This window comes from Hyperolius riggenbachi, chromosome 1, assembly GCF_040937935.1.
Source record: "Hyperolius riggenbachi isolate aHypRig1 chromosome 1, aHypRig1.pri, whole genome shotgun sequence".
In the NCBI taxonomy this organism is placed as follows: Eukaryota; Metazoa; Chordata; class Amphibia; order Anura; family Hyperoliidae; genus Hyperolius; species Hyperolius riggenbachi.
In genome coordinates this window covers 501,359,831-501,648,188 of record NC_090646.1, presented here as the reverse complement: position 1 = coordinate 501,648,188, position 288,358 = coordinate 501,359,831, and the positions used below count along the sequence as shown (strand labels likewise).

At 43.6% G+C, this 288,358-nt stretch overlaps 1 protein-coding gene and 1 long non-coding RNA gene across 3 annotated transcripts; one reads left to right on the top strand and one right to left on the bottom strand.

Moving 5' to 3' along the window:
- Positions 1-74,931: 74,931 nt before the first annotated feature.
- Positions 74,932-284,203, top strand: SFSWAP (splicing factor SWAP). 2 transcript variants are annotated; one of them, XM_068243456.1, is made up of 19 exons: positions 75,115-75,199; positions 86,893-87,028; positions 87,459-87,628; positions 88,080-88,214; positions 115,422-115,498; positions 116,786-117,008; positions 118,779-118,921; positions 123,675-123,819; positions 139,333-139,558; positions 149,271-149,402; positions 150,100-150,193; positions 168,877-169,042; positions 172,465-172,701; positions 188,086-188,273; positions 232,576-232,820; positions 233,847-233,975; positions 268,068-268,226; positions 269,303-269,375; positions 283,742-284,203. In XM_068243456.1, exons 2-19 carry the CDS (start codon positions 86,934-86,936, stop codon positions 283,805-283,807), a joined length of 2,703 nt encoding a protein of 900 aa, XP_068099557.1. In that variant the 5' UTR covers positions 75,115-75,199; positions 86,893-86,933; the 3' UTR covers positions 283,808-284,203. The 2 variants fall into 2 exon arrangements, with proteins under 2 accessions (XP_068099556.1, XP_068099557.1); XM_068243455.1 differs by lacking the exon at positions 86,893-87,028 and having other exon boundaries at positions 74,932-75,199.
- On the bottom strand, positions 150,022-153,870 carry LOC137523983 (uncharacterized). Its single transcript, XR_011022597.1, has 3 exons — positions 153,783-153,870; positions 152,668-152,943; positions 150,022-150,138 (listed from the first exon to the last, which is right to left on the bottom strand). It is a non-coding gene; the product is annotated as an uncharacterized lncRNA (long non-coding RNA).
- Positions 284,204-288,358: the final 4,155 nt, after the last annotated feature.

Sequence of the window (288,358 nt, the reverse complement as noted above, 5' to 3'; positions counted from 1 at the left end):
TGCGGACAAGCCTTTTACATAAAACTCAGGCCACGTAACTGAGGCCTACTTAAATTATAACACTTTTCAATTGTAAAATGATTAAAAATTATTTTAAAGAACAGATGAAAATTATATCCTGTGAGATAACTTGGGAAAAGATAATTGCATACGGGCCCAGGTGTCCTTTTTATCCCAGGTGATATGTTCACATTTTATCAATAGAATGCCTTTTAAACCACCAGTAACCAAAGAAATACTCAAAATAATTTTGATTTTCCCTACCCACTTTTTGACAAATTTTTCAACTTCAAAATACTTAAGGACCCGTTTCCACTGCTGCAGAAGTCGAGCCAAATCCACAGTTTCCCCGCAAGCTAATTGTGCGGGGAAACTCTGCCATAGGGGATAATGGTGACGCTGTCCTATTTGCTTGTGATTACAGCATTTTTTCGTGCGCTAGGTAGCGAATCCATGCCGTGCATGGCAAGGCTTCTGGGTTTCATCGGCGTACTCGCAGACCAGGAAGTGCTGCCGCGTGTCTCACAGCGTGTCTCCTAGGCGAAAACTCAAGAGAAGAATTTAATTGAATAATGGCCCATGTCACTATCTCTGTGGGGGCCTGATATCTCAGTAGGCAGTATACAGAAATGGAAAACTTTCTGTATGGGTAGGAACACACCAGACAGAAATGCTAGCGTTGCGGAAAACGCAGCCAAAACGCACATAATGCAAGTCAGTGGACCACATGAAAAAACGCATATGTTTGCGTTCTGCAATGTGCAATTTTAAAAACAGTGCTCTTGCCATATATTTATCCAAAACGCATCTAAAACACACATAATGTATGTCAATGGTGACGCAGAGGTATAGCGTTTAATGCTTTTTGTATGCTTTTTAAAAAAAAAAACAAGTTTGATGATGTATTTCCGCTTCCTGTTGACATCCTAGTGATTTGCATAAAATGCATAAAAAGCATGCAAAATGCATACAATATAGAATAGCATAGAAAATCTTTATTGTCATTGTAACAACCGAAATTGTACAACGAAATTCTTAAGTGCAATTTTCCAGCAAAAACAAAGACCGCATAACATTCCATTCTTACATACATTGCATTGCACACACCCTTTATCAACATGGCCACTTAGCAGCATTTAACATAGAAATGGCTGAAGGATAAAAACTGTTCTTTACTCTATTTGTCTTAATTTTTATAAGTCTAAAACGTTTTCCAGAAGGGAGATGTTCAAATAACACATGTCCTGGATATGAGGCGTCGCTTAAAATGTTCTTAATATTCCTGAAACAATAAGACGTATATAATTCTTCTAATGGAAGAAGAGGACAGCCAACTATCCTCTGGGCAACCTTAATTACCCTATGAAGCTGCTTTTTCTGTGCTACTGTGCAGCTTGAAAACCACGCACAGAGACAGTAGACTAGGACACTCTCCACTGTACTGCGGTAAAAAGACACCAACAATTTCTCAGGAATAATTTTCTTACTAAGCACCCTTAAAAAATATAGCCTAAAATATGCATATGAGATTTATATATGCGAACCGCAAATGCATTAAAACGCACGCAAAACGCAAGAAAAACACATGTGCAGGGAAAAAAAACACAAAACTCAAATGCACAGAAAACAGACAGAAAATGCACAGAAAACGCACAAACAGTGAAACACTACCTTTCTATCTTCAAGCTGCACACATCTTCAAATAAAAGATTGCATAATACTGCATCAAGAAGAACACATTTTAAGTGCTTCTATGAGGTTAGAAACTACTGAAGAAAGTGCTGACATCAGTTGATTGATAGTGCAGAGTGAAAGCCCTCACAGCCATGCAGCCTGTACCAGCTACATATATAAGTTGATGTCTCTTTGGGCCAGTCATTTCAAAGAACTATCATTATCATTTAACCCCCTCCTGGCTTCCACAACATTTTCCTGTGGTGATGACTGATCTGCTGAACTGCTGCAGCCTGTTGTATTTCTCTGACAGACCAGCTGATTTATATAACTGTATAAAACAGCGAATGTACAAACAGCATTCATATGTAGTGGCAGAGAAGGCGGAATACTTTGGAGATCAATCATTTGGATCTCTGCCCACTGTTATGCCCCCACTCCCAAGCAGGTGATTTGAGATATAGCACTTGGCTAATCTAGCTACATCAGTTATGCAGCATTGGTTTGGGCACTTGAAGTTTGCTGCACAAACCTCTGGTAATATTGTAATCAGGGATGGTCAATGAGATGCAAATAATTTTGTAATGATCTGCTCTGCTGTCTGCACAGGCAAGCAGCTTTTTGACCATTTTTTAGGTCTGTATGCTGCAGGTCCCTGGAAAGGAGACCTGTCTTCATTCTGCAAGTTTCAGAGCTGCTGTTCTGCTGAGGGATTTGCATCCACTTGTCATGCAAATTGCTTAGCTGCTTCCTTTGAAGGCTTGCAGTATAAATACCATTTCCTCCCAGAATTCCCTGCTGGTCATAAAGGTTTGGTTCTGCTGGACTTACCTTGAGTTTCAGCCCCTCTGCTGATTGTTTGCGAATATTCTAGTGTAGTTAATTATTGGGGAGTGCATCTTGCATTCTCTATAGTGCAGTCAGGCTTTGTATTATGTACTGTACTGTTTATTCCTGTGCTGTTTTGTCTGGTCCCTGCGATTGTACTGTCGCCTGCGGCGGCTGGCAGTAAATCGTTTGGTCTCGTTCCTAGATCGCATTCGCCTTGGTGGTAGAGGCGGTGGATCTCCTTTGTCTGTCTTGTAGTATAACCTTAGCTGCGGTTGCTACTGTTTACTCCTTAAGGGCCCGTTCAGATCAGAAATGCGGATGGCCATGCGTGCGGAACGCGTGCGGAATGCAACGCGTACGAACGCATGGCCATCCGCGTTTGTGTGCGTTGCGTGGCTGATCCCATCACTGAAAAGTGAATGGGACAGCCACGCGTTTTTGCAAAATCTGCGTGCAGCATGCGTTCCCGGACCGCACAGGTCCGGAACGCATGCAGTGTGAACATCAGACATTGCACTCTATGCAATGTCTGATGTCGTGCATTTTGGCCACCTGCACGCGTTTCCAAAACGCGGCTGGAAACGCGTGCAGTGTGAACGGGCCCTTAGTCTGTCTTGTCCAGCACGAGCGTTTGCTGTTGTCTGGTGGGAGGCAACCGATTAGCAAGCGTTCGCGTTATTTGTCTGTCGTCATTGTTAGGTTCATGTGTTAGTTAGGGTTGGTACGTTTTGTCACTTTTGCGCTTTTCGTGTGGTGACCGTACCGTTAACACGCTTGTCTCTGTTGCGCATATCGTGCGGGGACCGCGTTCAGGTAGTTGGTTTGTTATTTTCTTTGATGTTCAGATTGTGGTTCTTTGCTGTGTCTTCCCTACTCAGTCACGCTCTGTCTTATTCAGTCTTGTGTCTCTATTAGCAATCGCCATTCTCACTTTGGTTTTCGCTGTTGTATGTCAACCGTCGCCGGGTGGCGACTGGATTGGTGGACAAACATACATTCTGTCTCTGTGCTCACTCTCTCTCTAGGGGCTATCTTGCCCTGTATTGTTTCACCTCGTACAATTTCCACCTGGCATCTGTGGCAGTGCAGAGGCTTTATTCCTCTGTACTCCACAGCTCCATCTGCCGGTGGGAATTCCTCTCTACAGGTGCATTGCACCAAAGCTGGGTTCTGTTATTTAAACGCTTGTGGAGGATTTCCGCAGTGTCAGCGCACATCTTGTGCGCTGACCACGGAGATAATTCCCGATTCGTTTCAAATTTCAAGTTGATGTTGGATTATGCTAATTTTAATCGCAAATTTATGCACCTTAAAAATGGACAAATCAAATTTGATCTCAGCATGATTTGACTGGTTAATTTACAAGCTGCATACATTTGCATACAGAATTTGTATAATGCTGCAGCAATTTGAAATGATTTGCATCTAATTGACCATCCCTACTTGCAATAGAAAACCAGGGTGTTCTCATACTAAATATATATTTAGCTATGCAGCTTTTCCACTCTTTTGTTGTTCCCGTCACTTTCTTTCACATTATTATTTGCACTTTACACAACTTCCCAACTTCCTTTGACTGAAAATATGTAGTGATCAAGAAATATGATAAAAACACTGCACTATTTGCTACTGAAAGCATTAGTAAAGTTAAGTATTTATGTGAATTCTCAGAACTTTCACTGCATATGGATGGATGTAATGTATCCACAAGAGCATTGTATGTTTTGGAATTCTAATCAGCAGAAAGTGTCTTATGGAATGAAACTAAGCTGTCACGAATAAAAGCAGGCGTTCATTTCGAGCTGCGAGACCTTCTTCAGACAGATGCTATAAGACACCAAAGAGAGTAAAGCAAAGCTAATGTGTAAGCCTCAGGGCTGTCTCAGTCAGGAAGGCTCACGCCAATGTATCGGAAGTGGACAGAGCCTTTGGCAGTAAACATCACAGCTTGTTCACATGCTTCTCCCAGCAGCATTGGCATAACAGGAAACTCGCCAGCAGCTGGACAGCTCATTGTCTTGACAGAAACAGTTTTTCCTGAAGACACACAGCTGCCTTTGAGAGTTAGGAAAAAAGTGAAGTGCCATAAAACAATTGCTGTGAAAACATTTAGCCCATACCACTATCACTGTAGAATAATCAGTTATATGAGTTAAAGCAGCAGGGTCAGCCATACTATGCCAGGAAAAAAGCACATACTGTATATGAGTAGATAAATACTTGTTCTACTTACACAACAGATGTATTGTACTGTCCACGTTTTGATTTCAGTACATTTTATATAGTAAATAAGAGAATTCTGTTCCTGGCAGTTTTCCTTTTTTATTCCCTCTGACTGAAGCCAAATCCTGATGTCATTTCCTCCCTTACTCTGTTTTTATTTTTTCCTACAATCTGCAGTGTCTTCTCTAGTTAGCTTTCTAAACACATGTGAGCACAGCATCAGGTTTCAGCCTCCGCCTGTCACACTGAACTGCTCTCAGCCAATCAGTGAGGATCAGGAATGTGGGAGGGGAGATGATAGGCCTTCTCCTCAGCGATGGCAAGAGAATAGAGCCTGGCTGACTGAGATAAGATGTATTACTACAAAAACATTTCTGAATAGATTGGAGTGCTTGTAATGCAGGGGGAGGTTCCTGACAGCATAATAAGCACAGTGCAATGGGTAAGTGGAATTTGGTTTTGTGGCTAACAATCCCACTTTAACCTCCCTAGCGTTCTGGACGAGCTAGGCTCGTCCAGAGACGCCGGAGGCCACCGCTCAGGCCCTGCTGGGCCGATTTGAATATTTTTTTTTTTGAAACACGCAGCTAGCACTTTGCTAGCTGCGTGTTTCTCCGATCGCCAACGCTCGCCACCGATCCACCGATACCCGCCACGTAATACGCCCCCCCCCCTCAGACCCCGTGCGCTGCCTGGCCAATCAGTGTCAGGCAGCGCTGAGGGGTGGATCGGGACTCCCTATGATGTCACGACGTTGATGACATCATTCCGTTCGTCGCCATGGCGGGGAAAGCCCTCAAGGAAATCCCGTTCAGAACGGGATTTCCTGACAGGCATAGGCGCCGGCGGAGATCGGAAGGGTGGGTGGGAATCGGAAGGGAGGGGGGTATCATGTAGCTAGCGCTAGGCTAGCTACAAGATTAAAAAAAAAATAGGTATAAAAAAACATGCGCAGCCGTGCGGCTGCGCATAATCAAACTGCCCAGCAGGTTAAACAGAATTTTGCCTTCTTAAAACAGAAGGTAGTTGCAATTATTCAGGTTGGAGTGAGTATTTGAAGCATCCCACTGAGCATCACTGTTGAATATGCAAATCCCCCCTTTGTTGTTCTGGTTCACCATGAGCTTGCTAGGCAATCTGTAACTTTTTATGAGTTAATGCTTCTAGAGAGGCAGATTTTTAAATAGTGTATCTGCACAAGAGGATTTGCAAATAACAAAATACAACTACTAAAGGTGGTACACACATCAGATAAAAGTCTTTGTAAAAATGAAAGCTCACAGACCAATTTTAGGGCTCGTTTCCACTGTTGCGGTGCGGAATCGCCTGGATTCCACCGCAGAAGAAATCGCATGCGGCTGCGTTTCTGCATGCGGATTTAGCCGCGATTTCGCATGCGATTTCGCATGTGATTTCGCATGGCAAGGAGCCAGGCAAATTTAACCATGTCCCTGCCTCAGTACAGCTCCATAGCAAACCATGCGAAATCGCACGCGAAATCGCGGGGAAATCCGCATGACAAAGCTGCATGCGATTTCCCTATTAAATGCATTAGCGGCGATTCGCCCACATTCCTCCCGCACGCGAAATCTGACGGCTCTGCCGTGCAGATTTCTGCCGCACTGAAAAACGCTCCCGCCGCCGCACATGTGGAAACAGCCCCATCCACTTACATTGACTATGCGAAGCCGCATGCAGTGCCCGCATGCGGATTCGCTATAGTGGAAACGAGCCCTTACCCCCTTCCATGTAGTATGAGAGCCATACTTCACACAGTCTATTCTATTGAGCTGAACTCCCCATCAGATAAAAATCTTTGCAAGATGCTGCACACAAAGATGCTGTACACATGCAGCAGATCAGTATCTGCAAAAGATCAGTTCCTGCAAAAAATCAGTTTCTGCAAAATGCATTCAAAGTCTGATATCTGCAGATCTCATACACACCTTGTTTAACAGACATTCATCTGCAGATCAGATCCACCAGGATGCAGTTAATTGTCAGATATGCAGATGATTGTCCATTACACAAGGTGTGTATGAGATCTGCAGATATCATAGACTTTGAATGCATTTTGCAGAAACTGATTTTTTTGCAGGAACTGATCTTTTGCAGATATTGATCTGTTGCATGTGTACAGCATCTTTGTGTGCAGCATCTTGCAAAGATTTTTATATGATGGGGAGATCAGTTCAATATCTGCAGATGAATGTCTGTTAAACAAGGTGTGTATGATGATCTGCAGATATAGACTATGAATGCATTTTGCAGGAACTGATCTTTTGCAGGAACAGATCTTTTGCAGATACTGATCTTTTGAATGTGTACAGCATCTTTGTGTGCAGCATCCTGCAAAGATTTCTGTCTGATGGGGAGTTCAGCTCCATAGAATAGACTGTGTAGGTATGGCTCTCATACTACATGGAAGGGGGTAAAATTGGTCTGTGGTCTTTCATTTTCAAAAGACTATGGTCTGATGTGTGTATGTGGCCTTAAGAGTGCAACTCCAACTATTCAGCTGATGCAATTTTTATGCTAGTTGTATGTATGGGTGGTTCTAGACTTTCTGCTGCCTGAAGCAGACTTTGTAAGGAAGCAATACATTCATATCAGGACTTGTCTTTCCTCTAGGTCAAGGAGGATTGCTCAGCTGTGAAATAAAAGCCCAATCAGCACACCATAGTGCTGCCTGATCTGGGAGAAGAGCACAGGCTGTAGGTGTAAGGGCTGGTGCACACCAGAGCGGTTCTGGAGCGTTTTTTAAAACACTTGCAGGGGGAAAACCGCTTGGCTAATGCAAGTGAATGGGAGCAGTTCGTTTTTTCCACAAACGCAAACTCGGGGCTGCAGCTTTTCTTAGATTTCTGAGGCGTTTCTGTCTCAATGTTAAAGTATAGGAAAATGGAAAACGGCTCTGGAAACGCTAGATGAGTGCAGTTTTCCAGGCGTTTTTGTTATTTTGTTACAGAAGCTGTTCAGTAACAGCTTTACTGTAACAATATATGAAATCTACTACACAAAAAACGCTCCAAAAAAACGCTAGGCAGTTTAGAAAACCTCTCTAAACATGCCTAGAATCGCTGTGAAATCTGCTTCACAATCCTCTAGCGTTTTGAGGATCTGCTAGAGGTTTTTGGTGTGCACTGGCCCTTATACTGCAAAGGTATGGCTTGTGCTGAAAAAGAGTTACATTTTGTTAGTTGTCAGTTGCGTAACTAAGGAGCTTGGGGCCCTGGTGTGAGTTTTACATGGAGCTCCAAGCACTCTATCAAAGTGGTATTGTCACCATAAAAATCAAAATTCAACAGCAAGTGGTCTGAGTGTAATAAAGTGGATCGGAGATGAACTTTTACTCATTGCATAATTGTGTTCCTTTCCTATTGTTTATAGGGCATTCCTCAAGCCAAATACTTTTTTGTTTTTGTTTTAATACTCTAATTCCCTATAAACTAAAGAAGCCACGCGCACAGGTTTTCAGAGAGCCAAGGCACTTTCAGAAAGTAGCAAGGGCTCATGGGAACTCAGTCTGGGCAGGAGGATGGGGAGGTATTACTAGCCAGAGATTTCAGAGGCAGAGGGGGGGTTAAGCCCCATCTACACCATGGGACATTGCAGCGATCCGGCGGCTCGATTAGCCGCCGGATCGCCTCTTCCGCGTGCCCGCCGCGTCCCCGCTCGCCGCGCGTGCGCCGCATTCGATTGCCCGCTCGTCTCCGCCGGTGCCGCTTATCTCCCGCACGATTCCCTGCCATTGTCATCAGCGGCTCGATTGATAAGGAGCATCGCGGCCGCATCTACTCGTGTAGATGCGGCTTTAGGTTTTTTAGCTCAAGATGCAGATAAGCCTGCCTCTGTGTAATGTTTACAAACAACATGGCTGCTGTCATTGTATCACAGGAATAATCAATCATATTCTATTAAAGCTGTTTGCAGCTAGATTTGCTGTGTAAACTATCTAAACTTTAGATAAGATATATAGACAAGTTACTTGTTATAGTTAGTTTTTTATCTCGGATCCGCTTTAAGTGATAAAGCAGCTTATCCTGCATTCAAAACTTGCAAAACTTTTTCTGCTGTTATGATTTGAAGTTATCACATACTTAAAGGAATACTATTGATACTCAAGTGTTCTAAAATGAGAATGCACAAATAATGTCTAAGTAGCTGTGTAAACATTTTCTTACTTTTAATGTTAAATATCAGAGACAAAAGCTGTAATTTATTGAGGGTAGGATTTAGCTATATTGGGACAAATCAATTGCAGAAGAGGTGTCTGCTTCAATGCACAGCCAGAGTTGCATATCAGACTACAGAAAGCAAATATCAAACATATAAAACTCTAAAAGCAAAAACAGTATGAAAAAGCTGTGACAATTAGTTACATTTCCTCTGCTCTCTTCAGACAGGTCAGTCAGAAACACAGGACACAGGAGCTGCAGCTGTTGGGAGCTCTCTTCTCTGTCACACGCAGAGCTACACATAGAGTTAACTTATCAAGTGTGAGGGAAATTTCCCCTCTCCTCATGGCTCAGTCAGCCGTCAGTTTTGGCATCCGTAAAGTTTGAATGTATATTGATAACAGTAAACAAAGAAGTTGCTACTAAAATGTATACACCAGTACTTAGCAGCACTTCCCAAACAATTCCTGTGTCAATTGAAAAAAATATGTGAATCGATAGTATTCCTTTAAGGAGCACTGGCCCTTTAGTTGTCAGTGCCAAACAGTTGAATGCTGGGGGTTCTTTTTATTTATAATATATTCCTCTTCTTCCATTTATTTCCATGCCTAGCCTATCTGAAACATGATCCCCTGCTCACTTGTGTTTATAAGCAAGGCTGAGGTGACTCAGTGATTGGAGTTGAAAAGAAAAAAAAAGACAGTGCAGTTCCTAGTATACACCTCAGTGGGAGTGTCTGAAGACTCTGGGAGGAGGGCAGCTAATGAATACACAATGAGCAAGAGAAGGGAGGGGGAAAACAAGAGGCAGGGAGGATATGATGTCAGTGTTAGCTTAGCAAGATGGCCATTGCCTAGAATAGTATTTTCTGCTTTTCCTTTATAAAATTCACAGGAATCATTATGTGGATAGCACAAAACATCTGTTATGTAAGCAGAACTAGTATTTATCTACTTATATATGTGTTTTTTATTTCTAGGTTAGCATGGGTGTCGCTTGTTCTTTAATATAAAACCCCAAAACATACACTTGACAGCTGCAGTGTCAGAGAGGTGTAAACAGAGTAAGAAAATATTTTGTTAAGGATTACTACTATGCAACGCACATATAGATGTGTTGATTACCAACATTACACCAATAAAAAGCTAATAAGATTGATGAAGGAGATCCCCTAATGGGCCCCTCAGGCCCAGGGGCCCCAGTGCGGTTGCAACCTCGGCATCCCCTATTGCTACACCGCTGTTAGTTGCCCATTCACTGGCAAGGTTTTCTTTATGTATATTTCCTGTACATATTATAAATAGTTGCAAATAGTTTCTACAGCACCAATGAAGCTTGGTGTTCTTGAACTACAAAGACTCTCTCTCTTTGAGGCCTTCACATTATAAATCCCCAGTGCTATCGCCCTGAGCGATATATAGGGTTTTTTATAAGCGCTTTTACAAGCAATTTCTGAGCGATTTCCTCTTAGAAAAGCGCTATTCTAAGCACTTTTGTGGAGCGCTGTTTTTTTTTTCACTTCCTGACTGACTCTTTGACCCGAAAATGAATAAATACAACGTATTTATTCATTAAAGCACTTGGGAAATTGCAATTCAAAGCACTTTTTCAAGCGATTTCCCTATATTTTCTATTGAATTGCAAACACTCAGAAAATGGTGCAGGAGCCACAATTATATAGAAAGCTCATTGCTTATGTGCGAATACTCACATAAGCTAACATTGCACTAGCGTTTTAAGGTGATTTTTAAAATGTCCCGCGCAAAAAAAAGAAATGCAAAATGTCTCTTAGGCCTAGTGCACACCAGAGCGGTTCTGCTGCGGTTTGCGATCTGCTTGCGGGTGCGGATCCGCTAGGGTAATGTATTTCAATGGGCTGGTGCACACCAGAGCGGGAGGCGTTTTGCAGAAACGCATACTCCCGGGCTGCTGCAGATTTTGGATTGCGGATGCGTTTCTGCCTCAATGTTAAGTATAGGAAAAACGCAAACCGCTCTGAAAAACGGCACTTCAGAGCGGTTTGCCAGGAGTTTTTTGTTACAGTAGCTGTTCAGTAACAGCTTTACTGTAACAATACATGAAATCTACTACACCAAAAACGCTTCACAAAACCGCAAAATGCTAGCTGAAACGCTACAGAAAAAGAAGAAAAAGCTTTTCAAAATCTGCTAGCATTTTGCAGATCTGCTAGCGGTTTTTGGTGTGCACCAGGCCTTAGTGTGAACAATTCCTCAGACTTTCTTCCATCTCTGCCTGTCCCAGAAGGCAAAGCTCTTGTTACCTATCCCTAGTGTTACAATAACTAACAAGAGGAGACAACAGTTTCAAGCACTTACCAAACATACAAGTGGAGAAACTCACTCCCAAACAGTTCTCTGCTGCTTTATAAAGCCTGCAGGCTGCTTATAAGCCAATGAGAAGTGCACACATAATACACCTAGCTTGCAGTGATAATCAAGCAGAAGCTGAGCAAGTCAGCCAATTAGTTGGAGAGGGCTTCAGTTGCATATAGACAATGGCTATATGACCAGCAGGGGGCACCAGCGTGCAGGATATTCCCTCTCATCTGCCCCCCTCCTAACTAAACTGCATGGGATACTACAATAATTAAAAACAATGGTGCATGAGCCAGCCTGGGGCCCCGGGAACTCTCACTGCCCGGGGCCCCAGAACCAGCATCTAACACCATATGTGAGCGCAGCCAAAACCTTGGAGCTGCCACCTCCAAGGCCTGTCTCCTACTGCTCTAAAACTTACCAAACATACAAGTGGAGAAACTCACTCCCAAACAGTTCTCTGCTGCTTTATAAAGCCTGCAGGCTGCTTATAAGCCAATGAGAAGTGCACACATAATACACCTAGCTTGCAGTGATAATCAAGCAGAAGCTGAGCAAGTCAGCCAATTAGTTGGAGAGGGCTTCAGTTGCATATAGACAATGGCTATATGACCAGCAGGGGGCACCAGCGTGCAGGATATTCCCTCTCATCTGCCCCCCTCCTAACTAAACTGCATGGGATACTACAATAATTAAAAACAATGGTGCATGAGCCAGCCTGGGGCCCCGGGAACTCTCACTGCCCGGGGCCCCAGAACCAGCATCTAACACCATATGTGAGCGCAGCCAAAACAGTTTCAAGCACGTCATCTTTAGTAACCATCAGCCAGATTCTATAATAAAATTAGAATGAATGAGTGTTTTTATTCATTTTTTTTACTTGTGCCGACTATAATGACAAGAAGTTAGCAGATCACTTTGGGCCAGTGCCAAAATACAGGGAAAATGTGTGATACAACTAACTTTTTATCTTGATAACCCTCTTTGCCATTAGCTAATATGCATCTGACCACTCTGTACAATAATCTATAAACACTGTGAATTGCCACCATAAAAAAACAAAGCTGCAAATATTGCAAAACACATATATCGCTACTGTCAAGATTGTTGGCCATAGCTGTGTACACCATAAACAATAATATCATAAAAACAACAGAATAGGTAATGTAATTTCTCACTATGCACAGCATCTGCATACAGAAACAAGTGTTCTCTGAAGCTGCAAGTTGTTGATGACAGTGTTGTAAAGTGGCATGATGATTACACACATGGACAGATGCACAATACATACCACAGAATCAGAATCATCTTTAATTGCCAAGCATGACTGAGTCATGTTCAGAATTGGTACCATAGTAATACCTATGCAGAAACTAGAGTACAAAAACACATGCATAAAATGATTTAAAAATTACAAGAGTACAAAAAACACTCATCTAAACAACAAGTAGTGACTGATCAGCAGCAAAACAGTTTCACAAGTATAACACCCAGATAAGCAGCCCACAGAAGGTGGAGGGGGCCAAAACACTGCAGCCCGCTTGTGCCATTCCTGGCTTCAATTTTAGTGGCCCTACTATATAGAAATACTATACTGTACAAATTTAAAATAAAGTAAGTAGCACTTAACCAACTTAGTAAGCACGCCTAAAAGCCCCTTAGCACGCCTAAAGCCCTTTAGGGCGCGCAAAGTTTTGCGCGCTAGGTTATCGTGCGCAAAGTTTAGCTCTGCCCATAGCACGCAAAACGTTGCCCCGGGTGCACCCAAAACGGCGCACTGGGCATTTTGGGCGCATCCGGTGCAACGTTTTAGGCGCACCCAGTGCAAAGTTTTAGGCACACCCGGTGTGACGTTTTGCATACTGCGGGCAGTGCTGAACTTTGCACACGATCAATAAAAGCTTTAGGCGTGCTAAGTGCTTAGCAACCTAGTTAGCATGCCCAAAGCTTTTAGGCATGCTAACTGAGTTACACTCTTTTGTGGATCGAGCCCTAAGAATGCCTACAGTTTACATATTCCCATAAAAAACAAATTGATGAAATTTGATTGGTTGTTTTATGCTCCGCCCACTTTCCCCGAAATTTTTTACCTTGGTCTCCAAGTGAGCAACTGTGCAAAGTTTGGGGACTCTGGCTTTATTGCTGTGAGAATGGCAGCCTTTTACATTTTTTCCATTGACGTGAATGGGTGAAATCTAACTGGCTGTTCGTGGTTCCGACCCAGGTGTGCAGGAGGGACGCGAGACCCCCAGAACATATCATGCCAGGTGGTAAGGGATATAACAAGTTTTTATTGAAATCGGTCAAGGCGTTTTCTAGTGATTGCGGCACATACATACATACACACACACACACTATTTTATACATGTTAAGGCCGGAACCCGAAGTCTGGCCACAAAGCTAGAAGTGGCCGACTTACTGCGGCCAATGTCAGAAATGAATTGCATCATGCCAACTCTGTGCTCCTTTCCTTGGCTCTGGCTCCCCCCTCCCCCCCCCCCATCCCTATTTACTTCTGGCACCTGGGGACACACATACTTGGAGACCAAGGTAAAATATTTTGTGAAAGTGACAGAGTCATTTGTCACTGCAGGGAAGCAGGGATTCATGCCGTTTGTTCCTGCAGAGCGGGTGCTGGCAGCAGCAATGTCTGCAGCGTTCCCACTGTGCTTCCTTGCAGCAACGAACGACTCTGTCTGTGTGCATGTGTGTGTCTCCGGCTGCCAGAGGTAAATAAGAGTGGTGCAGGGGGAGGAGCCAGAGCCGAGGAGCGGAGCACGGAGCTGTCAGGGTTTAATTCATTTGTGACGTTGGCCGCAGTAAGATGGCCACTTCTAGTTTTGACCAGCCAGAACCCGAAGTGGCCAGATTTCGGGTTCTGGCAATAACATAAGTATATATAGATAACTGTCCAGCACTTTGCAAATGAAAAAGTACCAAAAAGTAGGTGGAAAATACTGTCAAAACAAGTTAAGTATTTTCTTGCTTGCTTGTGATTTAATCTGCTTCCAACTGCCTCACGTCAGCGTTAGGCTCTCAGGGACCGCCTAACACTGAATGGCGTTATCTCGCGCCCCCTGTACTGCACGCAGCGGGGGACAGAGAACAGCCTGCCAGCCCGTGATCAGAGCTGGTAGGCTGTTATTTATTTTTTTAAAGCAGTCTAACGCAGCGCTGTACAGAAGAAAGCCCTGTCACTTAACTGTCCTCCGGAAGGACTCACAATCGAATCCTTGCCATAGACATATGTCTATGTATGTATTATGTAGTGTATGTATTTATGTAGTGTATGTATGTAGTCTAAGAATAATTTAGGGGTGGGGGGTTAATTAAAAGAAATAGGGTTTTTTATTTTAAAAAAATGTCAATTTTAATTAATAAAAAAGAGACCACCAAAAGAACACTTTTAGTGGCAATAAAAGAAGGTAAAATTAATTTAGGTCCTAAGTTGTATGACCGAGCAATAAATCGTTAAAGTGGGGAAGTGCTGAATTGTAAAATAGTCACTAGGGGGGTATAAACCTTTGGTCCTCAAGAGGTTGAAAAGCATTTTATTGACAAGGTTGAAGATATCACTTAGGAGTAAAATCAGGAGAAAGGCCTGGTGCACACCAAGCGTTTTTGGTGACGTTTTCAAAACCTCTGCCGCCTGTGAAAACACCTGGCTAATGTATCTCAATGGGATGGTGCACATCAGTGGTTTGAGGTTTTTAACAAACAGTAAACTTGGCTCCTGCAGCATTTTTGTGGTTTGCAGATGCGTTTCTACCTCAGTGTAAAGTATAGGAAAAGCTCAAGCCGCTCTGAAAAACTATAGATCAGAGTGGTTTTCCAGGCGTTTTTATTACAGAAGCTGTAACAATATATGAAATCTGCTACACAAAAATGCTCCAAAAAATGCTAGGCATGTTTAGAAAAAGTCTCTAAACATGCCTAGAATCGCTCTGAAATCTGCTTCAAAAACCTCTAGCGTTTTGCAGATCTGCTAGAGGTTTTTGGTGTGCACTGGGCCAAAAGGTTAATTGCATATGGGCCATAAGGTGAAGCAGGGAGCAAGATATTGGGTGAATCGAGCCTAACTTCTAAAGGTGGATTTTCCTGCAAGCAGTTTACAGACAGTTTTAAAACAACACATTGTAACCAGGGGAAACAATCAATCCCACTAAGCAGGAGATAACACAGGATTAAAAACACTGATTATAAGAATGGAAATCGATCTAGAATTCCACCTGAATGCTGTATTTCCTGGCATCATAGACTCATTTTATGTTAAAGTGGACCTGAACTCACAAGTCACAACTTCCTCTCTGCTTTAAAAGATAAGCAAAAACATAATAACCTTTATAGAAAAACATTTCTTTGTTACAGCTGATACAAATCCTGCAATAAATATGCAGTGTGTTTACTTTCTGCTTTCATGGAAGCAGACATATTGTTAATATCCTGCGTTAACCAATTAGCTGCTCAGCTTTGGCAACCAGCTGACACAGCTGAGATCAAATTACAACCTGTGATTAGACACAAATGAGGGGGAATTAGACAGGTGAATTTACTATATATAAACCTAACAATTGATCTGCCGTGCAAGTACATGTATAGATGCAGACAGCTTTTTGCTGACTAGCCTAATGTGACCTCAGCAGCTCACATTATCCAGATTAGCTTAGCTGCCAGATGAGAATTTCCAACAATGCCAGTGTAATCCTCCAGGCTTAGTGGATATATTTCAAGCTTGTGCTTCCAGAATCAATGACCTTATTAGCAGGATGATCTACTTGTATTCCGTGAGATTAATCTAATCTTGCTAAAAATACCATAAGACCTTTGACAGGATGATGGGTCTGTATAAGAACTTAGATATAAGATTTTTGGTAGACTTGACCCAATAACATGCAGCAGCCTGAATAAAAGCTGAAAGTTAAAAGCACTGTATTAAAGAGAACCCGAGGTGGGTTTGAAGAATGTTATCTGCATACAGAGGCTGGATCTGCCTATACAGCCCAGCCTCTGTTGCTATCCCAAACCCCACTAAGGTCCCCCTGCACTCTGCAATCCCTCATAAATCACAGCCATGCTGTGAGGCTGTGTTTACATCTGTAGTGTCAGTCTCAGCTGCTCCCCCGCCTCCTGCATAGCTCCGGTCCCTGCCCCCGTCCCTTCCCTCCAATCAGCAGGGAGGGAAGGGATGCAGGCGGGGACTGGAGTTCTGCAGGAGGCGGGGAGAGCAGCAGACTGACACTATAGAGATAAACACAGCCAGCTCTGACAAGCTGTTTGTCAGCAGCGTGGCTGTGATTTATGAGGGATTGCAGAGTGCAGGGGGACCTTAGGGGGGTTTGGGATATCAAAAGAGGCTGGGCTGTATAGGCAGATCCAGCCTTTGTATGCAGATAATATTCTTCAAACCCACCTCGGGTTCTCTTTAAAGCTCAGGATCATGATTTTTTAATTCATATTATGTGGAATATGTCATATAGTTAGACATACACGTGTTGTACATACACTATTTATTGCATTATTATTCTTTTTCTGTTACCTGGCTAGCTATATTTGCAACGCTGATTTCAGATAAGACTTGGATGGACTAATTAGCAGTCTGTGTTCTGTCCAAACTCCCCCCCCCCCCCCCCTTTGCCTTCATCATCCACATGAAATCCTCAGGGAATAGCTGTGAGGGAGCACCAGCTAGTCTCTCCCTATAAAAATAGAGCTTATTCTTCCCACATTCTGTCTGTGCCCCACTGGAAAGATAAGAGAAAGGGGTGGATGGGGTCACATGATTGCTATGTGCTGAGGTAGAAACCCCCAAGGGGCCAGCAGAGATGGTCAATAAGACGCGCATAATCCAAAACTGGTGCAAAGTGTCAGTGTGGCATTTGATAAGACCATTTTCAAGCTAGGTAGATTTGCATAAAATTAACATAAAATTTGCAGCAACTCAGAATTATTTGCTTGACATTAACCATCTCTAGAGCACAGATATATGTGTCATGTGCCTGAGTTTTCCAACGGGAATTTCTCTTGATCCTTTGCATCAAAGTCAAGGATTGTGGGAGTGATGGCTTAGTCCTCTATTCACCCTAAGCAACAATGAAAAGGTGGATGAACAAGGATTTATCAAATATGTTCTATGACACACTTCTAAGAAGGTGTGTGTGTGTGTGTGCGTGCGTGCGTGCGTGCGTGCGTGCGTGCGTGCGTGCGTGCGTGTGTGTGTGTGTGTGTGTGTGTGTGTGTATACATATATACAGGGAGTGCAGAATTATTAGGCAAGTTGTATTTTTGAGAAATAATTTTATTATTGAACAACAACCATGTTCTCAATGAACCCAAAAAACTCATTAATATCAAAGCTGAATATTTTTGAAAGTAGTTTTTAGTTTGTTTTTAATTTTAGCTATTTTAGGGGGATAGCTGTGTGTGCAGGTGACTATTACTGTGCATAATTATTAGGCAACTTGACAAAAAACAAATATATACCCATTTCAATTATTTATTTTTACCAGTGAAATAAATATAACATTGGGCAGCACAGTGGCGTAGTGGTAAGCTCTCTCGCCTTGCAGCGCTGGGTCCCTGGTTCGACTCCCAGCCAGGGCACTATCTGCAAAGAGTTTGTATGTTCTCTCCGTGTCTGTGTGGGCTTCCTCCGGGCACTCCGGTTTCCTCCCACATTCCAAAAACATACAGATAAATTGGCTCCCATTAAAATTGGCCCTAGACTACAGTACTTACACTACATAATATAGACATATGGCAATGGTAGGGATTAGATTGTGAGCTCCTCTGAGGGACAGTTAGTGACAAGATATATATATATATATATAGATATATATATATATATATATATATATACTGTACAGTGCTGCGTAATATGTCAGCGCTATATAAATACTAAATAATAATAATAATAATAATATAACATCTCAACATTCACAAATATACATTTCTGACATTCAAAAACAAAACAAAAACAATCAGTGACCAATGACCGAAGGCAGCAGGCTCCTGATGGATACTGTCAGATGTCTTTCTTACTTATACAGACCTGCCACTTGTTATGGATTCAGTTTAAATGGGATAAATCAGTAATGTAGAGCACATGTGTCGAACTCCAGGCCTGGAGGGCCAGATCCATGCCAGTGTTTAGGATGGACTGAGAAAGAAAGGAATGTGTTCTACCTGATGAACCACACCTTTCCAAATTCAGACCCATCAATTCATTTGAGCCGTATCAAAAATGTGTTAGGATCTCGGCCCTCGTAGGACCGGTTTGACATACCTGATATAGAGTTATCACTGTATCTCCACCCACAATACTGACGCTCTGGTTCAGCAGACATACAGTGCTATGTAAACAGCTCATGTGATAGGGGTACTTGATCTCTCCCAGGGCCAGCTTATACATTTTCCCCTAGGTCATCTTTCCCATTCTCTTGTACAGTGAGATGCAAAAGTTTGGGCAACCTTGTTAATCGTCATGATTTTCCTGTATAAATCGTTGGTTGTTACGATAAAAAAATGTCAGTTAAATATGTCATATAGGAGACACACACACAGTGATATTTGAGAAGTGAAATACAGTTTATTGGATTTACAGAAAGTGTGCAATAATTGTTTAAACAAAATTAGGCAGGTGCATAAATTTGGGCATCAAAAAAAGAAATGAAATCAATATTTAGTAGATCCTTCTTTTGCAGAAGTTACAGTGTCTAAACGCTTCCTGTAGGTTCCAATGAGAGTCTGGATTCTGATTGAAGGTATTTTGGACCATTCCTCCTTACAAAACATCTCTAGTTCATTCAGGTTTGATGGCTTCCGAGTATGGACAGCTCTCTTTAACTCACACCACAGATTTTCAATTATATTCAGGTTTGGGGACTGAGACGGCCATTCCAGAACGTTGTACTTGTTCCTCTGCATGAATGCCTTAGTGGATTTTGAGCAGTGTTTAGGGTCGTTTTCTTGTTGAAAGATCAAGCCCCAGCACAGCTTCAACTTTGTTGCTGATTCCTGGACATTGGTCTCCATAATCTGCTGATACTGAGTGGATTCCTTGCTTCCCTCAACTTTGACAAGATTCCAATTTTCTGCACTGTTCACACAGTCCCACAGCATGATGGAACCACCACCATATTTTACTGTAGGTAGCAGGTGTTTTTCTTGGAATGCTGTGTTGTTTTTCCTCCATGCATAACGCCCCTTGTTATGCCCAAATACCTCAATTTTAGTTTCATCAGTCCACAGCACCTTATTCCAAAATGAAGCTGGCTTGTCCAAACGTGCTTTAGCATACCTCAAGCGGCTCTGTTTGTACAGTGGGTGGAGAAAAGATTTCCTCTGCATCACTCGTGCATACAACATCTCCTTGTGTAAAGTGCGCCGAATAGTTGAACGATGCACAGTGACTCCATCTGCAGCAAGATGATTCATCTGACTGTTCTCCCCATTTGTTGCTTCTGTTTATCCGATATTTTTTCTTGGTCTGCCACTTTGAGCTTTAACTTGAACTGAGTCTGTGGTCTTCCATTTCCTCAATATGTTCCTAACTGTGGAAACAGACAGCTGAAATCTCTGAGACAGCTTTCTGTATCCTTCCCCAAACCATGATGGTGAGCAATCTTTGTCTTCGGGTCATTTGAGAGTTGTTTTGAGACCCCTATGTTGCTACTCTTCAGAGAAAATTAAAAGATGAGGAAAACTTACAATTGACCCCTTAAATACTCTTTCTCATACTTGGATTCACCTCTTACCAAGCAAATTTGAGTTCCAATAATTAGTTCTAAAGGTTTTGGAATCAATAAAATGACATTTTTATGCACCTGCCTAATTTTATTTAAACAATTATTGTGCACTTTTTGTGAATCCAAAAAACATTATTTCACTTCTCAAATATCACTGGGTGTGTCTCCTATATGATATATTTAACTGACTTTTTTTATCGTAACAACCAACACTTTATACAGGAAAATTATGACGATTAACAAGGTTGCCCACACTTTCGCATCCCACTGTATGTGCAGCCTCCCATTCAGTGGGCAGCAGTCTCCCGAATGTGCACATCCTCATTTCCTGTATGACAGCTTCCTCCTATTACATGTACATCTCTCTCATATGCATTGTCCATGCAGAGAAGTCCAAAATCTTGCAAGAGGTTTAGAGCCATCAGATATATGACCAGTAAGTGACAGATTAGCTATGTCTAAAAAAGTTATTTACATTTTTTTTAGTCTTGGACAAATATACACCTTGTATGTATATAATTTGAATGTATGTGTATAATTTTACAGGTTTTCACCACAGTGAAAGCATGAAGCAATACTGTAATTAATGTGGCAGGAAAAATGGATATTTGATGACATTGAGGCCCCTCTTACAGTACTCTGCCCTCCATCAGCTTGTCGCAGTGGCCATTAAAGCAGAACTAAAGCGAGAGAAAAAAAAAGTATGATATATAATGAATAGAGTATGATAGAACATAGAATATTAGTAGCAAAGAAAAGAGTCCTGTATTATTTTCAGTTATATACAGTAGCTTTGTTAAAAAAACATTTCATCATTCTGTCACAGTTGCCGTTTTAAAAGCATACTCTGTCTTTTAGGCTACTTACACACTAAGACGTTGCGTTTTAGGGGACGTTATGGTCGCATAACGTGCCCCTAACGCAACGCCTGCTGGTGTGGGAGAGGACGTTAGAGTGAGCCGCGTGAGGCGGCTCTATCCGCATAAGGTCTCCCAGAGTGGCGCTGATTGGCCGGCAGGACCACATGATGTGGAGCGAGACACTCCGCATCACGTGGTCCCGCCGTCCAATCAGCGGCCGCCAGTGCAGTGCATATTAAGTAGCCATGTGCACGGCTACTGTAGCGGCATCTCCCCGCCTCCTCTCCGCCCCCCACTGAGCATGTGCAAACAGTCGAATGCACAGCATGCTGCACTTTCACTACAACGAGCAGCGTTACATGTAACGCAACGTGGGCACTGTGAACAGCCCACTTGTGTTACATTGCTGTGCGTAACGTGCGCCTGTAACGTCCCACTGTGAAAGCAGCCTTAAACTATAAAATAAAACAGTAAAACCTTAAAGAGGAACTCCAGTGAAAATAATGTAATAAAAAAAGTGCTTCATTTTTACAATAATTATGTATAAATGATTTACTTGGTGTTTGCCCATTGTAAAATCTTTCCTCTCCCCATTCACATTCTGACATGTATTACATGGTGACATTGTTACTGTGGGCAGGTTATGTAGCTGCTTCTAGCTGTTCTGGCCATTACAGACAGCTGTAAAAAGCTATTTCCTGTCTGTGAACATTGTTACATTGTGGCAGTTTGCCCAGAGTACCGCGGTCCCAGAGCTTCTTGTGGGAGGGGTTTCACCACAATATCAGCCATACAGCACCCCTGATGGCCTGTTTGTGAAATGCAATAGATTTGTCATGTAAAAGGGGGTATCAGCTACTGATTGGGATAAAGTTCAATTCTTGGTCGGAGTTTCTCTTTAATGCTCAGCTTGTCTCTCACTGGTTTTTGGGTGTTTAAATGCTTCAGAAAACAGGACTGTATTTAACCTAGTGGGTCAAGAAGCTCTTTTGCATAGATAACAACTGAAGTTTCTTGACTCTCCCAGTACTGGAAAATAATATGAAACTCTTTTCTTTGCTACTAATATTCTATTTCTTAGCGGTACTACACATACAATCATTATCTCATAAGTTTATTTTCACTTCAGGTTTGCTTTAAAGTGAATGAGAACACACTGTAAATGACACACTGCTTGCGGTGCAACATGATGCGACAGAAGTACTCTGGGATCCCCAGAAGTAACGCACAAGCTGCAGTGAGTAACTTTGCAACACCACTACCACAGCTCCCCAATCTAAAAGCACCCTAAGATTTAAAACCATGCTTTCCAGACCTTGCACAGGGGTACAGGGAATGGGCCTGAGTACTAATCTTGCAGAGGTATAATAATATCAACCTTGTGAAAACAATTTAAAGTGTTTCATTTTTATTAACAGGCTTCTCTTGAAAACCGCTGTAAGGTTGCGTAGGATTTTAGTATTTGTTGTAAACATGTAAGGAAACGCGGAAAGGCCGCTGTCTCTCGAGGTGAGGCGGCCGTTTCCACGTCCAGCATGGCGTCACAACGCGGAAAAAACGCCGCATGCCGCATTGGCAGTGCGGCGGAATCCGCATTGGTAACGGCGGAATCCGCATCAGAGGCGGCCTCCGCACTAGATACATTGCATGACAGTACTGGTGTGGCTGGGACTGATAGTCCACCAAGATTCAGACTTACACGCGCGCGAGCACAGAGGCAGAGTTTAAATAGCAGTTAGAAGGGAGTGGGCTGACCAGCTGGGTCAGCTGACAAATTCCACTGCTCTCATTGGACCAGCAATTAGGGAGGTCCTGGAAAGGTCCTAGAGTATATATACTGCTGGTTGTTCACTTGCTCTTTGTCTGGCGTGCGATCACATATGTAGGAGCACCCAGATCCGTAGTCAGATCCGCAAGTGTGGCGGGACCAGCTGGAGCTGTAATCCTACACTTAGCTAGATTCTGTTGATAGCTAAAGTACTAGTTTGATTGTGATTATCTGTTATGACTTTTGCCTGCCTTGACTATCCTCCTGAACTCTGATCTTGTACTTCGATATTTCTGATACTCTGTTGCCGAACCCCGGCTCGTTCCTTGACTCTGCTTCTGCCTCCTGATTTTGTACCCCGATATATCTGATACCCCGTTGCTGAACCCTGCCTGTACTTTGACTCCGCCTTTGCCTCCTGATCTTGTACTTTATCTGTCCGTGTGTGTACTACCTGGCTTGTCCGACCTCGAGAACCGACCTTACCGTTAGAGGCGGTTCCTCGCTCTGTTAGCGACCCTTCCTCCTGAGGGTCACTTTCAGACTATCCTTCCTACTGTCAGTCTGACTCCTCCCGTCTTGGAGAGCTCAGGTCTGCGGAAGGAATCTGTGCAGTACTCCTTGCTGCACTGAGGCCTAGTCCTCAAAGTGTTACTGTTACACCAAACACTACACTCTACTCAGGTGAACAGAGGTTAGCTAGTATATCGGATTATCAGTGATACTGCAGATCACGTATAATCTGGTATACATCTGTATTCCCAGTGATTCTGCAGATCACTGGTAATCAGATCCTCTCTGTGCTTCACCGATCGTTACAGAACGCCAGACCAAAAAAATGCAAATGGACGCACACACTGACCGTCTGGGCGCACTTGCCACTTCGGTGGAAAACATCAACCAAGTGCTGGGTAGCCACAAGACTATGATTGATGTCTTATCAGGCTCTGGGCGAACTCTCCAGACGTCAGTTGATTCAGTGCGATCCCCTCCTAGTGCTGACATACGTATGCCCGTACCAGATAAATTTTCCGGCCACAAGTCTGACTTCCGGAATTTTAAGAGTAGAGTGTTATCGTACTTCGAGTTGAGACCCCGATCCTCGGGGACTGAGACTCAACGGGTCACCTTTATTAAAACTTTGCTGACTGGTGACTCCCAGTCATGGGCATACAACCTGCCTCCTACCGATACTGCTCTGACCTCGGTAGAGGAATTCTTTAAGTCCATGGCCGTAATTTACGACGACCCTGACCTTGCGGCAACCTCTGAGCGGAAGCTCAAACTTTTGCGGCAAGACGGGGGTTCCGTCAAGGATTACGCGGCAAAATTTCGCAGATGGTCAGTCACGGCCAGATTTGATAATTTTGCCCTCATGGATTACTTCTTGTCTGGGTTATCGGAGGAGGTCTCCGATTTAATGCTAACCTTGCCCAAGCTCAGGACAGTCGATGAGGCCATCACATCGGCCATTCAAGTCGACCGTCGATTACGCCATCAGAGGCAGATTCGGGGCAGTCACCGTGCCAGGGTAACATCATATGTGGCACCCTCCGCTGCACCCTTAGTAACACCATCTCCATCTGTCTCATCTCCTCCGGCCTTGCCTCCACCCGAACCAATGCAGATTGGTTGTTCGAAATTGACCCAGGTGGAGCGAAGGCGGAGAATGACGGATCAACTGCCCGAACAAGTCGGGAAACAAATTTGCCTAGGAGTAGTGGGGGGTGACACCCTAGGCACGCCACTTGCACCCCTTAAAGAAAAGAAATTGCTTCTCCCTTGTACAGTTACATGGGAGAAGAAATCTGTGGCTACTGAGGCTTTCATTGACTCAGGCTCAGCGGCCAATTTTATGAACTTTGAGTTTGCTCAGGAGTTGGGTATTCCGCTCACTCCTGTGACACCCCCCATTCAGGTCACGGCAGTAGACGATTCCCCTCTGCAACGGGATCGTCCTGTGTCACAGACTCCGCAGGTGAAGGTCATGATAGGGGTACTGCATGGGGAACAATTACAGTTTTTCGTTTTACATATGTCAACCTCCACTATTATCCTAGGCATGCCTTGGTTACAAGCCCACTCTCCCCAAATCGACTGGGCTACGGGCCAGGTAACCAGATGGTCCGATCATTGTCATCAGCAGTGTCTGGGGAAGGTGACATTGGGTCAGACCAAGGTTTACGTGGAGGGTGTTCCCGAGGTATATTCCGATTTTTCTGATGTTTTTTGTCCCAAGTCTGCTGATCAATTACCTCCTCATCGCCCGTTCGATTGCCCCATTGATCTCCGTGCTGGTTGTATGCCCCCTAGGGGTCACCTGTATAACTTGTCCGGTCCTGAGAAGTTGGCTATGCAGGAATACATTCGTGACAACTTGGCCAAGGGGTTTATTCGGCCCTCTCGGTCACCTGCTGGGGCCGGCTTCTTTTTCGTTAAGAAGAAAGACGGGGGTCTTCGACCTTGTATCGATTACCGAGGTCTCAATAAAATCACGGTGAAGAATCGCTATCCGTTACCATTGATAGACGACTTATTCACGCAGGTCACTACTGCTAAGATCTTTTCTAAGTTAGATCTGAGGGGGGCATACAACCTAATCCGCATTAGAAGGGGCGATGAATGGAAGACGGCCTTTAACACACCCGACGGGCATTACGAGTACTTAGTGATGCCCTTCGGGTTGTGCAATGTGCCAGCCGTCTTCCAGGAACTAATCAATGAGGTATTCCGGGAGGTATTGGGTAAATTCGTACTGGTATACCTCGATGATATACTAATTTACTCCAATAACCTCTCCGAACACAGGGTCCACGTGAAATTTGTCCTAAACAAATTAAGACAGAATAGGCTCTACGCTAAGGTGGAAAAGTGTATATTTGAAGTGACCACGGTCACGTTTCTGGGATACGTAATTTCCACCTCGGGCCTCTCAATGGATCCTGCCAAGGTCACAGCCGTGTTGGAGTGGCCACAGCCAGTGGGGTTGAAGGCCCTGCATAGATTTTTAGGGTTCGCGAACTATTACAGGAGGTTCATTAAGGGATACTCCACGTTAGTTGCCCCCCTTACCAGTCTCACGAAAAAAGGGGCGGATACCAACCACTGGTCTCCTGAAGCCGTGGCGGCATTTGCTCTATTGAAAAAATTATTTTGCTCAGCACCAATTTTGAGGCATGTTGACACGTCCTTTCCCTTCATTGTGGAGGTTGATGCCTCAGAAGTTGGGGTGGGGGCGGTGCTGTCTCAACGGTCTGGGTTGCAGGGCAGATTACACCCATGTGCTTATTTTTCCCGCAGGTTTTCACCTGCAGAAAAAAATTATGATATAGGCAACCGGGAACTTCTGGCTATTAAGTTGGCATTTGAGGAGTGGCGCCACTGGTTAGAGGGGGCAGAGCACACGATCACTGTTTACACTGACCACAAGAACTTGGAATACATCGAGGGGGCTAAGAGGCTGACTCCCCGTCAGGCCCGGTGGTCCTTATTTTTTACGAGATTCAGGTTCATAATCACGTACACTCCAGGCAGCAAAAATGTCAAAGCAGATGCCCTCTCCAGGTGTTTTGAACCTGAGACAGCACAGCCCCCCGCTCCTGAATCCATCATCCCGCAGAAACTGGTGTTAGCCTCCACGGAGACTTGGGAGGATTGGACAGAGATTTTGGGTCCCTTTCAGCGGGATGTTCCTGAGGGGAAACCCAAAGGGGTCTTGTTTATCCCACTGCCATTCCGGTTACAAGTTCTGCAACTCTTTCACACCCACAAGAATGCTGGTCATCCTGGAGCGGCCAGAACGCAGGATCTGATTGCCAGGTGTGCTTGGTGGCCTTCCTTGGCAACAGATTGCAAGGAGTTTGTTAAGGAGTGTGCGGTATGTGCCAGGAGTAAACCCTCCCGGCTGGCACCTGTAGGAAGGTTGCAGCCTTTGCCCACCCCGAGTGAGCCATGGACCCACCTGTCCATGGATTTTGTGGGGGTAGTCGACCGGTTTAGCAAGATGGCCCATTTTGTGCCCCTGAAAGGACTCCCCTCGGCTCAAGAATTAGCCGAATTGTTTATCATTCACGTCTTCCGGCTGCATGGCATTCCGGAAGACATTGTGTCTGATAGGGGAGTCCAGTTTGTTTCTGGATTCTGGAGGGCATTTTGTCACCAAATGGGCATGAAATTGTCGTTCTCGTCAGGCTACCACCCACAGACGAATGGGCAGACAGAACGCATTAACCAATCTCTGGAGCAATTCCTGAGATGTTACGTTGCGGAGGCACAAAGTGACTGGGTGAAATTTTTGCCCTTCGCGGAATTCGCCCAAAATAATTTAAAGAATTCCTCGTCTGGGTTTTCCCCATTCCAGATTGTACCAGGGAGGTCACCCAAATTCTCCCCTTTTCCAGTTGTCTCGTCCCCATTTCCTGCACTGGAGGATTGGCAGAGGTCACTCAGGGACAATTGGGGAATTGTTAAGGGGAATTTGCAGAAGGCGTTCCAGAGTCAGAAGGGTCAAGCAGATAAGAGACGGTCCGTGGAATGGAAGTTTCAGCCAGGGGATCTAGTCTGGGTGTCCACACGTCACTTGACCCTGAAGCAGCCATCTGCCAAACTGGGTCCCAGGTTTGTGGGCCCATTTTCCGTGACTAAAAAGATTAACAATGTTACGTATACCATTGACCTTCCCACCAGCATGCGGGGGGTGAAGTCCTTCCACGTGTCCCTTCTTAAACCTGCAGTCCAGGTGGGTCCTACTCCTCCTCCTTCCGTGTTGGTAGATACCCAACCCGAATATGAAGTGGAAAAAATATTAGATGCTCGCAAGGTACAAAACTCGGTACAGTACCTCGTACATTGGAAAGGGTATGGCATCGAGGAGAGGCAATGGGTACCTGGGAACCGTATGCATGCGGATGAGTTGGTGAGGGAGTTTCATGCCTTACACCCCGAGAAACCTGGTGGGAGTTGTCCGGAGTCCACTCCTCGGGGGGGGGGGGGTACTGTAAGGAAACGCGGAAAGGCGCTGTCTCTCGAGGTGAGGCGGCCGTTTCCGCGTCCAGCATGGTGTCACAACGCGGAAAAAACGCCGCATGCCGCAGTGCGGCGGAATCCGCATTGGTAACGGCGGAATCCGCATCAGAGGCGGCCTCTGCACTAGATACATTGCATGACAGTACTGGTGTGGCTGGGACTGATAGTCCACCAAGATTCAGACTTACACGCGCGCGAGCACAGAGGCAGAGTTTAAATAGCAGTTAGAAGGGAGTCGGCTGACCAGCTGGGTCAGCTGACAAATTCCACTGCTCTCATTGGACCAGCAATTAGGGAGGTCCTGGAAAGGTCCTAGAGTATATATACTGCTGGTTGTTCACTTGCTCTTTGTCTGGCGTGCGATCACATATGTGGGAGCACCCAGATCCGTAGTCAGATCCGCAAGTGTGCCGGGACCAGCTGGAGCTGTAATCCTACACTTAGCTAGATTCTGTTGATAGCTAAAGTACTAGTTTGATTGTGATTATCTGTTATGACTTTTGCCTGCCTTGACTATCCTCCTGAACTCTGATCTTGTACTTCGATATTTCTGATACTCTGTTGCCGAACCCCGGCTCGTTCCTTGACTCTGCTTCTGCCTCCTGATTTTGTACCCCGATATATCTGATACCCCGTTGCTGAACCCTGCCTGTACTTTGACTCCGCCTTTGCCTCCTGATCTTGTACTTTATCTGTCCGTGTGTGTACTACCTGGCTTGTCCGACCTTGAGAACCGACCTTACCGTTAGAGGCGGTTCCTCGCTCTGTTAGCGACCCTTCCTCCTGAGGGTCACTTTCAGACTATCCTTCCTACTGTCAGTCTGACTCCTCCCGTCTTGGAGAGCTCAGGTCTGCGGAAGGAATCTGTGCAGTACTCCTTGCTGCACTGAGGCCTAGTCCTCAAAGTGTTACTGTTACACCAAACACTACACTCTACTCAGGTGAACAGAGGTTAGCTAGTATATCGGATTATCAGTGATACTGCAGATCACGTATAATCTGGTATACATCTGTATTCCCAGTGATTCTGCAGATCACTGGTAATCAGATCCTCTCTGTGCTTCACCGATCGTTACAAAACACTACTCAGATGTAGATTTGTGATTGTTCTGGAAACTAATTTTAACCACTTCACCACCACGTGTGCGTATATCTACGCTCCTTTTTACACCCTTTGCCCACCAGGAGTGAAGATATACACACCTCCCGCCGCTACCGCCGCTGTCCGCGCTCCTGCTCACTCGTGCGCGTGCTCCCGCGCTTGTGCACACCCCCGGCAACTCGCCCGGAGATCAATGAATGGGAAAAAACGTTCCCGTTCGTTGATCTCACCCCCCAGTAATGATCGGCTGCTTCTATGAGAAGCAGCGCGATCATTGTGGGAAAAAAAAGTTTCCCAGCCTCATTGTGCTTCCTGTAAGCGTACTTCCGACACTTACAGGTCACATGAACAAAAAAGTACTGTGGCCATCTTGTGGCCAAATAGTAAAACTACATCCAAAACATTTTTCATATACAAATACATACTTTTACATTATAAATTTACTAATTACCTCCCACACTCCCCAATTTATTTATTTTTTGTAATAAAAAGAAGAAAAAAAATGACAATAAAAAAACACATAAATAGTTACCTTAGGGACTGAACTTTTTAAATATTTATGTCAAGAGGGTATAACACTGTTACTTTATAAACTATGGGCTTGTAATTAGGGATGGACGCAAAACTGAAAAAAAATGCACCTTTATTTCCAAATAAAATATTGGCGCCAAACATTGTGATAGGGACATAATTTAAATGGTGTAATAGCCGGGACAAATGGGCAAATACATTTCATGGATTTTAATTACAGTAGCATGCATTATTTAAAACTATAATGGCTGAACACTGAAAAATAATGATTTTTTTTCCCAATTTTTTTCCTATTTTCCCATTAAAACACATTTAGAATAAAATAATTCTTGGCATAATGTCCCACCTAAAGAAAGCCTAATTGGTGGCGAAAAAAAAAAAGATATAGTTCATTTCATTGCGATAAGCAATAATAAAGTTATAGACGAATGAATGGAAGGAGCGCTGAAAGGTGAAAATTGCTCTGGTGCTCAAGGGGTAAAACCTCTAAGTGGTGAAGTGGTTAAACCTACCCAACCTCCCCCCCCCCCCCCAAAAAAAAAACAATAATCTTGCATTTTAATAGTTAACACTAGGCAACACTGAGATCTCCATGAATTGGCTGTGCATTAGTGACACGCTTTTCATGTTTGAAAACCTCCCCAGCTGTGTTGACAAGCAATTAATATTTCTGTATGCAGTCATTTTAAAACTCAAATGCAAACAGCACTTGAATGAACCTCTTTGTGGTCTTTAACCATTCATTGCCAGAAGGAGCCAACAAATGTTCCCTATAAATGGGTAATTTACCCTGCTGGAGAAACATGAAAAAACTGCAGCATAAGCAGGACTGTTTTATTGATGTTTTATTTCATTAAGGTATACAGTTAATGATAGATGCGTGCATAAAAATAGAAAGCTGCCTTAGCCAGTGCTCTGTGTGTCCGGAGGACACTTTTAAAACCAGAAAAACATAAATAAATAGATGAAGCATAGAAAGGCAACTGGCACAATGCACTATGGGGATCATAAAACCAGCGGTGGGACAAGGTGACTGGCATTCATGGCATGGAATTCAAAGCTTGTCAGCAGATATTAGAATAGCAGTGGCCTCTGAGGAAATACATCTATTGACTGTACTGGGTACACTTGAAAAGGAGTTCTATCTTCAATCTACTATTATGTAGGTGTACTATTGCGTTACTTTGTAGTATTACGATAAGTAACTATTATATAAGCACTAACTAAAAGGCTTGCCCATTAAATAACAGGCACTAGGCCTTGTCCGTGACCCTCTCCCCTGCTGCAATGCTTCTGTGTGTGCACACAAATGTGCTCCCACATGCACACGAACATGCACACACCCATCCTCCTCTGCTCTCTGCAGTCCGTCCACATCCAGGCACAGTGCATGACTGCACAGACACTGGCACACTAGAGGACGCAGCAACAGGGATTTTAATATATAGGATACTTTTTAAAGGCTTCATGTTGGTGTTGTGGATAGCTCTCTAAACTTACAACACTGGTTCCCTGGCTCAAACCTGGGCCAAAGATGTCATGTACATGGAGATTGTATATTCACCCCATGTTTGTGTAAGCTTCAGCCACACACTTTGGTTTCCTCATACGTCCCAAAAACATACTAGGAAGTAAATTGTAGCCCCTCCCGAAACTGGGTTTAGACTATATTAGTGATTAGACTGTAACTAAGTTTTAGCAAATTATCATTGTGCAATGTGCATAGAGGCTCATCCCAACAGTGGCGTAGCTAGGGTATTTGACACCCGGTGCGGATAATTTACCGACACCTACCCCCCCCCCCCCCCCCCAAAAAAAAAGCAAAATGCTCAGCGGCAAAAAAATGGGTGTGGACATGACATCACAGGGGTGGAGGCAACTGTAATGTAACTGTAATGGTAAGGCAGTGGGCTAATAAAGGTAGCCAGAATAGTTGCCCTCAGCGTAGGTTAGATAGGTAGGTGCCCGGAGTATAGATTAGTTAGGTAGGTGCCTCAAATATAGGTAGCCAGTATAGTTGCCACCAGTATAGGCTAGCAAGGTAGGTGCCCCCAATACAGGTTACATAGGTAGGTGCCCCAGTATAGATTACATAGGTAACTGCCCCCAGTATAGGTTAGATTGGTAGGTGCCTCCAGTATAGGTTAGATAGGTAGCTGCCCCCAGTATAGGTTAGATAGCTAGCAGGGTGAGAGGGTGGGCAGGTAGCTAGCCGGGTGGGCAGATAGGCAAAAAGGGGAGGGGGAAGAAGTGGTGCGGTCATGGAAGAATTGGGTGTGGTCATGGACCAGAATGTGAGTGTAGTCATGGGTGGAGACAAATTTACATGAATTTAGCAATGGTGGGACATTAGATTAGGACAGTGGTGGAGAACCTTTTGAAGGCCGAGTGCCCAAACTGCAACCCAAAAGTCACTTATCTATCGCAAAGTGGCAACAGCAATTTAAACTAAATACAAACGTTTTAACTCATGCATGAACATTATGGAAAATCCAAGTTGAAAATAAACTGTGAAGATAAACAATTTCATCCATCCTACTCCTGAAAAATGTATTCTTTTTTTATAGAACCTTCCAGTTTTATTTTCTGTTTTAAAAAGCTAAAAAGTAGCTATTGTCTCATATGATGATGATTCAGCTTTTTCCATAGTCTCGCAGTTAGCAATCATGTGACTCTCAACAAGACAAATTCAGCAATCATGAGGTCCCCCATCAAGACAAAATCAGCAATCATGAGGCCCCCAACAAGACAAATTCGGCAATCATGAGGCTCCCAACATGACAAATTAAGCAATCATGAGGCCCCCAACATGACAAATTCAGCAATCATGAGGCCCCCAACATGACAAATTCAGCAATCATGAGGCCCCCAACAAGACAAATTCAGCAATCATGAGGCCCCAACAAGACAAATTCAGCAATTATGAGGCCCCAACAAGACATTCAGTAACCATGAGGCCCCCAACAAGACAAATTCAGTAACCATGAGGCCCCCAACAAGACAAATTCAGCAGTCATGAGGCACATAAATAAACAGCATTTCACAAAAATAGGCAGAATGCCCACTTAATATAGTAGACACCTCTCACCTGGCTTCTGAATTCTCCTCTACTGGCTGCTGTGCCTGGCTGGCAATACTGTTTTTGGCTGGATTGGGGATGATGTGTGGGCTGAAAGGCCTGGCGGTGATGCTGTGGCCGGGATGGTGGTGATGCTGGGCTGTGCTTGGCTGGTTGAAGTAAATGTTGGCCTGACTGTTGGTGGTGATGCTGTGGTCATTTTGACAGTGATTCTGGGCTGGTTGGCTGGTGGTGATGCTGAGCTGGCTGGCCTGGATAGTTTAGGTAGTGACAGGTGCACCCTAGTTTAGGTACTGCCAGGAGCCTCCCAGCTTAGGTAGTGACAGGACCCCCAAGTTTAGGTAGCGACAGGAGCCCCCCAGTTTAGTTAGTGACATATATCCCCCAGTTTAGGTAGTGACAGATGCCCCCCAGTTTAGGTAGTGACAGGAGCCCCCAGTGTATATAGTGACAGGAGCCCCTCAGTTCAGGTAGTGACAGGGGCCCCCCAGGGTATGTAGTGACAGGAGCCCCCAGTTTAGGTAGTGACAGGGCCCCCCAGTTCAGGTAGTGACAGGTGCCCCCAGTTCAGGTATTGACAGGCGCCCCCCAGGTCAGTTAGTGACAGGTACCCCCCAGTTTAGGTATGACAGGAGCCCCCCAGTGTATGCAGTGACAGGTGCCCTCCAGTTCAGGAAGTGACAGGTGCCCCCAGTATAGATAGCCAGGTGTATAGGTGTCCCCAGCTTAAATAGCCAGATCTATAGGTGTCCTCAGTGGCAGTGGAGAGAGAAGAGAAGCGGTGCGGAAGGGAGGACGTCCCCCCCCCCCCTTCCCTCACCTTGGGGCTCCTCCTCTCTCGCTCCCCCCTTTAGTATTAAGTGATGCAGCAGGCAGCGCCGCTGTGCCCGCCGCTTCTTTTCTCTCTCCGCTGCCACCCCAGGGCAGGCGGGCCAGCTACGTCCGGGTGGCCGGGGGGGGGGCAGCAGCTAGCCAGGGGAGCGCGCATGCCCCATTTTGCCCTATGTAGGGACGCCCATGGCATGGTAGGCAGGGTGGGCAGATAGGTAGCCGGGTGGGCAGTTAGGTAGCTGGGTGGGAGGGTAGACAGTTAGGTAGCCAGGTGGGCAGTTAGGTAGCCGGGTGGGCAGATAGGTAGCCGGGTGGGCAGTTAGGTAGCCGGGTGGGAGGGTAGGCAGATAGGTAGCTGGGTGGGTAGATAGGTAGCCGGGTGGGCAGATAGGCACCCCCATCACGACGCTACTGCATCCCAATCAAACATAATTATTTGCTGCTTGTTCTTCCTTAATACTGTCTCCAAGGCCTTATTCAGGAATAGCTGACAGGATATGAGTTCACCTCTTTTCAGCCACTGCAACTGTTTGTATGATTCACACATGGCTAGAGGCAAATGGCTCCAGTGGTACTGCATTCCAACAGTGCCATGCCCAGTGCAGAGACATCTGAGAGGGTGGCAAACACCGCCTATAATTTGCTGTACTGCTTACTGCCTCATCAGCTAACCCCTGTGTCTCCTTCCCCAACATCTCCAACCACCCTAGAATGTAAGCCCGCAAGGGCAGAGACCACCTCCTATTGTTTCTTATTTTGCTGTAATTTTTCATATGAACGTGTACCAATTTTAGTGCTATCTCAAACCACAACATCTCATCAACTATGTACTGTATGTATTTGTATTGCTGGATGTCCTGACTGAACAGCGTTTTGAACCCCTCATGATTTGTAGCTATGTTCCCCAATATTTGCATTGTACTATGTACAGCGCAACGGAAGATGTTGGCTCTATATAAATAAAACAATGTCAAGACAAGAGGAAAAACTGGCAGGCAAACTGGATAAAAGTTAACACCGCTTTATTGGAACCTGATACTTATCACATCTATGCCTGTTTGGCAAACTTGTAACCACTTTTGTGTACAGTCTCAACATCACATAGCATCATATCTCAGCTTGAAGCAAAGCAAGGAAGCATGCGAGGAGCAACAGAGGAGCAGTGCAGGTATACTTGCGTGACCAATTGTGGTGGCAGATCATGGAATGGGTAGAGGAGAGTGGTACTGGGGTTGTTCCAGGTCGGACGCCCTTACAGCCGTTTCGCCCTTATGTCATTTCTTGGGCCTCATCAGAGGGGATTAGTACCGTTGCTGGCTCCTGCGGTTGTCATCAGTCGCGGGCCTCTCACGCCCGCGACATGCTGCGCACTCATTTGCTTCTAGTGTGGAGTTCTTGGCGTCTTCCGCCTTTTTAGGCGCAACGCCGTCTCCTCACTTCCGGCCTCTTTCCGTCGCATAATTTTTTCCGTATCATATGCGTCAATGCGGTCGCATAGCAACCGCCGCACGTGTATGACGCATTCTGGCGCCGCACAGTGTGGCCATCTTGTGGCCATATTTAGAATTGCACCCCTAGCACTTTATTCCCCCACCTAATGCTTCCGGCAAGGTATTAGAAAGAGTGTGAGATAGACTAGATATAGTAAGAAAAACCTACTTAAACCCTTCACCCAGCTATTTTTATATAAATAAGAACTGTCTTAGTACATGCCGTATTTCATAGTACATGATAAATTGAAAACTTAACAAGCAGCTCGAGCAACTTTTTTAAATTTGTAGGAGCACATTTTTTGCAAAATTACAATTTCCAGTTCCATATATTTTTATATTAATCAGAATTCCTAGATGGTACGACCATTATGTACAGAATATACTATCCTTCTATACAACAATTTATCCTCATCTAGTAGCAGGTAGCCCCCATAGGGGGAGAAATGGGAGGGAAAGGGGGAGAATTTTTTCATAGAAAACATGCAAATTCATTACGCTCATTTAATCCTAGTGGACCTAAGGCCTCAGTAATACTAATCAATCATGCTCTTTTTGTAAAAGGCTTTTTTTCCCTATCACCTCCACGAGTTGGGCTGGGGACATGTAATAAACCTATACCCTTCATTTCTGATGTCCTCCCACCATGATTTAACCTCATATGTTCAATTAATCGTGGGCATCCCACTCCTGAAGATATCAACTTTACATGTTCTCTAATTCTCCTCCTTAAACTCTGTGTTCTCATGCCTATATAGTATCTATTACAATCACAGAGAATTGCATAGACTACAAACTCGGTTTTACAAGTGATAAAGGTCTTAATTTTCCATCCAATGGGACCCAAGCGAAAAATTTCCCCTCTGGCCATGTTTGGACATGCCACACAGTGGCCACAGGGCCTTGATCCTTTTATCTTCATATTATTTAACCAGGTACCTGTATTCTCACTGCGAAACTCGCTATGTGTGATGCGGCTACCTATCGTCTCACACCTTCTAAAGGTTACCATTGGTCTTTCTTTTTTCACTTCGGTAATTTTTCGATCATCTTTTAATATTGGCCAATGCCTTTCAATTATCTCTTTTATCTTTTTGGACATGGGGTTATAATCAAAAACAAACGAAAATGTCTCATTCTGCTTTTTTCTATTTTTATAGTTGAGCAATCCTGCTCTATCCAACTTTGAAGCCTTGTCAAAAGCTACTTGAATGTTACTTTCTTTGTATCCTCTTGCCAATAAGCGTTTTGTTAATTCTGAGGCCTGCTCTACATACTTACTGTACTCAGAGTTATTCCTACGCAGCCGCACAAATTGGCTATATGGTATAGCATCTATTGTGTAACTCGGGCGATAACTGTCTCCGTGCAAAACCGAATTCGTAGCTGTAGGTTTACGGTAACCTTCAGTGACTATTTTACCATTTTCCACCACCAATATCAAATCAAGAAAGTTTATACCTCCACCTACCCATTCACTGGTAAAGCTAAGTTCAAACTCATAATTTTGTAGATATTCAACAAACTCTTCAAACAAGTCCCTGGTCGATCCCCACACGGCCAATACATCATCCATGTACCTCTTCCACACTTCCAGGTATTATCTATATGGATTCCGTGAACTGTAAATATATCATTCTTCCCACAGGGAGTGGTACAGGTTAGCGAGGAAGGGGGCCACGAGGTCCCCATCGCTGTCCCCGTTACCTGCTTATACCATTCTCCCCCAAACTTGAACGTGTTGGAACTCAACACCCAAGTAAGACATTCTCCTATATATGAGACATAACCTGCATCTTTGTTGTTTTTCCTTAAAATTTCCTCAACTGCAATTACTCCTTTTTCCTGTGGAATACTCCCATAAAGATTCACTACATCTATACTTGCCAAGCTATACTCAGGACTCAAATCCCATTCCTCCACCATTTTTAGAACTGCAGTAGAATCCTTCAAGTAGGATGGAATATGCTTCAAGAAGGTCCTGAGAGTGTGGTTGAGGTACCAAGACAGGGGTTCTGTCACCGATCCCCATCATGACACTATTGGCCGCCCTGGGGGGTCGACCAGGGACTTGTGTATTTTGGGCAAGAAGTACCACACTGGATGGTGTGGGCACTCTACATACAACTGTTCACCTAATTTCTGACTTAAATAAACATTTTCTACTCCTTTTCTCAATAAGGAGCACAGCCCATCCTGGTGTTTCCTCCCTGGATTCTCTTTTAACTTTAAAGAGAATCTGTATTGTTAAAATCGCACAAAAGTAAACATACCAGTGCGTTAGGGGACATCTCCTATTACCCTCTGTCACAATTTCGCCGCTCCTCGCCGCATTAAAAGTGGTTAAAAACAGTTTTAAAAAGTTTGTTTATAAACAAACAAAATGGCCACCAAAACAGGAAGTAGGTTGATGTACAGTATGTCCACACATAGAAAATACATTCATACACAAGCAGGCTGTATACAGCCTTCCTTTTGAATCTCAAGAGATCATTTGTGTGTTTCTTTCCCCCTGCAGCTATCTTCCACTGAAGTGTCAGGCTGTTTCTTCCTGCAGAGTGCAGACAGCTCTGCCTGTATGTAATTCCTCAGTATGTGAAAGCCCAGCCAGCTCAGAGGAGGATTTATCCAGCTTGTAAAAGATAAGAGAGAAGAGGGAAGCTGCACTAATCTAAATAATACAAAGGCAGTGTGCAGACAGGGGCCTGCAGGGGGGAGATGCATCACAGAACCACAACACTGAAAAACTTGGCAGCCTTCCAGACACAGGCTGACAAGTCTGACAAGAGAGAGATAAGTTGATTTATTACAGAGATGGTGATAGTAGAACGTGCTGCAGTAAGCCAGAACACATTAGAATAGCTTTTGGAACTTGTAGGATGATAAAAAACAGGATGCAATTTTTGTTACGGAGTCTCTTTAAATATGCTTTTTCATCTAACAGTTGTCATTGCGCCTCTTTCACATAATATTCTCTACTCATAGCTACAATATTCGCATCCTTATCTGCTTTCTTCACTATAAGGTCCTTTCGAGATTTTAGAAATTTTTAGGCCCTCTTTTCTCGTTCATTAAGGTTAGAGGAAACTCCAGGATAGACCTGAGCCTTCACATCCCTCAAAACTGCCTTATGAAAAATATTGGCTGGTGACCCTGGTGTTAATGGAAAGGGTGTTCTCGTTTTGATATGAAAAGGTTTTTCTTCCTCTTTTTCTTCTTCTTGCTCTACTGACAACATACTGATATCACCTACTGTATTTCTTCCCCTAACAGTTCACACAAATTTGATTTGAGGTCTGTTTTATTGATTCCCCTTGTCCTTTATTGTAGAATCGATCTATCTGTATCTTTCTTGTTGCTTTACACAAGTCCACTTCAGATTTGTGGAAATCAAAGTCTTGAGTTACACAAAAGTTCAGACCTTTCTCCAGGAGTTCAATACACTCCTTCGGTAAATCGACCCCTGTTAAATTCACAACGGTCAAATTAGTTTCACCAGACTTACCTTCCTTTTCTCCAACTTTCCCTTTATTTATTTCATTGTGGGTTCCACAATATAATATAATAAAATAATAATGTTTTTCGACTGCACAGAAACTGTATAATTGCTCACTGCCCTCCAACTGCCTGCCCCAACTACACATCTGGGTGACCACATTCAACTGCACACTGAAGATTGCAGCCTCCATATCCCTCTGACTTCAGGTTCCCTTTTAAGTCTGGAGGGAACAGATTAAAAAAATGCATTCAGAAACTTCAATCAAGGTGATACACCGTACATACTTGACCCTGGTTATAAGATCTAAATTCACCAACATTTGTGATCCAAACTGTTCCAGAGGTTGTCAGACACTTGGAACTTTTAAACACCTCTGGTGGGATTGTCTAAACGTTAAGAATATTTGGGCCAGAATCTACAGAATGGCCGGTATTCTATTCCAGAAACATATACAGTACAACCTGATCCTAAGAACCTCTTGTTAAATTTAAAGGGAACCTTAACTTAGAGGGGTATGGATGTTTCTTTTTAAACAATACCAGTTGCTTGTCTCTTTGGCTGCAGTGGTGGCTGAATCAAACACCTGAAACAAGCATGCAGCTAATCCAGTCTGACTTCAGTTAGAGCACCTGATCTGCATACTTGTTGAGGAGCTGTGGCTAAAAGTATTAAACATGGGATCAGCAGAAAGTCAGGCAACTGGTATTATTATAAAAGGAAAAATCCATATCTTTCTTGGTTCAGGTTCCCTTTAAAGGATACCCGAACTGACATGTGACATGATGAGATAGACATGTGTACAGTGCCTAGCACACAAATAACTATGCTGTGTTCCTTTTTTCTTTCTCTGCCTGAAAGAGTTAAATATCAGATATGCAAGTGGCTGACTCAGTCCTGATTCAGACAGGAAGTGACTACAGTGTGACCCTCACTGATAAGAAATTCCCCTTTTTTACCTCTTTCTTGCTCTCAGAAGCCATTTTCTGCTAGGAAAGTGTTTTATAGTTGGAATTTCTTATCAGTGAGGGTCACACTGTAGTCAATTCCTGTCTGAGTCACGACTGAGTCAGCCACTTGCATACCTGATATTTAACTCTTTCAGGCAGAGAAAGAAAAAAAAGGAACACAGCATAGTCATTTGTGTGCTAGGCACTGTACATACACATGTCCATCTCATCATGTCACATGTCAGTTCGGGTATCCTTTAAAGAGAATCTGTATTGTTAAAATCGCACAAAAGTAAACATACCAGTGCGTTAGGGGACATCTCCTATTACCCTCTGTCACAATTTCGCCGCTCCCCGCCGCATTAAAAGTGGTTAAAAACAGTTTTAAAAAGTTTGTTTATAAACAAACAAAATGGCCACCAAAACAGGAAGTAGGTTGATGTACAGTATGTCCACACATAGAAAATACATCCATACACAAGCAGGCTGTATACAGCATTCCTTTTGAATCTCAAGAGATCATTTGTGTGTTTCTTTCCCCCCTGAGGGGGGAGTGCATAGCAGAACCACAACACTGAAGAACTTGGCAGCCTTCCAGACACAGGCTGACAAGTCTGACAAGGGAAAGATACATTGATTTATTACAGAGACTGTGATAGTACAAAGTGCTGCAGTAAGCCAGAACACATTAGAATAGCTTTTGGAACTTGTAGGATGATAAAAAACAGGATGCAATTTTTGTTACGGAGTCTCTTTAAATATCCCCATCTAAGCTGTTTACAAAATAAGCTACTATAAAATTTTTGGCAGCCTCCAGAATTTCCATAGCCGCTAAATGGTTATCTGAAGATATTGAATGGAATATAATCATCTCAAAAATAAATTATATATGTCTAAATGAATACCTAACTAGCTACCTGCTATTTGATATCGACTCCTTTGTGGAAATCTGGTACAGTTGGTTAAACTCTCCCCTGGGTTCCCACTTATGGTCCCAGTTTCCTCAGAAAGTCGGACACTAACGTCTCATCCCTTCAGCATATGTACATTACCTAATTATTTTCTTTCAAGATGGTTACCTCTGCTGCCCAAATTTTCTATCAAACCTATTTAGAATTCTATTGCATAACCTCTAAATCTTTCTAACTCAGTACTCTACTGGTACTGAATACATTGTTTTATCTTACTATATTTGTTAAGACAATTCAGTCTACTGTTTGTTGTTTTGTCTTAAAGAGGAACTTCAGCCTAAACAAACAAACTGTCATTAAGTTACTTTAGTTATGTTAATTAACCACTTGACGACCAGGGGAATTTTCAGTGATCGGTGCTGCGTGGGCTCTACAGCCCGCAGCACCGATCAGGAGTGCAGCAGGGCGATCAGACTACCCCCCTTTTATCCCCACTAGGGGGATGTCCTGCTGGGGGGTCTGATCGCCGCCGGCTGCATTTGCTTCGCGGGGGGCTCCTCAAAGCTCCCCTCCGCAGCGTTCTCCGCCGTCTCGCCCGCTCCCTCCCTCTCCCTCCCCCTGTGAGCTGCGCAGGACGGATTTCCGTCCTGCGCATTGAAGGATATGCTTCAGCCTATCATATGCCGGCGATCCCCGGCCAATTAGAGGCTGGGGATCGCTGATCTGCCTTACGGCGCTGCTGCGCAGCAGCGCTGTATGATGTAAACAGCGGGGATTTCTTCCCCGCCTGTTTACATTTTGCCGGCGAGCCGCGATCGGCGGCTCTCCGGCTCTTCACGGAGACACCCTCCGTGAACTGACATGGAAAGGCCGCTCGATCGAGCAGTCGTTTCCATGGTAACCCGCAGACGACCAGTTTACGCCAATCGGCGTTAGCTGGTCGTCAAGAGGTTAAAATAGATAGGTAATATAATCTCTTACCCACCCTGTTTTAAAGAACAAGTGACACCCATGCTAACCTAGAAATAAAATACACATATATAAGTAGATAAATACTAGTTCTACTCACATAACAGATGTATTGCACTGTCCACGTTATGATTCCTTTGAATTTTATAAAGGAAAAGCAGAGAATACTACTCTAGGCAGTTTCCATCTTTGTTACCTTTGACCTCCTGACATCATTTCCTCCCTCACTTTTTTCTCCTCATGCTAATTGTGTATTCGTTACCCACCCTCCTCCCAGAGTCATATTAAGAAAAACCGGTGCACAGGCCTTACTGCAAAGATCACCCTAAAGCTTAGGGGAAGGCAGGTTGACACAAACAGTAGACAATTTGGAAAGAACAACCGCCACTCAAAACGATCTTTTACCGCAAAATACAAAACTTTATTGTGTAGAGAGAAAAATCGTAGAAACCACCCTGTTGAAACAAAGAACCCCCATAAAAACAAGATCTGGGCATCATTTCAGGAGTACTCCTGGAATACATACACACGCCTCATAACGCCACTCATGCGCACACAAACTGGTCGGCCGACCTTATTGATAGATGCACATTGAACAAGTAGGGAGCGCGGAACACTTCAACTCAGGGATGATAGCAACCTTTCCACATGAATTCTGATATCCTCATATAAACCTTCTACTCGGCGTGGAATACAGTTCATTCATAGAAGGGAGGTAACAAAGCATCCGTTTGTCAGCAAGGATTACTCATGGAAACAACATCCCAGCGGTATAGTGCATTAAGCATGTAGAGGCTGTATAAGCCATACTTTACCAGTCTTCTCAGCAAGACCTGGCTATGTCCTCATGCGCCACAGAGTCCCGCATCAAGCTCCTCCGCGGCGTCTTGCGGTGGCAGGTACCTGCTCCGTGATCCGGCTCGCTGCAATGCCTCCCGGCTCACCATGCTCTCCACTGGTGTCATGGGCGTGTATTACGTCTCTGTACCAGGTAGTTCCTCCAGCCCATCTCCTCAGGCCTCGCCCACATACGTTACGCCCACCATCACGTGGGCTTCGTCAGTGTAACCCCATCGCAGCATCACACTGACGAAGCCCACGTGATGGTGGGCGTAACGTATGTGGGCGAGGCCTGAGGAGATGGGCTGGAGGAACTACCTGGTACAGAGACGTAATACACGCCCATGAGACCAGTGGAGAGCATGGTGAGCCGGGAGGCATTGCAGCGAGCCGGATCACGGAGCAGGTACCTGCCACCGCAAGACGCCGCGGAGGAGCTTGATGCGGGACTCTGTGGCGCATGAGGACATAGCCAGGTCTTGCTGAGAAGACTGGTAAAGTATGGCTTATACAGCCTCTACATGCTTAATGCACTATACCGCTGGGATGTTGTTTCCATGAGTAATCCTTGCTGACAAACGGATGCTTTGTTACCTCCCTTCTATGAATGAACTGTATTCCACGCCGAGTAGAAGGTTTATATGAGGATATCAGAATTCATGTGGAAAGGTTGCTATCATCCCTGAGTTGAAGTGTTCCGCGCTCCCTACTTGTTCAATGTGCATCTATCAATAAGGTCGGCCGACCAGTTTGTGTGTGCATGAGTGGCGTTATGAGGCGTGTGTATGTATTCCAGGAGTACTCTTGAAATGATGCCCAGATCTTGTTTTTATGGGGGTTCTTTGTTTTAACAGGGTGGTTTCTACGATTTTTCTCTCTTCACAATAAAGTTTTGTATTTTGCGGTAAAAGATCGTTTTGAGTGGCGGTTGTTCTTTCCAAATTGCCTCCTCCCAGAGTCTTCAGACACTCCCACTGAGGTCTATACTAGGAAGTGCACTGTCTGATGTCATTAGAAGGAGGGGGAACTAAAGGGAAGAGGAGGAATATATTATAGATAAAAAGACCCACAGCATGCAACTGTTTGGCAATGGCGCGTAAAGGGCCAGTGCTCCTAAGGTATGTGATAATTCCAAACCATAACAGCAGAAACAGTTTTGAAAGCAGGATTAGCATCTTTATCACTTAATACACTCAGACCAGTTGCTGTTGAAATGTGATTTTTATGGTGACAATCCAGCTTTAAAAGAACAGGCAAATGTTTGTGATTTCATGGAAGCAGCCATCTTTTTGGTTGAAAGGAGGTGACAGGGAGCATGAGACACAGTTCCAACTGTCCTGTGTCCTGATCACCCCTTTCAGCTGCGCACCCTGGCAGCAAGAACAACAACATCAGAAGTCCCATCATGCATTGCACAGCATCAGGGGAAAAATGCCAGGGGAGATTTCTTGGATTGGGCGGAGCTTAGCTTCTGTGCAGCTAAAAATGAGGCTTGTGTAAGAAAAACAAAGTTCTGATGCTATTAAACTCTTAACCTACCTGGCATTCTGATTAATTGCAGCGCACGGCCGCGGGAGGGTTTTTTATAGTTATTTTTTTTTTTAACATGTAGCTAGCCTAGTGCTAGCTACATGCTTCCCCCCCTCCCTTCGCTTTCCCACCCACCCCTCCGATTGCCGCCGGTGCAAATACCCAACAGGAAATCCCGTTCTGAACAGGATTTCCTGTATGGGCTCCCCCATCGCCATGGCGACGATCAGAATGACTTCATTGATGTCATGACTATCCACCCCATAGCGCAGCGTGGCAGTGATTGGCCAGGCTGCGCAAGGGGTCTGCGGGGGGGCTCTTTCATGGCAGGCAGGTAGCGGCAGATCGGCGGTGAGCGGTGGCGATCGGAACAAACACGCAGCTAGCAAAGTGCTAGCTGCGTGTTTGAAAAAAAATTATGTAAATCAGCCAACCAGGGCCTGAGCAATACACCGCGGCGTTACTGGACGAGCTGAGCTCGTCCGTAACGCCCAGGAGGTTAAAGAAACACCAACCTTTTTCAGTGCTGCTGAGTAGATTTTTAGTCTGGAGGTTCATTTTAAGTTATATCCCATTGCGCTGGAAGTATTCTTCCAATGTTGTATTTTTTTTCTTTCTTCCTTAAATAAAACCTTTGAAAGCAAAAAAAATGCATTCAGTTCTCTATACTGTGTAACATTTTAAAACCAATAAAAATTACAGATTCTGTTCATTGTATGGGTTAAAGTTCTGTGTATGAGCCATACAAATCTCCACTACTAAGAACAAAGTAGAGCGAACTGTACTGTTTCTGCACCGTTAAGATTTATTTTCTTCTGTTAAAATAGTTTCAGTAAACCTGTATCCTGTGCATAAATTCCCAGTTTCCTGCATTGTTGTTGTTCAGCTTTGTTTTCTCATGTTTCTGAACATAGTCTCTGTAGAATGGCAGCAGTACATAAAGCACAAGCAAACATTCCCCAAAGTATACACAAAGGCTTGGGTCATATAGGTACTTTGGGGTTCAGTACAATCATCCAGGCAAGGCGGGGAATGAAAAACTGTGAGAATATAAAACAGACCATAGTGCATTGCTGTGTGGGAGTACGAGTTCCGAGAACAATATGTCCCGTTTTGCCACTCCTGCCTCCAAGCAAATCATTGCAAATGAAAAATTGTTTGGCTTTAGTTAATTGTTTTCTAAACATAATTTCTGTGCAAGCAGCAATAAGTTGTTTACTTGATTTACATGTTAAATATACAAAAGAAAGCATCACAAAGCAATGCTTAAAGAAATCTGCAACAATAAACAGGCATACACGGATTAAATCAATTGAAATTGCATAGTGCAGCAATGAAATTGCACAGAGGGCTAACAGAATATGAATCTTTGTTTTACAAAAAGAAAAAGTTTCTCCATCTCAATGAGAAATTACTCAACTAATGGAGCTGGCAGCATTGCTGCTATCAGAACTCTGAGGATCTGGTTTAGTTCCCTAAAGTGTCTTCTGGATGCGCTCCTGGCTGTGGGCTAGTGCAGCCCAACGGAGTTGCACTAGTCCACACCACACCTTCTACGAATGACCCTGTGCCAAATCCAAAAGATTTGTTTTTTAACTGAATTTTACAAGTTTTCAAGATGGGGAATGTTTTGAAAAGATTTATTGTAGTCTCATTTTATCACATCACAAAAACCCTGCATTTCAACAGATGTGTATTCATTGCTTGTATCCACTGTATAAAGCTAGCCTTATTGTCTTGTTTTCCCTTTGCCAGGTAAGCCTGTGGGAAGTCTATGGGAAGGATGGGGTGATGTTTTTAGTCTCAGATTTTCTAGCATAGGCTTGAGTTTCTAAAGACATTAGGCTTTTGATGGCCAAATTAATCATTTGTGTTACGAGCAGGATAGACGTTGACCCTGATACCAGTGGTAGGCACTGATCCTTCATTGGTGCGGTGTCTAACTTGCTATGGGTCTTCACCAGAGCACCCCACAAGGGATGATTGCTTGGCCGCTACCCCTAGTAGGCAATGGACTACTTTGCTGCCTAGTAGCCACCAGGTTGCGGTCCCCAGGATTACCCCACAAGAGGCAGAGAGAATGACTCCACTGTGGGAGGAACCCACTGTGGGAGGAACCAGGCGAAATCGGTAACAAGAAGGAAGTCGAGTCAGGCAGCAGACAAGCGTAAACTGGTAACAAGCAGGAGGTCGAGGCAGGCGGCAGACAGGCATAAACGGGTAACAAGCAGAACGTCGAGGCAGGCGGCAGACAGGCAACAAGCAGGAGGTCAGCAATGGGAACACAGATCAAGAGTAATCAAACAAGCCGAGGTCAATAACAGGTAGATCAGAATAATAACAGGCTCTAGGCAACGCTAGCACCAAGCTGAACTGAAGTCACAGCACTGAACTGCTGTCACCTTCAATACCTTTGAATTCTTGTGTAAGAATTAGCATTCGTGTGTGATGTGCGTGTGTGTACACATAAGTCTGGGCACAGGGACACATACGTGTGCGCGAGCCGTGGGAAGAAGCGTGATAATTGCCAGCAACTATAAAGGCCAAGAGTGTGCCCACGCATGCGCCTAGAGACACGTGGACGCCGGACCTGCTGGAGCGGTACGTAACAATTTGTGATCGTTTCAGTCAACAGTCTGCATAGGCATTCCCCTTTCTGTCCCCAACATAATGATGTGAGATATACTTTCAGAAAGGAAAAAGAGAGCCAGTGGGTTCCTTGTACTCAGGAATATACAACTCAAAAGAGCCCAGTGTACATGGCAGTAATTGGTCGAAGCAGGAAAAAAAGGTTGCAGGAGCCCTTACGGAAAAAATGACATCACCATAGGCACCAATGATTAAAGCTGCATTTACCAGCATAAAATAAAAATGTGGACGCATGGCGTCAGCCGCTAGCAGGTGCCTCAGGGCACCCAATTTTACTTTTTTGCCGCAAATCAAGACTTCTGCAAAGCCAGAAATTACCTTCATAGCCGCATATTGCAGCTTTGCAGAACAGGGGGTTAGCTTATGGAGGGGGGGATGTAGGGTTATCCGCCACCAGGGGTACGTTTAGGCCCCACCAGGGGGAAGTCTTAGGATTAGGCACCACCACGGAAGGGGTCTGTATGAGAGTAGGGTTAGGTTTAGCCATAGTAAAATAAAGGTAAATATTACCAATATTTTAATATAAAAAAATTCACTAATACAATATCGCTACCCTTAGCTACTAGTGACAATCACCACGCCCATTTTTCCAGGTGCCTTTATTTCATGTATGCATCATTGGCTGCCAGATTGACTCTAGAACATAAATGATAACTTTGGCCCACAAAGAATAATGGTGGCATGGGGCTGTAGAGTCATTTGCCTACCCCTATTATCGTCATATGCTGCATCACATTTTCTAACCATTATATGTGCACAGTGCAGCTGATTGTGAAAAGACATGCAAATTTGTTAGTTTCAATAGATGCCTCGATTTTTTTTTTAATTGACTGTAATTCAGATTTGACACTGGAAGTAATTATTATCTGCCTTGTACAGAGATTTATCCTTACAGTCAAATGTCCTTTTCAAAGGCTATATGTTTTTATTACCTAATATCAATTACAGACCATTTCAGGAGCTATAGCTGGAAAAAAGGCAATGTTGACCTTGGTGAAGCTGAAAGCTTATATGTAGCTGGCAGATTGTGAGCTTTAAGATGCACGCTGTTGGCAATGCTTTTCATGTGTCTATTCTGTCACTTATCCAAATAATGAAAGCTCTGCTTGTGTCAGTTCCAGGCAACCAAAATGTCTTTCATGCAGTCTTTCCAGTTCTACAGCATGACCTGTGTTCAAATTAACAGAGGGTTCCACTTTGACCCAACGCAGCAGCTAAAAGACGTTTCCACGTTGCAGCGAAAATAGATGACTGATGCATTCCTTTTGGCATCGGTCTACACCGCCGTTTATAACAATGTCATAAAACACGGCCGTGTACTGCACATAATAATGATTTTTTTAAGGGAAAGCAATGTCTGCTGTCCAGCTTAATATTAATCAGATACTGCATGTTATTTAGTGGTCTCCCATGGAGAATTTCTAATCACAGGACAAATCATTTACAATCATCTCTATCAAACAGAGAGAGGAGGGAGGGAGAAAAAGAGAGAGAGCGAAAAGAGCAAAGATGAGGAGAGGATGGAAAGAAAGCAAATAATATCATTTATTGCTAGGGATGCTCTCTAATGGATATCAAAGAAGAAAACATTTTACAATATCACAGCTCCTCTGCCCTGCCACAGACGCCAGACAGGAATTGTACGAAGGGAAGAAACGCAGGGCAAGATAGCCCTGAAAGAGAGAGATCAAAGCGACAGAGAGTATGTGTGTCCACCAATCTAGTCGCCACCCTGCGACAATGAACACACAACCATGAAGATAAAGTGAGAAGGCAATCGCCAGAGTTGGCGATTGCTAACAGCGACACAAGACCGAATAAGCACAGATGAGGAATGTATGTATGTCCACCAATCTAGCCGCCAACCTGCGACGGTGGACACACAACAGAAGAAACCAAGTGAGAACGCAATCGCAAGAGAAGCGATTGCGGAAGAGAATGAGCACAGGGACAGAATGTATGTATGTGCCCCAATCTAGTTGCCAACCCGCGACGGTGCACATACAACAGCAGATATGAAGTAGGAACGTAATCGCGAGAGAGGCGATTGCCAGAGGTGACACAAGGCTACAGCAAGGCAGAGCACGAGAGTAGCAAAGGCACAGCAAATCATACAATGAGAAGATAAGGAAAATAACAAACGCTAACTAAACGCGAACACCGCACTCATTCGCAACAGTGCACGCGTTTATGCGCGGTCTCTGCGTGTTAAGCACAACAGAGACAAGCACGCCTAACTAACCACCGACAGACAAACATGAAACAGAGGACGCGAGCGCTTGCTTAACGGTTACCTCACCGAGCCTCCAGCAAGCGTTCGTAGCAGACAAGACAGATACACGAAAACAGGAATAAGTGAGAGACACGATCCACTGCTCTCTCCGCCAGAGCGAGTGCGATCCAAGTATAGAAACAGAGCGAGCTGGATCCACTGCTCTTTCCGCCAGAGCAAGTGCGATCCAAGTACAGAAAGAGAGATGGAGATCAGACGGATCCACAGCACTAGCGCAAGGCGAGTGCGATCCAGGCAAGACAGATCAGATGAGATAGCTGGTAGCAACCGCTGCTCCAGCTATACTACAAGAACAAAGATCAGAACGACTTCCTGTCGACCACCGCTGGGACAGGACAATCGCAACAGACAAACAAAACAGATATGCAATCCTAACTGCACTAGGGAACCTGCCTAGTGCAGTCCCAGGAATTACTCTAGGCTAATCTTCAAACAATGAGCAAGGCTGACACTCCAGGAGTGTTTCACAGGACAAACCCTTATGACCAGCCCAGGTCTGTGATATCACATGGTATATATAGAGCAAGCCTACAAAGGATGTGGCTAGGCAATCTGCATGACAAATGTATGCAAATTCCTCAGCAGCAAACTGCAAAACTGACAAAAGGTCTCTCTTCTAGAGACCTGCAGAATGCAGACCTGAACAGTGGTCAAAAAGCTGCCTGCCTGCGCAGGCAGCCGAGCGGATCCTCACAGATTACAACTCTCTGACACTGCAGCTGTCATTAGTAGGTTTTGGGGCTCCATATCAATAGAGTTCAATGTAAAACTTGCACTGGAGCCCCAAGCTCCTTAGTTACACCTCTGCTAACAGGTGTGTGTATATGTGTGTGCCCATGCGTGCATGCGCACATCATTCAAGATGTGTTAACAGGCAGGCTTATCAAAGGAAGGACTACACAAGGTTAAGACATCTAATCATATTTAGTCGATAGCAATACAGAAACTTTTCTAAATGAGAACTGCAAGCTTAAAACTTTGTCTTGGTGTTAAAGAGAATCTGTATTGTTAAAATCACACAAAAGTAAACATACCAGTGCGTTAGGGGACATCTCCTATTACCCTCTGTCACAATTTCGCCGCTCCCCGCCGCATTAAAAGTGGTTAAAAACAGTTTTAAAAAGTTTGTTTATAAACAAACAAAATGGCCACCAAAACAGGAAGTAGGTTGATGTACAGTATGTCCACACATAGAAAATACATCCATACACAAGCAGGCTGTATACAGCCTTCCTTTTGAATCTCAAGAGATCATTTGTGTGTTTCTTTCCCCCTGCATCTCTCATGCACTGAAGTTTCAGGCTGCTCTTTTCTTCCTGCAAACAGCTTTGCCCTTGTCTGTAATTCCTCACTATGTGAAAGCCCAGCCAGCTCAGAGGACGATTTATCCAGCTTGTAAAAGATAAGAGAGAAGAGAGAAGCTGCTCTAATCTAAATAATACACAGGCAGTGTGCATAGAGGGGCCTGGAAGGGGGAGTTCATAGCAGAACCACAACACTGAAGAACTTGGCAGCCTTCCAGACACAGGCTGACAAGTCTGACAAGAGAGAGATAAGTTGATTTATTACAGAGACTGTGATAGTACAAAGTGCTGCAGTAAGCCAGAACACATTAGAATAGTTTTTGGAACTTGTAGGATGATAAAAAAACAGGATGCAATTTTTGTTACGGAGTCTCTTTAAATGTGGAGCTGAAATCCAGAAGGAGAATCCTGACATAGGTGTTTGGCCTGTCTAGGTGGTTCAGAATGTGCTCTAGACTGATATTGATTGAATCCTCCACGGACCAGTTTGCTCTGTAGGCGAACTGTTAGGATCGATCAAATCCATGGTGGTGTGTTTCAGGTGGGACAGAGTCAGCCTCTGAAGACTTTCATGACATTTTATGTTAGTGTGACTGGCCTGTAGTTTAGGTCAGCAGGTCCTGGTTTGGGGTGAGTCTGATTGGTTATATTCAAACCGTTAGTGAGTAGTAGTGGACTGTTTTGCTGCCTTGTAGCCACCAGGTCATGATCTCTGCGATTTCCCTATTACTGGTGAAAACAGGAGGGTCAGAGGACAGAGGGGGGCAGAGCCAGCCTCTCAAAGACTTTCATGACATTTGATGTTAGTGTTACTGGCCTGTAGTTGTTTAGGTGAGCAGGTCCTGGTTTCTTCGGGACTGCGGTGCTTTAGTACCTCAGCCTCTTCTTTCATCACTGCAACGGGGGGCCTGTGCTGGTTTGAGTAGGAGGGTGGGCAAAAGACAGGTGGTGCCCACGGTCTTGGGGTGAGTCTGATTGGTTGTATTCAAACCCCTAGTGAGTATTGGACTGTTTTGCTGCCTTGTAGCCACCAAGTCATGATCTCTGCAATTTCCCTATTACTGGTGGAAACAGGAGGGTGAATCCTGCACTAGCTTAACCAAGGAATGGGCTGATGGACTTGCTAGTTTTCTGTTTACAATTGTTTTCTGCTTTCCTTGACCTTTGGCCTTCTTTTTCCATTTATGATTAAACTCTGCCTGCCATGACATTTGGCTTGTGACCTGACTCCTAATGTCTCCAGCCTGCCCTCAACCCTCATCTTGCGCTTTGACAATGAACTCCACAGTTCAGAGACACCTGTTTTTTCTGGTCACTGGTGAAGCGATCCCAGGGGTCATAACCTGGTAGCTACTAGGCCCCAAAGTGGTCCATTGCTTGCTAGAGGTAGCGGCCCATTATTGTTTGTGTGGTGCTCCGTTGAAGACTCATGGTCCACACTCCACACCTAGAGCCCGTGCCAACCACTAGTGGCAGGGTCAACAGAACTTGCTCCTAACTGTAACATCCACACCCTCCTGGCTCGGGTTTGTATGGAGGATGCCATGGAACCCATAGAGTAGTCATCTGCTGGATCAAGGTGCAGGTGAGAGTAATATGCCTGTACTAAGCAGAGCTGAACTGTGGTTTTAACACCAAATTGATATTACAACAAAAAATGTATTTCTCTTTCATAAAACGTTTGTGAAAACTATTATTGTTACCATCTTACATTATAGGAAAAAAGCCTGCATACACACTTGTATGAAATCAAGGCAATCATCTTTATTCTATAACTTTTGTGGCAAACAGCTAATGCATTACAGCCTCACATCATGGCTTTACTTATAGAAAACAACACTAGGTTTAAAAATAACCTTATTAAATAATATTGGTCATTGTGAATTGCCTGTGGGGTCAGCCTAAAACAATGCATGGGGTAGTGTCCACACTTAAGGCAAATGCAAGGCATATTCCTTTACACAGACAATAAATAATAAAATCAAAGAAAAAAGTAATGCAGCGTGAAGTGGTCCTTGATGAGAACAAAATAACAAGTTTACTTCTTATCTAAAATAAGGCCACTGGGTTCTCTAATCTCTAAAATGAAGCTACAATGACCTTTCCATTCTAATAATTTCTATTGAAGGTCGCCTAATGTAACATTAAAAATCACCATTCATATTGCCATTGTGTATAACAGAAAACGTTTTAAAACATTAGAAGGACTCTAGTGCCTTGATTTACGAACACACAAAAAGGTTCAGCAATTATGACTCAAAGTGGTCTGTCTGCAACACTTTATGCACTCAATAACGTAGACCATGTTTTTCCTATAACAACAATCCCTAAACTGTAATACAATAAATTCCTGTCCCATCTTCTTAGAAATGACTTTCTTGGTGACCAAATGTGCCTTGCCATAATGATATGTAATAGCCCTAGAACAGGTAAAATGGGCACGAGGTGTGCCTGGTAATTTTGAGTGTGTGATTTGGGTTCCAGAATTCAGTTATACAGACTACGGCTAGTGTCACAAGTAGTCCATAGCGGTGCTTCGATCCTTAAAGGGACTCCGAGCAGTGCAGAAACTATGGAAAGATGCATATCATTTTAAAGCTCTCTTTCTCCTCTTTCCAATGATATATAAACCGCTGCCCTACGCCTTTTAGTTTTCGCTATTTTCGCAATTGAAATTGCCGCGGCCGCGATTTCAATCGCGAAAATAAAGAAAACTAAAAGGCGTAGGGCAACGATTTAGGTGTCGCCAGAAAGAGGAGAAAGAGAGCTTTAAAATGATATCCATCTTTCCATAGTTACATTGTATTACACAGGCCGACTTTTTCTGCTGAATAGAGCTGCTGACACTGGGGAAAGTGTCGTCCTGTGTAAGGCGTAGGGCGGCGGTTTATATATCATTGGAAAGAGGAGAAAGAGAGCTTTAAAATGATATGCATCTTTCCATAGTTTCTGCACTGCTCGGAGTCCCTTTAACGGGTGATCGACTAAAATGTACCTGGGCATTGTTTGGCTGTGGTGGTTTGGCGATCAGGAATCGGTACTTGGCTATCAAAGTTATATATTATATACGGTAGTTAGTTTGGGTGCTGGCCTGGGATTCAGCTACAGTGGGTGCCTAATTGGGACTATCATAGTATAGCCAAATGCCATTCGGCTGCAGGAATGGCTGCTCAGTTAGTTTGGGCATTGGGATTTGGCTATAGCAGGCGCCTAGTTAGCTATAGCAGTGGTTCTCAAAATGTGCGTAGCCACACACTGGTGAGCCGCGAGCACTTTCCAGAGGTGCCGCTTCTATCCCCCTCATTACTTTCTGATCATTTGCTCTGCATTGCCATCAAGATCAGGCATTGCACCGGCTGCCCTACTGAGCACACAGAAGTGTGTTGCTGCAATCGCTGGCTGCTACACAGTGTCAGGTGACCCATACGGCCATCCAATTGGATAGCAGCTTGCCACCTGACTATGCTTGTCAGAGCAGATCTGTTGGGATTTTGGCATCCAGAACCATGTCCGCCTGCCAAGCCAAGAACATGAAAGAGGTCAAGTGATGGTGTCTGGGGTTTACAGGGGCCCTGGGGTGCGGGAGCCAACACACACTCTTGCACTTTCCATACCCTTGGCACAGTAGAAGAAAGAAGCCTGGCACTCGGTGGGAGTGAGATCACAGGGTCACAGCAAAACACATAACTGGAACGTCTTATTGTTCATACAATATTCTTAGTCAGGGGTCAGCATGCTGTCAGGGATCAAGAGCACACATCCAGTCAATATACCACAAACAAAATGCATCCAGGCACAGTCCGATCTTCCAGCTGCAGCATCAAGTTGACACAGTGTCTGTTGGGGAAAGGTATATTAGTAATCATGGGGGGGGGGAGATATTATTTTCTGCACACTGTAAAGTGGGCATGAGCGGGGGGGGGGTTGCTGAGGGGTTGTAGTAAACACTATTAGCTTGATTCACAAAGCCGTGCAAACTGTTTAGCACGGGTGTGCTAAACAGTTAGCACGTGAAGTGCCGTTCATGGACTTTTGCGTGCGCAAAGTGCCGCGAATCGCGGCAAATTGCGAGCGCAAAAGTCCGCGATCGCGAACGCCACTTCACGTGCTAACGGTTTAGCACACCCGTGCTAAACAGTTTGCACGGCTTTGTGAATCAAGCCCTATGAGTTTGCACGTTGACAGTTTTTGTTTTTTGGGGTTGTTTATGTGATTATCTTGCTCAGTAATTGTAGTGTGGGATGGGTTTCTGCCACTGTGGTGACCACTGCATATTTATAGTACTGACATCTTCTGAAGAAGCCGAGCTGCTCTAGGCAGCTCGGATCACTGCATAATTCACCTGATCCCCACCTACAGAAGACATCGTGAAACCTCGAAGCCGCTAGTCAGGACCATCAAAAAATGGACGGAGGAAGCCAAAGGGCAATTTCAGGCCTGTTTTGACAGCACTGATTGGTCAGCCCTGGAATCTTCCTGTCTGGAGGAATGGTCTGAAAATGTCACCACCTACATTAGATTCTTTGAGGAAACATGGATTCCAGCAGTGACCATTAACCACTTGCCGACCGCCCACAGCCGATGGGCGGCGGCAAAGTGGACGCCGAAAGGACCGCAATACGCCCATGGGCGTTGCGTCCTTTCGGCATGCCGGGGGAGCGATCGCGTCACTAGTGACGCACGCTTCCCCCGGCAACTGGCTCCGCCCACCCGCGACGACAACCCGCCGGCCGTTCAGAAGTGCCGGCGGGTTGTTAACCCCACGATCGCCGCTACAAAGTGTATAATACACTTTGTAATGTATACAAAGTGTATTATACAGGCTGCCTCCTGCCCTGGTGGTCCCAGAGTCCGAGGGACCACCAGGGCAGGCTGCAGCCACCCTAGTCTGCACCCAAACACACTGATCTGCCCCCCCTGCCCCCTGTTCGCCCACAGCACCCCTCAGACCCCCCCTGCCCACCCCCCAGACCACTGTTTGCACCCAATCACCCCCCTAATCACCCATCAATCACTCCCTGTCACTATCTGTCAACGCTATTTTTTTTAAATTCCCTAAACTGCTCCCTGGGGACTCCTGATCACCCCCCACCCCTCAGATTCTCCCCAGACCCCCCCCCTCCCATGTACTGTATGCATCTATCCCCCCTGATCACCTGTCAATCACCCATCAATCACCCCCTGTCACTGCCACCCATCAATCAGCCCCTAACCTGCCCCTTGCTGTCAATCTGATCACCCACCCACACCATCAGATCGCCTGCAGACCCGACGTCAGATCACCTCCCAAGTGCAATGTTTACATCTGTTCTCTCCTCTAAACACCCACTAATTACTCATCAATCACCCCCTATCACCACCTGTCACTGTTACCCATAAGATTAGACCCTAATCTGCCCCTTGCGGGCACCCAATCACCCGCCCACATGCTCAGATTGCCCTCAGACCCCCCTTATCAATTCGCCAGTGCAGTATTTACATCTGTTCTTCCCTGTAAAAACCCTCTGATCACCTGTCAATCACCTATCAATCACCCATCAATCACCCCCTGTCACTGCCACCCATCAATCACCCCCTGTCACTGCCACCCATCAATCAGCCCCTAACCTGCCCCTTGCGGGCAATCTGATCACCCACCCTCACCATCAGATCACCTGCAGACATGCCATCAGATCACCTCCCAAGTGCATTGTTTACATCTGTTCTCTCCTCTAAACACCCATTAATTACCCATCAATCACTCCGTCACCACCTGTCACTGCTACCCATCAGATTAGACCCCTATCTGCCCCTAGGGCACCCAATCACCCGCCCACACCCTCAGAACGCCCTCAGACCCCAGCCCTGATCACCTCGCCAGTGCATTGCTTGCATCTATTCCCCCCTCTAATCACACCTTGAGACACCCATCAATCACCTCCTGTCACCACCTGTCACCCCCTAGCACACCTACCCATCAGATCAGGCCCTAATTTGCCCCGTGTGGGCTCCTGATCACTCGGCCAAACCCTCAGATCCCCCTCAGACCCCCTTCCGATCACGTCCCCAGTGCATTGATTGCATCTATTTTCCCCTCTAACCACCCCCTGAGACACCCATCAATCACCTCCTGTCACCCCCCTAGCACTCCTATCCATCAGATCAGGCCCAATGCAACCTGTAATCTAAAAGGCCACCCTGCTTATGACCGGTTCCACTAAATGCATCCCCTCATAGACCACCTGTCATCAAAATTTGCAGATGCTTATACCCTTAAACAGTCATTTTGAGACATTTGGTTTCCAGACTACTCACGGTTTTGGGCCCGTAAAATGCCAGGGCAGTATAGCAACCCCACAAGTGACCCCTTTTTAGAAAAAAGACACCCCAAGGTATTTTGTTAGGTGTATGACGAGTTCATAGAGATATTTCTCCCACCCAGCATGGGTATGTGTAAAAATACACCCCAAAACACATTATACTACTTCTCCTGAGTACGGAAATACCACATGTGTGGCACTTTTTTGCAGCCTAACTGCGCTAAGGGGCCCAAAGCCCAATGAGCACCTTTAGGCTTTACAGGGGTGCTTACAATTTAGCACCCCCCAAAATGCCAGGACAGTAAACACACCCCACAAATGACCCCATTTTGGAATGTAGACACTTCAAGGTATTCAGAGAGGAGCATAGTGAGTCCGTGGCAGATTTAATTTTTTTTTTGTCACAAGTTAGAAAAAATGGAAACTTTTTTTTTTTTTGGTGTCACAAAGTGTCATTTTCCGCTAACTTGTGACAAAAAATAAAATCTTCTATGAACTCACCAAGCCTTTCAGTGAATACTTTGGGATGTCTTCTTTCCAAAATGGGGTCATTTGGGGGGTATTTATACTATCCTGGAATTTTAGCACCTCATGAAACATGACAGGTGGTCAGAAAAGTCAGAGATGCTTCAAAATGGGAAAATTCACTTTTGGCACCATAGTTTGTAAACGCTATAACTTTTACCCAAACCAATAAATATACACTGAATGGATTTTATTTTTATCAAAGACATGTAGCAGAATAAATTTGGACAAAAATGTATACAGACATTTTACTTTATTTGAAAAATGTCAGCACAGAAAGTCAAAAAAATCATTTTGTTGACAAAATGCATGTCTTTTTTGATGAATATAATAAAAACTAAAACTCGCAGCAGCAATCAAATAGCACCAAAAGAAAGCTGTATTAGTGACAAGAAAAGGAGGTAAAATTCATTTAGGTGGTAGGTTGTATGACCGAGCAATAAACCGTGAAAGCTGCAGTGGTCTGAATGGAGAAAAAGGCTCTGGTCCTTAAGGGGTAGAAAGACTGTGGTCCTCAAGTGGTTAAGATCTTCCCAAACAATAAGCCCTGGTTCAATGGCAGACTACGCAAGCTACGTAAGTCAAAAGAGGAAGCCCACAAATCTGGAACACCAGAGGAGTTCAGGGAGGCCAGGAACACCTTAAAATGAGCAATTGTAGTATGGGTGGATGAACACCCTGTAGAAAAAGTCACAGGAGACAAAAAACGGGAGCCCAGTAGTGCAATATGTCAATGACCACAATAAAAGAAAATAAATTAGAAGCACTACTCACAAAGGGAGGTTGCTGGGGGCAACCAACCACAGGAAGCAGGTGGAGACATTAAACCCGACTCCACTCGGGGTGGTCCTAGCCAGAACCGGAAGGATGGTCGCTCTCTTAGTGGAAAAAGGGGGACAGAGTCCACTGGTGGTCTGCCACCTCCCCTCGGACAAGATGTGTTCGGGGGTATACTTATCACGTAAAAGGGAAAGAGGCGCCCTGGTGCTAGCAGGGCTACCTGACCTGCACAGGATTTCAGACAGGATGGGGATATGCCATCCGGGCCTGAGGCCTTCCTTGTCTTTAGCTTTCGGAGGTGCTTTAGTACATCAGCCTCTTGGACTGTAGCCAGTGCTAGGAGGTGGGGGCAGACCGGAGTGCGGAGGAGAGGAGGGTAGTGGATGCCTGAGAGAGGATGTGGTCGCCTGATCCACGGGGTGGATTGGTTCGGCCTCGAACCTGCAATAGAATTTATTGAGCTCCTCAGCTAGTGCTGTGTTTGGAAGTGTGTGTTGAGGAGGGGGCCTGAAGTTTGTGGCAGCCCTTAGGCCTTTCCAGGCCTCTCGAGCGTTGTTGGATTGAAGGTTAAATTTCAGCTTGTTGGAGTATTCTCTCTTTGCCACCTTCAGCTCTCGTTTAAGGTACGTAAAAGGGAAAGAGGCACCCTGGTGTAATAAAAGCATCTAAAATCAGCTTAAAATCGAAAAGTGATATGAGGTAGCTTACCTCAATGACGAAACCTCTGTAGTTAATACAAGGGATTTTTATTAGCACAGGCAACACGTTTCGCGGGTCTCGGCCCGCTTCATCAGGCCAGTAAAAGTGCCAAATAGAAAATATCATCTAGCATAGCATAAAAATCCCTTGTATTAACTACAGAGGTTTCGCTCCGGGCAGTCACACTGTTCGTACGCCCATAGAAACAGGCCTGGCAGGAGGCTCCACTAGCAAGTCACCAGGTAATGCAACACTACAGTTTAAGTGCTCCTGTTCTAACATGTTTGGCATTATGTATGCTGTTCCACTGTGTTGGTGTACACAAAATATGTAATATGCAGCATATTAGCACAATTTTTACAGCCTTGTTGATGCACAACTTTATTGCAGTATAAAAATTCCTGAACTGTTGAACTGTAGTTGCAAAGGCATTATCTACAACATGCTTGGCATGAGACACTCAGCCTCATTGGGATAGGTTTAATTACATGTTTACCAAATGCAAACATTTAATTGGTCACAAAAATAGTGTTCAATCCACCATGCAATTCCTAATTCCTGGGCAGGTTGCTTGACGTGTTCTTCAGCCAACTACCAAACTCGGAGTAATCAATCACACCCCCATTAGACATCCTTCCATTTTTTTCAGTGTCAACCACTGGAAACGCATACCTTGCATTTACCAGTGCCATCAGAACTATACTAAAAAATCCTTCATAGTTATAAAAATATGATCCTGACTTCATTCGGGGGCTCAGATTAAATCCGCACATGCATTTTGTATGATGCTCTGTCGAAGTTAAGGAAGTGCCGCAAGTTCTGGCACTGTAATGTCACTGGCTGCCTTCTGCTCCTCGGCCAGGGGCGTAGCAATAGGGGGTGCACTGCAGAGGTTGCGACTGCATCGGGGACCTTGGGCCAGAGGGGCCTTCCCTCAACAGCAGTATTAGTTCTCTATTGGCCCTGTGCTCATAATAATCACTTCTATAGATACTTTGAATAGTGGTAATCATTAACAAACTGCTCCCCACCCACTTCTTGCACCTCAGACACTGTAGTTGCCTTTAGCAGGTTCTCGTGCGCTGTATCAATTGTTATGTATAGAGTGCTTGGGGGGCCCCCAGCTCCTTAGCAACCCACTTGGCACATGATGGAAACTGCAATATAAACCACAACATGTTAAATCTCACATTGGGGAAACTTTTTGGGTGAAAATGAATTAATTTAGTACGTAAGCATACAGAATATTTAACTTGTTTTACCTTAACCACTTGAGCAGAGCCAGGACAAGGTTCCCCAGCACCAGAGGCAGACATTCCAAAGTGCGCCCCCCCCCCCCCTTCAATCGATGACAGTCCATTATAAGTAGCAGATCTGCTCCCCATCGCCAGTATAGGTAACACAGTCTATTTATATAGTTCTGACATATACCACAGTGCTGTACAAAGATCACTGATCCATTCCCATCAGTCTCTGCACCAGAGGAGCTTACACTTTGTCCTCACCACAGTCACACATTATGATTATTATTATTATACATTTATATAGCTCTGACATATTCCACAGCTCTGTACAGAGATGAGATCACTGATCCATTCCCATCACCACAGGAGCTTACACTCTAATGTCCTCACCACAGTCACACACAATAAGTATTATATATTTATATAGCTCTGACTTATTCCACAGCCCTGTACAGAGTTCACTGATCCATTCCCCTCAGTCTCTGCACCATAGGAGCTTACACTGTAATGTCCTCATCACAGTCACACACTAGAATTATACATTTATATAGCTCCGACCTACAGTATTCCACAGTTCTGCACAGAGATCATTGATCCATTCCTATCAGTCTGCACCAAAGGAGCTGAGGAACACTGACTATGATTGTGTCAGAAGAAAAGTCAGAAAAAAACCCACATGTACAGTAGCTAAAACTTTTTTTTCAAAGCACATTAAAAAAAACCCACAAAACACAAGTTCTTTACATTCGCAGGTAAAATTCATGCAAACCGCGCTGCAAAGTGGGACCAAAAACTTGAACTTTAGCAAGCTTTGCTCTCCAGGGGCCTGCCTAATAGCTTTTGAACTCAGGTCCCCAGTGCTACAACAGTACTGTGTGAATCTCCAATTATAGTATTGCTTATAATAAACTGTATATGCTCCATAAATCCCCCCATCTGTACAAACTACAAATCCAACCACACTTCTCACTGTTTAGAGTGAGAGATACCGTAAGTGCACGTGTTCTGTCCCCCACCACCCCCCCTCACTGTACTGCCCGGAGAACTCTAAAGGCCCATACTCACGGGGGACGGCCGTCGCCGCAACCGCGTGGCACGCGCGTATTGCGGCGACAGTTCCCCCGTGTGTATGATGCGCGCGCCCCGAACCGTCGCCCGTCGGAGCTGTCGCCAGGCGATTGACATGTTCAATCGCCGGCTACAGTCGTCGCCGCAACCTCGCCGGAACTGTCGCTAGCCCCGCATGTGTATGCGGGCTAGCGACAGCTACCCACACACAACACACGGAGCTTCCGGCGGGGGGGAGGAAACTCGGCGACAGCTTCCGCCGCATCGCTAATCCCTCTGCTGCCGTGTGGATGCAGAGGGATTTGGCGACGAGCTGTCGCCGAACTGCCGCCGAACTGTCGCGCACACGCTCCCGTGTGCGGCGACAGCTACAATTGTACCCCCGTGGGTACTTAGCTTTAGCATGACCTGCTATTCACCCCAGTTGGACTCCTTCCTGTTCTCTCCACGCTGACCAGCAATTAGCATTATTGCTGTGACGCTGGCAGTGCTGATTGCACACTTGAAAGAACACAGCAAGGAACACCGGACTGACTGAACCTGCTACAAGGATGGAATTGTATGCAGAGTGTAGTAGAGGAAGCCGGTGCCACTTCCGTAGAAGCAGAACCCGACTTCCTACTGTTGCTAAGAACAATGAAATCACAGTCACCTGACAGCGCAGCTTATCACACGAGGGCGGGCGCAGGATCGTCGGTGGCACTTGCATCCATCGGCTGGATTCGCCAGAGCCATACTCAGCAATGCGGACTCATAGAGGGTTGATTGTAGGGTAAGAACAGCGGCGGGCAGGGGGAGTGGGGAGGAATGCGCCCTTATGCCATTCCGCCCAGAGGCTGAAGCCTCTTCCGCCTCGGCCTCGGCCCTGCACTTGAGGACCACAGTCTTTTCGCCTCTTAAGGACCAGAGCCTTTTTCTCCATTCAGACCACTGCAGCTTTCACGGTTTATTGCTCGCTCATACAACCTACCACCTAAATTTTACCTCCTTTTCTTTCCACTAATACAGCTTTCTTTTGGTGCTATTTGATTGCTGCTGCGAATTTTAGTTTTTATTATATTCATCAAAAAAGACATGAATTTTGGCAAAAAAATGATTTTTTTACTTTCTGTGCTGACATTTTTCAAATAAAGTAAAATTTCTGTATACATTTTTGTCCAAATTTATTGTGCTACATGTCTTTGATAAAAAAAATATCCATTCAGTGTACATTTATTGGATTGGGTAAAAGTTATAGCGTTTACAAACTATGGTGCCAAAAGTGAATTTTCCCATTTTGAAGCATCTCTGACTTTTCTGACCACCTGTCATGTTTCATGAGGTGCTAAAATTCCAGGATAGTATAAATACCCCCCAAACTACCCCATTTTGGAAAGAAGACATCCCAAAGTATTCACTGAGAGGCATGGTGAGTTCATAGAAGATTTTCTTTTTTGTCACAAGTTAGCGGAAAATGACACTTTGTGACAAAAAAAAAAAAGTTTCAATTTCTTCTAACTTGCGACAAGAAAAAAAATTAAATCTGCCACGGACTCACTATGCTCCTCTCTGAATACCTTGAAGTGTCTACTTTCCAAAATGGGGTCATTTGTGGGGTGTGTTTAATGTCCTGGCATTTTGGGGGGTGCCTAATAGTAAGCACCCCTGTAAAGCCTAAAGGTGCTCATTGGACTTTGGGCCCCTTAGCGCAGTTAGGCTGCAAAAAAGTGCCACACATGTGGTATTGCCGTACTCAGGAGAAGTAGTATAATGTGTTTTGGGGTGTATTTTTACACATACCCATGCTGGGTGGGAGAAATAACTCTGTAAATGACAATTTTTTGATTTTTTTTACACACAATTGTCAATTTACAGAGATATTTCTCCCACTCCGCATAGGTATGTGTAAAAATACACCCAAAACTACACTACATTATACTACTTCTCCTGAGTACGGCAATACCACATGTGTGGCACTTTTTTGCACCCTAACTGCGCTAAGGGGCCCAAAGTCCAATGAGTACCTTTAGGATTTCACAGGTCATTTTGCAACATTTGGTTTCAAGACTACTCCTCACGGTTTAGGGCCCCTAAAATGTCAGGGCAGTATAGGAACCCCACAAATGACCCCATTTTAGAAAGAAGACACCCCAAGGTATTCCGTTAGGAGTATGGTGAGTTCATAGAAGAGTTTATTTTTTGTCACAAGTTAGCGGAAATTGATTTTAATTGTTTTTTTTCATAAAGTGTAATTTTCCGCTAACTTGTGACAAAAAATAAAATCTTCTATGAACTCACCATACTCCTAACGGAATACCTTTGGGCGTCTTCTTTCTAAAATGGGGTCATTTGTGGGGTTCCTACACTGCCCTGGCATTTTAGGGGCCATAAACCGTGAGGAGTAGTCTTGAAACCAAATGTCGCAAAATGACCTGTGAAATCCTAAAGGTACTCATTGGACTTTGGGCCCCTTAGCGCACTTAGGGTGCAAAAAAGTGCCTCACATGTGGTACTGCCATACTCAGGAGAAGTAATATAATGTATTTTGTGGTGTATTTTTACACATACCCATGCTGGGTGGGAGAAATATCTCTGTAAATGACAATTTTTTGATCTTTTTTACACACAATTGTCCATTTACAGAGAGATTTCTCCCACCCAGCATAGGTATATGTAAAAATACACCCCAAAACACATTATACTACTTCTTCTGAGTACGGTGATACCACATGTGTGACACTTTTTTGCAACCTAGGTGCGCTAAGGGGCCTAACGTCCTATTCACAGGTCATTTTGAGGCATTTGGATTCTAAACTACTCCTCACGGTTTAGGGCCCCTAAAATGCCAGGGCAGTATAGGAACCCCACAAGTGACCCCATTTTAGAAAGAAGACACCCCAAGGTATTCTGTTAGGAGTATGGTGAGTTCATAGAAGATTTTTTTTTTGTCACAAGTTAGCGGAAATTGACACTTTGTGAAAAAAAACAACAACAATACAAATCAATTTCCGCTAACTTGTGACAAAAAATAAAATCTTCTATGAACTCGTCATACACCTAACAGAATACCTTGGGGTTTCTTCTTTCTAAAATGGGGTCACTTGTGGGGTTCCTATACTGCCCTGGCATTTTACGGGCCCTAAACCGTGAGTAGTCTGGAAACCAAATGTCTCAAAATGACTGTTCAGGGGTATAAGCATCTGCAAATTTTGATGACAGGTGGTCTATGAGGCGCCGCATTTTGTGGAACCGGTCATAAGCAGGGTGGCCTCTTAGATGACAGGTTGTATTGGGCCTGATCTGATGGATAGGAGTGCTAGGGGGGTGACAGGATGTGATTGATGGGTGTCTCAGGGGGTGGTTAGAGGGGAAAATAGATGCAATCAATGCACTGGGGAGGTGATCGGAAGGGGGTCTGAGGGTTTGGCCGAGTGATCAGGAGCCCACACGGGGCAAATTAGGGCCTGATCTGATGGGTAGGTGTGCTAGGGGGTGACAGGTGGTGACAGGAGGTGATTGATGGGTGTCTCAAGGTGTGATTAGAGGGGGGAATAGATGCAAGCAATGCACTGGCGAGGTGCTCAGGGCTGGGGTCTGAGGGCATTCTGAGGGTGTGGGCGGGTGATTGGGTGCCCTAGGGGCAGATAGGGGTCTAATCTGATGGGTAGCAGTGACAGGGGGTGACAGGGGGTGATTGATGGGTGATTAGATGGCAGAACAGATGTAAACAATGCTCTTTGGAGGTGATCTGAGGGTAGGTCTGCGGGCAATCTGATGGTGTGGGAGGGTGATCAGATGCCCGTAAGAGGCAGGTTAGGGTCTGATCTGATAAGTGGCAGTGACAGGTGGTGATTGACGGGTGATTGACGGGCGAATGACAGGTGATTGACAGGTGATTACAGGGAAGAATAGATGTATACAGTACACGGGGAGGAGGTCTGGTGGGGTCTGAGGTCGTTCTGAGGGTGTGGGCGGGTGATTGGGTGCCCCAGGGGCAGATAGGGGTCTGATCTGATTGGTAGCAGTGACAGGGGGTGATTGATGGGTGATTAGATGGCAGAACAGATGTAAACAATGCACTTTGGAGGTGATCTGAGGGTAGGTCTGCGGGCGATCTGATGGTGTGGGAGGGTGATCAGATGCCCGTAAGAGGCAGGTTAGGTTCTGATCTGATGGGAGGCAGTGACAGGTGATTGACGGGTGAATGACAGGTGATTGACAGGTGATTACAGGGGAGAATAGATGTATACAGTACACAGGGGGGGGAAGGTCTGGGGGAGTCTGAGGTCGTTCTGAGGGTGTGGGCGGGTGATTGGGTGCCCTAGGGGCAGATAGGGGTCTGATCTGATTGGTAGCAGTGACAGGGGGTGATTGATGGGTGATCAGTGGGTGATTAGATGGCAGAACAGATGTAAACAATGCACTTTGGAGGTGATCTGAGGGTAGGTCTGCGGGCAATTTGATGGTGTGGGAGGGCGATCAGATGCCCGTAAGAGGCAGGTTAGGGTCTGATCTGATAAGTGGCAGTGACAGGTGGTGATTGACGGGTGATTGACGGGTGAATGACAGGTGATTGACAGGTGATTACAGGGGAGGATAGATGTATACAGTACACAGGGGGGGGAGGTCTGGGGGGGTCTGAGGTCATTCTGAGGGTGTGGGTGGGTGATTGGGTGCCCCAGGGGCAGATAGGGGTCTGATCTGATTGGTAGCAGTGACAGGGGGTGATTGATGGGTGATCAGTGGGTGATTAGATGGCAGGACAGATGTAAACAATGCACTTTGGAGGTGATCTGAGGGTAGGTCTGCGGGCGATCTGATGGTGTGGGAGGGTGATCAGATGCTCGTAAGAGGCAGGTTAGGTTCTGATCAGTGACAGGTGATTGATGGGTGAATGACAGGTGATTGACAGGTGATTACAGGGGAGGATAGATGTATACAGTACACAGGGGGGGGGGGGGGCTGGGGAGGATCTGAGAGTGTGTGTGTGTGTGTGGGGGGGGGGGTGATCAGGAGCAGTTTAGGGGCTAATTAAAAAAAATTGCGTTGACAGATAGTGACAGGGAGTGATTGATGGGTGATTAGGGGGGTGATTGGGTGCAAACAGGGGTCTGAGGGGTGGGCAGGGGGGGTCTGAGGGGTGCTGTGGGCGATCAGAAGGAAGGGGGGGGAGATCAGTGTGCTTGGGTGCTTCCCTTCGTGGCTGCAGCCTGCAGTGGTGGTCCCTCGATCACTGGGACCACCAGGGCAGGAGGCAGCCTGTATAATAAGCGTTGTATACATTACAAAGCATATTATACACTTTGTTTGCAGCGATCTGGATGCTAATAACCCGCCGAACGGCCGGTGGGTTACTGCGCAAGGGGGGCGGAGCCTGTCGTCGGCGCCTGATCGCGTCACGCGTGACGTGATCGCCGCATGACCACGCCCGCCGCCGCCGCCGCCGATGGGCGTATTGCGGTCGTTTAGGCCCAGTACTTGCCGCTGCTCATCGGCTGTGGGCGGTCGGCAAGTGGTTAATATATTTCAAAATAAGTGCATCAAAGATTGCATTACAGGTCTAGGGGATTATTCTGCCCAGCTTCTGTGCAGATCTTGAAGACAAAAACTTGAGGTCTTCATAGGAACCACCAGTAGCAAAACATTGCAGAGCGACTGCCATATGCTCTTCTGATGTGATAACATTCCACATCACGGAGTCTTGCTTGTAACAGTTTTGGGGCTTCGCATCAGCAGCTGAAAGTTTGTGTCTCACATTTGTATATAGCTCTTCAAATTTCAGAGTTGTTTTTAAATAGGTTATGAAACTTTGACTGGACAAATTGCAGTTTTGCAGCCAGTTCTTGGTCCAAGTATGCCTTTTCTTCAGCTATTGTTTCTGCATCTCGTTAGCAGAATGGCATAGGCAAAGGATTCTTTATCTCATTTACTGAAAGACATCCTCACCACTCCACAAATGCATGCAAAAATGACCAGGACATCAAATTATAATTTTGCATGATGATACTGAACATTGGATTGATAATTTGGTGGTGCACTGTTCAATTTTTTGTTTCAATTGACAATCAACATTCACGATGAATAGGAGAATTGAAGTGCCAGAGACAATTAAAAATAAAAGTTTTATACATACCTGGGGTTTCCTCCAGCCCCTTCCGCGCGGAACGCTCCCATGCAGCCGATCTCAGCCTTCAAGGCAAGGCTCACGCTTGAACCTGGATTTGCATTCCCACACATGGATTTTATAATGCATAGAATATGTTCCTTTACATTTTCTAATGCACTTTGAAAGTGGCAAAACAATACTTTTACTACAAAAAACACAGCGCTATGGCCCTATTTCCACTGGGTGTTGCATCTGTTTTTAAAAATGTGATGTGGCACCCGTGCTGCTGTGAAGCGACAGCTGAATCGCTATAGCCGATTCAGTCTGTCTGTATTAGCATAGCTCCAGCTCCTGAAGTCACGTGACCCCCTAAGCCGGAGCTACTCTAATGCAGACAGGCCAGCGTGAGAGGTGATTCTGTGCCAGATGCTGGATTTGTGAATGTCGGCTTCCAGCGAGGCTGTGCATAATTTACTTTACAACACTGGCTACAATGGAGGGGGGAGAGGGGGATGTTTACACAACACTGGCCACGATTGGGGGGGGGGGGGGTGTTTACAAAAGACTGGCCACAATGGAGGGGGTGTTTACACGGCACTGTCCACAATGGAGAAGGGAGGGGGATGTTTATTACACAGTGACATGATGGGGAGCAGGGGGACACATTGGCCAGCCTCAATGGAGTTGGAACAGGGGGACTGGTCACATTGAAAGGGAGAAACAGATAATGGGCACACCGAAAAGGGGGAGCAGGGGGATACATGGTATGGCCACACTGAAAGGGGAGCAGTGGGATGCAGACAGTGGACACATTGAAAGTGGAACCAGGGGAACACAGACACTGGAACAATGATAGAAGGCATGGTGACAGTATTACCTCTATGCGGTGACACCCAAATCTATCTCTCAGCCTCTGACCTGTCATCACTACTGTATAGAGTACCTGGCTGTCTATGTGCCGTTTCTGCATTTATGTCCTACCGCTTTCTCAAACTCAACATCAGTAAAACAAAAATTGTGATTTTTCCACCATCGCTATCTAAGCCCCCACCAATTGCAAACATAATTGTAGACAACATCCCAATAACCTCGTCCTGACTCTAACATACAAAGCCCTCCACGAGTTGTCCCCTCCATACATCTCCTCACTAATCTCTAGATACTGTCCCTCTTGCAATCTTAGCTCCTCCCAGGAAATTATCCTGGCCTCTAAGCTGATCACCTCCTCTCATGCTCGCATCCAGGACTTCACACGAGCATCATCCCTGATCTGGAACTCTCTTCCACAGCCTGTACGTCATGCTTCAAACCTGGACACCTTCATATCTGTTCACAATGTATTCAGAGGCAAAGGCTCACTAGCTTATTCCAAACAACTGGTCGTTTGGACGTCAAGTCAGACGTGTGTACAAATGATCATTCAGCTGATAAGACTGGTCATTTGGAGAACGATTGACCATTTGGAGAAATCAGACATGTGTACGCACCTTAACACTAACCACCCCCCAAAGTCTGGAGTTCAGCTACAATTTAGGCAAACTCTGTTGCACTATTTCTCCCAGTGAGTGTATACATAATTAAAAAGCTCAGAGTTCAGTTCCAGTATAGCCAAAGTCTAGTGGACCCAGTGAGAGGCTATATAGTCGATCGAAATCTTACACTTGCCGCAGTCCACTGCTGGGAAGTTTGGGCGTCGCCATAAGCCTGAAAAAAAGTAGTGGCTACTAATAGTGGGCACCAGTGACACCCAAATTACCTGTTATAGCCATTGATGCTTCTAGATTGTAAGCCCTCGGGCAGGGTCTTCCTCCTTATGTCTCCTACCTGTTCATGCACCTCCCTTACCGTACACCCATCCTATGGATCTGAGTGAACTCCTGAGTGAACTTGAGTGAACTCGACTTAATCCCCATGCTCCCATCCAGTGACTGACAAAGAATTACCTTGTACTCATACTATGCTGCGTGATCTGGTTTGCATGTATTCCTGTATTGTCTTAGGCCCCCGTTCACATTACAAACGCGGACGGCTGTGCGTTCGGAACGCAACACGTACACCATCCGCGTTTGTATGCGTTGCGTGGCTGATCCCATTCACTGAAAGTAAATGGGACAGCCGCGCATTTTTGGAAAAAATGCGTGCAGCATGCGTTACCGGACCGCACTGGTCCGGAACGCATGCAGTCTGAACATCAGACAGTGCACATAGAGTGCACTGTCTGATGTTGTGCGTGTCGGCCTCCTGCACGCGTTCCCAAAACGCGGCTGGAAACGCGTGCAGTGTGAACAAGGCCTTATTGCTGTACGTCACCCTAAATATTGACTGTAACTTTAATATCCAGCGCTGTGTAATATGTTGGCTTTATAAATAAATAAAGAAAGAATTGATTGTGGCTGTTAATATGGGCACCTATGGTGGCGCCCAAACTTCACCAGCCCTTCCGACACCCAAATTTCCTGCTTTCCCACAAGAAATCTTAACCTTTTCTCAAATATATCATTAGGGGGTCCGTATGGCTGATACTGTGATGAAACCCCTCACACAGTGTGGTCTTGACCAGTGTTTTCCAACCTTTTCCGGCCCGGGGAACACTGTCTGACCAAATTTTTCTCCGGGGAACGGCGCGCGCGCGCGGTGGGGGCGATGCGGCCCCCGGTTGTTTGCGCGACCTAGTGGACAGTGCCGCTATGGGGGGGGGGGGCTGGGGTGCGGCTGCATAGCTGGCATAGTTGCCCCAGTGTAGGGAGTTTAGTTGCCTCAGTATAGTGCCCCAGTATAGCCAGTATAGTGCCCCAGTATAGTGCCCCAGTATAGCCAGAATAGTGCCCCAGTATAGCCAGTAGAGTACCCCAGTATAGCCCCCCAGTATAGCCAGTATAGTGCCCCAGTATAGCCAGTATTGTGCCCCAGTATAACTAGTATAGTGCCCCAGAATAGTGCCCCAGTATAGCCAGTTTAGTGCCCCAGTATAGTGCCCCAGTATAGCCAGTATAGTGCCCCAGTATAGCCCCCCAGTATAGCTAGTATAGTGCCCCAGTATAGCCAGTATAGTGCCCCAGTATAGCCAGTATAGTACCCCAGTATAGCCCCCCAGTATAGCCAGTATTGTGCCCCAGTATAGCTAGTATAGTGCCCCAGAATAGTGCCCCAGTATAGCCAGTTTAGTGCCCCAGTATAGTGCCCCAGTATAGCCAGTATAGTGCCCCAGTATAGCCCCCCAGTATAGCTAGTATAGTGCCCCAGTATAGCCAGTATAGTGCCCCAGTATAGCCAGTATAGTACCCCAGTATAGCCCCCCCAGTATAGCCAGTATTGTGCCCCAGTATATCTAGTATAGTGCCCCAGAATAGTGCCCCAGTATAGCCAGTTTAGTGCCCCAGTATAGTGCCCCAGTATAGCCAGTATAGTGCCCCAGTATAGCCCCCCAGTATAGCTAGTATAGTGCCCCAGTATAGCCAGAATAGTGCCCCAGTATAGCTAGAATAGTGCCCCAGTATAGCCAGTTTAGTGCCCCAGGATAGCCAGTATAGTACCCCAGAATAGTGCCCCAGTATAGCCAGTTTAGTGCCTCCCGCCCGTCCCCGCGGCCGCCGCTGTTATTACCTTGTTAACAGCGGCCGCTCTCCCCTCTCCGGTGCGTGTATGTTCAAGCAGCGTATCTCCGGCTGCTCTGTGTGATGCACTGATGCGGAAGAAAGGAGGGCAGCGGCTTCCTGTAACGGCGATATGTATCGCCGTTACTATGGTAACCGAGCCCTGCCTCCTTCCGCATCAGTGCATCACACAGAGCAGCCGGAGATACGCTGCTAGCACAGGGGCGTTTCTAGGGTCCCTGGAGATCAGTGGCACCTGTGGGCACCAGGAGGGGAGGTACATGGCAAAAAATGGGCGTGGCCATGGGGTGAGTGGGCGTGGCCATGGGTGGGGCCAAATGTACATGAACTTAGCAGCGGTGTAAGCTACGGATAACGGGCCTGCCCATCGAAATATTGGACGGAGCCCCCTGTCCTTTATTTCGATCATTTACAATCAGTATAGGCATAGATCAAAGATGTATACGCACATACAATTTTGATTGGTCAATCACTGACCCCCAATTTCCCACCCCCGTGCAGTAAGTGGGCCAACAGACAATGAATTTTATGAACAGAGCTAAAATTGGCTAATCAAAATTGTATGTGTGTACCAGGCTTTACAGCTAATACTGTACATACTGAAAGTAGCAGGGATCAGCATACAATACAGCTGGTTTACAATCAATAAAGGCACAGAGTAACACCTTACACTGTACACACTGGAGGTAAATCAGCACACAGTGCAAGCACTAGAGAACAGCGTATACTGTACATACTGTAGGCAGCAGAATTCAGCACACTGCAGCTAGCGTGCCAAAAATATGACGATCACGTTGTGTGGCGTGCTTATCGCGCCGCACCAAAAAATGGGTGGGCCATGGACCAGAATATAGGTGTGGTAACGGGTGGAGACAAATTTACATGAACCTAGCAATGGTGGGACATCAGATTAGGACAGTGGTGGCGAACCTTTTGGAGGCCGAGTGCCCAAACTGCAACCCAAAAGTCACTTACCGGTATCTATCGCAATGTGGCAACAGCAATTTAAACTAAATACTGTACAAACGTTTTAACTCATACATGAACATTATGGAAAATCCAAGTTGAAAATAAACTGTGAAGATAAACAATTTCATCCATCCTACTCCTGAAAAATGTATTCAATTTTTTAGAACCTCCCAGTTTTATTTTCTGTTTTAAAACGCTAAAAAAGTAGGTTTAATGCTATTGTCTCATATGATAAGGATTCAGCTTTTCCCATAGTCTCGCAGTTAGCAATCATGTGACCCCCAACAAGACATATTCAGCAATCATGAGGCCCCCAACAAATCAGGAGGCCCCCAACAAGACAAATTCAGCAATCATGAGGCCTCCAACAAATCATGAGGCCCCCAACAAGACAAATTCAGCAATCATGAGGCCCCCAACAAGACAAATTCAGCAATCATGAGGCCCCCAACAAATCATGAGGCCCCCAACAAGACAAATTCAGCAATCATGAGGCCCCCAACAAATCATAAAGCTCCCAACAAGACACATTCAGCAGTCATGAGGCACATAAATAGACAGCATTTCACATAAATAGGCAGAATGCCCCCTTAATATGGTAGCCCCCCCAAGTTAGGTAGTGAGTGACAGGGACCCCCAGGTTAGCTAGTGAGTGACAGGCGCCTCCAGTTAGGTAGTGAGTGACAGGGACCCCGATAGTGAGTGACAGGGAGCACCTTTAGGTAGTGAGTGAGTGCTAGGGAGCCCCTTTAGGCAGTGAGTGAGTGCCAGGAAGCCCCTTTAGGCAGTGAGTGAGTGCCAGGAAGCCCCTTTAGGCAGTGAGTGAGTGCCAGGAAGCCCCTTTAGGCAGTGAGTGAGTGCCAGGGAGCCCCTTTAGGCAGTGAGTGAGTGACAGAAAGCCCCTTTAGGCAGTGAGTGAGTGACAGGAAGCCCCTTTAGGCAGTGAGTGAGTGACAGGGAGCCCCTTTAGGCAGTGAGTGAGTGACAGGGAGCCCCTTTAGGCAGTGAGTGAGTGACAGGGAGCCCCTTTAGGCAGTGAGTGAGTGACAGGGAGCCCCTTTAGGGAGTGAGTGAGTGACAGGGAGCCCCTTTAGGGAGTGAGTGAGTGACAGGGAGGCCCTTTAGGGAGTGAGTGAGTGCCAGGGAGCCCCTTTAGTGAGTGAGTGCGTGCCAGGGAGCCCCTTTAGTGAGTGAGTGCGTGCCAGGGAGCCCCTTTAGTGAGTGAGTGCGTGCCAGGGAGCCCCTTTAGTGAGTGCGTGCCAGGGAGCCCCTTTAGGGAGTGGGTGCGTGCCAGGGAGCCCCTTTAGGGAGTGGGTGCGTGCCAGGGGAGCCCCTTTAGGGAGTGAGTGAGTGCCAGGGGAGCCCCTTTAGGGAGTGAGTGAGTGCCAGGGGAGCCCCTTTAGGGAGTGAGTGAGTGCCAGGGGAGCCCCTTTAGGGAGTGAGTGAGTGCCAGGGAGCCCCTTTAGGGAGTGAGTGAGTGACAGGGAGCCCCTTTAGGGAGTGAGTGAGTGACAGGGAGCCCCTTTAGGGAGTGGGTGCGTGCCAGGGAGCCCCTTTAGGGAGTGGGTGCGTGCCAGGGAGCCCCTTTAGGGAGTGGGTGCGTGCCAGGGGAGCCCCTTTAGGGAGTGAGTGAGTGCCAGGGGAGCCCCTTTAGGGAGTGAGTGAGTGCCAGGGGAGCCCCTTTAGGGAGTGAGTGAGTGCCAGGGGAGCCCCTTTAGGGAGTGAGTGAGTGCCAGGGAGCCCCTTTAGGGAGTGAGTGAGTGACAGGGAGCCCCTTTAGGGAGTGAGTGAGTGACAGGGAGCCCCTTTAGGGAGTGAGTGAGTGACAGGGAGCCCCTTTAGGGAGTGAGTGAGTGACAGGGAGCCCCTTTAGGGAGTGAGTGAGTGCCAGGGAGCCCCTTTAGGGAGTGAGTGAGTGCCAGGGAGCCCCTTTAGGGAGTGAGTGCGTGCCAGGGAGCCCCTTTAGGGAGTGAGTGAGTGACAGGGAGCCCCTTTAGGGAGTGAGTGAGTGACAGGGAGCCCCTTTAGGGAGTGAGTGAGTGACAGGGAGCCCCTTTAGGGAGTGAGTGAGTGACAGGGAGCCCCTTTAGGGAGTGAGTGAGTGCCAGGGAGCCCCTTTAGGGAGTGAGTGCGTGCCAGGGAGCCCCTTTAGGGAGTGAGTGAGTGACAGGGAGCCCCTTTAGGGAGTGAGTGAGTGACAGGGAGCCCCTTTAGGGAGTGAGTGAGTGACAGGGAGCCCCTTTAGGGAGTGAGTGAGTGACAGGTAGCCCCTTTAGGGAGTGAGTGAGTGACAGGGAGCCCCTTTAGGGAGTGAGTGAGTGCCAGGGAGCCCCTTTAGGGAGTGAGTGAGTGCCAGGGAGCCCCTTTAGGGAGTGAGTGAGTGCCAGGGAGCCCCTTTAGGGAGTGAGTGCGTGCCAGGGAGCCCCTTTAGTGAGTGAGTGAGTGAGTGAGTGACAGGGAGGCCCCCTCTCTAGCCGCCGCCGCTCCCCCCCCTACCTCTCAGCAGACCTCAGGATCAGCGGCGACCCGACCAGATGTACGAGCGGGCGCTGGACGCACCCGCTCGATATGCGGAAGTGATGTCACTTCCGCATATCAGTGCGGGCGCTGGGTCCTAGCGCCCGCACGATTGGTCGCCGGCTCGCCGCCTGATCCTGAGGTCTGAGACGCGGCGGCGGCGGCTGGAGGGAGCCGCTGACAGAGGGGGCAGTAGCGGCGGCCGGGAGATCCGTGGCACCCCAGGAAAGATTGGGGGCACGTGCTCCCCTAAAACAGGGCTAGCGACGCCCCTGTGCTAGCATATACATGGTCTGGAGAGGGGAGAGCGGCCGCTGCTAAGGTAATAACAGCGGCGGCCGCAGGGACGGGCGGGAGGGGGGATAAGAGCACGGCACACCAGGCAACGTTCCGCGGCACACTACGCGGAACAGCGGTTGGGAAACACTGGTCTTGACCATGGTCCTGACAGTTTGCTGTCTGTGAACCTGCTTGCATTGTGAGAAATAACAGCTTTTTCCAGCTACCAAGCAAACAATATCTCTCTCAGTGAGGGCTTATTCACACTAAGGGCACTTTTGGCTTTTTTAAGCGCTGGCGATTTTTAAAATCACCCTAACAGCACTTGTGCAATGATTCCCCATGAGAGTGTTCACATATGAGCGGTTCTATTCCCATCCGCTCACCAAAGCGCTACCTGTACCATTTTCGGGGCGATTTGCCCCAACGGAAGGTATAGGGAAATCGCAAAACTCTTGAAAAAGCGCTTTGTATAGCTATTTCCCCAGCACTTTTAAGAATAAATACATTGTATTTATTCTTTTCAGGGTCAAAGAGTGCGTCAGGAAGTGAAAAAACAATCGATCTGCAAAAGCGCTTTACAAAAAATCACAATGTGCAATTTAAAATAATTGCGCACAAAAACGCAAAAAGCTTGTTGTCAGCAATTGCGATTTTAGATGTTAACAAGGCCTTAATGAACATTCTGCAGAGATCACCAGACTAAAGATGTCACCACCTTTGATAAACATCAGTATGTAATTCAGGGGAGAGGAAAGATTTGAAAATAGGCAAATACTGAATAAATAATCTATTAATTAATATTATAAAAAACTAAGCAATTTTATGTTATTTTCACTACAGTTCCTCTTTTAATGTCTCTCTTGTGTCAAAAAGTTGGCTGATATGCATAGTCCTGGGATCTGCTGTAAAACTGGTCCTCCTGAGACACTTGAGTGCAGGACACACACAGCCTGAAGCATAACAGAAAATAGAAGAACTATATTTAGTTTACATTGCAAAGCTATGAAGGGAAAAAAATAATCATCAGTCGCCATATTGGGATTGGCGGAAATATAGCCTTCTGCTTCGGCACTTTCTTTTTAAAAGAAAAAAAAAATCCAAATTGCAATAACTAAAGCAGTTCGGTTTCTCGCGGTCGCCACATTGCGCTTTACGCCACTTTTAAGAAGGAATTTATTTTATAGGGCGGGAGAGAGTGGCAGCTGCAGCGTGTGGAATCTGCTGGGGAACCGGAAATAAGCGCGCCGCCATCTTGCACGGAGTGTGAAGGGGGACAGAGGCCCGAGGACGGAGATTTCTCGCCGCTGTAGAGCACTGCCGAGTTAGCGGGATGTACGTAGCGGCGCCGCGGAAGAAGAGCAGTGGGAAGCAGCCGGTGGTGGCGGATCTGCTAGTGTTCGGCTATGCCTGCAAGGTGTTCCGGGACGATGAGAAGGCGCTCTACCACGAGCAGGGCAGGCACCTCATCCCGTGGATGGGAGATCCACACATAATGATTGATAGGTCGGTCTGAAACTCATGCCAATTGCCTAACCTAACCCAATCTGTTGCTTCTATGTTTCCGTGACTGCTGTAACTCCTTCGCTGCTAGAAAGGCCTGCAGGGTTCCATCCTAGTTGCAGGTGACAGCTGTGTTAGCTGAGAGGACACCAGTACAGTCTCCACTCATTACAACAAAAACAAAACCATTAGTAAAACTGTCTTCATACCTACCAGCTAGTATTGTCATTTGTGGTGAGCTCTTCCTGTCCTGCTCCAATGTTGGGGTATTCTTCATTCACTTAATTCATAATGCAGCTCCATCCCCTGTCATTTGCTTAGATAGGGTACAATGGTTAATTTGCATATATTCAGCAGTGATGCACTGGGAGACATCTCAAGCTCACTCCAACCTGAATAATGCAAATTCTTTCTGTTTTAAGAAAGCAAACTTTTGTTTTGCTTAGATAGAGGGGAGCGTTAGTAGCATATGTCCCAGAGTCCACTGCAGTACACAACAGCGCTTTGCAATTTTAGGGAATAGTCAGAGATTCCAACAGTGTTAATTTAAGTAACTGGCAGTGATTTGGGTAATAGCCAGAGATTTCAAAAGTTCCAGTTGAAGTAACTGGCAGTGATTCCACTGAAGTGTTTGCAATTTCCTGAAGTTGCAAGCACGCAACATTTTTGGAGAGAAGGCCTTTGAAGGGATGCACAGGTATAATTGCAAGCTGTCAAAATGCTGTGGAAATCTATTTGCGGTAGAAATCACAAATGTTAGTGTTTGGAATTGGTCCCAGCTCTTAGGCTATTTTTTTTACTGGGGCAGAATGGCAACACAATGGAGGGGAAAAGTCACACTGCGAGTTAAGCATGTGGTGCAACGCATACAGTGCATACAAAGTATGCGTCACTGCAAATGTAGTTATATTGTCCAACATATTGCACCACAGTGTAAACGTAGCCTAAAGTTATGTACACACTTATGTAATAAATAACCATAGTTATACAGACCCAATGCATGGCAGCCAGTTTTGCTCATTGGGCAGACGGGAGAAGAACATCAATCTGCAATATTCATGTAGATATCCTACAATATCAGGTACTTAGCCGGGCTCATCCGGCAGGTGGCGACAAAACTCCACCAGAGTTACATCTTTCCCTACTATCCATGTCGGCCTGGAGGGGGAATAGTAATTAGCGCCACCTGCCGGATGCGCCCGGCTAACGGATAAGTACCCAATATCATATAGATAAATAAAAGAAGAGCCAACCATGCCTTCTCTAATAAAAGTTTTGTTTTATTAGTGTGTTCTCTTTCAGAATTTTCCTCTTATGCTCTGTCCAGTCACTGTGTGTCCTCACTAAGATATTTCCTCTTATGTCCTTTTGACTGCTAGTCACTGGAAGAGGAAGAATCCACGATAATGGAAAATCATTAAAGTGGATAAAAAAAAAATCCCCCAGTATGTGCTTTAAAGCATACCTGTGAGATCCACAGGACAATAAGTCACTTACTGCTTTAGAGGGAATTCTCTGCAGTCTTCCCGACCACTGATCCAACTTTAGGATTCTCAGAAGCTTGCAGCTGTGTTCATGTTTACGAGCGTGGCTGCACTGCCACTATCAACGAGCTTGGGGGGCTGGAATGGCGTAGTGGATGGGGGAAGCCTCAGGATTATCCAGAGCCTACCCTCTACTGAGGTTAAGTATCTTATTTGGACCCTTTTTTTTTTTTTTTTTTTTTTTCCCTTCAGGTCTCCTTTTAGTGACCCAGGGCTGGCTAAGTTCCTGGAGCCAGGTTGCCATAGCTGGTGCTTAACCTCCTTAGCGGTAACCTTGTTTTTTTTTAATCGGTGCATTACGCTTTAGCTAGCGGTGCGCTAGCTAACCTAATGCACAAAGTTGCTCCGGTCCCCTGCAATCGCCTCCGTTATACGTACCCACCAGCGTTCCCACGCCGGCGCAGCTGCCCAATCGACTCCAGGCTTCACGATGACTGCGATCCGGATTGCGGATGACTTCATCTCCAAAGCCAAAGCAACGCCGGAAGCCAATCGGGAAACTGCGCTCTTTGTGGGATCGTGGCGAGGTACGTATGATCGGCGGGCATGGGGGGGACCAGAGCAACTTTGGCCATTCGCTTAGCTAAAGAAATGCTAGCTAAAGCATTAACCTTCCTGGCGGTAGGCCCGAGCTGAGCTTGGGCTATGACGCGCAGGAGGATATCTCAGCCCCTGGTTTGGCGATTCGCCCCATTTAAAGTGCTGTACGCGCAGCTAGCACTTTGCTAGCCGCGCGCACAGCTTGATAGCCGCCGCTCTGCGGTGATCGCCCGCACGCAGCGGCGGAAAAGGCCCCCCGTCAGAGCCCTGTGCTGCCCGGACCAATAAGTTCCAGGCAGCGCTATGGGCCGGATCGGAGGTGTCTGACGTCAGGACGTCGGCTGACGTCCATGACGTCATCCCGATCGTCGCCATGGCGACAGGAAAAGCCAAACGGGAATGCGTTATATACGCGTTCCCCTGTTTGCTATTGATGCCGGCGATGATCGCACTAGACACATGCGCCCTCTAGTGGTGTTTCATGTAGCTACCACTCTGGTAGCTTTACATGAAACAAAAAAAAATAATGGATTTCTGCCTATTTGGCAGAATAAATGAACCACCAGGAAGGTTAAAAAAAAAATTGGGGGCAAAAAACCTCCCGGCGGACGCAGCCTCAGAAACTGCGTACCGCCAAGAGGGTTAAAGCACAACTGTAGTAAGAGGGATATGGAGGCTGCCATATTTATTTCCTTTTAAGCAATACCAGTTGCCTAGCTATCCTGCTGATTCTCTGTTTAGCCATACCACAGCTGAACTCTGGTCCCCTACCTTTCATGTTCTTACCTCTCCCTCTAGATTGTAAGCCTTTGGGCAGGGTCCTCCTCCTTTTTGTGTCCTACCTAATCATGCACCTCCATTACTGTGAACCCATGCTATGCATCTGAGTGAACCTAACGTGCCTAATCTCCATGCTCCCCTCCAGTGACTGACTAAGCATTACATTGTACTCATACTGTGCTGCATGATCTGTTCTTTCTTGTATTCAGGTATTGTCATTTTGCTGTATGTCACCCCTAAATATTGTCTGTAAGCTAAACTAATGTCCAGCGCTGCGTACTATATTACTATATTGGCGCTTTATAAATACAATAAATAAATACCCCCTGAACAAGCATGCAGCAGATCAGGTGTTTCTGATGTTATCGTCAGATCTGAAAGATTAGCTTCTTGCTTGTTTCTGACATTTAGGCGCTGCTGCATCCTAATAGACCAGCAGGACTGCAAGGCAACCGACATTGTATAAAAGGAAATAAATATGGCAGCCTCCATATATTTCTCACTTCAGTTGTCCTTAATGTTTAAGGGCTCTCTCTGTGACTGGCTTGTAAAATGTCTGCTTCTGGAATTGACAGATGACGCCTACATTTTTTGATACACTTTTTTTCTTCTTTATGGCTTGTCCGTTTATGACTTTTCAGGCCTGAAAGACCACTTGGACATGGCTATTATAATGCCTATAACAATTCAGCGCAGCTTGTCATTTACCATCAAAAAGTGTATTAATGTCTATCATAAAGTAAGTAGCATACCCAGAGTCAAAACCTGCCAAATCTATAGACTATCCATACTATTCAGACTATCCAGGCCAAACAGAACTTGGAGGGTTTCGCTTTATAGTAGATGAAATGTCCAGCTGTGATACCTCTGTCTTCCACAGCAAGATACTCATAATGTTTGGTATTATTCACTGAAAGATAATTATTACGGTCATTTCTGTAGTGTAGGTCTTGCATTAGTATAGAGACGTGAGATTTGGAATAATCTAGTCTTTCATGTATGTTTGCCTGCTGAGTACACATAGACCTGACGAATGATATACTGCGTGCCGCTCTGCACACGTACCCCAGCTAAAGACTCGCGTGTCTGCTACCACAGTCTCCTTTTTCTACATTGTGATCCCTGCCTAAACCGGGGGGTAAACTTATACTGCTTAATAAAAGCAAGTTTTCTCCATGGCTCTTCCCTATAGATCCCCATGTATGTGAGTGCTATTCTGCAAAGGGTGGCTAAGTGGAAGTGCTGTTGTGGCTTTGCCCCCTTGCACCACGTGACCTGTCTGTTTACCCCTTCTGCCCCTTGTACTTTCACATCCTCCACTTCCATGGGTGCTTTACCCTTGGGCAGAACAGAAATACCCCCAGCCTGGCAGCCTCCGATTGTGTGGCATGTAATGATTTTATTGTGCACACAACAGGGCGTTCAGGAAAAACATTTAAGCTGTGTGCCCCAGTGATCTCCCCAGAATTTTTTTTCCAGCCGGGCAGCATGAAAAAGTAGCTGGGTGGGGAGAGATGTGAGAATGCAGGCTTGTTGCTTCTGTGCACAACTCTGCTTACAGGAGGGTGAGCTGATAACAGCCGGGTGCTCAATAAAACTAGACAGGTTTGGCACCCGGCTAAAAGAGCCTGGGGAGGACACTGCCTCTATAGGAATGTAAGTAGTGGGAGACAGCGTAGAGTAAATGTAAGGCAGCCCAGATGCAACCTTTTACTGTGTACTGATAGAAGTTGGGAGAAGGAGGGTACTCATCAGCTTAGTTTAATTATTTATACTATTTTAGAGGTTATGTTATGGGACACAGCTATAAGAATAAGTGGCAAGTGGTTGAGTATGTGCCTTTCTATCAGTGAATGAATTACCAGTGAAGCTCTAGACACCAAAAGTCTTGCGTTGGGAAGGTTCGTTTTTAAGAATTGCAAGGCATAGGCATTGCATATATATTTAAAGTGAAATTTCACTCTTGTTGCTAAAAACAAAAGTTCCCTCAGGTCAGATCTATTAAGGGATTTTTCATACGTTACCGTATTTTAGATTTTTTTTTTTTTTTTTTTTTTAACCTGAAGCCTTTGCAGAGACAGCCACTGTACAGCTCAGCCTTCCTACAAGCAAATTGAGTATTTGATGTGTCAGGTTTGAACACTTGATCCTTTTTGAGAGTTGCAATGCAGTCCGTGGTGTCCACAGGCAGTGAAAGGGGAGCTCCTTAGGTGTTTCCTGCGGTACGTGTAAAATGGGCACCTTGTATCATAGAGATAGTAGACTATCTGTAAAATGACCAATATTCTATCACCTTAACCTAATTCTCACAAGACCTTCCCCCACCTACTCCTAACCTTAAAGGATAACTGTAGTAAGAAGGCTATGGAGGCTGCCATATTTGTTTCCTTTTAAACAATACCAGTTGCCTGGAAGCCCTGCTGATCTACAGAGCTGCAGTAGTGTCTGGCTAACGCCAAAAACAAGCACGCAGCTAATCTTGTCAGATCTGACCATGTCAGAAACACCTGATCTGCTGCATGCTTGTTCAGGGTCTATGGTTGAAAGTATTAGAGGCAGAGGATCAGCAGAATAGCCAGACAACTGGTATTGCTTAAACTGAAATAAATATTGCAGCCCCATGGCCCTCTTGTTACAGTTGTGCTTTAACCGTCCCTGTTAACGCCCCCCCTCCACCCAACCTTAACTGTCCTCGCCTCCACGCACCCCCTGCCTCACCCCCCACACCTAACCCTTTCTACCCTACGCTTAACTTCAACTGTCCCCACCTCTGCAAAACCTCCCCCATACATAACCTTAACCGCTCTCACCTATGGATTAAAAAAAAAAAAAAAAAGTAGGCTCAGCGCCTGACATTGGGCGCCCAAATTTTCCCAGCCTTGTTGATAACTACAATGGGCCCTTGTGGCGGTGGCACAACTTCCGCCACTAGTGGGTCCCCAAATTTCCTGCTTCTTACCCACTGTATTCCTTCACTATGTCCTGCAATGTTTGTGTTTTTGGCTATACTATATTTGAGCACCCACCTTGCGTTCGAATATAGTATAGCCAAGTACCTATTTCCACTACATTGCCGGAGCACCATTCCCTGAGGTATCCTAGCCAAACTCCGGAGCTAACACCCTTAATTATACACTTGGTGCCACTAGAGCTGCAAATAACATTGCAGTCTATGTGGCACCTGAATTCCCTGCTTTGGTTTTCTGGGCATTTGGTATTTTACATACTGCATTAAAACGCGTAGATTTGTCTTTGAGAATTGCGGTTTGAGCCCTTGAAGAGACACACAGCAGGTTGCAAACAGAAATGGGAAGATAATTCAAATATGAAATGACCTGTGTGCCAGTGATACTTGGCGTAGTAATAGTAAAACAAGTTGGGATTTCACTTTATAATGATAGGCATGGCTCAGTATTTCTGTAGCTTTCCAAATTGTGCACTGAGGGGTTTTGAAGCTTTTTTTTTTTTTTTTTTGTAGCAAATGTCACATTTATAGTCAGTATTTGTAGAAATGTTCAATGTTTTACTTTAAAGAGACACTGAAGCGAAAAAAAAATATTATGATTTGTATGTGTAGCACAGCTAAGAAATAAAACATTAAGATCAGATACATCAGTGTAATTGTTTCCAGTACAGGAAGAGTTGAGAAACTCCAGTTGTTATCTCTATGCAAACAAGCCATTAAGTTCTCCGACTAAGTTAGTTATGGAGAGGGCTATTATCTGACTTTTATTATCTCAACTGTTCCTGGACTATTTACTTTTCCTCTGCTAGAGGAGAGGTCATTACTTCACAGACTGCTCTGAAAGACTCATTTTGAATGCTGAGTGTTGTGTAATCTGCACATATTATAGAATGATGCAATGTTAGAAAAAACACTATATACCTGAAAATAAAAGTATGAGAATATTTTCTTTGCTGCTAATCTAGTAATTATTCATAGTACACAACCAAATCACTATATCATATTTTTTTTTTTTCGCTTCAGTGTCTCTTTAACTGATATCGTGTACAGCAGATGTTTTGATTTTGAAGTATAAGTAAGATGTCCTGTTCTGTTGTCATGCTGCTAAAGGGTTTTGAGTATGAGTGCATACAAATCTATCTAAAACACAGCTATCGGCCACAACATTCATACCACTGACATGTGAAGTGATTGACATTGATTACTCTGTTACAGTGGCATCTGTAAAGGGGTGGACTAGATCAGGCAGCAAATCACATCTTGAAACAGGAAAAATTGGCAAGCGTAAAGATGTGAGAAACTTGGACAAGGTCCAAATGGTGGTTATAAAAAGTTTAGGCTTCAGCTCTTCTGAGAAACAGAGAATTCAATATGGCAGAACATAAATGTATGTAAGGCTCTGTTCACACTGCACGGATCAAAAACTGATTAGTTTTCAGTTTCAAATAGATCCGTTAGTAACATGGGGCATCAGTTTTTCATTGTGTGTTCTATTACATTTCCCCATTGCCACCCGCTCAGTATACCTGCAACGCATCCGCTCAGTCCGGCCAACCTGGAATTATTGCAGTCAACCCAAACTAGCACACCATTTTTTGGAATGGACTAAACTAATCTATTATGAACGGACTGATGTGATTTGCATAGGATCTGTTCCGTTTTATTCTGCTTAGAAGAGACTGTACAAAAAAAAAAAAACACACCTGGGTCGTACTCTCCCCTGGATCCTATTGAGACTTCCCCTGTCCTCCTTCATCCCACAGTGGTCTCGCTCTGGCCCATAGAAAGCACAGCCGACGATATGTCAGGCTGTGCAATATTTACCTTTCCCTGTTCCAGCAGGGGCACTGTTGTGGCTCTCCGCTTGGAAATAGCTGATCTCAGTCGGGTCCGCTCTACTGTACAGGTGCAGGAGACTTGTGCCAGTGCTGTAGAGCGGACCTGCCTGGGATTGGCTATTTCCGCCTATTTTGGAGCCGAGAGCCGCTACTGCGCTTGAGCCGGGAAGGTAAATATTTACATCCTTCCTGTTCGGAGAGATCGATAGCTGCCACCGTGAAATGGAAGAGGACAGGGGAAGTCTCAATAGGATCCAGAGACCTCCCCCTTCCGAGGTGAGAACCCCCGGGGCATTTTTTTTGTTAATACAGATCTTTAACTGAATATCTCTTATGCATTTGAACCGAGCCTAAAACTTGCTCTAGAAGAGAAAGTGGAAGAAGTGATAGTAGTAACTGCAAATATTTTTTTTCAGAATAAATGAAAACAAACCTGCAGACTCCAAGTCTGCTTTGAAAGAAACATTTTAAAGTTGCACTAAATTAGACTGTTTCTACCACATGTTGTATCACATGCAGGACAGTAGTAACTTTTTTTGTGATTTGATTTTTCTCCTGTTGTTGTGACTGGTCTGTGTAGTCACTCTTCATCATTAGAATCTGTAGCTTCTACGGACTACTACGGAAATACGGACTATTTTATTTAGATTTTGCCAATGGTTTTCATATGCTATTACAGGGCAGGACAGATGTGGAATCCAAAACCAATGAGAAATTCTTAGGAAGCTGATACCTGGTTGCTGGAATTTTTCTGGCTTTGCAGTTTTATTTGTGTAGCAAACAGCATGTACTGTTCCCAGTAATTCCAGATCTGGACGGGGTTGTGGCAATTGAGATGTATGTAATATGTTTCGGAGCTATGCTGTGCGGCAGATAGTGTTTATTTTTGTAGAGTGGAATTTTTTTGATCAACTTCTAATGCAGTTTTCATTTTGTTTGGGTTACAAGAAGTAACCGCTTTGTACATAATACAGATCATAGTTGCCCGAATGGCTTTGTTCATGGCTTTGCATCACTGTTTGTCATCAATCTCCTTACAGGTGTATGGCTGTTCTTTTTCCTTATGTGGTGTTAGATGTGACTGTATACGATGCTTGTTTTGGCCTGGCTGTTTGGTTATCATAGTGTATAGTTGTAATTGCTTTTCATAAAGTCATTCTGTATTGTAAATTATGAACTGCAAGGTTTAAATTTCATTGGTGGCTCACACCATGATAAATCACACAGACCTATGTAAGGTTTTTATAGTCTGACTTGGTTATTGGAGTCATTACTTTGGAAGGCTACAGTCATACTTTACATGCTTCACACCATCTCTCCCGTATTGCACAGATTGTGCGCTGCTCTATAACCTTCTCAGTGCAAGGAAGCCTGGTGTCTTGAGCTTAGTTATGCATATTTGCGATGTTTCTATTTTGAACAGTTTATATAGGAGGAAGTTTTCGCCGATGGATTGATCCAATGCATCTCAAGAGCCTCCAGATTTTTTTGTTTGTTTGAAGATGAATAACTAAGCAAAACTTTTTTTTTTTCCATTGAAACTCGAATGGAAAATAAGACCTACGCATTTGAAGTATTGTATGGGTTGAAAAAAAAACTAAAAAGCCCCTTTTTCGCCGACAGTTAAACCTACATCTGAGCTATAATTTTACATGACCTTAAAGGACCACTATCGAGAAAAAATGTGTGTCCATGTTCCATAGTAAAATGCACCATATTTACCTACATCACTGTCACGTACAGTAGGGATCCACATATTTTTCCTTATTTTTAAAAGCACTTTCTGAATATTAGTTGCTCAGTTCAACCGCCAAATAGTGTGCAAGCTAGTAGCAAGGCTGGCCAGCATCTTTGTACAGATCCTTTCCAGGGAGTGCTTTTGTAAAGGATAAAGAAGATACTGAGATATCCCCATGAGGAGATGGACTAGTCCAAAGCCTGTCAGATTTGTCTGCATTTTACTACATACTGTGAATGACAGCAGCACATGAGAAAAGTTATTCATAGTGCATTTTATTTAGAGCTTTACTTATAATTATGTGTACACATATATTTTAAATGTAACCTTTTTTGGGAATAGTGGTCCTTTAATAATATTAACTCTTTCTTGGCTGTTTCTGATGCGCAGGCTAAAGCTTGGCACATACTGTATAAGCAGTGTGTGTAATTCAGAGAGATTTCTTTCAGTCCTTTTTTGAGGACTTGGAGATGTGCTTTTTTTTTTTTTTACATCTCTAGTTTTGTGGATCATTAATACTTTACAAGGACGGTTTCTTTCATTTGGAAACAATGTATTTGGAACCTTATTTTCCATTCGGATGGACTGTTTGAAAATAAACATCATTAAGCGTCAGCATCTGCTTAATGTGTTTATAAGTGTTCATAACAAGTTCTTTAACAGTATATAGCAGTTTTTCAATTAAAATTATACAGTTTGTAAGTTAAGGAGGTTTTTGCTTTAACAATTTTTTTTAAATTCCAGACTATTTGCTTGCTTATTGTGACTGCCAGTCAAACACTTCTTTTTGGATATGAGGGAAGAGTTTAAATATTTCAGTTTTCATTGCCGTTTATGCCTCTTCGGAGAGATTTTTTTCGTCACACCCTGGTCTCTTGCTCAGGCAATGAGCAGAATCTCCTTAGCAGGAATACATGGCAATGTAAAACAAACGTAGCCTCACTTGCCGTTGCCTATGCTACACTCAAAGCAAGGGTTTACTTGTGGTGATAATAAAGCTATTTGCCAAATTGATCTGGCTGGAAGATCTTTGGCAGGGCGGGTGTCGAGGACTTGATTATTGGCAGATGTGGTTATCGGCAGCCTCAGCTGACTTTAATGAAGCATTTATATGGGCCTTGAGCGGCGGGGAATCATCAGAACAAGCAGGCAATTTACATTGTTTAAAACATTCATGTCAAACTCTGACCCGTTGGCCAAATTTGCCCTACAAGTGGTTTCTCCACTTTTTATTATATGCCCACTCAAGATCACCAGAGATGCTATATGGGGGAGGCGGAAACCACTAGACACCAGGGAACTATATATGGGAGGGGCGTGTGTCACTAAACATCATGGAACTGTATAGTGGAGGGGGTCACTAGACACCATGGAACTGTATCGGAGAGGGAGAGGCACTAGACACCAGGAAACTTTATAAGGGAAGGAGGTGGTCAATAGACATTAAAGTTAGCCTGCGACTTGATCTTATTATTCTATTTCGGCTCACTTTGTATTTGAGTTGAAACCCCAGGTTAAAAAGGAAATACATTTCAGCCTCCATATTATTAATCCTTCAGGTGTGTGTTAACCGGTGCTCTCATTGATCTCCTCTACCATTAAGCCTTGCCATTGCACACGTTAGATGGATTTCGTCCGAGGTGGTCTGTTGGGGCCACCTCTGCTATGTATCTAGTGTGTATACGAGAGATCTGGAGTGTATCCTCTTGGCCAAGGGCTTGGTTATCCTCCTTACCCCTCCCATTCTTTCATGTGCCATGCATCGTTCTGTCTCCCTGCTCCGTAGCAACATTACGCATTGCTAACCTTTTGGCTAGCGATGCATCTGTACATAACCTGGCCCTAAATTGTTCCTTTAAGGGATCAAGTCCCTTTGGAGGACAGTACTTGAGTGTATATACCATTCTGCCTTTTTTATTTCATATTTTGACTCCACCTACTGTGATTCTGTTAGCTCTGAAATTGTATATGCCATAGTCTATTTATGCATATTGGAATAGCCAGTAATGTCTGTGCATTCTTATGCTGCTCAAACATAATAAAATATCTATCTATCTATCTATCTATCTATCTATCTATCTATCTATCTATCTAGTTTTTATTCACAAAGCTTTCAGCAGTCAGTCACTTTTTGCTGGTGTCAGAGCAAATAGTCTGTTCTACCATCTGAATCCCAATTTATTTTATTTTTTTTGATCTCTCCACAAAACCTCCTTAAACTACATTTGTATGTTTCTGTTTCCATGTATGTGTGTGTCTCTCTACTACATAACCAGAACTTATTTCTTCAGCCATTTGGCTAAGGGTCGAGCCTAGCCATGCTTTTACCACCATGGGATCCACTCTTCTGTGGCGAAGATTTCTGCTGAGGATGTGGACTAGCAGAAAGAAGCAAGGAAATTTCCAGCGTTTGGGTCTTACGGATAGGTATTTATGTGTTCGGGTTCGTGTGAATGTAAATTAGAAGTTTCCAGACACCCCCAAATGCACCAGCATAAATCAAAATACTCATTTAAGTAAGTGGTTTTAAGATATACGGTAAGAGTTTGTAGTGATCTGCCAGAAGATGTTTGGCATTAGAATTTACTACTTGCAGTTACGTGGAAAAAATGGTAAACATTACAAAGCGGGTAGGGATTCTAATATTTCAGCAATGTAATCTGTGTACAATGCAGCATGCCTACACAAAGCTAGCATAAATCAGAGAGACTCTTTATTTTAGAGAAGTGCAGAATGTTAAAGTGGGTCTTAGTTGCTGGCAGGATAGCTTAGAGAACCAAGTTCATAGAAAAAGAAGAAAAAAAAACAAAACTGAAGTTTGCAGTACTCTGGTCTTACCGTTTTATTCATGTTGCAGGTATGATGGGCGTGGTCATTTACATGACCTTTCTGACTATGATGCAGAGCACAACTCTTGGAACAGAAACTATAATTTATCGGAAGAAGAAGCCCGTATAGAGGCATTGTGTGATGAAGAGAGATATTTAGCATTGCATACGGACGTGCTGGAAGAGGAAGCCAGGCAAGGTAAATGGGCAGTTTCAACGCAATTCCTACACCTAACCTTTCCCTTATATGGAGGGAAATTCAAACCAAGGATGTATAAAGCTTTGTTTGTGTTATACTTTTTTTTTTTTTTCTGGTATTATCCATTTGACAGCACCCATTGGAGTGGAAAGCTGCTGTTTGAATGTGGACCACAGGATAGTTTTACTTGTAGAGGCTCAGGCGTTATCCAGCTTTTCAGTGCACTGGAGTTTACGCTTTTAATATAAATTTAAAAAAAATATGGAGGCAGATTTTCAGAATGCTGAACTCTTGTCATGCAGGCACCCTCCCTGATCCTGACCAAATCGCCAGTTTTATTTGCGGTCTATAATGCATTTTTATGGCAGGACTCTGTTGGTGGGATTATTGTATATGTATGATCGTTATTTCAGTTTGAGATATTAAATATCTTTTTGTGTTTTCCTTCAAGAGGAAGAATATAAGAGGCTAAGTGAAGCCCTAGCGGAAGATGGAACATATAACACTGTGGGTTTTCAATATCAAAGTGATTACTATGATCCTTCACAACCCACAGAAGAGGAGGAGCCTCAGAAGGAAGACAAAGGTATGCTTCTGAACGGATTTGTTAGTGTTTGCTAATGTCATGTGCTTATTAATAAGTCCCAGGTTCCTGATGCTGCATTTTCTTTCGAGGCAGTCTGCGGGGGCCACCTCTGTGAAGTATCTAGTGTGTGTATGAGAGATCAGGCGTGGATCATTTGATAGTTAACTGAAAATTATTTTATTTTTTTAGAAAAATGCCTTATTTTTGAGCGTTAATGCAAATCTTTCAGACAGTACAGTTTTCCAATAGAAGTGAAGGGGTGAAATCAAAATGCTCGTTTTAGCAATATGTTAATAAAACCTTCTATAGCTCTGATCAGTGCATAGACTCGATTTGTAAGCAGGTAGAGAAATTGATGTAAACCTTTTGAGTACAAAAGAAAAGGTAATGGATTGGCTAAATTGTGCTGGCTAATTAATAAGACTTGAGCTCGCTAATAATAAGAATTCAGCATTTTTGTGAGTTACAAGCATGCATTTGACTAACAATTGTGCTATAAATGTCGCTGAAGTGACTTTTAGATATGTTTTTGCATAACCTGCTCTGTGGATCGAAATAAATGTTTTACCAGTGGTGACATTGATATGCTTCTCTACATCCCTGGACTGGATACTTCCACAAATTGCCTGTTAAGTGGCATTTACAGCTCTCACCTGAGTCACATCGGATCAAAATGTGGGTCATACAGTTTAATAAACTGATAAAACCATTTTAAAAAGAATCCAGCTCAAACTTGCTGGATTCCACAGGCTCTCCACTTCTCTTCAGTGTCCTCTAGGTGCCCATTTACAGTGCTATCTTTACTGTGAGCAATGATATTTTCAATCATTTAGATTATTTGGATTGGTATAGAAAAAAAAAAATCTGTTCGAAAATATGAATGTCCACTAATAATTGTACCATTAATGGGTACCTTTAGAAAATCGGGACCCTTCTGTCTTGAATACCATAAATTGCAATCACCGATTTGAAAATGTTCATTTTTGTTTCTCCTGTCACAGAACTAGGACAGTATTTCTTTCTGTGTGGTTGAAATTAAACATCCAGTTCAGTTTTAGGTTGTATCCTAGAATTTTGATGGATACTTTTCTGTCCTGTCTTCTGACTGTCCCTGTATCCTGCCTAAATATCCAGAGATGGCCAGTTTACATGGATGTTCCCCATGCATTTGCTCGTCTGAAATCTTCACATGCTTCTGTTTTGCGAGTACTGTATATAACACAACAGAGTTTTTGAACACATATCTGAGCATCTAAATGCAGCATGCCACATTGAGGCCATTGAATAATCCGTTATAAACGGCATTCGATGATTACACTAAAACATAACACTAAGGCCCCATTTACACTGCACGGGTTCCCAGCGCTTTTTGGGAACGCGTGCAGGAGGCAGACGCGCACGACATCAGACAGTGCATCGACTGCACTGTCTGATGTTCACACTGCATGCGTTCTGGACCAGTGCGGTCCGGGAGTGCATGCTGCGCGCATTTTTTCCCAAAACGCAGGGCTGACCCATTCACTTCAGTGAATGGGATCAGCCACGCAACACATACAAACGCGGATGGCGTGCGTTCGTATGCGTTGCGTTCCGACCGCACGGCCGTCCGTGTTTGCTAATGTGAATGTGGCCTTTTTGGATTATATATAAATTGGAATCTATCTCCAATTACTCATAGTCCCACTACCCTGCATATTGTATACTATATTTCCCCACTTGCTGGATTGATAGTTCAGTTGGGCTGGGTTGTGTCATGATTTCTACTTGTTGCTTTTGCAGGTTTATCATCTGCACCCCCTATAGCCTAGTATGCTGCAGAATATATTGCCGCTATACAGATAAATTATATTAATATTTAAAAACCAAGATCAATGCCAGACATCACACACCATAAACCCATGTGTGCAACTACCTGGGGAACCCTGCCTCTTTTCATCTCGGGTCTTAAACCGGAGTTTCGTTCATGTACAAAGAATATTCCCCTCTACGACTGACCTGTTTGAAAGTTCATGCCTTGTTACATGGTTATATATGCCTCCATGCTTTGCAACATTCCAGTTGTAAGATGCTGCATGGTCTGCAATTTGAATTGGTTTGATACTGTTGTGTAATACTTGTTGTGGCTAAAATTGGGATGAGGATAAATGGAGAAAGTTATATGTAGATGGAGCAAGCCCCGTTTTGAATTCTTGCTATCAAAAAAGTGAGGGCATCAGAATAGCTGTGCATGTGGTATGTTTGTGTTGATGATGTCCAAAATCTGGCATTGATCCTGTGTTCTGAATATTGCTAGGTAGTTTTTCCATGTTTATAGATAACCCGGTAGGATCTATGCCTTTTGTTATGCAAGTTACTTGGTAGACATTCACTCTAAATGGGTTTTAATCTTGACAAATTATTGCTTTTATTAGAGTAAGGCTCTGTTCCCACTTGTGCAGAAAACTCACCTGTTTGGTACGGTTTCTGCACCTCCACAAAATACAGGAAGGGATTCTAGTGTGAAAAATAGCAGGGCTGTGGATTTGGAGTCGGGGCAATTTTGGGCACCCGGAGTTGGAGTCGGAGCCATAGATTTCATAAACGTCAGAGTCGGTAGTCAGTTGGATGATTTTTATACAAAATCCACCGCCCTGTTAAGTATTAGACTAAGGAGTCGGAGTCTGGGCCATTTTGGGTACCCAGAGTCGTGGTTTCATAAACTGAGCCGTCGGAATTGGAGTCGGAAGATTTTTGTACCGACTCCACAGCCCTGAAAAATAGGATCCACTTCAACAACCAAAAAAAAAATTGTGTTCCGTTGTCCCAAATCGGCAGAGAGTCCCAACCTGCCACATTTTTAAGTAACTGGCTGCAAAATGCCTGTTGTATATGTGCAATGAAAACCTCTGAGAACAACCGTGTCCTTTCTCACTAGGCTGATCGCTGCATCCTCTTTTCCTGGCACCACGTAAATACACGCATGTCCCAAGGTTCCACCACTGCTGACTCTTACACTCTGTCCTGAAGCCGATGAACAGACTGTAGGGCGGCAGTAGCAATGGAGCTTGAACCGGCCCGCGGCACGCCTGCGTATACGGTTCCTGACTGCGGGTTTGACCAGATTAAGCGGGGAACAGCCTTATTTAAGCTACAAACAAGGCTGGAACCCCTCAAACACTTCCCACTGCCACCACTAGCATTGCTAGACACGTCCCCTCAGCTGTCGAGGGCTAAACACGCAATCTGCGTTTTCGTATTTGGGTCAGCTTTGCGCTTAGGCCGAATACGAGAACGCCACGCACCCACACACACAGTACAGTTGTACAGTAACACAGCACAATCAGACAATGATTTGTAATGCAAGTTACACTGTCGTGCAGCAAAACCACTAACAGTCGTTCCGAACGATACTGTTAGACTTCCCACTCGGCTGTCGAGCGCAGAAGTGCCCCATACACACAATTCAATTACAATTTCATATGGTAGTGTTGCTCAAACATACAATTAGGCACGGACTTATACACAGCTACACTGCAGTCTCCTCTAGGCTGTGAGTGTTAGTTTAGTACGGCAGAAGTCAAGCTTATTAAATAATAATTTAATATTCCAGAAAAACATGGAACAATGCAGAACAGAATATATACAAAAGATTAAAAAAACAAAGTAAAGAAAGTTAAAAAATTAAGAGTTACAAAGATACACACACGGATATTTGCGTAAAAATAAACGGGGGGGAAAAAAACGTTACCAGCTTAGAACGTTGTTTAACGGGAGGACGCCGTTTCGACCAGAAGTCGCGATCATCTCTAGCTACAGCGCTACCTCCAAGAGAAGACACTTACTAGGTATCTGCCTCTGCTTTTTATACTCTGAAATGTCCCCTGGGGCATTTAATGTCCAGCTCCCAGGAACTAATGCAGTTTCCCCGTTTGTGACATCACCAAACGCTTGTCCTAATCTTTCCTGTGATATGCAAGCTTCAAAGGGTTCCTGTCTTAGCTTCTTAAAGGTTTCAGAATTCAATAGGTAAGATTGTATCCTACCAGACATCAAAAGGCTTCCTCCACATTATTTCCTTGGTTAAAGTGTATTTTAGCACATACATGAAAAGATTGCATCCTGGTTACAGGTAGCAGTTTGCCTGTAATTGCCTGTAGGCAGACGCAGACAATCACACCTGGGGCAGCAGATCAAAGTGACTGCTAGTGGCCTAATGAGCCGCTTCCTTGCCTATTGAAGGTGACTGGTAACGAGGTTCCCTTTTGTCTGTCTATTGACACCCACACACAATCACATTAACTGTCCATGAAGCTAGCTGCCAATATCTTCAAGCCATACTGGCTGACATCCACCTCTGAAAGATATACAGCAGACATAAAAATGATAGAATATGTTTCTGTACTCCCTAATATCATCAGCACCTCAATATATCTCCACAGAGCTCACCATTGGTTTACAATAGATCAATTTCCTTAGCAACAGTGAGGAGTCTCATTGGTTTATGGTGAACCAATGAAAATCGCCCTTGTCGTAAGGGAGAATGAATCTATTGTAAACCAATGGGGAGCCCCATGCTCCTGCTGGCCTCTGGTCTGTGCAGCTTTGGGACTGAGCGCAGGAATCCGCAGTGGCCAGGGGTACATGTGAGCATTTGCGTGGTAGCGAGTGAAGCAGACAGAGCAGCTGCAAAAGGACAGACGACACTGTGCAGTCTGTGTAGATGCTGTTTACTGTGCCGTCTTGCGTCCATTCCAAGTGAGAACCTAATATTTTAACAGATTTATTAATAGAAATGATTTCAAAAGTAACAGGTTGAATTCCTAGAAGGTGTTCGGATAGAGGCAAAACCTAAGGGCCCATTTTCACTTAATCAGCTAGTGTGCGTTGGTACGCGTTTTTCTATAGCAGTGCATTGTGAAAAAGATTTCAGTTAAAATGCGTTAAGGGCCCTTTTCCACTAGCAGTCGCTAGCGTTCACGCTGAACGCTAGCGATTGCTGAATCGCAATTACCGGCGATTTCCCGATGTTTGCGGCCGCGATTTTGCTATGCACTGCATAGCAAAATCGCGGCAAATATCGCTCCGCCTCGCGTTCCTGTCAAAAACGAATCGCGGTAGTGGAAATGACCTACCGCAATTCCTATGTTAAAAAGCAAACCATAGCGATTGTAAAATCGCTAGCGGTTTGCGACTTTACGATTCGGCCAGCGCAAACGCGCTAGTGGAAAAGGGCCCTAAGTGTGGAAGGTGCTATAGGAAAACATGGGCATTACTTTGAAAATCCGTTTTCTTTCAGTTGTAACTGAGAGCAACTGATTAAGTGTAAACGGGGCCTAAGCAAATCCCTGCAGAGTGAACTATTTTTACCAACACAAAAAAATCCACACCTTGAGGGCCCGTTTCCACTATCGCGAATCTGCATGCGTTTTCTGCATGCAGATTCGCATAGCCAATACAAGTGAATGGGCCTGTTTCCACTTGTCAGTTTTCCTGAGCGTTTTTCTGTGCAGGATTTTTCTGCACGGCAGAGCCATCAGAATTCGCTTGCGTGTGGAATGCAGGCGAATCTCCGCTAATGTATTTAATAGGGAATTCGCATGCTGTTTTGGTATGTGAATTTTCATGCGAATTCGCATGAAATCAATGGAAAAGCACACCGGCATTGCCATGGTTAAATTTGCATACATCGTCATCCATGCGAATTTTCATGCGAATTCGCACGAAAATTCGCATGCACAATTTCGCATCCGCATGCGAATTTTGCCGCAGCGATTTCGCAACGCAATAGTGGAAACGGGCCCTGAATGTTGCTTTATGTGACTGCCAGAAAGTGAAAATATGCAACCAGTCTGGACATGCAACAGATTCATAATTGGTCTCCATTATACAGGCTATATGTACATGTGGTAATCAGGTAGAGCAGCCTCTTGGCAATTCCATTGCATCTGCATACTGTGAGAGCACGCCTAAGCAATATATTCAAATTATGTTCCCTTAGTATAACACAATACATGAATCGCACCTTGTATAGTTGGACAGATAAGGGAGTTCAGAAGCCAGTCTGTCCAGTTCAGGAGCCAGCAGGAAATTTTTGGGGCTGGATTCAATTACCAAAATTGGAGAAAAACTGAAAGGTTAGGAGCCAGCTCCAATTTTCAAGAAGCTCTGTCTACCCATTCCTGGGAATTCTCCAGCCCTATTGTCCTGTTATGCCTGGTACACACCATGCAATTTCCCATCAGATAGACAGTCATATGGATTATTTCCATCAGATCTGATTTCCAATCGTTTTTCTGATCAATTTTGTATAGAAGTGTTTAGAAAAATGATCAGAAAAACTATTGGAAATCCATTCGGACCTTTTGGAAATAATTGAGTCAATTCCTTTATCTGACAGGAAATTGCATGGTGTGTACCAAGCATTTGGTTGTAACACTGATTGGATTGTTACAGACCAGAGACAGTTTCAAAGCCATTTTAGTTTAAACTGTGTATCATGTGGTGGTGGTTACCCCTTAATAGGCTGACTTAAAGGAGTGATCCATACTTTAAAAAAAAAAAAAAAAAAAAATCCACTTAGCTGGGGCTTCCTCCAGGCTGTGGCAGCTGTCCTTTGCACTCGCCGCAGCTCTGGTGACTTCCGGTCTTCTTTGCTGGCACAGCTGACCTCGCCAGGTCGGGTTCAGGGTCGGCTTCTTTTGCGCTCCACCGCGCGGATCACATGGTCTCTCTGATGTCATCAGGACGGTACTGCACAGGTGCAGAACTACTGCGCCAGTGCGGAAGACCGGGAGCCACTGGAGCTGTGGCGAGAGCACAGGACGGCTGCAACTGGCTTTTAAAAAAAAAAAAAAAAAAAAAATAAAGCCTGGAACTTTCCTTTAAGTTTCTTTCCTTTTTCAAAAAATTCTGTCCCGCTACTAGGCTTACCTTCATTAGCTTCTTAGTTGCAAATCGGGAACTGAACTGCACGCTCATTCTGGTTCAGTGATTCAAAAGTCATAGAGAAGAGGAGCCTCCAATCCAAGAAACAAGTTATGGGAAGACCTAACCCCCCCCCCCCCCCTTCCCCGCCGCTGTGCCCAATACCCCCTTCCTGCCCGATACCCTCTTATGCGGCGTATGCTACGCCGTGGGTCCGCTAGTGCAGTGTTTCTCAACATTTTATTGGTATGTACCCCTTTTAAAACCCTGTACTCACCAAGTACCCCCTAGCATAGTAAACATTATCACAAGTACCCCTTGACAAATATATATTTAATCGTAGTACATGATAATTAGTTCTAAACCATTTCCAAGCATTTACTATTGCTTTAACTAGTTAAAATACTAATTTGGTGTTGTTAAAATAAGATTTATAATTTTCTAAAACTCTAAATGTGTTATTCTTGGCTAAGTATATGAAGCCCGAGTACCCCCTGGAACCATCAGAAGTACCCCCTGGGGTACGCGTACCACGTGTTGAGAACCTATGCGCTAGTGCTTAATAATGACCCAGAAATCCATGGATGGAAATACGATGTAAAATTACAAGGGAGTATTAGTGTTCCATGAAGGTGAAAGACCATAGTCATTATTCAGCCAATATTCAGACTCCCCTTCTGTTTTTTTTTTTTTTGGTTTTTTTTTGTTAGGGCCTGATTACTGACGCAGTTGTTTCCGCTTCTGTCCGCTTTTCAACATCTAACATTGATGTGTAGCTAAAAAGCGGACACAACCGCGTCAGTGGGCTCAGGCCCTTTAATCGTTAAGACTTCAATAAATTACTATCCCAGCACCACAAATAACCTATCGGAAAATGGCACAGTGAAGACATTTTCATGTAAATCCTGCAATGCAGTATTACTTCCACCACAGGACAAAGGAAACATTATGCCAGTGAGTAATTTCACAGTGATCTAACATTGAGTCCTTTCACAGTGCAACAGTTGCGGTAAAGAATAATTCTACATGTCAACTCACTGCCCCTACAATTTTATGGGGCTGTTTACATCTCTACGTTGTAATGGATCAAGGTATTCTAACTTGCTGTAGGCAGGCTTTGAATTTACCTATATATCCATTCTCCATTGCAGGTCACACACATTATAATGCGTGTTAGGCTTCCTGCACACTGCAATTCCGATTTTCCCTGAATGCTATCAACAGAAAAACGCAGCATGCTGTATCGATTAAAAACCGGAATCTTATGTAAAAACGATTAAATCGGAATCGCATGCAGTGTGTGGGGAGCCTTCTACAACACTCACTGTGAATCCATCCTAACTGAAAGGATCTTCCTATAGAAACTCAGTTTTGTCCAGATCGTCACAACTTAGAGTACCTGAAACTCTTCTGAGGAATAATAGGATATAAATGTAGCACAAACAAAGGGAATTTTGTCCATTTGAAAGTACCTCACACAGCATTGGGACCTCAACATAAGAGCGCTGCTTTTTTGTTGTTGTATTACTGATGCTGGGTACTACTTAGGATGGTGCACCTGAATGATCACTAAAATGTACCGTATTTTGCTTTGTGCAACAGCCCATTATTAAATGGTGCCGCTTTTCACACTTCAACTTTATGGATGCCCACACTTCCTTTCTCAGTCGCTCATCCACTGCTCTGTGCTGTTCCTTTTTCATGTACATTATATGTGCTTGTGTAGAGATTTTTGTAGAATGCCCAGTCTACCTAAAATCATTTTTAGCTTTTAAGAAAAAAGTTTTCTCTATATTTCTGTAAGTTCAGGTACCCAGTAAAAATCTTCCAGGTCACGGTGGTGAAAATCTTAATTTAATGCATACACCAGTTGCCTCTGTAATACCAAGAGTGCTACTAAACCAGGTTGTACAATGGGCAGTACAACATATTAAGATGCTTGCTCATTATTTTGAGGGCATTAAAGCCTTGTTCACAATATGTGTTGCCGTGCGCATTTTGGCAACATGTATAGTTTGCAATATGCAAGAATATAAGTGCATAGACTGTACTGACAGACATTCTCATTATTGCATTGCCCAGCAGTGGGTTGCAATAACGCACTGCTGTACACGTTTTGGCAAAACACAGCACTGGCTCGGATCAGCAACTCAATGGAAGGCAATGTTGTGTTTCGAACGCACGGCCCTGTGTTTCATAATAGGAAAAAGGTCTTTAATGCTTGAATTAACAATCACAATTATAAATGTTGAGAATAAAGGTGGCCACACACACATCTACTGCCACACAATATGGCAAAACAATTGATCCCTTTCTGATCTGTATCTGACTAGAGAAGGATTGATTCCTACCACACACAACGCATAGATTTTCAATAGATTTGGAAATGAAACAAGACAAATCCTAATGGCAATCAGGCTGTGAAGTGAAGCATAAACTGTGTATAGAAGCAAAGTGGTGCATCTTTCATGAGTCAGCTGAGTTTGTCTAAATGCATTAGTTGTCTGCCCTCCTGTAGATTTAAGCGGTGTATGGGTCAATTAGAAGTGACCATGTTACTCCACAAGTAGGAAACCTAACAGAAGACCGACTACATTGGCCATCTTTACAATATAAATCATGGCTGAAGATGCGGATGAAAGGCAACAAAAAAGGGGGAAAAATTGAGAAAGTTTGTGCGCTTTTTTTTTTTTTTTCACTTCTACAGTTCACTGCCCATCTTATCCATATTCAGTTTACTCACAAGAACTGACTGGGAGTTTCAGTCACCCACAAACTAGGGATGGTCGGTGAGATGCAAACCATTCCAAGTTGATATAGGATTATGTAGATATTGGCCTCAATTCACTAAGCTTATCTCCTGTCTTTAATAACGTTTGTAGAGTTGTTACCATGGTGATAAGGCATGTAGTATTCAGGAAACATTTTACCTCAGGCAAACCTAAAGTTAACTCTTCTGTCTTTAAGTTAACTCTTTAATCCTTAAAATAACTCCAGAATTCTAGACAGGCTGTTAATTAAAGAGACACTGAAGCGAAAAAAAAACTATGATATTATGATTTATATGTGTAGTACAGCTAAGAAATAAAACATTAAGATCAGATACATCAGTCTAATTGTTTCCAGTACAGGAAGAGTTAAGAAACTCCAGTTGTTATTGTTAGAACCTGCTTCTATATCACCTTGCTTCGACACCAGTAACTTCTTACAGTTACGCCCCACAGACTGTGAGATCACTTGACTCTCCACACAGCAAGTAGGAGATAGACTTCCTCAGGCTTCTTCAATGTTTACGTTATTTATTCAAGTAACAGAAATACAGATAGATACAGTTTATCATCTCCTGGCAAAGCAGACTTCCATGTTGCGTTACAGCTGCGTGAGTACCTTCCTGCTGAAGGTACCCAGGTCTTCTTGTATCTACTCTATGTTACATCTAGACTACCTATGTACAGCATACATTATATCAGATTACGGAAAGGAAGCACATATTTAGAGGTCCCAGTCAGCCTTGCGAGCTATTGCGAAAGTAAAGAGCAGAATGAGCTCCCATAGCTCCCTCAGCCTTTAATACTGACTAGGAAAGAGTTAAATATGACATCATCTTCGCCACCCCCTAGATCAGACTATTGGTGGACCCACTTGTGGTGTCATCATACACACCTACTTGATTAATAATCAATGAGGCTTCTGACCTATATGCAGGAATGTGGATATTTACATAACATGGCTGATGTTTATTGTTCTATTGGCGGTACATGCACAGGTCAGGGAGACCTGCGGCCTTGTACTAGAACAGCTTCTTGGTATGTTCTAGTTCTGCTGACAGAACTGCAGAGTTTCTCTCTCAGAGAAAATCCCCTTAAAGGGCCGATCTGCACTCCAAGCCTTTTTGACTAACTCAGTCCAAATAACTGAGGCCTACTTAAATTATAACAGTTATCTCTATGCAAAAAAGCCATTATCTCTAGGACTGTGGAGAGGGCTGTTTTCTGACTTTTATTATCTCAACTGTTATGGCTTATACTCACGGGCTACAATTGTCGCCGCAACACGCGCCCGTGATTATGGGCCGTCGCACGAGCGCGCACCCCGAACTGTCGCCCGCCGCTGATGTCGCCAGGCGATTGAAAGTTTCAATCGCCTGGCGACAGTCGCCGCCGCACCTCCGCCGCAACTGTCGCTAGTCCGCGGACTAGCGACAGCAACCTCCATTGAGAATGCGGAGCTTCCGGCGGGGGGAGGAGGAACGTCGGCGACAGCTTCCGTCGCGCCCCTGGTCCCTCTTCCGCGTGTGTACGCGGGGAGGGACCTGGCGAGAACCTGTCGCCCACACGCTCACGTGTGCTGGCGACAGGCAACTTTTGCTGCCCGTGAGTATGGGCCATTAGTTAACTATTTACTTTTCCTCTGGCAGAGGAGAGTTCATTAGTTCACAGACTGCTCTGAAAGAATCATTTTGAATGCTGAGTGTTGTGTAATCTGCACATATTAGAGAATCATGCAATGTTAGAAAAAACACTATATACTTGAAAATAAAAATATGAGAATATTTTCTTTGCTGCTAATCTTCTAGTAATTATTCATAGAACACAACCAATTCATTATATCATATATTTTTTTTCGCTTCAGTGTCTCTTTAACTGAATGTGAAAATAACTACAGAGGAGGTAACTTAAGGAATGAAGAGATATTACGCTCTCACTGTGCAGTGGCAAGTTTTCGCTTGCCTTATTATCTCCAGCATGAGCTTAGTGAATTGAGGCCATTGTATCCAAATGTATTCAGCTTTATTATGCACCAGTCGAATTTTGTCAAGATGGAATTCAATTGGTTCATTCTCAAGCAGCATTCTCATTTTCCTAATCCTGCATGAACTCAGACTTTGCTTCTGATTGACTTTCCTACTGTTGACCATTTTATAAACAGGAACCTAGTGAACTACAGGAAGTCCTGCATGTTTGTGGATAGGTGTACAGCTGCAGGCAAGTGCAGTTATAGAAGATATTTCAATGTGAAAATTTTAAGCAAAAAGTAATTATGTTGTATAATAAATTGTGTTTTCAGACCTTAATAACGTCAATTATAGGCTTAATTAAGCTTTAATTACAGATATTTTCAAGGAAAGTCATTTCATTTAATTTTGAAGGCAAATCTTTTATCTCCAGCTGTGGAGATAAATTCACAGTAGTTTGTGACGGTAATCATGTAGACATGGTGAAATGTGAGAGGTTCGGTTTTAATATACTTTTAAACTTGGGAACTGAGTCCATAGTGTTTCCAGTGGCAGTTATGCTTCTGTACTACTGGAGAAAATACCGACTACATTGCTGCATTTCTTATGACATTCCTATGTTGCTGGAAAACTCATTTAGATTACCTGCTGTGATTATTTTATTACCTAGGTAGCACTTATGTAATATTGGCTTTTTAGTACAGGCAGTCCCTGGTTAATGAAGGAGATGGGGACTGTAGGTTCGTTCTTAACCTGAATCTGTTCTTAAGTCTGAACACTGCGCCATCTCTGTCCCCTATGCCTCCAGTGCCCCCTCTGTGTCATTTAGGTCCCTTCTGTGTCTCCTTGGTCTCCCTTGTGCCCCCTTGTCTCAATTGTTGCACCTTGTGTCTCCATTGTGCCTCCTTGTCTCCCTTGTACCTTTATGTGCCTCCTTATATTACTTGTGCCCCCATCCCTTAGAGCAGTGGTCTCAAACTCGCGGCCCGCGGGCCATTTGCGGCCCTCGATACAATATTTTGTGGCCCTCACAGGCAAAAGCTTCCTTATAGTTTGCTTCAATGCTCCCAAGCTCCGCCGCATCCCCGCCGCTAAACGAGGGCTGCAGAGCCCCCAAATTGCCAGGGGGCAATCCGCCGGCATTTCCTGGAAGGGGCAGAGCTTTCAGCTTCAGCTCTGCCCCTCCTGACGTCAATCGCTGCACGGATCGCCGCCTCTCCCCGCCCCTCTCTGTGAAGGAAGGGTGAGAGGGGCGGGCAGAGGCAGCGATGCGCCGCGATTGTGAAATTCCTTATGCGGCCCAGCCTCATCCTGACTTTGCCTCCTGCGGCCCCCCAGGTAAATTGAGTTTGAGACCCCTGCCTTAGAGTATGCACAGAGGGAGCAACAAGAAGACTCAAGTCTTCCATGGCGGCCCGCATCAAAGATGTCCTCTCTCCCTTCACTGTTTCTCCTGGCGGCTTCAGTTGTGTCACATAATGACGCAGTCAGGAGGAGCCCTATGGCATTTCTTTTATTTGCTGCCAGAAAGGGTTCATTTTCAGGCATGCAAGTGACAGCTTTTATCTTGTTGGTAGCTTTTTGGGTAAATGGTAAACATCCCTGATGAGCAAATTACAGCCATACATTTTTCCTGGCTGAATGCAACTTCTGAGGGCAGGGGAGAGCTAGAAAAAGGTCAGTAGTTCATGTATTTTAACTCTGGGACACAATTGAGCAGAAACAACAAATTAAATCTACTTTGAAAATGTTTAAATATAAAATAAAACTATGCAATATCAAAAAAAAAGTCATTTTGGGAAGAGGAGGATGGGTACAATTTTCTCATCCTGTTTTTTACCCCACCTCGGGTTAACTTTAAAGGTAACTGAACAACTCTTGTTTACAGCTCTCAAGAAGTTGCACTGACATGACTTTCCTTTTTATCCACACTACAGTATGATGGACCCAGCCAGAGCAGGTAGTTGTACCCATTGTGCTTTTCTGTGGTCCAATGAGTTGTTTGCTCTCTGTGAAGTGGAAGTGTACTATATCTTTGGTGGCTATGGCATTCCATCTGCTACTTGCTAATTATTGAGCAGGTCTGTTGTACAAATATGGTGAAAAGGGAATTTGTGAAAGGGCCCATAGCAAAGTATGCGGATCTATTTTACGGAAATGTTGGTCCGCTGCTGTCCAATCCAATAAACTCTTCAGTAGCGGAAACTGTGAATCCAACCCTTCATCTCATACCCATTAGTTTCCCAGTTAGAGATCAGTGGTAAAAAACATGTTCTAATGCTTTGTTCACACATGAATCTGTACATTCCCTGTCCAGTCTTTTCAGTTTTGCATCAGTTTTACCTGACAGAATTGGAACTGTACACAAAATGATCCAAAACACAGGCCAGGACTGGACTGGAAATGTACACCTTTTGTGTGTGAACCAAGCAAATAGAAAACCCATACAAAACTGATATGCCAACTGTCAAAAACTGTGTAAACCAAGCCTTAAAGGAATCATCAGGGGGAGAAAAAAAAAAGCTTTACTTACCCGGGGCTTCCTCCAGCCCCTGGCAGCCGACATGTTCCTTGCTGCAGCTTCGGTGGTTCCCGGTCTCTTCATACTGCGCTTGCACATGCGTCACTGTCAATCACTCACATGTGGTCTGGAGTCTTTTCGGCAAAGGAGAGGACTGGGAGCCACTGGATCTGTGATGAGGGTCGTATCGGCTGCCAGGGGCTGGAGGAAGCCCTGGGTAAGTAAAGCTCATTTTTTTTTTTAATTTTCCCTGATGATTCCTTTAACCTTGATATGATCACTACATGCAGCAGTTATTGCCACAATATTTCATGTTGTGAAAGTAAACTAACCCTATCAATACAACAATAGAAATGTAACAAAAATAGAGAATGCTGGTTACATAAGCACACACTGGAAGATAGGTTTTACTTTACAAAGCTCTGTGACAGTTGTTTGTTAAACCATGTTTCTCACATATTCAATACTGCACATTTTGTGGTAGTGCTCTTCAGTTCTGCAGTACTGCTCATCTGCAATCTCACCAGCCTACAGTGGAAGCAGCAAGCCTTTCTCTGTTTCATTCTCAGTCTGCTCTCAGGCAAGCCACTGCTTTCAAAGAGCAAGTATTCAGGACAAAAGCAGGTTAGTGGGTCCAGACTACAGATCAGCAAATGAACTCAGCATGCCAGACAGTTCAGAGCATTAGCAGAAGCTTTGAACCGCTGGAAAGGCGTGAGTCATCAAAGGGGAGTAGCTGGGATCAAAGGCTGCAGGATGAGTCCTTGGCTGTGTTTCTCCAGTATTTACATTGTGCTGGCTGTATTGTTAGCAGTAATGAATGCAAGAGAATGGTAGGAGCGCAATAAACTTATTGATTACTGTCATAGCTGGCTTATCAGTAGTGTATTATCAGGTGCCCATGAAAATTGATGGCTAGTATTTGGTCAGCTGTAATATTAATATTAATACAGTGCTGCGTAATATGTTGGCGCTTTATAAATACAATAAATACATGTTAAATTAAATTCACTTTGAATTAACCAAGCAATCTACAATAAAACAAAACAAACCACTGGGTTGTATTGAGAAATCTAGAAAATGCAGTGAAACCCTAAATCTACAGGTCTGGTCTTTTAGGAAGTTTTAAATGCATTTTTGTAGAAAGTATTAAATGTAAAAATCTCCGGAGCTTCACAAAGATTTCACCTGTGGTCAGGACATGGCCCGGTAGCACATTTCAAGACTTTATATCTACAATTCTGCAGGTTACCCAACTTGGCAGACACAACTGAATTAGTGTAAGCAGGTCTCTCTGTTCAAGTCATTTCAGGTCAAAGCCATGGATGTGAAACGCAATTACTGAAGCTTCCATTCAGTTTGAATGCAGCACCAGTGCAAGCCATGAAATAAATGGGTAGTAAAGTATTCATGCACAGTGTAACCTGCTACTTTTTATTATTTGTGGGCATTTCGATATTCATTAACATAGTGTAGGAAGACTAAGGTGATGTAATTGAAAAGATAATGGATTTTGCAATGATGTCCTTAATAAAGACTACAGATGCGCATTCCTTCTGTGGTAAGGGTACATACACTGTTAGCTCTAATACCTAGTATTTTCCTTTGGCCCAATACAACAGTTTACCTTCTAAGATCAGATGGGTGAATCTTTTCCCCACTCCTCCATGTGGAATATTTTCAGCTTTGCAGTGTGCAGTGTTTGAGGAGTTTTCTTCATACATACCCTTGTTCAAATCCTAGCTTCTTTGAGTGGTAGATTTTACATGTTGATAATACGATTCTGTGAGTCTCTTCTCCAAGTTTTTGGTTCTTGGAGACCGCTTTCAGCAGTCTGCTGTTGGGCTGAGCCAGTGGTGTAACAGTTCATGGGTCCCCCAATATTGTCATCCCTTCGCTTGGTGTCCATCACCTTCGGGCCCATCTCACAAGAGTCATAAAACAAGTGGGACCATCCTGATCTTCACACCCATAACAAGTGTAGCCACACAAAGAAATACAATCTGGATACTTAACCTCAATAGCCTTCCCTGATCCTCTGCAAGCCCAGGGTTCTTCCATAGGACTGTTCTTCCTGTGACCATGCTCCTATGCGTGTATCTGTATTGCGTGAGGAAGTTCCACCAGGACACTATCTGCAGAGTTTTTGTTCTCCCCGTGTCTGCATGGGTTTTCTTTGTGCACTCTGGTTTCCTCCCACATCCCCAAAACATGCAAATAAGTTAATTTGCTTCCCCCTAAAAACTGGCCTTTGACTATGATGGACTTATGACTTTGGTAGGGATTAGATTGTGAGCTCCTCTGAGGGGCAGTTAGTGACATGACTAATGTACTCTGTACAGTACTGCGGAAGATGTAGTTGCTGTATAAATACTAAATAATGATGTCTGTATGTTTAGATGTTCTGAAAATCAGATTTCCATAGGCACTTCACTACTTTTAAATAGCCTGAACCCTTCTTTTGATTAGTATTCAGTTGGTACACTTTCTGTATTGACCCTGGGTAAATAAACATTTTCCTTTTGGTCTAATACCAATATTTCTACACAGATTTGATTTTGCAAGTCGGCCAAATGTAAGCATATTTGATAAACTGACTAAGTAATGAGGGAGGGAGAAGAATAATTGAAGTGCCTGCCAATTTTTCTCATGGTTTAATTGGAAGCGATTTGCGTTGCTACTCCAAGCTGCAGTCTTCATGTCAGTAAATAGCTTCCCAGTTTGATTTTTAACATTTAAACTGAAGTCTAACCATCGAGCTGTTTGGCTATTGTTTCTAGAGCAACCGGTTTTAATGTTGTTTAACTATGACTTTTGTCAGAATGGCAGATAGTGATTTATCTTGCTGTTGCATTCAGACTAATGGCATCTAATTGTAAATGCCAAGTTTTCACTGCAGTCTATTTTACTGTCCAATTAGTCATAGCCTAGAACAAAACAAATTTTGTATTAGATGACACTGAGCTGTCTAGAACGTTCTGTATGCTAATGAATGGTTCCAATGTATTTCATCAAGGTTGATGGAAGTGTAAGTGCATCCCATCTCATAGAGCAGTGATGGCTAACCTTGGCACTCCAGCTGTGGTGGAACTACAAGTCCCATCAGGCATTGCAATACTCTGACAGCTCTAAGCATAACTCAGGGAGGCAGAGGCATGATGGGATTTGTAGTTTTGTCACAGCTGGAGCGCCAAGGTTAGCCATCACTATCTTAGAATGTCATTTGCAGGAATTTAGGAAATGCTGATTTGCTTTTAGGTTAATGCCCATAGTTGTGGTGTTTCTATAGTGATACGTATTCTTGGCCGTACCGATACAAAATAAACAAAAGGCTGTGCTTCATGGTTAATATAGTTTAACACCAGTTTCATTTTTACCGCAGGTTTGCTTTATCTGAAAAATGTCTATATCCATTTTTAATCTGAAAGGCCATTTAAAGGACATAGAATGTGAAATCATTGCACAGAGAATTTTATAGTAAAAGGATGAACAGATTCATTATTCATGAAGAATCTGGCTAGAAGTCAAAGATAAATGAACTTTAGTCTTGTTTATATCAGTAAAGTGCTTGTTGATAGACATATGGGCACCATACATAAGAGGTGGACTTGGGTCAAGTAAAAGAGCAACAAGTGACTAATGCTAAAGAGTAACTGTCCAGCATAAAATAAAAAATCAATTCTTTATTTTTATCTAGTAAACAAGTAATAAGGATGCTAATCAGGCAATCCTAAAGTTTGGTACACCCACAATTTGGTATGCAAAAAGGAAGTTGCATGGCTGTCCTTTTTTGCTTCTCTATTTCCCCTAAAACTTAACTAATGGCCTGATTGGTTGAAGCCTCTTTCCCTCCTGTTTTCCCCTCCCACAACTACGTTCCTCTCTGATTGGCCAATATTTTTCATGCTGAGATAATGCACTTTCTATAGTGAAGGGCGGGCAAATCAGGCAGAGGAGCATAAGGGAGGAAATGACATCAGGTTTGGCTTAACCTCCCTAGCGTTCTGGACAAGCCAGGCTAGTCCAGAGACGCCGGAGGCCACCGCTCAGGCCCTGCTGGGCCGATTTTAATAAAAAAAAATTTAAAACACGCAGCAAGCACTTTGCTTGCTGCCTGTCCTACCCGATCGCCGCCGCTTGCCGCCAATCCGCCGCTACCCGACGCAAAAGAGGGCACCCGCAGACCCCGTGCGCAAGCCTGGCCAATCGCCGCCAGGCTACGCTTTGGGGTGGATCGGGAGTCCCTGTGACGTCGATGACGTCATTCTGTTCGTCGCTATGGCGACAGGGAAATCCCTCAAAGAAATTTCCTGACGGGCATAGGCGCTGGCAGCGATCAGATGGTTGGGAACGATACGGTGGGGAGGGGGAATGTATCATGTAGCTAGCTACATGATTTTTATTTTTTCTTAAATTAGGTATAAAAAAACCATGCACAGCCACACGGCTGCGCATAATCAAAACGCCCAGCAGGTTAAAAATAGCCACACTTAAAATTGGAAATGCTAAGGATTTTATTTTTTTTACTGTAGAAAAATCACTAACCTCAAAAGGTGGACCGTGCAATACATACAGTATGTGAGTAGAGCAAGTATTTATCTACTTCTACAGGTCCTTCTCAAAAAATTACCATAGTGTGATAAAGTTCATTATTTTCTGTAATGTACTGATAAACATTACTTTCATATATTTTATATTCATTACACACAACTGAAGTAGTTCAAGCCTTTTATTGTTTTATTATGGATGATTTTGGCATACAGCTCATGAAAACCCAAAATTCCTATCTCCACAAAATTAGCATATTTCATCCGACCAATAAAAGTGTTTTTAAAACAAAAGTCAACCTTCAAATTATGTGCAGTTATGCATTCAATACTTGGTCGGGAATCCTTTTGCAGAAATGACTGCTTCAATGTGGTGTGGCATGGAGGCAATCAGCCTGTGGCACTGCTCAGGTGTTATGGAGGCCTAGGATGCTTCGATAGCGGCCTTAAAGAGACTCTGTAACAAAAATTGCATCCTGTTTTTTATCATCCTACAAGTTCCAAAAGCTATTCTAATGTGTTCTGGCTTACTGCAGCACTTTCTGCTATCACAGTCTCTGTAATAAATCAATGTATCTTTCCCCTGTCAGACTTGTCGGCCTGTGTCTGGAAGGCTGCCAAGTTCTTCAGTGTTGTGGTTCTGCTATGAACTCCCCCTTCCAGGCCCCTCTATGCACACTGCCTGTGTATTATTTAGATTAGGGCAGCTTCTCTCTTCTCTTATCTTTTACAAGCTGGATAAATCGTCCTCTGAGCTGGCTGGGCTTTCACATACTGAGGAATTACAAACAAGGGCAAAGCTGTTTGCAGGAAGAAAAGAGCAGCCTGAAACTTCAGTGCACGAGAGATGCAGGGGGAAAGAAACACACAAATGATCTCTTGAGATTCAAAAGGAAGGCTGTATACAGCCTGCTTGTGTATGGATGTATTTTCTGTGTGTGGACATACTGTACATCAACCTACTTCCTGTTTTGGTGGCCATTTTGTTTGTTTGTTTATAAACAAACTTTTAAAAACTGTTTTTAACCACTTTTAATGCGGCGGGGAGTGGCGAAATTGTGACAGAGGGTAATAGATGTCCCCTAACACACTGGTATGTTTACTTTTGTGCGATTTTAACAATACAGATTCTCTTTAAGCTCATCCAGAGTGTTGGGTCTTGTGTCTCTCAACTTTCTCTTAATATCCCACAGATTCTCTATGGTGTTCAGGTCAGGAGAGTTGGCAGGCCAATTGAGCACAGTAATACCATGGTCAGTAAACAATTTACCAGTCGTTTTGGCACTGTGAGCAGGTGCCAGGTTGTGCTGAAAAATGAAATCTTCATCTCCATAAAGCTTTTCAGCAGATGGAAGCATGAAGCGCTCCAAAATCTCCTGATAGCTAGCTGCATTGACCCTGCCCTTGATAAAACACAGTGGACCAACACCAGCAGCTGACATGGCACCCCAGACCATCACTGACTGTGGGTACTTGACACTGGACTTAAGGCATTTTGGCATTTCCCTCTCCCCAGTCTTCCTCCAGACTCTGGCACCTTGATTTCCGAATGACATGCAAAAGTTGCTTTCATCCGAAAAAAGTACTTTGGACCACTGAGCAACAGTCCAGTTCTGCTTCTCTGTAGCCCAGGTCAGGCGCTTCTGCAGCTGTTTCTGGTTCAAAAGTGGCTTGACCTGGGGAATGCAGCACCTGTAGCCCATTCCCTGCACACGCCTGTACACTATGGATCTGGATGTTTCTACTCCAGACTCAGTCCACTTCTTCCGCAGGTCCCCCAAGGTCTGGAATCGGTCCTTCTCCACAATCTTCCTCAGGGTCAAGTCACCTCTTCTTGTTGTGCAGTGTTTTCTGACACACATTCCTTCCCACAGACTTCCCACTGAGGTGCCTTGATACAGCACTCTGGGAACAGCCTGTTCGTTCAGAAATTTCTTTCTGTGTCTTACCCTCTTGCTTGAGGGTGTCAATGATGGCCTTTTGGACAGCAGTTAGGTCGGCAGTCTTACCCATGATTGCGGTTTTGAGTAATAAACCAGGCTGGGAGTTTTTAAAAGCCTTTGGAATCTTTTGCAGGTGTTTTAAAGTTAATTACCGTATTTTTCGGACCATAAGACGCTCCGGACCATAAGACGCACCCAAGTTTTAAGGACAAAAACCAGGGAAAAAAAAAACCCAATACATTTGGTGTCTCCATGGTGCAGGGGTGTCTTGTGGGAGGGGGATGTATCAAGTGTATTATGCTGGAGTCTGAATATCTACATACTTCATTTGTAAAATAGCCAATGACAGAATCACTGTTAGCCCACCATTCAGAACAAGCTCTTACCCTCCAGCAACGACAGCACTACTACTAGCCCAGCACTCAGAAAACAGCTCTTACCCTCCAGCTACTACAGCACTACTACTGGCCCAGCACTCAGAAAACAGCTCTTAGCCTCCAGCAACTACAGCATCACTACAAACCCAGCACTCAAAAAACAGCTCTTACCCTCCAGCAACTACAGCATTACTACTAGCCCAGCACTCAGAAAACAGCTCTTACCCTCCAGCAACTACAGCATCACTACAAGCTCAGCACTCAAAAACAGCTCTTACCCTCCAAAGTACTACATGTCCCAGGATGGCCAGTCCACCACAGGCCAAGATGTGTACTGATTGGCAGGCTGGAGGGCCGAAGCTGCTGCACCCCAAATGCCACAGTTCAATCTGGCTCACCTGAGGGTCCAGCTACTCCACCAGGCATATGGTGTTCCAGAACTTCCATCTCACTGTGGCAGCGGTTGCTGCACACATCACTGAAGCAGACACTTCTGTGTAGGGATCTCCCGGTGCTAAGCCATCCCCGAAATGCAGAGCGGCAGCTGTAGCACGGCTTCTGGTCGCTGCTCACGGCACCTAAGTGGACACCTCCGTGCGGGGATTTCCCGGTGCTAAGCCATCCCCGACATGCAAAGCGGCGGCGGCTGCAGCCCTGCTTCTGGTCGCCGTTCACGTCACCGTAGTGGACACTTCCGACATGCAAAGCGGCGGCTGCAGCCCGTCTTCTGGTCGCCGCTCACATCGCCTAAGTGGACACTTCCGTGCGGGAATCTCCCGGTGCTAAGCCATCCCCCGATATGCAAAGCGGCAGCTGCAGCCCGTCTTATGCTCGCCGTACACATTACTGAAGTGGTCATTTCCGTGCAGGGATCTCGTGGTGCTAAGCCATCCCCCGACATGCAGAGCGGCTACAGCTGGCGCTCATCACTCAGCCACACATGTTAACTTCCATGCGGAAATTACTCGGTGACACGCCATTCGCCGAAATGCACGGCGTGCACCGCAACACATACCGGGAGCAGTCCGGGTAATGACATCTGGTGCCGGGATCACGCTGGGGTCGCGCACAGTGATGTTGTGATTATGCAAACAGGAAGTCTTGGAGGAAGGACTCAGAGCGCCGGTATGAGACTTAAGATTCACTGCTGGATAGGTAATGGTCTTTCAGAGGGACACATCCTGGCATACATTCGGACCATAAGACGCACTGACTTTTTGCCCCCACTTTTAGGGGAGAAAAAGTGCGTCTTATGGTCCGAAAAATACGGTAGTTGATTCAGATGATTAGGTTAATAGCTCGTTTAGAGAACCTTTTCATGATATGCTAATTTTTTGAAATAGGAATTTTGGGTTTTCATGAGCTGTATGCCAAAATCATCAATATTAAAACAATAAAAGGCTTGAACTACTTCAGTTGTGTGTAATGAATCTAAAATATATGAAAGTATGATGTTTATCAGTACATTACAGAAAATCATGAACTTTATCACTATATGCTAATTTTTTGAGAAGGACCTGTATATGTGGGTTTTTTTCTGAGATAGTATGGCTGACAGCTTCTCTTTAATAGTTTTCTTGCGCCACTGTGAATACCTTGATTTTGGATTGAATGTCTGTGGACATCTCATGTATGATTCTCTCAATATATTTTTTTTCGTACTGCTCAAAGCAATAGACAGCTAAGAGAAATGTTGATTGTGTAATACTCATGCCTGTGACCTCCCTCGTGCTGATCAGGAAAAAGTATGATGTTCAATAGATAAGACAATTCAACATTAATCATAAGGTCCTTAATGATTAATAGATTTTAATTTAGAACACATTGACTCCCTGTTAGAGGTGTCAACTGGTATAGTTTCCTGGATTAAATAGTTCAGTTTTCTCATTACACCATAACCGGCGCCTGAGATTAAGAAAATGGGGTATATTTATACTTCCTCCAGCCCCAAGAGGTGCGTCCTCCCGTCCTCTCAAGCTGCTCCGTTGTCTTCCAATCAGCCCTCAGTAATCTGACCAGTTGCTTCGTCGCGCATGTGACCGCAGCTGGCCTAAATTACCTGGAGCTAATTGGAAAATACCAGTGAGGATGGCGAGGGAGCCCATCAACCTCATGGGGCTGAAGGAAGCCCCAGGTAAGTATAAATATATCCTTTTTTTTTTTTTTTTTTAATCTCCGGTTCACTTTAAATTTGTTTTTGTTTTTTTCCCCTACTTTAAAACGGAAGGGGTTTGCAAATATTTAGCTTCAGGTATTCAAGAAGGCACCCCAATAATGCACAGTGCATTACTTCTACTCAGTGAGTGACTTCGTAAACTATTCCTTAAAGTGTACCAGAGACAAAGGCTCTTAAAAGTTTTATACATACCTTGGGCCCCATATGCACGGATCGTGACCACACCGCCGTCCTCAGTCTTCTCTGTCTTCTGTACCGGATCCCGTAAGCTCAGCTAGTCTGCTCAAGCACATTGTGCTCCCTTCAACATAGAATATTACTGCGCAGTACTATTCTCCACCGGAGAGAGATGGAGATGGCACGCTGCGATTGCGCAGACTTGCCATGGCTGACCGGACTTACGGAACCCGTACAGAAGACGGAGAAGACTGAGGACGGCGGTGTGGGAGTAATTCGTGCGGATGGGGCTGGTGGAAGACCCAGGTATGTATAAAACTTTTTTTTTTTTTTTTTTTCCCCTCTCCACATATTCATTTGCTCCTGGGTTGGTGCGGAGAACAAGTTCAACAATTGCTTGTAATAATAGATTCATGGTTTAAAGGATACCCGAGGTGACGTGACATGAGATGGACGTGTATGTATAGTGCCTAGCACACAAATAACTATGCTGTTTCTCTTTTTTTCTTTCTCAGCCTGAAAGAGTTTATCAGCTATGTAAGTGGTAGTTTCTGTCTGAGTCAGGACTGGGTCAGACTACAGTGTAGTCACCCTCACTGATAATTTACAACTATAAAACACTTTTCTAGCAGAAAATGGCCTCTGGGAGCAGGAAAGAGATGAAAAGGGTCAATAGTTCAGATTTTAGCTCTAGCATACTTCAATAAGGGCTGGTTCAGACGGACGCTTGTGCAACGTTTACCGACAGCGTTCGGGGCTTGGCGTTAACGCTCCCATTCAAGTGAATGGGAGCGTTTGTACCAAGCTTTCACGCGCGTTTACACGAACGCGGCGTTTGGGTCCCGATTTTCCCTGGCGTTCAAGGAGCCCCTGGAAGCTACATGTAGCTTCCAGGGGCGGTTAACCGCGACGCGTAATGTCCCCCTAGGGGAAGAAAAACGCAACCGCATCCGAACGCAACGCGAATGCTGCTGAAAGCCTGAACGCATCACCAACGCCAACGAACGCAACGCCTCCGAACGTCCGTCTGAACCAGCCCTAAATGTCATTGAGCAAAAACAAAACAGTAAAAAGTAGATTTAAATATAAAATAAAACTGGATTACCTGTATCTTAAGTCATTTTTAGGAGAAGGAGATTAGATACAATTGTTTTATTTAACCTCGAGTGTCCTTCAAGGGCTGTGGAGTCAGCGTTGGAAACGATTATTGGGTTCCTGTGGTCCGCAGGCAACAAGTGTATTGAGTCTGGTTTGTGATATCTTTTAATTGTAATTAAAACATATATTTGTTAAAATGTCTTAGATAATAACCCAGAGTACGTGCGGTGGCTGAATGGCAGTTATAAATCTCGGACGTAGATTACATTACATACAGGATATAAAATTGATGTTTTGCTAATTGTGCTCCAGAAGGTTCAGTAGTAATTGAGAAATATCTTACTGCAAGTCTGCTCACCTTTGCTGCAGTTCAGTATCAATATTGTTGTGAAATAATGTAAAGCAGCCTCAGTGACCAATAATTATCCCATCACTATTAACAGCAAATTTATTGGACATACTGTCCAGTACCACTTAGTTAATTACTGCTTATGTCAGACATCCTATTACAACTTGGAATCTTCAAGTGAGAAGTGCTTTTCTGCTGAAATAATTTCACTGCCGTCGCACCCCACTGTGTGAAATATTTATCATTCACCTTGCACACAAAGGCGTCACAAAATAAGTGCACTCGCAACGTATTTAACATCACAATGCAGCCTGATTCATCATTCGCTTTCATGCTGCTAAGGAACAGCACTTAACAGACATAAGTGTACCTTAGACCGTGTCTTATTTTTCCATATTTCTGTCAAAAGTACCATCACAAATCCATTGCTGCTTATCTTGGAACTGTTGCACTGGATATTGCTGATGCATTATAACACAAATCTATTGCAAATCATTTGATAGACAAGTGGCAGCTAATCTGTCCTAAAGGTGGCCTTTATAGATGGCCAGCAGATTCAACCATCAGATAGATCTGTCAGATCAAATCTGATCTAAGAGGGATCTATTATTGCCACACAGTAGACATGGATTTTTAATACTTTATATACTTGCATATAAACCTATTTTTTCATCACAAAAAATGTGCTGAAAAGTTACCCCCTCTGCTTATATGCGAGTCAGTGGAGCAGAACAGATGGAGCCGGTTTTGTTACTGGCAGAGGAATGTAAGAATTGTGCACTAGTGATCCTGCTCTTGCCAGCTGGCACCCTGCTGTATCCAAGCCCCCAATCCCCTGCAACATGTTGTGCAGTGTGCGCTGCTCAAGATTACCTGTGTCCCCTGGCTTGTGGAGATGGAGCGTACCAGCAATGTGTTAGCGGTGCAATGATCGGGGACTCATCCTGTGTAGCAATCACTCTCATATCTATGACATCATCTAGTGGTGTCTTGAGACACAGCAGTATCTTCCTTGGGGCACATGTGGCTATGGGGAGGAAGAGCGACCTGTACTGGGGGCATATTTGGCCACTGGGGAGGGGGCTGATATGTGAGTCAATCACTTTTTCCTGGTTTCTGAGGGAAAAGTGAGTAGCTCGTCTTATATGTGTGTCGGCTTATATGCGAGTCTATACCGTAGATTTCAGCATGGAAACATACCTAACCTTAGTGTTAGGGTTTGATGCAATGCAACGCTTTGGGCCATTGATCTGCTGATTGTTCTTTTCCATCTGGAGAGATTGATTACAGATAAAAAGCAGTCTGGCTGGTTGTAGCATTAGTTTTCTAGTTTTCTTGCTCTTCCATCCTGGTTTGGTACTCCAGCTCCTCTGCCAGCGACAGACTCAAACTGCAGAGGGTCATCAGATCAGCTTAGAGGATCATCGGGAGATCCCTTCCCTCACTGGACCTCCTTTACCACTCCAGGCTGTACTCCAGAGCATTAAAGATCACCAGCGATCCCTCACACCCAGGCCATCGCTTCTTTAGTCAGCTACCCTCAAGCCGGAGGCTCCGGTTCCGGTCCATCTTCACCAAGACCTCAAGGCATAAAAACAGTTTCGTTCCCTCGGCTGTCAACCTTCTGAACTCTCTCCACGTAACCGCCCATCCCCACACCACAACACCATGTCTGCACGTGGATAGACGGTGCCCTAGCTCAAGCTGACTTTTGGGGTGTTTTTTTTTGGGGGGGGGGGGGGGGGTTTCTGTGTTGTAACTATGTTATGTTCCTTTCTGACTGCTTGACTTGTCCTGTATCAGTACCCTGTACGTGCCAAGACCAATTCCAGGCACGACCCAGTCGTGCTTGGCGATAATAAAGATTCTGATTCTGAGATTCCGAGTGATCGAATCAGCTGGATATCAATGGGAAAAATCGATAAGAGTATGGTCACCCTACATGCCAGATTCTGTAAACACATTTCCTTACTATGGTCCACACAAATTTGTTTGGTTTGACTAAAATCTCTATATAATCTCCTATCTCTCATTCCTTTGAGCTGTCTGCTCTACTGGTTCCTGAATATCTGGTTCCCTGTACAGTCTATCCACTGTGTGAAGACCATCCATTGAGTGAAGACCATCCATTACGTTTCCAAACTTTCAGTATATGTTTACAAACATGTCATTGTGTTACATATGAGGGGAAGACCATTTACATTTGAGTGCGTTAAGATACAGGTGCTGAATCTCTGTTTTATGGAGAGGGTAGGTTACAGTTTTTCATTATAATGGTCTTTTAAATATTGGGAATTCTCCAGTGCTTTTATGAAGGTTTCTATTTTTGTGAATTATAAATTTGCACTACTGTCTTCTTAAACCTAATGTTGTACTTACAGATTCAAGTGACCCTGAGGATAGTGAGGAACCTTTTATTGCCCCAGAAGGGCTGAATGTGCCATCTGATGTTGAACTGGTAAGTTTTTAAATCAGATTTGCGTAAAGTCTAATTAAGGGCCCGTTCAGACTACAAAATGCGGACCGCAACGCATGCGGACCGCAACGCGTATGAACGCACGCATGTCCGCGTTCGTATGCGTTGCGTGGCTGATCCCATCACTGAAAAGTGAATGGGACAGCCGCGCGTTTTTGTAAAATCTGCGTGCAGCATGCGTTCCCGGACCGCACAGGTCCGGAACGCATGCTGTGTGAACATCAGACATTGCACTCTATGCAATGTCTGATGTCGTGCGTTTTGGCCACCTGCACGCGTTTCCAAAACGCGGCTGGAAACGCGTGCAGTGTGAACGGGCCCTAAAGGGGCACTATGGCAAAAAATTGTAAAATTTTAAAATATGTGCAAACCTAAACAAATAAGTACATTTTTTTTCCAGAATAAAATGAGCCATAAATGTTTTCCTATGTTGTTGTCACTTAGTCGGTAGCAGTAATCTGACAGATGCGACAGGTTTTGGACTAGTCCGTCTATTAATGTGGGGATTCTCGGGGATTTATTTATTTTCAAAAGCACTTAGTGAATGGCAGTTGCTCTGTCCAACTGCCAAAAACTGTAGCGAGCCGGGAATCTACCCAGCATCATTGTTTAAATCCTTTTTAGGGAATATCTTTATAAAGAATAACAGCCTTGCTGAAAATCCCCTCTGAAGAGATGGACTAGTCCAAAACCTGTCACTTCTGTCAGATTTCTACTACCTACTGTAAGTGACAGCAACATAGGAGAAAAGTAATTTATGGCTCATTTTACTCTGGAAAAAATGTACTTCTTATTTGTCTGTTTGCACGTATTTTAAATTTTACAATCTTTCTCCATAGTGCCCTTTTAACTGTACAAGCTTTGAATAATGGGTAATTGCTACGTTTTTTTTCTTTATTCAAACTAAAGTGTAACGGTTTTTAATGATAGGAGTTATGCGCTTCCCAATATCCTCATTTCACAACATTAGATGTAGCCCTGCAATTCATACTTTCTGTTGTTTACAAAAGGCTGGCTCTTGTCCTGGGCATTACTTTTCTCAGGAAGATAACCATTTCAAGAGCCTCTAAGCTACTGCTAGCAACATGGTCTGCACAGCAAGCCATCTTATAAGCCGCTCCACCACACTGAGCAGATTGATCAGCACTCTGTTATACTAAGATGATTAACACTTTTTAAGCATACCTGTGCTAAGGTGATATAATGGGTTAATAAAAAAATATTAATGTGAGGTTTCTTACAGTTGTTTTTTTTTTGTCTTTTTAACAGCCACCCACAGCAAAAATGCACGCCATCATAGAGCGCACTGCAAACTTTGTCTGTAAGCAAGGTGCTCAGTTTGAGATCATGCTGAAGGCCAAACAAGCACGTAACTCACAGTTTGACTTTTTACGTTTTGATCACTACCTCAACCCCTACTACAAGCACATACTGAGATCCATGAAGGAAGGACGCTACACCATGTTAGAAAAAAAGACTGAAGATCAGAAAAGTACGAATTACCTTTTGTTTGTTTGAGCAAGAAGTGATTTTGTAATGCAGACGTCTAAAAACTTAACATTTTTCATCTTAAAGTGTACCTGTAGGGAAAAAAGTGCCCCAAAGGAGTACTCGCCTCTGTAGAGGGAAGCCGGTGGATAATTCTGAGGCTTCCCCCATCCTCCTCTGGCCTTTTTCAGCACTGTCCCCTCTACAAAACGGTCAGCAAACTCTTGTTGACAACTTGCACATGCACAGTAGCACAGACCCGATCGGCTTTGCGTTTTCTGCTGAAGCCAGAGCTTGTCCATGGTACTGTGCAGGTGTGGCTGCACCTGGGAGTTTTGGGGGTCTCCGCACTGGAACGGTCTGGAAAGGGAGGACGGGGAAGCCTCTTGAGGATCCAGTATTTCTACCTTTCAGGTTTGCTTTTAGGATACGTTATAATTTATACAAATTTAACTTTCTTTTCCCCCTTAAATTCATGCCCCCTTAGTAAAAGATCCTTTGGGTCACTTACCAGTTGACATGGACATCTGTGGTGTGCACATGCATCTCCCTTTCACAAAGGTTTATGGACTACCTTCAGGTTTTACCACCTCTGTTTCCCACCCCAACTGCATAAGAAAATAGAATACATTTGAGGCATAAAAAAATCATTTCCAACACTTGGCATTCCAAGTGTATTCCTGAATGACATCTATGTAACTTTTGCAGTGTTCAGAAACATCTGTGTTGGGAGTATTCCTTCCTCCTCCCGCCATAGGCCTGCTTTAAAGCAAAAGATACTTGGTAGGTGGAGCCCTGCACAATGAAAGTGTGGGATTCTTTAAGCAAGCAATTTCCACAGAGTAGCATCATACACTAACACAACCAATATAGTATGTCATTTTGTATTAATAGAGCTGCCAATATGTGTGTTCTTATTTAAAGGGAACATGAAGTCAGAGGCATATGGTGTCTGCTATATTTATTTCCGTTTAAACAATGCATGTTACCTGGCAGTCCGGTTTATCTTTGGCTGCAGTAGGGCCTGCATTGCACACCTGAAACAAGCATTTGGCTAATGCGTTAATATTTAAGTCTCCACACCTGGTGTACATGCTTGTTCAGGGTCTACGGCTAAAAGTATTAAAGGCAGACGATCAGCAGCACTGCAGGGTAATTTGCATTATTCAAAAGGAAATAAATGTCTGCCTCCATATTCATCTCACTTTAGGTTTGCTTGAACAAGTGCTGCCATGATTTCCACATCCCTGCCACAGCCTCATTTTGAAATGATGTCCAACTCTGACATGTTTATTTATGTCCTACTTTATAACAAATGCAGCCATCATGACCTTCTACCATATGGAACATGTACTGCTCTGATGTGTCACTCCCATATATGAAGTTTTGCAGCGATGCCTCCCTCTGTTACAAATGATGTTCCAACTTTAAGTTGTGTACTGTTAATGTACTGTTATGTCTCTTCAAATATTAAATATGCTACCAGTATGCCCCCACCCCCTTATATTCACCAATTGCAGCAATCTCCCCCCTCCCCCTTGCTTTTTTGCTTTCATACTGCTGATGCCGTTCTGTCCCCACTTTGTCAAGTGAAAAATGATGTCTGTTATAACAAATGCTACCATGATGCTTCTTCCCATTCATACAATTGATGCCATCATGTTCCCACACCCACTGTAACAAGTGCAGCATTGGCTGGTGTATATATTTCTTGAAATGTATAAAGAGTAATATTTGCTTGCTTGTTTGAAATCTGTCCATGTTTGCATTGCAGAATCTGCAACCACCACCTTCAAAAGTAATAATGAGGATGATGACGACGACGACGACGACGACGATGATGATGAAGGTGGAGATTATCTACATCCAAGTTTATTTGCCTCGAAGCGTTGCAGCAGACTTGAGGAGCTCACTAAGGTGCCTGTGTTCATAGTTTTTCATAATTTACAGTTGTGAGAGCATACATTTTAAGCAACTGTCATTGTTCCAGTAATCTGGAAAATCCTTTTTCCAATTGATTAATTGGCTCCAGTCCATTAATCCATGTGGGCCGGCCGAAGTGCCCACAGCCTGGCAATCTCACAGCATCCCCCTGAGTGTTCCTGCAGAGAGAACAGTAAGGCTACATTATTGCACAAGTTTTAAAGTGGGTATAGGCACCCTTTAACTGCTAGTTTGCACAGGGAGCCAGTTAGATAATTAATGCAGACTCGTAGCTAATCTTGCAGTTGCAAATTTTTAAAAAGAGCAACACCATTTCAAAAGATTGAAGGAAAGTAGGAAGCCAAATGCTGGCACTATGGCAAATGGGTGAAGGAGTGGTGGGTAGGCTACAAATGCGCGCACACACAGCCGGATATGGCTTGCATGCTCTGGCTAAACAAATGAGTAATAGCAAGGTACTGTAAATAGATACAGTGGTCAGCACTGCCAAAGTATCATTATAATGTGCTTGGTGCAAAACATGTACACTACATCTTCAGTGCAAACAAGCACATAGCTTTGTGCATGGTGCTAAGGATGTATGTCATAGCCTTGGAAAAATACCACTAGTGTGAAACAGCTGTCAGGCTACCTGTCCTCAGCACCCACCACCCATCCTTAGCAGCATCCATTTTTATATGCCACAACTAATCTAAAAAAAAGTATTATTACTGATGGAGGAATTCACACTTATTGGAGATGCTGGCATATGCACTTATCAGTTGGGAGTAATTGCTTTCATTTCAGTAGCTGAGAGGCATGGAGGAGAAGTGATTAGGGAAAATCGCTGGTATGCCGGCGTATAAGACGACCCGGCGTATAAGACGACCCCCCCAAATTTCCAGTTAAAGAATTTAGCATATACTCGCCGTTTAAGACTACCCCTCTTCACAACTTGCCTCCTCCATCCTCCTGGCGCACCCCTGAATACACCTTTGCATAATACTGGGTGCCGCAGTTATCCAGGGGAGGGATCAGGCTGTGATTTTTAAGAACTTGGTGTCAGGTGTGGGGTGTCAGTATTTGAGCCAGGCAGAGCTTACCGGTTGAAGCAGCCTTGGCGGAAAGGTCCGCTCGTGTCCTGGGTCCTTCTATGTCCTCCACTGTCCCCCTGCATCATTTACTGTATGTCCACGTCGTGTGTTTGAAAACTCAAAGCTGCAATACCATAGCATCTTGCGAGCAGCCGCTCGCCTGGGTAACAGGGCAGCTTCCTTGTTCCGGGTCACCTGACTGGTGACATGCGCTCCACAATTAAGTGTCTTCCTATGCACGTCACCAGTCAGGTGACCCGGAACAAGGAAGCTGCCCTGTTACCCACGCGAGCGGCTGCTCGCAAGATGCTATGGTATTGCAGCTTTGAGTTTTCAAACACACGACGTGGACATACAGTAAATGCTGCAGGGGGACAGTGGAGGACATAGGACCAGGACACGAGCGAACCTTTCCGCCAAGGCTGCTGCAACCGGTAAGCTCTGCCTGGCACAGTACTGACACCCCGCACCTGACACCCGGGCGTATAAGACGACCCCCAACTTTGCAGAAGATTTTCAGGGTTCAAAAAGTCGTCTTATACGCCGGAATATACGGTAAATATGATTAAACCACTTTATGCCATGGGCTGAAGGTTTCAAATGTGCGTCCTATTTGCACTAAAGGTGCACAAATAGGATGTTTTGTAAACTTCCATTTTGCACAAAGGGGTTAAAGTACTTGAAATATGTAGGTGAGTGTTTCTTTTTCTTAGAGATGAGCGTTGCTGAACTGACGTGACGTGGTGGTAGATTCACTGAACAGTAGTAAGCAGAATAGTGTATGTAAAGCGTTACCGAACAAATAGTAAAGCAGAATGCAATACATAATGCTCTACTGGTACGGTAAGACTTAATGCCTGCTGTTCTGCTTACTGAAGTTTAGTGAATCTACCCCATGGTGAGTTAATCATGGGTACTATAATACTAGTGCTACTGTACTAACTATTGTCTAAAGACCATTTTTTTATATTGCCAGGGTTAAAAAAGTTTGTGCTTTCATCTGTGTACAATGGCAATGGTTAATTTGCATATATTCAGCAGTGTTGCCCTGGGAGACATCTCGAGCTCACTCCAACCTGAATTATCGCAAATTCTTTCTGTTTTAGGAAAGCAAACTTTTGTTTTTCTGTGTAAATGAGGCATTCCATTTCAGCCTGGGTCTTTCTGAAGATGTAATTAGTCAAAACACTTAGCTAAGGAAATGACATTGATAACAAGACAAGGCTGAAAAGTTCAGAGAATATTTCTTTTGTTTTGAATCTGAATGAAGCAGATTTTGCATACAATTAACTAAGCTTTCTTTGTCTTTAAAAAGGTTTTTGAGTCCTTTTTCCTGTTAAAACTTATTTAGTATCCACTAACTGTGCCCATAAGATTATCAAATTTTGTATTCCTGGCAGATTTGAGCATTGAAACTGCTGGGAATAAATTCCCCCAAAATTTCTGAGCAATCCACTTTCGATCAGACAGAACAGAATGTCTAGGTCAGTCAGGTGCTGGACAGAAGTGTGGCGGTAGATGGGCAGCCCATAACGACGCTCTACATTGAACAGTGCAATGCTGGGGTCCAAATGATTTTCAGTAGATTCTCTATTTGTTTAACCTCGCTTTGACCAATATTACACGTTCAATTATCTAATAGGTTGTCTTTACAGTTCAGGTTTCCTGTAAAGTTCACTCAATGTCTCGGATACAAATGTATGTTTATATTCTCCTTTGAGACAGGATTTTAAGCATATATTTTTATATTGTGATAAGCTATTTCTTTAGATAGCCTCAAGTCCTGTTTTGGTGATTCCTTTCTGAGTCCATAGTAGTAGCAGACTTTGTGCACTGCACACCTTCCTCCTGCTTAAATGGTGTTATTTCATACACTTAAAATGTGTACTCAACTTTTAATGTGTCAAATGTAGCTCAGTCCTTTGGGGGGGGGGGGGGGGGGGAAGCAGCAGATACAAATGTGTCCCTTCAGTTGCTATGCAAGGGGAAGAAGGGACAACCATGAGTCATCCAATTAGGCTGCCTCCAACGCAATGCTCATGGGTTAAATAACCTGGTGGAACACCTGTGCTTGTACTAGTTTTTTAGTCTAGTATGTCTAGTTTGTGGAGAAGGGTTTAGAGGGGCAAATTTAGAGTTAGGAAAATGGGTGTCAGATGCAGGAAATTTCCTTTTCAAAATGCAAAAATGGCAACTCCCTGACATTACGCACCTCTGACTAGAAATGGTTAGGCTCGTACACACGTCCTGCGCACTCAAGCGAAATGACTGACTGCACAACATGGCTGCATTCAAAACAAGTACAAGTCCTTCAAACGATGCAGTCATTCAGTTGGCCACTCGTTGGTAGGCTCCATATTTTTGTACCAGCGGTCTCTGGTCTTTAAGGGGCCTCCTATCCCCCCACCCCACCCCCGCAGTTACACCTCTGCTATTGATTCTTTTATTAATTTTACATGCAGAAAATATATAAATAGGAGTAGCGAAAATACTAGTCGATTGGATATCGTTGTTCACATCCCTCTTAAATGAAGGCTCTGGTCTAGATATGGTCAACAAGATGCATTAAATGTGTATACAAGCTGAAATGATTAGCATCTCGGCAACCAGCTCTACATTTGGTTTCTTTATTTTCAGCTTGAGATGTGACAGAGAAGGTTTCTGACCACAGTAAACAGAGGTTGAAGTTTGCTTTTCTGATTTACAATACAGAATTGTTAGAACAGTGTTTACAGTACAGCACATACCCTTTTACTTAATTCACTATTCATTATTCGTGTGTTAAAAAAAAAAAAAAGCAGAGGAGCATTCCTTCCCTGTATTCAGAGAGAATTCAGGCTCATGCACATGTCCAACTTAAAGCGGTATCGTCACCATAAAAATCACATTTCAACAGCAACTGGTCTGAGTGTATTAAGTGATGAAGATGCGAATCCTGCATTCAAAACTTTCAAAACTTTTTCTGCTGTTATGATTTGGAGTTGTGTTTTAAATTGTAAGATTTTCAAGACCGTTCCTCTTTAAATACTGTGAGTGCAAGCTAAACGACAAACTGCACAGCATGTCTGCATTCAAAAACAACTAAGTTGTTCAAAAGACTTGTACACACGTAGCCAACCTGCATGATAGTTGGTCAGATTGATACTCTGGTTGGTTCTGGCAAACAACCTGTTAACAGTTGGTCATCTGGTTGTTTGCCAGCTGTACACACCCAACTTATCTTCCAGCAGACAGCTGGACAGATTGTTGGTAGGTGTGTATGCAAGATGTCCAAAGACAATTTGCTTATCAATGCACTGTTTGTCCTCCAGAGCCATAGACTAGACAAAGGTGTCTGTGGATACCACAGACCATTTGTGGTTATCATCTTCTCAAATATCCATTGACATAATTCAGTGTATGAATGTTTTCCCAAACTGTTTTCCCTTTAATTAATTAAACATGCTTAGTCTATTTGATTTATGATCTTCAGTGTCAAGACTTGCTAGGGTAACTTTGACAAGTTCAAGTGCCCCCCCCTGGGGACACTACATGCAGCACATGTGGACGATCTATAACCTGTCTCTTGGAGGTTTACTTTGTGCTGTGTATGATTTTTATATCTATATTTGTATTCTGTATCATTGACCACACCTATTCTTATTACTTTACAGCCTTTAAAGGTAATTGATCCAGACCACCCACTTGCAGCACTTGTCAGAAAAGCTCAGAATGAGAATAATATCGCTCAGCTGGCTGCAAATGCTGCAGCTGCCGCTGCTACAGCTGCAGCTACGCAAATAGAAACCCCTACAGAAAGTAAGTGAGATGTCAACTCTAAATGTCATACTTGGATTCCTTAGATTTATTAATTTTTTTATTTTACTTTTAGGTCAAATATGCTAACAAAAAATGACAACATATTCAATTATGTAGATATCCAATTTTTATCTCAACAGTATTGATAAAGGTGACAAAATGAAGAACCAGATATGTAAATTTACATTGTGTAGTTAAAATATCATGTATAGTCAAATATAAAACAAGATCATTATTTTTTTTTTCTTTTTTACCCAAAATAACACTCAAAATCTTGGTTTTATATTTGGGACATTCTTACAAAAATGTCCTCTGTGCATCTCTCTGAGACAGCTGTTTCAGAGATCATTGTATCTGCGTTAGACCACACTGATCATTCTACACTTGTTATGTAATGACACAAAGGAGGATGAGGAAGGTCAGAATGACACAGGATGGATCTGTGCAGGTAAAATGTCAGCAAAATCCGATAATTTAGTTTGACCTGTTTGTACCCAATTATTGTCTAACTCAAGCCTCTCTTTTCCCAAAACTAAGTAGGTAAACCTCGAAAACCGGTTTGGAACCATCAGTTATGTCTAAACACCTTCAAGCCCACAGAGTTAAAAGAAACCTGTGGTGAGAGACACAAGTATGGAGGCTACATATTTATTTCCTTTTTAAACAATACCAATCCTGCTGATCTTTCTGGTCATTAGTGTCTGAATCCCACACCTGAAACAAGCATGCAGCTAATCTTCTCACATCTGTTAGAAACCTCTGATCTGCATGCTTGTTCAGGGTCTATGGCTGAAAGTATTAGAAGCCTTGGATCAGCAGGACAGCCAGGCAATGTGCATGGTTTAAAAGAAAATAAAGGTGATCCTTCATATCTCTCTCACCTCTGGTTCTCTTTAACCCCCTCCTGACTGCCTAATGCCCATTGGCAGTGGCAGGATGGCCGTTACAGGACCGCCTAGCGCTGATTGGCATCAGGTCCTGTAGGCGGAGATTGCGCGCGTATCCTCGCTGAGTTATGGCGCTCCACTCCGTAAACGGTCTGTCAGCCGAGATTGGAGCTGGGAGGCTTTTAGGGAACAAAAAAGGTCTATTTTCTTTTATACAGCGATCTGGTGCGATGTACTGGGGACAGCCCTGTCACTTGGCTGTCCCCTGGAGTGGCTCACCACAACACAATCCCTCTCATAGGCTGATGCCTATGAGAGGTGATCGCAGTTATTGGATCTCGGAGGGTTAATTAAAAAAAAAATTATTTTTAAATTAAATGAATTAAAAAAAAAATGAAAACCGCAGCAGCAATCAGATCCCACCAACAGAAAGCTCTGTTGGTGGGTAGAAAAGGAGGCAAGATTCATTTTGCTGCTAAGTTGTATGGCTGTGCAATAAACTGTTAGAGCTGCAGTGTGCTGAATAGTAATAAATAGCCTGGTCACTAGGGGGGGGGGGGGGGGGGAGGGGGTTTGTAAGCCTGTGGTCCTCAAGAGGTTAAACTGCTCCAAGTCTACCATACTGACTGTAATCTCAGTGGAGCAGCTTTGGCAATTTCTGTGCTCTAGTCCATTCATAGTGATGGTCAGTGAGATGCAAATAGTTCAGAGTTGATGGATTATGCAAATTTTGCATTCAAATTTATGCAGCTTGATGAGATTCAATTGGGCCATTTTTAAGATTTACATTCAAAATAGGCATAATCCTGCATTAACGCTGAATTTGCATGTTGTTGAGCTTGCCTACCCATTCATCTTCCTGCCTGTGTCCTTTCCTTAGTTTACCAATCTCTTCTGGTAAGATTGTGGAGTTGGTGGAGCTGAAAAATGGAGGCACTGATAAAAATTCTGTAAAAATTCACCCTGCCATGACTGAGACGTTGAGCGTTGGTCTGCTTTTGTAGAGGCTCTACAGTGAGGCCTGGACCCAAATTCAGCGCCACAACACGTTGGTGCTTTCTAAATCATGGTGTAATTTGCCTTCTTAAAACAGAAGGAAATTTGCAATAATTCAGTTATAAGTGAACATATGTGGTTACCCACAATGCTCTACTGAATATGCAAATTAATTTGCATATTCAGTAGAGCATTGTGGGTAACCACATATGTTCACTTATAACTGAATTATTGCAAATTTCCTTCTGTTTTAAGAAGGCAAATTACACCAAGCTTTGCTTTTTTAGTAGGAGGGCTTTTTGGTTCCTTTTATCCCCCTATACATTCCTAGTAGTTTGGGTCACCCTAAGCTGCTTGGTTACTCTCTTTCTAAATCAAGAACTACTACAGATTGCTTATCATAATTGCTCAGTGTTTTTGGTAGTGTTTTGTAAAGCAACTTAAAGCCAATGGGAAACGATACCTAAATAAAAAGTCAGGATACTCACCTAATGAGAGGGAAGGCTCGGGTCCTAATGAGCCTTCCCTTTCCTCTCCCGGTGCTGCGCTGGCTCCCCTGTTCAAATACCCTGCCGCTGGGACTTCGGATGTCTTCGGGAGCCCGAGTCCTCCCAAAGACAGGCAGCTCCACACTGCACACGTGTGAGTGCATCATAGAGGGCGCTCGCACGTGCGCAGTGTAGAGCGGCCCGTCTTTGGGAGGACTCGGGCTCCCGAAGCATTTCGGAAGCCTCCCTTCAGCGGGGAAACATATTTGACCAAAACGGTTGATTACCGCTATGGGGGAGCCAACGCAACAGCGGGGACCAGGAGAGGAGAGGGAATGCTCTATGGGACCCAGAGCCTCCCTCTCCTTAGGCGAGTATCTGACTTTTTATTCCATTATCGGTTCCCATTCACTTTAAAGAGAACCAGAGATGAAATAACTAATGATTTATACATACCTGGGGCTTTCACCAGCCCCATCAGCCTGGATCGCTCCCACGCTGCTGTCCTCCGCTGCCTCTGTCCGCCGGTACCGGGTCCCGTCATTTCGGCCAGTCGAGCCAGTCGATGCAGGCACAGTGTGCTCCATCCGTACTGCGCAGGCGCATGTGTAAAGAGCCGGAGGGAGCCCCTGCGCATACATACAACTGGCCACATGCGGCAGAAGTGACTGCACCCGGTACCGGCGGATAGAGGCAGTGGAGAAGTACGGCGTGGGAGTGATCCATGCGGATGGGGCTGGAGGAAGCACCAGGTATGTATAAAATCTTTTTCCATTTTGCAGGTTGTCTTCGTCTCTGGTTCCCTTTAAGCAGTGATTCCTGGTGCGTTTGTACTGATTACGTTTTTTGTGCTAGCAATTGCGATTTGCAGTTTTAAGGTTCTGCAAGGGATTTTGGGTAAGCTGATTGTTTCTGGGTATCACTGTTTTCTAGGCCTGAACGATTTTAGGAAAAAATTGAATTGAGCGATTTCTGTCTGAAATTGCAATTTCGATTCGAGTCACAATTTCCTTCAAATCAAGCTTTGTACCCCCTCTTTGCCTGTTTGTTCCCCCTCTGTCCCCCTGTATCTCTTTGAGCCCCCTTTGCCTCTTTATGCCTCCTCTGGGTCTCTCTCTTTGTGTCTCTGTGCCCGCTCTGTTTTTCTCTCTGTGCCCCCTCTGTTTCTCTCTTTGTCTCTCTCTGTGCCCCCTCTGTGTCTCCTGTGTCTCTCTCTCTCTCTCTCTCTCTCTCTCTGTGCCTCCTCTGTCCCCACTCTGTTTCTCTGTGCCTCCTCTGTCCTCTAGCTGCATCAGTTCTGGACATAGCTTCAAGCACGAGTCCAGTGATGCCCATCTAACCACTTCGACTCCTGCAGGCTCTAATGCACGGAATACTTCCTGTATGTCATGTGACATACAGAAACCCAGGGTTTTGCCAAACACAAGAGCCGGCAAGCGGTGATAGAGGATGAACAGCTTTTCGACTCGTGCGGAAGCTATGTCCAACGCTGCAGGCCGCACGCGCCGGGACTTTGAGGAAGTTTGAAGCCACTTCTTCAAACTTCCCCTATGTGGAAATGACGTGATCGCGATAATTGCTGCTTTGACGATTCCGAAATTGTGATATTGGTGATCGCGATTTTGATTTAAATTAGATTTATATTTCAGGCCTACTGTTTGCAGTGATTGAGAAAGCGATATTACAGCAATCCAATCCTTAACATTGAATTGTGATCGCTAGCAAAATAGTGCAGACAGAGCGATTGCGATTAGGCTAAACCGCAATGGCTCCAGTGGGCTCACCTCCATCTACTTTAAATGGCATAGCAATTTTTGGAATCAACAGGGATTGTTGGCAATTCCAAAGCACTGCTGAAAGCGCTAGCATTTCTCATGAATAGCGGTGGTGCTGCGAGTATTTTTAGGTTTCAGTAGACTTCCCAATTCCACATGCACTTCAGGATGACCAGTTACAGGCAGCTAATGTGACAATTTCCATTCGTTGATTTATTTTTTTTATTTTTATTTTTTTTACTTAGGGCTCTTTCACATCTAACAACGTGTGCAGGAGCCGTTCTCCTGCACGCGTTACATGGCCTGCAGTGTCGTCGGGATGTTGCGGTGCGACGCAATCAGCAGCAGCTATTCACCCAACGGGGGAACGACGGCTCCCTACGATTAAAAGCTCCCGGGTGCGTCGAACCGATACGCAGCGTCGGGTGTGAAAGGTAAAATGAAAGTATATGGACTTTCATTTTACCTTGGTTAACACAAAGTATTGACTTAAACGATGGAAATCATTTCTAATGTGAAAGAGCCCCTAATGCTATTTTGTTGCTACCAGTCCATCCGGTTTAAAGTGACCAGATTTATACAGTTGCTATACCCATTGCCATTTATCTCTGGCTTTTTGCCTTGCCATTTTTCTCAGGTTTAATTCCTGCTCCCATTGTCACTCTAGGTGCATATGGAATGTTCCTTTGGCAATTTTCTTTGACAGATGTTGGTTTCCAAGCAGAACGGTCGTTCTGCAAATGTTAAATGGTTATCAGAAACCAGCAGAAAAATACTGTCAGTATTCAGTGACCGAAAGGCTTCATTACACTAAGCTCATTTTGTCTGCTTTCCTCCCTTGACTGATTTATTAAATGTGTCATGTTGAAAGTAAATTTTAAAAATCACATACTGTTCCTCTGTAGTGGCAGGAAGTGCCAACTTTTCCGTAAGCTATTGTATGCCTTTTTTTACTTAAAATAAATCACCCTTTAGTATTCTTATTCATTTTCACAGTTTTTTCTGTATTCCCTGTTTCCAAATGTAAAACATATAAATGTTGTATGCTAGACTTGAGTTTTATGTATGGAATGCGTGCTTTGCTAATGGGAATGGCATGTTTGGTTCTGCTCAAGCTTTAGCTTTCTCAGTCTGTGTCTGAATGGATGGCTCGCTTCATCTATTGAGATGAATGGATCCTGTCCTTCATGTGGGAAAGACTGATTGTTCTCAGGAGGAGAGCAGCGAGCTGGACCTTCCATAACCCGCAGACATCTGTGTGTGCTCTCAACTGAAAATGTCATAGGAGAGCTTTCCATGGAGTAGAAATCTCACTGTTGTGTTACAAAATGAGGAAGATTGATAATTTGTACTTATGCAGCTTTGATATTTCGTCTACTGAAGCTGTTGAGGCACCATAGAGTTCTGAGAAACAATGCTGCGATAAGCCTGTTTGCACTTTGCTTTAAAGAAAACTTGAGGTGAAAGTAAACTGAGGAGTATAACATTTATATCCAGTCCCCTATTCCTAAAAATGACTTTTTATTTTTTTAGGATCCCACAGTTTTGTTTTCTGTGTATAAGCTTAAAAAGTAGCTTTAACCTTTTAATGCAAAATTGACTTTTATAAATGTATATGTGTACCATTAGTGGAAATGGGACATTCATATAAATGTCCATTCTGCGAAGTGCATATGCATGCCCATTTTAACCCTTCAGCCTATGGCATGAAGTGGTTAATGTTGTTTTGTATCCACTGAATCAGGGCTGTGGAGTCGGGACAAAAATCTTCCGACTCCTCAGTTTATGAAACTCCGACTCCGGGTACCCAAAATGGCTTCGACTCCGACTCCCTAGCCTAATACTTAACAGGGCTGTGGATTTTGTACAAAAATCATCCGATTCCCGACTCCTCAGTTTATGAAATCAACGACTCCAAATCTGACTCCAGGTGCCCAAAATTGCTCCGACTCCCGACTCCACAGCCCTGCACTGAATGATAGTCTTTCAACACAGTCTGACAGCATTTTAAGCCAAAATATAAACTTTTGACCCTTTTTTTTAACTATTCCCTGATAGATTCTCTTCATAGATGATTACACCATAGTCTGATCAGGTTCACACTGTGAGTAACCACAGATGTTCACTTAAAGAAAACCAAAGCTGTACAAAGTATCGATACTTAACTGGGGCATACGCAGAAGACTTGACTGACAAGACTGAGCCAGTTACCGGGGCTGAATGGCAGACTGCGGGAGGATGGCGAGGGACTCAAATGTGCTTATGGGGCTGGAGGAAACCCCGGATAAGTGTCAAATCTTTGTATTCTAACAGCTCTGGTCACACTTTAAAGGCTGAATTATTGCAAATGCCTTCTTTAAGAAGGCAAATTACACTAAGCATTGCTTTTTAGTAGTAAGGCTTTTTGGTCTTTTAGTCCCCTTTACTTTGCTTGTGGTTTTGGGTCACCCAGAGCTGCTTGGGTACTCGTAAAGAATTTCATGACTCCTTAGGAAAATTAATTTACTTATTTACAGTGAAGTGAAGCAATTCCTCAATGTACCCAGGTGTTTACGCCTACAAGGGAATTAAAGAGGAATTTTACTGAATATAAAATGTCCTATTTTTTTACAATATTACATTAGAAATGATTTAGGCAGTGTTCGCTCACTGTAAAATCTTTCCTAATCATTTAGTGAGAGCATTGTTTTCTAGTTGGAATAAAAGTTATTGTACCTGTTCAGATCATCAGAATGTATCAGCAGTGCAGTGAAGCGTGTGTGTTTTTCCCCCTTTTTGGCAGCGTCTAATTGGTTATTTTGAATCAACGCAATGAGGCATCTATGTACATGTGCATCAACAAACCACCAGCATTATTGGTTATGCATGTAGCGATGTAATAAACATCTGCCAGAATGCAGCTAGCATACATCTGCAACCCAGTCATGAGTGTATTAAACTCATTTGCTCAGATTGCTACCGTTTTTATTTGTGAGCTTTGGGAAGGATGTTTTTGGATAAGCTTTAAAATATGTAATTGACTAAACTCAAAGACTCAGCTTGAGTACATAACAGGCTGAAGTCCCTTTTTATATCATTTTTCTTTTGTCTTGTTTTTTCCATCGGCATCCATGAATAAATATTGTGGTGGTTGGGACTGAGTCATCCGCTGCCATGTCTTGTAACAAGTTCAGTCTCTGAAATGGATTTCAGTGCTGTTTATTCCAAACATGGCTTTGTACAGTATTTGCTGAAAAAGATAATGTATTAGACCACTTTTTTTTGTACAGTATTTGCTGAAAAGATAATGTATTAGACCACTTTTTTTTTTATTATTTGGTGATATTCCACTTTTGTTGATGGAAAATCACAATCCCCTTAGTTCACCTCTTTTCATGCATTATCGTATTTATATATTTTACTTCAGTTGGATCTGCAGAGACAGATGCATGCACAGCTCAGCCTTCCTGCAAGCAAATGAGTACAGGGTGTGTCTATTTTATGGTTAGAATAGCCTTCCAGAGCTGTGACTTTAAACATGCCTAGAAACGCTCTGAAATTCTGCTTCGAGAGATTTACTAAACATGCCTAGTGGTTTTTGGAGCGTTTTTCTGTAGCAGATTTCATATATTGTGACAGTAAAGTTGTTACTGAACAGCTTCTGTAACAAAAATGCTTTGAAAAATGCTCTGATCTAGCGTTTTTTTCAGAGCGGTTTTCCACTTTCCTATACTTTAACATTGAGGCAGAAACGTCTCAGAAATAAAAAAATAAAAAATTAGAAAAAATAAATGCTGCAGCCCCTGAGTTTGCGTTTGTGGAAAAAACGAACCACTCTGGTGTGCACCAGCCCATTGAAATACCTTACCCAAGCGGTTTTCAAACCGTTAGCGTTTTTGAAAATGCTCATGAACCGCTCTGGTGTGCACCAGCCCATAGTCTGTTGTGTTCTGCTGATTACAAGTGCTGGAAGAAAGGAGTTCTGGGAAGGTTTCTGGGCTTTCCTTGAAATATACTTCTTCTTGAAGGTTTGCACAGCAGGCTGAAAACTGAACTGAAAAGGTAGTGTTTTATACCTTACATTCCAAAATGACAATTTTACCCCCGATACATGCTTTAGTATTTTTACATTTATTTTTATTTTTTTATTTATTTTTTTAAACAAAGGTTTGCTTAAAAGCTGACTAGAGTAGTAAAGTAAAATCCCTACAAAATGATGCCCATGAAGGCACTGTATTTCAGTGTGAACACTGGTTTTGATAAGTTATACATGGAAGTTATATGGAAATATACAGACAGTAACAACATGGTGGATTCTAGAAGTTCTATTGATAATTTTGTATGCACCAGTACTGAGAAACGCTTAAGATCAGAGATCTGAAGTAGTGCGTTACCAAAAATGTTGTTTACTAATTCATGTTAATGAAACTTGCAGCATGTAGAGAGGGAAGAACTAAAACATATCTGTACTTGAAAATTAAGAAATATTAGTAGGTTATGGAGTGCCACAGTATATATTAGAACATTTTAAAGTGGGTCATGGATCTTTTACCTGTAAAAGCTGCCATTGCTGACTTATCACTAGAGATGTCCCGAACGGTTCGCCGGCGAACGGATCCCGGCAAACTTCGAAGGTTCGTGTTCGCCTGCCAAAGGCGAACTTTCCCGGAAGTTCGATTCGCCCCATAATGCTCTATTGAACAAAACTTTGACCCTCTACATCACAGTCAGCAGGCACATTATTGCCAATCAGACTGCACTCACTGCTGGAGCCCCCCCCCCCCCTTATACAAGGCAAAGTCCTTGAGCCATTTGACTCACTCCTCTGCCTACACTTATTAGTTAAGGGACAGCTGCTAGGGAGAGTTTAATTAGCCTCTTGTAGACTTCTCCTCCCTCCACCCTCCACTCTTCTACCTATTCTCTTCTCCCTCCTACTGGAGGGAGGAGGGTCTCATCTGCCAGGGAATTCCAGTATTTCAAAAGCCAGCTTACATACCGTGGCTGGGGGTTGAACCCAGGTCTCAGTGTATGGTAGTAACTAACATATCCATTATACCACCAACACTACTAGCTGAATCTAGCCTAGCATGTACCATTTATGCTCAATCCAAAAGAAAAATTAGACAAGACAAATAACACGCTTTTCTCCTGGCGGACTCAAATCACCAGAGCTGCAGCCACTAGGGCACGCTCTATAGGCAGTAGCAGCATTAGGAAGACTTGCCTAAGGTCTCCTACTGAATAGGTGCTGGCTTACTGAACAGACAGAGCCGAGATTCGAACCCTGGTCTCCTGTGTCAGAGGCAGATCCCTTACCCATTACACCATCCAGCCACTGCTTAAGGATCTGTAGCCAGGCATGGCCTTGCCTTATGTGTTCAACAGTTGTCAAGAGAAAAATTAGACAAGACAAATAACATTGATATCGCACTTTTCTCCTGGCGGACTCAAATCACCAGAGCTGCAGCCACTAGGGCACGCTCTATAGGCAGTAGCAGTGTTAGGAAGACTTGCCTAAGGTCTCCTACTGAATAGGTGCTGGCTTACTGTAGTGGCACTGTACCACCAACACTACATGCTGAAGCCAGCCTAGCATGTACCATTTATGCTCAATCCATTTATGCTCAAAAATACAATTCCGCGGAAAGCGGTGACCATCCCTACTAGAGAGAGAGAGAGAGAGAGAGAGAGAGAGATGAATCTACCTGGCTATCTGGGGTTCTCTTTGGACAACTGTTGAGCACAAAAGGCAAGGCCTTGCCTGGCTACATATCCTTAAGCAGTGGCTGGATGGTGTAATGGTTAAGGGCTCTGCCTCTGACACAGGAGACCAGGGTTCGAATCTCGGGTCTGTCTGTTCAGTAAGGCAGAACCTATTCAGTAGGAGACCTTAGGCAAGTCTCCCTAACACTGCTACTGCCTATAGAGTGTGCCCTAGTGGCTGCAGCTCTGGTGCTTTGAGTCCGCCAGGAGAAAAGTGTGACATAGATGTTATTTGTCTAGTCTAATTTTTTCTTTTGGATTGAACATAAATGGTACATGCTAGGCTAGTTTCAGCTAGTAGTGTTGTTGGTATAATGGATATGTTAGTTACTACCATACACTGAGACCTGGGTTCAACCCCCAGCCACGGTATGTAAGCTGGCTTTTGAAATACTGGAATTCCCTGACAGATGAGACCCTCCTCCCTCCGGTAGGAGGGAGGAGAGAATAGGTAGAAGGGGAGGAGTGTGGAGGGAGGAATTAGAAGCCTTGAAACATGTCTTCTATCATTTTTTCAGCCAGTAGAAATTTTTTTAAATTTTGAAGTTCGCCTCCCCATTGAAGTGTATTGCGGGTCGCGAACTTTTTCGCGAACCAAACTTTTCGCGGAGGTTCGCGAACCAAAAATCGGAGGTTCGCGACATCACTACTTATCACAGCATACAAATTACAATAATGACTATGGTTGGAAAAAAAAACAAAAAACTTTTGCACTTTGTAACCACCCTGAAATAATTGCCTTGCAACATGCAGGGAGTTCAAAACCGTTCATGCAAATTCAAACTTTAAGAGAACCTGTAATGGAAAAAAAATCTCTCTAGGGGAGACTTGCCTCGGAAGGGGGAAGCCTCTGGATCCTAACGAGGCTTCCCCCGTCGTCCTCTGTTAGCCTTTCCGGGTCCCCCCAAAGTGCAGCGAGGTAAATATTTACCTACAGTGATCCTGCGCAGGCGCACTAGCCGCTCTTCATTCGACATAAGGCGGAAATGGCCTAAACCGATCAATCCGTTCTACTGTGCCGGAGGGAGTCCTTTTGCGCCTGCGCAGTGGAGCGGATTGGATCAGGTTCATCTATTTCCACCTAGCCTGAATGAAGAGCCGCTTTTGTGCCTGCGCTGGATCCGGAAAGGGAAATAAATCCTCGCTTGTTGGGGAAGGATTCGGAGCCAGCGGTGAATTCCTGTTCTCTACAAAGGTCAGGGAAGCCTCATTGGGACCCTAAAGGCTTCCCCCTTCCGAGGTAAGTAACCCCCAGAGGTTGTTTTTTTTTAATTATAAAGTCTCTAAGTTTGTAACCAACAAGAGCGGAAATTGCAGCTGATTCTGCATAATATACCTTGATGGTAATATCCTCATTAGAGAACGATAAACCTAATGATTGTATTAGCCAAATGGAGCTTGACTCCTCTCAGCACTTTTTTGTGTGACCAAACACCTACTACACGATGGTTGAGAACCTTCCAAAACTGGCTCACTGTCTGCGATTGAGTCACAGGTAGTCTGCTGCAGTTGTAACAGCACTTTGTCAAGTGGATTTACATTGCATCAATGCTTAGGCTCCTTTCACACTGCGTCCATTGAGTTCTGTTGCAACGGACAGTATAACTGTAATGCAGTGAAATTACATCTGTTTGGAATGTTCACACTGCAGGTTCTGCTAGAAAAAATGCACTGCATGCTGTCCATTTACTGGACAATGGGTTTACAGTGGCAGTGAAGTCACACTCATAACACAGTGCGACTATTCACCACTGTAGGATTGCGAACTTATCGCAATGCAATGTTTACAGTGTGAAAGTATCCTAAAAGTTCATGAGACAGGTGACTGGGTCACTGCTGACTGGATATTATGGATACATTTCCTAACCATTGTTAGATGGAAGACTGCGATTGAGCCTTACCCATCCAGTCTATGCTACATAACTGATATTGGTTGGAATCAATAACAACATCCCTGGACAACACTGTTTGGCTACTTCAATCATTCTGTTTGTTGTGCTCTGAGGAGAATATTCTTAAAGTTTGCTTAAAATAATATGCAAAATCGGCTGTAATTTTCGCTCTTGCAGGATTGAACTTCTGTTTGAATTTGCATGAACGGCCTTGAGCTTACTGCATGTTGCAGGATGCTAATTTCAGGGTCTAATCAGGTAGAGTTTCATGTTGGTGATTTGAGAGTGCAAATGTAGTTTAAAGTACACCTGAACTGAGAGGAATATGGGTGTTGACATATTTCCTTTTTCAACAATGCAGATTGCCTGGATGTCCTGCTGAGTCTGTTTCGGTGCCCATAGACCTAAAGATTATGGGCAGATTCGACAGACAATTTTTCTCTAATCGAATCTGATTAGAGATAAATCTGTCTCTTGACAATTCTGCCCATACGCTACAGGCCGATTTCTGTCCGATCTCGAGGGAATCGCCTGAGCCTGCTGCCCCCGCGCCGCGGCTGCCCCCCCCCCCCCCCCCCAAATGAATAAATGTGCCTCCCTTGTGCATTTATACGTTATCTGACTGTCCTGTTGCAGCCTCCGCGCGGTGTCCTTTAACCTCCGGGTGGCTATCCGTACACGCTACTGGCGCCTAGCATCTGAGGTCAGACATTATGCGCAGACGCTAGGTGCCAGTAGCGTGTACGGAGAGCCGCCCAGAGGTTATGGAACACTGCAAAGAGGCTGCAACAGGACAGGTAACGTATAAATGCACACGGGGGGGGGGGGCACATTTATTCATTGCGGGCTGGGGTTTTGTCATCTAGTCGCTTGCTCGGAAATCACCGCCCTACCACCATGCACCCGACCAACAACTTCGGCCCGACATCTTGCAGCATGCGCGATAGACAAAGCAACAAATTTCTGTCCCGAAATTGGTCACTTTTGACAGTCAGGCATGCACTGGGTGTTAATGACTTTCATCCAATTTGATTATAATCGAATTGGATGGTCGATTGGCTGCCAAGTCGCCTGATGTATGAGCACCTTAAGCCATGGATCCTGAACAAGTACTGTATGTCAATCATGTGTTTCTGACTGAAGTCTGACAGGATTAGCTGTATGCTTGTTTCAGGTGTGTGATTTAGACACTACTGTAGCCAAAAAGACCAGCAGGACTGCCAGGCAATTTAGATTGTTTAAAAGAAAAAAAATGGCAGCCTTTCACTTCAGGTTCCCTTTAAATTTGTCAGCGATTTGTTTTTTTAATGTAATTCATTTCACCGATTTTGGTGAAGAGGTACGTTTTTTTTTTTTAAGTAATGGAAAATGTCTGAAGTGTGAGCCAACGTGTCTGTTTATTGTCAGTTCTAATTCCTGATTCCTCTTAGCGGTTTTTGTTTGCAGCCACAGCTTTCAGGTTCTTGTTATATGTAAAATCTCCCAAATCCTGTGACCAGTAATATTACACTTGGAGCCATTCGCATCTTTCTAATATATTTTTAGAAAGGAACAAGAAGTGTAAGCAGCTATTTCCTAGACATCTCATTTGTTTCTGTTGCATTGAGGCAGGCTTTGACTTTTATTATGACACCGTAGATGGAATAATCACACAGATGCCTGTGGTTGATTCTAAGGATTTAGTATATTTTTCCTTAAAAACCATTCTGCATTAAAATAACTTTCACAATCTGTGTATATATCAGCCAAGAGAATTTAAATAGTCTGAGTCATTTAGCGCCATTACTCCTGGGTTTAAAGTGAATGAATTGGCAATAACGGATATGTTTGAAAAGCTCGAAAGAAACGACCATGCTGGATAATTTCTGTTCAAATGCTTGAGGCAGCTGACCTGTTCTCTGTAAATTGCATTGAAAATAGAGTTTCTGAAACAGTCCCTTTACTGTTCTAGTACTTGACTCCAGGAATACAAATAAGATCTGAAATGGTGAAAGGAATGTGTGCAGGTCAGTTGGTTTAGAGTAAAAACACACACGCACACACTTTCTGTATAGTGTTGTGGTACCAATGCAGATACAACCAAGTCAGGATCCTTTTTGAAAAGGCCTCTAACAAGAAAGAAGGCTCTCTTCCTAACAGCACATTTTAGAAGATATCTTGCATGAACAAAATCTGCCGGCCATACATTATGGCCAGATCAACCATTAGGTAGATGCATCTCTGATCGAATTTGATCGGTTGCATGACCACATACTGCACAGTGCTGGGCCGCCACACCTCAACCAAACCCCGCCACCCCCCTTATGAGTGTGTCTCCCACTGGTACAGCATGTGCCAATGTCACGTGAAACAGGCACACTTGTTTATGGCGGACACCTGTGGAGGCCAGAAGGCATGTCATCAGATAGGTGAGCCTTCACAGGCACAAGGGGAAATCCTGGCTGCGGTCGGTCATCTCAATATCCAATGCCGCTACCACTGCCCGCCTGATTGAGCCCTTGCAACCGAGATTTTTCCACAATTCCCTATCGTTCCCCACAACTGATTTTGGCCATAAATCTATTGAAAGACCTTTCGGTTGGCCCTGTTGCGATACCAATTCTCTGTTATTCGATAACATTAATTTTCTTCAGCGGAAGTTATACACTTACAGGTATTTTACACTACAAATCGCAAAACAGAGGCCCATATGTAATTAACTTTTTCTCCTGTTTTTTTCCTGAAGGATTATTTTTCCATCTTTTAACTTTTCAGCACTTTGCTATTTAAAAAGTAATAAAGTAGATGAAAAAGTACTATCTAAATTAAGAATTGTTTCGCTTACTGGTGGTTTAAAAGGCATTTTATTGAAAGGGTGTTAAAAAAAAAAAAAAAAAAAATCACCTAGAAAAAAAGTAAATTGCATATGGGCCACAATGTCTTACAAATTAAGATTTATTTTTTTTTTTTTTTACATTTTATAAAATGATTTTCCAGCATTTAATACAAATCCACACTAGTGGCATCACTCCCAATGTCACTGTACTATTGCTTTGCTAATTGTCAACGATCAGCAAGCACCCTGAAGCTCTGCTAGTGTGAGCTTATACATTACTGATTTTGCCCATATTTCCATAGCGCACTCACTCACTCACTCTGCACCCCTCTGCCCACATAGTGATGACATGCCCCACCCACCTTTCAGGCTTTAGCTAGCCTGTACATAATGTCAGGATGTGGACATAGATGAACTCTGCATTCAGGGCAAGATCCATTCTATCTGGCTGCTGGTAGATTTACATGGAGATTGCTATTCTGGAATACTGCACTTATAAGTATTGGGTAACTCATGGCACTAAGTATAGTCAGTACCCTGTGTGAAACTCTCTACTCTTGATTGTTTCCCTAACTAGTGACTACAAGGTTCCTGTGCAAGAACAAAAAAAAAAACAGGACACTTTCTGTAAATATTTATGCACTTTTTTTTTTTTCGTTTAAAAAGATGCACTAAAGATGGTTAAATAGAATTGGGTTAAGGATTCCAGTCGATCTTGTAACTGTGATGGTCCAGTTTAGGGCGTGGAATAAATCATGAATATACAGGGTTCAGCAAATGGCCCTGTCTACATGGTTTGCTCAGTGTCGTGTTGACATGAGTATTTTAAAAGACAAATCTGCTGAATAGTTTCTCATTTTATAAATGCACGTATACATTTTCATTGTTTAAATTTGCATTTGTTTTTCTTTTCAGCAACTGTGACCTCTACATACTACAGTTATTACATGCTGCCTGATGGGACATACTGTCTTGCACCTCCTCCACCAGGAATGGATCCCAGTGCCTGTTATAGCTCATTCCCCCCACCTGAAAGCACACCGGATACAAAAGAAGTTACTGTAGCTGGTGCACAGCCCACTATTCTGCCATCTCTAAGCAGTGCTGACAGTGTTATGCCTGTGGATCCAGTTGCCACAAGGTAAAGACTCCTACAATGAAATGACAGCATAGTTAGAATGCCACTTCCTTTCCAGTCAGTATTGCTACTACTGTTTCCTGAAGTAGAATCTAATGCTGGGTACACACTATGAGATTTTCTGGTCGATTTACTGTCAGATCGATTATTTCCAACATGTTCGATTTGCTTTTCGATCGTTTTCCGAGCATTTTCCGATCGATTTCCGTGCACTGTAATAGGAAATCGATCGGAAAATGCTCGGAAAATGATTGAAAAGCAAATCGAACATGTTGGAAATAATCGATCTGACAGTAAATCGACCAGAAAATCTCATAGTGTGTACCCAGCATTAGGCAGGGAACACGCTTAGTAGAATCGCGTGTTTTCTCCATAGCTCGCTGTGTTCCCTGCCTTAAACCTAAGTATTTTGTGGTGCACTATTTAAAGTTAAAGCCGAATTAGTTTCAATTTCCTTTTTCCAGTACATTTGCCACACTTGTGTGATCACTAAGAAAATGTTTTTGGTGGCTAAAATGGCAAATTCTTAGTTTCGCTTTTTCCCTGGAGCTGCATAATATAAATAAGTGAGCTCCTGCAGTGAGGAATTTGTTGTAGGATCTATTAAAAGCAGGCCTTTTTTTTTTTTTTTTCTGCCTTCTGAGAAGTGTCTGTGTGACAGCCATACTGCTTGTGACAGAAAGCTCTGCTTTCCACCCTATAAACTTACCGTATATTCCGGCATATAAGACGACCCCCTAACTTTTCTAGTTAAAATATAGAGTTTAGGATATACTCGCTGTATAAGACTACCCCTCTTCCAACACACACCAAATTAAAAAAAAAAAAAAAAATCATATACTGGTGCTGTGTATGAACAGTTACTGGTGCTGTACTGTATGTGTTACCCAGTATATGCATTGGTCAACTCTCCTTAACCTCCTTAAAGCTGAGCTCGTGGTATGTTGCGCAGGAGGAGTTCTCAGGCCCTAGTGGGCCGATTTGCATAATTTTTTTTTGTTACACGCAGCTACCACTTTGCTAGCTGCGTGTAACTTCCGCTCGCCGCCGATCCGCCGCCGTGCAACCCCCCCCCCCTCCCCGACCCCTTGCGCAGCCTGGCCAATCGGTGCCAGGCAGCGCTGAGGGGTGGATCGGGACTCCCTCTGACGTCAATGACGTCATTCCGCCCGGTCGCCATGGCGATCGGAGAAGCCCAGCAGGAAATCCCGTTCTGAACGGGATTTCCTGCTTACTCTGATCGCCGAAGGCGATCGGAGTGGGTGGGGGGATGCCGCTGGGCAGCGGCTATCATGTAGCGAGCCCAGGGCTCGCTACATGATTTAAAAACTAAAAAATTTTTTAAAAAGTGCTGCGCCCCCTCCTGGGCGATCTTATTGTATCGCCCAGAGGGTTAAGTAGACTGGTCAGCTCTCCTTGTGTACCTGTTTATCAGAGTGGTATGGAAGAATAGATTGCGCTCCCTCAGCTGGGAGATCTGAGAGGCGGTAACAGGATAGGGCGTATCACCCGGCATCAGTGACACCCGGCGTATAAGACGACCCCCAACTTTTCAGAAGATTTTCAAGGGTTAAAAAGTAGTCTTATACGCAGGAATATACAGTAATTTGTGAAAAGGTGGAAAAACATGCTTTTATTATAATTGAAAACTGTGTTGAAGGTTGAGACAGCACCCATGTATAGGAGATGGTGTGCCCAGGCAGTCAGCTCTCCACACCACCAGAGCCGTCAATGCAGAAACCAAGTCGTGCAGGCACCACCGATGTAAATATAACTTCTTTTATTGATCACATCAGATACAGCAGAGGATACAACGACAGACCGCTGTTTCGAGCAATGTAGCTCTTTATCAAGTTGTCAAAACACTGCATAAGATCATCAAACATCACACACACTTATATAGTATCTATAGACCAATGAGAGTGCAGCACCAGAGCCCTCCAATCAGAGACCGCCATGTCAAAGGTGGACCTGATGGGGAACTGAATAGAGAGGGAAAAACCTCCCCTTTTCGTTTTAAAAACATCAATGCACCATACACATACATCCCATATATATCCCACTTACGCGGATCGATAGCGCTAATCATACCTCTACTGATGCCAGTACTGTTTGTCAGATATATCACTCGTAGTCAGCTAAAAAGCCAGAGGACAGAGTCAGCCAATCAGTAGGCAATACCTCGAAAAGTTCCGCCTCTTCGCTACGTAGTATGCGGACAGGAACTATACGAAACTGTACCGAAGCCGCTGACCAATCAGCGGCAAGACGCCCCTTCGTGACGTATGCGGAACTATATCCGCATGAATAAACGTCACGGGAATTAAATCAATGAATATACGTCACGCGTGCTAGACCAATGGGAGTACCCGCCCAACGGCACTAGTAGTAACTCTAAGAGCGTGGCGTATGCGGCCTATATCGCAGCCAATCAACGCTCCCCCAGAGGTAAACATACCGCCTCCCATGTTGCTATGGGGATTAGTGTGCCACCATAAATTAAAGTGCCATCCTTCAAGTATACTGGCTGTATATCCCCGGAATGGCAGGTTGCAGACGAACACCTGTCCATCCGCCCCTTACCAGCCCGGGGCACACAGTCACATATAAGCTGACAATAATAGGCATTAGGATTATGGGATACATGTGTAAAGTTTGTTAAAAAGACTTTAATGAAAAATTATATAAAAGGTTACTACTAAAACATAGTCCATGATCAGAGTAACCCCAGTACTACACTCAATTAAAATCAAGATTAAAAAATTGAAAGCCCCCCACTTGGTAACTACACACTCAACCAATGGAGAACGACAGATCGTAGTCTAAATTGAGACCTCCAAAGCCCAATACCCCCAATTTACGTATCCAGAAAGCTTCTCGTCTAGAAAGTTCTTTTTCTCTATCCCGTCCCGCCCCCCACCCGATGGGAACCCCATCGATAACTTGTACCTTTTGACTCTTGACTCTCCTTGGCCCTCTCGTCTCCCGTAGAGTATGTGCAGGATAGCCTCTAGATTCAAATTTTTTTCTCATTCTACCTAATTGCTGGTGCTGGCCCTGCTTGTCTGAAACAATTCTAGACACTCTTTTAAACTGGCTTCCTGGTATAGAATCTTTTATTTGTTGTGGGTGAAAAGAACATTTTGATTGTAATTCAACTTTTGTTATTTACATGTTGAAGTGTCCCTGTGGTCTAGCCTATGTGGGTAAAACCACTAAGGCTCTTAAAGTGCGATTGTCTGCACATAAATCTACTATAAGGACCAGGGACACTTCACATGTAGTGGCAAGACATTTTACTGAGGCAGGACATGGAGTATCACAGCTAAAGGTACAAGTTATCGATGGGGTTCCCATCGGGTGGGGGGCGGGACGGGATAGAGAAAAAGAACTTTCTAGACGAGAAGCTTTCTGGATACGTAAATTGGGGGTATTGGGCTTTGGAGGTCTCAATTTAGACTACGATCTGTCGTTCTCCATTGGTTGAGTGTGTAGTTACCAAGTGGGGGGCTTTCAATTTTTTAATCTTGATTTTAATTGAGTGTAGTACTGGGGTTACTCTGATCATGGACTATGTTTTAGTAGTAACCTTTTATATAATTTTTCATTAAAGTCTTTTTAACAAACTTTACACATGTATCCCATAATCCTAATGCCTATTATTGTCAGCTTATATGTGACTGTGTGCCCCGGGCTGGTAAGGGGCGGATGGACAGGTGTTCGTCTGCAACCTGCCATTCCGGGGATATACAGCCAGTATACTTGAAGGATGGCACTTTAATTTATGGTGGCACACTAATCCCCATAGCAACATGGGAGGCGGTATGTTTACCTCTGGGGGAGCGTTGATTGGCTGCGATATAGGCCGCATACGCCACGCTCTTAGAGTTACTACTAGTGCCGTTGGGCGGGTACTCCCATTGGTCTAGCACGCGTGACGTATATTCATTGATTTAATTCCCGTGACGTTTATTCATGCGGATATAGTTCCGCATACGTCACGAAGGGGCGTCTTGCCGCTGATTGGTCAGCGGCTTCGGTACAGTTACGTATAGTTCCTTTTCCGCATACTACGTAGCGAAGAGGCGGAACTTTTCGAGGTATTGCCTACTGATTGGCTGACTCTGTCCTCTGGCTTTTTAGCTGACTACGAGTGATATATCTGACAAACAGTACTGGCATCAGTAGAGGTATGATTAGCGCTATCGATCCGCGTAAGTGGGATATATATGGGATGTATGTGTATGGTGCATTGATGTTTTTAAAACGAAAAGGGGAGGTTTTTCCCTCTCTATTCAGTTCCCCATCAGGTCCACCTTTGACATGGCGGTCTCTGATTGGAGGGCTCTGGTGCTGCACTCTCATTGGTCTATAGATACTATATAAGTGTGTGTGATGTTTGATGATCTTATGCAGTGTTTTGACAACTTGATAAAGAGCTACATTGCTCGAAACAGCGGTCTGTCGTTGTATCCTCTGCTGTATCTGATGTGATCAATAAAAGAAGTTATATTTACATCGGTGGTGCCTGCACGACTTGGTTTATGCTTTTATTATAATTATGCCAAACTGTAAGTCTGCTTTATAGGAGTTCCCACTCATGTATATTTAAATCATGATGATTTTCTCTAGCATCACTTATACCGTAAGAGTACAAGAATCCAGGGAAAATGAAGAAATACTGCCTGACTTTGCCGGTTTTTTGAGTATACAATGCCCATTCTTCCCGATTCACATGATTTTTTTTTTCTTCAATGTGCTAGAAGCTATGCATAGGCATAACAAGAGAAGGTAAGTACAATTTCAGAGAGTGAGTTATCCAGGCTGGTGCAGTGAAACATGAACCAGTTGCCCTGCTTTAAAAACAAACTTATCCTTTTAACTACTCTAGTTTTGCACTTGTCTTGATAAATCTTCCCCTCCATTTATAAAACCGTAGGTACTTATCCGTTAGCCGGGCGCATCCGGCAGGTGGCGACAAAACTCCACCAGAGTTACATCTTTCCCTACTATCCATGGCGGCCTGGAGGGGGAATAGTAATTAGCGCCACCTGCCGGATGTGCCCGGCTAACGGATAAGTACCAAACCGTATTATACTGTTGTCAATAGCCACAATGTCCTTACATTATAAGACTGTCACATGTGCATACAGAGACTGACAAGGAAAAAAAAGCTTTGAAAAGGAACAAATTAGCTGTTTTCATAAACTTTTTGCAGCCTTTCTGTTTTATTTGAAGGTAATCTTTGCAGTTTTAGATGAAACTATCAGGAATGATTGTTTGGAGCAAGAGAAATCTAGCTTGTGCATAGCTCAACCTTGATGCAGGTAGAAACAGTTTATGACCCAGACCTGAATCTCGCTCTGTAAAACGATTGATACAGATTTGCTTTAAACTAAGGTCTGGCACACAAGGACTGCTAAATGTGCAGCCATGTACAGCCATCTGAATATAACATTCAGCAACTAGTGTCAGCAGAGCATTGAGTATAAATGTTTTGTGATATGGAGGGATGACAAACAAGGGGTGATGCTTGGCACCACATTGTTTCTGGGAAAGAGGTTGTGGGCAGTATAGAAAATGGTCAGACACAGCTCGACAGATACTTGTAGAGGCATACTATGGTTGACCAGCCTAACCATAAATTGTTTTTTTATAGCCAGCTTTCATACTACTTCAGTTCAGTATGATCAGTATACTGGCTGTTGATACTAGGGATAGTCCATGACATGCAAATAATTCCAAGTTGATCCAGATTTATGCAGCTTGAAAATGACCCAATCGCGTTTTACCTTGGCGAGAACTATCAATTTAGAGAGACAACCCCAATTCTCTAAGTAGAAAATGAATAGATACAAGTAAATATACATTTTCTATTGAATTATCCAATGCATAGCCATTAAAAGCAAAATGAGTAGGGGGCCAGATATGGCACTCAATAGGAAGATAGATACATACATACATACATACACATACATACAGTGATGTGAAAAACTATTTGCCCCCTTCCTGATTTCTTATTCTTTTGCATGTTTGTCACACGTAAATGTTTCTGCTCATCAAAAACCGTTAACTATTAGTCAAAGATAACATAATTGAACACATAATGCAGCTTTAAATGATGGTGTTTATTATTTAGTGAGAGAAAAAAACTCAAAACCTACATGGCCCTGTGTGAAAAAGAAATTGCCCCCTGAACCTAATAACTGGTTGGGCCACCCTTATCAGCAATAACTGCAATCAAGCGTTTGCGATAACTTGCAACAAGTCTTTTACAGCGCTCTGGAGGAATTTTGGCCCACTCATCTTTGCAGAATTGTTGTAATTCAGCTTTATTTGAGGGTTTTCTAGCATGAACCGTCTTTTTAAGATCATGCCACAACATCTCAATAGGATTCAGGTCAGGACTTTGACTAGGCCACTCCAAAGTCTTCATTTTGTTTTTCTTCAGCCATTCAGAGGTGGATTTGCTGGTGTGTTTTGGGTCATTGTCCTGCTGCAGCACCCAAGATCGCTTCAGCTTGAGTTGACGAACAGATGGCCGGACATTCTCCTTCAGGATTTTTTGGTAGACAGTAGAATTCATAGTTCTATCTATCACAGCAAGCCTTCCAGGTCCTGAAGCAGCAAAACAACCCCAGACCATCACACTACCACCACCATATTTTACTGTTGGTATGATGTTCTTTTGCTGAAATGCTGTGTTATTTCTACACCAGATGTAACGGGACACGCACCTTCCAAAAAGTTCAACTTTTGTCTCGTCTGTCCACAAGGTATTTTCCCAAAAGTCTTGGCAATCATTAAGACGAGCCTTAATGTTCTTTTTGCTTAAAAGTGGTTTGCGCCTTGGATATCTGCCATGCAGACCGTTTTTGCCCAGTCTCTTTCTTATGGTATAGATGTGAACACTGACCTTAATTGAGGCAAGTGAGGCCTGCAGTTCTTTAGATGTTGTCCTGGGGTCTTTTGTGGCCTCTCGGATGAGTTTTCTCTGCGTTCTTGGGGTAATTTTGGTCGGCCGGCCACTCCTGGGAAGGTTCATCACTGTTCCATGTTTTTGCCATTTGTGGATAATGGCTCTCACTGTGGTTCGCTGGAGTCACAAAGCTTTAGAAATGGCTTTATAACCTTTACCAGACTGATAGATCTCAATTACTTTTGTTTTCATTTGTTCCTGAATTTCTTTGGATCTTGGCATGATGTCTAGCTTTTGAGGTGCTTTTGGTCTACTTCTCTGTGTCAGCTCCTATTTAAGTAATTTCTTGATTGAAACAGGTGTGGCAGTAATTGAAACAGGTGTGGCAGTAATCGGGCCTGGGGGTGACTACAGAAATTGAACTGTGATAAACCACAGTTAAGTTATTTTTCGGGGGCAATCACTTTTTCACACAGGGCCATGTAGATTTGGAGGTTTTTTTTTCCTCACTAAATAATAAAAGCCATCATTTAAAACTGCATTTTGTGTTCAATTATGTTATCTTTGACTAATAGTTAACGTTTTTGATGAGCAGAAATATTTACATGTGACAAACATGCAAAAGAATAAGAAATCAGGAAGGGGGCAAATAGTTTTTCACATCACTGTACATACATACCTTTAGCCAGTTGCTTTACTTTGTAATGCAGTTATATAATGGGTGGGTAGAGGATTTCAATGAACTAAAAACATATACAGGGTATACAAAAACATGGAGCGCTCCATAGTACATTAACATAAAAACTTCTTTATTCCGCAATGTAAAAGTTATACTTACAAAATGTCTGTTAAAAGTTCGCTTATCAGCGGCAAGCCCCTCCGCTTAACTCCCCGGCGGCTAAGACACTCGCACTGTGGCCAGCAGCGCGGTCCGATGGTTTCCGTAGCTCGTCTCTAGGGGGGTGAGCGTGGCTCACTCTGGACGTGCTTGTAGCGTCATTACGCGTTTCGGCGCTCTGCGCCTTCGTCAGATGACGCTACAAGCTGGTTCATGAAACTCTGTAGGATTCTCGAAGGCTGTTGTCCATTTGAATATGAAATTTTATTTTGCTTTTTATATATTTTTTTATTTTTTATTTTTACACCTGTTCATATACAGTATGTAAGATCGCTCTTTGTATGCCTCTACTGTATTATGGTTTTAGTAACAAATAAGAGCTAGAGATGCTACACCATCTATGAAGCCGCATTTTATTGTTATTTATCCAGGTTTGCCTCTTATTGAAATCACTTTCCTGATGTGATAATATTTTAGCTTGAAATATGTTTCCCAAAATGAGATGTAAATAGTTCTGAAGTTTTTGACAAACGTGGTATTCTTATGAGCATGAACTGTTCGTTGAATGTATGGGATAACTAAGTCTGCTATGGTCACGAAGATATGACATAATAACGGAGATATGCATACAAGTATCATCATGTATATGTAAACTGCGGAGATATGTAGGACGTATGTTGCACTTTCTTCTTTTTTGTTATATAGATATGTTGTCAAGTAATTTAAACGGTTTATGTAGTTACTAATGCGCGCACGGAGGTCAGCAGAGCGGCTCTGATACCATAATACACAAGCCGGCGGAGGGTTGCCTAGCTACAAATCATCCCTCCCACTCTCCACCACAGCGCGCCTCCCATTCGCCGTCTAGGTGTTGCCATGACTACAGAGGCACACAGCTAGATAAGAGGCGTGATCCAGCTTGTAGCGTCATCTGACGAAGGCGCAGAGCGCCGAAACGCGTAATGACGCTACAAGCACGTCCAGAGTGAGCCACGCACCCCCCTAGAGACGAGCTACGGAAACCATCGGACCGCGCTGCTGGCCACAGTGCGAGTGTCTTAGCCGCCGGGGAGTTAAGCGGAGGGGCTTGCCGCTGATAAGCGAACTTTTAACAGACATTTTGTAAGTATAACTTTTACATTGCGGAATAAAGAAGTTTTTATGTTAATGCACTATGGAGCGCTCCATGTTTTTGTCTTAAAGTTGCACACACCCCTGAGAGTGGAGCAGAACCGTGCATTGGAACATAAAGACAGCCAGGATTTGTGGAACTGGTTGGAGACCAGGATTCGAGCGCAGGGGTTATTTGTGGATTGCGTATAACCACTGCAAGTAAAACAAGTGCAATGTGCTAATTAATTCACATGCACTGTAGAATATATAAAGTGCCTGTGTTCAAACAGTTTATCCAGCCATGTGCTGTGCTGTAAAAAGTGCAATTGTATAAGTCTTTAAAGTGCTTAGTAAGATCAAAGAATTTCCTCCTTGGTGAGAAATGATTGGTCTGTTACAAGCTGCATAGATATGCATATTGAATTTACATAATTGTACATCAACTCAGAATGATTTGAATCTCATTGCATAGCCCCTAGTTGGTACAAACGATCTTGGTGATGTTTGCTTGCCATCATTTCTAAAACCATTTGGTTTCTATTGTCAGGAAAAAGCAGAGCATGCGTAGGTTTGTATGCATGAATCATAATCACACATGCCCAGTACCTTAGTATATTAGACACCCTCTTGTCATATATGTTTAGAGGGACCCAGCACTGGATAAGAGGTGGTGGGAGGAGAAGAAATATCTGGACTATCCAGAGGCTTTCTACTACTGAGGTAAGTATCCGCTTTTATCTTAAAAATTGGCTTCAGGTTGTTTTTTTTTTAAGTCTACTGTATATACAAACTGTGAAGACTTTATTTAATGCTTTTGTTTCTGTGTTTTTTTTTTTTATATATAGTGCTCTTGCCCCTGTTGTTGCAATTATTCCTCCTCCTCCAGACATACAGCCTGTAATTGATAAGCTTGCCCAGTACGTGGCACGAAATGGGATTAAATTTGAGACCAGTGTTCGCGCAAAGAATGATGCAAGGTTAGTTTCCTGGGTGCATCCTGTGTATTTTCTCTTTCATTGGTCACATCCTTTCAGTTAAAGAGAATCTGTACTGTGAAAATCTTACATAAATAAAAGTATCAGCCTGTTTTTAGTCTTCTCCTAGCCCCCTCTGTGACATTTTCACTGCTACTGCTGCTTTCTTGGTGATAAAATCACCGTTTTATTCATTGTTTTTGTAAACAATGAAGATGGCCGCCAAACAGGAAATACATCATCAGAGCAGGTGTCGGGGGTCCTCTCAATTGTGACTTCACTGCTGTAATATTTCTCCCACTTGTTGCCTTGGCTGCTTATCTGGGCTTCGAACTGATCTTTCTGCAGTCATAGCTGTTCACAAGGTCACAGACACGCTGGCTGTGACTCATACACACAGCACACACACAGAGCCTATAGGGGGCGTGGGGTAGGTGTGCATAACTTCTCCTTATCACATTCCTCTCTGGGCTGACAAGGCTCCACAAAGGAAAGATTCAATTTGTTACAGAGACAGTGCAACTATAAAAGGCTGCAGTAAGCCAGACCACATTAGAACAGGTATAGGAACTTATAAGATAGAAGAAATGAGGCTGAAAATTTTGTTACAGAATCTCTTTAATACAATTACTTACAAGTGGGCTTTATTGGTTGGCTGCTGTTTCTCATCACTTTTTTATTCTCTCTTCTTTTTCTGTAGGTTTGAGTTTCTGCAGCCTTGGCATCAGTATTATCCATACTATGAATTTAAGAAGCATTTTTTCATGCAAAAAGAAGGAATTGTTGTTTCTCAGGTAGAAATTCTTGTTCCTTAGATATGTGTTTTATTTGTGTAGTTACAGAACAGTATTTGAAGGCTTGTGGTTGTCAACGCTCATTAAAGTGCACCTGAGATGGCAGGTAGTGCAGTATTTTATACTTACCTGAGGCTTCATCCAGCCCCATGTGGTCTGTGGGCTGCCGTCCCCGGCCACTCTGTTCTCCCATGGTCCCCTCCGCTACTTTGGCCAGTTGGGCTCCTCTACAAATGCCCAGCCTCGCGCATACACCCCGTTGTTCTTCGGTGGCTGGGAGTAGTCTGGGACAAATTAGCGGAGGTGACCACAGGAGAATAGAGTGGCTGTGGAAGATGGTGAGGGAGCCCACTGACCACATGGGGCTGGAGGAAGTATAAATGCTGCACTACATGCCATCTCATTTTTCTCTTAAAGAAGACCTAAACTCAGAACTTCCTCCCTGCTCTAAAAGATAAGCAACGGCATAATAACCTTTAAAGAAAACATTTCTTCAAAACAACCTTTAGAACTCATAAAGAGAACCTGCAGTGTTTACTTCCAGGGAGCACATAAAGGGTTCATCTCCAGTGCATACATATTAGCCCAAAACAGTGAGGGGTTGCTACCACTTGTGCCAGACCATGTGCAGCCAGTGAGAGCTGATGGTCCGGCTGTAGCCCGGGCCTTATGCACTCGTATCAACCTGCCCAGGATTATAGTGGACTGCACAGAAGTGTGGTTTCGATTAATGTATCGGATCTCACGGATCCGTTGCAGCGCCAGCGCGACAAGTGTGAACATCTCTTATTTATAAACTAAGAGCCGTTCACTGTGCATCTGAGAACAGACAAAAAAAATGTCCGTTCCTCCGCACAAGTGGGAACAGAGCCTGACAACCTGGCACAGTTCAGACTAAGCTGACAGCCCTGATTTACACTTGCTGATAAGGCCTAATTAGACAGGCTGTTCACAGGGTGAATTTTTCAGCAACTACCGTATATTCCGGCGTATAAGACGTCTTTTTAACCCCTGAAAATATTCTCCAAAGCGGGGGGTCATCTTATACGCCGGGTGTCAGTTGCGGGGGTGTCAGTATTTGTTCCAGGCAGAGCTTTAAATTACGTACCGAGTGCTGCCAGCAGCCTTGGCGGTCCTCTCGTGTCCTGGGTCCCCCTATTTCCTCCACTGTCCCCCTGCATCACCCATGCCTGTGTCCCGTGTTTGAAAAATCCGTATCCATTGAAAGCTGCAAACCGGAAAGCATCTTGCGAGCAGCCGCTCGCGTGGGTAACAGCGCTGCTTCCTGGTTCTGGGTCACCTGACTGGTGACTACGCACGCATCACCAGTCAGGTGACCCGGAACCAGGAAGCTGCCCTGTTACCCACGCGAGCAGCTGCTCGCAAGATGCTTTCCGGTTTGCAGCTTTCAATGGATATGGATTTTTCAAACACGGGACACAGGCATGGGTGATGCAGGGGGACAGTGGAGGAAATGTGAGGACCCAGGACACGAGAGGACCGCCAAGGCTGCTGGAGGACATAGTGGGACCCAGAGAGAGGACCTTTCCACCAAGACTGCTGTTCCCGGTATGTAATTTAAAGCTCTGCCTGGCACAAATACTGACACCCAGTTCTATCAAAAGCACAGCCCAATCTCTTTTCCCTCTCCTGGATGATTTGTTATCCCAGTGCTATGTTCTTTACCATTTTGAGGATGGAGGAGCAATGTTTTGCAGAGGGGTAGTCTAATACGGCGAGTATATCTCAAACTCTATATTTTAACTGGAAAAGTTGGGGGTCGTCTTATACGCCCAGTCGTCTTATACGCCGGAATATACGGTATATAGGTCTTCCTTGTCTGCTATGCAAGAGTTTCAGTCCATTATAAAGAGCACTTGTTGCCACTTTATACTTTACTAGCATACCCAAGCCCGTTTAAAAACGGGCTCTAGGGTCTGTTTCTCACTGCCGCATGTTACTGCACATGTGCGCGCAACCGCCGTTCATGCGTGCACCCGTATCACACGTGCGCGCACCCATATCACACGTGCGCGCACCCATATGACTGGAGGTACAGTACGTGGTTTATGTCTTTGCCAGAAGAGGAATATGAGTGAGTGGAAATAATGCCTTTCTGACTGGAGGTCAGGAGATTTAAAACTGCCTTTGTGCTTAACTGATTGCCGAAGAACCAACCCCTGTCTCTTTAAATGTGCAAGCATTTGGTATTATTTGGTAAACTGCAGTAGTTATAAATCTGTAAAGAAACCCATTGCTATAGCAGCTTGTTTGCAAACTGACTGATTTGTTATAAATGGGTTTCTGCATGATCATTATTCTATTGACTGTTGTGTCAGTCAGGAGAAAAAGGAAGCCACAATTCTTGTCCTTGCTTTATTCTAGCTCTGCATCATAAATCATTTAAAGCAGCAGGGTCAGCCCAAAAAAGAAAAGAAAATGTATATAAGTAGATAACTAACTGTTCTACTTACATAACAGATGTATTGTACTGTCCGCGTTTCTTTTCCTGGCATTTGCCATCTTGGTTCCCACTGACTGAAGCCAATCCTGATGTCCTTTCCTCCCTCACTTTTTTTTTTCTCCTAGAAACTGCACAGTCCTAGCCAGCTTGCTTTGTAAACACATGAGAGCAAAGGCATAGATCGTATTTCAGCAGCAGTGAACTGCCCTCAGCCAATCAGTGAGGAGCAGGAATGTGGGTGGGGAGATAAGCTTCCTTCATCAGCAATGTACCAAATAGAGCTGGTCTGAATAAGATAAGATTTATTAGAGCAGAAACTTTTCTGAATAGATTGGAGTGCATGCAATGCAGAGTGAGATTCCAGGCTGCATAATGAACACCGTACAGTGGGTAAATGGAATTTGATCTTGTGGTTGACAATCCCTCTTTAACCCACAGAGACCCAAATATAGAAAAAAAACTTCAAAAAATGTTTTCAACCTTTCAAGCCTTATAGGAGGCTTGTGATGCCTAAATCGGTGTTTTTTTTTTTTTTATTTTGACATTTTAGTAACTTTTTGGGAGGATGTTGTAAAATTGCAACGCTGGGCTTATAGAGTAGCAGAACTTCAATAGTATCACTCACACTCTGAACACGTAAGGAACAATTAAAAGTTATTTTTTACTTTACAGTTTATAAAGACCTACATTAGTTCATGTATATGCACAATAACAACAGTATAATAAAGAAAAAAAATGTATTATCAATTTAATACAAAAAAATGAGTATCATATAAAAAAAAAAACACTGGATCCAGACTATGGCCTCGATTCATCAAGTGTTACCGAACGATTTACCGAGCATTCGGTAATTTAGCGCAAGCATGTAGCGGAAGTTAGTATTCATGAATTACATCGCATGTCAATATCGTGCGTGCGGTAATTGTGCGGTAAATTTTCCGAAACTAGTATTCAAGAAGCAGAAAGGGGGCATGTCAGGGCGGTAAATTCCAAGTGCAGTATCGCCTGCACTGCCCTGTCGTTATTTATGTTTCTGCTGTCGGTGTATTTAACAGGAACCTGTACTGAGTAAAATGATTTAAAATAAACACATGACGTAGCTGCAAATGAATATTACATCCTTACCTTTCCTCTCAGAAGCTCACCGTTTTCTTCTTACAGTGATCCCTTCAAGTTCTAACAAGATTGTCAGGACTGAAATATACCAGTTGCTGTCAGTTATATATCAGTTATAGATCAGCTGCTGTCAGTTACAACTGACTGTGCAAGGTAATGTCCATGTTTCTCTGGCGCAAGTGGGCAATATTAGAGTTTAACAGTGTGCTGACCAGGAAGCTGTTATGTGGTAATGGCCTTTTGGCCCATAAATTTACTCTAAAGGCTCTATACAGTAGATAGAGACGTACCCAAGTTAAACAAATTAGCTAACTGCCAGCACCTAACCACAGGTAAACACAAACTCTAATTAAAATAGCTGTTAAAGAACAGGTGGTAACAGGTGATAACAGTTGATACAACAGGGCACAAAAAAGGTTAGGAAGTCTGCCAGCAGGACCCTGTGATGTACAAATTGGGTGCCTGTTCATAGTGGATGCATCAAACAATGAAAAATGTCATCAATTACCATATGTATTGGCAGGTCTGAGGGCTGCAGGAGATGGGCATTTGTGGAAGTTCCAATGACTTTTCTGTCAGGCAGGAACAGCCAGGTTTGGTATTAAGGCCTGGTGCACACCAAAAACCGCTAGCAGATCCGCAAAACGCTAGCGTTTTTTTAAACGCTTTTTCTTATTTTTATGAAGCGTTTCACCTAGTGTTTTGCGTTTTTGGGTAGCGTTATTGGAGTAGTAGATTTCATATATTGTTACAGTAAAGCTTTTACTGAACAGCTTCTGTAACAAAAACGCCTGAAAAAACGATCTGAACTGGTGTTTTTCAGAGCGGTTTGCGTGTTTCCTATACTTAACATTGGAGGCAGAAACGCCTCCGCAATCCAAAAAATGCCTCAGCCCGGGAGTATGCGTTTCTGCAAAATGCCTCCCGCTCTGATGTGAACCACCCCATTGAAATACATTACCCACGCGTTTCCACAGCCGCAAGCGGCTGTAAAAAATGCGAGAAAACCCGCTGGGCATACACGGCTCGATACCCCCTTATCAATCGAGCCGCTGATGGCTCAATTGATAATATCCGGCGTGTCCGAACACTGCGGGGATCGATTCCGCGCTCGATACCCGCGGCCGGACAATAGCGGCGAATCAAGCGGGAGATAAGCGCCGGCGGGGACGAGCGGGAATCGATCCGGGTGCACGTGCAGACGAGCAGGGACGCGGCGGGAGTCGATCCGGCGGCTAATCGGTCGCCAGATCGACCCGTGTATGCCCAGCATTAGTCCATGTTTCATGTTTCAACTTCACACTTTCCATTCCACAACTCTTATCAGGTAGACCTATTATTCAATTAGTCATGCAAACACTTCCATCCTCGCCTCAAAGAAAACGATCACCTTCTCAAATTTACTGTACAGACAAAATCTTGCTACCACTGCGACCCACTGTTGTAAAATTACAACATAGAAATAACCAGCTCTAAATCTCTCAATATCAGTATATTTGATGTCACAAAATCTGCATGATCTACACATGTTAATTATCACAGAAAAAAATATTTCAAACTTTTTATTTGAGTCTTGATGTATCCCGTCCAAAACAACAAGATGATATACTGCAAAGCAGGCAACAGGGTTGTATGACTTCATGGCCAGATAAACAGACCTATTTATACATCCAATTATCCAATAGTGTTGCAGAACTGAACAATAGGTCCTATTAGTAATGTACATGAGGTTTTAAAAAGTAGAGAATGGGGGAGGGAATTTTTTTTTTTTTTTTTTTTTTTTTTTTTTTAGCCTTATATGTGATGTTGTAATATTACAACACTGGGTCTCTGCGCGTTAAGGCAAACCTAAAATGAGGGATATGGAAGCTGATATATTTATTTCCTGCTAAGCAGTACCAGTTGCCTGTCAGTTCTGCTGATCTCTTTGGCTGCAGTGGTGCCTGAATCACACACCTTGAAACAAGCATGCAGCTAATCCAGTCATAAACGACTGATCTGCATGATTGTTCAGGCCCTGTGACTAAAAGTATTAGATGATCAGCAGGACAGCCAGGCAATTTAAAGCCGACCTGAACTCAGGACTTCCTCTTTGCTAAAGATACACAACAGTATAAAAATGTTTAACAACAAACATTTTTGTTACAGCTGATACAAATCCTGCAATAAATCTGCAGTGTGTCTACTTCTTGCTTTCATGGAAGCAGACATATTGTTAACTGCCTGTGCTTTCAAATGAGCTTATCTGCCATCTCTGCCGTGGCAGTCAGGTGACCCAGGGGAGAAGTCAAATTACAACTTGTGATTAGACACAAATGAGGGGGAATTAAACAGGTTAAACACTCTAAATACATACATTTATCTGTTTTCCTTCTGTCCTGTGCAAGAGTTCAGGTCCAAGAAAATAAATAGGTCAGCCTCTATATCCCTCTCAACTCCTGTGCCCTAAGGGCCCGTTTCCACTATTGCGTTGCGGAATCGCCGGCGAATCACCGCAGGCAAAATTGCATGCGGGTGCGATTCCGCATGCGTTTTTGCCGCGATTTCGCATAGGTCAGGGTATATGCGATTTTAACCATGTCACTGCCTGTGTGACTTAACATGGGTACCTATGCGAAATCGCATGCGAATTCACGGCAAAAACCGCATGGGGAAAACACATGAGATTTTCCTATTAACTACATTACGTGCGATTCGCCTGCATTCCACACGCAAGCGAATTCTGAGGGCTCTGCCTTGCAGAAAAATCCTGCACAGAAAAACGCACAGCAAAACTGACAAGTGGAAACAGGCCCATCCACTTGTATTGGCTATGCGAATCCGCATGCGGGCAACGCATGCGGTTTCGCGATAGTGGAAACGGGCCCTAATACGTGTCCTCCTTTCTGGAAGAAGCATTCTTTATGTGGGTGTACCAATCACATTGGTTTCATGCTTTGCTTGCTCCTGCAGAGTGCATCTATAAAATGTGACAATCCTGCAGCTTGCACTGTTTTATGCTGATGTCAGACATTTCTGTCCTAGCAGACTATCTGGGGAAAAAAAATATCTCTAAACTGATGCATGTTGCGCTGACATATTCCAGTACTTTGATCCAACCCCAGTTACAGCTGCAGGTTTTGGCACAGAAATCGTGTTCGGAAATCGCTGCTTCTTTCTACACTTCTGGGCCCTGTACTCTGTATTGATTTATCACAGCAGCCATAAAATAAATCCTTTCTTTGTCATGGAATAGCAAAATTGATAGCACAGTATGGTAGTATTAAGGCATTAAATTAACTGATCTTCAGCACCTGAGACTAAGATTTTGCTATCTGCAAGGACCCCGAAAGCCTGGGACCCCCACTGTTGGCACTTTGTGACGGATTGCGAAGCACAGGCGATTTTACCGCAACTCCCGCAGTGACTGCGATTTGGCCTTGCATTCCCTCAATGCCATTGTTCCGGGATTGCTCCAAAAATGCTGCAGTGCAATAGCTGAGTGCGCTGCACTGAAATGACCCTCACAGGGTTCCACTTCCATAACGCTTTGCGGATCACCTAACGCTACTGAAGCGCTGCTAGTGGCTCCCAGGCACTACTCAGTCCTAGCTTAACTTCATTGTTTTGTGGCATTGCAGTAAACTGTCAAGGAGTCCATGTGCCCGATCTGTGAATTTACATCTTTATCTGTAATTCGCTTTATTTTAGTTTCACTACTGATTTTCATTGGGTGCTATTCAGACAACCATCTGCAGTACATGTTGACTAGTTAGCTCTGTGTCATTGTTTGCCAGATGTTGCTCCATCATTTGTCACATTTAAAGCGAATCCGAGATGAAAAACTAACTATAACAAGTAACTTGTCTATATATCTTATCTAAAGTTTAGATAGTTTGCACAGCAAATCCTGCTGCAAACCGCTTCAATAGAATGATTATTTCTTCCTGTGATACAATCACAGCAGCCATGTTGTTTGTAAACATTACACACAGGCAAGCTTATCTGCATATTCAGCACTCAGGCTGGGAAGAAAACCTAATCCCCCTCCTCCCCTCTGCCTCTGAAATCTCTGGCTAGTAATACCTCCCCCTCCTCCTGCCCAGACTGAGCTCCCATGAGCCCTTGCTACTGCCAAGGCTCTCTGAAAAATGGTGGGCGAAGCTTGTTTAGTTTATAGGGAATTCGAGTATTAAAACAAAAACAAAAATGTATTTGGCTTGAGGAATGCCCTATAAACAATAGGAAAGGAACACAATTATGCAATGAGTAAAAGTTCATCTCGGATCCACTTTGACTGGTTGATGTAGACAGTTCAACAACTCGAACATGGGAATCCAAGTTTCATTTGATTCCTGTACATGCAAATAAATGAAACCATCCACATGGGTGACTGTGGGCAACAGTCACTAAGTGGTGAACACCCATGCAGTTACCGTACAGCTCTCATGCAAGATCTGTCAGGTAGGTAGATGTGCTATATTGCATTCAGCATCCTCCCATCAATGCCACATACAGTACAAGTGGCGGACAGGCACTAAGTCCACAGTCTATTCAAATGAACTAGGCCATACAGGCTTTGTGTCGAACAAAATATGCCCCATATAATACCATATTTCCAAACTGGTAGCAGTCAGTCAAAATGGCCATCTTCCAAATGTCCAGTGGAAAATGTGCAAACTAACAAAATCACTTGTGTCATGTTCCCTTTGGTATGTTTCTATGAGCTGTAGTGTGTTTATCCACCCAAAAGGCAATCCACAGTTCCAGAGCCCTGCAGTGTTATACCAAAATCAGGGAATCTTGATGTAAGCTGAATCTTATATTCTACCAAGTGCTATTGTGTAATGTTAAGTGTTTAGTGAATAGTTGACAATGACCTACCAATGCAAATACTTTTTTTGTGTTGTGTTCCATAATTTGATTTGTTGGAGCACTTAAAACAGTGGTGCTTTGTCAAAACCCTGTGCTAGTGCTATATCCCCCCTCAGAAGCTGTCTTGTAATCAGCTGTATAGCTCACGATATATAGTATAAGTATGAGGGAGCAGTAAAGAGTGAAGAGGGCAATGGATATCTTTAACCACTTCCCAACTGAGGGGTTTTACCCCCTGACCACCAGAGCAATTTTCACCTTTCAGCGCTCCTTCCATTCATTCGTCTATAATTTTATCATTACTTATCGCAATGAAATGAACTATATCGTTTTTTTCGCCACCAATTAGGCTTTCTTTAGGTGGGACATTATGCCAAGAATAATTTTATTCTAAATGTGTTTTAATGGGAAAATAGGAAAAAATGTGGGAAAAAATTTATTATTTTTCAGTTTTTCGGCCTTTATAGTTTTTAAATAATGCATGCTACTGTAATTAAAACCCATTAAATGTATATGCCTATTTATCCCGGTTATAAAACCGTTTAAATTATGTCCACAATGTTTGCCGCCAATATTTTAGTTGGAAATAAAGGTGCATTTTTTTCAGTTTTGCGTCCATCCCTAATTACAAGCCCATAGTTTATAAAGTAACAGTGTTATACCCTCTTGACATAAATATTTAAAAAGTTCAGTCCCTAAGGTAACTATTTATGTATTTTTTTTAAATTGTAAATGTATTTATTTTTTTAATTACAAAAAAAAAAAAAATTGGGGAGTGTGGGAGGTAAGGAGTTAATTTTTTGTGTAAAACAAGTTTATTTGTGTGTAAAAAATGGTTAGGGTGTAGTTTTACTATTTGGCCACAAGATGGCAACATTACCAATTTGTTTCATGCGGCTTGCAGGAAGTAGAAAGAGGCTGGGACTTTGTTATTTTTTCACAATGATCGCGCTGCTCAGCCGAGCGGCAGCAGATCATTGCGGGGCTTAGATCAACGAACGGGAATGGATTTTCCCGTTCGTTGATCTCTGGGCGAGCGGGCGGCGGCGTGTTTACTAGCGGCGGGCGGCGTGTTAACGAGCGGGAGCGCGGACAGCGGCGGGAGTGCGCAAAGTACGGATTTCTCCGTCCCTGGGGGTGAAAGGATGAAAAAGGGGCGGAGAAATCCGTACGCGCGGGGGTAAAGTGGTTAAAGAATTTAATTTTTTTAAAAAAAATTTTTGCCTGAAAGAAACTGTGTAGGAATGTAAACATCAATTACATTCACAGGTACTAAAAAACTTTTGTATAAATCTTACAAAGCAAATTAGAAGCAATGTTAAAAAAAAGTCAAAATTTACAGCAGTAACTGATCTCATTAAGGGTTACTTTTATTTACTGCATCCTAAAGACTAAGAAATATTTCTTGGGCTGGTCTATGTGCCAACTATTCTTTTCATAATTAGGAATGTTATTTGTAAGGAAATTTATACAACCCCTTAAAAAGTGTCAAGAGTACTTTGTTTGCTCTCTTAATCATATAGTCAGCTGTCTTGTAAAGTATTTGTCTCGCTGCCTTGGCATGGTTTGTTTTGCAAAAATTTTCATAATTGAATGTGAAGCCCACTAGTTAAATTATGTAATTATTTTGGTGTTGATCATCTATTTGTGTGGTAATGAATTATTTATTTGATGGTCTGTATTCTCAAGATAAATAAATATGCTAATGTGATAGTCTGTTGGTTTAAAAGCTCCGGGAGAGGGTTAAAGTTTAGAAAAGCAATTCTTCAAACTCTGTTTAAAGAAAAGCTTAAAGAGAATCTGTACTCTAAAATATTTACAGCAAAAAGCATACCATTCTATTCATTATGTTCTCCTGGGCCCCTCTGTGCTGTTTCTGCCACTCTGCTACAATCCTGGCTTGTAATTAACAGTTTTAGGAAGTGTTTACAAACAAACTAACCAGCTTGTGATAGGCTCACATAAGCAGAGTGTGTGAGTCATACAGAGCCTGCAGGGGGCCTGCAGAGGGTGTGTATCGCTTCTATCCAATCACAAGCAGCTCTGCACATTCCACACATTCCAGCCTTAGCCGACAGAGCCATCAGAAGAAAACAGATTAGATCATATAACAGAGATAACACAGCCACTGTGCAATTAGGAAAGGCTACAGTAAGCCAGAGCACATTAGAACAGGCAAAGGAACTTATAGGATAGAAGAACTAAGGCTGAAAATGTTGTTAGTCTCTTTAAAGGGAAGGTTCAGGGAGGGTGGAGAAAAAATAAAAATCAATTTCCACTTACCTGGGGCTTCCTCCAGCCTGTGGCGGGCAGGAGGTGCCCTCGCCGCCGCTCCGCAGGCTCCCGGTGGCCGACCCGGCCAGGCCGGCTGCCAGGTCGGGCTCTTCTGCGCTCCAAGTCCTTGTACTTCTGCGTCCCACGCCGGCGCTCTGACGTCATCGGATGTCCGCCGGGCCCGGCGGACGTCCGATGACGTCAGAGCGCCGGCGTGGGACGCAGAAGTACAAGGACTTGGAGCGCAGAAGAGCCCGACCTGGCAGCCGGCCTGGCCAGGTCGGGTCGGCCACCGGAGACCACCGGGAGCCTGCGGAGCGGCGGCGAGGGCACCTCCTGCCTGCCACGGGCTGGAGGAAGCCCCAGGTAAGTGGAAATTGATTTTTATTTTTTCCCCACCCTCCCTGAACCTTCCCTTTAAGTAAATCTAGCAGACCAGCATATAGCAACATTGCTATAATGACATTTCGATTCTTATTTTACCAACTAATACTTTGCCACACAAAGATTTAGCCGGTATTAGGACATCTGTTTCGGCTGTGATGGTATGAGGCGTATACCGCACCACAATATGGCCTGTGCAGATGATAAACTATTTCAAAGTTAACACTTGTGGCCAGGCACGGATTATACACTACAGAGAGGTGGCCACCTGTCTGGTTCATGAACCTGCACGCAAACTTGATTAAATAATTAGTCATTGCAGACGCCTCACTCAGCATTGATCAGCCCAGCTCGGTACGTGGTCCATTTGTGTAGTGTCTAGCCGCCGTTAGCGGAGTTCGATACGGCGACAGCCGACGCAGCACTACATCACCTGTCTGACCGGCGTGAGTCCACGCATTCTCTCACTTCTTCTGGCATCTTCTCCATCTACACGTCCTGTCCTGTGAGAAGGCAAAGTTCAAACAGTAGAGGGTGCGCTACTGTTTGAACTTCCTTGTCACAGGACGGGAAAGGAAGTGAAAAAAAGATGGAAAGAAGTGAGAGACTACGGGGACCGGGGACTCCCTCAGGCAGACAGGTAATGTATTACTGCTGGCAGGGGGGCGGCGGCAGTTCCACAAGTTGTGAATCGAATTCATGCTGAAATCTATTCAAAATCTGTGTTCAGTGTATGGCAGCCAATAGATCCCTCTCTGATCAGTTGCGATCAGAGAGGGATCTATCTATTGGTCGATCTAGTGGCAACCGACTATTGTTATGGCTGCCTTTAGTCACGGGGAAAGCAAAAGAAATGTTAAAAGGATCTGCAAGAAAAGGTAGTTAAAATCTGTAAAACAGGAAAAGGGATATGATAAAATATCCAAGGAACTGAGAAAGCCAATCAGCAGTATTCAAAACTTTAATTAAGAAGTGGAAAATTATGGATTCTGATGATACCAAACCACGGTCAGGTAGAACTAACTAAAATTTCAGCCACAGCTGCTAGAAAAATTGTTCGGGATGCAAGGAGAAACCCAGAAATAAATTCAGATTAAATACAGCATATTCTGAAAAAATGTGGTGTGGCAGTTTTAAGATGCACAATAAGGAGGCGCTTGAAGAAAAATGGGCTGCTTGGTTGCGTTTCCAGAAGAAAGCCATTACTATGTATGCCAAACTGCACAGAGACAAGGCACAAAGTCATTTGGGGTGATGAGCTTAAAATTGAACTTTTTGGCCACAGTCCTAAATGCTACATTTGGAGAAGTGTCAAAAACGCCTATGATGAAAGGTACACCAATTCCAACTGGAAACCTGGTGGTGGATTGCTGATATATTGGGGATGTGTGATCTACAAGGGCACAGGAAATTTGCTCAGAATTGATGGCAATATGAATGCATCAGCCAAGAAGCCTAGGACGCGGGGCATACTTGGACAATCCGATATAATGATCCAAAACTCAAGGGTAAGTCGACCTGTCATTGGCTACAGCAAAATAAAGTGAAGGATCTAGAGTGGCCATCTGTCTCCTGACCTCAGTATCATTGAGCCACTTTGGGGAGATCTCAAATGTGCAGTTCCTGCAGGACAGCCCAAGAATATACGGGAAGTGGAGAAGACCACAGAAGACTTCAAATGGTTATTGATTTTAAAGGGGCAATAGACGAAAAGGGATGGAATTTGCCATGGTGACCATGCTTGTAAATCCACACAAGTGTGAACACTGCAGAGAACATCCCTATTGGATAGCTAACTTCAAGCAAGAGGTCGTGTTGGGCATTACAGGATGGGTGTTTACCACACCAAAGTACCATCCATCCCTACGGATGCGCATCTCCAAATCAAGAAAATATGCATTCCCAGGATGGGCGTGTATGAAAAATTGCAAATGATTTTGGGTTGGGTGTGAGCAATATGAGACTTAGGGGTGTGGCCTGTGTTTTAGGAGTGGAGATTATTGCGCCAGAACTTCACTGCCTATAGGCTCCTGAGCAGTAAATCGGTCCCTGTTTGTGGCCTCTGCGTGTATGTTGCTAAAGAATGCAATTTCTTTATTGAACATGAACACGTGAATTAAGTAACTTTCGTGAATTAATTGCTTGTTGCCTAAATCAATAGATTTTATGTAAAATAATTTAGCAAATAGATTTGCGTAACTGAGGTTGTGTATGGGTTGGTGCTGTTATTTTTTTAATGTGTGTATAAATTATTCATTTGTAATTAATTTGCTGTTGTATAACGTATTGAAAATGCAGATGGTTCATGTTCTGCAGCACAAGCACACCTGACTTTTGCTGTCCTTTTCATCCAGCTTCTAAGGCACCGGCCATTTCTCACAGGACAGATTAAGTGTTACAGTACAGTAGGTTTTAAAACTATGCATTTGTTCTGCGCTCACATAGTCGGTTATACTGCTGAGTCCTTTGTTCGAAACTGGTCAAGAGGAAGCTTATTTTCCGCTATACCTAGTTTGATGTATTAGGTCACAGCAATAAAGAATTTCAAACAAGTCCAAGAATCTGTTTTACACTTGGCCCTCTTGTCTTTTACCCGCAGGAAGTCTAGCTTTCGTTTGGATGATTAAAGTTAATTTGTTCGGTGAAACTGATGTTGCACATCGTGCTCATAATAATTTAATTTTGTTTTCTTATATCATTTTCATTCTTGGTGTACTTGACCTTATTTAAAGGACCACTATCGCGGAAAAATGGTAAAATATATAATACGTGTAACTGTACAAATAAGTGTTTTTCTAAAAATACAAGCCATAAATTGCTTTTCTCCTATGTTGCTGTCACTTACAGTAGGCAGTAACAATCTGACAGAACCGACAGGTTTTAGACTACCGTACTCCATCTCTTCATGGCGGATTATCAGCAAGTTTTTTTTATTCTTTATAAGGACATTCCCTGAAAAGAATTTATACAAATATGCTAGGCAGCTTCCCTGCTCACTGCACACTTTTTTTTTTGGGCAGGTGGACAGAGCTACTGCCATTTACTAAGTGCTTTTGAAAATAACCAAAACCCTGTGAATCCCCTAGGAGGAGATGGGCTAGTTGAAAACCTGTCGGTAATGTCAGATTACTACCTACTGTAAGTGACAGCAACGTAGGAGAAAGGTAAGTTAAGGCTCATTCTACTGTGGAAGAAACGTACTTCTTATTTGTACATGTTTACATGTATTTTAAATTTGACGATTTTCACGATAGTGGTCCTTTAAATAAAATGTGTTCGATACATTATCAAACCAAAAGCAATCCGATGCGTTTGCTTTGGAGACTATTTTAAATGTTAGTTGGGAGCCAGGCTTAAAGGAATCCTTAGGCAAATATATTGCAAATTACAAATACATCGGAAATGTACTTACCTGGGCCCTTCTCCAGCCCCTCACAGCTGTCTGTCCCACGCTGAGAGCTCTGTTCGCACGCAACGGCCGGGGTCCCTGCACGGTGCAGAGGATAACCTCGAGGTCGTCCTTATTGCTCCTGCATGAAGCACCGCTGTCAAAGCCCACGTCGTTAGCGGCATACTGCGTAGGCGCAGAACTACTGCACCTGCACAGTATGCCACTAACTACATGGGCTTTATAGTAGCGCTTCACGCAGGCGCATTAAGGACGTCCTCAAGGTCGTCCTCTGCACCAAGCAGGGACCCCGGCCGTCACGTGCGAACAGAGCTCTCAGCGTGGGACAGCTGCGAGGGACTGGAGAAGGCCCCAGGTAAGTAAATCAGATTTGCGATATATTTGTCTGATTCCTTTAAGGCCTTTACACACTCCAAATGAAACTTGGTCGGATAACGACCACCTCTGCTGAGAATACAACATGTGTACAGCATCCACCGAAGCCCACCACCGTTCGGCCACCCATCTGTCCTAGCTGATCACATTGGCCAAGAGATGGGAGATAACATTGTTCTTCCTCACTTTCCCTGCCTCCCATGCAATGTTACTCCCACTTCGCCAACCCCCACATAGAGCAGAACACGTCACTCACTTGCAAAGCATGCAACGCGTCTGTCCCGCAATGTTGCCCATTGGATAGGATCCTGATCCCAGATAGGGATCCCGATTCAGCGGCATTGATTGTGAGTGTGTGCGGACCTTTGTATTGTATGATCTGACTACCGTCCTGACTCCCCCACATGTATTTTGTGTTTTAGCAGCATACTGGAGCAGGATCAGTATAGCTATGTTTCCTTGTTCCAGTTGTCTAAATTCCTCTCCTCAGCCAATGTCCCTTTTTAGTCATTAAGCTGTTATTGATTTTAAAGGGAGCAATACACTGCATTAAAAAAGGGATGGAATTTTCCCTTTGCGTCTTGGCATTGCAGATGTTATTTAGCCTTGTTCTGGTCTCCACTGCCTGCCAAACCTTTGTTCCTTACACCTGTACACAGATTAGTCACATAGCACAGTGAGCAATAACCTTAGTATTTTGCATTTATATAGTGCTGGCATCTTCTGCAGTGCAATGGAGCAGTGTTTCTCAACATTTTTATTGGTGTGTACCCCTTTTAAAACCCTGTACTCAGCAAGTAGTATTAAACATTATCACAAGTACTCCTTGACAAATATATATTTAATCATAGTACATAATTGGTTCTAAACAATTTCCAAGCACTGATATAGCTTTTAATTAGCTAAAATACTAATTTTGTGTTTATATAGGATTAATCATTTTCCAAAACTCTAAATATCATGCCTGAGTACCCCGTGGAACTATCAGAAGTACCCCCTGGGGTACGCGTACCACATGTTGAGAACCTAGGCTTTAGAGTACATAGTTCTGTTACTGGTTTTTTTTTTTGCCCAAATGGCACCTCTTCATATATTGAATATCTTAACCACTTCCAGACCACGCTGATTGAAATCTACACGGTTTGGCACCTGTTACCTCGGCCAGGGCTTAGATTTCAATCATCCCCACCTCGCGCTGAAGCCCCCTCGATCTGCTGTCTGTATGACAGCAGAGTTTCATAAACCAGTCAGGAGCTGATTTCATTGGCTCCTGACCCCGTGATCACTGTGTGCCAATCCAATTTGCACAGGACAGAAGGAACCTAGAGAAATGCACCCTGTATGTATTTAGAGACTTTAGCCTGTCTAATTCCCTCTCATCTGACTAATCACAACTGTGATTTGATCTTTTAGCTGTGTCAGCTGGCTGCCTAGGCAAAATGGCTAACTTTTGAACACAGGATGTTAACCCTATGCCTGCTTCCATTAAAGCAGGAAGTTGACACTGCAGATTCATTGCAGGATGTGTATCAGCTGTAACAAAGACATGTTTTTTTCTTTAAAGGTCATTATGCTGTTGCTTATCTTTTAGAGCAAAGAGGAATTTCTTTAAGGTGGGCTTTCAACTTTCATTTCCTGCTCTTCTATTTTCCTGACTGTACAGAAGAATTTGCACTGCAGTGCTCTTTAAATGTCAGTACATGCTCTTATTTTTGCTTGGTGAGCACAGATGCACACTTTTCTGGATACTGATGTTTAGGAAATGTGCTATGTGGGTTAAAAAGAGAGGGAAACAAACTCAACAGCAACATTACTTAGAAGGAACACTGTTTTTTTGTGTTTAACTTGGAGCTCTGTAGCTGCAGGACAAGAGCGGTAACACTAAGCCCCCTGTGCTCCCACATGTTTAAGTCCGGTAAATAATGCATAATGGCCAAATCTAAAATAAATGTGCAATGTTAAAATGTATTTCTGGACAATGAAATGGCACAGTGTGCTGCTAATCCATAATATCTCTGGGTGCCATTTTAAAATAATAAATTGTACAGTCTAAAATTACTCTGAAGCTGGTGTTAGAAAATTAATAAAATGTTCAATACTGTATAGAAGTGGGGGCTTTCGTTCCATAGAGGGCAACATATCTTTGATTTTGTTTAATGGGCACGAGACATTTTGAATTAATAAATATCTCATCTATTTAACATTCTGGGATTACGTTCATTGGTTATATTTATTTCTTCAAACGGCAAAATCATTCATGCGTAGCAATCTGTTCATCTTGGCTATTTTTATTTGCCGTTAAATGACATTTGTGTAAGCATGCTTTAGATCTGTCTGTCTAATTTATGTGCTTTTGGTAAATATTTAAATACAGGCTATAAAGCTCTGCAGCTAGCTGTGATTTGCTATTTAATATGTGCATGATATTTTATTGCAAATATCCACTGAAGCACAGTGTTTACACCAGATGACACAGAAGATAGTGTTTTGATTTGAGACTTTATTTCGTCAACCTAAATGGCAAAGTATGAGATAATGTATCTTTTGCATCTGTTGAGTCCCAACTTTTGAACCCAGATACCAAAAACTACACCCTGTCTCAGCTAACAAAACATCAACTTTTCTACCTGGACCTGCCTTTTCCCTAATGCCCCATTCACACAGGGGCCTTTTCTGCACCATTCCAGCACTTTCCTGTTCACTGGCGATTTGACAAAGATCTGTGTACAATCTATCCCTATGGAACCATTCTCACTGCAGTTCTTGCAATTTGTAAAAATCGCAAACCAAATACTTGTAGCGTTTTTAGAGTGTTTAAAAGTGATGCGATTCCAGAACCCCGAACAGGATTGCAAAGCACAGTTGCCAACAAAATGCAGTGAAAAATCGTTCTGTGATTGCAAGTGTAAATTGGCCTTTTCCCTTAACCTGTGCCCTGCCTAATATTAACTTTAGTCCATTGCTGCCCCTGCTGTAGCTCAAACCTGTAGCATGATCCTGACCCATAAACGCCAACCTTTTATCTAACCATTTATTGTAAGCCTTTCACTATTCTGCCCAGACCTTTACAGTTCAGGATTAATGCTTGTCCTTTGGAACAAAGACTCCTGACAGGGGCGTAGCAATAGGGGTTGCAGAGGTTGCAACTGCATCAGGGCCCTTGGGCCAGAGGGGCCCCAAAGTGCCCTCCCTCAACTAAAGTATTAGCGCTCTATTGGTCCTGTGCTGGTAATAATCACTTCTATAGATACTTTGAATAGTGGTAATCATTAACAAACTATTCCCCATTCCCTTCTTGCACCTCTGACACTGTAGTTGCCATTGGCAGGTTTTGGTGCGCCGTATCAATTGTTATGTATAGAGTGCTTGGGGGGGGGGTCCCTTGTAAAACGTGCATCGGGGCCCACAGCTCCTTAGCTACGCCACTGACTCCTGATAATTACTGTAATCCTGAATTCTGATCACTGGGAATAATTTGTGGATATCCTTTCAAACTGATTAGTCCCCTTTCTTCATGGATATATCACTTGGCTTATGGCTCCCATCGTGTAGCCTCCTAATTGACAAAACCTCCCCTAGCCCACCAACCTGCCCAATAATCTAAAACCTCAGCCAACCTCCGCGCTGGGCTCTCATCCACCTACAACTCTCTTCTGGCAGCAGGATCAAAGTGGCAGGAAATATCAAACCTATGCTTCTGTAATAGTGCTTGGTTAAAGTGGATCTATACTAAGCAATTAATAACGCTGTTTTTGCTGATTATGGTGATTCTGGGTTATGCATAATCTGCATATATTTGTATTTTAGGAGCCTTTTACAATGCCTGATACAAGTGGCATTCCTGAAGAGCCTGTTAATGACCATGTGGTCCAGAGTGATACTGCAGAACTTGATACAAGCAATGCGGAACTTCTGGACTCCAAAACCGATGCAAATTCCACCAGTAAACCAGTTTGTGATGGAAAGCTCAAAGGTATCTGGAAATTCTTTCTGTCATCTGATCTTTTAAATTTTCACCAAAAACTTATTTTAATTGTTAGTAAAGGGGATAGGACTTGTTTGTTATAAATTATTTTATTTATAGCACCAACATATTCCGTAACAATGTACATATTACAAAACAAATAGTGGAAAGTGTAGCTATATGAGAGGTTCAAAACTGTACAATCAGGACATCTAGCAATACAAGTAAAAAGGCATACATAGCTGATGTGTGATTTGAGACCTCATCAATAATGGTACGTGTTCACATGATACATTGCAGCGTAAGATACATTCCATTAATCTTTATTGCTGTCAGTGCCTCTGATAGGGAGTGATTCCCCTCACTTTGTGTCTCATGAACTTTCTTGCCTTTTCAGCCTACCTATAGGCAAAAAATAAAAATTGTTGTCAGACATAGTGATGATCGTAATCTGCTAATAACGATTACACAAAATTACAAGTTCATTTTCGCAATTACGCATATACGTAATTATATATTTGTAATTCAATTGAATTTGTATATTCATTTGTAATTACGCATGAATTTATGCGCAATTTACGCGCAATTTTGTGCCGACTTTGGCGGTGAATAGCAAAGCCCCCATACATGCTATTGCTACCACAATTGCTGCGTAGGTTAATAATAGTGAGTACAAGTTACAAAAAGAATTGTTAAAAAGACCTTGTAGTTTTTGAAAAAATAGATTTTAAACATGCAAAGAAAAAGGGTTTTTAAAGAGGAACTCCAGTGAAAATAATTTAATAAAACAAGTGCTTCATTTTTACAATAATTATGTATAAATGATTTAGTCAGTGTTTGCTCATTGTAAAATCTTTCCTCTCCCAGATTCACATTCTGACATGTATTACATGGTGACATTGTTACTGTGGGCACGTTATGTAGCTGTTTCTAGCTGCTCTGGCTGTTACAGACAGCTTTAAACAGCCATTTCCTGTCTGTGAACATTGTTACATTGTGGCAGTTTGCCCAGAGTACCATGGTATTCAGAGCCTCGTGTGGGAGGGGTTTCAGCACAAAATTAGTCACACAGCGCCCCCTGATGGTCGGTCTGTGAAAATCATTCTATTTCTCATGTAAAAGGGGGTATCAGCTACTGATTGGGATAAAGTTCAATTCTTGGTTGGAGTTTCTCTTTAAACTCAGAAAAATGACAGTTTAAAAACCATTTACCTTTGCATTTCTAAAATCAATTTTTCTCAAAAACCACAATTCTTTTTGTAACTTGTACCCACTATTCTTCTTAACCTATGTAGCCATTTTGGTAGCAATAGCATGTATGGGGGCTTTGCTATTCACCGCCAAAGTCGGCATGAAGTTGCGCATAATTACGTGTAAATTAATGCATAATTACGATTAGGAACAATTAACTACAAAATGAATTACGCTATTCCCCCTGAACTTTGCATTACCATTACGATGCGTAATTCTGAATTACGATGTCTAATTACATATGGGCGTAATTTCTGCTCATCACTAGTCAGACATTTCTTTATATAATGAAATAAATACATTTGCAGGAATCCAGCAGCAAGTCTTGTGACAGATTTCTTCCTATGTTTTTGCCAGCAGATATTTCTGAGCAATGACTTGAATTAGCTGGAAAGATAGGATAACAAAAGGATGCAAACAGACTGTTTTGTAGGACATCTAAATGGTATAGCTAATGGTCATTGGCCTTAATGACAGCTGCTTAAAGTACCTTTGTTCCATCGTTCTGTCCAAAGGGCACCCTTGGGGGTCTTTTGTACTTGATGATCCAATATTCATTCCTAGTTGTTGAGCAACACACTTAAATTGAACATATCATTCATTGATCAAGATTTGAATTATTTTGCTGACTGTAACTTAACGATCAGATGTAAATATCTATGGTCTTGAGCATACCTTGGGTTGTGTATATGCAGAAATCATCAATTTAGCCACCTATGCTGTTTACCCATCTCCAGCATAATGTTCATCTAGGAGGCTTCAACCTCCCACTGGCTAGTGCCAGTGGGAGGTTGAAGCCTCAGAACAAGCCATTTACTGCTGCACCTTAAGGATGATGGAGGTAGAGTGTGGGGAAGCAGGTAGCATCCTTTCTGCACAGGGCATACTTTTGGATCTTCGTGTTGCCACTATAATGGCACATAATTTGCTATCTGGGCTACTGAGGAAGTCAGTAGGTGTGTTGGTTTTGTATTCACAGCCAGTTGTTTACTTTTCTGTAAGAGGATTGTGTACACAGCCTAAAGGGGCCCATACACTGGTCGATTTCAGTCATCGATAAAGCGATTCTATCAAATTCCCCATTCTATCGATTGCGATCGAATTGATCTATCTGACAGGATGGAAGATCTAGGTCGATCTGCTGCTGGCCCATAGAGTTTAATTGGATCTAATGGTGCAGTAATGCCTTTAGATCAATTTTCAATAGATTTCCAATAATTTAATTGTGACATCTGTTGGAAATCTGTTCCTAGTATGTGGCACACATCAGATAAGTTTCCTGTCAGATTCGACCTGACAGGCATCTGACAGAAATCTATCTGATGGTCGAATCTGCTGCAAATCTATCAGTGTATGGCCACTTTAATGCCTGGTGCACACTATGCAATTTCCCATCAGATAGATGGGGTGAAGAGATGATTTCTGACATGTCTGATCTGATTTAAGGGGCCCATACACTGGCCGATTGCAGCCAATTTTCGATCGATTTGATCTATCTGACAGGATGGGAAATCTAGGTCAATCTGCTGCTGGCAGCAGATTGATGACCCATAGAATTGCATTGGATCTAATGGTCCAATAATGCATTAAAGGGGCCCATACACTGATTTCAGCGATCGATTCTATGGAATTGATCGTTCTGAAATCGATTCTATCAAATCTATCAATCAATTTGATCTATCTGAGAGGATGGAAAATCTGGCAGCAGATCAATGGCTCATAGAGTTGCATTGGATCGAATTGCCTAATAATGCATGTAGATCGATTTCCAATAGATTTCGTTCTGAAATCTATTCTGTTCCTAGTGTGTGGCACACATCAGATAGATTCCTGTCAGATTCGACTTGACAGGCATCTGACAGAAATCTGATGATCGAATCTGCTACAAATCTATAAGTGTATGGCCAAATTTACAATTGTTTTTCTGATCGATTTTGTATAGAAGTGATCAGAAACTTGATAAGAAAAAGTATCAGAAATTAGATCGGACCTGTGGGTAATAATTCACTCGACCGTCTATCTGACAGGAAAATGTAAGAGGCATTTCATTTTCAGCCTAATGCCTGAAAATGAAATACCACTTGTACAGGCTGATCATAGTAATATCTGTCCTGCTGTAGATGGCTTTATCACTTGTTTTGTTTAATGCTGAATGCATGCTCTGTTGTTTTTGCTTGCAGTCTCCTTTGCTCCAATAAGCTTTGCAATAAAGGTAAAGGAAACAGATCTTCTGCCTCTTGAGAAAAACAGAGTCAAACTAGATGATGACAGTGAAGAAGAAGATGGGGAAGCCAAAGATGGACAGCAGACCAAAGCCAGCACTTCATCTAATAGCAACCAAACCCAGAATGCTGTAACTCCTGTAGTAGAGGAAAAGAAACCACAGTTGACTCCAGAGGAGCTGGAAGCAAAACAAGGTATTACATTCTTCATCTTTTGATATCTGGACAGTCTTAGGGCTCTTTCACATCAGAGCTTGCGTTGGAGAACGCTCAAAGCATACGTTTTGTTGTATGCATTTTAATGCGTTTTGCACTGCAGTGCACTGCAGTGAGTGTGCGTTTTTAATCCGTTTTCAATGCGTTACAGGACATAGGAAAACGCAGGTAATTTTTTTTTCTTTTAGTTTTCAACTTTCTACATTGTTCCTCTGTTGCATTCTGGGACTGATTGCCTGCGTTAACGGATTAAAAACGCGCATAGTGTGCGTTTTACATTGACTAGCATTGTAACGCATAAAGCTAGCGTTGGCCGAAAAACTGCGCCTGGGTGCAGTGTAACGCAACGCACAAAAAGGCTGCGTTATATGTGAAAGCTAAAATGAAAATCTATGGACTTTCATTCCACCTTGGGTAACGCAAACTTTATCCTTTGCGTTGAAACGCAGAAAATCTGCCCTAATGTGAAAGAGCCCTTAGGATTTGTACGCTTAAAGTGTACCTGCGATGAATAAAAAAAGAAAATTTATACATACCTGCCTTTGTAGAACAGGTGAAAAGTATTTCCTACCTTTGCCATTATTCTACAATTACTATTAAACTATGCCTCTTACATTGAAAGTACTAATTGAATTTATAGAAAAAATAAAGCTGCACTGTTACTGGTCTCACCAGCCATTTTATCAAGGTCTCATTCGAACTTAAAAAGGTACCTGAAGAAAAAGTTAGATACAGTTGAGTACTCATTATCCGGGAACTTAACTAACCTAAGCCGATATTCTTGCACCCCTTTGATCCTGCATTGGGATCCTCTGAAAATATTTATCATTAATGTCAGATATTGCGCTCAGCATGTGCAAAGTACACCCCGCGCAGTAGCCCGGAAGCTGCTCATGCATGGCTTTTTCCTCCGTGCATGAGTGCCTGCACTCTACACGACGGGGAGTGCAGGCACAAAGGAGAGGGTCCTGGCAAGCGATGCAGTGTCAATGAGGATCAGGGAAGCCTCTGGTGCATCCAGAGGCTTCCATCTACAGTGGTATCTAACTTATTTTTTTCATTAGATCTGACATGTTTACGCACAATTAGCTACTTTAAATTCATTGTGTGAAAAAAATAAAAAGTTTGTATATATCAGGCTGTCGCTAGTCCTTAAGGTCAGCGATTGTGGGAATTAAAACCGATCCAGTGTCACTATTTCAAGTATGAGTTAAGTACAGGTTTTCTTTAAGAAAATCTCAGAGCCCTTTTGTTTATTGCCAGTTGTAGCACAAAGCCTTGACTGTGTTCCTTTTCCCCAATCAGTCACTTGTTCTGCTATTACACTAACCGTGCATAAAGATTATTACATTACTCATTGTACAGCCGGTGCAGATGTTCTTTGTAATTCCTCATCCTGTTTCAACTGCAAGATTCTTCCATATGAACACTGCAGACAATAGTACAATCTTGGTGTTTGGGGCTGAATTGGAAGTGGCAACAGATCTTTTACTGGCTGTGTAATCTGTCAATAATAGCCAGATGTCTGAGTACTTTAAGGGTCCAATGACCCCATTCCATTGTGTTGCACAAAACACTGCATCCTGTTACAGAGGCGGGTAGTCCTTTGGGGTTTATCACTAGGGAGGGCAATGTTTAGGAGAACTCACGGAGAAGCTAGTGATCAGTTTGATCAGCTGATAGACTTGTAAGACTCTGATTTGCTGGTCATGATCATGTGCTAAAGCAGGACATCATCACAGCAAATCAGAACCTTACAAATCAATCAGCTGATCATATATCACATGCTTCTACATGAGTTCTAAGTATTGTCATCCTTAGCTACCACATTGATTGTGGCGGCTCCCATCTTGACAACACAAGAGTATCTGTACGTCATGCGGGTTTCACTCGAAAGTGAGGCAAACTTTCCTTACAGCGCAGCAGTAACATGCGGGGTCGACCTTTCGGTACCGTTGCGGTGCAGAACAATTGCACCACAACTGACCCTTAACACCGCCTTCGTTTGCTGCCCACCATAGTGCGTTTCAGCTCATAATACTTCCTTCTTCGTGGCCAGAAAGAGGACTTAACTGATGGACTAATTTGGAACAGCATTCTGCTTTGGACTGCTCATCCCTAGTTTCAACATTTTGCCACCTCCTGTCCGTTTTTTACATACTTTGTGGGAAACAAGCCAATATTTTTAATTTTCTCTCTTCTGATGTATAATGTAGCTTGCCTATGTTAATTTGTTTACATCTGTGACATGACTGTTCCTATGTAACACCCCAGCATAGCGACAAAGGATGAAGTTTATTTTTGCTTTGCCCTTTTCAATTCTTTAATATTGTTACCTGGACAGCTTTTCTCCAATAATGTAATCTCTTGCATACATTAAACACCCCCTAAGTTTCTGTTAAGGTAATTACATTTTGCTGTTCTGACACCCAGTGAGAAAATCAAATATTGCCACCTCTGGTCCTTTCTGATATTTTATGTGCTTGTTCTTTGCCTTGTCCATTTATTTTGACCACCTGCAGAGACCTTTTATTCTTTGTCCCGCTGTTCAGAGCATTTTACAAAGTAAATTCATGCATTTTTATTCAACATATAGTAAGTGCTCACATTTTAAAATGTACATTTTGCTTTCTGGTATTTTCTTTCTTTTTCTGCCCATGATTACTTTTCACAACGAAATGCAAACCTCTTCTCCTAAATATGTTTTAATGCTGAAGAGTGAAGCCCGTTCCCAAGAGTGCAACTTCAATTTGGCTTCCCTGGAGAATTCAGTGCATGGTGGAAATATGTAGTGTAACCTTTATTTCTATTGATATGCTTTTGTTTTTTCACAAAGACCTAGCTGGAAAAAAGATTGCATTAAGAGGAGATCAAATTGTAGCCCTCTCAAGTTTTAACACAACACATGTCTACTTGGGAACTAAATTTCATTTATGTATTCCAGTTTACATATGATAGTGTCTTTTAAGCCTAATAAGCAGACCTGTAAATTTCAGTATCTCTTTCTTTCAAAATGTTTTTGACTTTATAAAATCCCTCTAAGAGTTTTTTTTTTTTATTTGACAAAAGATTTCCAAAAAGCAGTATCTGGTTTCAGAAAGTGAATAATCCAGTGCAACTGCCAATGACTGCGCAATGTGTGAACTCACTTCTGTAGGCATGTAGTGGTAGCATAGGTTTGTGTACTAGCCAGCAGCACACCTAATCAACAATGTTAGTGGCATGACATGACCTAAAGGTACCCATAGACATGATACTTGGGCCAGGCATAATGACCAATATGTGACTACCATCTGATGCAAGTAATATATTTCATTATCTGTGCGAAAAATTGGTCAAAAACCACTCGAGCCAGGATGGATTTTTTGGAGGGTACACACATTTAGAAACCACAGCAGTGAATGGATAACCACCACCGCTTTATCTGCACATCACTGCCTGAGATCGGTCAGCTGAAACACAACCAGTAGCTCCAGTTTCGGCAGGCATGTTTGTGGCATAGCATTGCTCCACACGGTTTGTGGCGCATATATATATATATATATATATATATATATATATATATATATATATCTACTAGCAGGTAATTAAAAATGCTCGCTGCTGTGAGAGAACAGTGTCCAAAGTTCAAATAGGTAATGACAAAGGAACAACAGTGCAATCATAAATGGGATTACAAATTTCTCTAAAATCACCAAATGTCCAATGCTGTCTCAGAAAATGTTCTACGTTACCAGTATGGGAAATGAGGCTTACCAGATACCAACTTCCCACATTATAAGATTGCGTATAGGCTCAAGACACTTCTAGCGGTTGTAATCATCAAAGGAACACCAATACGTTACTCCCAGGAGATTTCTCAATTGGTAATAAGCAATGTATGAAAATGCATTTGGAACCCCAGTATTCAAATGCTCCTGTGGGGGTAACCAGACCATGGAAAGCGATCTATAGGTTCCGTCTGTCTCCTTCCCAAGTGGTTTCTCAAACTTGTCATCAGAGGATCAAAACTTTTTTATTCTATTCTACACTTCTTTCTTCCCCGCCCCCACCTCCACCCTCTCAGCCACGGACCTATCAAACTACTTTATCAACAAAATTACCGCCATCAGGAGGGATATCTCTCTCCTCCACTCAATGGCCCCCTTCTTCTCTACCCACACTACTCCTGCTTCTTTTCCCTCTTTACCTCCTTCACTCCTGTCACAGTGGAGGAAGTCAACCAGCTGCTGGTCACGGTCCGGTCCTATCTGATTCCCTCTTCCCACATTTTCCTGATCTGGCCCCTGTCCTCACCCACCTGTTTAACGTCTCCTTCTCCACCTACATCTTCCCCTCCATATTTAGACAGGCCACTGTGCTTCTGCAGAAGAAACATTCACTCGACCCTGCACTGCTGTTCAACTACCGCTCAATCTTCCTCCTCCCCTTTGCCTCAAAAATTCTTGAATGCCTGGCCCATCAACGCTTGACCCACTATCTCAGTCCCAACTCCCTTCTTCGATCCTCTGCAATCTGGTTTTCGTCCAGCCCATTCTATAGAAACAGCCCACACAAAAGTGGTAAATGACCCTGCCAAAGCCAAAGGTAAATACTCCATCCTGCTCCTCCTGGACCTCTCCTCAGTATTTGACACAGTCAACCACTCCCTCCTCCACTCCCTGCAGTCAATGAGCATTCAGGACTTAGCCTTAGCCTGGATCTCTTCCTACCTCTCCAAGCGTTCCTTCACAACATCCTTCAATGGTTTCTCATCCACTCCCACGCCCCTCTCAGTTGGTGTTCCGTCTGGGGCCTTTACTGTTCTCACTCTACACTGCCTCAGTTGGGAAAGTCATCTCCTCCATGGGCTTAAACAGTATGCTGACGACACCAAGATATACCTGCACACCCTAGATCTCTCCTCCTCCACCATGGCTAAGGTCTCCACCTGCCTCACATCATTTCCTCTTGGATGGCTGCCAGGGTTCTGAAGCTTAACTTAGACAAGACTGAGCTTCTAATATTCCCACCCCGCACAGCGGCACCCCTTCCAGATATGCATAGACTATTGCATTTCTATTTTGTCTGGCCTCCCCTCTAACCCTATTGCCCCCCCTTCAATCAGTAACAAATGCGGCAGCCAGACTGATAACCTCTTCTCATCGACGTGCCTCTACAACTCCCCTCTGTAAAGCCCTCCACTGGCTCCCCATCTGCTTCAGGATCAGGTTCAAAATTCTGTGTATGGCCTACAAACCGGTGCACAGGACCTGCCTGACCTACATTTCCGATCTTGCCCACGCATAACTCCACTCCCATTCACGATTGCAGATCTTCACTGGGGCTACCCCCACTCTCTGAAACTCGCTCCCACCAGCCACCAGACTCGACTCCACCTTTAATACCCTCAAACAAGCCCTCAAGACTCGCCTTTTCAGTGATTCCACCTTAATTATGCAATCTTACTGTTCGCAGTCTAGAACAGTCTCTATTTTGACCAGACACTGAATTACTGTTATCAAATAATTTGCATGATCTTGTTTTGTTGTGAGCTCCTTGTATATTCTACCTCATATTTTTCGGAATGATTTATTTCACCTAGTACAAAGGGGGGTTGTACCCCGAATTTGTTTTGGCTCATGCAGGCTCTGGAAGGAGAGGAGGATAAGGTCTGAAAGCCAAGAGCCGAGGCTGCCATACTACAGCACCACCGGTCACACTTTGCATCATCTATTATACCTAAGGAGACATCAAAGGGAGGGCAGAGGGAGGCGAAGGTTCAGCAGTGATGACGCAGTTCTTCATGAAAGAAACCTTCAGTGATGGCTGCTGCTGCTAAGGTTCACAATTGCGGATATCTGGCAGTGCTGGCCAAGGGATTCCAGTTCAAAAGGTGCATTCGTGTTCATTTCTGTGGTGAGTCCCAACTCCTGGCCAGCATTCGGTAGAGCTTGTCAAGATAATTTTGCTGTCACAGAAATGTCCGGCCTGGGCGGCCCTTACTTCTAGATTAGCAGCTGGCATCATGGAGGGGCTGATCCAAAGGTGTTCCTGCTGCGGTGGAGAAGCAGCAGCCAGTGGATTCGGCCATCTAGCAAGGCCAAATGTGTCCCGATCGGCGCAGTGTCTTCCGACCTCAGTGGAGCCCTGACCTCTTGGGCAGCAGCAGTGGACCCCACACGACTGTACCTGCACAGATAACAGACCCAGGCAGCGGCAAGGCAGAAAAAACTCCACATCTCGAACTCCCCACGATCTGCACCAGCGTCCCAGGCTCCACCGGAACACACTGCACATCTTCTTCAGGGGGGAAAACAAGGGGAATTGGTTGGGAAGAAAATCAAGAAAAGGCCAGAATCCTGTGGCCATGGCTGCCAATTAAGTCACGATTTTCCAGAAATGTTAACGCATTTATCTATTTTCCAGCGCTGTATAATATGTTGGCGCTGTATAAATACAATAAAAATAATTTTCTATTTCTATGATTGGTGTTCCTTTGATAACTACCACCACCACTGAAAGTGTCTTGAGCCTATACACAACCTTATAATGTCGGTTGTTGGTATCTGGTAAGCCTCATTTCCCATACTGGTGATGAACAGCTTTGGACACTTTTTGGTGATGTGGAATAGCTTTGCTCCACACTGTGGCATAATCTTTAGATGTTAGTTTGGCCATAGGTGCATCTGTCTACCAGCTATAGTGTATGGCAAGCTTAGATTTAGGCTGTTTTCACAGTGGGACGTTAAAGTCCCACGTTACAGCAGCCAGTAACGCAGCCTAACTCACAGCACTGTAAAATCAATTGTGCTGTTCACAGTGCCCACGTTACGTTACATTGTAACGCAGAACGTTTAAACAAAGTGCTGCATGCTGTACGTTCTACTGGACTAAGCAGCGTTAGACTGCTTGCACATGCTCAGTAATGTTGGAGGAGGAGGTCTCCCCTCCTCCTCTGCGGCAGAGACTCGTGGTAGGACTGTAGGGTTGTCCGGATCATAAACGAATCGTTCATTTGATCCGGATCTTTTTTGAGAGTCGAATCATCCGGATCATCACAATGAGAGATTCGGTTCACAGTGGATGTCTGTCTGGAAGGAACAGGAACAAACAGAATGTACAGTGCAGGGAAAGTCCTGTCCTGCTAGTCATGTCACCCAGTCTGCTTCCCTAGTAAAATTATTCAAATGATTCGGTTCAAAGATCCGGATCTTTTCAATGAATCCGATTCAAATGATCCGAATCCTTAAAAAGATCCGGACTTCCTATCACTAACCTGGAGCGGCTGCATAACGCAGCTCAATCTGACGTCCAACTTCAACACCACCATGCGTTGCGTTAGGGGCACATTATGCGACCTTAACGTCCCCTAAAACACAACGTCTTGGTGTGTAAGTAGCTTAATGTGTTGATGAACAGACCAGTCATAAGTTCTTGTGTCTGTGATGTCTGATCTATAATAGCAAGGGAGCATGTGTTTTTCTTTGTTTTGATGGATTTGGTGCTTGTTGGCAAAGGCTGTGGCTGTGTGTTTTTTTGTTTTTTTTTGTTTTGTTTTTTTTCCCCCCACTAGTATAAATATCTGTGAAAAAACTGTGGATTCTTTTTAAATATCACAACACAGTGAAATGTGGTAAAGCCTAATTGGCTCAATTTGTATCCCCTGTATCTTTAAAAAGTCAGTGTAATTGGCATTGAAGTAGAATCCATTTTTATGCTGTCCATTTGTATTCAGTAGACCAAGGTATTATTGATCTGTGAATTTTGGAAGCTTTTCTCGTTATCTATGACCTCTCTTGCCACAACTATAGTTTTGTTTTGTTTTTTCATTTTTTTGCTACAATACAACCCACAATTGAATAAAACAAATTCTAACATTAATCAGGATGCTAAGTGAATATAAACACTACACATAAGCAAAGTGCTGGACAGAATGCATTATAAGATAAATGTGCTTGGAACTGCAGTACAATTTGCTTTCTGTCCGCTCAGGATTTAGCTGCTGAGGTGGGTCTGTTAAGTGACTGTTTGACACATAAAGAACAATAGTTGCCAAACCGCATTACTCTGAACAGAAGTTAATGTGTCTGCAGGAGTAGCTATAAGTTCATAGTTTATAGAAGGTAGTTGTAGTGGTAAAGCCTTTTATACAATGTAGATGGTTCTCTGCCAAGGCAACTGATCGGGGCCACCTATGCCAAGGATTTAGTGTGTGGATGGCGGCCCTGACACTTTGCCGCGAGGTCCTGACCGCTGGAACATGTAGGCTGAGTACATGCCTAGCCTATTGTCCTGCTACTTGTGCCAGTTCCATCATACACTGCACCATCCTCCCTCCTCCATACTAACAGAGCATGCAACAAGTCTATGTAGCATTCTGCCCACATATTGTCACCGAAGGGATTAAGGTGTGATAAACAGTTGCATCTATCCTCATTCTCCTAAAATGAAATTTTTAGGTACTCCAGAGTTTAATATTTAATTTTACTTTTTACATTTTGACTGGTTCATTCTCTGCTCAATGACACATTCATTTAAGTATGCTAGAGCTAAAATCTATGAATTATTGATGCTTTTTTTTAATCTTTCCTGCTCTCAGAAGCCATTTTTTGCCAGGAAAGTGTATTACTGTAATTCCTAGTCCGTGAGGGTTATGTTATAGGTCGACCAGGTCCCGACTGGACAAACTGTCACTTACATACCTGATTAACGCTTTCAGGCAGAGAAAAGAGGGAAAAAAGGAACATGGCATATTATTTGTGTGCTTGGTGCTGTACATATACATGTCTATCACCGAATGTCACATGTCACTTTTTGTATTCCTTCAAGGGTGGTCAATGAGATGCAAATAATTCTGAGTTGATGCAGGATTATGCAAATATATGCAGCTCGAAAATAGACAAATCAATGTTGCAGAGGTAGCATTCGATTGGTACATTTTCATGCTGCATAAATTTGCAAATAACATTTGAATAATTCTACATGAACTTGGAATTATTTGCATCTTTGACCATCTCTACTTAGATTTTATCTCTGGTAACTGAAAATAACAAGCTCTAGATGTCGTCAGCCTGTTTCAATAGCTGTGCAAGGCAAAGTATTTCTAAGTTTGGAGAGCTAATTTCCAAACGTAATACTTAAAATTTTCATGAAATTAACATGATTGTTATCAAAAATTTCATTTACAAGTTTGGGTTTTGGTTGGTCTTTAACTTTCATGTATATGAGCAGTTCCTCACTCCACTTCAAAACTTTGGCTGTTTGTCCAAACGTTCCAATGACTGTCTGCAAATGCTAATTCACAGATACATACTGGTTGCATTCTGTGGTATACAGAATGCGTTTTGCTTACTCTTGAATTTACAACCTTTACACAAACCTAACAAATGGTCCTCTACTTATGGGGCTTTCACATAGAGTATGGTGGCTTCCGACGCAATAAAGCACAGCATGCTGTGTGTTAACCAAGTAATGTATGCATTTACAGTGGTAGTGAAGCATGCTCTCATTGTGTTGTATGCCTCACTGTATGGTTGCACCACATATCCAATGCGTGGTGTGACTTTTTGACAGTTTAGCAATCTTATTGCAGCACAACCTGCAAAGTGTGAAAGGTGTGATAGATGGTAAGCACTTGGCAAAGGGCGTGTGGCCAAAACATTGTGCTAGTCATTATGCTGTATCACCGCAACTATTAAAGTTTGGAGCTTAGGTCCCACTTTAAGGGTTGACTCCAGACTGGAATTGTGCATCTCCTCTCGAAGTACCTTAGAGCAGGGGTCCCCAACCACCGGGATGCGGCCCACTGGCGGTCCGTTGGCAGTTTCCAGCTGGGCCGCGGCAGTTCTGTCATCTCCCCCCGCGGCCGCCGCTCGTGTTACCTTATGAGCTGGCGGCCGCTTGTTCTATTAGATTCCCCCAGGCGCCGCTCTCCTCTTAGCATCTCCTATTACAGCAGTCAGCAGCGCGTCTTGTGGCTGCTGTAAGGAGGGAAAATTCACAAGTGAAAAACATTTAAGACCGTTGCTAATCTTCTCAGGAGTTAGAATGCAAAACGAAAATACAATATCTCCTGCTTTATACATACCTTTGTTAGCACAGTGGTGAAGAGGTGGTTATCTTGTAGCCACAGAATGTTGTCGCCTTTCTGTCATTGAGTCGACCATTAACCCCTATATGTCCCATGGTATTCTAGAGTAAAGTTGAAGCCATGTGTGACAGCTAAAGCTTGGCTGAAGTAGGATTATGACACAGAACCATGATCATAAGCTCATCTACACTAGAATGGCCGAAAAATAAAAAAAAATGAGGTGTTTGTTGGAATAGCCCAGACCTCAACCTGATCAAAATGCCTCGAGGAGGAGAGAGGGAATCTCAAGCAAATGTGCTGCTCACTTGCGGCCAACACTTTTTTTTTTTTTTTTTTTTTTTTTTTTTTTTTTGGTGTCAGGTTTGCTCTGTTAATTTTTCATGAACTAAGCATGGGGGCTCTGCAGTACACCCACACAAATCTAAAACTGTCTTTCACTGTATTACTCTATTTTGTGTCCTAAAAATGTTACATTAACTTACTACTGTACTTTATCCTGCCATAATCAGTAAGCAAACAGCACTAGTTAATTGTACCTGATATTACCCAGTTAAAAAAAGCCTGCTGCTTTCATTATGCCCCTATACAATGCAAGTCAGTGGATGTGACTTGTCCTAATATCTTAAAATAAATCATTTAAATGTTTCCTCTGTTTGCTGCCTGGCAGCGTCTCTGTGATACAGTGTGACATTGTTTTTGCCTTGTTGTTACAAGCCCAGTCAGATGGTGCATTCGAATTGGTGAAGTGGCAGTGTATGAATCTTGAATTTAAATGAACCTGTAGCATGTCAGGACTTGCCCTAGATATTTGGGGAGGTTCATTTGTATCCAAATGCATCATTTTTTTTTTTTGAAATACACAATAACTGTTGCTAAACTGAAATAGAGTAACGTAGATACAAATTGAATGGCCAGATTTGCATGCCCACCCTCTTCTATTCCAGGGCCGGTTCACACGGGTGTGAGGCGGCGTCTCATTCTGCCTATGCTAGAAGCTTTTCTGCAAACTAGAAGCTTTTTAGCATCGGTTCCCAGCGTTTTGTCATCTTGTTTTGACCTCTGTAGGGGGCACGGAAGTGTTGAATGTAGCTGACCCTGCACATTACATGTAGCAAAATGAGACGGAATTGAGGAAGGCTTTTACCCGAACGACGCAAAAAGCCTTGCCATCATTAAAAAAGGCTTCCACTCCTTTGAATGGAAGCTGCACTTGATTCCTTTTAGTGTCACTATCATCGCCCACTGAGAATGCCACAATTGGCCGTAAAGTACACCTTGCCCCTCAAAAAGTTTTCATGTAAAAGTGTGTACACTCACAATTACTGTCATCTACAAGTACTGGGATTAAATCCATCAAACACAAATGCAGAGACAAATTTTGTACAAAGGTGTCACTAGCCTGTAGGTTAACAATACAACTTGTTGCTAAGGAGAGTGTCAGAAGGACAACACGCCATGCATTACTGAGCGAGAGAGGTAAGAGGGGAGAACAATCAACTTGACCAAGGCTCAGCCAAGATAGTTTGACAGTCCAGATCTCTCGCATTGTGATTGAGGGCTGGTATACATGTACTCTATTAACAGCAGTGGCAGCCCTGAATAGCTGTCTAGGCTGAGAACCATGTTGTGCTTGTACAAGGCTTAAAGTGTACCTGAAGTGGGAAGCCTCTGGACAGTGCAGAGGTTTCCCTAATCCTCCTGAAGCCCACTGGTCCAGTATATGGTCTCTCTAAACATATTCAACTAGGGCTTGTCAAATATACTTCTTGTGACCCTACTCCCGATGTGTACAAGCTTATCCATACTAGGCATGTGTGAGTAGGGTGTTGTACTGGACATGCATGAACCTTACTTGTGAATCCCCAATATGGATACGCTCGTACACCTGAAGTGCGGCCACAAGCACAACTGGGCAGCAGCAGAGAACTAGAAGAGGCTGTGGAAAGCTTTTGGACCATCTAGAGGCTTCTCAATACAGAGATAAATATCCAGGTTTTTAACCCCTTCCTTGCCATAGGTTTGCTTTAAGAAAGACAGATTTCACTGAAGTTGGGGTTATCTGCAGTAGTGAATAGCTAATTAGGTCTCATGGCTACATCTTGCTTTCTGTCATTCCGTCATTTCTAGTGTGTAGTTTATAAAAGCATCACAAACTTAAGCTGCTTTGATCATTTCAACCAGCTGGGCAATGGTAACAGTTAACAGAACAGTAAGCGGCTGTGCTGTTCTATAATTCAAGAGCTATGCACAGCTCCATGAAATTACTAGGAAAATGGTGTAAGCTTGTGTTTCTTGCCAGCCAGTCAGTACACGCATGGACGCCTATCACAGTACATGCAATAGCCATGTACTGTGATGCACAGTTCAAGTTTCTGATGGCACTCAGCTCATGTACATTTACAGCATTTGAGAATATCTTGGAGGGAGAAAAGGTATAATGTGGTCCTCCCTCCCACAGCTCATTAGTGTACCCGAGCTAAAACCTGCATGAAAAACCGCATATTTACCTAGGCAGAGGGAAGTCTTTAGGTCCTGCAGTCTTCCCATGTCCTCTGACCGCATTCCCCTCCTCTCGCTCACACTCCCATATAATATACACAGATTGATTCTATGAGAGATATAAGGGGGTTGCAGATTCATGTGATTTGAATGCAGATGACGTGTCAATGAGAGAGTATAGGCAGATTACCACCAGTGAGCACAGTTGTTTGAGAATATCAGAAGAAAGGTAAATGTATATAAAAAAAAAGTAAACACTAGTATGAAATGGTTTGTGAAAGGAAGATGTGAAAAGGAAAAGCATTGAAATTATGAAAGTTGGATTAAAAATCATCTCCCCAATGATGCCAGTACATAAACTTTAAGGGCACCTTGGGCTTTTTTTCTGGTGAGAAGCTTAAACGGTAGCAATTCATGAACTATTAATGAAGTTAGGATATCTTCCCTTCTGTCCTTGTGGTCCTTTATAAGTTCACTAATGGATTTACTATGAATCTGAAGATTATAGATCCTTTTACAAGGGAGAGCCTTGGGATCATCACAAATACATGATGAGCGATCTTGTCCAAGGTGTAAGCTTTAAAGAGGATCGTTAACAAGACATTAGTTAACTCCTCAGTCAAATGAAAATTTCTAATATTAGCATACAGATCTGAGCTAAGATGTTCACACGTTTTTCAATTTATCAAATTAAACCACACAGTGAATTCAGATTTTGATCAGATTTGCATGTCTGATCGAATGTTGATTGTAATAGATACGCTATATGCAGTATTCTACTTCTTAGTGTGCCATTTTTACCAAAATCAGAGACCATCGCGTTTTTTATTGATCACTCAATCTGGTGGAGATTACCATTTTTCAGTGATGCAAGAGCTTTTTGGTTGACTAGATCAAAATATTATAATCACACTGCATCATAATATTTATTGCATTTGACAGCCCTTAAAGGGATACTTAAGCCATTGATAAAAAAAAAAAAATCAGTTTTACTCACCTGGGACGTCTACCAGCCCCCTGCAGCCGTCCCGTGTCCTTGCAGTCACTCACGGATCCTCCTGTCCCCCGCCGCCAGATAGTTTTGTTTTCGCTGACAGGTTTACTTTTCCTGTGCAGGCCTGGTCATGCGTAGCCTTCTTCGCATTTCCATCCGCAATAGCGTCCTGCGATTGCGGGCGGGAACATGAAGGATACGTGTGGCCAGGTCTGTTGGCAAAACAAACTAGCTGGCGGCAGGGGTCCGTGAGTGGCTGCGAGGGCACGGGACGGCTGCAGGGGGCTGGTTGAAGCCCCAGGTGAGTAAAACCTGATATTTTTATCAATGGCTTAAGTATCGCTTTAAAGGACACCTGATCTAAGCGGTATATGGAAGCTGTCATATTTATTCAGTTTTTAGCAATAGCAGTTGCTTGGCTATCCTGCTGATCCTCTGCCTCAAGCCATAGACCCTGAAAAAGCATTCAGATCAGGTGCTCTAACTGAAGTCTGTTTAGATTAGCTTCATGCTTGTTTCAGGTGTGTGATCCAGATATTACTGCAACCAAACAGATCAGCAGGATGCCAGGCAACCGGTATTGTATAAAATAAATATGGCAGCTTCTGTATCTCTCTTGGTTCAGGTGTCCTTTAAGGCTTGTTTCACGTTGCACCATGGTGCATTTACAGCATATCTACTCAGGATATGCTGTGTTCCCGCTGCAGTGTCTGTGCCTCATTTACATATGCACTGTTGTACATCTAATCAGCTCACCTCTCCACCCGTTCGGGTCACCTGACACTCATATTCTGTTCCATTGCAGCTTCTAGCATTGTCCCATTGGTCCACTGCAGGGCAGAAGCACCAGTGCACAGGTTGGAACCACACCAAAAGGCTCCCCATTGGATTGCAACAGTCCAGTGGGAATCCTCCCACCATAAAGTAGGATTCTCATTTGTTCATCACTCAGTGAGCCAATAAGAATCTTCCCTGGGAGAGAGGATGCAAATTGGTGTGTTGCAATCCATTGAAGATCCCCATGCTTTTGCTGGGTCTTCAGTCTGTACACCAGCACTTCTCCCCTGCAGTGGTCCCCTGAGCGGCAGTTCCAGCAGTGGCAGTGGAACTGAATGTGACAGAAGACAGGTGAGTTATTGGTAAAACCATAAACGTCAACCAGCCTAATTAGAATGGACTCTTAGGGCTTGTTAATACTATCAGCATTTGCTGATTCATTTTTAAGCGCTGGCGATTTTGCAAATCGCTCTAAAAGCACTTGTGTAAGGATTTCCCATGAGTGTTCACATGTGAGCATTTCGATTTTATTAAAATCGCAAACGCACTACATGTACCATTTTCGGAGCATTTTGGCTCAGTGGAAGGTATAGGGAAATTGCAAAGCGCTTTGCATAGCGATTTCCCGAGCATATTATGTAGTGGATGACTGTTTACTTAGACCAGCAGAATTTGACTCACTGCACATCCGGTCTGGGCAACGAGAGTTTATGAAGTCTATTATATTTATACTTTGGGGAACACAAAGGTGCAATACTGGGCCGTATGAACCTAGATGTCTTATCTTGGCAACGTTGTGCTCTGCTAGTGTAAGTTAAAAGCTAATCTGTTTCTCCTATCAGATGGTATTTAATGATCGATGCTGTTTTTATGATTAAAGGTGACTTGTAATGAGCACATCTACTGAAAAGCTATTCTGTTCCTCAGAGAGAAAGCAAGTTTTTTTGTACTTTAGGCCACTGTGTGTGTGCTCTTTGTCAAATACTGTATATTAAAATACATATATCTTCTTGTCTTTCAGCCAAGCAGAGGCTTGAGGACAGGCTGGCAGCAGCAGCCAGAGAGAAACTGGCACAAGCTGCAAAGGAATCAAAGGAGAAACAACTGCAAGCTGAACGTAAAAGGAAAGCAGCACTTTTCCTGCAGACACTGAAGAATCCGCTGGAGATGGAATCCGGGAGGATAGAGGAGAACAGTTACAGCCAAGAGGTCGGTTCATGTTTCTGTGTTGAGTGTTCAGCTGTGATTAGGTTGTTTTTTACATTTCAAATCGATATGGTTTGCTCTCGTTTGAAATAATAAATGCAGTGGGGCAGAGCACATACATGTGCCAACATGCTTATTGCCTTTTCTGGGGGTTTACTTCAGGCACTTGCCCTGTAAATAATTGCTGTATGTATAATTTTTAAAACCAGAAACTAATGCAGGGGTGGACTGACCATTAGGGCACTCGGGCATGGTCATTTGGGGGTCCGTCCCTATCACGATTGAAGGGAGGGGTGCGGGCATAGTAGTTACAAATCGTCTTCCGCCGCCGATTCCCCGCAGCCTCTATCTCCTTCCTCTCTCCCAGGCGTCCATCACATTGGTAACAGCACCTCCCTGTGATGACATGACCACATGTCACCACAGGGGACGCTGTTACCAATGCGACAGATGCTGGAAGGGAGATAGAGGCTGCGGGGCATCGGTGGCAGAAGGTGAGTTGTAACTACTATGCCCGCCCCCCTGCCACTGCGGGGCACCTTCCTATCTAACCTATACTGGGGCCACCTACCTATCTAACCTATACTGGGGCCACCTACCTATCTAACCTATACTGGGGCCACCTACCTATCTAACCTATACTGGGGCCACCTACCTATCTAACCTATACTGGGGGAACTTGCCTATCTAACCTATAGTGGAGGCACCTACCTATCTAACCTATAGTGGGTGCACCTTCCTATCTAACCTAAAGTGGGGGCACCTACCTATCTAACCTAAAGTGGGGGCATCTACCTATCTAACCTATAGTGGGGGCACCTACCTATCTAACCTATACGGAGGGGACCTACCTATCTAACCTATACTGGGGGCACCTACCTATCTAACCAATACTTGAGGCACCTACCTATCTAACCTATACTGGAGGCACCTACCTATCTAACCTATCCCGGGACCAACTGTACTGGCTACCTATATTGGAGGCACCTACCCCTCTGCCACGCAAGCAGACGTGGCTTGCGGGTGTACGTGGCCCCATAATCTCCTATTGCCCGGTGCCCCGTGAGTTGTCATTCCGCCCCTGGACTAATGTATGACAATGTAACGAGAAAGAAGAGGGAAGGTACATTTTTCCCTGCCACATATTCAGAATTGTGTGTTCTTAAAGGGAACCTTAACTGAACGGGGGGTAAAGTTTCACTTACCTGGGGCTATTACCAGCCCCCTGCAGCTGTCCTGTGCCCTCGGAGCCGCTCTGGAATCCTCCGGTCCCCCACTGTCACTTAGTTTCGTTTTTGACGATTCACCAGTCGGCCGGCCGCCATGCATACTATTGCACGCATTCCCTACTGCAATTAGCGCTGTTGCGGATCGCAACGCGTACAAAAATATGCGTTGCCGCATATGTACGCGTGCAGAATTTTTGTATGCATTGCGGTCCGCAACAGCACTAATCGCAGTAGGGAATGCATCCAATAATATGCATGGCGGCCGGCCGACTGGTAAGTCGTCAAAAACGAAACTAAGTGACAGTGGGGGACCGGAGGATTCCAGAGCGGCTCCGAGGGCACAGGACTGCTGCAGGGGGCTGGTAATAGCCCTGGGTAAGTGAAACTCTTTACCCCCCCCCCCCCCCGTTCAGTTAAGGTTCCCTTTAAATTATTTTTAACATGCTACTAGAGAACTTTTTAATGTACAAAGTGACCCTTTAAAAACTCAGTCATGCAGGGTAAGGCTGGAAAGTGTACTGGTTAAGGGCTCTGCCTCTGACACAGGAGACCTGGGTTTAATACTTGCATAGAAATCGTGGTAAAATCGCGATCGGTAACGATTTGAGTGTAATTTTAATGATCGTGGTAAAATGACCACGATTGTGGGGTTTTGGTTTTTTCAAAATCACAATCTTGGCGATTTTAATGCAAGTCAGTGGACAGCCTCTCCTCTCATCCACCCCATACAGACTGTATTCTTGTTCTGTCCCATTTTGTGTTCTATTACAACCTGCTTTTACTACTGAGGTAATTGAATGCTGTGTATTCAGCAGTACTGGTCTTGACAATGGCTGTTAAGGGACAAGACACATTATGCACAAAGAACTGCCTGCAAAGCACATTCTAATTGAATGCATTCAATCCCTTTTTTATGCAAATAAACGTATGTAGTCACTTCCGCTATTTAATAAAACAAATTTTTCTTGATAAAGGTACTTTTTATGTTTATGAAGCAGTGGCTTCTGCTGGACAACACCTTGTGATTTTATGTAGCTAGTATGGGGAAAGCATAACTGAAATACTGCAGTGCTGCTTGCTGGAATTGGAATATGCCTGAGGCAATTATAAGTTACTCAGTCCTTTGCTGGGGTTGTATCCAGTGGTTTTGTTTTATGCTTTTTATGAGCTGTCTGTGTTGGCTCAGCCTGAAAGATTTCTGTGCGTGTCTTGAAAAGATGGATGTGCTTCCAAGAAAAGGTGTCCAATAGTGTTAGCTGATGAAGAAGCATCATTGGAGGTGATAAATCCTAATCACTCAGCAGACATTTGCAGGTCTGTTCTTTATGCCTTCCTTACTCCAGTCAGAACTTGTGCCCAGATGCCTGTTGAAGGTGAACCTCATTAGTTTTGTAGCTGCAAGAAAGCTCCGTACATGCTGGGGATGAGTTATGAGTACTGATTAGCCACACAGTTTCTTAAAAGGTCTCTGGCAGCAGCAGAGGTGTACCGGTTAGAAAAAAAAAAATGCTCAGACTTTTGAGCACCTTTCTTCAGATGTGTCTTTTGAGTTATGCTATCAGTATGAATTATTTTATTACATAGCATTTATTTCTATGTTCTGCTTTCAAACTGTTTTTTAAATTCCCACCACTTGTCCAAGGTAAAAAAAAAAGGCCTTGCCATTTCCTCCCAGATGTGATTCAGTAGGTTGCTGGCAATCAGTGTAGTTTCCAATGTCAGTACATGGAGCAGCACCATCATAACCCTGAAATCAGGTGCAGGTGTGAGTGCTTAGTACAGGAAGCCTTTGTAATGCAGCACACATTCTTGTCTGTTTGCTTCAAAATCACAGCCAGGGTTGTGTGGCTATACATGTGGAGGTCTATTAGGGCCCTTTTCCACTAGCGCGTTTGCACTAGCTGAATCGCAAAACCGCAAACCGCTAGCGATTTTACAATCGCTACGGGTTGCTTTTTAACATAGGAATCGCGGTAGGTCATTTCCACTACCGCGATTCGTTTTTTACTTGATCGCGATCGCGCCGCGGAGCGACTTTTGCCGCGATTTTGCTATGCAGTGCATAGCATAGCAAAATCGCGGCCGCAAACGTCGGGAAAACGGCGGAATTGCGATTCAGCAATCGCTAGTGTTCAGCGCGAACGCTAGCGACTGCTAGTGGAAAAGGGCCCTTAGTCTTGTAACTCCAATTTCCAGGAGCTCTTGTGGGACCATTGAGGCTATTTCTAATGTACTTCTTTTGCAGAAGTACACACCCAGACTGGAGCTGCCAGCAGCCTCCCGTTTTTCCAAATGTTAGACACAATCTAAGTTCCTCCTATGGGAGCCCATACATGGTATTTTTTTATTTTTTTTTATTATTATTAGATAATTTCGTTCGATTATACCATTGAAAAAAAAAACAGGAGAAGCGTTCATTTTTCTTGATAAACATTTTTCAACTTTTATTTAACCACTTCAGCAGTGGCAAATGCAGGATTTTTAAGGGGGGATTCATGAAAGGTCCAGAAGCACTTATGTCCCCGAGTGCGTCCATACTGCTCATGCAAAAAAGCACGCTGGCGTATTAGGGAGCAGCTCAAGGACACAAGTGTTTCCGAGGGCTTCTGGAAGTGGCAAATTTGAATGGGGGACAGCACTGGAACAACTCTCCGTGAGAGGAACGGGAGATACTTACTTTGGACAAGTCAGTGGAAGGTTAACGAGGGTATACCACATAGTGACACATAGTGCAAGGTATAGCCATATGAAGCAGGGATAGTGACCGAGATGGAGGGGAAACCCCATGTGACACAGTGAGAGGAAGCCTCACGACATGCTTTGACCACAGGAAGACAGTGACATTGGCCATGGGAAAGGAACAGCGACGTGGAAAGGGAGATGTGAAAGAGATCCATAGACAAACACATGGAGGAGGGGTAGGGACTCAGAGGGAGAGAGCCACATGGATAGGAAGGCGCGCACACACACACACACGTTGAATATATACAGAGCTTTAATAAAAGTTACTATTTAGCCAGCCAAACGCATGTAGAGTTAGGTTGAAAGATTAGCACAGGGACAGGCAATTCAGATCACTCCATGGAGGTGGTGAACAGGCAGAAATTACCTTGCTTCATGGATGGGGAGAAGGGAGCTCCACAGACGCTAGCCACATTGCTGAGCATCCCGCCCTGTGTAAACACACACTCTGCAGGAGATCATCTGACTCGCAGGCACAGAGCTGAAAGAAGATGAGTCATCAGCTCTGATGACTCGCTCATACTTGCTGCGGGCACTGCTGCTTTGCTGGGTTTTCTACTGTGTGTAACAAAGGACTCTAACGGGTCAAGCATCACAGGGAATTCTGGGTAACTGTAATCTCCCTCTCCATACGCCACTGTTAAGGACGAGAGCACTTTTTCATATATCAAGCTGCTCCCATTAATTTGCTAATAACTTTATTACTACTTATCACACCAAAATGATCTATATATTTTTTTTTGTGTGTGTTTTTTTTCAGGACAAATTAGGCTTTTCGTGAGTGATATTTTTGTTTAGTAATTACCTTATTTGCTATGCATTTTAAAGGGAAAATAAGCTTAAAATATAAGAAACACACAATTTCTTCATTTGCATTCATTATAGCTTTACAATAAACGGTACTAACTAAGTTAAACCCACAAATTTTATTTGCTTATCCATCCCTGTTTAGACAATGTTTAGATTATGTTCCTTGCATGATGTATGGTGACAATATTGTATTTGGAAATAATGGTGTCTCTCTTCAGTTTTGGGTTTTTTGCTTTCTCATTGTACACCATCAATGATTACAAGAACGTATTTGCAAAAAATAACAGTAATATACCCTCATGGCATATGTATTTAAAAAAAAAAACCAGGTTCCTAAGGTAGCAATATAGTTATTTTCTGTCACTTTGCTTTCATTTTTCAAGTCTTGGTTTTTGTACAGAACATATGAAAATTGTATTGCTTTTGATTTGTTACTAAAAATAATAGACAAGACTTATAGCCCTTAACCCTAAACCACTCTAAAATCTACTCTACTACTTATCACTGTTAAACTGTTACCACATATGGCTTGTGTATTTTTACTAATGCTTTCCCAAGTTTCATTATAATTTTGAAAATGTATTTTTATTTAGGATTGAGTTTGTTGTGTCTCTGCATGGCAATCCAACAATTGGGGGTAGAACCCTGCTTTAGGGTATTTATGGTAGGTGCTGAAAGCCTTGATCACAGTATTACAAGGGATATGTGAATTAATCATAGAGGGGTGATCTGATGGTCAACAAAGAGAAAACAATCCATTCTCAAATCACTGCTTTATAAATAGGCCCCTTTATAATTGGGAGACCACTGAAGTTTTAACTGTTCAATTCCCCAGAGTTTGGAACAGCCAGCTCTGCTGCCTATGTGCCAAATGTATTTCCTGTACCAGCTTTAGGATTTCTCCTCTCCACTCCTACCATAATCTACTGCTCTTTCTTAGCACAACTGTGAAATTTCTCTAAAGCTAGCCATACAGGTTCGATTATGGGCTAATATGCTAAGCCAACAGATCCCTATCTGATTGGAATTCTATTGTATAGTGATCAACACATACTCTATGATAAATTTGATTTTTAGCAAAAAATCTATTGAGCATCGCTGGAACTACAACCATTGTACTGCTCAGTGCAGTGTTATGCTAAAGGTAGCCACTAATGATCCAATTTCTAGTTAAAAATCGTTCGAAAGAAGAAAAATCATTCACTACACCATAAAATGAACCAATCTTTGCTTCCTATCTATCGCAACCAGCAAGAAAATCCAAATTTTGATTTGACAAAAATCCAATCGGACGACTATTTTTATAATCATTGTAATCGATTGTGCCCATCAATGGAGATTTGCAACCAATCCGATCAGAATTTCTGATCGCTCTAACGATTTTTCGCTAGAAATTAAATAGTTAGTGGCCACCTTAAGGGCTATTTTCACCCAAGGCTCCTGACCTGCCACCATCGCACAAACCTGTCCGATCAGAACAGATCAGACCTACAAACTACACAAAATTGAAAGTCAGTTGAGCAAATATGTTGGAGCAATATATTTCATGTATATTGAATCAAGGTGATTGAATCAGTCAGAAATCTATCTGCTACATTTAACGCACTCAGACCACCTTCAAAATTGACTACCCATTCATCCATGTGCCTTAAGCCTTCATTACTAGAAGTCTGTTTTTTTTTTGTTGTTTTTTTTTTGTTTTTTTTAACTTTGCAGGAGAGGGCATATTTAAGTTGCTGTATAAACATTTTAACATCTTTTTAATGCTTTCATTCGGGTTATTATCTGAATTTTGATGCATTGTAAAACATTTTCTTTAATTTGTTGGGAAACTGTGAAATGCCCAGATGTTGGTGCATTAATTTATGGGTGCCAAGTCTGTCAGCTGCTTCTGGCATTAATGCTTTCACTTGCTAAACATATTGCAGTCTTTTCTTAAAGACTGCGATGATTGCAAAATGTCAAGCCTTTGCAGGGAGCAGATTAAAAATATCCACAGATATGGAAATTATACTGTTTAATTGATCTTTGCTAATAAAGTTACAGATTTTATTAGTAATGATCATAGATGAAGCCTATTTTAAAAGGGAGGGGGGTGTGAGGAGATGAACTGTAATTTGATTCACAGCAAAATACAAATGAGTCACGGGAGACCAGGGTTCAAATCTTTGATCTTCCTGTTCAGTAAGCTGCACCTATTCAGCAGGAATTTTTGGGCAAGACTCCCTAACACTGCTACAGCCTACTGAGTGCGCCCTTGTGGCTGCCTTGCAAGCGTTTTGAGTCCCATAGGAGAAAAGCGATATACAAATATAGAAATTGTAAAATATAGGAAGTATAAAAATAGCTGAAAATGGTATGGACGAGTCAGGCTGATCCAACAGTTAATAGGCAGGGTTCCATTTTTTTTTATTTATTTATTTATTTTTTGCATGCGTTTTTATAAATTTGATTTTGAAAAATGTGTTTTCTGCCAAAAAGCTGAAAAGTGGGGTCTTGTGACCTAGCAGAAAGGAAAAATTAAATTAATTTTTTACATGATCTTATTTGAAAAATGTTTTATTCTCAAAATGTATACTAGATTCTTGCCAGACACATATTGGAAAGTTACAGGTAAAAATGTCATGAAAATTAATTGAACCACTTCTTGCCCAGAAATCCAGCAGGGATTGAATGCCAGGGAGGTTAAAATAAAGCACAAAGGCACGCAGACCACTTCTACCAGTATTTGATAATTATTGGTAGGCTCTCAGCAGCTCAGTGAATTCCAGTGTGACACCGTGATAGAATGCCACCTGTGCATTAACTCAATATATGTAATTTCCTCATTACTAAATATTCCATGGTCAGCTATTAGTGGTATTTAAACAGTGGGAGCAGTTGGGAACAGCAGCTCAGCAATGAAGTGGTAGGCCACATAAAATCACAAAATTGTCTCAATGCATACTGAGGCAAAGGTCACACAGAAGTCCCAAATGTTTTGCTTAATCAGTAGCCACAGAACTCCTAATTTCATATGGCCTTCAAATTAGCTCAACGGTGCAAATAGAGCTTCCATGGCCAAGCAGCTATGTCTATGCCTTACATCACCAAGTGCAGTGAAAAGCGTTTGATTGGCGTAAAGCACACTGCCACTGGACTCTAAAGCAGTTGGGATGTGTTCTCGGACTGACTTATCCCTCGTCTCTTGCAGTTTGACAAGTCTGGGTTTGGATGATGGCAGGAGAATGGTACTCGATTGGCTGCTTTGTACCAAGTGTTAAGTTTGTTTTACAGGGGTTGGTTTAGACCCTTATTCACATTAACCACTTCACCCCAAAGGGGTTTTTACCCTAACGGACAAGAGCATTTTCACCTTTTACCTCAGTGCTCATCCCTTTCATTTGGCAATAGCTTAATCACTACTAATCACAATGAAATGATCTATATCTTGTTTTTTTCACCACCAATTGGGCTTTTTGAGGTTAATATTTGCATTTTAAAGGGAAAAAGAAGGAAAAAATACGCTATTTCTCCAATTTCAACCCCTATAGCAGTGCTGTCCAACTGGCAGCCCGCGGGCCGCATCCGGGCCGCCAGGCCTGCTGCGGCCCCCCTGCCGCCTGCTCCATGCTGTGGCAGCGCAACTTTTTTTTTTTCTTTTGAACCCTTTCCCCCATGCTGCGGCCTATAAATATTTAAAGCCTCCCCCCTCTTTGTCCCCCATGCTGCCGCCTCTAACACCCCTCAGATTGGCGGCGGCAGAAGATAGGAACAAGCCACACCAGTGCATGGCAGCTGCACGGGGGACTTTAAGTGCTGGATGTGACCGATGATGTCACGTCCTCCATTCAAGTTCACTGCGCGGCTGCTATGCGCCGGTCTGACTGGCTCCGATCTCCTGCCCGCCGCTGCCGATCTGAGGTGAATTAGAGGCGATAGCACGGGGAACAAAGAGGGGGGATGCTGTACATATTTATATGCTGCAGCATGGGGGAAAGGGTCTTAAAAACAGGCGGCAGCACGGGGGGCAACGAGGGGGGCAGGGTTTTGTAAATATTTTAGCTCTGCGGCCAATCTGAGTGAATTTTGTGGGCAAATCTGCGGCCAATCTGAGTGCGTTTTGTGGGCACATCTGCGGCCAATCTGAATGTATTTTGTGGGTACATCTGCAGCCAATCTGAATGTATTTCGTGGGTAAATCTGCAGCCAATCTGAATGTATTTTGTGGGTAAATCTGCAGCCAATCTGAATGTATTTTGTGGGTAAATCTGCAGCCAATCTTTGTGCATTTTGTAGGTAAATCTGCAGCCAATCTGAGTGCATTTTGTGGAGAATCTATCACTCCATTTGCATTTGTGGTGAAATCTGCTGCTAGATTTTTTTTTTCCGGGGGAGGGGGGTAGATTGTGTCAGACTGCCGGCCCTCCACCATGTGGTCTGAAAACAAACCGGCCCTCCATGCCCGCGAAGTTGGACAGCACTGCCCTATAGTTTTAATATAAACACTGCTACTGTACATAAAACCAACACATTTTATCTGCCTATTTTATTCTGGTTATCACAAGATTTTTTTTTTTTTACTTTCAAAAGTTGTTTATTGAAGACTTATTTAACAATACAGTGTATTATATCCGAAGAATATCATACAATACAGTAGAAAAAAGAGAGAACATAAGTAGTTCCCTATAGTTGTTACATAGAGTAGAATTATTCTTGATAAAGAGACACATTTCCAACAAATCAATGATATGCCTAGGAAAAGAGAAAAGTTGTAGACATAACAAATAAAATTAACAATAGGAACTAATGGACCCAGTTGTAGAATGAACAAAGTTGAGCATGAATTTGGGAAAAGACATTTAAGATTCCTCCAACATAGCTTTGGATAGAGCTTAGTGCATACCCCTAGCCTTCTTAATTTTTATCTAGGATTATTTGTATGTGTTTGGTGTGATCTTATAGTAACCAAGATTTCCAAATAGAAATCAAAGGTTCGGTATCTCCATTTGTCAGTGCAATTATGAATTCATTTAAGCAAATGTAGTTAATTTTTTGTAGGATTTTCTCCCAGAGTAGTTCTTTAGTTAACCTATTTTGAGCTATATGTAGTCTAGTGGCTACAGTGTTCTCCCCAGGCTCCTTTAGCCGGGTGCTCCTCTGCTAGTTTTGGTGAGCACCTGGTTGTTATCGGCTCACCACCTCCTCTGCTGTAAGCAGAGATGTGCAGACAAGCACAATCCCTGCATTCTCTCATCTCGACCCACCCGGCTACTTTTTCATGCCACCCAGCTGAAAAACATTGTGGGGAGAACACTGGGCTACTAGAATTTTTGTAAATAATTTGTTTTCCATGCAGGAAAGATTGTCTATCTTCAGATTAAGTAAAGCTGATAGCAAGTTAGGTTTTGTTGGTTTATTCCAAAAATCTTTTAACAAATCAAAGATTTTGGTCCAAAGTGATTGTGCCATAGGGCATGACCACCAAATATGGAAGAAGTCTCCCACGTCAGGGCACCCTCTAAAGCATAGGTTGGAAGCCTGGGGTTTATATTTATTATTTAAGTACGTGCGGAACAAGAGCTTGATAGAGGTTTCAGTCATGGACACATTATTAGATGTTCTTTTCCAGATTAGTGACCATTAGGTGTCTGAAATTTCATGGCCCAAGTCATTTTCCCATTTGATTTGATAGGGCTTTTTTTTAGTGGGTGTTGTTGGATTTAAGAGTTTATATATTATTAAATTTGACTTTGTGATTTCTTCTTCCATACTTAGTGTTTTTCTATTTCTGTAAGCGGTGAGACAGAGTTGTTCTTCCAACGTTGGGAGATAAAATGTCGCAATTGTATAGATCGGAAAACTTCAGAGGGTGGAGGATTTATTCCTGTTTGCACGTTACCTTTCCCTTTCTGTATTATAAAAGGTTAGTAGATTGTTGGATGACCACCATGAGAAAATACGTGGGTCTAGGCCTGAAATAAACTCTGGGTTTCTTGTAATAGGGGCCAAAGGGGAATTTGTAGAGATAACTAAATTTTAATCTTAAAATATTCCAAAGTTTAAAGGCAAATTAAATGAAAGGATTATTTTTAACATAGAATAGTCTTAGGGATTTATTTTACCCAGATCATATCTTGCAAACGAAAAGGGGAGATAGTGGAGTTTTCAATGTCTCTCCATTGTGAGGAGTGGTTTTTAAAGGAAGTGCTTAAGGAGACTCTGTAACAAACTTTTCAGCCTTAGTTCTTCTATCCTATAAGTTCCTTTGCCTGTTCTAATGTGCTCTGGCTTACTGCAGCTTTTCCTAATTGCACAGTGGCTGTGTTATCTCTGTTATATGATCTAATCTGTTTCCTTCTGTGGGCACAGTCGGGCTAAAGCTGGAATGTGTGGAATGTGCAGGGCTTCTTGTGATTGGTAGAAGCTATACACACCCCCTCCAGGCCCCCTGCAGGCTCTGTATGACTCACACACTCTGCTTATGTGAGCCTATCAGAAGCTGGTTAGTTGTTTGTAAACACTGCCTAAAACTGTTAATTACAAGCCAGGTTTGCAGCAGAGAGTGGCAGAAACAGCACAGAGGGGCCCAGGAGAACATAATGAATAGAATGATATGCTTTTTGCTGTAAAAATGTTAGAGTACAGATTCTCTTTAATAGTTGGGAAATTCTGGCTGCCTGAAAAAATGTTATGTTGGGGACTCATAGACCTCTTTTTAGTGTGTTTGTACATGATTAAGGTTGCAATACGAGATTTCCTGTTGCCCCAGATAAATCTGAAAATATCTCTTTGTAGAGTTTGAGGTTGTGAGGAAGGAATTTCTATGGGTAGGGATCTAAAGAGATGCAGTAACTTTGGGAGAATAATCATTTTAGTGGAAGGAATTCTTCCTATCCATGATGTTAATTTCCCCTAGGAAATAAGTCTGAATTTGCGTTTTTTGAGAAGGGGGGGATAGTTCCATTCATAAAGAGCTTTAGTTGAGTTGGAGATTTGGATACCTAAGTATTTCAAGCTTTTACTCTTCCATATGAATTGGAAATGTTCCTTAAGCTGAGTTTCTAATGTAGAGGGAAGATGTATCAGAAGGACTTCTGTTTTTTCCTGGTTTCCTTTGAGACCTGAAGCTAAACCAAAAGATTTAAGTAATTTAAGGACATTAGGAAGGGCTGTTATAGGTTCAGATAGGGTTAGCAATAGGTCGTCTGCGAATGCATTACATTTATACATATCTGACCCTATCTGAAATCCTTTTATTGAGATATTGGATCTTATGGCCTCCAGTAGGGTCTCGAATGCTAGTACAAATAGGGCTGGGGATAAAGGGCATCCCTGTCTGGTCCCTCTTCTAATGAAAAAGAGGTCAGAGAAACATCCTGCTGAAAGTATAGAGGCCATCGGGTTAGAATATAGTGTTGAGAATTTGGAGGAAGGGGCCATTAAAGCCAAAAAAAAAATTAGCACTGCATATAGAAAGTCCCAATTTAGTGAGTAAAAGGTCTTCTCTATGTCCACTGCAAGCAGTAGCATAGGAAGGCCTCTGCGATCGGCTAGGTGGATAAGATTGCATACCTTTCTTATATTGTCTGTACCCTGTCTAGATGTAACAAAGCCGACTTGATCTGAATTGATTAACCACCCTGGCGTTCTATTAAGATCGCCAGGGCGGCTGCGGGAGGTTTTTCTTTTTAATAAAAAAAACCTATTTCATGCAGCCAACTGAAAGTTGGCTGCATGAAAGCCCACTAGAGGGCGCTCCGGATGCGTTCTTCTGATCGCCTCCGGTGGCCAGAAGTAACACGGAAGGCCGCAATGAGCGGCCTTCCGTGTTTCGCTTACCTCGTCGCCATGGCGACGAGCGGAGTGACGTCATGGACGTCAACCGACGCCCTGACGTCAGCCGCCTCCGATCCAGCCCTTAGCGTTGGCCGGAACTATTTGTTCCGGCTGCGCAGGGCTCAGGCGGCTGGGGGGACCCTCTTTCGCCGCTGCTCGCGGCGGCGATCAGGCAGCACACGCGGCTGGCAAAGTGCCGGCTGCGTGTGCTGCTTTTTATTTGATCAAAATCGGCCCAGCAGGGCCTGAGCGGCACCCTCTGGCGGTAATGGACGAGCTGAGCTCGTCCATACCGCTAAGGTGGTTAAAGGATACCACAACTGACATGTGACCTAATGAGATAGACATGGGTATGTATAGTGCCCAGCACACAAATAACTATGCTGTGTTCCTTTTTTTCTTTCTCTGCCTGAAAGAGGTAAATATCAGGTATGTAAGTGGCTGACTCAGTCCTGACTCAGACAGGAAGTGACTACAGTGTGACCTTCACTGATAAGAAATTCCAACTATAAAACAATTTCCTAGCAGAAAATGGCTTCTGAGAGCAAGAAAGAGATAAAAAAGGGGGAATTTCTTATCAGGGAGGGTCACACTGTAGTCACTTCCTGTCTGAGTCAGGACTGAGTCAGCCACTTACATACCTGATATTTACCTCTTTCAGGCAGAAAGAAAAAAAGGGAACACAGCATAGTTATTTGTGTGCTAGGCACTGTACATACCCATGTCTATCTCATTATGCCACATGTCAGTTGTGGTATCCTTTAAAGAGAACCCAAGGTGGGGTTCTGACAATGAAATCCGCATACAGAGGCTGGGTCTGCCTATACAGCCCAGCCTCTGTTGCTATCCAGATCCCCTCCTAAGCCCCCCTTGCGCTCTGCGATCACCCATAAATACCTCTGTATTGTCAGTCTCGGCTCTCCCCCGCCTCCTGCATAGCTCCGGTCCCCACCCGTGTCCCTTCCCTCCAATCAGCGGGGAGGAAAGGGGCGGGGACCGGAGCTATGCAGGAGGCAAGGGGGGAGGGGCAGCAGACTGACAGTACAGAGGTAAACCCAGCCCGCTGTGACACGCTGCGTATTGGAAGCGCAGTTGTGATTTATGGGTGATTGTAGAGTGCAGGGGTGGCTTAGGGGTGATCTGGATAGCAACAGAGGCTGGGCTGTATAGGCAGACACAGCCTCTGTATGCGAATTTCATTGTCAGAACCCCACCTCGGGTTCTCTTTAAATTGGGTAGAAAGGTATTCAATCTGTCCGCGAGCATTTTATTCATGATTTTATGGTCAATATTTAGAAGCGATATGGGTCTTTATTTTTTGCACAATGTGTGGTCTCTGCCTTCTTTTGGGATGACAGTAATCGTTGCGTTATTAGATAATTGGGAAATCAGTTTGCCCTCCCTAATTGAAGCAAGATATGTCAATAGTTGTGGAGCCAATATTTCTTTAAAGATCTTATAGTATTGGCCAGTTAAGCCATCAGGGCCTGGTGCTTTCATGGGTTTTAAGTTGTTAATAGTTTTAATTAGTTCTGATAATGTGAAAGGTTAATTTATATAATCAAGTTGTTGTTGTGATAAGTGAGGGAGATTAATATGGCTTAGGAAATCTCATATTACATCAGGAGTAATGATTTATTGTTGGTATATAGTTTTTCATAGAACTCCCTAAAAAGTTCTACAATTTTTACAGGATTATGGGTAACTCCTCCAGGTATTTTGTGAGGGTTAAACTTATTGGCTCTGTTTTGACCTGCCAGTTTTCTGGCTAATTTCGTATTGGCTTTTTTGGCTAAGTGAAAGTTGTTGCTACCTAGCCATCTGAAAGCTCTTGCAACTTCCGCTGAAGTAATGGCATCTAATTGCTCCTTTACCTTGTTTGTTTTAAGAGGGATATTGATTTGGAAGAGTGATAGAGTTCCCATAGGGTCTGTAGTTGTTGTTCCAGGGCCACTTTATTAGCCATTTTATCCTTTTTCATAGAAGTTGTTTGGCTGATAAGGTGGCCCCTTATATAGGCCTTGTGTGCATCCCACCAATTACTAGTGGTGGTGTGTTCAGGGCTATTAAACTGGAAATATTCCTTCAATAGCTCTGAAATTTTTCCTACCCATTTAGCGTTGGCCAAGTGGAAAGGAGGGACTCTCCATCTAGGGGCGCTAGTAGAGTTATGTTGTGCCGTAAGACTAGTGCATACAATTGAATGATCTGATGGATACGAGTGAATTATTATTGATCCTTTTATCCTGGTAGTGTAGATTTTTGTAGTGAGGATGTGGTGGAGTCTCGGGGAACTGAGGTGGGGATTAGAAAAAAAGGAAAAGTCTATCTTTTTTGGGTGAGCTTCCCTCCAAGTGTCGGTCAAATTAAACTCTTTTAATAATCTTATGAATGATTTAGGGGGAGGAGGTCTATCCGCAGATGTGGAAGTGGATTGGTAGTCTAGTCGGATTCAAGACTAAATTCATGTCCCCTCCTATAATAATATCATTATTAAATTGGTGAAGGATCTCCATTATTTCCTTGAAGAAAGCTCCATTTTTAATCGAAGGAGCGTAGATATTAGCTAAGAGTGTTGGTACACCTGATAAGTCTCCTTCAAGAAAGATATATCGGCCGCCTTTGTCTCCTCATTTCTTCCTTAGGGAAAAAGGAGGTGTTTTTATGGATAAGGATGGCAACTCAGTTTCTCTTGGCTGTGGTATGACTGGATAGATGGAATTCAGGGAAATTTTTATGGAAAAATTTTGGGTATGACGTCTTAGTAAAATAAGTCTCTTGTAGCATGACTATTGAGGGGTTTCTAACATCATAGAAATGCATGCACTTAGCTCTTTTCATAGGGCTGTTAAGGCATTGCACATTATGTGAGAGGATTTTCATAGCACCGAAAGACAAAGAAATGTAGATGCCATCATTCTTTTGGTATAGTTGTATAACAATTTGTAAACAAATACAATTCTATAGGTCTTAACAACCTTTAAATATACTGAAGATAGTACTAGTGAAATCTTAAACTCTCTTGGTGGCACAGGTAATTGGGTTTTATATTCCATTCTATGGGTCATACAAGTAAAACTGGAACTGAAGAAAAGTGAGAATTCTATGCTAACTCTTGTGATTATGCATTTGAATATAAAGATTAAAGCTAGAAAAGAACACAGTCCTATTAACCAGGGAAAAGTTGGAGCTGCAACACACATAACTGGACCTAATTTGCTTAAAGACACAGAAATAAGTGCTACCTGAACCGCAGGTTATCTTATTGGTAGTGGAGACAGATTGTAAATATAGAACAATGTTGGTAGTTATCAAATAGCATAACGCAATTCAAGAGGGACTGTTTCTATATTGTGTGAACAAACATATACTGTTTCTAGCCCAGAGGGGGTAAGTGACTTGAATAGGACTAACCAGGGTAGAAGGGACATCAGTCCTTGTCATTACCAGACTTATATGCTCTTGGGATCTTGGAAGGTGTCAGGTGTTTTTCTTTGCTGCTTTTGTAATTGGAGTGGTGGGTTTCTTGCCAGTCTCTATTGTCTTTTGTACTTGTTGGAAGAATCCATCGGTGATGCTTCTGCAGTTTCCTGTACTCCGTTCTCTCTGAGGGCTTTTAGTCCTTCCTGAAGAGTGTGGACTTGTAAGCACAAAGGGGAATCCCCAGTGATATGGTATTGCTCTTTTTTGCAGGGCTGTAGTGACCGGTCTCAAAGATCTGCGTTTTGCAAGAGTTATTGATGACAGATCAGGGAAAATGTGTACCTTGTAGTCGCCAATCTTGTTAGGGCCCAGTTCACGTGCAGCTCTAATCACTTCTTCTTTGGTTTCCGAGTAATGCATTTTTTAATATGTGTTTTGACCATTTAGGGTTTTTGGGTGCCTTTAAGGCTCTGTGTATCCTGTCAAATCTGAACATTTTGTCCGGAGAGTTGGGAAGAAGTGCCTTAAACAGCGCTGTCACAAAACCCTTAATGTCTGTTTCAGACCCCAGGACAGATCTAACTCGAATGTTCTCCCTCCTACCTTTGTTGTCCAGATCCTTCAGTTTGTTCTCAGTGGCAATCAGTGTCTCTTCTTGAGCTGCATTCTGATTCTGTAGCTCTGTGATCACATCGGCCGCCTCATCCATTCTTTATTCCAGCTTGCTCGTTCTGTCCCCCAGATCGTCCATTTGGGCAGAGAGCATGGATACCGCAGCCCTTATCTTATTCGTGAAAGATCTTTAGGTCTGTTAAGAGGTCTGTGATATCTTTCAAGTAGAAATCGGTCCGATGTAGAAATTCTCCTTCTTTGTCTGTGAAGGCACGGGGTTCCTGCTGTTTCTCAGCGGCCATCTTGGCTGCTGCAACGCCACGTGGTCTGAAGAAATCTAGCGATCTGGGCGCTTATTTCTTGGTCTTAATCTGGGTTGAAGGCATACGAAGTGTGGAGGAAGACTTACGACATGTCCCTATGCCCGGGTCATCTATTACAAGTCCGCGGTTCAGGAGTTCTGCCACTGTGGGTCCCTGTTATGATCGGAGCTCACGGAGTTAGCATCTGCCTCTCTCCACACTGCTCATGCGCCCCCCTGGTTATCACAAGATTTTAATTATGTCCCTAGGTCAAAGTATAGTTACAATATAGTATTTGGGGAAAAAGTGTTTTTTCTATGATGGGTTTTTTCACTATTTTCACGCGCACGGACATGCACGCGCGGGACCGTTCACGCGCACAGCGGCAGCAGCACTGTCTTACTTATAAAATATGTCCTGGAGTCATTAAGAGGCTCTAGCAGGATGTTTTTATAAGTCAGCATGTCATTAAGTGGTTAAAATTTAAATCTGATTACCTTGGGAGACCAACACATTTTGGACAATATGCTAGCAACTTTGTGGGAAAAGTCTAGAGTGGTCCTTGTTCCAGCACTACTGTACCCCAGTGTACAAAGCAGGGCTGAGAAAGACATGGAGGAACTTGATTAACCTGCACAGAGCCCTGACCACAACTGGATAGAACACCTGGAGATGAATTAGAACAAAGAACTTCAGTTCCTGGCCTCACAAATTCTTTTCTGGAAAAACATTCAAAATTTTCCATTAACGCACTCCTAAACCTCGTGGAAAGTCTTCCCCGAAGAGAACTAGAACGTAGCACATATGCACTGTTGGGTACTTTCTGAGGAAGTGGTTGTTTTTGGCACACAGGCACCTGTTGCTCCCCTTATGGATGGCAATGTAGATTTGTGGCTGTGGGGCGCCCCCAGTGTACAGAGAAGCTAAACTCAAAGGCAGAACTGGTACATGGATCAGTAATGCGTTTGGCTACATTTTAGCAACAGGTCTCATAAGCAAGAGTAAGGAGATGGGAAACTAGGTCCAGCTATAATGTTGCTGAGTCCTGAGGGTTAGTGTTAGATGTTAAGGTATCAGGAACAAAGGTTAATGTTAGAGACATTGTAGTGATATAGCAAATGTAGGTACTTTCTGACGCCTTTTTACTTTAAGAACCTATCTTGTGCAGAATGTAAAATTCAACATTTTCATCACTTTTTGCACTTTGACATTAATCTGTTTAAAGTGAACCTCCAGACTAAAAATCTACTCAGCAGCACTGAAAAGGCTTGGTGTTTAACAGTTTCACAGCATCAAAACTTTGTTTTTCTTACCCAAGCCTCATTTTTAGCTGCACAGAAGAAAACTGCCCGGGCATTTTTCCACTGATGCTGTGCAAGGCATGATGGGAGTTCTGATGTTGTTGTTCTCCTTCTGTTTTGGCACAATTTTTTTTATTTTGAATTTGAGATTTGAAGCCTAGCACGCATAGTTGGGAGGGGTGATCAGGACACAGGACAGTTGGAACTGTCTCATGCTCCATGTCACCTCCTTTCAACCAAAAAGATGGCTACCCCCATGAAATCACAAACCTTTACCCGTTCTTTTTAAACAGGGTGGGCAAAAATTATATTACCTATCTATTTTAAATAACGTAACTAAAGTAACTTAACCAAACTTCTCCATCCCTCTGCGCACCGCTTCACCCCCAGGGACGGAGAAAGGTGCACTTGTTTGTTTACTGGCTGGGAGTGGGCGGGTAACTCGCACAGCAGGTGACTAATTGGATGTTAGGAACAAGCGTTCCTAAATCCAATTAGACTCGCCGATTGCGAATAGAATGAAGACTGCTTCAAACAGAAGCCGTCTTCATTCATAACAATGTAAAATAAACAAACGTGCAGTGCGTGACCACACACACACGCACGCACGCGCGCGCGCTCTGCAGTCCAATGATTGGTTATGGGGATCTCAGTCCCCAATAACCAATCATATTACAGAAATAAAGGAATGGAAGCAGCGCTGAAAGGTAAAAATCGCACTGGTGTTTCAGGGGTAAAACCCCTCAGTTGTGAAGTGGTTAATGACAGTATGTTTTTATGCTGAAGTTCCACTTTAAGGGTTCAATCTGTTTTGCTTTTATAATGCCGATCAGGGGAAAAAAAGCTCTGGTAATAGAACATGACTTTCAGTGTGTGTTCAGTGGTTTATTTAGCATGTTTTATTGCTTCTTGCTGTACCAAATGTTTGTTGAACCAGTCTGTACATATAATGCTTTTTCCCGAATGAATGTCAGAAATATAGATTTACAAATGGACATTTATGCAAATCACAAAATAATTTGTCTGATTGCCAGAGGATTGTAGTTTTTCATGCAAACAAGCTAGATATAACCTTTTACTGTTTGAAGGTTTCGTGCTGTGGTGCATGTAAGCAGGATGCTTTGTGGCTGTGTAATGAGAACAGAATCTCATCATTCTGATTAGACGTTCCTATGTACATCTTGGGCTAAGTACACATCTGAGCGCTTGTCAGCCATACAGAGCACAATCATGCAACCAACTCTAAAGATCCGCATTATTATTGTCATTATTCCTTAATATAGGACCACAGTATTTTTCATAGGGCTTCACAGAGAACAGCAGGCAAGTCAAATCACTAAGTGCCCCCAGTGGTTTTCACAATCTTTTTCCTGCCATATTTTACAGCTTATTTTGAGGTTGCCAAATAATCCACCTAGGTTTTTTTGTTTGGGTGACAGTGTACAAGCAGTGCACTGACATGCATTAGGCTGCTGTTCTCAGCACCAGGCTGCTGTTCTTGACTAATTTTCTTCCGTTTGGAACAGTAGAATTAGCTGGACTTGTTTATCTCCATTCCAGCATTTTTTCTGTTTTCAGCACTATCAAAAGGGCAAAATTATTGTGTAATTTGCAGTGCACACAAGACATGCTTGTTAATACCTAGCTTGATGGCTTTGCAAAACGCAACTCCCTATGTTATTGCCTTATGCAACTTGGTTAGAGGGAAGAGCAGTGTGTACTCTGCCCAAACTCCTTCTCCTCATGCTTGCATTACCCACATAAAGCATTCAGGGAGGATCTGAGAGGGGAGAGTAGCCAGTATTTCACTGTGCAAAGGTGATCCTGGCTACCACATCTCTTCTTCACGGATAGAATAACACGTGGTTAGCACATTACAGCTCTGCAGAGTCTACTAATCAAATCCTGTCATTTTTCTCTCTCGCACCCCAGTGTATTTATTTAAAAAGATCAGAGAGAAGTTATTTTTTATTGCAGGTGGAGTAGCTGATGAGAGATGCACATGGGGATTGTGAGAGATGAGTTAAATAATGTATTATCCATTGAGCTTAGAGGAACTGTACTTGCAGTGCCAGTCACCAAATGTACAGTGGGCCAAGATGGGCTCTGTCAGGTGATCTGGGATTTTTTTTTTGGGGGGGGGGGGGGTGGATCACTAAGAAGCTACTGAATTTTGCCTCACAGTAGCCAGACCAGTTTTTCAATATATTTTATGCTAAAAAATTGCAATGTACAACTAAAGTTCATTTTTCTCAGGAAAAACGTAATTTATGGTGCATTTGCCATTTAAAGTAGGCAGTGAAATCTGATTTTGGACTTGTTCATGTCCTCACAGGGAATTCAGTGTTTTCCTTTATTCTTTAGAAAAGCAGTTTATGGAAAGAATCTATATGAGGATGTCGGCCAGACTTTCTACTCGCACAATATTTTGTCAGTTGGACTGAGCAACTGCCCTTCAGTAAGTTTTTTTTTTTTTTTTGAAAATTGAGAACAAAAATACTGAGAATCTCTTAGAAGATGGACTAGTCCAAAACCTCTCAGATCTGTCAGACGTTTAATGCCTAATGTAAGTGGCTGTGGGATAGGAAAAAATAATTTATAGGGCATTTTACCAGGGTTGTGGAGTCAGAGTTTGAGTCGGAGTCGGGGCAATTTTGGGCACTTGGAGTTGGAGTCGGAGTCGTTTATTTCATAAACTGAGGAGTCGGATGATTTTTGTACAAAATCCACAGCCCTGTTAAGTATTAGAGTAAGGAGTCGGAGTCGGGGCCATTTTGGGTACCTGGAGTCGTGGTTTCATAAACTGAGGAGTTGGAGTCGGAAGATTTTTATACAGACTCCACAGCCCTGCATTTTACTTTGGATCAAATGTGAATTTTATACATGCGTACACATTTCAGTATACATTGCTGCAGCGCATGTCACGATGTCGTCTTCTCCGCTGGGTTCCGCGTTCCAGTCCAGCTAGCTTCACTTCTTTCTGTCCGGGGAAGTTTAAACAGTAGAGGGCGCTCTACTGTTTAAACTTCCTGCCGGGACAGAAAGTGAAGTCAGCCGGACCGAAACGCGGAACCCAGCGGAGAAGAAGACATCGGTGACAGCGGGGACACGCGCCGGCCGGAGCAGGGTAATGTATTGCTGCTGTATTGCGTCAGTCGTTGGGCATTCGAACAGCGCTATCGACACACTCTCGACCCGCCGGCGATCGAGAAAAATCTTCCGCACAGACGGCTCGATGGGAACAATGGATTTTGGACGAAAATCAATTTGCATTTGCGCAACGATTTTACAGCAGATTCGATCAGTGATCGAATCTGCTGTATATCGGCGGGAAAATCGTTAGGTGTATGGGCCCCTGAAGGCCCTGTTCATACTGTCAGCGTTTACAGAATGTATAGAAATTCAAAGAAACGGAAGTTGAAAAACGCATGCGTTTTTCTTGCGTTCAAATGCGTTTTCTATTGCGTTTTGCACACACACTTCACACAGGAAACAAAATAATTATGGGAAATGCAGAAGGAAACGTACGTTAAAACGCAATAGTACGCGTTTTTGATACGCATCTATAGACTTTATTGCGGCCGTTTCTGTGCGTGACGCACAGAACTGCGTGCAACAATGCGGATGAGAAACGTATGCGTCTCATACGCATAATTGTGAACGAGGCTATTAGAAAACATTAGTAGCCGTTTCTATGCGCAAAGTCTGCCCGTATGCGTTCTGTAAAAACGGCTAGGAATGCACATAGTCTGAACGGGGCCTAAACCCACACACAGTGAATTTCTTAGTATCTATATATGTTTTTCTTTTCTGCTGTGCAAGCGTTTTGTCCGCTTTAATAATGCCCTTTTAAAGAGAGTACCGTATGCGCAAATGAAATGTACCTACTCTGCAAACCCTATCCCAACATGTGTAACGTACAAGTTCTGATTTTGAGAACGGTTTGTTTCCCCTTTGAAAGGGCTTGCCTTAAAGAGACTCTAACAAATTTTTCAGCCTTAGGCCTCATACACACATCAGACTATAGTCTTTGGAAAATGAAAGTTCACAGACCAATCTTACCACCCTTCATGTAGTATGAGAGCCATACTCTACACAGTCTTTTCTATGGAGCTGAACTCCACATCAGAAAAAAATCATTGCAAGATGCTGCACACACAGATGCTGTACAGACACAAAAGATCAGTATCTGCAAAAGATCTGTTCCTGCCAAAAATCCATTCCTGCAAATTGCAATGATAGTCTGAGATCTGCAGATCATCATACACACATGATTTAACCGATATTCATCTGCAGATCAAGCAATCATCTGCAGATCTGAAAATCCATCCTGGTGGATCTGATCTGCAGATTAATGTCAGTTAAATCATGTGTGTATGACGATCTACAGATCTCATAGACTATCATTGCAATTTGCAGGAATGGATTTTTAGCAGGAACAGATCTTTTGCAGATACTGATCTTTTGTGTCTGTACAGCATCTGTGTGTCCAGCATCTTGCAAAGATTTTTTTCTGATGTGGAGTTCAGCTCCATAGAAAAGACTGTGTAGAGTATGGCTCTCATACTACATGAAGGGTGGTAAGATTGGTCTGTGATCTTTCATTTTCAAAAGACTATGGTCTGATGTGTGTATGGGGCCTTAGTTCTTCTATCCTATAACTTCCTTTGCCTGTTCTAATGTGCTCTGGCTTACTGCAGCCTTTCCTAATTGCACTGTCTCTGTAATGGTAACAAGCTGGTTAGTTTGTTTGTAAACACTGCCTAAAACTGGCAATTACAAGCCAGGATTGCAGTAGAGAGTGGCAGAAACAGCACAGAGGGGCCCAGGAGAACATAATGAATAGAATGGTATGCTTTTTGCTGTAAACATTTTAGAGTACAGATTCTCTTTAACCACCCTGGCGGTATTGACGAGCTCAGCTCGTCCAGGAAAAACTTGCTGAAAGCGGTATTGACGAGCTGAGCTCGTCAATACCGCCAGGGAGATTTCTTGTTTCTCTTCCCCGCCGGCTGCACTTTTCCCTCATCAGAGGGATTCCCCAGGATGGCTGGATGCCTGCCAGCACGCTGTGGGTAGCGATCTGTGCTACCCACAGCATACAGAACTAGCATCCAGCCACCCTGGGAATCCCTGTGCAGCCGGCGGGGCAGAGAATGTGTGGGGCTGTGCAGGGATTCCCCTTCTTTGCCGGCGGGTGGCTGGTGCGGGGATCCTCTCTGTGCGGGGGGCCGGGGATCCCCGTACTGTGCATGCGGGGTGACCCTTTTGTGTGTGCGGGGGGGCGGGTATCCCCTTCTATGGGGCTGGTCTTGGCCGGTCGGGGACACCCCCTTCTGTGGTGGGGGGAAGGTGGGTGTCCCCATCTATGTGGGCTGTGGGTGGCCTCTCCCTCCTCTTCCCCATCCCTCCCTCTCTGTCCCCCGTGTCCCCCCCCCCCCCCCGATCCCGTGTCTCCCCCCTGTAAGAAGCCCTGATCTACTCACCTGAGGGCTTTCTCCTGCGGCGGCCACGATGGACACCCTCCTCCTCCATCGCCGAAGTCCCGGTCTGTGTAATTACAGTACGCGGCTTGGTGACGTCACCAAGCCGCGTACTGTAATTACAGAGAACACGAGACTTCGCGATGGAGGAGGAGGGTGTCCATCGTGGCCGCCGCAGGAGAAAGCCCTCAGGTGAGTAGATCAGGGCTTCTTACAGGGGGGAGACACGGGATCGGGGGGGGGGGGGGACACGGGGGACAGAGAGGGAGGGATGGGGAAGAGGAGGGAGAGGCCACCCACAGCCCACATAGATGGGGACACCCACCTTCCCCCCACCACAGAAGGGGGTGTCCCCGACCGGCCAAGACCAGCCCCATAGAAGGGGATACCCGCCCCCCCGCACACACAAAAGGGTCACCCCGCATGCACAGTACGGGGATCCCCGGCCCCCCGCACAGAGAGGATCCCCGCACCAGCCACCCGCCGGCAAAGAAGGGGAATCCCTGCACAGCCCCACACATTCTCTGCCCCGCCGGCTGCACAGGGATTCCCAGGGTGGCTGGATGCTAGTTCTGTATGCTGTGTGTAGTGGGGGGGACACAGGATCAGGGGTGAGAGGGGGGGCATGGAGGACAGAGAGGGAGGGATGGGGGAAGAGGAGGGAGAGGCCACCCACAGCCCGCATAGATGGGGACCCCCACCTCCCACCCACCACAGAAGGGGGTGTCCCCGACCCACCACGACTAGCCCCCATAGAAGGATGATACCTGCCCCCCCCCAATGCACACACAGAAGGGCCACCCACACGCACAGTATGGGGATTCCCCCCACCCCCCCACAGAGGGGATCCCCGCCGGCCACTACCAGCCAGCACAGAAGGGGAGCCCCCCCCACAGAAGGGACACCCGGCCACAGTTAGGGGGCATCGGGGGCAATGGGGTTGGGGGGGCAGAGGCACCCGCAAACCTAGCTCCCTATACATATGACTCCCTAGACCTGGCTGCACATCTGTCTCCTATACACCTGGCTGCACATCTGTCTCCTATACACCAGCAAACATCTTGCTCCCTATATACCTGGCAAAACATCTAGCTAACTACACCTGGCTGCACATCTGGCTAATACATCTGGCTATACATCTGGGTCTTATACTCACCATTGGCATGCTGATCCCTCGCCGCGTACCTCTGATAGCTTCTCCAGTGCCTTCTTCCATGTCCCTTGGCGGATTTTGCTTCTCCCTTGGCGATCACATGTCCCCCGTCGATCGGCGTTGATGGCACCAATGTCACACAGCATCATCAAAATCTCGCAGCAAACACTTTTTTTTTATTGAATTCAATACAATAACCTGTATTGAATTCAATATAAAAAAAATGATTGCAAAAAAAATTGGTTGAAAATTATTGGAAATTAATTGAACCACTTTTTGCACGGAAATCCTGGGGAAATAGAACGCCAGGGTGGCTACAGGTTGTGTTTCATTTATGGGCATATTTTTCTCTGCATTGAATTAGAACTACAGGTTTATTTGATACAGCATTTTTTACGTCTTTAGAACATATATGCAGTAGCCTTGATCTCTATTCTTCAATTGCTATTAGTCTGTTGAATGGAATGTATTGTAGTCTGTCAAACATTTTTTGTGTGCATGTTTTTGTTCTCCCTTTCCACTTGATTTAAACCCTAGTTGGGCTGTTGGTGCATTATGGGGGGGTGAAGCATCTGGATCCTAATGAGGCTTCCTCCGTCCCTCTGTTCAATTGCACGGGTCCCCCAAAGTGTGGCGGGGTAAATATTCCTACCACGATCCTGCGCAGGCCCACTAGCGGCTTTCTGTTCAGGTTAAGGCAGAAATAGCCGAACCCGATCAGATCCACTCTACTGTTCAGGCGTGAGTCCTTTGCGCCACGCAGCAGAGCGTATACAATCGGGTTCGGCTATTTCCGCCTTACCTGAAGGGAGAGCCTGCACTGGATCCCGGAGAGGTAAATAAATCCTAGCTTGTCGGGGGGAGGGTTCGGGGGAGCCAGCGCTGGATTCCTGCTGTCTTTAGAGGTCGGGGAAGCCTTATTGGGACCCTGAGGCTTCCGCTCCTGAGGCAAGTATCCCCCAGAAGGTTTTTTTTTTTTTTTTTTTTTTTTTTTTTTTGAGTTACAGAGTCTCTTTAAATGCTGGGTGGCTCGTAAAAGAGCTTTTACCCGAATCAGCGGGCTGTAGCTGCTTATAGCATCCATTTCATTGTATCCTTTTTTTTTTTTTTTTTTTTTTTTTAAATAAATTCAGTATTCTTAAAGAAAAAGTGTGGATCTAAGAATTGCTTGGCCTCCTTCAGACAGTCAGCTGATGGCAGTGAATTCACTGCCTGCCCAGCTGATCTTATGCACTGGCCAGGCACTTGTTATCGCTCAGTACCGGCAGTCGCCAAATGGCCCCTCCATGATCATATCTGAGCGTAGCTGTGCTCTGACCCAGCATTGTGGCATGGAGTAACACCACCACATACCAAGCACCGACGTGCGTGGCGTTACAACCATTGCCATTTAAAGTGCGCCTGAGATGAGTCATCTCAGGTTTTATACTCTTTGATACTGGGGCTTCCTCCAGCCCCCTTGAGGCTGCTTGGTCCCGCAACGTCTACCTGGACCGCTCCTCTCCCCGACAGGATGGCTTGGTACTCTGTCTGAGTTGTGTTTGCACTCCCTCGTCACTCACATGGCCAGGAGCACTCTGCGCCTGTGCAGTAACTAATGTGCAGGCGCATAACACGGCCTTGAGAGTGTGGCGGGAAGCGTGCTCAGCCAGGCCGCCCATGTGCGACTCGTACCTGGGCCATCCTGCAGGGTACAGGAGCAGCCCAGGGAGATGGTGAGGGACCGAGCAGCCTCAAGGGGGCTGGAGGAAGCCCCAGGTGAGTATAAAACCCGAGATGAGTTTTGTCTCAAGTGCACTTTAAATTGGACCCAAATGGTGCTCATGGGCAGCAGACGGGACGCGGAATTGCTCGACAAGCAGTTAAGCCATTTGTCTGAAAAAAAGGCCTTAGGGGTTAGAGAGACTTCAGGGGGTGGGCAGGGTGTGTAGTCATGAGTGGGGCCATCACAGCACTTTGGTTTGATGTTCTTGCCTTTCTCAGTGGCATTAGCTGGGTGGGCATAAGTACACATTAAAGCAAGTCCACCCTCCAAATAAATCTTTAATCTTAACTCCATAATTAATCTTTATTGTGCTGTGAGAGGCATGCTTCTCAAAGTATGTTTCCACTTAATGTTTTCCTTAGCTATTGTCTACTGCTCGTCTACCTCCCTCCCTCCCCCACAGTGTAATTTATTTTTTTAATTAGCACTCTTGAGAAATCTTATCAGAACCTGTCCTAAACCACTCTATTCTTACATTGCCATAGCTATTACCATTTTAGCAGAAGCCCGGCGTAAAAGTTTGAAGGTGGGCTGTGCCCCCAGAAACCAATCCCCGCCTTTGCCGTTCAAACCACATCCAGTGAAGCAGCTACACACTCGCCTTCTCTGAGAGAAAAGGTGAAGATTGGTTGGCAGCGGTCATGGGTGTGCATGGACCAAACTTCTCAACGTGCAGTTGGGGTTTCCACCGTCGCGCAATTCTAATGCGAATCAATTTTAAGCACTTTTTTTCAAAACGCAGCATGAACAGCAGGGATCACAAAGCGTTTTGCAGTGTGGCTAAGCCCCTAATGTATGAAATTAATCTAAAAATGAATCCACTTTAATTCTTAGATTGTAGTCCTTAGAATTCTTAGCTTGTAATCCCTTAGATTGTAAGTCTGTGGCAGTATCCCTTCTTCCCTAGTGTATTCTATATGACCGTGCGCTCCTTTCCTATGACCGCCTCCTTTTTCTACACTGTGCTTGTATTACTGTTCAGCACTGTCAAAACACATCAATTGTCAGAGCACATTAGCGTGTCAGAACGCATAACATCCTTCTTACTTGCGTTGTGAAATAGCACCATGGTTTTATTTAGAAAGATGTAATGCTGGTGTCACATTACGCTGTTACCATGACTTTGGTAACCATCATTAAGCGAAGGGTGCAGCATGCAATTCCAGCTGCAGACTTTGGTGGACAAAACCTGGCTTAGTCAGAAGACCTGTAGCCTTAATGTGTTACCGTGCTTGTATAATTCTGTTGGTTTTGAGGCAAAAATTGTGGCAGGCATTGGCTCTTTTGGGGGAGCGTCTGGGCCAATGGGTAGACATGTGCCTCCAGCCCCTGTTGCACCGCCTACCTGGTTTCCTATGGGACACCACTCGCCTTCTATCCAGTTTGGAACACATACAATGGGACCCCAAATTTACATGGGTCACCATGGATGTTACTTCACTGTATTCCTCCATTCCTCACCATCTGGCTTTACAGGCCCTTGAATTCCATATCACTAAATATGGGTCTTTTCAACCAGCGACTAGGGACTTTCTTCTCTTGGCAGTAGATTATCTTCTTAGCCATAATTATTTTATGTTTGATGGGGTTTACGTTCTCCAGAAGTGCAGAGCTTCTATGAGGGCTAAGTTCTCCCCATCCCTGGCGAAACCTTTACATGGTATGGTGGAAGGAGCTCCGCATTTTTGGAGATGGTAACCCCTTTTCGTGGTTTTTTTTTTTTTTTCCTATGCTAGATATATAAACACACTTTGATAACTATCTCATATGAGGAAATAAGAGCTGTTAAGAATTGCTCTGATCCCACTATTTTGCAAAATAAATCAGATCTTGTCCAGTCAAGACTTGTAGACCAACTTGGACTTGTGCTACCCACTGGAGCTGATAGCAAGAACCCAGGCCTTGCATAAAAATCAACGGGATCTCCTTTCTCTGGACTCCGCACGTAGGAGGAAGCAACAGAATAGAACAGTGAGCTTTGTCACCTCATATAGTTTAGAATATGAGATTGTAAAGGTTATTAAAAATATTCACCTGTACTTCATGCGGATCCCAAACTTTTCACCATTTTGTCAGAAGGCTGTGGGTTTTCGTCCCGACGTCCCCCTACCCTTGGTACTAGTCTATCACCCAGTCTGTTTAGCAGTAAAGAGAGACATACACCCACCTGGCTGACCTATAAGGGTTTTTTTAGGTGTGGTTACAACGCTTGCCATTATTGTAACGTCCATAGCCCGGCACGGGAAATTGTCTCCCTGTCTAAGCAGACTAGACATGACATCAGACAATATCCACTACTGAGAACGTTGTCTATTTGATTACATGTGTAACCTGCAATATTCAATATGTAGGGTGTACAACAAGACCGCTATGACAAAGGATCTCTGAGCACTAATAATTGTGCCAACAGGTGTTTGTACAACATGGCATATATTACTCATGTGTCAAGTGTGTCCAAACATTTCCTATATACACATGCAGGTATATGTCTAGTTTTAAGTTTAATGGGATAGAGAGTTACACGCTCACTGAGGGGAGGGGATCTTTATAGAGCCTTGTTCAAAAGAGAGGCTTTTTGGATCTGGAAGCTGGGAACACGAACTCCTTTAGGACTAAATTCAAAATTGGATATAACCATGTTTTATCACACATAAACTACGGTCTACACTGCCCACTGCTTTTCTTCCTCCTCTCTTCTTCTTTGGATCTTCCTTGCTTTTGAGCCTGCTGCCTTAAAGCGGTATTGTCACCATAAAAATCAAATTTCAACAGCAACTAGTCTGAGTGTATGAAGTGATAAAGATGCTAATCCTGCATTCAAAACTTGCAAAACTTTTTCTGCTGGAGTTATCACATACTTTATGAGCGCTGATCCTAGTGCCAAAGATTTGAATGTTGGGAGTTCTTTTTATCTATATTATATTCCACTCTTCCATTTATTTCCTTGCCTAGCTTTCTTATCTGAAACACCTCTGCTCACTTGTGTTTACAAGCAAGGCTGAGGTGACTCAGCGATTGGAGGATAAGACAGTGTAGTTGTTAGTATACACCTCAGTGGCAGTGTCTGAAGACTCTGGGAGGAGGGCAGCTAATGAATACACAATGAGCAAGAGAAGGGAGGGGGGAGGAACCAAGAGGCAGGGAGGATATGATGTCAGCATTAGCTTGGCAAGATGGCCACTGCCTAGAATAGGATTTTCTGCTTTTCCTTCATAAAATTCACAGTAATCAGTACGCGGATAGCACAATACATCTGTTATGTAAGGAGAACTAGTATTTATCTACTTATACATGTGTTTTTTATTTCTAGGTCAGCATGGGTGTCGCTTGTTCTTTAAGGTTAATAAGGTTGGAAGGGATTTCAGAGATAGGTATACTAATGACATGCGAAGAGAAAAAAAAATCTCTCTCTCTCTCTCTCTTTATATATATATATATATATATATATATATATATATATATATATATATATATATATATATATATATATATATATATATGTTACGGCCAGAACCCGAAGTGTGGCCACTTCTAGTTCTGGCCGGCCACTTCGGGTTCTGGCCGGCCAATGCGCGAAGTGGCCGCAGCGCAGCGACCAATGTTAGAAATGGAATGTTTCCTTTTAATATGAATGTAGTTTTCCTGGCCGTCTCTGGCCAAATGTAGCAAAAAAAACAGTTCGTTCATTGAATGAAATGAAGCCGCCCGGCTTCTGCTCCGCCTCCTCTCCTCCGCCCCTGCCTCTCTCTCTCTCTCTCTCTCTTCTCCCCGACACTGGCAGCGGGGGACATGCGTGTCCCCTCCAGAGTCGTTCATAGCGGCAGGCAATCCTGTCGTTCGTCCCTGCAAAGCGGGGGCTGGCAGAAGCAATGTCTGCAGCCTCCCCGCTCTGCTTTCCTGGCGCCACGAACGACTCTCGGGGACACGCGTGTCCCCGCCGGCTGCCCGAAGGAGATAGAGAGAGAGAGAGAGAGGGGCAGGGGCGGAGGAGAGGAGGCGGAGCAGAAGCCGGGCGGCTTCATTTCATTCAATGAACGAACTGTTTTTTTTGCTACATTTGGCCAGAGACGGCCAGGAAAACTACATTCATATTAAAAGGAAACATTCCATTTGTAACATTGGCCGCTGCGCTGCGGCCACTTCGCGCATTGGCCGGCCAGAACCCGAAGTGGCCGGCCAGAACTAGAAGTGGCCGCACTTCGGGTTCTGGCCGTAACGTATATATATATACAGTGGAGGAAATAATTATTTGACCCCTCACTGATTTTGTAAGTTTGTCCAATGACAAAGAAATGAAAAGTCTCAGAACAGTATCATTTCAATGGTAGGTTTATTTTAACAGTGGCAGATAGCACATCAAAAGGAAAATCGAAAAAATAACCTTAAATAAATGATAGCAACTGATTTGCATTTCATTGAGTGAAATAAGTTTTTGAACCCTCTAACAATAAAAGACTTAATACTTAGTGGAAAAACCCTTGTTTGCAAGCACAGAGGTCAAACGTTTCTTGTAATTGATGACCAAGTTTGCACACATTTTAGGAGGAATGTTGGTCCACTCCTCTTTGCAGATCATCTCTAAATCCCTAAGGTTTCGAGGCTGTCTCTGTGCAACTCTGAGCTTGAGCTCCCTCCATAGGTTTTCTATTGGATTAACCACCCTGGCGTTCTGATAAGATCGCCAGGGCGGCTGCGGGAGGGTTTTTTTAAAATAAAAATAATTCCATGCAGCCAACTGAAAGTTGGCTGCATGAAAGCCCACTAGAGGGCGCTCCGGATGCGTTCTTCTGATCGCCTCCGGCGGCCAGAAGTAACACGGAAGGCCGCAATGAGCGGCCTTCCGTGTTTCGCTTACCTCGTCGCCATGGCGACGAGCGGAGTGACGTCATGGACGTCAGCCGACGTCCTGACGTCCGCCGCCTCCGATCCAGCCCTTAGCGCTGGCCGGAACTGTTTGTTCCGGCTACGCTGGGCTCGGGCGGCTGGGGGGACCCTCTTTCGCCGCTGCACGCGGCGGATCGCCGCGCTGCGGCGGCAATCAGGTAGCACACGCGGCTGGCAAAGTGCCGGCTGCGTGTGCTGCTTTTTATTTCATTAAAATCGGCCCAGCAGGGCCTGAGCGGCAGCCTCCGGCGGTGTTGGACGAGCTGAGCTCGTCCAGACCGCTCAGGTGGTTAAGGTCCGGAGACTGACTAGGCCACTCCATGACCTTAATGTGCTTCTTTTTGAGCCACTCCTTTGTTGCCTTTGCTGTATGTTTTGGGTCATTGTCGTGCTGGAACACCCATCCACGACCCATTTTCAGTTTCCTGGCAGAGGGAAGGAGGTTGTCGTTCAGGATTTCACGATACATGGCTCCGTCCATTTTCCTGTTAATGCGATTAAGTTGTCCTGTGCCCTCAGCAGAAAAACACCCCCAAAGCAAAATGTTTCCACCCCCATGCTTGACGGTGGGGACGGTGTTTTGGGGGTCATAGGCAGCATTTTTCTTCCTCCAAACACAGCGAGTTGAGTTAATGCCAAAGAGCTCTATTTTGGTCTCATCAGACCACAGCACCTTCTCCCAGTCACTCACAGAATCATTCAGGTGTTCATTGGCAAACTTCAGACGGGCCTGCACATGTGCCTTCTTGAGCAGGGGGACCTTGTGAGCCCTGCAGGATTTTAATCCATTGCGGTGTAATGTGTTTCCAATGGTTTTCTTGGTGACTGTGGTCCCTGCTAATTTGAGGTCATTCACTAACTCCTCCCGTGTAGTTCTAGGATGCTTTTTCACCTTTCTCAGAACCCTTGACACCCCACGAGGTGAGATCTTGCGTGGAGCCCCAGAGCGAGGTCGATTGATGGTCATTTTGTGCTCCTTCCATTTTCAAACAATCGCACCAACAGTTGTCACCTTCTCTCCCAGCTTCTTGCTAATGGTTTTGTAGCCCATTCCAGCCTTGTGCAGGTCTACAATTTTGTCTCTGACATCCTTGGACAGCTCTTTGGTCTTTCCCATGTTGGAGAGTTTGGAGTCTGCTTGATTGATTGATTCTGTGGACAGGTGTCTTTTATACAGGTGACTAGTTAAGACAGGTGTCCTTAATGAGGGTGACTAATTGAGTAGAAGTGTCTAACCACTCTGTGGGAGCCAGAACTCTTAATGGTTGGTAGGGGTTCAAAAACTTATTTCACTCAATGAAATGCAAATCAGTTGCTATCTTTTATTTAAGGTTATTTTTTTCGATTTTCCTTTTGATGTGCTATCTGCCACTGTTAAAATAAACCTACCATTGAAATGATACTGTTCTGAGACTTTTCATTTCTTTGTCATTGGACAAACTTACAAAATCAGTGAGGGGTCAAATAATTATTTCCTCCACTGTTTTTCCTCCACTATATATATATATATATATATATATATATATATATATATATATATATATATATATATATATATATATATATATATATATATATATATATATATATATATATATATATATATATCTCTATATATATATATATATCTCTATATATATATATCTCTATATATATATATCTCTATATATATATATCTCTATATATATATATATATCTCTATATATATATATATATATATATATATCTCTATATATATATATATATATATATATATCTCTATATATATATATATCTCTATATATATATATATATATCTCTATATATATATATATATATATATATCTCTATATATATATATATATATATATCTCTATATATATATATATATATATATATCTCTATATATATATATATATATATATATCTCTATATATATATATATATATATATATCTCTCTATATATATATATATATATATATATCTCTCTATATATATATATATATATATATATCTCTATATATATATATATATATATATATCTCTCTATATATATATATATATATATATATATCTCTATATATATATATATATATATCTCTATATATATATATATATATCTCTATATATATCTCTCTCTATATATATATATATATATATATATATATATATATATATATATATATATATATATCTCTATATATATATCTCTATATATATATATATATCTCTATATATATATATATATATCTCTATATATATATATCTCTATATATATATATATCTCTATATATATATATCTCTATATATATATATCTCTATATATATATATCTCTATATATATATATCTCTATATATATATATATATCTCTATATATATATATATATATATATATCTCTATATATATATATATATATATATATCTCTATATATATATATATCTCTATATATATATATATATATCTCTATATATATATATATATATATATATCTCTATATATATATATATATATATATCTCTATATATATATATATATATATATCTCTATATATATATATATATATATATCTCTATATATATATATATATATATATATATCTCTATATATATATATATATATATATATCTCTATATATATATATATATATCTCTATATATATCTCTCTCTATATATATATATATATATATATATATATATATATATATATATATATATATATCTCTATATATATATCTCTATATATATATATATATCTCTATATATATATATATATATCTCTATATATATCTCTATATATATCTCTATATATATCTCTATATATATCTCTATATATATATATATATATATATATCTCTATATATATATATATCTCTATATATCTCTATATATATATATATCTCTATATATATATATATATATATATATATATAATCATACGAAGAGAGAAATATAATATATATATATATCTCACTTTCCAGCATATTGTGGCATTTACGATCAGTCTTATTAATAATTGGATGTAATTTATACATATTTTTCATCTGGTGCATGTTTATATATGTTTTTAACAGAGTTGTTTTTAGATATTATTGAAATATGTTATGCAATTTGGTGATTTACACCACTATTTTAATACATATGTATGTCTCTTTAAGTCTCAGGGACACTCAATACATGCATTTGTAAGCTATGACTAAGGAGCAATCTTTGATCTGATACACGTGAGCTTTTATCTGTTTGCAGTGATGTTAGATTAAGGAATAAAGATTTTGTACTTTCACCATAACCATTGGTGCAGCGGGACTTTCCTTTTGTACATTATTAAAAGTTAAAGCAAACCCAAAGCGAAAATAAATTTGAGATAATTCATTGTATAAGTAGTACAGCTAAGGAATAGCGCATTGGTAACAAAGAACAGAGTCTCGTGGTGTTTTTCAGTACAGGAAGTGTTAAAAAAAAAAAAAAACCTTCAGTTATCTATGCAAAAGATCTTCTCTGAGTTCTTCAGCCCACTTGGTCAATTACAGTCCTGTTTTCTGAAGCACTTAGCCAAGAAACAGACAGCTTGAGATAAGGTTTAACTGCAGGACAGTTTAAAGGGTCATTATTTCTGCTTTGTTTTATAGCTTAAAAAGCTATATAACTCAAATAAAAATGACTCTTCTTTGCTACTAATGTTTTATTCATTATCCATACTACACATACAATTTATTATATTATAAGGGTTTTTTTTGCTTCAGGTTTGCTTTACGGAAATTATCATTATCCACTCCCAACTTACACCCAAGTATTCACATTATGGAACTGAACCTAGTTCTGCAGTTGACTTTGTGGTGGAAATCTCTTAATTCATATTTTATATCTTCGAAAATGTCCATAAACTTTTGTGCTTGTGTTTGTTCCATCTTACGTGCACTGAGTTGCTAAGTATTAATTAGCAGCTTGTGTTGGCAACGATTTGTTTTCAAAGAATGGTGGAATGTTTCACATCAGGTTTATCCCAGAAGGTTCTCATACTTAAATATGCTAGTAGTCATACTAGACAAAGTAAAATCACGTTGCTGTGGAAATTGATTTGCTTTTCTTTCTGTGGCAGGACTGCATTTGTTCTTGTTGCCATTTATAGTACACTGGAGCAGTTTTACAAGGATTAGCTTGGTTTTGGCAAGTGAGTACACTTTTTTAAAGAGCTTTTTTGTCCTCACCTGCCTCATCAGAATCACTGATACACAAAGCAATTAGGAACGTCTGCGACAGGCCTCTAAAACATATTCTGCCTTCTATTGATTTTGTGTGCGAGCCTGAAAAGAACTGATGGATGAGGCAACAAGAAAGCCAATTCTAACAGGAAAATGAACTTAAAACTCAATTTGAACAATTTTTTCGGACTCTGAAGTAGTGTAGTTAAGGCAGATAGATACACAGCTACCTCAGTATAATACTGCATTATTTCAACACTTTAAACTAAATAGACCTATATCTTGTATCGACTGTAGAAGCATTATATGCAAATCTGTGTTTTAAGTGATCCATAGTCATTTAGTAGTCTCTATTTTTCTTTCTCGAATATTATATGTACTTCCTGCTTGCATGCTTTTACTCATAGTTTTTTTTTTTTTGTTTGTTTTTTTTTGTTTGATCACAACCACCTGTAATGGAAAACATTTTGCAATTACCGGTAGTCATTTTTTATTATCATTTTAGATAAGCATTTTTAATTGTAAGTTTGGCTTTTTTTCCCTAATTTGACAGTCATATATTTTGGTATGCCAGATCATTTAATGTCAGCTCAGTCATTAAGCAATCAGCCTGGATACCTTGCTGTACTAATGACTATCAGAATTGATGTTTGCCAGGGGTTGATGTGTATTGTGGCCATGGAGACATCATTTGCTTTAGTCATGTCTGAAAGAAAAATCAGTCAAATATGCAACAGAAAATCTCAAAGCTCAGTTGTTTGACAGTGGATCTATGGTTTGTATTGTACTAAAGACTATAAAACCAAGCCGAGAAAATAAACTACAGTATAAAGCAATTAATAGTACATGTAGTATTAAAGCTAAATAGAACTTTCCTGGTGTCTCATATTCTTATTTTTAATTTAATGGCTGATTTTCTAAAACTGAATTCTAAGCAGCAGCTATGTCAGTGGGACATATCTGATTACGCTCATGTTCCTTGATTTCTCTTGTGAACTCTTTGATTCATTGGGAAAGTTGCAACTCTTAAAGGGAACCTAAACTGGATATTTATTTTTCCTTTTAACCACTTCAGGATTCTGCGTACGCATATGTACGCCCCTGAATCCTGAAGCGGTTTCCATGGAAACGGCCGCTCGAATGAGCGGCCGTTCCATGTCAGTTCACGGAGGGTGTCTCCGTGAACACCCTGCGAGCCTCCGATCGTGGCTCGCAGGGTAAATGTAAACAGGCGGGGAAGATCTTCCCCGCTGTTTACATACATACGGCGCTGCTGCGCAGCAGCGCCGTGACGGAGATCGGCGATCCCCGGCCTCTGATTGGCCGGGGATCGCCGGCATCTGATAGGCTAAAGCCTATCCTATCCGGCGCAGGACGGCTTTCCGTCCTGCGCCGCACACAGGGGACGGGAGAGGGAGGGAAGGCGGCAGAGGGAGGACTAGCGCTGCGGAGGGGGGCTTTGAGGAGCCCCCCCCCCCGCTAGGCACAGCAGCGCGGCGCCGATCAGACCCCCCCCAGCAGGACATCCCCCTAGTGGGGAAAAAAAGGGGGGAAGTCTGATCGCCCTGCACGATTTCTGATCTGTGCTGCGGGCTGAAGAGCCCCCGCAGCACAGATCAGCCAAACCACCCGGTATCCGGAAGTGGTAATACCAGTTACCTCTCTGCTGATCGTGTGTCTCTAATACTTTTAGCCACAGCCCCTGAACAAGCATGCAGATCAGGTGCTCTGACTGATGTGAGACTGGATTAAACTGCATGCTTGTTTCAGGTGTCTGACTCATCCTCTACTGTAGCTAAAGAGATCAGCAGGGCTGCCAGGCAACTGGTATTGTTTAACCTCCCTGGCGGTATGATTATTTCTAGATTTTTTTTTTTCCAAAAGTGGTGCAATTTTTTCACAAGCTTTCAGACCTTAAAAATCATACCGCTTGATAGATCTGCGGCAGCCCTACACATTTCACACCTAAGATGGATCCATCTCGGGATTACTTCTCTGAGCTGTGGATTTACATCCCGAGCCTGACTCAGGGTTACCGCTAAGGAGGTTAAAAGGAAAAATCCATATCCCTCTCAGTTTAGGTTCCCTTTAATGAGAAAGAGTATGAATAGCCTCCATTCCAGTCATTTATGAGGGTTTGCCATAAACCCCCCAAAAAATGGAGATGTGAAGATAGCAAAACATTTTCTTCCTGCCTTGTGCAAACTTAAGAATGAGACAGATGGGGTACAATGTCCTTTCTCTCTCATAGATAGAGATATAAAGCTCTTCCAATTTGGGGTCACAAGCCACTATAAACATGTCACAACAGTTTTCAATCACAAAGCTACCAAACCAGCCCAACACTGCCACTCCAGACCTTTTCCTTACCTGCAGAAGCTGAGACTGGACCAGAATCCCCAATGGGATATCATTCCCAGGTGTGGAGAAATATGTGCACATTTATAGTGAAACTCCACTCCAGCTGTTAAAGGGAACCAGAGAGGAACGCGTGCAAAAAAAAAAAAAGGAAAAAGCTTTTATACATACCTGGGGCTTCTTCCAGGCTTATGGGGCTGGATCGCTCCCACGCCGCCATCCTCCGCTTCCTGGATCGGCGGTACCGGGTCCCGTCACTTCCGGCGGATGCGGCCAATTGTCCGCATCGCAGTGGCTTCCTCCATACCCGTACGCATGAGGCTGCGCAGTAGGCAGCCTCATGCGTACTTGTATAGAGGGAGCGCCGTGTGATGCGGACAGTTGGCCGCGTCTGCCGGCCGACTGGCGGCCATGACGGGACCCGGTACCGGCGGATCCAGGCAGCAAAGAACGGAGGCATGGGAGCGATCCGTGCGTATGGGGCTGGAGGAAGCCCCAGGTATGGGGCCTCTGGTTCCCTTTAAAAAAGCTATCCCTTCAGCTTAGCTCTACCTATTGCAGTACTTAATGGTAAAGCTTGTTTGCTCATAGAACATGTGCATGCAAAACTGTCATTTTACAGGGCTCCAAACAGAAACTGTGAGAACTGTTTTACACTACATGCTATTCCAATGATGTGATTTTACATTCAATTCTGTTTTTGTTTTGTGGGTTTTTTTTTTTTCGTTTTTTTGCAATTGAAGAAAAAGCAGCATGCAGGATTGTATTTTTTAATGTGTTGGTAGCATCCAGTCAAAATCTGAATTGCACATCAGAATCTTATTGCGACTTGCAGTTTAAAAGAAGCCTCATATGGGAGTTTGCTAGTTTTCTAAAGGCGGATCAGTCAAAAACAGTCTTATCAGTCTGCTGACAGCTTGTACTCATGTGCAACTGTCAGCAGAACGACCGCCCCGCGTAAGAGACTTACGGGCCAGTCGTTTGAAATAGTATGGCATGTGTACGCGCCTTAACAGCCACTATATTATTCCAGGTGTTGATAAGGTAGTAGCATTCAATATTTGCAGCTAATTAGTCATTCTGCAAAACTGGAGGTTTCTAGGCTTTCTGTGCTCCTTGTAGAGTACAGATTCCAGGCTTAAAACTGTGATAAAAGCTTTATTCAGATTTGGAAGTTCATAATGAACTGAGAATTTGGATAGAGATATATTTTTGATTATACTGAATTGTAAAAACCCTTGAGGAGCATGTGAAGCAATTTTCAGTGAAAGTTGTGTACTGAGGTGAAAGTTAAAAGATAGTACTTAAAGGAATTGCAAAATGATTCCTATAGTGTAGATAGATATGTCATATAGAGTTTTGTACTAAAAGGTTGTGTTTAAGTTTTGTTCATTGTGCTGTACATTGTGTGAGTGCCCAGAGCAATGTCTTAAAGAAACCGTAACAAAGGATTATGTGACCTGAATGTTTAAATTGATTTTATGTTACACAGTCAAGTGTTAGTGACTACACCCCATGGGAAATGTTGCCAGTTTTGTCATATTATTTGTTCACCATTTCAACAGTATTCATAACTATGTGATATAATATAATGAATATACACCATTTCCTTTATTTTATTAGGTAAGCATAAATGTAATGTACTCTGACCCGGGCACCCCCCCCATAAACTTCTATTGGTGTTTCATTATTGGTGCCCACCTCCAGCGCTCCCGTTCTCCTCATTTGTAGTCTTCAACTGAGCAGGATGTTGAATATGAGTGGGGGGGGAAGTGGCAGTTCTTCCTCCCATCTGGCCATCCTTAGTCCTGCCCCCTCCACTTGCCACTATAGTTCCACATTTGGTTCACTGTAGCTGTGCGCAGTGGAGCTGCGCTGTGTGTGGCCTTGTGGAAATATCAACCTCAATTATCAAAAGCCCACATACAGCCAGGGCTGTGGAGTCGGAGCCATTTTGGGTACCTCAGTTGTTCTCCCCAAAAATTATTTCCAGCTGGGTGGCATGAAATAGTAGCTGGCTGGCATGAAAAAGTAGTCAGGTGGGGCGAGATGAGAGAATGCAGGGCCGGTGCTCCTGTGCGCAACTCTAACAGAATAGGAGGTGAGCCGATGGCAGCCGGGTGCCCACCAAAACTAGACGGGTGGAGCACCCAGCTAAAAGATCCTGGAGAGAACACTATCTGGAGTCTGAGTTGGAGTCAGTGGTTTCATAAACTCAGGAGTCTGCGTCGGATGATTTTTGTACCAAATGCACAGTCTTGGTAAGTATTAGACTAAGGAGTCTGAGCCATTTTGGGTACCGGGAGTCGGTGATTTCATAAACGGAGTTGGATGATTTTTATACCGACTCCTCAGCCTTGCATACAGCACAGCTCCCCTGCGCGCTGTGTGCAGTGAATCATATATGGAGCTATAGAGGCAAGTGGAGCGGGAAGGACTAAGGACGGACAGGGAAAACGAGCTGCCACTCCTTCCCCGCCCATATTTGACTGCAGAACGGGGGCCACAGAGAGTGCTGGGGGGGGGGGGCAGAGGATGATGCTGTGTGCTAGCCACAGAACCAATAATAAAACAATAAGTATTGGGGGGAAGGGGGACAGGTCAGGGGTAGTTTAAGTTGAAATGGTCAGAACCCTCTACCTTTATCTATGCTTGAAATACCTAAAATTAGATCAGGGTGCTGCAGATCAGGTGCAAATGATTTAGAACACCATTACAGAGGAACTTTGTAGAACCTTAATGAAACCTCAGACCTTTGTTCCGCTTGCACTTAATTGAAGTGTGTGATACTGGGTTGGCATGCCAATGCTTTCGCATTTGCAGCATGCTTGTGCATGAAGAGGAGTGTGGCCCGGGTCTTCCAGAGGGGCCCAGCAAACAGCAGCGAGGACGATATGGGAAGTCTCTACAGGATCCAGAGGATTCCCTTTTCTTAGGTAAGTATCTGATTTTTGACCTGAGGTTCATCCTTTTTTTTACATTTTTACTTTGAATGGATCACCAGACAGATGTATTTCAGTAGTTCTGTGATTGCATGAAAGATCTTGGATAAGTGTAAGCTTTTTCAAAAGCTACCGGCTTGGTCACTGAAAGCAAAAAATGAAGCACACTCACTCTCATGGGAGGATATTTTTTCTTTATAACAAGTAGCATTATTGGGCAATAATGGTTAACAATGGATTTGTTTGTTTCAAAAGCCAGAATTCAAGTGTGAACAGATAAAATGACTGTGCTAGGAATCACATGCATGAAAGTCGTAAGACAAAATTTTAAGGAACAATGCAAAACAAACCAACAAAAGTGATGTTCACAATAGATAAGATGATTGCATGATTACAAAGTCAGGTTTTCATATTTTTTCCTAGTTACATCACCTTTTTCTTTAGATACTACTAAAATGAAGGTAAATATTATGTCCACATGTTTTTACATAGTTATTTTGGCTGAAAAAAGACATACGTCCATCGAGTTCAACCAGTACAAAGTACAACTCCAGCCCGTCCCCCACATACCCCTGTTGATCCAGAGGAAGGCGAAAAAAACCCCACCAGGCATGGTCCAATTAGCCCCAAATGGGAAAAATTCCTTCCCGACTCCAGATGGCAATCAGATAAAATCCCTGGATCAACATCATTAGGCATAACCTAGTAATTGTAGCCATGGATGTCTTTCAACGCAAGGAAAGCATCTAAGCCCCCTTTAAATGCAGGTATAGAGTTTGCCATAACGACTTCCTGTGGCAATGCATTCCACATCTTAACCACTCTTACTGTAAAGAACCCTTTCCTAAATAAATGGCTAAAACGTTTTTCCTCCATGCGCAGCTCATGTCCTCTAGTCCTTTGAGAAGGCCTAGGGACAAAAAGCTCATCCGCCAAGCTATTATATTGCCCTCTAATGTATTTATACATGTTAATTAGATCTCCTCTAAGGCGTCTTTTCTCTAGACTAAATAAACCCAGTTTATCTAACCTTTCTTGGTAAGCGAGACCTTCCATCCCACGTATCAATTTTGTAGCTCGTCTCTGCACCTGCTCTAAAACTGCAATATCTTTTTTGTAATGTGGTGCCCAGAACTGAATTCCATATTCCAGATGTGGCCTTACTAGAGAGTTAAACAGGGGCAATATTATGCTAGCATCTCGAGTTTTTATTTCCCTTTTAATGCATCCCAAAATTTTGTTCGCTTTAGCTGCAGCGGCTTGGCATTGAGTACGATTATTTAACTTGTTGTCGATGAGTACTCCTAAGTCCTTCTCCAAGTTTGATGTTCCCAACTGTATCCCATTTATTTTGTATGGTGCTAGACCATTGGTACGACCAAAATGCATGACTTTACATTTGTCAACATTGAATTTCATCTGCCATGTATGTGCCCATATAGCCATCCTATCCAGATCCTTTTGCAATATGACACTATCTTCCTGAGAGTTGATGATTCTGCACAATTTTGTATCATCTGCAAAAATAGCAACATTGCTCACTACTGCATCTACTAGGTCATTAATAAATAAATTGAAGAGCACTGGACCCAGTACAGACCCCTGTGGGACCCCACTGCTAACAGTCTCCCATTTTGAGTACGATCCATTGACCACAACTCTTTGTTTTCTGTCCATTAGCCAGTTCCCTATCCATGCACACAAACTCTTCCCCAGTCCTTGCATCCTCAACTTTTGCACCAGACTTCTGTGGGGAACAGTGTCGAAGGCCTTTGCAAAGTCCAAGTATATCACATCTACAGCATTCCCAATATCCATATTAGCGTTTACTACCTCATAAAAGCTGAGCATGTTAGTCAAACAGGACCTGTCTTTAGTAAACCCATGTTGATGCTGAGAAATAAGATTATTTTCTACTATGAAGTCATGTATAGTATCTCTTAGTAACCCCTCAAATAGTTTGCATACAACTGATGTTAAGCTTACAGGTCTATAATTTCCTGGATCATATTTTTTGCCCTTCTTAAATAATGGGAAAACGTGGGCTGTACGCCAATCCATTGGGACTCTGCTAGTTGCAAGAGAGTCACAAAAGATAAGATAAAGGGGCTTAGCTATAACTGAACTTAATTCTCTTAGGACCCGAGGATGCATGCCATCCGGGCCAGGTGCCTTGTCTATTTTTAATTTATTTAGTCTTGCCTTTACTTCTTCCTGCGTTAAGTATTTAATATTACAGTTAGAAGATTGAGACTCTTCTGCCTCTGTAATTTGCAACAGTGCTGTTTCCTTTGTGAAGACTGAAGCAAAGAAAGCATTTAATAACTCTGCCTTACCTTGGTCGTCCACCATCGAGTTCCCACCCTCATCCTTTAGGATTCCTATACAGTCAACCTTTCTTTTTTTAGAGTTGATGTACTTGTAAAACTTTTTTGGGTTAGATTTGATATCCCTAGCGATTTGATTTTCAGCTTCGATCTTTGCCAGCCTAATTTCTTTTTTACAATTTTTATTGCACTCCTTATAATTTAAAAAAGGTTTACATTAGATGTATCCTTAAAGAGAACCTGTAACAAAAAAAAGTTCCCCGGGGGGGGGGGGGGGGGGGGGGGTACTCATCTTGGTAGGGGGAAGCCTCAGGGTCCCAATAAGGCTTTCCCCTCCCCTGTAGATGCAGGCAGTCCAGCGTTAGCTCCCCGAAGCGTCCCGGAATCCTCCCTCGACAAGCGCTGATAAGCTCTGATTTATTTACCTTTCCTGGCTCCAGCGGGGGCGCTGTTGCGGCTCTCCGCACAGAGATAGGCGAAAATAGCCGATCTCCGTTGGGTCCGCTCTACTGCGCAGGAGCGGGAGACTTGCGCCTGCGCATTTGAGCGGGCTGACAGCGATCGGCTATTCTGCGCTGGAGCCGGAAAGGTAAATATTTACATCCTCACTGTTCGGGGATCTTTATTGCCGCCGCCGTGGGACCTAGGATGACGGGGGAAGCCTCAATAGGATCTAGGGGGTTCCCTGACTCAAGGTGAGTACCCCCCAGGGGAGGTTTTTTTCATTACAGGTTTTCTTTAATCAAGATGTATTTCATTGTCAAGATTTATTTAAATGTATTAGATGTGTTTAGATGTATTTAACTTTGCACACGACTATACTAAGATAATTAGGAGTATCACTGCCTGCTGATAGTTGTCGGTGTGTATGTGTTTGGATTGCAGCCCTAACTTATCAGCGTGAGTTGGTTGATATTTCTTACTCCTGAGAAACTTTCTGTAACTAATTCAGAGACTTATTTTTGGTTTTCTAGGTTGAGGACAACATGGACTTTGATCTCTTACCAGAAGATGTAATTGTGCCAACTACAGAATATCCTGTCACGGAACGTTCTCATAGTCAAGAATACTCAAGGGAAGAAAGGGAGAAAAAGAAGAAAAAAAGGAAGAAAAGATCCAGATCACGTTCTCCAAAAATACATTATGAATCCAAGTCCCGTTCCCATTCAAAGGTCAAGCATTCTCTCCCCACAGCTTACAGAACAGTTAGGCGATCAAGGTATGCCAAATACATGGCTTGTGTGAACTGTTGTATAATCCTTCACTATCCCTTATTGATGCATTCTTCTATATTCCCACCCCCTTCTTTTTTTCTTTTATCTGTATCAATCACGGAATTGTCGAAACCCAAACCAAAAATGGCAATAAAGGACCCGCTTTTTTAATGTAAATGTTCTATTACAGGGGAACAAGATTTTATATTTATATAGAAAATAAGTAGTTTATAGGTTATCCCCACATCCCGATGTATATTTCTGTGATTAAATATGGCTAAGTGGGACTTTAAAGGGGTATTCATCAATGTACCATTTTGAAGACCAAGCTGTTAATTGGAGAATGCCGAAGACAGGTCATCCTTATCTACACATACAACATTAAATCCTATCCACACAACAAAATGGAAACCTTTCGGCTCTTATAGTAACCAAAAATCATGTTTGCTATAAAAGCTGAAATGCTGCCATTTTTTTTTTTGTGATCTGATGGAATTTTGTATGTATAGATAGACTTTTGCACTTTAGCCCAGAGCACTTCAGCACAAGCACTTAATGTACCCCTGACAAAGCCCCCAATTTTAAGGGGGTGAAACATGTAGGGGTTTTTCTGTTGATTGGTGTAACTGTATTTGTCTTGCCATGTGAAGTGAGGTTATACCCCAGTGACATTAGGGGAGGTCTGTTGCTACTATTACCTCAGTCCACTGCGGTGTCATTATCACAAGCAATGTTTTGTAACAACCTATGGTTTTAACATAGTTATTAAAAGTTTTAGACTTTCAGTCTCCTCCAAACTTAAGTTATCTTTTGTGTATTTAAAATATGGATTTACAAGGAACAATGTTTGCACTGTAAGGAGCTATAATGGTCTGCCTAAAGACATGACTACACACTGTAGCAAGATTGCGGTCTTCAAATGGTCAAGTTTTGACATGCTAAAAAATTGTTGCTTCTGAAACCTGTGTGTGCTTGTACAGCCAAAGCTTTCCGCTTGCTCTAATACTTGCATGTCACTTGTCTCATTTTAGATCTAGATCAAGGTCACCGAAAAAAGTGTCTCAGTCTTCAGAAAGAAGACGAGAGGATGATAGACAATTTTCATGTTCTTATCGGGTCGGATATAAGCCTGGAAACAGTAGGAAGCATTCAAGATCACGGTAAAGTTACTTTTCATAGTACTATATGTTCTGGGGCTTTTTTTATGCAAGTGAACTTTAATAAGAGTAATGGGGTTACCAAATTATTGAGTTATAGTACTTCTTTCATACAGTCAAAGATTAGTGTCTTATGTCCTGTATCATATGACTATAAGATCACAAGCAAGTCACCTAGAGGAGTTTGTGAATGGCAGGAACATTGGAAGATTTCCATATAATTCTGTACTTGACATGGAGTTGACCACCCAGCTGTTACAATACAGTCTCTCCCGTAGAAGCTTGAAATTATGTTAATGCTTCAGGATAGGATTTTTAAAGCAATCCTGAGCCCAAGAATAAAGGTAAAAAAAAAACATACTACCTGATCAGGTAGAGCCTCTTACCACCACCCCTGTGGCCAGCACTCGGTCAGTTTCGTTTTTAGTGACCCAGGGGTCACAAAGCTGCAGCTCGCCTCTCTGCTGCTTCTCCTCAGAGAGGCATGGGAGAGCCACGGGGGAGAGGCGCGGAGGGAAGGGGAAGAGGTGTTTTGCGGGATTGCATCTCCTGATAGGGCCGCCCCTTCCCCTAGTTATCTAGTGACAATCCCGTTGTTGGCAACATAGAGAAGGGGGGTGAAGGAGAGCGGTGCATAGAGGACACAGAGGTATGTCATTTGTATGTAAAGAACATGCCTCTGCTTCCCATTTGTATTACAAAAACCACCTCGGGTACATTTTAAGGCATAGAAGGCTCTTTCCACCAAACAATTGAACCTGTGGATGGGAATGCGAAGAATCACTCGCGTTCCCTGGAGATGGGTTTTAGGCTGCGTTTCCACTTAAGCTCAGAATGGACATTTTTTTCTCTGTTTTTCACTCGATGCAAAACTGACAGTGAACGGATCTATTTAGCACAAGTTTTTCATGTTTATATGGAAGGTCCGAAAATAAAATTACAGTAACTTTTTAAGAGGACGCTGCAGTGTCAAGGTGTTACTACTCTCAAAACACATAATTGACACCTGTGTATGTATAACAAACCTACACTGTGGTTAGTTCTGTTGTCTTGCAATTCTAAAGTCCAAGGTTCAGATCTTTACTGGGGCTTCATCTGAATGGAGTTTGCAGGATCTTCTGGTTCCCTCAACGTTTGGTCATATAATTTAGTAGGGACAGGAGACAATGGCTGTGAAAGGGTAGATGTGAGCTATGCCAAGAGATATTTGTGTGCTCAGCAAAGCACCATGGAAGGTCAGGGCTATAAAGTGCATAATGATGATCTATTTGATCTTGGTACATAGAGGTGTATGCACTAAAATGCATTAAGTAGAATGAAATGTGTAAAGTCTTGCGTGCAGAATGTAATACATTACATTGGATGCAGAGCATTACGCTCTACTCACTGCACGCAGAACTTTACGCATGTAATTCTGCTTAATGCAGTTTATTGCATGCATCAGTGTAAGAATTGCAATTACCACTAGCATTCTTACAGACTATTGCAGTTGTCACCCATGAAAATGGGATTGTGTTTTTTTTCTTTGTTTAAAGTTTGTCTAGATCAGAACATGTAATAAATAAAAAAAGTTCTATGACATCCTCTCGGTGCTTTAACCCCCCTGGCGTTGCAATAAAATCGCCAGGGGGGTGGCGCAGCACTTTTTTTTTTAAATGATTTTTTTTTTAATCATGTAGCTAGCCTAGCGCTAGCTACATGATAGCCGCTGTACAGTGGCATCCCCCCTCCCCTTCCAATTGCCTCCGGCGATCAGAGCAAACAGGAAATTCCGTTCAGAACGGTATTTCCTGTTTGGCTTCCCCCATCGCCATGGCGACGATCGGGATGACGTCATGGCGTCGGAGGGAGTCCCGATCCACCCCTTAGAGCTGCCTGGCGGTGATTGGCCAGGCTGCGCAAGGGGTCTGGGGGTGGACAGTGCGGCGGGTAGCGGCGAATCTGTGCTAGCTGCGTGTAACCCCAAAAAAATATGCAAATCGGCCCACCAGGGCCTGAGAAATTCTCTGCGGCGGCTTAGCTCGGGCTTACCGCCAGGGAGATTAAGGACAACTGAACTTAAAAGACTATGGAGGCTGACATTTATTTCTTGTTAAACAACTGGCAGCACTTAAGATCGATTTGGCTGCAGTAGTGTCTGAATAACACCATAAACAAGCATGCAGCTAATCTAATCAGAACTGAAAATGTGAGAAACTACTGATCTGCTGCATGCTTGTTCAGCCTCTATGGCTAAAAGTATTAGAGGCAGAGGATCAGCAGTATGCCAGGCAACTGGTATTGCTTAAAGTGGATCCGTGATGAAAAACTAACTATAACAAGTAACTTGTCTATATATCTTATTTAAAGTTTAGATAGTTTACACAGCAAATCTAGCTGCAAACAGCTTCAATATAATATGATTATTTCTTCCTGTGATACAATGACAGCAGCCATGTTGTTTGTAAACATTACAAACAGCAAGCTTATATGCATCTTCAGCACTCAGCCTGTGAAAAAAAAAAGAATCCCCCCTCCTCCTCCTCCCTTCTTCCCTCTGCCTCTGAAAACTCTGGCTAGTAATACCTCCCCCTCCTCCTGCCCAGACTGAGCTCCCATGAGCCCTTGCTACTTTCTGAAAATGCCAAAGCTCTCTGAAATGCGTGACTTGTTAAGTTAATAGGGAATTAGAGTATTAAATCAAAAAAGTATTTGGCTTGAGGAATGCCCTATAAACAATAGAAAAGGAACACAATTATGCAATTAGTTCATTTCAGATCCACTTAAAAGGAAATAAATATGGCAGCCTCCATATCCCTCTCATTTCAGTTGTCCTTTAAATCTTACCTTTTGTAATAAATATTTGTTGGTTGCTATGGGAAACACTACACCTTTGTTCGGCACCATATTACAGAACTTGTGATAACTTGACACTCATCACAGCAACAGCAAAGGAGATGTAACTGTTAAAGTAAATGTTAACCGGTTAAAAAAAGAAAAAGTCAGATACTCACCTAAGGAGAGGGAAGGCTCGGTCCTAATGAGCCTTCCCTCTCCTCTCCCGGTGCCCGTTCCCGCGCAGGATCCCCCGTGGCAATATTCGACCAGTTCGGTCAAATACTGCCACTTCCGCAAGCCGAAGGGACCTTTCGGAAGCCTTCGGGAGCACTCGGGCTCCCGATGACGCGGCCGCTCCATACTACGCATGCGCGAGCGCCCTCTATGACGCGCTCGCGCGTACGTAGTATGGAGCGGCCCGTCTTCGGAAGCCCGAGTGCTCCCGAAGACCTCAGAAGTTCCTGCGGCGGCGGACGCGAACGGGGGAGCCAGCACAGCACCGATGGCACCGGGAGAGGAGAGGGAAGGCTCATTAGGACCGAGCCTTCCCTCTCCTTAGGTGAGTATCTGACTTTTTCTTTTTTTAACCGGTACCCATTGGCTTTAAGGAGATAGAACTGTTAAGGTGCGTACACACATGCGACTATAGTCGTTTGTAACGATCGTTCCCTGATCTTTACCAACGACGATCGTTACAAAAAACTAACCACCGACTATTAAGGCAAACGACGAACGAGCCAAATCGCTACAAAAGAAAGTTCTGTCTCGGCGGATTTTTTCCAACGACGATCGTTTGCAAAAGTAGTACATCGTTGGAAACGGTTGTTCGTACTAGGCTTGACATGCACATTTCGCTATTTCTCCATGAAACTTCTCATTTTTATGCGCAAGCGCTATAGTTGCTTTACGTGATGTAACGTTCGTTCTAACGATCAGATCGTTACACACCTTTATAAACTAACTTTACTTAGGTCGTTCTTTCGTCAATTAAAAGTTCGTTCGTCGTTCTCAACGAACGATCGTTGTCGCATGTGTGTACGTAGCATTAGACGTCTTCAAAGTTTAAAGGATACCCGAAGTGACATGATGAGATAGACATGTGTATGTACAGTGCCTAGCACACTAATAACTATGCTGTGTTCCTTTTTTTCTTTCTCTGAAAGAGTCAAATGAAATATCAGTTATGAAAGTGGCTGTCTCAGTCCTGACTCAGACAGGAAGGGACTACAGTTTGACCCTCACTAATAAGAAATTCCCCTTTTTACCTCTTTCGTGCTCTCAGAAATCATTTTCTGCTAGGAAAGTTTTGTTTTTTTTTATAGTTGGAATTTCTTATCAGTGAGGGTCACTCTGTAGTCACTTTCTGGGCTTGATTCACAAAAGAGTGCTAACAGTAAGCACGGGCGTTTTCAATTTGCAATTAAACGCTTTCACGCAAACTCGAATTTTCGCCTTTGCGCGCGAAACCGTTTAATTGCGCACGAAAATTTGCGAGTGCACGAAACCACGAAAACAGCCGTGCTAAGAGTTAGCACTCTTTTGTGAATCAAGCCCCCTGTCTGAGTCAGAACTAAGTCAGCCACCTACATACCTGATATTTAACTCTTTCAGGCAGAGAAAGAAAAAAGGAACACAGCGTAGTTGTTTGTGTGCTGGGCACTGTACATACACGTCTCATCATGTCACGTCCCTTCGGGTATCCTTTAAGGAGTTTATTCGGCAAAACAGATATACAAGTGTGTTCATCAGCAATCTTTGTTATATGTTCGTTACCTCAGCGAAGCAATTAATCCATAGTAAGTCCTCTTAAAAACCACTTAACGACCGCCTAACGCCGATAGGCGTCGGTGGGTCGTTAGTGGTATAGCATGGAAATGGCCGCTCGAATGAGCGGCCTTTCCATGCCAGTTCACGGAGGCTGTCTCCGTGAACAGCCGGAGAGCTGCTGATCGCGTGATGCTGACCTCTGGCCGGGGATCGCCGGCATATGATAGGCTGAAGCCTATCCTTCAATGCGCAGGAGGGATATCCGTCCTGCGCAGCCCATGGAGGGAGGTAAGGGGAAGGAGGGAGCGCCGAAAACGCTGCGGAGGAGGGCTTTGAAGAGCCCCCGCAGATCACAAACAGCCGGCGGCGATCAGACCCCCCCAGCAGGACATCCCCCTAGTGGGGAAAAAAGGGGAGGGAAGTCTGATCGCCAAGGCTTAATCCTGATCGGTGCTGCGGGCTGGAGAGCCCACGCAGCACCGATCACTGCAGAAAGCCCTGGTCCTTAACCTCCCTAGCGGTATGGACAGAAATGTCCGTTCAAAAAAACATGCTGTGAACAGTATAAACATGCATACACATCAATACTCTCCTGCACTGCATACTAGACCATTGCTTGACACATTTTGGCAAGTTACAGGAAAAAAAAAGTTTTAAAAATAAATGTTATCACTGTTTGCACAGAAATCCTGGGGTAATTGAACGCTGGGAAGGTTAAGTGGTTAAAGTGGACCCAAATTAAAAATACAATATTTTCTAAATTATAATAATAAATAGAAGCCTTTTTTCAGCTGCATGATGACAACTATAAAATATTTTACATTTATTGGAGGAACCCCTCCCTTCCTTTCAAATTGCCGGGATTTTTCCGGCAAACTGGTGGAGTAGATGGTGTCTGGAAATGGAGGAATTGCTAATGGCTGCCCCCAGTATAACCCTAGCTATGAAAAGAGAAGGGTGAAAAGCATGCACTGAAATGATCATAGGTTTGAAGGAGTGTTTATTTATCTTTGTGTGTGTCAGAGTGGTGCAACTAAATATTTTTAATTAAAAAAAATGTTTGGTTTGGGTCCGCTTTAAGTTTTTCATGCTCTTGGTCCATCCCTTGTGAATCGACCAGGCTTTATCTTGCGTAAAAGAAATGAAAAACACAATTGAGAGCCCCCAATAGTGTATTATTGATGATAAAGGAATGCCAAGGTAGCAGCAAATAGAAATATACTCACAAGTATGGGTTGCCGGGTTCAGGCAATCACTTAAAGTGGACCCAAATTAAAAATACAAGATTTCAGAAATAAAATCTATTTTCTAAATTATAATAATAAATAGCAGCCTTTTTTCAGCTGCATGATGACAAATATAAAATATTTTACATTTATTGGTGGAACCCCTCCCTTCCTTTCATATTGCCGGACAAAATCCGGCAAACTGATGGAGCATATGGTGTCCGGCAATGGAGGAATTGCTAATGGCTGCCCCCAGTATAACCCTAGTTATGAAAAGAGAAGGGTGAAAAGCATGCACTGAAATGATCATAGTTTTGAAGGAGTGTTTATTTATCTTTGTATGTGTCAGAGTGGTGCAACTAAATATTTTTAATTTAAAAAAATGTTTGGTTTGGGTCCACTTTAAAGCACTTATGGGGATATTAGGCCTGTCCCCACTCAGGCAAAAAGGTTGCTCTCTATAGAAGGAAAACAATAATTGCAATGGAAACAGAGGCGCCAGCAGAGTAAAAATTGATCATAGGTAAAAATAGAAAAGTTGGGGGGCAAGGGTGGACTTACCTCCTGAAAACCAAACACAACCACTATGTATGGTTTAAACAAGATTTAATTTGTGCTCCAGAATAAATGCAATGCGTTTTGCGGGTCTCTAGCCCACTTCTTCAGGCAATAATACAGGTACGAGTTAAATCTTGTTTAAACCATACATAGTGGTTGTGTTTGGTTTTGGGGAGGTAAGTCCACCCTTGCCCCCCAACTTTTATCAGTTTTTACCTATGATCAATTTTCACTCTGCTGGCGCTTCTGTTTCCATTGCAAGGCTTTATCTTACGAACATCTATGCTACGTTGTGCTAAGAAAGCACTTGGCTATATACAGCATACAGATAAATGACGTTACTAGAAGTTAGGAAGTGACTAGACGTAGGAGTAAATAGAAGAAATGTGAAAGTGAGCTTTGTAGCTCCAGCCTAGGTTTATATACTAGCCTCTAAAGAGTTAAATGTGACATCACCCGACAGAGACAGACCAGTCACCCAATCACCTGCAATTGGCTGATAAGAAGCTGTGATGGATGACTCTGTCCGCGCCTGCTCAGATGGGAAAAGCCAAATATGGCGTTTCCTCCCCTAATACCCCGAAAATGTGGTAATATGTCCCAAGACCATTGTTTAATTTACTGTGAGAATGTTTTCATAACAATGGCTCATGTTTTCTCGTGTTTGCCGTCAGCTAGTCTGGCATATGCACTCGATATCTCTTCTATGGCCTTGTATCAGTATAGATGCATAGCTTGCAGTGTATTTTATAAAAGACCACCTAACACCTTGTACAGTCTGCCTATTTTTAGTAGAACTTTTTTTTTGCAAACTGTGTTTTGGGTGAATAGCTATGCTTGAAAAAAGTCCCCATTTCTTTGCTTTTTGTGAGTTGTATAGTACTGTTTTTGTCATGTGGAAACGTCGGCTGCAGAAGTGATAATGAACATTATCTACAGGCTTGGTGATCTTGCTGTGCTTTGTAGTACTTTTCCACAGTTTCTGAGCCAGAGAAGACTGCCGTCTCGCTGTGCCTGCAAGAAGAGCTTTGTGCTCCTGTACAATGTATGTGCTTCTTTCTGTAAGCATTTGAGCATTGTCCAGATTCCCAGCGTTTCTCTGTACTTTAACTCTACTCTCGCTAAAGGCTATGCATCTGAGCCTGGCAGTGCCTGGAAATATGCAGGTACACACAGCTTGCTCAGGAGGTTTATGGGGTAAACAGTCCTTGGCTTTAGCTTGACACACATGCTTATAGATTATCCCTTCCCAGCCCTCCATAAATATACATTTGGCAAGCGTACTAGTAGCTTTCCCACACGTTTATTTTTTTTGTACCTTTTTTTTTTTTTTCCCGAGGTTGCCATTTTTGAGCCAAAGTCAAAACAGGACATTTTGAAAATTTAGATATAAAAATATAGGAAGGGAATGGTATGTTGCCTGCAGGATTCCCTTTTAAGCGCAACTCAGTTCAAAACATTTATTTCAGTTTTATACAGAAATCTTAAAACATTTGTCAGATTTTTGTTGTGTAGATTCTGGCTGAGAATTTTTCTCCTAGTTTCCTGTCAATAAGAGTCACAAAGAACAGCAAGAGTGGGACAATTGCATTATTGGAGGGAGAGGGGTAGTGCCCAAAAGAAAGGTGATTAGAATTTGAGGTCTGTGTGAACAATTGAGGAAATTTCCCTGACTTCCTATACTCATCAAGTGAATGGAATGTGAGCAGGTATATCTTCTCAGTAGAGACATGGACAGCAGTAAAAGCCTAACAGTGTAGGTCGGAATTATATTCAGTTCTTAAAGGTTATCTGAGGTGACAGTTAAAAGTGCGCCTTTACTTTTACCTGGGACTTCTTCCAGGCCCTACAAGTCAGCTCCAGCAATGCATTTCCACTGTCATTCACAGTGTGACTGTCACGTCCATAACATTGACGGCCCACAGCCGATTCGCGGTCTTCTGTGCATACGTGCTGTGTGCCTTTCATGACTGGAGCTCTATCACATGAGGCACGTGCATGGGCAGAACACTGCAACCTGGCTGTGGGTCGCTGATGTTACGGACAGGGCAGCGGCACTGTGAAGGATGGTGGAAATGCATCACTGGAGCTGACTTGTAGGGCCTGGGAGAAGCCCCAGGTAAGTAAAGCTGCACTTTTTACTGTCACCTCGGATATCTTTTAACATAGTTTTCTGTACAGTGGGTTGAAATGAAGATAAAATCTTTAACCCTCCTGGCGGTCTATTAAAAACCGCCTAGGGCTCGCTACATGATAGCCGCTGCTCAGCGGCATCCCCCCAGCCCCGCCGATCGCCTCCGGCGATAGGCGATCAGGAAATCCCGTTCAAAGAACGTCTACGGGAGTCCCGATCCACCCCTTGCCGCTGCCTGGCGCTGATAGGCCAGGCAGCGCAGGGGTCTAGGGGGGGGGGGCTGTGTTGCGACGCGGATAGCGGCGATCGAGCGCGGGGCGGCGGCGATCGAAGTGCTGACGCAGCTAGCGAAGTGCTAGCTGCGTTCAGCAAAAAAAAAATTACTTAAATCGGCCCAGCAGGGCCTGAGAAAACCTCCTGCGCGGCCAGGAAGGTTAAAGTAGAGGCTTTCCTATCTGAAGCAAAAAAACTTTTATGAGAGAAGGAATTGTATGTGTAGTACATCTAAGAAATAGAACATTCGTAGCAAAGAAAAGAGTCTCATGTTGTTTTCCAGTACATAAAGAGTTAAAAAAAAAACTTCAGTTATCTATGCAAAAGAGCTTCTCTGAGCTTTTTGACCCACCTTGGTTGAATACGGTCCTGTTTTCTGAAGCACATAAACAGCCAAGAAACAGACAGCTTGAGATAAGGTTTTACTGCAGGAAAGTTGAAAGGGTCATTATTTCTGCTTTGTTTTTATAGCTTAAAGAGAACCCGAGGTGGGTTTTAAAAATCCTAATTGCACACAGAGGCTGGGTCTGCATATAATGCCCAGCCTCTGTTGCTATGTTGTTCTCCTCCAAACCCCCCCTGCGCTCTGCTTGCCCCCATAAATCAAAGCGCCGTGCTAGCGACACGCAACGTGTCGATAGCCGGCTGTTTGCATGGCCACTGTCACTCTCTGCCGCTCCTCCATATCGCCGCTCCCCGCCTGCGTCTCTTCCCTCCCTCCTCGCTGATTGGAGGGAAGCGACGCAGGCAGGGAGTGCCGACATAGAGGAGGCGGGGAAGCGGCAGAGAGAGACAGTAGCCATGTAAATGCTGCGTGTCGCTAGCACGGCGGTTTGATTTATGGAGGCAAGCAGAGCGCAGGGGGGATCTGGGGGAGAACAATATAGCAACAGAGGCTGGGCATTATATGCAGACCCAGCCTCTGTGTGCAATTAGGATTTTTAAAACCCACCCCGGATTCTCTGTAAAAGACAGTGTGGTTTTAAAACTGAAACCATTGCAGTATGACACATCCTCCATTGGCAAGGTTATCTCCTCCATGGGTTTTAACTATCATCTGTATGCAGATGACACCCAGATCTACCTCCACACCCCTGACATATCCACCACTACCATGGACAAGGTCGTCTCCTGTCTATCAGCCATCTCCTCCTGGATGTCCGCTAGGTTCCTGAAACTAAACCTAGACAAAACGGAATTTATGATCTTCCCACCCCGGACATCCACAAACCTCCCAGATGTGCATGTCACTGTTAACCACACTACCATTCGCCCTACCTCTCAAGCCCGCTGTCTGGGTGTCACCCTGAACTCCGCACTCTCCTTTACTCCCCACATCCAAAACCTCACAAAGTCCTGCAACTTCCACCTTCGTAACATCTGTAAGATTCGCCCTTTCCTGACCTCTGCCACCACCAAACTCCTCATCCATGCCCTCATAATTTCCCGCCTTGACTACTGCAATGCCCTGCTGTCTGGTCTCCCTATGACCCGAACAGCCCCACTGCAGTCCATCATGAATGCAGCAGCCAGAATTATCCACTGCTCCCATCGCTCCACCATGGCGGATCCCCTCCTTGAATCCCTCCACTGGCTTCCTATCCAGTCCAGAATCAGATTCAAGATACTGTCTGACCTACAAATCTGTCCACAAAACCTGTCCAACCTACATTTCCGATTTTACTCAGAGGTACACACCTAGACGCTCACTCTGCTCTTCCAATGAACTTCGCCTAACCGCCCCCCGCATCACCCAGTCCCATGCATGCCTCCAGGACTTCTCAAGAGCTGCTCCAACACTATGGAACTCCCTACCTCCACCCATTAGGGCAGCACCCTCCTTCAGCATCTTCAAGAAAGCCCTCAAAACTCACCTTTTCACTCTGGCCTACTACCCCTCACAAGTGCTCTAAACCCACAGCTGAACTCTGGTCTCCTACCTCTCGTGTCCCCACCTCTCCCTTTAGATTGTAAGCCTTTGGGCAGGGTCCTCCTCCTTTTGTGTCCAACCTGATCATGCACCTCTGTTACTGTGAACCCATGCTAGGCCTCTTGAGTGAACCTAACTTGCTTAACCTCCATGCTCCCCTCCAGTGACTGACTAAGCATTACCTTGTACTCATACTGTGCTGCATGATCTGATCTTTCTTGTATTCCTGTATTGTCATTTTGCTGTATGTCACCCCTAAATATTGTATGTATCCCTATTTATTGTCCAGTGCTGCGTAATATGTTGGCGCTTTATAAATACAATAAATAAATAATAAATATGATGCAATGTTATTCAAAAAATAAAAAAAAGCTATGTAACTGAAAATCTCTTCTTTGCTAATAATTTATATTCATTAGCTATACTACACATACAATTCATTATATCAGGGATGCCGAACTCCAGTCCTCCAAGGGCCGAGGTCCTCGCACAACTTTCGGCACAGCTCAAATCAGTTGATGGATCTGAATCAGGAAAGGCGTGGTTCATCAAGTAGAACACATTCTAAACACTGGCATGGAAATGACCTTCGGGGACTGGAGTTGAGCATCCCTGCATTATATAATAAGGTTTTGTTTTTTTTTCGCTTCAGGTTTGCTTTAAGGTTTGTTCTGCCTCTTCCTCTTGTTCACAGACCAAGTGAAGCACTTTAGCTGCTTACACCAATGGTTTAGTTTTGGGGCTGCAGGATGAGGCAGAGCAGATGTCAATGGCAAGGTTCAGTTCAAGGGTGGACCTTCAGGCTAAAGGTGGCCACACACCATACAATTTTTTAAATATCTGTTCAATTTAAGAATTGCAATCAATTTTTCTGACTGATTGTAACATTTCAAAAATATGACCAATGTACCACACACCTATGTACAATTTTTCCCCCAATTATGATAAAAATGATTGGAAACTCTAACAAAATTGCTAGGGTGTGTATATTAATAAATTGACAATCCAACACACACCATACAATCTTTAGAAAGATTCAAGAAAAATATCTGGCAGTCCGGATCGATTAAAATCGAAGAAAACGGGAAATCCGATCGGATTTTTCAGTCGAATGAAAAAAAAGCTTTCAATTTTTTCGGGAGATACGATCGTTTTTATCGAATTACTGTAAAATCGGATCATTTTATTGTATAGTGTGTGGCCACCTTAAGGCATATGGGAAACAACAATAAAGGTAGATACAAGGTACCTTGTGACTTTAGCTCCTGAAGTGCCATGGTGACCACATTGACAGATTTTAGTCTAGTGGACAACTAGGAATGAAAATCAGTGGATTGTGAAAAGTCCTCTGAAGGTATGAATGGTTGCCTAGATGACTATAAGCATTCACCAGCAGCGGTTGACCTGTCCCTATATAACCTCCATGATTAGATTATGTAACATAAATCCCTTAAAATACTTAGGAGTCAAGGCACTGTGTGCCATTGCTGAAGGCTGCAATCTTCTCCCATTCAGCCTTTGTCTTCCCCTTCGGTCTAAGCTGCAGAATGATCTAAGTCCAGACACAAGCGGTTTCACCCAGAGAGCCTGAGAGCCGACTCCCTATACTCTGTGCTTCCAGCTGATCTGTCGTGACATTAACCAGTCCATAATCCTATCGCTATATTTATTTTAATTTAACCTGTAGCACCATATTTTCTGGAAAATCGAGCATTTCATCATGTTCATTGTTTCAGAACAGTGCACAATCCTGCATGTGATTTTCCTGAGGAGTGTACTGGATCAGCCCTTTTTTTCCTGTGTATGATATGCTTGTGATTGAATAGCCTCTACTTTATGCTGAAGCCCCTGCTCTATCCTGACTATGACCTCTGTGGTATGGACAGATTAGGAAATAAGTTGCGCTTTGACTGCTTGTATTCAGCTTCAGGTTTTGCAGCTCTCGTATCCTCCACCGGTATAGGAACCCAATCTGCCAACATCTATTGCTCTCAAGTTGCTACTAAATGCCAGATAAATAAATCTTATTTCCTAGGAATATTTGTTTTACCGTAAGCTGAAATAGAAGACCGGAATATGCTGTAAAAGAAATGGGTACATTTTAAGCTGCCTCTTGTATAAGTATTTTACAATGTAGTCCTTACCTCTTCGAGAGGCACTCAAGAGACAACTTAGATTTGGCAGCATAACACATAACGACACTCGATTTAAATTTCTGTGCTAGTATTTTAGCTGTACCGTGTAGACATAAGATTGAGTGTAGGTCGGAATAACTGGCCTGTACTACTCAAATAACCAGGTAGGCTGGGCATTGCACTTTCAGAGTTAAGTATGAATACTACTGATAATCCTTAAACTCTAAATGCTACCCAATGATTAATGGCCAGATTTGTCTTAACCACTTCAGGACCACAGTCTTTTCGCCCCTTAAGGACCAGAGCCTTTTTCTCCATTCAGACCACTGCAGCTTTCACGGTTTATTGCTCGCTCATACAACCTACCACCTAAATGAATTTTACCTCCTTTTCTTGTCACTAATAAAGCTTTCTTTTGCTGCTATTTGATTGCTCCTGCGATTTTTACTTTTTATTATATTCATCAAAAAAGACATGAATTTTGGCAAAAAAATGATTTTTTTCACTTTCTGTGCTGACATTTTTCAAATAAAGTAAAATTTCTGTATACATACAGCGCGAAAAATGTGGACAAACATGTTTTGGATAAAAAAAAACCCATTCAGTGTATATTTATTGGTTTGGGTAAAAGTTATAGCGTTTACAAACTATGGTGCAAAAAGTGAATTTTCCCATTTTCAAGCATCTATGACTTTTCTGACCCCCTGTCATGTTTCATGAGGGGCTAGAATTCCAGGATAGTATAAATACCCCCCAAATGACCCCATTTTGGAAAGAAGACATCCCAAAGTATTCACTGAGAGGCATAGTGAGTTCATAGAAGATATTATTTTTTGTCACAAGTAAGTGGAAAATGACATTTTGTGACAAAAAAATAAAAAAAAAAAAGTTTCCATTTCTTCTAACTTGCGACAAAAAAAAATGAAATCTGCCACGGACTCACCATGCCCCTCTCTGAATACCTTGAAGGGTCTACTTTTCAAAATGGGGTCATTTGTGGGGTGTGTTAACTGTCCTGACATTTTGGGGGTGCTAAATTGTAAGCACCCCTGTAAAGCCTAAAGGTGCTCATTGGACTTTGGACCCCTTAGCGCAGTTAGGCTGCAAAAAAGTGCCACACATGTGGTATTGCCGTACTCAGGAGAAGTAGTATAATGTGTTTTGGGGTGTATTTTTACACATACCCATGCTGGGTGGGAGAAATATCTCTGTAAATGACAATTTTTTAATTTTTTTTACACACAATTGTCCATTTACAGAGTTATTTCTCCCACCCAGCATGGGTATGTGTAAAAATACACCACAAAACACATTATACTACTTCTCCCGAGTACGGCGATACCACATGTGTGGCACTTTTTTGCACCCTAACTGCGCTAAGGGGCCCAAAGTCCAATGAGTACCTTTAGGATTTCACAGGTCATTTTGCGACATTTGGTTTCAAGACTACTCCTCACGGTTTAGGGCCCCTAAAATGCCAGGGCAGTATAGGAACCCCACAAATGACCCCATTTTAGAAAGAAGACACCCCAAGGTATTCCGTTAGGAGTATGGTGAGTTCATAGAAGATTTTATTTTTTGTCACAAGTTAGCGGAACATGACACTTTGTGGAAAAAAACAATTAAAATCAATTTCCGCTAACTTGTGACAAAAAAATAAAATCTTCTATGAATTCCCCATACTCCTAACTGAATACCTTGGGGTGTCTTCTTTCTAAAATGGGGTCATTTGTGGGGTTCCTATACTGCCCTGGCATTTTAGGGGCCCTAAACCGTGAGGAGTAGTCTGGAAATCAAATTCCGCAAAATGACCTGTGAAATCCTAAAGGTACTCATTGGACTTTGGGCCCTTTAGCGCAGTTAGGGTGCAAAAAAGTGCCACACATGTGGTATTGCCGTACTCGGGAGAAGTAGTATAATGTGTTTTGGGGTGTATTTTTACACATACCCATGCTGGGTGGGAGAAATAACTCTGTAAATGGACAATCGTGTGTAAAAAAATCAAAAGATTGTCATTTACAGAGTTATTTCTCCCACCCAGCATGGGTATGTGTAAAAATACACCCCAAAACACATTATACTACTTCTCCCGAGTACGGCAATACCACATGTGTGGCACTTTTTTGCACCCTAACTGCGGTAAAGGGCCCAAAGTCCAATGAGTACCTTTAGGATTTCACAGGTCATTTTGCGACATTTGGTTTCAAGACTACTCCTCACGGTTTAGGGCCCCTAGAATGCCAGGGCAGTATAGGAACCCCACAAATGACCCCATTTTAGAAAGAAGACACCCCAAGGTATTCAGTTAGGAGTATGGTGAGTTCATAGAAGATTTTATTTTTTGTCACAAGTTAGCGGAACATGACACTTTGTGGAAAAAAACAATTAAAATCAATTTCTGCTAACTTGTGACAAAAAAATAAAATCTTCTATGAATTCCCCATACTCCTAACTGAATACCTTGGGGTGTCTTCTTTCTAAAATGGGGTCATTTGTGGGGTTCCTATACTGCCCTGGCATTTTAGGGGCCCTAAACCGTGAGGAGTAGTCTGGAAATCAAATTCCGCAAAATTACCTGTGAAATCCTAAAGGTACTCATTGGACTTTGGGCCCTTTAGCGCAGTTAGGGTGCAAAAAAGTGCCACACATGTGGTATCGCCGTACTCGGGAGAAGTAGTACAATGTGTTTTGGGGTGTATTTTTACACATACCCATGCTGGGTGGGAGAAATAACTCTGTAAATGGACAATTGTGTGTAAAAAAATCAAAAGATTGTCATTTACAGAGGTATTTCTCCCACCCAGCATAGGTATGTGTAAAAATACACCCCAAAACACATTATACTACTTCTCCCGAGTACGGCGATACCACATGTGTGGCACTTTTTTGCACCCTAACTGCGCTAAGGGGCCCAGAGTCCAATGAGTACCTTTAGGCTTTACAGGGGTGCTCAAAATTTAGCACCCCGCCCACTTGCCAGGACAGTTAACAAACCCCACAAATGACCCCATTTTGGAAAGAATACACGCTAAGGTATTCCATGAGGGCCATGGTGAGTTCATAGAAAATTTTATTTTTTGTCACAAGTTAGCGGAAAATGACATTTTGTGAAAAAAAAAAAAAAAACACAAAACCACAATTTCTGCTAACTTGTGACAAAAAAATAAAACATTCTATGAACTCACCATGCACCTCACGGAATACTTTGGGGTGTCCTCTTTCCAAAATGGCATCATTCGTGGGGTCTGTCCTGGCATTTTAGGGTCTCTGCAATCATTACATGTATGGCCAGTATTAGGAGTTTCTGCTATACTCCTTATATTGGGCATAAGGGTAATGCACTGTGGGCTGAAAGGAAAAATGAACGTCAAACAATCAATCAATGTGGATGCCAAAAAATTTTGAAAAAAAAAAAAAGAGGAGGAAGGCGTCTGCCAGGACATAGGAGCTGCCGCCCCAAAAATCCAAACCCACCAGCTCGTATGCCCTGGCAAACCTGATTTATCCATTCACACTGATCGATGTGGATGAACAAATCATTGCCAGAGTTCTTTTTTGATACAAAGTGTTTGCCAAAGCATATGAATCCCCAACACCACTCCTCGGCCCATATGCCTCGGCAAACGTATCTTTTTGACTGCGGAGGAGAAATCTCGTCCTGCAGCGCTACATGCACCGACTTGTGTGTAAGCTGACAGACGCGCAATGTTCTGTCAGGATGCACCATCAGTGCTGCAGCTGATTGGTCGGTCTGGATAGAAAAAAAGACAAAACAATACAAAAAGGAGGGGAAGGCGTCTGCCAGGACATAGGAGCTGCCGCCCCAAAAATCCAAACCCACCAGCTCGTATGCCCTGGCAAACCTGATTTATCCATTCACACCGATCGATGTGGATGAACAAATCATTGCCAGAGTTCTTTTTTGATACAAAGGGTTTGCCAAAGCATATGAATCCCCAACACCACTCCTCGGCCCATATGCCTCGGCAAACGTATCTTTTTGACTGCGGAGCAGAAATCTCGTCCTGCAGCGCTGCATGCACCGACTTGTGTGTAAGCTGACAGACGCGCAACGTTCTGTCAGGATGCACCATCAGTACTGCAGCTGGTTAGTCGTTCGCTCGGTCCACCTGGAAGGTTATTGGATGGAAAAAGAGAAAAAAAAACCCAAAAAACAAGCAAGCAACAAAGCAATTACTTCATTAACATTAATAACCTTTGAACTTTTTTAATAAAAAACTTAACATTGCAAACCAAACATTAACTTCTTTGCTTACCTGTTTTTTGTTTTTTTTTAACTTACCTCCCGAGGACAAACCTCTCCTCCCCCATGGAACAATGTGCGAAGTGCAAATCGCACAGAGTTGTGGCGAAATACATTCCGCAATTTGTCCCAAGTGAAAGGAGAGGTTTCTGGCAGCCCTGTGTATTAGGGTCTCTGGAAACCCGATGTTTGGTTTCACACTGCATATTGACATATCCGGTGGGTCGAGCCCGCCGCACCGTATCGTCCAAAACAGACCTTCAGGCAATACCACAAGAGTAGCATTCGGCCTAGTAATGAACTGCGTCGCCATAGACTAACATGACTTCCGCGCCGATCGATATTGCCACAGAAGCCACGCAGTAACGTAGGCATGCACTAGCGTTAAGTCAAGCACTTCCGGCGTAGGGGGGGACCGCAAAGTGTGACTTTTGCTAGGCATTTTGCCCTAACGCATCGCAGCAGTGTGAAATAGCACTGAGAGACCCTTGTGTGCCTACCGCTGTGTGTGGAGTTCCCTATTCTCTAATAGTGTACCTGCTCGTGGTACCTCTCAAAACACTCCCCTAGGCATAGGCCAGGCTGGTCAGGACAGGTGGGACAATAAACAGTGGTGTCACGCCTTATTCCAGCCCTGCTGCAGACACGACAGCGTTTTCTTCGGATTCGTTGACCTGGGGTAGTCGGAATTGGATAGGCGTAATGCCTTCCATGTAGCCGGCTAGTTGCATCTTGGGGTTGGGCCACGGCACCTCCTGGATACAGGAGTTCCATCACGATCTGTTTATTAAATTGAATAAACGAGCCAGTTCTCCCAGCCTTACTGTAGAGAACAAAGCTGTTGTAAATTGCCAATTGAATGAGGTAAAAAGACACTTTTTTATACCAGCGTCTTGTTTTTCGAGCAACTAAATAGGGCGCTAACCTCTGGTCATTGAAGTCCACCCCTCCCATGTTAGTATTATACTCGTGGACGACAAGGGGTTTTTCAATGACCTTAGTTCGCCGTTGAATTTCAACTGTCGTGTCTGCGTGAATGGTGGACAGGAAGTAAACCTCCCTCTTGTCCTTCCATTTCACCGCGAGCAGGTCGTCAGCACACAAGGCGGCCCTCTGCCCCCGTTGAAGTTTGGTGGTAATGAGCCGTTGGGGGAAGCCCCGGCGACTAGGCCGCACGGTGCCACAGCATCGGATTTTTTCTATTTTTAAGTGCTGAAAGAGGGCCACACTTGTGTAATAATTGTCCACAAAAAGATGGTACCCCTTCTGGAACAAGGGTGACACCAAGTCCCACACAACCTTTCCACTGCTCCCCAGGTAGTCAGGGCATCCGACCGGCTCCAATTTTGAGTCTTTTCCCTCATAGACCCTAAAATAAGATGTATAGCCTGTGGCCCTTTCACAGAGCTTATACAGTTTCACCCCATACCGGGCGCGCTTGTTTGGGATGTACTGTTTGATGCGAAGGCGCCCGGTAAAGCGTATGAGGGACTCGTCTACGCAGATGTCCTGGTCAGGGGTATAAGCATCTGCAAATCTGGATGACAGGTGGTCTATGAGGGGTCGAATTTTGTGGAGCCGGTCAAAAGCAGGGTGGTCACTTCGATGACAGGTTTCGTTGTCATTGAAGTGCAGGAAGCTCAGGATGTTCTCAAATCGTGTCCTGGACATGGCAGCAGAGTACAGGGGAACATGATGTGCTGGGTCCGTAGACCAATAAGACCGCAACACATTCTGCTTTACTAGTCCCGTGTGAAGGAGAAGGCCCAAAAAAATTTTCATTTCGGAAACTTGGACTGGTTTCCACCGAAAAGGCTGGGCAAGGTACTTTTCTGGATTGGCGGTTATATATTGTGTGGTCTTACGGTTGGTCTCTGCCACAATTAAGTCCAAGAGATCCTGGGTGAAGAACAGATAGAAAAAGTCTAGGGCCGATCCTAGATTATCTGTCTCCACCTGGACTCCAGACTGGGCGGTGAAAGGGGGAAGTACGGGTGCGGCGGAATCAGGGGATTGCCAATTTGGGTTTGCCAGCACCTCTGGTAAATTAGGGGTAGTACGGGCCCGTCTTCTTGGTGGCTGCGACTGGGATCTTACTGCACGTGCCACCGAACCAGTTTCAACTTCCATGCTGGTGCTCGCCACTTCACCAGGGTCTACGGAAGTACTGGTGCTAGGTCCAGGAGATGTTGTGCTGCTGGTGCCTGCCCCACTATGAAATCTCAGACCAGCACGAACACCACTCTGCTGCCCTTGAGGCTGATCCTGCGCCACCTGCGGTCCAACAACATGGGGTGTGGTACGCCTGGCTTTAGCCGGGACCTCAACCTCGTCATCACTATCGGTCAGTGAGCCACTGCTCAATTCAGGTTCAAACTCTGACCCGGAAGATTCGTCGAATGAGGCGTCCCAATCGTCCTCATCCGACTGGGCCATGTACCTGAGAACCTCATCATCGGAATACCCCTTTCTTGCCATGGTGGGCTGCTAAATTTAGGGGGTATTCCTCAGAGACTACGCAGAAAAAAGAGCACCTACCTAGCAAAAGGGAGTATTTGAGAGGTAGAAAGCTGTGCTCACTGAGTTTTGATAAAAAAAATAAATCAAAACTGAGGTTTACAGTGCCACAGCTATTGTACAGTGTTTTTTGCAGTGATCAGAAAAAAAATTCTGTCACTGCGGTGGGGCGGGCTGAACGCAAGTGCAGGCGAACGATCAGGCCTGATCGGGCAAACACTGCGGTTTTTTTTGTGGATCCTAGTGACCCTAATAGATCTGACTGCGATCAGTAATGATCACTTACAGATACTATATAGTACCAATGTTGATTAGCGACAGTGATGACGCTAATTAGTGACTGTGGTGCAGTGGGCTGAGCACTAACTGACACTTACAAAGGGGCCTAGCTAACTGGCCTAACTGCTAACACTAGTGATACTAAAAAAGTGACAGTTTTCACTGTTTTTAGATCACTTGGATAGTGACAGGGGGGTGGTGGCGAGTGGGGAATCGGAGGCAATCAGAAACAATCACAGGACAATCAAAGGCAATCACAGGGCAATCGCAGGCCAATCACAGGGCACTCAATTCCCGGGACAATCAAAGTCAATCACAGGGCAATCAAACCAATCACGACACAATCAAAGCCGATCACAGGCCAATCAAAGCAAATCACAGGCCAATCACAGGCCAATCAAACCAATCACGACACAATCAAAGCCGATCACAGGCCAATCACAGGGCAATCACAGGGCAATCAAAGCCGATCACGGGACAATCAAAGCCGATCACGGGACAATCAAAGCCGATCACGGGACAATCAAAGACGATCACAGGCCAATCAAAGGGCAATCACGGGACAATCAAAAAAATCACGGGACAATCAAATACAATTACAGCACAATGAAATTGAATGTCAGCACAATGAAATTGAATGTCAGCACAATCAAATACAATTGCAGCACAATCAAATACAATGCACTGGGAAGGTGATTGGGGGGGGGGGGGGGGGCTGAGGGCGATCTAAGGGTGTGGGGGGTTGATTAGGTGCCCGCACGGGGCAGACTGGGTCCTGATCTGGTGGGTGGCAGACACAGGGGGTGACGATAGGAGATCAGTGAGGGATTACAGGGGAGAATAGATGTAAACAATGCACTGGGGAGGTTATCAGGAGGGGGGGGTCTGAGGGCAATCTGAGGGTCTGGGTGGGTGATCAGGTGCCCCCAAGGGACAGTTTAGGGTCTGCGCTGATGGGTGGTGGTGACAAGGGGTGATAGACAGGTGATAGATGGGTGATAGACAGGTGATCAGTGGGTAAGGCAGCTATATAGCTGTATACACTATACAGGGGGGTGGTCTGGGAGGGGGGTCTGGGGGGGATCTGAGGGTAGGGGGGGTGATCAGGGGACCCTAGGGGGCAGTTAGGGACCTAACCTAGGGGATAGCGTCCCTAGATAGTGACAGGGAGTGATTGATGGGTTTTATGGGGGTGCTTGGGTGCAAAATGTGGTGTGCTGGGGTGAGCAGGGGGGGTTCTGAGGGCTGGGGTGGGCGATCGGGTGGTCTGTGTGGGTAAAAACGGGTGTTGATATGCTCACAGTAAGGGCTGCCGTCCTCTCTGATGGTCGCACGACGAGTGACCATCAGCGGAGGAGGCAGCCAGTATAATACACTTTGTTACAATAACAAAGTGTATTATACTCCTCTGATTGGCCGGATCGCCGCATTTGAAACCCGCCGGCGCTGCTAATTGGCCGGCGGGTTTCCGTGCAGAGTGGGCGGAGCCTATTGCCGGCGGCGATCGCGTCATTGATGACGCGATCGCCGCACAGCCACCGCTGATGCCGCCCCCGCCGATGGGCGTATTGCGGTCGTTTGGGCCCGGACTTTGCCGCCGCCCATCGGCTGGGGGCGGTCGTTAAGTGGTTAAAGAGGAACTATTCTGAAAGATAGTAGTAGGAAAAATAAATCGACATTGCAAAGTGAGAAGTTAAAAAATACAAGATAGGTCAAGAAATGATTGATGCTCGTTGTGCAGTTCTTGTTGTTTGATTCACCACGAGTCTGCAGGTCATCATCTTTACATCTGGCAGACATGGAAATAAGGAGACAGCACAAAGTGCCCTTATCTTTTACTTCCTGCTCTGCTTCACAGAAGTCAGGAAGCACATTTATGTGAGCCCATGCATCATCAATCAGAATCTTACAGCTGTGTCTAGTCTTCTATAAACTGTAGCAAATTGTCCCCTCAGTGGTACATGCTAGCACCATTTTTATTTTCAGACGTGATGAGACTTCTGTATGTGATTACAAGCTGGCATAATAACAATATTTTTATAGCGCTTTTCTCCCTGGGAACTCAAAGCGCTGTGGCGCAGTGACGCTGTGCTATGCAGGTCAAAGGCTCAGGAAAAGAGGTGGGTTTTTAGCTTTTTCTTAAAGCTGTTCTATTAATATTTGTAGTGCTCTGATCTAAGGTTTAAAACAAGGCTGCACGGTATATAAGGGGTTAAACTCCCCTCCCCTTCGAACAAAAAACAACAACAAATTCAACACCTGTGCCAAAACTGTAAAATACTGTAAACAGTAAAAATAGTAGTAAAATACTAATAACTTTAATTATTCGCTGAAAATCTTAAAATCATCAATAGTATCACTGACCAACTGATAGATAAGAGAATAACATTTTTGCATGTGATCACAGCAACACTCACACCACCACACCTAGCGCTCTGAGATCTCACACTAGCGTTTTCTATTGTAAGTTGTCAGAAGATCCAATCGTCACATTAATGTGTGGAAATCCTCTTCAGAATTCTTCAAATATTCCTTGTAATGTTCCTCTAAAACAGTATGCTTCTCTTTAAAATATTAAAAGTCTCACGACAACTCACTGTCCAGGAGATGGAGGAAGAACGTCCGTACTTGCCACAGGTATCAGGTTTCCGGTGTTCCTGATGTTCAAAAGCGGTAATGAGTCCCGGCCGAGGGCTCACCCAATCTCACGGCTCACACCGTCTCCCGTACTCCTGACCCAAAGTTTGATCGGCAAACACTCCGGCGTACTCTACCGGAAGTTCGGGTGACGTCACCACTTACAGCCAATCTGCCGACATGTTTCGGTAGACACGCCTACCTTCCTCAGGGCTGATTCTCATTGGGTCAGTCTTTCTTTTATGCACACACCTTCTCTCCGCCCCTCTCTCTTCTAGGTATCTTGCCATTTTACATGCGTATCTTCATGCGGATTTATACTCATATACATTATCTCCATGCGGATCTTTGTTACATATTCTGCGTGTCGATATTACATACACTCATGCTGATCTTGTTACGCATTTTACATGTCAATATTACATATTTTCATACGGATTCTCACTCACATACATTACTAGATTTCAACGCCTCCTTGCGGATATTATTCCACCTGTTATTCAAAAGCAAATAATTCCACATCTTGATTGAGTCCTTGAGGAGCCAAGCTGTTTAAAGTATAAATCCATTTTGTCTCTATTCTGGACATCTTCTTTATATAGTCCCCTCCTCTCCAGTCTTTTTCCACATATTGAATAGCAAAAAATCTAAAAGTTTGCAGACTCCCCCCATGCACTTCAAAAAAATGTTTACTCAGAGGATATTTCTTATTTCTACTCTTTATAGTATTGATAGCAGACGAAGTGTATACGACGGGTCCGCCGGACCCTCCCGCTGGTGCGGTCTTTAGCTGACAGTATGCGCATGTGTACGTGCTGTCGGCGGACTGATAAGCCTTATCAGTCCGCCGACGGCGCGTACACACGGGCATACTGACGGCTAAAGCCCACCCAGCGGGAGGGTCCGGCGGACCCGTTGTTTCCTTTTGTAGTGCGTGTGTACGCACCGTTACACTTTTGCACTTGTAAACTGCATGCAGTATGTAGGAACTGCTATCGTGGTGTAAACCTGTATGTTTATCAAAACCATGATGGGTTGGATGACAGATGGCACTAAATGTTTTATTCTTTTATTTCATGTAAAACATTATTAAGTATCAAGTTTAAAAAAAAATGTTTTTTTCATTGTCTACCTTAGTGATCTCTGTTAGAATTAAGCAAGGAAATTAAATATTTAATCCCCCTGACTGTAGTTGTGTTAAATTTTTAAGAACATTCAATTGTTAAATTGTCTGGATCAGACATAAGCTACAGTGTAGTGTAAGCTTACAGTACACATAAAACACGGCTTACTGTGAATAAATTAACCATGGGGTTTTTGTGCCACCAGCAGCATTTGTTCCTTTTGAATCCTAGTTAATGTACAGGTGTGTAGTCCATTATCTGGAGTCAACCTACTTTCCCTTGTAAGAGGCAGAGGATGCAAAGGAACATTTTATTTTATCATCCGTATTAGTCAGGCCAGTATACAGTACCTTCTCTGATTATACAAGCTGTATTTTGCAAATGTATAAGTTTCCCCAACAGCCAAGGAAATAGATCAGCATTGCTTTCCAAAGCTCTACTCATCCTACATGTGACCAGGGAAATAGCAGTATTTAGCATTCATTTGCTTTTCATTGCAGGGGAGGGGGAGATATAGAGGTAGAAAACAATGGGAAGCTCGTCCGTACTGTAAAATTGGGAGCTTGTCCATACACTAATATGGAGGTTCTATGTGTGACCTATTTTTAGAAGTTTTGAGACAGGAAAGATTTGACACAGTCTTTTGTTGTCCAAGTTCCCATTGAAGGCATTACTATCTTACTGTTGCCGGTGACATGACCTATAGTGAGGGAAACATTGAGGCACAGTTAAACACCCCCCACATTCTACTAGTGAAACATTTTATTTGTCTCCACTGGAGATCTCTCCTTTCTTCTCTCTAGAGACCCAGATATTTAAGAATGACTGAGTTTCAGCCCAATTTAAAGTCCACTTTTATAGTGCCATCAGTCTTCATGTGTAGCAGCCATCATACTTCTCCCCTTTGTAGTACTTGTAAAATATATTGTGTCCCCTGCGCCGTATTCCATAAATATTTTCATTGGGCTCCCCCATGTACAGGGCTACCTGGGTAATGCTTCCTATGTTGTGGCCCTTTTGTAGTGCTTCCCTACAATGCTGCCATTCTTGGCCCACTATAGGGTTCCCTGGTGGTCTATTAGTTCCTCTTATCTATATGCAGAGATTGAGACTGGGGGCTTGTATAAGTAGTATCTCATCTCTACTATAACAGCAACGATCAAAGTGCTCTGCTGCCTGCATTCCAGTCAGCCTTTACCAGCTCATGTGCTGGGTTCCATCCTGATTATGCCATCAGGCTCAGTTCTGGTACAGGCCAGCTGCAATACAGGAAAGCCACAATTATTGCAGGAATAGGGAGAGGTCAGTTCTTACCTACCTCAGCATTGCTTCTTTCTGAAAAATCTCCATGGGGAGAGGTGGGAATTGGACATCAGGGATGTCTTCCCTGATTAGTCCTTTATTGAACTCCCAGGATAATGAGCACTGATACATGAGGAGACATGCTGTGTGCTTCTTTAACCACCCTGGCGTTCTATAAGATCGCCAGGGCAGCTGCGGGATGGTTTTTTTTTTTTATAAAAAAGCCCACTAGAGGGCGCTCCTGCCGCGTACTTCTGATCGCCTCTGGTGATCAGAAGTAATAAGAAGGGGCGCGATGAGCGGCCCTCCTTGTTTTGCTTTTCTCGTCGCCATGGCGACGAGCGGAGTGACGTCATGGACGTCAGCCGACGTCCTGACGTCAGCCGCCTCCAATCCAGCCCTTAGCGCTGGCCGGAACTGATTGGTCCGGCTGTGCAGGGCTCGGGCGGCTGGGGGGACCCTCTTTCGCCGCTGTTCGCGGCGGAGATCAGGTAGCACACGCGGCTGGCAAAGTGCCGGCTGCGTGTGCGCCTTTTAATTTGAAGCAGATCGGCCCAGTAGGGCCTGAGCGGCACCCTCCGGCGGTAATGGACGAGCTGAGCTTGTCCATACCGCTAAGGAGGTTAATTGCTGAAGAAGTAGCTGTAGCAGGATGGGTAAAGTAACTCCAGTCTCAGAAATGGCTCAGTTTTACATTTAGCCAGCCATGCTACATTCTCAGCTGTGCCACTGCTGGACAATCCTCTCATCCAGAGAGCGTGTATGAGGCTTTAGACGTGGGATAGAGTTTATTCAGCATTCAGGCGTGTTTAGGGGATCAAGAATCGTATCACAATTGTGGCCGATTTGCTAGTTATACAAATCACAGATGCTGCAGTGAGAATGGTCCCATAGGGATACAGTGCTTTGCTCTACGCACTTGATCAACACAGCCCTGAAATGCTCCTCAAAAGTGTTTCAGCGTGAACTAGCCCTAATTCCGTTTTATTTACATTCTATTGCAGTGTTTCTCAAACCTGTCCTCGGGACTCCCCAACGGTGCATGTTTTGCAGGTAACCTCACCTATGCAGAGGCAGGTAGTTAGTATCTCAGCTTGGTGAATTCCATGTAGCTGAGGCTCTAATTACCCCACCTGTGCATAGGTGAGGTTGTGTGCAAAATATGCACCGTTGGGGAGTCACGAGGACAGGTTTGAGAGGTACTGTTCTATTTTAACAGCAGTGGTGGGCCTCTCCTTGGCTTTGCCCTTTATAGAGGGGTCTGACGGTAAGTGACCTTTCACTGCTAGCTGTGTGATATTGCCAATTGACTTTTAACTTGGGAAACTGGTAATTCTTTCCTTCAGTTTATTTACACCCTGTGAAGTGTTTGCAACAGTATTGGATTTATTCATTTTCTATTCATTGTCCTCCTTTGACATGGATGAAGAGATCAACCAAGGCTTCAGCTATAATAAGAAATGTATTTTTGTTATGGCAATTCTGTCTCTGTGTGTGTGGTGAATGGTAAAGCATCTAATATAATATAAATTGAAAGACTGTCTTGGCTCCCCCTTGATGTTTTGTGCTGTCTCACCCATTACATTCTATGTATGAGTTATCATCTTCTTTGCGTTGCTGACATATTTCTCTGCGCTGCTGTTCCAGCCCTGTCTGCATTGTGCCAGAAGAATGTAGAACAATTCATTTACAAGGCTGCTGCCTAGTTCCTCACAGTAGTGCTTGTGCTGGATGTTTATACCCAAGAAAAGCTTGTTGTCCTCTTAAAATGCTAAGCTGCATCTACGGACAGTTAAAAAAAAAACACTAAGCATACAATCATGAACTGATTTTCCAGATTTTCTTCCATCCATATAGTCCATATACGCTCACTACCCAATAAACTTTGATCACTGTTCAATGCCACCTGGAGTAGATTTCGACATATTCATTCATGTTGACACTGATTTGATGCATTCTATGTAACAGTAGGATTTTAGGGTGGAACTCTGGCCCAAACTTTTTTTTTTTAATTCTCTGGGATGGAATGGGGAGGAGTTAGCTCTGTTATGTTTTATCTCTTCCTGGGTTTTAGTTAGGGCCTTTTTACACTGCATTCTGAAGGCTTGTAGATCGCAAACTGCGAGTTACAGGGAAATTAATGGAAACGAAGGTGAATGTTTCCTTTAGTGCGATGTGATTTTCTCCCGAGCATAATGCTGTCCTGCTGCATTTTTTCCATGCAATTGAAGTCCGATACTTTATATAGGAATGCAGGAAAATTGTATAGTAGTCACACCGTGATCTGGCAATTAAAAATATTTTCCCGCTCAATACCTTCCTCCTGGGGCAAACGCACTGCAACGCGGCAGGATTGTGGTACTGAAAAAAATGCGAAGAAAAGCGATCGCAGCTCGTTTGCAATCATGTCAGTGGGAAATGGCCGCAAAGAAGATTTCACACAGACATTTAAAATAAATATATACCAATGGGGATCTAGGCAACCATTTTAATATCAGAAGCATTAAAACACATCCAAGTTTTATTTTATAGTTTTCTGTGTCCCCTTTGAGAAGGTTTTTCGTATAATGTTAGGGCGCTGCCCACACAATTCTACCTGCTTTAATGTTCTGTTAATGGGTCATTCTGTACAAAAGTAGCACTATGGAGCTGTATAATTGACTGCATCCGCTGAACGACTTCAGTATTGCAGCTTCTGAGAAGCTAATCAGTTTCAGTGTAGCCACCTTACATTTTATTTTAATTACAGAACATGTCTGACTGCTTTACTTCACCAGAGAAATACTGTAAGATGACACATTGGAAAGTTATGCTGCTTATCAATATCAACCCAAGTTAGCCACTAACCTTATGTTTTACTAACTTAAAGAGGAACAATAACATGTAGTAGAATGCAGTAAATTATTCAAGATGCCAACTTTTATGGTAATTTTTCTGGTTTCAGCATCAGAAATGGTTCCAACAGCTTTATATTGCAGTATATTAGTATGTAGCTTCACCCTCCCAGTGAGGCTTAGCCTTGGCTGTTTATTATGCATAATTCTACCAACCAAGAGCATTCTGGGAGACCAGATAACTTTTCTACTGGCTTTAGAACTCTAAATGAAAATTCTTCAGAGGTCCCCTGCCAGTACTAAAGATGTTGCCAGATGTTCAAATTTCAGAAAGTAAATCAGGGAGAGGAAATGGAAAAACAAACTATTACAATGGGCAAACACTGACTAAATAATGTATAAGTGAAAAGTGTTAACAAAAAAAAACTAATTTTGATTAGTTACTTTTTAATCTTCCTTGATAAAAACATACCTGAAATGGTGCTGCGGCAGAACAGTTGCAGCACAAACAATGGTAGAGGGGGGAGGTTGAGGCGGGAGTCAGCCTTACAAGTTATCCAACTAGAAGAATTTCCAGTCACTGTTTTGTTAGGACAAACATGAGAAGAGGCCTCTACCTCATTATTCTCCTAAGTTATTGATAGGTAGATGTGCCCACGGGATACTTCATTTCATCCCCTTTTACGATGCGTAAAATCTAAAGTTAATATGATCCTGCAAAGCAGAGGTTGTTTGTTTTCTGTATATCAGCCCTTCAATAAATAATTTCCTACAAACACGGCATAAAGCCTTGAATGTAAAATGACTCAATATATTCCTTTCAGGCACCATAAATGAAGTTTCCCTTGTGAGCCACTTCTCTATGTGCTAAACAGCCAGTGACTAGAACAGCCAGCAGTGCGCTATTTACCACGCTGCCTGAGCAGCTTCCTGATGGGGCTTAGTAACTTTATGTTCTCCACATTAGCTCAGAACACATCTTTAGTCACAATTATTTTGAACCATCAGATCATTTTGCTCCATTTTGTAAACATGTTTGCATGAGTTCCAATTTTGTGTAGCTTTTCTTTCCTTCCTTGGTTTCGAATTAGCTTCATTGATCATAGCCTCACTTTAGCCAAACTTAGTTTTGTGGAGGTTTCCAGCGTGAGAGAATTTTACTGCAGTCTGTGACCCTGTTGAGGAAATAACTGCAGTCTCCGGGTGACAAGGATTTTCCATGTGGGACATTGGTAGCATCACTTTTATTACAGTCTGTATAAAAGCGGTCATAGGAGTTTCATTGTGCAAATTATTAGTGAAGATATGTACTGTTTGACTGGGGGACACACTTTTTTTTATCCTCTACTTCTGTGCAATAAATCTCATGAAGGTATATTTAGCTGTATTGGTTATTTTATCTACAGCACAGGTAAGTCGACAACTACCTCTCCTTAGTTACTTACTGTACTATATTTTGCAGCCTTCACCCACCACTACCAGAGCAATATCAGCATCCTTGGTTCATTTCAAGTGATATGCTTTCATTCATAGCAGCTTAGGATATATATATTTTTTTCAAACATAGTTTCAGGTGTTCTTGCTTATATCGTGTCTTTAGAGATCGCGTCAGTGTTACCTAAGGTAACAGCATAGTGTAATGCCTACTGGATGTTTTTGGTTTTTGGTTACTGCAGGTGGTGACTTTTGATCTGCATTGCTTCCTGCTCTGTGCAGCTAGTTAGTCCTACAAAAAAAAAATAGCGTCCAAGGGTTTTTAATCAACAGGATGTATTTAATGGACTGCTGTACTGATTGAATTGTTAAGCTATTTGAGCTGACAAGTCTTTTTAGACATTTATGGTTGGATGCAAACTGAAATGGACCGAATTCTTCATAGCAATGGTATAGCACTTTACTTTTTTTAACAAAGGTGGAATTTTACCTGAATCAGTTGGGCTGAGACAGTTTTTTAATGATCTGCCCTGTTCCGTGCTTTATAAATAATGAGAACTGAGAAATAATGGTAATACATAAAGAAAACCATTGTGATAATGACAATCAGCATGAACATAGAGTCCATTCTTATAAATGGCGATCTATTAAATGGCAGTAATTCTGAGAAAGAGTGAGGATATTATAGCGATCTGCCTGATTGGCAATTTTGTAAATAGTCCCCTACAGCCCTCTGCTTGTACTGGATACACAATGCTGGCATCTGGTTCCTGCTTACAATGTTAGTTCTAAGGCTGGCCTTACACTGTACAATACTTAGATAAATTAGCCATGCAGTCTGGTAAAATCATTCATCTGAACACTGATTATAAAGTGCCACCCTTTTTATTGTTCAGGTGGGCGCAATATGTGATCAGTGGCTACATAGCTCTGTTACTGCATTAAGCCAATAATACAAAGCTAGTGCTGGAGGTGTTCCATTCAACATCCAGACATATTTCTGCTCAAAGGACCTCTGTCGCGAAAATCTTAAAAAGTAAAATATATGGAAACATATACAATTAAGAAGTATGTTTCTTCCAGAGTAAAATAAGCCATAAATTACTTTTCTCCTATATTTCTGTCACTTACAGTAGGTAGTAAAAATCTGACAGAACCGACAGGGTTTGGACTAGCCCATCTCCTCATGGGGGGTTCACATGGATTTATTTATTTCATATCAAAATGCACTCAGTGAATGGCAGTTGCTCTATCCAACTACCAAATAAGTGTACGGTGAGCAAGGAGGCCGGTCAACATCTTTGTATAAATATTTTTCAGAGAGTGTCTTTATAAAGGATAATGGCCGTGCTGAGAATTCCCTATGGAGAGATGGACTGGTCCAAAACCTGTCGGTATTGTCAGATTTCTACTACCTACTGTAAATGGCAGCAACATAGGAGAGAAGTAATTTATGGTTCATTTTACTTAGGAAGAAACATACTTATTATTTGTATGTGTTTTACATTTTAAAGCAAAAGACAGTTCCGCTTTAACTCTAATAGTAATAAATGATCAACATTCACGTCTTGTGGAGTGCAAGGTGAGCGGGCAGAACAATTCTCTAGGCCTGTGCTTGGCAGAATGGATCTGCCAGGCTAATCACAGGCTGGGGGAGGGGGCAATATACTCTGGGTCATTAGGGCATGTTTCATCTAGCGTGCGAACAAGGCTTTACACTTTTACAATAGAACACATATATACTGTTGCCTTATAGGGCTGATAAAAAATTCACTTTGACTACAGATGTACTTTAAAGCTGAAAAAAATGTCAGTGTTTATATCTGCGCCGCTTCCATTAAAGACTGTACAATCCTGAAAACGTTGCCTCATTGTATTGCATGCTTGTCTGTCGCTGGTCGACTTAATGAGTCCATTACAGTTCTTAAGGTGCCCATACACTCGTCAGATTGGCAGCAGATAGATAAGAAATGCATCTGATGCGTTTTTAGAACATTTTTTACCAGGATAGAATTCCAATAGATTTCAGTTTGAAATCTATTGAAATTCGATCTGATGGCATTTTTTTGCCATCAGATTTCCATTAAGGCCAATGCAAACTGATAAGCAATCTCATCAGATCGACCTAAATTTTCCACCCTGCCAGTTCGATGGAAATCCATCGAAATCGATCGAAATCGGCCGTCGATCGGTCGATTGGCCAACAGATTTGCAATCGATTGATCGATCGATCGGTCGGCCAGAAAATCGGCTGAGTGTATGGGCTGCTTTATTCTTATTTAGTATTTATATAGCGCCGACATCTTCCGCAGCGCTGTACAAAGTATATTGTCTATATAGCACTTAGTCTATATAGCACCTTCTTGCCTGCAAGAACTTCATATATTTGTTTTTTGTCAATAAATGGATTAAGAAATTACAATAGATTCAACAGATAAAAAGCTCTGTATGTGTTCATATTTGATGCATCTGTTCAAGATAAATTCCCTTTAGAAAAGTCAGTCATGTGACCCAGAGATCTGTACACAAAGGCTGGAGCTGTAAAGAGTGGGAGTTTGAGGCATCTGTGCACCTCTTCTCTGCTAAGAGAGATTAACTCTTGGTGGCCAGCATGACAGCCACAGTTTTGCAGTTCCACTGACCTCAGTATGTAATAAACAGCCTGAGGAGGGATGCAAGAAGAGATAAATGTTTTAAGTCACATGCACATTAGCCTTACCTGCTGTAAAAGGTAATTTCTCACAGCTCCTATTTAACCTTTCCATAAAGACACAGGGTAGAATGTGGGAAGGGTAAATGTATTGTTGTGCAATGATCAGAGAGGAACTAGACAGGAATTGTTGACCACAAAATGTTAATCTAGAAGTGGCAGCACAGAAGAGTGCTGTGTTCAAAGGTGCCCTTCCTAGCTCCTCCTTGAATAGCTTGTGTCAGTGACTATGAAATGAAGGGAGGAGTCAGGACAGAAGCCATGCAGTATCTGACATTTACACTGGAGATTAGCATTGTAAACTCAGCACCCAGGCACTATAAAAGTCAATAAAGCCTCATTTAGGGCTGGTTCAGACGGGCGTTTTTGTGGCGTTTAACGCAGCGTTTTAGACGCAGCGTTTTTTGGGATCTACTGCCATCCCATGCAAGTGAATGGGAGCATTTAGAGCTGGCTTTTGCAAGCTTTCATGAAAGCCTGGCAGTAGATCCCAGCGTTGCGTCTAGTCTCAAAAGTAACATGCTGCTTTCAGAGGCAGTAAACGCGAGGAAACAATAGCAGAGACCAGAACTGCTAGCCTTGAACGCTTTTCAAAAGCTTTTAAACGCTGGCGTTTGAACGCAATGCCAAGCAAAAGCTCAGCAGACGCCCGTGTGAACCAGCCCTTACACTACTTGAATTTTTTGTTTTATAGTAATGAGGAAATTATTACTGTTAATCAATGGGTGTGTTCATGTCCACTGCTTTTCCATATCTGGGCTTAAAAACACCTTGCAAAGTTTTCTAGTATAGTTTTTTGTAAGGTGGACCAATATGTCTGACCAGTGAGATGCAAAGAAGTTTCAGTTGGTCCAGCATTATGCAAATGTATGCAGCCTAAAAACAGATCAATCAAATCCTGTCAAGGTAGACTTTGGCTGGTTATTTTCAAACTGCATTAATCTGCATAATTCTACATCAACTTCGATTGATTTGCATCTCATTGACCATCCCTAGTAACCAAGAAAATGTGTTTGTAACAGTAAAGTTTGGCACTGTGGGTATTGCTGTGCCTCAGCAGCAACATGGGACACAATATAAATATGTGGCTGTGGGACACTGTGTTTGAGTTTGGGGCAAGTAAGGGTCTGTACAAGTGTGAATGGGCCCTCAGTGTTTGGCTATTGTAGCTGAATACGCATTTGGCACCAGCAATAGCATAATGGAGATTGGCAGTGTGGCCAAACTTGCATTTGGTGCTGGTGGCTGCTTATGCATAGCGATAGGCAGGTTAGTGTTTTGTGTAGCCTAGGGTAAGTAAGAGGTGTAGCGGTAGAAAGGTTAGTATTGGGCATAGCAGTAGGAAGGTTAGTGTTAGGTGTAGTGGTAGGAAGATTAATGTTAGGTGTTGCTGTAGGAAGGTTAGTGTTAGGTGTAGTGGTAGGAAGGTTAGTGTTAGCTGTTGCTGTAGGAAGGTTAGTGTTAGGTGTAGCTGTAAGGAGGTTAATTTTAGGTGTATCGGTAGGAGGGTTTATATGACAGGGAAGGTCAGTGATCTGCAAACTTGGCTCTCCAGCTGTTAAGGAACTACAAGCCCCACAATGCATTGCAGGAGTCTGACAGCCACAGTCATGATTCATAAAGGCAAATGCATTGTGGGACTTGTAGTTCCTTAACAGCTGGAGAGCCAAGTTTGCAGATCACTGGGATAGGTTATGGGGAGGTTAGTTTAGTGTTTAGGATGTGACTTTTATGTACTTTTAGCTAAACTATAGGCGAAAGTAGGCTGCTGGCTACATATGGTAGATAGTATAATATTGGTAATATAATCATACCAAAACTATCACTGTTGGCATCATTTGGCGTCAAACTAGCTAGCATCTATACATAACCTACATGTGTTTCTACGCATTTGTACACAAACATGCTTACAAATCCATGCAATTTCACAGTTGATAAATATGAATATAGCCCCATGCAAAACTGGTGTATGTACAATGCACAAGAGTTTGTGTTTTGCAAATGACAGTGTATTCCACATAACATGCATTTTTTTATTATTAGGATTTAACATGGTTGAAAACCTTTGCCTGTATGTTAACAGGCGCTATTATTTATTTATACACCATCTTTCATTTCTGTATTTAATTTGTTTTTCTTTTATGGTTTTTACAGTAGTCCTTATGAAAATCGAAAGAAAAAGCACTCTAGGTCAGAATCCAGGTCTAAAAGGTCCCGCTCTCGGTCACCCAACAGACAGGGTGCTCATAGTTCAACGCGCTCAACTAGTATCTCTCCTGTGGAGAGCAGAGGGTCAAGCCAAGAGCGTTACAGGTAATGCTATTTACTGGGGATTGTGGAATCCGAGAACTAGGTTTTTTCTCTTGTGATTTTTCATTAACCATCCTGGCGGTACGTTCGGGGTAAGCCACGCAGGAGGATTTCTCAGGCTCTGCTGGGCCGATTTGCATAATTTTTTTTTTTTTATATTGCAACACGCAGCTAGCACTTTGCTAGCTGCGTGTGCACTCAAATCGCCGCCGCTCAACACCGATTAGCCGCCGCTTGCCGCGCCCCCCCGCCCCAGTGCCAATCAGTGCCAGGCAGCGCTGAGGGGTGGATCGGGACTCCCTTTGACGTCACGTCATCCCGCCCATCGCCATGGCGACGGGGGAAGCCCTAATGGAAATTCCGCTCAGAGCAGGATTTCCGGACGGGCTTGATCGGCGGAGGCGATCGAAGAGGGTGGGGGGGGATGCCGCTGCACAGCGGCTGTCATGTAGCGAGCCATAACCTCGCTACGTGATTTAATAAAAAAATAAACTGCTGCGCTGCCCCCTGGCGGTTTTTAATAGACCGCCAGGAGGGTTAAAGGGAGCCTGAAGTAAGAGGCATATGGAGGCTGCTATGTTTATTTCCTTTTGAACTGCTACTACTAGTTGCCTGGCAGTCCTAATATTTCTGTCTTCAATAGTGTCTGAATCACACACCTGAAACAAACATCCGCTCAGCGGATCGTTCAGAAACGGCCTCATCAGTCCGCCGACAGCGCGTACACACGCTATTGTCGGCAGAACGTCTGCCCAGCGGGAGGGTCTGACGGACCCGTCAGCGGCTGTAGTGCGTGTGTACGCACCTTATGGCCGACAATGGTTAATTTGCATATATTCAGCAGTGATGCACTGGGAGACATCTCAAGCTCACTTCAACCTGAATTATCGTATATACTTTCTGTTTTAAGAAAGCAAACTTGTTTTTCAACAACAAGAAAAATGCGTCTGCCGCTTTTTTATGTTTAGATTAATAGACCAAGTTGCAATCAGCAGGAACCCTTAAACCTGTAGCTGTTCATACACTTTGGTCACATTTCTGTAGCAATCATTGTGTAATTGGTTCCTTTCTGCTTGCAGGGAATCCTCCCAGGACAAAGATGGCCATATTGCGTCAGAAATTGTCTCTTCAGTGCAGACCAAAATAACTCAGGTAAATTGCATTCTTCCTGTAGCTGCACTCTTCATGCCTAATGCCACTAGCAACACCAGTAAAGTGGGCCACTACCTCCAGTAGCTCCTGAAAGAAATGAATGCCATCGTATATTGCTGGAATATTATGCTTTGAGTACCACGTAATTACAATTCTTAAACTGTAACATGTATGGCGGTGCATGTGAACAGTTTCAGTATGATGGACGTTTTTATATTGTTTTCTTATCCCAGCTCTTGTCATGGTAATCATTTTGAAAGTGCAGAGTGATGGGTTATATAGCTAACCCTCATGATAAAATGTTAATTAGTGTGTACATTTGCATAGCACAATCAAACAGTAATAACAAAAGCTACAAAAGCCTATCTAAGTTGAACAAGACCTCAACTGCAAAGGAAAGCTGGGAAGTGTGCATTAATGTGTGTGTTCAGAGAGGTTACTGCCCCACCCTGAAGATTTGTGAGTTTTCATGAGGACTTAAGGTGGCCATACACTGGTCGATTTGCCATCAGATTCGACCAACAGATAGATCCCTCTCTGATCGAATCTGATCAGAGAGGGATCGTATGGCTGCCTTTACTGCAAACAGATTGTGAACCGATTTCAGCCTGAAACCGATCACAATCTGTTGTGGTGGTGGTGCTGCTGCCGCCGCTCCCCTCCCCCCCCCCCCCCCCCCCCCCCCCCCGCATACATTACCTGCTCCGCCGGCGCGACTCCCGGATCTCTCTCCGCTCTGGTCTCCGGCTCCAGCATGCTTCACTTCTTCCTGCCCGGCAGGAAGTTTAAACAGTAGAGCGCCCTCTACTGTTTAAACTTCCTGCCGGGCAGGAATAAGTGAAGGCATGCCGGAGACCAGAGCGGAGACGAGCGGGGGCAGTCGCGCCGGCGGAGCAGGTAATGTATGCGGGCTCTATTACATCGGTCGTCGGGCACTCGAACGCCGCTAGCGATGCGCTCTTTACCCGCGGGCGATCGACGGTAATTTTCCGCACGGCGCGATCGACGGGATCGGACGAAATGAATCGAAATTCGGCGTGTAGCGCGAACGATTGGCAGCAGATTCGATCCCAGTGATCGAATCTGCTGTCGAAACGGCGGTAAATCGGGCCAGAGTATGGCCAGCTTTAGGCTGCTTTGCTGATGAGGTCTCCATGGGACCTTTCTGCTGGGTCCTTAGCCCCTTGTGCCAATTAGGCAGCCAATGCACTTTCCTTCTATTTATTGGGTCTAGTGTAATTTAACTTGTCTAAGAAAACTTAGTTTCTCTTTTAGCATCCAATCAACTTCATCCTTTTCTGTTATTAGTGTAAGTTAAATAGTTTTACAGGAACACTGATTGCCAAGGCAGGATCAGAGTCAGGCACTCCATGTAGATTTAGTTGAGTCTGAAAATGCAGCCCCTTGAAATAGTAAAGGATCGGGAATGGCTGACTGTCCCATGGTGCATTATGGGTGTGAAGTTTGTGACATTTGTGTCAAACTGGAATGCACACTCTTGTACAATAAAAATGTTGCCACATATTCAATACTGTGAAACATCTGCAAATGGGGAAAAAGTCCACACGTTCAATATCCCAACTTAACTGCTCTGATCTTCATTGAAGATCACAAATTATTTATTATTCATTGGAGAGAAAAAAACAAACAGGCTGATGTGCATATCTTCTATTGAATCCTTACTCATAGCCCATATGAAAGAACTCAAACAGTTGCCAAAGACTGGGTGATCGATTGGGGATGTATTTATAGATCCTATTGGCACACATTTAATGTATCTAACCAGTCCACTAAGTCACCGTAGAATCGGTATAATCTTCCTGCCTTTGCTAACCAATAAAAAGATCACCCAGGCACAGTACTTGGATTGATCATTTTAAGGCCAACTAAAGGCTAACAGGGAAAAAAGAGCATTGTTACTGCTGGCTAGTTCAGCCCTGCCCTGCATGGGTGGTAGTGTATCTGCTGCCTCCTCCCGCCCTGTCTGAGCACTGACCGCGGCTTCTCTGCTGCTCCCAGCCACTAACACTTAGTTTTGTGCATGGACAGCTTGGTATTATTGTGGGGGAAATCTGACCATTTGAAGGTAGCAAAAGAGCCATAGTGAGAACTCTGGTATAAACCAGGTGCCTGGGAAAGGATGCAGCAGATATTGTACAATACAGAAAACTGCAGCTCTACCTGGCAAGACAGTTTTGCTTTGAAGTTGATATTAATTAATTCTACTTGTGCTTCAATTTATTTCATGGATCATTCAGAACAGTCACACATTTAGATGGTCATAAATTGTATGTGTCTGCTGCTGGGATTTGTGCTAATCCTGTATTCCTCTAGAGCAGTGATCTGCAAACTTGGTTCTCCAGCTCTTAAGGAACTACAAGTCCCACAATGCATTGCGGGAGTCTGACAGCCACAGTCATGATTCATAAAGGCAAATGCATTGTGGAACTTCCTGTAGTAACCTTAAGTCATACAAAAAAAATGACTTTTACTCACCTGAGGCTTCGCTCAGCCCCCTGCAGCCGATCGGTGCCCTCGCCGTGTCTCGGAGATCCTCCCGTCCTCGCCGGCGACCACTTCCGGTTTGCCGTCAGGACCCGACAGGCTGGGAACGCGAGTGATTCTTCGCGTTCCCAGCCAAAATATCGCCCCTATGCTGCTATTGCGGCCACCTGGCCGCATAGGGGCGATATTTTGGCTGGGAACGCGAAGAATCACTCGCGTTCCCATGCCTGTCGGGTCCTGACGGCAAAACCGGAAGTGGTCGCCAGCGAGGATGGGAGGATCTCCGAGACACGGCGAGGGCACCGATCAGCTACAGGGGGCTGAGCGAAGCCCCAGGTGAGTAAAAGTCATTTTTTTTTTTGTATGACTTAAAGGAAAACTTAAGTCAGAAAAAAAAATGACATTTACTCACCCGGGGCATCCCTCAGCCCCCCGAAGCTGGATGGTGCCCTCGCAGCCCCGCTCCGATCGTCCTGTCCCTGCCGGCGGCTACTTCCGGGTTCGGCGACAGCCGCCGACAGGCTGATTTTCCGCGTTCCCAGCCGCTATATCACCCCTCTATGCAGCATAGAGGGTGATATAGCAGCTGGGAACACGGAGCTGGAGAGCCAAGTTTCCAGATCACTGCTCTAGAGTATTCTGGTTTCTGGCATGTGATTGTTTACAGACCAACACAGAGGAGCTTAAAGGGGAACTAAAGAGAGAGGTATATGGAGGCTGTCATGTTTATTTCCTTTTAGACAATACCAGTTGCCTGGCAGCCCTGCTGATCCTCTGCCTCTAATACTATTAGCCATAGCCCCTGAACAAGCATGCAGCAGATCAGGTGTTTCAGTGGTTCAGACTTATAAGTCTGATCTGACAAGACTAGCTGCATGCTTGTTTCTGGTTTTAATCAGATACTACTGCAGAGAAATAGACCAGCAGGGCTGCCAGGCAACTGGTATTGATTAAAAGGAAATACACATGACAGCCTCCATATACCTCTCTCTTCAGTTCCCCTTTAAGGGCAACTGAAGTGAGAAAACTATGAAGGCTGCCATATTTAATTCCTTTCAGACAACACCAGTTGCCTGGCAGTCCTGCTGGTCTGTTTGGCTGTAGTAGGGACTGAATCGCACCGAAAACAAGCATGCAGCTAATCTTGTCAGATATGACCGTAATATCAGAAACATCTGATCTGCTGAATGCTTATTCATGGTCTATGGCTAAGAGGGAGATGATCAGCAGGACAGCCAGGCAACGGGTATTGCTGAAGAGGATATAAATATGGCAGCCTCCATATCCGTCTCACTTCAGTTGTCCTATAAAGGATACCCTAGTCATAAAAATATGGCAAAAATGACGTGTGTATGGGGAGTAGCGCAGAAGCTCACCACACTTCCGTTGCCCCAGCATCAGCCTTCATTTTGTTGCAATGCTGTGCGTCCTGGTTGGTGCATGAGCAGTTTGTCCGCGGTAGTACATGCCCACTCCCACACGAAGGCGTACCTGGGGTGCGTGCCCTCAGACCCGGACTGCACATGCGCAGAATGTCCTCTTGGGCACCTTGTGATCCAGTACGCACGCTGACCACTTCTTCCCGTGGGAGTGCGCACGTAATTCGGCAGACATACTGCGCATGTGCCGACCAGGACATCGGAATGGGCTGCTTTGCAGGGAAACTGAGGCTGATGCTGGAGCAAAGGAGGCGCGGTAAGCCATTTCACTACTCTCCAAACACACACAGGGCCTCATTTTTGCCATATTTTTAGAACCAAGTATCCTTTAACCATGTGCTGCTGTTAGAGCCTGTTTCCAGGTAGAGGAGAGCGAAATAAAATAAAACTTAAGATTTTTTTTTGTTCCCAAAAAACATAAATTGGGTGTCAGCTTTATGACCCTCAATATCACACTTTGTTAGAATAATTTCACAAAATGTAATCTTGGGGAAATTGGGACCTGATGATCTGTTTTCAGTTTGTGTAGTCGTTGTAATTAGAAGCATGTTGTATAACACAATTGCAGTCTCATTGCCTTTTAAGTGTAGTCTTCATTTAAGGAATGACGATATGAGTATAGTGAACATTATGGGCGCACTGCCGGGTTTCCGGCAGACTTCTGTAAATGAGGGGTTAATGTCTCTGGTTCACATTTCACTTGTTCATAATGGGAGATAATTGCTGCGTGAAATATTTTTAATTATCAGGATCTACTAAGCAGCCTCACCATTGTTACGACCACTCGAACAAATCAGACCCTAATTGGCAGTGTCAGCATGGGCCATGGGTTAAATGAATGAAGTAATTAAACACATGGAAACTGTGCAGGGATGCACAACGCATAGAAAGAGAGAGAGCCTTGGGGGAATTTAAACATTATATTGCGTTATGAAAAGCAGTATAGTGTCTCAAATACTTAATCTAAACCTCTCCAAACATGAGATCACTTGGGTTTATAAAGGAATATGATACAATTTGCAGGGAATCCTGGTAGAATCCATAAACTAATAAAGTTTATAGATTAGTTTTATACAATGTAAAAACATCCAAACGTTAAGAACATTCACTGGGTTGCAGATATGTTAGTTGACCATTTTATTTTTACACACAAGGCTTCACGTGTGTGAAGTGTTCCTATGTTCTTCAGAAGCCACGGCTCTCCCCACTTGTTGATGAGCCAGATAGAAACTCTCTTGTACAGCTCTTTCAGTGAAAGTAAATGTTTTTACACACAGGGAATGTTTGAAGATGCCTTCAAATGTTTTGGAAATATAATCCCACTTTAAGAAGTAAAGGAAAGCATTATTGCCTTGGTGGGCAAGAATTTTCTTAGCTCCGTAATTTACACTGATAGTAACATTGACACTATTTGAGTCCGTATCTACAATATGTCCTGGTAGCTGAAGTATGGAGGGGCAGAGGGGGACACACCCATGTGGTCCAGTAAGGTGGCAACACATTTCAGCGTCCTGCAGGACTTTGCTCCTCTTGTCAGACCTTTGGACAAATGCACTCATTTCTAGATATGGTCAATGGGATGAAAATCATTTGCAGTCCATTTAATGTTATGCTATGTTATGTTTGTGCACCTTGGATTTGAATTGCTATTCAGTAGCTGATTATTTTGAGTAGTCCAATGCCAAATTCTTTTTCATTGTCAGTCTGCAGCTGCCGCAATATCGCCTTTCTGCAAGCCACTGCTGCACTGTACAGCTTAGTGTTGGATAGACAGTACTCTCCCCCTTTATCACATTGGTTTTCAGGTCACGAACAAAGCCGGAAGTAAAACTTATTGCTCTCTTCACATCCATGTAGCTTGGCTGGGTTACTGCAGTAACACATTAATTCCATATGGTCAAAGGATCCTCCTATCAGAAGGGATTTTTGCATGCATACGCATCACTGTGAAGCAAGCACTCTAATCTCAGAAACTGCCGAGCTATGCAAGGCAAATTTCCTAGTGACTCACTGTGTAGTGATCAGGGAGAACACCAGTGTAATGGCTGGTATGTTATTGTGAAGCAGCTTGTTAAAAATTCCAGATAGATATCATTTGGTTGGGACCATTTACCTTGGGAAAATTGGAGATGCACTATAAAGCCCAATTAGTAATGCACTAGATTTCACATTGACCTTTAGGAAGCTGCGGACGTCTATAGGCGTTTTTGTGTTTCTGCATCAATATCTAAAGGGTTTTCATACAATACCATTTCTGCCCGCCACTGACCTCTATAGGCATTTTTTGTTTCCCCATATTACTGTGCCATGGATGTCTAAAGGCATTTAGTACAAAGTTTGGGCTCAGTGCCAGCTTTCTTCTTAACTTGATATTTGCAATGAAATCTTAAAAAACCACTATCGCAAAAAAAATGTAAACACAAAAATTTGTACATTTCCTACAGAGAAAAATGAGCCATAAATTACCTTTCTCCTACAGTAGGAGCTTGACAGATTTTGGGCTAGTCCATCTCTTCATGGGGGATTCTCAGCATGGTCTTTATTTTTTATAAAGAGACTCCCTGAAATGGATTTATGTAAAGATGCTGGCCAGCCTCCCTGCTCGCTGCACACTTTTTTGGCAATTTGACTGAGCAGCTGCTATTCACTAAGTGCTTTTAAAAACCCTGATAATCCCCCATGAGGAGATGGGCTACTCCAAAATCTGATAGTTCTGTCAGATTTCTACTACCTACTATAAGTGACAGCAACATAGGAGGAGAGTAATTTATGGCTCATTTTAGTCTGGAAGAAATTACCTTATTTGAAAGTGTGTACATGTATTTTTAATTTGATTTTCGCGATAGTGGTTAATTTCAGGGAGTGTCTTTCTACTTTCTACTACCTACCGCAAGTGACAGCAACATAGGAGAAAAATAATTTATGGCTCATTTTACTTCGAAAGAAGAGCACATCTTATTTGTATCTGTTTATATGTATTTTAAATTTTATATTTTTTCGCAATAGTGGTCCTTTAACTCCTGGGGCTCTGTTTTGCAGGAGATCATGCGCAGGGTGCTGCGATCTGCAGCTGCGCTATACGGGGGACAGTCGTGTGACACAGCTGTCTCCTCCAGATGCACCGAGGTGATCGATTGTCATAGGCTGAAGCCTATGACAGCTGATCACGGGGATTGGCTGGCGGGGGGAGGGAGGCGGGTTACAGTAGTTTAAAAAAAACATTTTTATTTTAAAAAAAACAAACATTGGGGGAGGGGGGGGGGGGGATCAGACCGTATCAACAGAGAGCTCTGGTGGGGAGAAAAGGGGGGGATCACTTGTGTGCTGTCGAGTGGCCCTGCAGCTTGGCCTTAAAGCTGCAGTGGCCAATTTAATGACAAATGGCCTGGTCTTTAGGGGGGTTTAACACTGCGGTCCTCAAGTGGTTAATTTTAATGCAATAACCAACTGAATAAGATCATAAAACACTACTACAGGTGTAAAACAGTCAACTGAAAAATCAGGAGCTTTCATTTAGCATAACAGACGTTTGTACGTACCGTAGCTTATAGTTGACCATGTACACCACACTAGCACCCTTGTGCTATTCATGCCCCTCCCCATCTTTCTTGCAGAATTGAACCTTTTGTTTGAAGAAGTGTTGTCAATCAGATGTATTTCTATCACAGTATGTAGCTGTTTTGATTTTAGCTTATTACTTACTGAACGCAACGCATTCAGAATTTCTGCTGCTACCAGATGCTGCTTGAGCACAAAGAACTTGTATAGGCTGCTGCTGCCTGCAAAGGGATCAAAGCCCTAATTTAGATAAGGAAGTCGCATGAGAGCTTTTGGATGAGCTCTGCGATCAGAAAGTAATGAGGTAAATCTTCATGTTCTGTTATAGGTAAGTGTAATTGAGGAGTTTGTATACAGTGGGGTCCTGCTGTTTTCTCTTATTTGCCTCTAGAAGGTAACTTAATAATGCTGTGCATTTCCCGTACTAATCAGAGATCACAGCAAAATAACACTGTCACTTCCCAAAGAAAAAAATGTGCAGTAAACTTGGAATTCTGAAGTGCTGCTGCTGACTTATTATTGCACATATTTCAAAATATAATCGAATAGCTTAAAGGAAACCAGAGACCAATTTAAAAAAACTTGCGGGATCAGATACCGGAGCTGCAGGCTGCGGAGGTCGGCGGCGTGGGAGTGATCCGTGCACAATTGGGCTGGAGGAAGCCCCAGGTATGTATAAAACTATTTTTTAATTAGTCGCTGGTGCACTTTAAGCGTTGCTGTTGGTCCTGGATTTGCATCTTCTCCATTGCTTACAATGAATGGGGTAAGGCATAGGCTGAATCTGTCTCAGAAGATTGCAGTCCGTAGCATAATCTAACTAATGTGCAGGAGGTGGCAAGTGATTTTATTGACATTAGCCAATCAAGGAGCTTACCCAGATACAGATACATTTTATAGATGAAAGTCCTGCAATGATGTCCCTAGTACCACTTTAGATCAACGGTTCTCATTAGTAGATGAGGTCATGTGTTGCTTATGTAACTTCAGTACAGATGTCCGTATAAGTTACAGTGGTCAGATAATGCTTGCTGTACTGACTGAAGAGTCACATGACTGTTTCCCTTGTAATCGGTAGGTGCTTGTGCAGGCAGCACTTGATAGTAGGGGCATAACTACAAATCATGGGCCCCCAGCAAAACTTTGATGGGGTCCCCCAATGTTCACACTATTTCCCTTGCCTCCCCTTGGTGACCCTCACAGCCTGGGGAGCCCATCTTGCTGGGGTCATAAAACAATTGTGGGCACCGTGATGTGCACTGCCATAACGAGTGTAGCCACTGACCAGGAGCATGGACCCCTGTATTGGAAGGAGTGAAGGCTGGTAGTCGGGAGCCCCTCACTGCTCTGGGCCCCCTTGCGATTGCAGGGGCAGCTTCCTTATAGTTACGCCCCCTGATGGGGAGTCCGGCAATAGAGCCTTTCCAGAGCAAACCTGATAGATCAGAATGATTCAGATGTAAGCTGTATACTTGTAAATAATTGGTCAATGAAATTAGTATAATTTTAAATTGATGCATATTTTATTTTAATGCAGCTTGGAATTGGGTTCATCAAAATAATCCGCTCCTGCATTTGATTAGTCCACTATTAAAGTGAACCTCCAGACTAAAAATTGACTAAGCAGCACTGGAAAGGCCTGGTGTTTCTTTAACTGTTTCACAGCATCAGAACTTTTTTTCTCTTATACAAGCCTCATTTTTAGCTGCACCGAAAAAAAACTGCCCGGGCATGTTTCCCCTAATGCTGTGCAAAGCATGATGGGATTTCTGATGTTGTTGTTCTCGTTCTGCTGTTTTGGTGCAATTTTTGAATTTGACAGTTGAAGCCTAGCGCATGCAGCTGGGAGTGGTGATCAGGACACAGGACAGTTGGAACTGTGTCTCCTGCTCCCTGTCACCTCCTTTCCACCAAAAAGATGGCTGCCCCCATGACAAAGATGGCAGCCCCCATGAATCACAAACATTTGCCTGTTCTTTTAAAACGGGGTGGGTAAGAGATTATATTACCTATCTATTCTAATTAACATAACTAATGTAACTTAATGACAGTCTGTTTGTTTAGGCTGAAGTTCCCCTTTAAGCTGCATACAGCTCGCATCAACTAAAAATGAGCATCTCACTGACTTGTAAAGCAGGTTTCTGCATTTTTCATTTGTTATACAATTTATGCAGGTGGCTTCTGCACCCTAATTTTAGGTGCCTCCACTGACCCAGATAAAACTTTCCTGGCCCTTCACTATGGTGATTGGGAATGGTTAAGCCCAGTGCAGTTTCTAGGCTAAAATGCACCCAGGGCGAGGGTGTAAAAATTGCGCCCCCCCCCCCCCCCGAAGCAAGGTATGGGTGCCCACAGTGTAGGTTAGCCAGGTCTAGTTGCACTCAGTATAGATTCCCCCAGAATAGGTACCCCAGTATAGGTAGCCAGCTATAGGTCCCCCCAGTATAGGTAGCCAGGCATAGGTGAGCCAGTATAGTTGCCTCCGGTATAGGTTAGCCAGATAGGTGCCTCCAGTATAGGTAGCCAGTATAGTTGCCCACAGTATAGGTTAGATAGGCAGGCGTCCCCGTTATAAGTTAGATAGTTAGGTGCCCCCAGTACAGGTTAGCTAGGTGGGTGCCTCTAATATAGGTAGCCAGATTAGTTGCCCCCCGCATAGGTTAGATAGGTAGATGCCCCCAGTATAGGTTAGTTAGGTAGGTGCCTTCAATATAGGTAGCCAGTATAGTTGTCACCTGTATAGACTAGCTAGGTAGGTAGGTGCCCCCAATACAGGTTAGATGAGTTAATGCTCCCACTATAGGTTAGATAGGAAGGTGCCCCCCAGTATAGGTTAGATAGGTAGCTGCCCCCCAGTATAGGATAGGTAGGTGCCCCCCAGTATAGGTTAGATTAGGTAGCTGCCCCCTCAGTATAGGTTAGATTAGGTAGCTGCCCCCTCAGTATAGGTTAGATTAGGTAGCTGCCCCCCAGGTTAGATAGGTAGCTGCCCCCCAGTATAGGTTAGGTAGATGCCCCCAGTATAGGTTAGATAGGTAGCTGCCCCCAGTATAGGTTAGATAGGTAGCTGCCCCCCAGTATAGGTTAGATCGGTAGCTGCCTCCCAGTATAGGTTAGATAGGTAGGTGCCCCCCAGTATAGGTTAGATAGGTAGGTGCCCCCCAGTCTAGGTTAGATAGGTAGGTGCCCCCCAGTATAGGTTAGATAGGTAGGTGCCCCCCAGTATAGGTTAGATAGGTAGGTGCCCCCCAGTATAGGTTAGATTAGGTAGCTGCCCCCTCAGTATAGGTTAGATTATGTAGGTGCCTCCCAGTATAGGTTAGATTAGGTAGGTGCCCCCCAGTATAGGTTAGATTAGGTAGGTGCCCCCCAGTATAGGTTAGATAGGTAGGTGCCCCCCAGTATAGGTTAGATAGGTAGGTGCCCCCCAGTATAGGTTAGATTAGGTAGGTGCCCCCCAGTATAGGTTAGATTAGGTAGGTGCCCCCCAGGATAGGTTAGATAGGTAGGTGCCCCCCAGTATAGGTTAGATACTTAGGTGCCCCCCAGTATAGGTTAGATTAGGTAGCTGCCCCCCCCCCCCCCCCCCGGTATAGGTTAGATTAGGTATCTGCCCCCCAGTATAGGTTAGATTAGGTAGGTGCCCCCCAGTATAGGTTAGATTAGGTAGGTGCCCCCCAGGATAGGTTAGATAGGTAGGTGCCCCCCAGGATAGGTTAGATAGGTAGCTGCCCCAGTATAGGTTAGGTAGGTGCCCCCCATGATGGAGGGGGGAGCCGCAGCCGCGGGGAGGGCAGCCCGACCTCTCCCTCCCTCTCCCCGGGCCGCCCTCCATGCGATCCCCCCTCGGACGGACTCGGAGTGCAGAGTTATTATGCGCAGGGAAGCGCTATAGAAAACTACTCACCTCGCTGGCTCCACGCGCTGCTCTCTCGCCGCCAGTCTCATCTCTGCCTACACGCTGATACACACACACGCTGCTAAACAGGAAGCAGCGTGTGTGTGTATCAGCGTGTAGGCAGAGAGAGGAGACTGGCGGCGAGAGAGCAGCGCGTGGAGCCAGCGAGGTGAGTAGTTTTCTATAGCGCTTCCCTGCGCATAATAACTCTGCACTCCGAGTCCGTCCGAGGGGGGATCGCATGGAGGGTGGCCCGGGGAGAGGGAGGGAGAGGTCGGGCTGCCCTCCCCGCGGCTGCGACTCCCCCCTCCATCACAGCGCCCCCCTCCCAGCAGCGCCCCGGGCGGCGGCACGCCCTGCACGGCCGTAGAAACGGCCATGGTTAAGCCCAGACTTCCCCAATCCAGTCTTCTGAAGCATCCTCACCCACCTTCAAGTTGTGACCGGACTTCAGCACTAGTGTAATGTAGTATTCAGTCCATAAAATATAGGGGTGGTGGGACATGAGTGCGTCCCAAGGAACGAAAAATAAGGTGGTTATCAGTCTGAGTAACTCTACAGTCATTGGCCTCAATTCACTAAGCTTATCTCCTGTCTTTAATAACGTTTCTAGAGTGGTCACCATGGTTATGAGGCATGTCATATTCAGGAAACATTTTACCTCAGGCAAACCTAAAGTTAACTCTTCTGTCCTTAAATTAACTCTTCAATCCTTAAAATAACTCCATAGTTAAAGACAGGCTGTTTATTAACGGCGTGTGAAAATAACTACAGAAGAGGTAACTTAAGAAATGAAGAGATAAGATAACTCTCACCGTGTGGTGGTAAGTTTACTTTTGCCTTATTATCTCCAGCATGATCTTAGTGAATTGAGGCCATTATCAGTTTTCAGTCTACAGTCATTCTGAAGAGAAGCTGAACCCTGAATTCTTATCCTTTACAGTGAGAGAAAACAAGGAACATAGTCCTGTCTTAAGTAAGATGGGGACTGTACACATTTGTTGCCCTCAAAAGAAAGTCAGTAGTTGTATAGTAAGGCTTCCACAGATGTTTGACTGCTCTGGTAAGTGTAGCTGCTTGAGGCACCTTACAAGTCTCCTCAGTAATATCAGGTTAATGATCCATCTCCTTAAAACTATAAAAAGAAAGAAAAGGTTGTTTGATATAATCATCGCTTTACAAGACCATAGGATAGGAATAACTCGAGTGATGTCATTCCTTTGCAGGTAAGGAAGAAAAAAAACAGTTTTGTGAAAGTAATACCTTTTAATGGCTAACTGATAAAGTCAAATTGTGCAAGCTTACAGGTATCTATTCCCCTTCTTCATGGGAGGGGAAAGGCTCTGGGTTCTCGTTTCTCTCCTGGTCCCCTCATTCCAGCGCTGTCACCCCCGTTAGCAGTCTTCAAATGATGGGTCTCAGACTGCTCTCTTCCGCCATGGGAGGCGGAGCCCAAGTGCTCCCAAAGACGAGCGGCTCGATAGTGCGAAAGTGCAAGTGCGCTCTTCAGGCACGTGCAGTACGGAGCCACCCATCTTCGGGAACACTCACGCTTCCAAACCCTCCCGTGCAGGAGATTTTAATGGGGGAGACAGCGCTGAAAGGCAGGGACCATAAGAGGAAGGGGGAGGCTCTATATGACCCAGTGCCTTCACTATCCTTGGGTAAGTATCTGTTTAAAAAAAAAAAGCTTCAAGTTTTCTTTATTATAATGCTGCATATACAGTATATTCCTGCGTATGACTACTTTTTAACCCTTGAAAATCATCAGAAAAGTCAGGGGTCGTCTTATACGCCGGGTGTCATTGATGCCAGGTGATTTGCCCTATCCTGTTACCGCCTCTCAGATCTCGCTGCTGGGGACTGTAGTGAAGCGATGCAGGCGCACATGTGCGAGATCTGAGAGGCAGAGGAGGTGGTAAATAGGATACAAGGGTGGGCCAGAAGGGTGAAAGAGGCGTGTTTTATGGGCACAGCAACATCTATTCTTCCATACCGCTCTGATAAACAGGTAGACAAGGAGAGCTGACCAATCCACTTATGGTATGAAGAGGGAGAGAGTTGACCAATCCAATCGCCTGTATACTGTTGTTATATACTGGGTACCACATACAGTACAGCTCCAGTATCTGTTCATACATAGCACCACTATATGATTTTTTTTAATTTGGTGTGCGTGGAAGAGGGGTAGTCTTATACGGCGAGTATATCCCAAACTCTATATTTTAACTGGAAAAGTTGGGGGGTCGTCTTATACGCCCAGTCGTCTTATACGCCGGAATATACGGTAATTATTACAGCAGATTAAGAAATTAAAGTAGGGTGGTATTTCTATGTGCCAATTGCTCCTGTTTAGATTTCATTGTTTTTAAACTGCTATATAATTATCACTAGGTACATAACAGTGCTTGGTAATTTGATTTAGTCTGTACTCTGGTAGAATAAATATGATTAACAGTGCAATTTTAAATGCAATATAAATCTCCCATGTAAGCTAATAATTCCAGTGGTTAAAAAAGGCAGAAGAGAATAATGTTATCATTTAATTGCCTTCATATTTAATACACCTTGCGAATGAATCTTTTCATTACACGCTGGAGTCAGAGACTCCCGGAACAGAAGTGCTTGCGTTTGTGTCACAGGTAACCTTTGTCGCAGAAGCTCTTTGGCTTAAACACAGAAGCATAAAGAACAATCTGGCACTTAACAGTGTAGCAAATGTTATCGCACAAAAATAGAGCGCAGTGTAAAGTGGCTTACAGGATCATTTGACACCCTGATTGTGCAGTTAAATTTAATGGGCTGTTTATGCCAAACTCTTAACACATCACAATTCTGACTTTATTAAAAATCAAATCGCTTTAACTAACATTCATTTCACCAAGCTTTGGGATTTGTATTCTGCAGAATAGTAAAACATGTACACAGTTATAAACAGCTTCTTTTTCTCTTTGTCTCTTTTGCAGGATCTCATGGCTAAAGTCAGAGCAATGCTGGCAGCTTCCAAGAACGTGCACTCCAGTGCGTCTTGATGTCTGTACTATGCCGGTTCACATAAGGATGATGTAAGGACAGATGGCAGTCTGTGATACTCTGCACTTTCCATCTTCAATGCAGTAATTTCATGCGATATCTGTGTGAAATCAAATCAGCACTCGGTCAGTTTTTCTTTGACCCTTTCAGGTCGGCTGTTTTGGAAACTGTGTCTTCCTTGATTCAGACCACCATCATCAAATGGAAACTTTCTGAATAATCAGCGACCTAAAGTGACTGCTTGTCCAGCCACCAGCTGGCCTTTGTATCATTAGATGCGTTGCCCGGGAACCATCTCTGCCGTGTACAGTGACCAGCAGTTACCCTGTGTATATTTGTATAAATCATGTTTCTGTATTAAGTGATGCAAAATAAAACCTTTTTTTTTTTCAAAATTTTAAAGATGTCAGCTCGTTGTTTTAAACAATAAAACCATGGAAATTGCTAGGGCTCAAAAACCAATGTGGCTTCACTCTTATACAGATTTCAGGTTAAAACTGTATTAAAAAAGTTTTAGAGCCCTTTTCCACTAGCAATCGCTAGCGTTCGCGCTAAACGCTAGCGATTGCGATTCAGCAAAGTACAAGATTTCCCTGCGATTGCGATTTTGCTATGCAATGAACTGCATACCAAACTCACGGCAAAAATCGCTCCACTGCGCGATCGCGCTTGTGTAAAAACCCAAATTGCGGTAGTGGAAATTACCTACGTTAAAAAGCAAACTAGCAATTTTAAAATCACTAGCATTTTGCGATTCAGCATCACAATCGACTCTAGTGGAAAAGGGCCCTTAAAGAGTAACTGCAGTGAAAATCATGTAATGTAAAAAGTGCTTTGTTTTTACAATTATTTATAAATGATTTAGTCAGGGTTTGCCCATTGTAAAATCTTTCCCTTCCCTTATTTACACTCTGACATTTATCACATGGTGACATATTTACTGCTGACAGGTAATGTCTGTGAAAGGGGATGCTGCTTTTTTGGCAGTTGGGAACTGCTATTATTTCCCACAATACAACAAGGCTCCCACAGTGTGATGTCAGTTGCTAGGTGCTGACACCACACAGTGGGAGGGGTTTCACCACAATATCAGCCATACAGCGCCACTGATGATCCATTTGAGAAAAGTAAATTTCTCATGGGAAAGGGGGTATCAACTACTGATTGGGATGGAGTTCAAGTCTTGGTTACGCTTTCTTTTTAAGGTATGTGTCATGGTTTAAAATTCAAATCGTAAAAAGTGGATTTAAAGTCACCATGGAAATGAATCGCGTATTCTGATCTGTTTATTGCATTTTATTTTTCTATCTTTTGTTTTCCTTTGTGCAACCATTCTTTGTGTATGAATCTATTTTAAACCCGTTCTGGCAGTGTATGGCACAAGTGCTGAGGATCATGGGAAACTGTTCACCAGCAGCACACTACTTTGGCCATTTTCCCATTACCCGTGCAGGAAGACCGTGCAAGCTACATTGTGTTGCAGTAAAGGTAGCAATCACTTTAGTGAATTTCAGCAACGGTTTGCCACAATGTGAAAACGCATGTGGTGATTTTCTATGGGGCCGCTGAGTTTTTGGTAGGCAGCTGCGATTCTGTATAGCGTTAAAGATAACCTGAACTACTTTTCCATACAACGCATGGAAAACTTAATTGAAGTCTCTGACTACTGTTCCAATCTCTGTTCTTCCTGTTTAGTAAGCTTTACCTATTCAGTTAGGAGACCGTGGGCAAGACTCCTTAATACTGCTACTGCCTATAGAGCAGGTCCTATTAGCTGCAGCTATGTCCCTTTGAGTCTGCCGGTAGAAAAGCACAATATAAATGTTCTGTGTCTTGTTTGGACTGCGTTTCCTGCAGACAAAAGTCCCTTACTGTTACCATCTTATTGTTTGTTTGATTCTGCACATTCATTTATATGTAAATGCTTACAAGACTTTAGTTTAGCTTTAATTCCAGTTTAAGTAGACTCCAATGAATCTTTAAGCAGAGCCAGAGAGAGAGAGAGAGGTGATACTAATTACCTGAATTAAAACCCATTCACACAAGTTTATGCATTTTGCATGAAAGGGATTATGGTGCTCCATTTCATGCTTCAGTCACAAAGTCCAGCACATAAGTTAGCAGAGTCTTCAGAGACTTTTCAGACTCATCGCTCTTTCCTGACCTTTTTTTCTGGGCATCAGTCACTTTGATGAGCCAATAGCACGCTGTAAGGACAAGCATGTTAGAGTATTTGAAGCACTTTAGAGAGTATTTAGCGGATGTGGATACCAGTTGGTGCCTATAAGAAAAAAACAGGCTTTTTACTTTCAATGCTGCTACACTTGGAAAAATAAATCTGCCTGTAAAATCTTTGGCTTCTCCATGCAGCCGATTCCTGTTTACGATATACAGCTGTTTTACCTTGGAAATTACCCCAGATTTTGAACGACATTTCTTGAAACCTCCACAGTGCAATACTTTTTATTACTTACAAACTGTTCAAATACATTTTTTGTGTGCTATTCTCTAAGTTAAGGAAACAAATCGGAAACAAATCTGAGTACGAATTATCAGGGCTGTGGAGTCGGAGCAATTTTGGGTGCCTGGAGTCGGGAAAAAATGCTCCGACTCCTAATGAATTTGTAGCTGTAATTAAAATAGAAAATATGATAAAATGTTCTATTTCTCAGATAATAGTCATTAAAAATAATGTATATATACAGTAATACGGTAGCTGTGTTTAGTCCACAAAAATGAAATAAATCAATCAAAATTAGTTACTTGTGCTGCTTCAATAAAGCAGTCCCCGTATTTTTAAAGGAGTTCTGTTAGGGGTTTCTGAGGAGGAAAACAGACACTTACCTTGGGCGTCTATCAGCCCCCTGCAGCGGCAATGTCCCACGGCGGCGCCCTCCCATCTGCCGTTCTCTGCCACCGGCCCCGGTCTAGCGCAGCATGGGATCCAACTGCGGCTGCGCTACAGTGGCCTCGCACCCGCTCGCTTCCGCCTGCGGCATCGGAAGCTTACTGCACAAGCGCAGTACAAGGCTCCGTTGTACTGCGCCTGCGCAGTAAGCCTCAGATGACGCAAGCGGAGGCGCGGCAACGCGCATTATTCGTCTGTGTGACAGACGAATAATAGCCCGGTGCCGGCTGCGGGGAATGGCGGATGGGAGCAGGACGGCGTGGGACATTACCGCTGCAGGGGGCTGATAGAAGCCCCAGGTAAGTGGCAGTTTTTCTCCTCAGGAACCCCCACAGAATCCCTTTAAAGTCAGATATACATATCTGGTTGTGACTGTACAGTATATATGATGTGTACACAGGAATCTCTTATATATACGAAATAACATCTATGCTGTAAGTATAAAGCCTGATGTGTAGCCGTGTCACTAATAGAGATGGTCAATGAGATGGAAATAATTCTGCATTGATGCTGGTTTATGCAAATGCACTCTCTTTGAAATCAAATAATTTGATATTTTGTTAAAATTTGGTTTGGTGACTGAATTAAAGGGTACCTGAGGCGAATTAAAAGAAAAGCTTTATACATACCTGGGGCTTCCGCCAGCCCCCTTCAGGCCATTCAGTCCCTCGCTGTCCTCCTCTGCCACCTGGATCTTCTGCTATGAGTCCAGGTAATTCAGCCCGTCAGAGCAGTCTGGCTACGTGCCGCTTCCACAGCCAGGAGCGTTCTGCACCTGCACAATAGTGCTGCGCAGGTGTAGTATGCTCCCGGCGGCGGAGCACTACACCAGACTGGCTCAAGTACCTGGACTCATAGCAGAAGATCCAGGTTGCAGAGGACAGCGAGGGATTGATTAGCCTGAAGGGGGCTGGAGGAAGCCCCAGGTATATATAAAACTTTAATTTCATCTGTCTCAGGTTGACTTTGTTACACAGTAGTACTATACTCTACATCAGTGTTTCCCAACCACTGTTCCGCGGCACACTAGTGTGGCGCAGGATGTTGCCTGGTGTGCCAGGCGGGGATCCCCAACCTGTGGTCCGCGGGACGCAGGACTGTCCTCTTCCTCCCCCCTCCCGCCCGTCCCCGCGGCCGCCGCTTTTATTACCTTAGCATCGGCCGCTCTCCCCTCTCCAGCGCATGTATTTATTCAAGCAGCGTATCTCCCGGCTGCTCTGTGTAATGCGCAGGAAGCAGGGCTCGGTTACCATAGTAACGGCGATACATATCGGCATTACAGGAAGTCGCTGCTCTGCTTCCTACCGCATCACACAGAGCAGCCGGGAGATACGCTGCTTGAATAAATACACACGCCAGAGAGGGGAGAGCAGCCGCTGTTAAGGTAATAGCGGCGGGGACGGGCGGGGGGCACCACCTACCCATACTGGCTATCCCGGGGCACTATACTGGCTATCCCGGGGCACTATACTGGCTATCCCGGGGCACTATACTGGCTATACCGGGGCGCTATACTGGGGCGCTATTCTGGCTATACTGGGGCACTATACTAGCTATACCGGGGCACTATACTAGCTATACTGGGGCACTATACTGGGGCACTATACTAGCTATACTGAGGCAACTAAACTCCCTATACTGG

Bases quoted from the DNA above. Each gene is read 5' to 3' on its own strand.
- SFSWAP (XM_068243455.1), top strand. From the start codon at position 75,027: ATGTACGTAGCGGCGCCGCGGAAGAAGAGCAGTGGGAAGCAGCCGGTG. The intron at 123,820-139,332 runs GTAAGTGAGATG...TTTTCTTTTCAG, and splicing joins AATAGAAACCCCTACAGAAA to CAACTGTGACCTCTACATAC. The intron at 233,976-268,067 runs GTAAAGTTACTT...TGGTTTTTACAG, and splicing joins AGGAAGCATTCAAGATCACG to TAGTCCTTATGAAAATCGAA.